The sequence below is a fragment of the Peromyscus maniculatus genome, chromosome 1, assembly GCF_049852395.1.
Source record: "Peromyscus maniculatus bairdii isolate BWxNUB_F1_BW_parent chromosome 1, HU_Pman_BW_mat_3.1, whole genome shotgun sequence".
In the NCBI taxonomy this organism is placed as follows: domain Eukaryota; kingdom Metazoa; phylum Chordata; class Mammalia; order Rodentia; family Cricetidae; genus Peromyscus; species Peromyscus maniculatus.
The window spans coordinates 53,087,670-53,331,462 of record NC_134852.1 but is presented as its reverse complement, the minus strand read 5'-3'; the positions used below and the strand labels follow the sequence as shown (position 1 = coordinate 53,331,462).

Sequence of the window (243,793 nt, the reverse complement as noted above, 5' to 3'; positions counted from 1 at the left end):
CAGGCAACAGGAAGTCCACTGAAACACTGGGTGGTATCCTGAGCATAGGAAACCTCAAACCCCACAGTGACACACTTCCTCCATAAGGCCACACCCACTCCAACAAAGCCACACCTAATAGTGCCACTCCCGATGAGATGATGGGGCCAATGACATTCAAACCACCCCAGTGCACATACATACGTATGAATAAAACACTCATATACACAAATCTAAAAATGAAAAAATAAGCTGGGCAGTAATGGCACATGCCTTTAATCCCAGCACTCAGGAGGCAGAGGCAGGAGGATATCTGTAAGTTCGAGGCCAGCCTGGTCTACAGAGTGAGTTTCAGGACAGCCAGGACTATACAGAGAAACCCTGTCTCAAAAACAAACAAAAAGGAATAAAAAAAAGAAAAGAAAAAATAAATGGAGGGTCTGGAGAGAGAGTTTAGGGGTTAGCCATTTGCTATGCAGAAGACCTGAGTCAGTTTCCCTGAACCCATACCAGGAGACTCCCAACTTCCTGGAACTGGAGATCTGACAGCTTCCAACCTCCACAGGTATCAGCACACACATGGCATACGCTCACACGTAGACTCAAATTAAATCTACTTTTAAGAAAACAAACCAGGGCTGGAGAGATGGCTCAGAGGTGAAGAGCACCAACTGCTCTTCCAGAGGTCCTGAGTTGAATTCCCAGCACCCACATGGTGGCTCACAACCATCTGTAATGAGATCTGGCACCCTTTCCTGTATACATAATAAATAAATCTTTAAAAAAAGAAAGAAAGAAAGAAAGAAAGAAAGAAAGAAAGAAAGAAAGAAAGAAAGAAAGAAAGAAAGAAAGAAAGAAAGAAAGAAAGAAAGAAAGAAAAGAGAAAACAAACCAGCCCCGTGTGGTGGTACATGCCTTTGATGCCAGCACTCTGGAGGCAGAGGCCAGTAGATACCTGTGAGTTTGACTGAGGCCAGCCAGGGATACATAGTAAGACATCATCTCAAAAAAACAAAACGAGGTGGGGTTGGGTACATAGCTCAGTCAATACAGTGACTGCCATATAACTGAGTTCAGACCCCTGAACCTGGGGAGTGCTGGACAAGGCTGAATTATGTCTGTGATCTCAGTGGTCCTGGGGTGAGACAGGAAGCAAGGATACACCCAGATGCTCATGGGCCAGCTGGGCCAGCAAACCCAAAGCAAACAAGACCTTGACTGGGCTGCAGAGATGGCTCAGCAGTTAAGAGCGCTAACACTGGCTGCTCTTCAGAGGACCCGGGTTCAATTCCCAGCACCCACATAGTGGCTCACAGACGGCTGTAACTCCAGTTCCCAGGAATGAGATGTCTTCTGGCCTTGGCTGGCACTTGCCCTCCCACAGACACATACGTACTCATACCTAAATAACAAAATCTTGAGAGAGATTGTCTCAAGATAGAAAATAAGGACCAACATCTGAGGTCGTCCTCTGCAATGTGCTCCAGCGTGCATGCGCACAGACAGACACACACACACACACACACACAAAAGGGTGGGTCTTACCTTAGTGGTAGAGCACTTTCCCAGAATCCACTGAAGGGGACAGGAGTATGGCCCAGTAATAGAGTGCTTGCCTAGCAAACACAAGGTCCTGGGTTCTGTCTCAGTCCCACAGAATAATCAAGTAGAAAAAAAAATAAGAAAACAAAACACCTCTACCTCTTAGTAAATGCAGAATATGTGCCCTAAACAAGCAACATAGATTCAGTAATGTCAGATGCATCTTTAACCTTCCCCTCCACACTAGGCATCAGTGTGGAACCTAGGCCTCTGCCTTGGCCTCCACAGTAGCTGGGATTACAGGCCTGTGCCACCAGGCCCTGCTGGAGTGTGGCTTCTGGGAGCCCAAGCACACTGCTAGCGGACTGTGGAGCAGCAGAGGCATCTGGACCCTGGAGTCACAGCACTGTCCTGCTGCGCTGGTTTCAGAGTGGGAGTGGGAAGGATGTGGCTTTGGCTCTAACTCCTAGCTCCCCCTCCCCTCGCCCGCCCCGCAGGCATCGGGCTTGTCCTTCTGGTAGTCAAGTTCACCGAGACCCAAGAGACCAGCGCTTGAAACAGTGGTGTCCCTTTCCTCCTGTGTGAGCCCGAGCTGGTGGGAAGCCAGGCAGTGAGTGGGCACCTCCACCTGCCTGCCGTCCCAGCTCAGCCCGTCTCACTGCGGTGCATTCCTCTAAGCCACAGGAGGGGTGTAGGCACCTCCTGTTGGTCTCTGGTTCCTTGCCTTCTGTTTCTTTTCATTACTTCTGCCCCCGATGCCTTGGTGCCCAGGGTGTTAAACAGTGCCATTAGCCCCTCAAGAAAAGGGACTTGCCTTTCACCTGGTCTGCTGGTGTATCCCTCCTGGGTTTCTCTCCATTCTCACCTGGAGAAGGGCGTCCTCAGGGCTCACTCAAACCCTGGGATTTTAATTTGTTATTTCAATTCACAAATATGTTTCTGGTCAACAATTAGAGTGGGCAGGGAAGGCAAGATGCTGAGGGACCCAGTTGTTGGACAGCTATATGCCTGAGGTCCCTCCTACGTGCTTGAGGTCACATGTTTGCCTGGCAAAGTGGTTTGAGGAGGGCTGGTTTAGTTTCTCCTGGAGTTTCCATGAACAGAGGCCCAGCTCCTATAAACAACATTATCCCCCTTCAGCCACATCCAGGCAGCTGGATGGACTCACAGCACGCAGAGACCGTTTTCTTTCTTATCAGACTGAAGCACTGTACTGGCCTGTGACTACCATAAACAGCAGTGGCCCCTGAGACACTGATCAGCAAATCTGGGAATGTGCTTAGGGGCCAAGCTGGGCTTCCACTCAGTTATCAGTCCAGAACTTATTTCATTCTGCTTCTAAGTTAACATCCTAGCTGTTACTATCTAGACGCTGGGCCAGAAACTGGCTTTCTAGCTTCTCATGAACAGCAAAGCATCAGCGTCTGTGCTCACAGAGCCCCAGAAGAAGACATACATGCCCATACAGTGGGTTGTTACAGGAGGAACATAAACAGGTGAGGGTGTAGCTCAATGGACCGTCAATTGCTTCACATTAACAAAGAGGTGTTGTAAAGCTTGGAAAACCTTCAGACAGCTTTGTATCTGAGATCTCCCCTGCTCCCTAAACATGTGAGATGCAAACACAACCCTGAGGAATGACCTCCATAGTGCTCAGGATCGCCTGGTCTTGAACTTTGAAGCCCCAGGGCCTTGGGTTCCTGGTACCAGGAATGGTATGTTCCCATCCTAGGAATGGCTTAAAGAGCTTCCTCTTCTGGTGCCAGCTGATGACCACAGACCGTTTGTGGAGTTTGATGAAGTACAACAGTTTTGCAAATATCCAGCAGAGACCCACGTAGGTGGACTCTGCTAGCAGTCCAGTTCCCAGCCTTCAACCATGTGGGCTCCTGCAGAGTATGTGGCTCCACTGAACACTTCCATCAATCCAACCAATAGAGGGCAACTCCTTCACCTTGTTTCATCCCCAGGCAACAAAGTGAGGCATGCTCAGTGTACCACCCTGAGCCTCAGACCAGGGAAGGATTAGCACATCTTATAAACTGGATGTATCTAAGGCTCTATCACCCACTGGACCCACAAAGATGGACCAGACTGACCTGTGACCTTTAGGGTTACTGTCAATCACTATCAGGGCCAAAATGGCAACTGGCCCAGTACTTAAATAGACATTAAGACACATAGGGCATTTGGCTCCAGCCATTAATAAACTTAATGTGGTTCTTTGGGGGATGTTGTGTGTGTGTGTGTGTGTGTGTGTGTGTGTGTGTGTGTGTGTGTGTGTTTTCTATCATCCTAGCTGGAGCAAAATGTGTGGTCCACATGGGATGAGTCCGTGTCCAGGACCTGCACCAACAGCATCAGGTACTGGACAAAGCAGGCGTCAGTGCTGGCAATGGTTTACTTTTCCATTTAAATCTTATGTGTGTGGGTGTTCTGCTTGCATGCATGTCATCAATTGTGTGCCTGGTACCCCAAAGACCTGAAGAGGGTGTTAGACCCCCTGGAACTGGAGTGACAGATGGGTCAGAGCCACCATGTGGTTGTTGGGAATTGAAATCAGGTCCTTTGCAAGAACCATCTCTCCTGATCCAATGTTATCTTTGAGACAGGGTCTCATTGTATAGCCCAGGTTCGCCTTGCTTCCGAGTCCCGGAATTACAGGGGTATGCCACCACCTCCAGGCCAGAATCTCTTAAAAGTGTCCATATGCCAGAGAAGCAAGGACTGTGGTTACTTCCAGGAGGGTGGCCCAAGAGATGCTCGTCTTCCAAGGACATGCCTCAGGACCTGTGTGGAGGATAAGGAGTTTCCCAAGAGTCCAGAGGGGAGAGGAAGCCCACAGGGAGTCAAGGCAGAGGGCAAGGCAGGCCTCACTTGGAGGCCCCATTCAGCCAGTGCTGTGTTAGATCAACACAATGACCATATGACATTTGACCGAAGTCTGGCCAGGGCTCTAGTTAGCTGCCCTGTGGCCACCTTCAAAGTAGAAGAATGCTGAACCATAAAGGGGGCAATTACAGGGCCAAAGGGTGCTTTCCACCCAAGTATCAGAGTTCAATCCCTGGACCCAACCACATGGCGGGAATAACTGATTCCTTTGTCTTCTGACCTCTACACACAGACTGTGACACACACATAAATGTAATAAATTTAAAAAAAAAGAACAGGATTATTACTGACCCAATATAGTCTTAAAAAAACCAAGACTAGGGGCTGGAGAGAGGGCTCAGCAGTTAAGAGCACTGACTGTTCTTCCAGAGGACCCAGGTTCAATTCCTAGTCACCACATGGCCGCTAACAACTGTCTGTAACTCCAAGATCTGACACCCTCACACAGACATACATGCAGGCAAAACACCACTGCACATAAAATAAAAAATAAATTATTAAAACAAAAACAAGACTAGCTGGGTGTGGTAGTGTAAACCTTTAGTCTCAGGACTTGGGAGGCAGAGGCTGGTGGATCTCTGAGTTCAAGGCCAGTAGGACAGCCAGGTCTACACAGAGAAACCCTGTCTCAAAAAAACAAAAAGAACCAAGACTACCCCCTTTTCAGTATGATGTGCTCAAGCTAGGCTCAGTATCTGTCTTTCTGCTCCCTGCCAAGATGTAGAAATCTCAGCTACCTGTCCAGCACCTTGTCTGACTGTGTGCTGCCATGCTTCCGGCCATGATGATAATGGACTAAACCTCTGAACTGTAAGCCAGAAACAGTGAAATGTTTTCCTTTATAAGATTTGCCATGGTCATAGTGTCTCTTCATAGCAACAGAAACCCTAACTAAAGCACCCTCCACAGTTAAACCAAGAGTGTGGCCAGGAATTTCAAAATATGAAAAAGAGGGACTGGAGAGATGGCTCAGTGATTAAGAACACTGGCTGCTCTTGCAGAGGACCTGAGTTTGGGTCCCAGCACCCACATGGAGGCTCACAACCATCTGTAACTCCAGTTCCAGGGGATCTAACACCTCCTAGCCTTCTCGGGTACCAGGCATGTACATGGTGTACATAAAGTCAGGCAAAACAGTTATACTCATAAAATGAAAATAAATCTTTTGTTGTTGTTGTTGCTTTTTTGTTTTTGGAGACAGGGTTTCTCTGCATAGCTTTGCGCCTTTCCTGGAACTCGCTCTGTAGACCAGATGTGCACCACCACCGCCCGGCTTAGTGGCACATGTTTTTAATCCCAGCACTCGGGAGGCAGAGACAGGTGGATCTCTGTGAGTTCGAGGCCAGCCTGGTCTACAGAGTGAGTTCCAGGAAAGGCGCAAAGCTATGCAGAGAAACCCTGACTCAAAAAAACAAAACAAAACAAAAACAAAAACTACGTGTGCCACCACTGCCTGGCAAAAATAAATCTTTTTTTTTTTTCTTCCACCCTCGAGACAGGGTTTTTCTGTGTAGCTTTGTGCCTTTTGGAACTCACTCTGTAGCCCAGGCTGGCCTCGAACTCACAAAGATCCGCCTGCCTCTGCCTCCCAAGTGCTGGGATTAAAGGCGTGAACCACTGCCCTTAAAAATTTTTTGAGGAAGCTTGGGATGCAGTTCTGTCAGTGAAGTTCTTGCCTGTCGCAGAGGAAGTCCGGAGTTCCATCCTCAGTACTGAGTAGTCTAGGTGTAGGGACACACACCTGGAATGTCAGCACTCAGGAGCTGGCAGCAAGCTCACATCCTGTCAGCTCCGTAAGAGCTTAATGTCAGCTTGGGGCACACAGGACCCTATATGGTACAGAAAAAAAAGCCAAAAACATAGTCGTCTCTAACACACAACATGGGAGCAAAGGCCCGTCTGCAGATGCACATCAAGTTCTGAGATAGACTTGGGCAGATGTTATCAGTAGTCACACACACACACACACACACACACACACACACACCAAAAAAAAAAAAAAGAAGAAAACTACATAGTATTTTAAAAGGCCCACTTTATTAAACATATATTTTTTTCCTTTCAGAATCCCAATTAAAAAAAACTTTATCTACTTAAAAAACCACATAAATCAAACAAACAAAGAAAGCAAGCTACCAGGACTACTAGAGATGCTAAAGGAGGCCATGGCTGGAGAGGCAGAGAGAGCTACTGGAGGACTAGTCAGGGGATCGAAGTAGCCAAACAGGCCTAGGAAGTGCCTCCCTGACCCTCCTTACCACGGCAACCAGAGACCAAACTTCCCTAATGATCTCACAGATACAAGCAGTTGCTCTACTTTAAGAAGCACGTGTTCTCCCTCCCTGCTTCTCCCAGCATCGGGGCCTTTACAAGACGTAGGAGTTCTTCACCAGCTGCTCCTTGTCATCCCCAGTGCTCCAGACGGTGCGGAGAGCACGCTCCTGCTTCCTGCGTGCCATGCGGACCAGGCAGACCACAGAGGCTCCCAGGAGGAGGATCAGGGCCATCACGAACAGCCCCACCAGGATCACCGCTAGGAATAAGAGGGGACAGGTAGGATAAGGAGGAACATGGACAGAGAGGGCCAGCAGCCCAAGAGACTCGGAAGAGGACCAGGTGCCCTCCTCAACCCGGGAATCTGGAGACTGCCTGCCAGGGCGGTCCCCAGCAATGCCACCTATATAGAACGGCTCTTGTAGTTTACAACTTTGTTTATGTGTGTTTTGCCTGCATGTATGTCTGGGCACCCCCGAGGAAGCCGAAAGAGAACACTGGATTCCCTTAACTCGTGGTACAGATGGCTGTGAGCCACCATGTGGTGCTGGGGACGGAACCTGCACTCTCAGGGTGGGAGGCAGGGACCCTTGCCTGCTGAACCATCGCACCCGCCCTGTTTTGGTCATCTGAGACAGGTCCCAAGTGGCCCAAGATGACTTTAAACTTCCTATGTAGCCGAGTCTAGCCTGGAACCCCTGGATGGCAACAGAAGAGCCCCTGCCGGTGGCTGCCTGAGCCCTGAAGTCTGGCTGGTGAGGGTGTACTCAGCAGTGCTGGGAGGGACCCCAGCATTCCTAATTGCGGGTGAATAACTGCGGCTGCCTCACTGGTCAGTTAAGATGCTTCCTTTCCAGGTGGGGCTCCATGTCAGGCATGTGACTCCCTGTGACATTTACCTGGCTCCCTCCTGCACTGCCTATAGGACCTATCTACCCTTTTGGGGCAATCCCCTGCCTAACTCCACCCACAACCAGCCCTCAAGACCTGGGCACCTTTCCAGCCCCAGCCCTGAGAAGTGGATTCTACTTCTGGAACAAGGCAGACTTGTCGGCCAGGTCTCGGCCCCTTAACAGGGAAAAAGAGCAAGAGGCCAAACCAGTATGGCAGGCCCACAGGCTGGCACCCACTGTGCACACAAAGGCTCAGAAGCAGAAGTAGGAGGGTACAGGGTCTCCTCGCCAGGCCAGACTGTAACAACCAGACACCCCGACCACCTCTTCACGCCCCATGGCAGTTAAGTCCCCTCCAAACCGGAGTTCCCCTCCGGCCTGTGTGTGGACTCCAGAGGACAGGCCTGTCTGCCAGACCCACCCTCCTTCCCTGTGGTTCAGTCTGCCTGGGGGTTCAGGCTCAGCCCCAAATGTGTAGTGTTTACTGTAGGACAATGTCCACACGTCCCAGCTGCCTAGTCACTTTCACAGAGACACAGCACTCTGCCACAAGGACATTCCAGCGAGGAGCATTATAAGCAGGGCAGAAAACACAGCTGGGCAGAGCCCAGCTAGTCCAGAAGGCCAGGGGCAGGGAGGTGGGAGGCAGGCAGAGAAGGCTAAGGGCCACTTACCTTTTGTTCCAAGGGTCAGAAGAGGATACACCTGTTTGCCTAAAGAGAACACAAAATGCTGAGGTCAGTCCACTGTGCTCTCTATCCTCAGGACTGGGACCAAAATGGGTCCCCTCTGCCTCCCGAACACCGGGGCTCTCCCCAGGAGCTCTAGAGGTTCTGAGACCTTGTCATTCAAGGGTCTGATAGACATTTTAGGGAGAGGGACAGGGACAGGGCCTCTCAAGGGCCCTTGTGGTCCAGGGATGGGCTCAGCTGACTTGCCAGAGCACCGCTGCATGCACGCCTCCTGGGAGAGGTAGCTGTTCTTGTTGCCCCGGCACCCGCCGTAGATGAAGCTGGCACAGGAATTCTTCTCAGCATCATAGTACCAGCGAGGGAAGGCTGCGCGGCAAGGCCCAGTGACAGCCTTTGGGACACAGTATTCTAGAAGCAAGAGCAAGAGAGCCTCAGGAGGACCAATCAGCAGGGCCAAGAGGAGCAGAGGCAAGCCTAGAATGCCTAAATGGACTGCTTAGCAGATGGAGTGCCAGCTGCATGCTGAAAAGTCTGGGGGTCAGACACAGCCAGTCTGGACCCTTGACGCCAGCTGTACATTTTCTTATTCTTTCTTCTCTCTCTCCTCTCTCCTCTCTCCTCTCTCCTCTCTCCTCTCTCCTCTCTCCTCTCTCCTCTCTCCTCTCTCCTCTCTCCTCTCTCCTCTCTCCTCTCTCCTCTCTCTCTCTCTCTCTCTCTCTCTCTCTCTCTCTCTCTCTCTCTCACATATGTGTGTGTGGGGGGGGAGAGGATGTGTGTTGTTATGCAATTGTGTGGTCCAGAGTAATTTTTGAACTCGTGGCAATCCTACTGTCTCAACCCCCCCACCCCCAAGTGATGGGATTTCAGTTGCATACCACCAGGGGTGGGGGGCTGGATTCATTTTTGGCACCTTGTAGACAACCATGGCCATGTTGTCTGAGGCCACACAGTCCCGGGCACCTTACATGTACCAGGGCACCCTCTCCTCTGTTCTGGGCCCTTCACTTCACACATGGGAATCACATACAGGGCACAGCTCCTGTCCAGAGCCACAGAGCTGAGAGAGTCAAGGTGGAGGTAAGTTCTAGAAGCACACAGCGTCCTGCCTTCACTCTGCTGGCACACTGATTCCTGACAGCCTGGGTCCCCACTGCTGCCCGCCATTCCAATCCCAGCTCCAAAGTCAAGGTTTGGCGGCCCTGCTTAACAAGTTCCTCCTAGTGAGTCTCAATGCCAGCCACATAAGGATGCAATTTGTTCAGTTATACCTTCATAGTTGAAGATCTCACCAGAGAGGTCCTCCGAGTCCTGCTTTCTGGGAACTGCAATACAAAAGTCTGGTTAGGAGGACACAGGATGATTGGCCTAGCAGGGCTGACTGGAAAGGCCCATGGAGGGAGCATTAAAAGGTAGACCTATCCCTTGGTCTGATGTCCTCTGGAGCACAGGACACTCTGAATGAACACTGGAGGTAGGTGGGGCTCCTGCCCCTTCAGTGGTTACTATGGAAACTAACTGCACCCATGTTTCTGAGGTGATCAAGAACATAGCTTTGTTCACACCTGACACTCCCAGGCACTTTTATATTTACTGGGGAAATTCCCTTCAGAGACAGGCTGGAAATAAGAGTCACCATGCAGGCTCCTACATAGCATCCAGGGCCTGGGACAACTGGGAAGCGCTCAGCCTAACCCGGGCTCTCTGCAAGCCAGGCGAGCCCCAGCGGCCACCAGACTCCACACGCGCTCGGTGTCAGAGACAGAGGGCCAGGGCCCAGCCTGTGGTGCAAGGGACTGGCCACGGGGAGGAAAGCTGTCCCCGCGAGGCGTATGCAGTCCACCCTCTGTGGAAGGGGCCACTCACCCAGGCTCCTGCCGCAGAGTCCCTAAGCATAAAAGAGGAGCGGGGCGGCTCCTGCCAGCACTACAAAGCAAACTAACACAAAGCTCTAGACGAAGGGCAGCAGAGGACAGAGGGTGGGGGCAGAGGACCCAGCCCAGCAGACAGCCCCCTGGAGGGAAGCCCGTGTCTGCGAGCACCAGTCCTTAGCCAGTCCTCGGCCCTCGCGTTGCTGGCCCACGAAGCGCACGCTGCTGGTGCACTGGAGGTGGAAGCCCTTCCGATTCCCAATTACAAGTGTCCCGTCACAGTCGCCATGCGGGCGCTTTGGGAACTTACCACTCAGGACGGGAGAGTCGGCTCCATTCCTGTCCCTGGCCACACCCTCAAGGGTGTTCTCTGTGAGGGGACAAAGCCAGAGAAGAAAGGCGTGGTCAGGTGGGTCCTGTGTGCCACAACCAACCCTCCTTCTCCCTTCTGTGGAGCCCCTGGGGTGTCTGAGGGCCACAAGCTTTTGATATTTAGAGGCAGCGGGACTGCCTGAGGAACCAGCACAAGCTGGAGCAAAAAGACTTTCCATAGGGCTCCCAGGGCCACATACTCTGTGGAGCCTGTCTCTCTCTCTCCCTGGAAGTAGAGTTGGAGTTACGACATTTTGTTTGGTTCTTCGAGACAGGGTTTCCCTGTGTAGCTTTCGCCTTTCCTGGAACTCACTCTGTAGACCAGACTGGCCTCGAACTCACAGAGATCCTTCTGCCTCTGCCTCCCGAGTGCTGGGATTAAAGACGTGTGCCGCCGCTGCCACCACCGCCCGGCTGAGTCACACATTTTTAATATAGATCTTTAACGTCTTTTTATTTATGATACTTTGTATGCGTGTGTCTGTCCTGGGGTACGTGTGAAGGTCAGGTGACTCCCCTTCCACCAGGTTGCCTTTACCACTAAGCCATCTCACTGTCCCCATCTGAACACAGACCTTAAGCAAAGAATGATCAATGGAGATGCTTAGGGAAAGGATAAGACATACGTGGGTGTGCCTTTCTCAGGGAGAGCTGCCTCTACATTTGGGGAGGAGGGGTGCTTTTCTTCTAAACATTTATTTATTTAAAAAAAAATGTGTGCATGCCTGAATGAACATGAGCTTATATATACCACCTGCCTACAGATGCCTAAGGAAGCCAAAAAAGGGTACTGGATTTAGGAACTGGGGTCTAAGGTGGCTGTGAGCTGCCTGAGATGGGTGCTGGGAACTGAACCCTGGTCCTCTGTAAAAACAGTGAATGCTCTTGACTGCTAAGCCGTCTCTCCAGCTCCTTATTTTGACTTTTTATACAGAGTATCGCCCTGTCCCTCAGACTGGCCTAGAACCATATAGTCCAGCTGGCCTCAGACTTGTAGAAATCCTCCTGTAGGAGGATTAGGCATGAACCATCACATCCAGTTTGTATTTTATTTATCTCGAATTTTAAAGGCACACAACAGTGCGGTGTTTGTAGTACTGCTGACCCACACACTCAGAATGGCTGAGGTGATATACTAAGCATGGTGACACCTGTAGAGCCAACTACTTGGCAGGCTGAGGCATGGTGCTCAAAGCGGCCAGCCCAGGCAACACACAGACCTTGTCCCAGTAGAGGAGGGTGGGGTGGGGGCGGAGAGTGAAGCAACAAATAAACTTCAAAAAGAGTTTTTAAAAATATACTTTATTTATTTTATGTGCTCATTTATCTATGAGTGTGTTGGATCCTCTGGAACTGCAGTTATAGACAGTTGTGAGCTGCCATGTGGGTGCTGGGAATTGAACCTGGGTCCTGTGGAAGAGTAGCCAGTACTCTTAACCACAGGGCCATCTCTCCAGCCCCAAAAAGTTTTTTTTATGTGGGTGTTTCTTTTTTTGACAGACAATCTTGCTATATTGCCCAGGCTGGTCTCTTAACTCCTGGAATCCACCTGCCTCAGCCTCTCAATTTTGGAGCTGGGTAACACTGTGCCTGGCATCTGATGTAATTTTTGTCTCCACCACAAATTAAGAGAGTAGGTGGATATGTCTGGGGCTGGCCTGGCCTGATGTCATTCAGCAGTCACTTCATAAGCCAGCTCACCTCAATCTGCCCACCTGTACCCTCATCAGGCCACTTTCAAGCAATTTGCTAAAAGGCTTGCCTATGTAGACTGAATGCAGGCACAGGGACAGTCTGGTCCCCTGGGAGGTTCTAGTTCCCATTACAAGTTAATAAACTGGCATACACCCTCAGCAGAACTGGCAAGGAGTCCAGGGACCAGTGGCTCTGGCAGTTCTCAGCTCGCCTTACAGCTTCCTTCCCATGAGAGTGCCAAGAGACACACAACCAAATGCCCACCACGGGCTGTCTGTCCGGGCCCTTGCGGCTGGAGTCAGGTTCTGGACCATGTCCAGGGAGACAGTGAGTGCCTTATGCCCACTGTCTCCTGTTCATGGTCACTTCAACTCTCTTTCTTTCTTCTTTCTTTTCCTTCCTTCCTTCCTTCCTTCCTTCCTTCCTTCCTTCCTTCCTTCCTTCTTTCTTTCTTTCTTTCTTTTTTTTTTTTTTGGTTTTTCAAGACAGGGTTTCTCTGTGTAGCTTTGCACCTTTCCTGGAGCTCACTTGGTAGCCCAGGCTGGCCTCGAACTCACAGAGATCCGCCTGCCTCTGCCTCCCAAGTGCTGGGATTAAAGGCATGCGCCACCAACGCCCGGCTTCAACTCTATTTCTAAGATGGTCACAGCACATCAAAGGGGAGCAGACAATATTTCCCAACTCTTCCCTCCACACAGGAGAGGGAAACGCACGGAAATGACATTTTCTTTACTCAGTTTCCCGATGAACCAACCAGTTACCACTCAAAAGGTGAAGGACTGGCCTGCACCATCTAAAATCACACCCTAGCTAGGCATGGTGGTGGGCACCTGTAAGCTAAGCACTTGAGAGGCAGAAGCAGCAAGATCAAGACTTTAAGACTTGCTTGGATGACAGTAAAACCATGTGTCAAAACACTAACATCAGTTCCTACCCCCATCTCTCCAAAAAGCAAACTGTCCGTCCTCCTGCTCAGACTTGAGCACTTCACTCCCTGCAGCAGACCGAGGTCACTGCCCAGGCCACTGCCTATCACCTTCACACAACCTTAAGATGCCTATCTGATTTCTGGATGCATAGCTCAAAGCCAAGAGAGAGTAGCCAGCAAGTGAGGAGACAGAGGTAAAAAATAACCCTAATGCCCAGAGAGCAAGGACCTGTAGGAGTGAATCAGGAGGCCTGGTAGTAGTTTGACTCTTTCTGGTAAGAAATAAGAGAGCCGGCTGTGAAACCAGTATGGCCAAGGGACCAGCACACTGGGCCTGCTTTTGCTTTTGAATCCCACACCATCCCAGGTTCTGAACTGAGTGAAGACCCAGCAGACAGAAAATACCCACATCCCATCAATGAACTCTAAGCACCAAATTCTCCAAACTCCAGCCTTACCAGTGACACCAGCACACTTCTCAAGACACTCCTCCTTGCTCTGGTAGTTATTGCCATTGCCTTCACAGCCTCCATACACAAATGGCTGGCAGGATCCATCAGTGACATTGTACCACCACCTGGGGATGGAAGCCCGGCATTTCCCCACTACCTTTGAAAGGCCACAAGACTCTGAAACAAAACAGAACCCATGTGGGTTGATGCGGGCAATCCTAGGGTCAAAGGACAGGCACATATTCTATAGGAGAAAGTCCGGGGTCTTCAAGATACTCCAAAGGACAAGCAAAGTATTCTGGGCCTGTGTTGATACTGTCGCCTTATATGGAAAGAAACACATCACCTGGCAACCAAGTCCAAAGCACCTGATGCAGCTGCAGCTGCAGGTGGCTTCTGTCCCTGACTTCTTCCTTAACAGAGATGCACAGGTGAGGGCATGGCTCAGCAGAGCACTTGCTAGACACATGCCAGGCCCTAGATGCCAGGCCCTGAATACCCTCCCACAAAGACAATCAGTATACAAACACACTCAAATCCAAGAACCTCAGACTCAAGCTTCCTAACTCTAGTTTCTCATCTCTAAAGGGCAACACAGCTCGTGGGTCTGGGTTCCAGGAAGTCCTAAGATTTGCCGCTCCAATCAAAGAGAAAAATACCAACCACGGTATTCCAGTCAGACGCATTTGCAGTCACTGTTAGAGGCTGGTCAGGGGGGCGTGGATAAGGCAAGGGAATCGCTGGAACTAAAGGAGTTTCTATTCTTGGAGGGCGTCGAGAATGGAAAGCCACCAGAACCTGATCACAGGTCCCATGCCTTCCTCTGCAGTGGCGCACTGTCCTCCCCTGAGCCATGCACGTGCTCACAAGCTGCCCTTGTTCCTCTCCAGCTTGCTCACGCCAAGGCTATTCCACCACAGGAGATAATCTTGGGTTTGTGCTTCCACTGCATCTCTCAAACTGTTAGGATGATGGGCACACGGAACCAGATGTTCTCAAAACACCAACTATAGACACAGCACATCACTACTGTGCAAGACAAAGCCTTCCCTCAGCAACTCCCACACATGCCAGTAAAGCTCAACTAGCTAGCAGAAAAGGAACAGTCCAGGCCAGCAAGACGGCTCAGTGGGTAAAAGGACTAGCACAAGCCTGATGACCTGAGTTCCACCCCGGGAACCTCCCCAAAAGCCTGGATGCAGTGGCACATATCACTCCCAGACTTCCTCCAGCACTGAGTTAGATGCTTGCAACTACATCTGGCTTTCATTTGGGTGCTGGTCCTCTTGCTTGTGACTTGAACCATCCCCCTAGCAAAGCTCATGGCACAGGTCTGTCATCCTAGCTACTTGGAGCTACTTTCCAAGAGGGATGGAAAGTTCAAGGCCAATTAGTAAGATCCCATCTCAAAATTTTAATAAATACAAGAAAAACCAGTGGCACCTCACTCAGTGGTAACACACTTGCCTACTACGTACAAGGCTCAAGGCGATCTCAGGAAGAAAAGAAAAAGAACCAGCTGGTATACACTTGCAACAGGTGCTTCTGACAATATGCCAAAGGTCACAAAACACAGGATGGATCAACAATGCCCAGAGTAAACACACCCAACAGAATCTTCTGGTTTCAATTTGGCTCAGCCTACACACTGCCAGGTGGAGGAGGCGGCACGGCCAACAACAAGACAAAATGAAGAGGATCACAGGACCCAGTCAGGACCCCACACGGAAAACAGGAGGGGACCCAGTGCTACAGAAGTCACGCTGAGCTGAGAGTCCTGGTAGCCACCAGCTGTGATTGTGGTTGCTTTCTGTAGTTTTAGGTACAGTGGGCTGGTGCACACCCATAATCCCAGCTTGTGGGACGTAGAGGCAGAAAGAGCAGGAATTTAAAGCTTATCTCACTCAGCAACACAGCAAATCCAAGTATGGCCACAGGACACTGTCTGGAAACAACAACAAAACCCGGAACATTGGCAAGATGATTCAGCACTTGCAGCCAAGCTGGACAGCTTAGTTCAATCCCTGGTACCTACATGGTGGAAGAATCCACTTGCAAAAGGTGTCCTCCTCTGACCTCAAGTGCTATGGCATGCTTTTGAGAGGGCACATGCGCACAAATACACGCTAAATAGAAATAATAATAGCCGTAATCTTCACAATGAAACAGAATCAACAATAAACCCCTTTACTTCCAAACAAGGGCACTGAAGCTTGGAGAGGAGACCTAAACTCCCTCTGATCTGCTCAGAGCCCAGGTGCTAGGACAAGGGCTCCTCCTCAGAGCAGTGGAGGGGCGCTCCACTGACATCACTAGGCAGTGGGAAACAACCAACATTCCTCGGGCCTTCATCACAATCTGAGAGCTCACAAAGCAAATTCCCTCCATCAGAAGCCTTTGCTCTCAGTTACGGTCACCGCAGTAACATGCCAGAAGTGCTAGCCAAGGCTGAAAAGGATGTGGTTGGACATAATTTCAGCAAGTTCTTTCTTAACAAGACTTTCACTATTAAACAAAAAGAATGGTTTAGTTGGGTGTGGTGGCGACCCGAAGGCAGAGGCAGGCAGTGCTCTTGAGTTTAAGGCCAGCCTGGTCTACATAGCCAGTGCCAGACCAGCTAGAGATCCTGTCTTGGGGGAAAAAAAAAACGAAAAAAAGAAAAATGACTGGTCTGAGTTATCTGCAGGTAATCATGAAAAGATATGTCTCCTGTTCTAGTTGTTCCTTCTTTTCAGTGCTGAGGAAAAGCCCAGGGCCTAGACAAGCACTCTACCCATGAACTACACTGTGGCCTCAAGTCCTGCATACCAAGGCACAATTTGTTTTGGAACAGTCTTTACAAGTTGCCTATGCTTCCCAAATGCTGGGGTTACAGGTACATCCAACCTAGAACACAAAATTATTCTATCACTTCCAAATCCAGTAAGAAAACCAGGAAGGCGGGGCAGATGTGGCGGCCATCCATTCCTAATTCCAGGACTCAGGAGGCAGGGGCAAGGATCACCTCTGATTGGAGCCTAGCTTGGTCTACTCAAACTGAGTTCCAGGCCAGCCAGGAGAACAGAGCAAGCCCCTCTCTGTCTGTCCATCTCCCTTTTATACCCCCTAAACCCTCTCCCCATGAACACCAGGAAGAAGCTGAAGGGAACAAATCCTAATTTGACAGGCATTTAGAACATTAGCTGCTGTAAAATTACAGATTTCTGTCTGGGAATGTTGTCAAAAAGAAACTGGTTTCTCTGGTTCTCAGGTCACTAGTTTTAACCAAGACAATCTGCCAATGGTTCCCATGACTTCACCCTACTCTGCCAAATGGAAAGATCTGTTGCCACCTTTTTTTTTTTTTGAGACAGGGTCTCTGTGTAGCTTCCCCACCTTCCTGTAACTCTATGTAGACAAGGCTGGTCTCGAACTCACAGCCTCCTAAGAACCAGGAGACACCAAGCACCCACCACCTGTTGTCACCTTTTAAAAAGGACATTTCACAAAGTCTAGGCTCCTAAGCATTACCAGTCTGGTTTACAGGCTTCACAAGACAGACCTAATTATCTCTACAAATACACAGCTGCAGCTGTACTTACTGCAATGAAAGTTTACTTCAGAAATACACCAAATATGCTGAGAGATACAGGAAATACTAACGCCAGTGTGTGTATCACGTCTAAGCTTAACTTTATGCTTCTGGAGCCGGAACCTGGGCCCTCATATGTTATGTGGTAGGCAAGTGCTCTCTCTACCACAGAGGCATGTCCCCAACCCTTTCTCATCTTCCCATCTGCTCTCTCCCAATGAAGTAACAACCATCTGGACCTTGGTGTTTTCTTTTTTGATGAAACCAGGTTTTATGTAACTCTCAAAGTTGGTCTTGAACTTGCTATATGTAGCTGTGGATGGTTTTGAAGGAGTGATCCTCTTGCTCCACCTCCCCTCCCCTCTCCTCCCCCAAGGCTGGGGTTCACCACTCCTCCCAGATCTTTTTCTCTTTTGAGGCATCGGTCTTACACAGCAGCCCCGGCTGGCTTTGAACTCAAGCCTCAACCCCTAAAGGCTGAGATTACAAGTGTGCACCTCCATATACCAGGCTTCTTTCACTTACGTTTCTATGTCCATTCAGTTTACTCTTGCAGAATGTGTGCATTCAGGGAATGGAACCCAGGGTGTGTGAAACAAAACCTCTAACACTGAGCTACACCCCCAGCTTGGGTTGGTGTGGGGTAGTACACAGTCTTAATCGTAGGACCTAGCACCCAGCACTCACGAGTCAGAGGCAGGTGGATCTCTGAGTTCCACAACAGCCAGGGCTATATAATGAAACTGTATCTAAAATAAATAGATAAATAAAGCCCCTGCTCTGAGCTGCTGTACTCTACAAATGTCCGCTGTCTCACTCCCTCTGGGACAGCCACCACACAGAAGCAGCACCACCTCCCTGGTTTCTGTGAAGCCTTTGCAAGCTCTGCTGTGTGGGGAAGGCCTCTAACGGGGGCAGCATCAGCATGGCCAGCTCTTCCGCCAGTGGAGAACTGCACTTCCAAGGTTACCGCTTTCTCTCTCGGGACATTTGTTTTTCCTGCAGTTCCCTCTATGACTCTTTCCTGTAAACTGTCACACAGGTTATCACAGGGATAAGGGGCAGTACAAATCACATGCTCTGGTGTGTATATGAACCAAGTGGAGAATGCCAAGTGACCAAACAGCATCAGCAACTCCTCAGGCACCAGTTAGCTCATACAGCCATCTCAGCAGCTGGGCCAGCAGCTGGGACTGCTCTCCCATCCCCAGTACTCACAGCTAATGAACCCTAGAGGCTCACACACACGAACCCTACCACAGAGCCTCAGATTACTGAGTAAAACTGGTAATGAAAATCTGGGCATGTGGAAACTGCCTTTACCACAGGCTTTGTGGATTATATGGTCTCTGGCAATTGCCATCAGGACAGCACAAAAGCTGTCATAGACAATGCATAAATGGATGGCTGAGCTACAACAAACGTTGTTTATGTGCACTCAAACTTAATTTCATATAATTTCCAAAACACCACATAGTGTTCCCTGGATTTTGTTCAACTATTCAAAAACAAACTGCTGGGTGTGGTAGCACACACCTGTAAACACAGCACTTGGGTAGAGGCTGGCATTTTTACAAGCTGCAGTTTAGGGCTGGGAGATTGGTGAGATGGTTCAGTGGGCACTGGCCTTTAAAGCCTGAGGACCTGGGTTTGACCCCTAGATCCCAGTGGAAAGAGGTAACTGACCTCCAAGTGCATGGCAGTATGCTAGTGCCCACCCCCACGCACAACATCATCACACACGCATAAATATGGTAATAAATAAGAAGCTAAAAAGGTAACATGTTACTTCCTCCTTTGAAGAGTGTTTAGAAAATGTCCTTCATCGCCATGACATACTATAACTTGAGAAGGGAGAATCCACAACCCAAACTTTGAAGGTTTGCATCCCTCACCATACACATTCCTCAGTTTATCCTTTGCCAAAAAGCCTAGTCAGTGCAGAAGGGAACTCTGCTCTTCACATTAAAGCCACTTAGAACTCTTAAGGGTAAGGGCCAAAGGGAATGGGGTTATTAGCTACGAAGATCTTCAGATAGTGTGAAGGCCACAAGCCACCCAAGTAGCAAAAGCAAAAACAGATTTCAGCCGGACGTGGTGGCACACAGTTCTAAACCCAGCACTCAGGAGGGAGGCAGAGGCAGGTAGATCTCTGTGAGTTCCAGCCCAGCCAGAGCTATGTAATGAGACCCTGTCTAAAAAAGAAAGTGGGGGTGGAGACCGAAGGGGAGATGAGGGAGACAGAAAAGAGATCGCACAGAGCAGGACCAACTGTTACCACATCTGTGGGAGCCCGTTCTGGGGTTCCTCGTGGCTTTACCCAGCAGGTCCGAATAGAGGATGATCAGGACCACGGGCCTGAGTGCAGGTGTCTGAGATGGCCTGCACTTGGCTGTGCTGGGGGAGGAGGTCTTTTGCTCCACCCCTTGGCGTCTCTATAAAAACCCTGGACCAGAGACAGTCCGGGCCCGTTGGAATAGGTTCCAGGCCCTCTCGAGGCTATCCTTTATTTTCTATCTGTTTATCTCCGCAAGATTCTCCGCTATAAATCCTTCTATCTAATATTTCCTGCTGCTCGCACTCAAGAAAACTCTGGGAAGCTGTGGGGGTGGTGGGTAAACGCCCCACAGAATGGCGCCTGAACAGGGACTAAAGAAAAAAAGGGACTAAAGAAAAAGGACTAAAGAAAGGGGAAAAAAAAGGGACTAAAGAAAGGGGAAAAAAAGGGACTAAAGAAAGGGGAAAAAAGGAACTAAAAAAAGGGGAAAAAAGGAACTAAAGAAAAAAGGGACAAAAAAAGGGGGGACTAAAGACAAATGAACAGGGACTTAAGACAAAGTAATAGGGACTAAAGATAAAGGAAAATAATAGTTTTATTACAGAGTTTTTGGTGAAAGTGCTGAGTCAGCCCTGCCAGTGGAAAGGCATGCCGGTGTTATGGAATATATATATTTTTATATATATATATTTTTGGTGAGGCAGGGGTTTTATCCTCGAGAGAAAAGGAAAGCGGACTGGAAGGATGTCCGATGCTGCAGCGAAATTCTCTTCTGTCAAAATTTTCTATCTTCTATCCCTTTCTCAATTTCTATCTGTGATAAGTATAAGATATAGGGTAGTAATATAGTTTAGGAAAAACTTAGAAGTATAAGATTGTGTAGGAAAAAATAAGTAAGGCAACTAGACAGAAAAACTCAATTTTCTAACTTGGGGGGCTTTGAAAGCAAACTGGGGAAAAAATCTTTCTTTGGGCTTTACGGGTAGTAAAAAAGCTCTTCTTTGAGCTTATGGGGAAGAAAAAGTTTCCTATGGAAGCTTTTGACCTGGGGACAGCTGAAATGCCAAGTCCAAGCGGCAGGAGAAAGTAATTTCTCCCTGAGGCAAAAATGGGGGTGTAAGAAGTCAAAGTTTAAAGTTGGGAAGTTTTGGGAAAAGTTGGTCTTTCTCCTGGGGAAAAAAATCTTTCTCCTAAACTCTAAAGCTTTTCTTGAAAAATTTTGGGGGGAAAAATCTCTCTAAAAAGCCTTAATCTTTCTCTCTTAAGAAACTTAGAAACTAAAGCCTTTAACTTTCTCAGAAGGACAAAAATTAGAATCACCTGAAGATTTTAGTATGGGGACCACCTGTGATTAGCTCTAAGGGAAAACAACAAACTTAAGACAGCAAAACCTCTAAGTTCTCTTTCGAGCTTTAAAAATCATCCCTGCAATGCAGGAGGCAAGGACAAGTTTCTAAAAACCCTTCTAAGCTCTGTCTCTTCAAGCTAGTAAAAGACAGTGGGTCAGAGTACCCTGAGGGAAACGCTTGGGGAGAGTAAGGGTGAAGAGCTACAGAGAGCCCAAAAAGGGCAGGAAACTTTACCTGAGAAAAGCAAAATAGTCAAGCTTCACAGTTACAGCTGAGCTGAGGCAGCAAAGGTTTTGAGTGAGCATTTCAGAATGAAAAGGTGCTCCTAATCGTCCTATGCAAAGATTCCCTAAAACTGTTAGCATTGTATCCTCGCTTCTGAGCAAAAACCCAGAGGCGACTGGCCAACGTCTGAGTTGGAGTGCATTTCAGGGATACTAGGGTTCCTGCGTTGTAAACTTCCTGGAGCACAGAGCTGAGGCAGGAAGGTGCAGGACCCAGGGGAAGATTGCTAATGAACAAACAAAGCTAAAGCCTGTGGGAACGGCACAGTTGTCCACTTTCCTACAAGTCCCGGGTTGATAGGTCCACGACTGCAAAAAGAAATCTGAAAAGCTTTCCTATTAGAAAAAGGACCTTTCTGGGAAAACAGTAAATCTGAACTGTGTCTGAAGCAGTCGTGCTGCTGAGTCAGAACGCTGTCTGGGGAAAGAGCCCAGCCAGGGCAGAACAGACCTATCCAGGAGTAAAGCTTTCTTTTCTGTCAGAGAAAGCATCTCTTTGAGAAAAGCTTTGTTTCAACTGACTCCCATGAGATGAGGGCCCTAAGTGTAGCCCTAAGGGGTGATTGCCTTTGGCATAAGCTCTGTCCTGAGCACCCAGACAAGCAAATGCAACCCACTGGGGAACTGGGCCAGGTGAAGGCCTGATGAGGCAAAACACCTGTCTAATGGGAGTTTAGAAATGGCGAAAACCTCCCTTATTAGATTTTCAGTCTGTACGCAAACAACACAGACCCCGAAAACAAACGGACTAAAGCCCCTACCTTCAGTAGCAGGGAAAGCCGCTGCTCTAGTGTCAGAAACTGTTTCTGGGGTAGAGGGGATAAACTGAGACCAAACTGGGAACTGTCTGGGAGAAAGACTCTGAAGAAACAGACCAGACAGATGCCTCCCCAGAAAATGCATGACCTGACAAAGCTGCCAGAATTTGAGGCAGATTCAGGGGGAGAAAAAAAAGCCCCTACCTCCAAAGGCAGCTAGCAGAGGTACAGAGCCGCAGACAGATACCTGAAGCTCTGCATCTGGGGGGGAAGGAACAAGCAAAATGAGAATAAGATCAGTGGGAGAAAATCTCTGAAGGAGCTATAGAAAAGCTCTGTTGCAAATTATCTTATTTTTCACTGACTGGCTAAGGCAAACACAAGCCCCGAGCAAAGTTGCTATCAGAAATGCCAGCCTCAATGCGCGCTAACGAGGCAGGTGTGGTTCTGATTCGGGGGCCAGTGTCTGATGAAGGAGAGACACCTGTTAAAGCCAGCTGAGGAGAGACCAGAAACCTCCCAATGTCCCATAGCTGAAAATGTAAAGTGCTTGTTCAAATCTCCCATTGCAAAAGCAAAAAGCTTTGTTCAAACCTCCCGGGAAAGAATTTGTAAGCAAGTCTAGTAAAGGAGAACCAGTTGACTCTCAGACCCAAAAAGAACTATGGGAAATGACTGATATAAGGGAAATGATATAAAGGACTGATATTATGGACTGATATAAGGGAAATGCATTCTGGGAAAGGTAGTTTTTCTGCTAAAGATGGCGACATTGCCCTGAAACACTTTTGTCAGCTTTAAAATTAAAATACAGCTTTTAAAAGAAAAAGTGGAAAAGTCGTCTAAGGGTTTAAGTGTCAGTTCCAATGAAAAATTGAAAGGATACGGAACTAGGTGCTTCGTGGTTTGGGGCGCCGTTGGTAAAATGCCTTATTTACCCTAATAGCTGTGCAAAGTTTTTACAGTAGGATGACAAAAAGCTACCTATAAGAGCAAACAAGTCACTTTAAAATCCTTAAAATATCACCTAATAGCTGTGCAGTTTTTGGTGAAGAGCTTTACAGCAGCTAAATATGATAATTTCACCCTCAGCGTGAAGTTTTCAGAAGAGCATACCAAAAGGACTGCTGTAATAGAAACGTTTGTTTGAATTAAAGTTCTTAGGGGAGCTATTATGAATTTGGGTGAAGGGACAGCCTCTAGTTAAAAACCGTTTACCGCTGACAGTGCATCTCTGCCTGTCCGGAACTGCTGAGAGAACTCGCAACTTTGGGGTGTGGCTTTGTCCTGAGAATGTTACAATCCCCTAGCAACAAGTATCACAACTCTATAATGACAACACTCACTAAATCCCAGTGCTTTATAACAAAGCTAACTATAAACTGTAAACTTTAGAAATGATGTACGTACTTCCTGTCTAGTTAAGAGAATCTTTCTGATAGAGATGGTGATAATAATTAAGAGTAAGAAGTAGAGAGACGAATATAAGATATGTGAGTTTGTAAAATTCTGCCTTGTTAGATCTGTGTTAAGAAATCTTTAGGTGTTTGCTAAGTTAGATATATGCTAATGGTAGCCTATATAAGTTTGTAAAATAGATCAATAGAGTTCCTTTAAGAATATAAGCTTGTAAGAAGTATCTAAGGTAGTCTTAAGACATGTAGTAATAAGCTTGTAAGATGCTAGTAGTAAATGTAAGTTTAAATAAGAAATAAGATAAGTATATAAGAATTAATAGGAAATATATTTGCTAAAGTAGTTCTATAAAGTATAAATAAGTAGATGTTAATATGTTGTATGTGAGTTTGTAAAAACGTGTAAATGTTGAATATGAGTCTAAATGCTTTGCAAGGCAAAAAAATGTTATATGTGAGTTTGTGAAAAAGTGTAAATGTTAAGTGTGAGTCTATTAATGTATATGGTGAAAACACCTGAGACACAGGAGATAGTGTCCTAGTAGACTGCAAAGTAGGCAGTCTAAATGATTTCAAAAGCTCCAGAAGCCGCTAAGAAGCTAAGAATGGCGGACGCCAGAACCAGCACAAGGCATCCGCAGCTGAAATCCGTGGAATATCAACGCAGCACAGAAAAACCTGAGCTAACAGCAAAAACGGTGCGGTTTAAAATCTTACTATAACTAAAAAGGTCTGTCTGTGAGAACAAAAGTTGCAGAGACGCTTGTTTGAACAAAAATTAACTGCAAAAAGTTTTGGTTGAAAAACATCTCTTCATATTTGGAAGTGAAAGCCTGATACCAGAATTTATTTCTTTTTTTTTTTTTTTTTTTTTTTTTTTTTGGTTTTTTCGAGACAGGGTTTCTCTGTATAGCTTTGCGCCTTTCCTGGAGCTCACTTGGTAGACCAGGCTGGCCTCGAACTCACAGAGATCCGCCTGGCTCTGCCTCCCGAGTGCTGGGATTAAAGGCGTGCGCCACCACGCCCGGCTTTTTCCAGAATTTATTTCTTGTTTGAACTTTTTGAATTTAAAATGAGATAAAATTACAAAAACATTTTGGTTATGGATTTCTTCAAATTTGGAAGGCTAGTACCAATATTTATCATTTGAATTTTGGTACTTAAATGAAATGAACAATAGAGATTTCATTGCAATGGGACAATTTTGAGCTTACTTATAGTAATGACCTAGGAACAGTTTTCTTGGAATTGGGTTAAAAATGGAACTGTTTAAATGAAGAAATGTATTTCTACTTAGAATCAAGATGCAATTTTGTGTATGCGTATATGCTTTATTAACTGGTGATTTATGAGTTGTTTTGTGAAACTGTTTATGTAAAAATGAAATTACTTATGGAACTGGTTTTATGTTACAAATGGAACTGTTCAAACAGATAAGTTTGGGTTCCTCTAACTAGGTTTGAGACTTTGTTTAAAAAATTATAAAGAAAAGGAGGAGCTATGAGATTGAATTATGTTCGCAGAAACCTATTGATATTAATGCACCCTGGCTTTGTGGAATTGAGGAAATGTTTAAGTTTGATGTGAATACATCGAAGTTTTTCCTATGTTCTGTTAACAAGAAAATTCAAATGAGTGAGTTAAAGTTGTAAGACGGAGAAAATTGTTAACTATATATAGCACCATATATGCTAATTCAAATGGTTCTGTTAAGAGTTTGCTTTGAGTTGTAAGATTGAGAGAATTGTGACTATGTATAGCAATATTTATGTTAACCTGTTAATGGTAATGATGAAGCTAAGGGATTCTTTAAGTTTGTAGTTGCCTTAAGAGTTTTGGTTTAGAAAGGGCTTGAGGCAGCTAAGACTGCTGTGGTCACCTTGGACCTAATTCAAAAGAGAAATGCCATTTATATCATCCTCTACTCCCATACTTGGAGGTGTAACAGCTATGGAGATTGCTGTAAGCCATTAATAGTTATTTTTTTATATATTAAGAAGGGGGGACCTGTGGGAGCCCGTTCTGGGGTTCCTCGTGGCTTTACCCAGCAGGTCCGAATAGAGGATGATCAGGACCACGGGCCTGAGTGCAGGTGTCTGAGATGGCCTGCACTTGGCTGTGCTGGGGGAGGAGGTCTTTTGCTCCACCCCTTGGCGTCTCTATAAAAACCCTGGACCAGAGACAGTCCGGGCCCGTTGGAATAGGTTCCAGGCCCTCTCGAGGCTATCCTTTATTTTCTATCTGTTTATCTCCGCAAGATTCTCCGCTATAAATCCTTCTATCTAATATTTCCTGCTGCTCGCACTCAAGAAAACTCTGGGAAGCTGTGGGGGTGGTGGGTAAACGCCCCACACACATCCACACAGGGCTTGATGCTCACAGATTTACAGCAGCTGAAAAGTCTCACCAACACATCTGTTTGTGCTGGCCAAACAACCCGAGACATCCAGATAAGGGAATACTCTGAGCTGTTAAAAATAGACACGTGTGCGCCAGGGTAGAAAAATGTCCAAGACAGAGGAGTGGAGGGCAGAGTATTTTTTAAAGTTAGAGTTTAACAAACGTAGTCCTGGCTGTCCTGGAACTCACTCGATAGCCCAGGCTGGCCTCAAACTCACAAAGATCCACCTGCCTCTGCCTCCCGAGTGCTGGGATTAAAGGTGTGCATCCTTTTTGCTATCTTAAATCTTTTTTGTTAGAAACTGATTTATAAACCAGGTGGCAGTGGTACAAGCCTTTAGTCCCAGCACTTGGGAGGCAGAGGCAGGCAGATTTCTGAATTTGAGGCCAGCCTGGATCGAGTTCCAGGACAGCCAGGGCTAAGAGAAACCCTGTCTTGGAAAGCATAAATAAATAAATAAATAAATAAATAAATAAATAAATAAATAAATAAATAAATAAATAAATAAAAGAAATTGACTTATGAGCTAGAAACAGTGGCTAAAAACCAAGCACAGGATATGAGACAGTCTCAAAAGACACAAACACACAGACACACACACTTTCCCACCCTAACTAATTTACAGCAGCTGTGGTGCTGCCGTCTGAAAACCAGCACTCCTCCACACTCGGAAGTAGACACAGGAGGATCTTGAGTCTCGGGCGGTCTGAGCTACAGAGACCTTAGCTGAGAACTACTTGTTATGTAAGGCTAGGGGGTAGCTCAGTCATAGTTTAGCATGTGCATGGGTTCAAATCCCAGCCCACAGAAGAGGCTATTTAGGGGTGAGGGTGTGGCTTAATGTCGGCGCAGAGCTCCCTGAGTATTAGGAGCAAAGTGTAACACAAGTGTTTGGGGAACAGATATTATGTGAAAGATGGATGAGCATTCAGCTTACCCTGTGAATCTAGAGGCTTGCCAGAACGAAAAGGGATTGTTTTCCCTTTTTGTCTTTTCTTGGCTTGCTCCCTGGCTTGTGTTAAACTTGATATCCTTCTACCTCAGCCTCCTGAGGGCTGGGATCACACTTCAGAGTCACCACTCCCAGCAGGGATGCTCTTCAAGACTGTCCAGAGATGGAGGGTAGTGTGACTTATCCCCATTCAGGACAAGCTGGGCCCACCAAATGGGGACGTGTGCTTGCCCTTATCTGCAATTAGGCGCAGGTCCTACGATTTGCATGGACAGGAGGGAAAAAGCCTCACACAAGAACATTACTGTAACACACCCCGAATTCAAAGGGCTTATTATAAGCCCTATGGGTACAAAGGAAGGGCCAAAGGGGGTGACACAGTGGGATCACTTAGGAGAAGGACGGAACACAGACTGCAGAACACCTGGGGCCTGGGAAGGAGGCTGTTCCCGTACAGGACCAGCAGTGCATTCATCCTGCCTCCGACTGGCTGGTTTCCAGGCAGCTTCACTGACCTTGTGTTTATTTCCTCATTCATATGGGGGGCGGGAAGCAGTGGGTGTAGGGATAAGTGGTGGGTAAGGGCGCTTGCATACCACCAAGCCTGACAACTGAGTTTAATTCCTGAAACCCATGCTGAAAGGACGGAACTGATCCCTACAGGTTGTCCGCTGGCATGCATGCACATGTGAGTACATGCACACCCACACCCACAAATAAAAAATTTTAATGAGGGGCTAGACAGATGGCTCAGTGGTTAAAAGCACTGGCTGCTTTTCCCTAGGACCAAGGTATGAGTCTCAGTATCCACATGATGGCTCACAATCTTCTGTAACTCAGTTCCAGGGGATTCAACACCACCTGCTGGCCTCAAGGGCACACATGTAGTACACAGACCAGCATGCAGGTAAAACACCCATGCACATGAACTAGATAAAAATGAAGAAGTTTAAGTCTACAGTAGTGAGACTGAATGCAGGCCTCTACCACCGAGTCACACCGCAGCCCTTTCTGGTTTCTATCTGGAGGAAGGGCCCCATGAAGTTGTCCAGACTGGCCTTCAAGCTACTCTGTAGCCAAGGCTTTAAAGCTTTTGATTTTTCTGCCACAGTCTCCCTGGTAGTACCACTAGGCCTGGACAAAAAAGCCTTGTGTTCTTTGGTATAGCAAGCCCACATTCTCTAGTTTCACTGGCCAGACACAGAGGCATGAGCCTAGATTGCAATGAGGAGGCTGAGGCTAAAGAATCGCTTCACCTTACTAGTTCAAAGCCAGCATGGGTGACACAGTGAAACGTGAGCTCAGAAAGCCAGCCCCACAGTTTTTAGTGACTTTCAGGGTAAAGCAAAGGCCTGACTCCCTTTATGGTTTATAACGAGGACATGATAATATAACTAGTAGAGCCTGTCTGTGTGATTTACATCGGTTTTGGATCTAGAAAGTACGAAAGTGTTTGGCAAGTTTATTTGCAAGCACTGGCCCATGACCTTTCTTCAGACTTAGCTTCTGGCTGTGGAACACACCATTAATCTTTTATTCCTTGGTTTGAGACTAGGTCTCGTGTAATGCAGGCTAGCCTTGAACTCAACTGCTATGTAGCAGAGGATAACCTCCAATTCTTTCTTGCTCCCCCACCTCCACTGCCCAGAGTGCTGGAATTACAGGCTAGAGCCGCCAGAGCTGGTTTATAGGCACTGACAATGATGGAAGCCAGGGCTTCCAACTGAGCTGCCCCCAGCCCCATGCCATCATCTTGAGGATAGCCTGACGAAGTAGAAAGCCAGCTAGCTTCCTCTTCATAGACCCCTAAGATGCATCCTGCTGCCTTGTCCATTCACTGCCTAAAAGCAAAGCAACAGAGAGGTTCTCCTGATACGGTCCTGGGAACTTAGGTGCCAAGATTTAGCTATAAATGCTTAAATAAGCCAGGTGCAGTGGTGCGGCTCTGTAACACTGGGGCCAAGGCAGGACTACGGCTATTTGGCCAAAAAAAAAAAAAAGAGAGAGAGAGAGAGAAGAAAAGGTTTCAACAAGGAGTAGACACTTTATGAAGGCGGATTTCACTAGAATTCAGCAAAGGCGAGGAGTGACAGGGACAGAGAAAGGCAGGACTGAAATGTCCCTGGATTTCTTACGTGACACCAGCACGTCTCCAGTGGCCTGCTCCCTTGTCTGCACCATGACACTTTGGTACAGGAGTGCAGATAAAGAGTTAGGAGGCAGAGAGGGAGGGAACTGGGGAAATAAGGAACCCAGACTTCAGCTACTGTCTGGACATCAGAGGAGGAGGGAATCAAACTCCTGACCCTTCTGCCTCAGTTTCCTGAGATGGGATCACAGGCTTGCATCGTCACACCTGGGGATGAGACTCTTGGTTTTCATGAGAGCAAAGATACTGAACAAGAAAGAAACTCAGGCTGTTTTGCTAAAAACATACTTGTCTATTGAGTATGTCTGTCAGGCTAGCCTGGTACTCCATGTAGCCAAGGATAACCTCTGTGACCTCCTGATCTGCCTCTATCACGCCTGGCCTTGTGCTGTTTTGTTTTAGAGGGGACTCACCGGGTTCCCAGGGCTTGTCTCAAACTTGCCTCCGTCTCCCAGGACGTTTTAATCCTGAAGTTCTAAAGCTGACAAATACTTCATACTCATCCTTTTCTCACTGTGTACCTTGGCTGGCCTAGAACTCACTCTGCAGAACAAGCAGGCCTCCAGGTCTGAGAGAGTCACCTGCCTCTGCCTCCTAAGTGCTGGCAGTAAAGGCACGTGCCACCTCACCCGGCTCCTTGCCTTACGGTGATCTATAAAGCCACTTATTTTGGTTAGTTTTCCAGTACAAAACCTACTAATACCCATCTCCCCTAGGTCTCGGTGTCTGGAATGTGCCATTATTAGAAGTAATTCAGAAGTTTTAAAATAACCCCTGAGTAGTTGTGAGAAAAGAACATTTATAATGACAAGTCCAACTTAAATTACAAGGGTCATAAAATTTTGGTGTTGTGGATAAACAATCTGACCTTTTAAATATAAAATATTTAGATGTAAAAGTTTCTATTTTATAAACGATTAGCCCAACGCAAACAACACTCCTACCGTTACTCCACATTCATCACTAAAACGGGACTATGAATTCTACCTTTTGCCTTCATCCATAGCTTGACCTCCACATTTCAACGGAAAAACTTGCATGGAAATAAGTCATCTCTTTCCTCTCCGTGGCATATACATGAGTTTCTGTGTGTGTATCACACTTGTGTGTAGCAGTCAGAGCTCAAGCAGATGTGCTCCTTAATTGCCTTTTTTTTCAGACTATGTAGCCTTGAGCGACATATGTAGCTGCATATGTAGCTCAGGCTGGCCTTGAGCTTGGAGACCCATCTGAATCTGCCTCCCAGTGCTGGGATTAAAAGCATAGACCACCACTCCCAGTGCCCCCACCTTATACTCTGAGACAGGGTCTCTCACTGCACCTACAGGTCACCTAGTCTGGCTGCCTCGCCAGTGCTAGGACCATAGGCCTACGCGCCATACCTGGCTTCTTACCTGTGTGCTGGGGGCCAGCAAGCTCTCACTAACTCAGTTGTCTGCCTAACCTGCTTTGTTCAGTGTTCTATTTGGAAAGCTCCACGGGGGCCTGGCATTTAGTCGGCACTTAGTAAGTATATGTTGGCTAAATTAATAAGTATTCAGACAGCCTTGCCCAGGACAACCACCTCTTTGATGTGACCCGCTGATACCAAGTCCAGATGCACTTTGGCTCCTAAGCTGCTATGCTGACCATCAAGGTCATGGCCACCCATGTGATCAAGGAAAGGAACGGGCCAGGGACGAATGGCATGCTCTGGGACTGGTGGAAAGCATGCCTTGCAGTTTAGGTGTTGGAAGCCATAACTAACCCAGGAGGCTAATGGAAACTGACGCTTGCTTGAAAGTCAGCAGAGGCTCTGGAATGAACGCTGCTGGGCTCAGCTCCAGTGGAAATTCCCAAGAACCATCAACAAAGAAGTCAGATCAAGTAACCATTAACAGCTGATGCCTGAGGTGCAGCTAACAGTTACTGGCGGCAGGAACTGAACTTAAGTGATGACTCTTAAAGGAATTTCCAACTTGGGAAAACTATGTGATCTGACCTTGTAATAATGACCAAAGGTATATTATTTCAGCCAAGGTAGGTGGCACAAGCTTGTAATCCCAGCTATTCAGGAGGCTGAGGTAAAAGATTCCAAGTGCAAGGCCCACCTGGGCTACAGAATGAGTTCAAGGCCAATCCAGGCAACTTGGAGTCAGCCTCAAAATTAAAAAAAAAAAAAAAAAAGCAGTCAGGTGTGACATATACTTATAACCCCAACACTTGAAAAGCGGAGGCGGCGCAATCAGTTCAAGGTGATCTCAGCTATGCATGTGAGCCAGTCTAGGCCATATAAGACACTGCTTCTAAATAACAAACAGAAATGTAAAAGCATACAAAGTGCTTGTCTGGCATAGGTGAGACCATAAGTTAAACCTCAGCCCTCAAAAGAAAAAACGCAGGGCCCTTTATATATCAGGATTATTACCTAAGGCCTAAAAAAGTAAAGCATTTGGTAAAGTGGCTTTTCGTCTTTTAGGAAGTAGCATGCCCCTCCAGAACCGTCAGGTGCCAACTACTTCCTTTATTAAAGGGAGCCCAGTCCCGAGATGAGGCCACACCCACGACATACAGGGCAGGTAGGTAACCAAAGGGAAGGAACAACTAGACTTGGAAGTGTCCTGTTCACAGAGGTTCTCGGCTTTGGCCCATGGGGCGCTATGTGGAAACACAGGCCTGCATTTTGCTCAGGTCCTATCAGACCTTCACACTTTCAGGCAATGCCCCCAAATTAAACATTAACATTAAAATTTCCCAACTTTGGAAATCATACAGTTATCTTGGGTTGTGAAGGCCTGTTGTCTCCATGGCAGACTGAGATTGTTCCTGAATGCTAGCTAGAAACACCAGGTGCAGGATCAGCTTTCTCCTGCTTGCCTAAGTAACCAGTGAACCTGCCACACCATTCCCACTGCCCTCAGCCACCAACACTGACAATGTCAGACCACAGACCATCAGCCACACCTATTCACCGATCTCCACACACAACCCTCAACAGCCTGCTCAGTCCTTACCTCCATCCAACTTCTGCACCCTCTCATTTTATCAGTCTCTTTTCTGAATCTTTAAAAAAATTTAAGCTAGTTGGTTGTGGTGGCATATAACTTTAATCCCAGCACTCCGGGAGGCAGAGGTAGGTGGATCTGAGTTCTAGGCCAGCCTGGTCTATAGAGTGAATTCCAGGACAGCCAGGGCTACACAGAGAAACCCTAATTTGGAAAACAAACAGAATAAATTTAACTTTAAAAGTTTATTTTATATTTATCAGTGTTCTGCTTGCATGTCTATATATGCACCATGTGCACACCTGATGCCTGAGAACATCAAAAGAGGGCATCAGATCCCTTGAATCTGAGGTTATAAATGCTTGTGAGCCACCATGTGGTCAGTGGGAACTGAACTGATCCTCTGCAAGGACACTGAGTCATCTCTCTCTACCACCTTGAGCCTTTGTGATACCTTTCTCTAACGGAAGCTAGACCCCTGCTTCCAGACCATTCTCCCTCCACGCTCCCCATACCTCTGTGGCAAAAAAATATCATCAGAGTAGAAGGTTGTGCCATCTGCTGACCCAGCGCCTCTCTTCATAATCCTTACCTGGGGTTCACTGCCTGAGGCTGCTCTGACTTATGGGGCACTTCCAGTTAGACAAAAGAGCCTTGTTTAGTCTGTCCTCCAACGACCTTGTCCTCCACATCACCTCTCAGTCTAACATTAACATTTAAATTTCTTCAGAGCCGCAGTTTCATCACCTACATTCATCGCTCCTTCTTTCTAGTTTTCTAGGTCTTTCCTTCCAGAACCTCAACTCTAACAACCTGTTGGCTCTACCTACTACTACCTTTCCGCTGCCCCTCAGACACTGGTGTAGATAAAATCCCATGAACAGCCTTTCATAATCACGCCTATCCATGTCCCTTCACTTCCCTTTGTTGGCACTGTGCAGCTGCGTGCCAGAGAAACACCCCACCTGAGTACATGATTTCGCTTGCTGAGAAAAACAAAAGCAAACAGAGAGGACCCCCCCCACACACACAATCAAAACTGCCTCCTGCCTCAGATCACGCTGTTGAAGCTTTCAAACAAACAGCACTTGAGATAAGTGAGGGCAGCAGTTCACCCTGCCAGACAGCCGTACTTCAGAAAGGTCAGTAGGTCTGGCCAGCTGCTGCGGTCAGGCCAATGTGAACAGAAAAGGTCTGTTCAGCAGGACAGGGCCTCATCAATTACCATGGTGTAACCTTCCAAAGGTCTATAGCAGCAGCACCACATCAGGTTGGTTCCAGGATTAGAGGACATGCAGAAGCTTAGAAACCATAACCAGATGTTGTCTACAGGTGTAAGGCAACAATAATGTCTTCATCTGAAAAAGCCCTACGGGCTGCTGGAGGCTGGTTTATGCTACAATGATCAACAGCCCGTTCTCCTGATTCTGGATCTAGAGCTGAGCCTCTCCTCACTGGCCCTTGGCATTCCCAACTTTTCCCCCCCAGTTTTCGACAGAGGAATAAACCATTCCTCAGAAGCTACCACAAAAACAGCCTGACTGCCACACTTCCTACTTTCTCTTTTATCCAATAGGTTGACCAGAAGGCCTTGGGCCATGTGGCTGCTGTCTGCTGTCCGCTCCTCCCATCTCCTCTTCCCCTTCCTCACTTCTGTTCCAGCCTTGAGGACTGTCTTTCCCTTGATCACAACCAAGTTTACTCTGGACCCAAGGTTTTGTCCTCCACTACTCCCATAGGACACTGGTCCAAAGGTCTTGTTACAGCTGCCAACTCATTCTTCCTGTTAGGACTCAGATGTCACCCTCCTCAGACACCTTCCTGGCTAGGCGCCCCTGTTCCCACCCGTCTGTTGTTGCCACTTGGTCATATAATCTTTGGCAAGTACTCGCTCGCTCGCGGGTCTCTCCCACTGGAATCCAAGCTCTGTGAATGGAGGAACCTGTCTCTTCTGAGACAACTCCTATCCACTGTCCTCACCAATACTCAGCGGGCATTCAACGAGTTTGCTGAATCAATGAATTCTTTCAAGAGATCCTTCCAAAGCTGGCTAGTGCTTGTCTGAAGTAGTTAAAGTACTAACAACACTTGAAGAAGCCAACCCCAGCTGCTGAATGCCAATATCAACACTCTCATACCAGGTGCTCCTGCCCTGGCTGGCACCTTGGCAAAGTTCCTCTCTTCTGCCACTGCTTCGTCCTTTGGAGATCATTTGGAAGGCTGCTGCCCTACATCCTAACAACAGGTGTCCCAGGAGCGTCTTCCCTGTACTCAAAGCTGCCAACAGGTCAGCCAAACAAATCCCCACCTTCTGAGGCCTGGCTCCCCCCACCCTGCTCCCCCGGGCTTTGTTTGGCCTGGCAGTTTCCGCTTCGTTGAGCTCACCCACTTCCTGCCACTGGAGAGACCAGCGCCACGCCTTCCTGGATCAATACCCCCATCTCCCTTCCCAAGGGACACTTTATTACCCTTACCCTCCGCGCTCGCTGTTCGCTCCGATGTGCCCCCAGCCTTCCCACCCCTCCACCTGCAGGGCCGGCTCCCCCGCACACCTCCACCCTCCCAAAGGGCCTGCGATCCCCGGCAGCTGCGGCCTCCTCCGCCCGCTCCCCTGCTCCTGGATCCCCGCCCGGCCCTCACCGTGGACGTCCAGGTCTCCGCCGGCCGCCTCGGCCCCGGAGAGGAGCAGCGAAGCTAAGAGGGCGAGGAGCGCCCGGCCCCGCCGCGGCCCGCACAGCTGCGCCATGACCTGCCGCCCGCGCCGCGAGCCAGGCCTCGAGCCGCCGGCCGTTGGGGACGCTCGAGCAGGTGCGGGAAGCCCAGGGGCGCGCACGGGAGGCCCGCGAGCTCAGGTGCGGCTGCGCCCGGAGCGGGTCCCAGGAAGCCGCTTCTTCGGGCTCTTGGCGCGTACGACGCCTTAGCCGGTCCCCGGCTCGCCCCTGGACGCCAGGCGACACTCGGCGGCGACGCTCCCCCGACTCGGGACTCCACAACCCGTACCGTCCGAGGGGCGGGACTGCGAATGGCGGACGCTGGGAAGTTAGGGAAGGTGGCGGCCGGGCTGGGGGTGGAGCGCACCTGGCGGGGCGGGGCGGGCACGGCGCAGGCGCGGAGGGCGGGCACCTGAGACGCCGCTCTCCCACCTCCACCTGGGGCCGCCCCTGGCTCTTGGGAAGGAGGCGTGGTTGGCGTTGGCCCCGCCCCACCGGCCCTGGCGGGAGGGGTCCTGCGGCGCGCTCTCACCCTTGCTTGTGGGTTTTGGCCGCGACGCCATCGTGCCTTCGCTCTTGCGCTGAGCCTAGGGCAAGAGACGCACACTTCCGGGAAGACTGAGGCTTTCTGCCCCCCTTGCTTTATTCTGCCTAAATGCAACGCGCATTGAGCCATGACCAAATAAATGTCCCGGACTCAGAAGTGACCACGCCAGACTGGCCTGTGTGTCGTCAGACAGGTGCAGCCCGGAGTAGTGATGCGGAAGCAGAGGGAAGAGGGATCAGGAATGCGATGGGGAAATCCTAGGGTTGAGTGAGCAAGGGTTGGGACAATGAAAACCAGAGCATGGTAGGAGCCCTCCCACACAGGTTCCCTATTCAGCGCCACAGCCAGCCGGGCAGGGAACTGCCAGGAAAAAGGTGGCACGTCCCGAAAACAGCAGGTTTCCCTGGACCCTGTACAGGAAGATAAATACAGTTATAGAGAGGTCTTAGGGCAAAGATCAGAACCTCAGGATGAACAGACCTGAAGAGGGGTGGGGACAGAAACCACAGAACCAAGGGGGGCTTCTGGGAAGAGGGTCCATATAAACCGGATGAATGGAACAGGGCTGACAGGAGTAGAAGACCACTACCAAGATAATTAAGATGATTACATTATCACTGAAATAGTTCTGTTAGCCAGGAGGTGGTGGCGCACGCCTTTGATCCCAGCACTCGGGAGGCAGAGGCAGGTGGAGGCAGAGGCAGGTGGATCTCCGTGAGTTCGAGGCCAGCCTGGTCTCTAGATCTAGGACAGCCAGGATTGTTACACAGAGAAACCCTGTCTCAAAACACACACATACACACACACACACACACACACACACACACGAAAGAAAGAGAGAAAGAAAGAAAGGAAGGAAGGAGGGAGGGAGGGAGGAAGGAAGGAAAGAAGGAAGGAGGAAAGAAAGAAAGGAAAGAGAAAATGATGCTCTTGGGCCAGCACCTGCCGCCAAACCTGATGCATACATGGTGGAACTGACTTCCCAAAGTTGTCCTCTGACCTCCACACTTTAGCCATGGCACTTATCCCACATACATATAGACTCACAAATAAAAATAAATGTATTTAAGAAAAATAAGTGTTCTTGTTATTGTAAACAAGGCTGGCTTCGTTGCACACATCTGTATTCCCAGCAGCGGTGGTAGAAACAGGACTGGGATAGTCCAAAGCCAACCCCAGCAACAAGCAACAACCCCTGTCCCTCAAAAACAAAGGGAAACAAAGCCACCCGGTGTGGGGTGCAGCTCAGTTGGTAGGGTGCTCACCAAGCATGCGGGAAGTCCTGAGTTTGATCCCCAGCGCTACATAAAACCAACCTTAGTGGCACATGTCTGCAATCCCAGCACTCAGGAGCTGGAGGACCAGGACCAGGAGGAGTTCAAGTTCATTCTCAGCATAGAAAACTCAGACCGACCTGTGCTGCATGAAACCCTGCCAAGCAAAAGAGAAAGGAAAGAAAAGAAAACCCTGAAAACTGGACAGTGCATTGGGGGTGGGTTGGTCTAAATCAAGAGGGCCTTGGAATTGGCAGTGGAGGAAGGGATTAGTGAGAAGTCATCTCCATAACTGAAGGAAAAGAAAAGCCAAGGAGCAAATACTGCAGGAGCAGGAGCAGCGGATAGGTCTCCTTTTTAGAGATTATTTTATTGGCTGAGTGTTTTGCCTTCATATATGTATGAGTGCCACCATACCACATGTGTGTGCCTGGTGCTCATAGAGACCAGAAGAGGGCATTAAGTCCCCTGTAACTAGAGTTACAGGTGGTTTTGAGTTACCATATCGATTCTGGGAACCAAACCCCAGTCCTTGGCTCCTTGTTTGCAGACAGTCTCTCTGTGAAGCCGAGGCTGTCCTGGATCTCACTCTGTAGACCAGGCTGGTCTTGAAAGCACAGAGATCTGCCTGCCTCTGCCTCCAGAGTACAGGGATTAAAGGCACGTGCTACTGTTGTAGAATATTATTTTAAGGTGTGTTACTTTTGTTTATGTTACATTTGTTTAACTCTGTGAGTCTGTGATACTTTGCCTGTCTAAGACACCTGATGGTCTGATAAAGAACTGAACGGCCAATAGCAAGGCAGGAGAAAGGAATAGGCGAGGCTGGCAGGCAAAAAGAATTAATAGAGAAATCTGTGAGAGAAGCGATCTAGGAGCCAGAGGAGGAGGACTCCAGGGGCCAGCCACCCAGCTACACAGCCAGACATGGAGTAAGAAACAAAGAAAGGTATACAGGAATAGAAAATTGCCCAGAGGCAAAAGACAGACGGATTAAGGTAAGAAAAACTGGCAAGAAACAAGCCAAGCCAAGGTCAGGCATGTATAATTAAGGATAAGCCTCTCTGTGTGATTTATTAGGGATCTGGGTGTCAGGCTCTCCAAAAGAGTAAAAACCAACCAACAACACGCCACCTCACCCATGTCACAGAAAATCTCTTGATTAGATATCTGGGTATTGTGGGAGCCAGGGCCACTGCGGCCATTCTGTTGTTTCTCGGCTCAGAACAGGAAATGTGAGTTATCAATACAGTGTCTCCCTTAAGCATCTAAGAGAGTTTTATGCCTGCCTTCTTCTTTGTCTTGCCTTGAAGTTCTCAGAACTTCCCACCAGGGTCTAGTTGTGCCTGTAAACATCACCAAATGGCTGGAAGGCGTGGTTGGGGAGAAAGCACACATTCATTCACTGGACCACTGAAGCAGGTACTTGCTCAGCACACATTGGGAGTCAGGTCTTGCTGAAGATGCAGGGAATGTACAAGAGTGAACAGATCCTGGCTTGGTCGGAAGTCACATAAAGAAATGCTCCCTCGATGGTTGATGCGTGGAGTGACACTGCTGGAATACTCCTCGGGTGGGCTCAGTGGCCCAGGCCTCTAATCCCTGCTAATAGAAAGGCTGAGGCAGAAATATCATGAAGAGTGGTGGACAGCCTGGGCTACATACCTGAACAGTCCGGGCAATATAATGGAGTCTCAAAAAAAGAAAAGAAAAGAAAAGAAAAAGCTGGGCACAGCAGTGTCCTCTTTCAACCCCAGCACTCAGGAGGCAGAGACAGATAGATCTCTGTAAATTTGAGACCACCTGGTCTACACAGCAAGTTCCAGGCCAGCCAGGGTTACAGAGTGAAATCATATCTCAAGAGGTGATGGCACACACATTTAATTCTAGGACTTGGGAGGCAGAGGCAACTCTGTGAGTTCAAGGTCAGTCTGGTCTACATAGTGAGTTCCAGCACAGTCAGAGCTACATGGAGAAATCCTGTCTTGAAAAAAGAGAAAAAGATTTATTTATTTTTATGTGTATGAGCATTTGCCTGAGTGCATATATGTGTACCATGCGTGTGCCTGGTGCCCTCGTAGGTCAGAAGATGTCAGATCCCTTAGAAGTGGCATTCCAGGTGGCTGTGAGCTACCATGTGGGTGCTGGAAACAGGACCTGGGTCCTCTGCAAGAGCAGCCAGTGCCTTTAACCACTGAACCATCCTCCCAGCCCCTGTGCCAGGCTGTCTATGTGGGTGTTAGGGGGCCAAACTCAGGGCCTCACCTTGCAGAGGGGCACTTTACTCCTCAGCCCAGCGTGTGCCCTTTTGCCTGTACCCAAGGTGCATGACTTGAACTCCCTACCTTTGCTACAGCCCTGCTTGAGAAGCAGACAATAAAGCGAGTGAGTAAATCATGCACAACTTGAGGAAGTGCTGTTGTGCAGAATGAGCTCAGGGACAGAACGCCCGCCTGCTCAGCGTGTATGAGGCCTTGAGCTCACCCAGTATTTCAACAATACAGGAGGTAAGGTTCTTGCTGCTTCTGACCCGGGTGAGAAGACTTGCAAAGCCAAGGTCTCCCCTTGTCACCCCTGGTAACATTCCTACCCACTCCATTTCTCCCGGTCGTATAATGAACTGTAGACCCACTGTACTTACTGCCCCCCAGCGTGAGCTCTGGGTAGATCTCCTCCTATACTGTTTGCCACTTGTGCTGGTACAGTGCCTGGTAGAGCAGGCACTTGATAATATTAATTTTTAAAAGTATTTGTTGTGTGTGTGCCGCCCCCCCCCCCAGTATCTGTTTTGCAGGAGCCCTTGGAGGTCAGAAGAGGGCGTCAGATCCCCTGGAACTGGAGTTACAGGTGGTTGTGAACTGCCATGTGGGTGCTGGGGACTGAATCCAAGTCCTCTGCAAGAGTAGCCAATGCTCTTAACTGCTGAGCCATCTCTCCATCCCCCCCACCCCCCACCCCTTTTTTTTAAGAGAATTCTCACTATGTAGCCTAGGCTTACCTTGAACTTTCATCTATCCCCTTGCCTCAGCTGTTCAAGTACTCTTTGCCACCCCACCTCAAGTGCTGGGATTCATCATGCCTGAAAATGTTATGTATGTATATATGTATGTATGTATGTATTTATGTATGTATGTATGTATGTATGTATTCATTCATTAGTGTGTGTGTGTGTGTGTGTGTGTGTGTGTGTGTGTGTGTGTGTGTGTGTATGGACGCTTGCAGGAGCTGTACCGCGGCAGGGTGAGACCCAAAGGGGCCGGGGCTGGGGGACGGAGGTGGCCTGAGACACTGGCCCTGGAGCAGAGACCCTGCGACCTCGGTGACCCTGGTACATGCTCACATGGTGGCACCTGTAGTGGTCTGAGGATAAGTTACAGGAGTTGAGACAGACTCAGGTCCTTAGGCATAGCACAAAGCCCCTTACCAATGGGTCCATCTCACCCTTCCAGGCTCTGTTTGCTTTAAGGCAGGTCTGCAGCTCAGACTGTCCTGGAACTCGGAAGCTTACTATGTAACCCATGCTCACCGTGAATTCCTGAATCTCCTGCCTCCACCCCCTAAGCGCCAAGGGTTACAGGCGGCTGACACTACTCAGTGAATACCTTGTGCTGGAGCAAGTGACACATAAATGAATGGATAGATGGGTAAATGAAATGAGTGAGGTAAACTAAATGGTAGCTCAAGGGTGAGGCCCAGCTCGGAGACGGAGCATTTGATTAACTTTCCTGAGGTCCCAGGGTCCACCTCTGATCAGCTTCTAAGAATCAAAAAGAGAAAAGGAGTTGGGTGTGGCGGCTTAAGTCTGAAATCGAAGCACTTAGGAGGCAGAGGCAGGAGGTTTAGGAGTTCAGGGCCAGACGTGGCTAATTGAGACTCTGTCTTAAAACTTGGGCTCTCATCAAGAGAAGCTGCAGGGGAACCCTTACGACGAAGCCCGGGCGCCCCTGTAGCACCCCTCGCTGCCGCCAGAGGGCGCACAGGGCCGACCCCAGAGCGTGTCCCGGGACCCCGCCCCGGGATGTGCACCCCGAGCGCTCTGAACTGAGTGTCCCGCCCGCACCCCCCCCCCGGCCCCATCTGCATCCCGCAGGACCCTGGCTTGAAGCCTGCACATTAGCCTGCTAGCCTCTGCAGGAAGGGAAACTGAGGCCCCGCGGCCGGAGCGGGGCGGGTCCCAGAGCGCGAGCCCCCGCCCCCGGCGGCCCCGCCCCGGCCCGTAAGAGCCCCGAGCGCGAGGCAGCACTCAAGTGGGGACGGCGGGCGGCGGCGCGATGGCAGCGCAGCGGCTGGGCAAGCGCGTGCTAAGCAAGCTTCAGTCCCCGTCGCGGGCCCGCGGCCCGGGGGGCAGCCCCGGTGGGCTGCAGAAGCGGCACGCGCGAGTCACCGTCAAGTACGACCGGCGGGAGCTGCAGCGGCGGCTGGACGTGGAGAAGTGGATCGACGGACGCTTGGAGGAGCTGTACCGCGGCAGGGTGAGACCCAGAGGGGCCGGGGCTGGGGGACGGAGGTGGCCTGAGACACTGGCCCTCGAGCGGAGACCCTGCGACCTCGGTGACCCTGGTACATGCTCACTGGTGCACCGGCAGCGACCTTAGCTAGGAGGACACATGCCCTGAGGTCTCTGTGCTAGGGGCATCCAGCCTGTGGACACACAGAGACATGCACCCAGGTCCCCCAGACGTGTGTGCGTGCAAACACCGGGGAAAATCCAGGGGTGATCCTGTAGGGGAGATGAGAAAGAATTGGGGTGCCAGAGCCAACATATTGAGAGAGCGGATAGGGAGAGGGGATGTCCTTAAGCCAAACATAGACATGGCTGAGAAGGCAGATAGGACAGCAGAGACTCTCGGCGGAGGAAGCAACAGTATTCACAGATGACGGAAGTCACAGCCACTCAGGGAGGCACAGTACTAGGAGGGAGCCGCACACAAACTTCAGGGGCAGCGTGGCCTGACCTGGACACAGTAACACGCACACAACACGGTCACCCGCAACGCAGAGAGGAGAGTTACAGCTGTACAGAGCGCCAAGCTCCAACAGCTATCCTGGGACACCGGGCGATCAGGTTACCTTGGACCATACATTATCTGCTGTCAACAATAAGAAGCCTACAAACCCCAGGACAGATGTCTCAGCCCTGTAGGCACACACATCTGTGGAAATTATAGTTACAACCGGAGCTGCTAATGGTGCCTCAGGAATCAAGACCTTTAGGAACCACGCTGGGCATGGCGGCTAAGGCCTGTGATCTCAGCACTTGGGAGGTGAAGAGTTAGGAGTTCAAGGCCAACCCTGGATAAGGAGAGACCCTGTCCAAAAAATTCAAAACACGCCTGGCATGGTGGTGCACACCTTTTTAGACGAAGAAGTAGGTGGATCTTTGTGAGTTCAAGGCCAGCCTTAGGCTACATAATGAGTTCCAGGCCAGTAAAGATACCAAGACCCTGACTTTAAAAAAAAAATACAATAAATAAATAGATAAAGATGGTCCCTACGGCTAACCATGTCCAAGCTGAGACAGCCACACCTGAGCAGCAGCCACACTAGATACACTCTCTCAGGTCACCTTCGGGAGGCCCATAGTCACTCAAGGTCTCCCCCACACACAGGACAGCACCTTCGCTCTCCAGCTGGGCAGCAGGACTGGAGGCCCAGGGATCCGGCCCAGGACAGCTGGGTCTTGTCCCCATCATCACCAGATACCTTTTGTACCACAGTGCCATGAACTCTAGCCTTCCCTCGGAGACCATTTTCGTCCCCAGCCCACCATACGGAGCCTAGGTGGTCACTTCGCTGACCCAGCAGCCTGCAGTGTGGCCCAGGGAGGCCTGGCTGGCCCTAAGCCCAGAGGCCCTTCTGGTCCCCAGGGGAAGGGGCCCGCCCCAGCAGGCTCCCCTCCCCCACACTCATTGCTAAGTAAGACTTTCCCTTGAAAGGGCAGAAGCCAACCCGAATCCCAGAATCTGACATTCCAAGACTCGACCGGGCCTGCTTGGCCGAGTAGGAACCGCAGCCAAGGAGAGAGCCCCGTGCCAGTCCCAAGGCCCCCGGTGCCGAGCCAAGGGTTCAGGCATCAGGCTGGTACCGGGGCCCTTCCATCCATCTGTCACCCCGCCCCACCCCCCACCCCCCAGATGTCCGCCTCAGTGGTGCCGTCCCTGCCTGCCACACTACTGCTGCGGGCCCAGCCAGCTGGGCCCGGGGGTGATGGAGTGCCTCCAGAGCCCCGGACAAAAGGCTGCGGAGGGGGGGGGACAGGGGGAGCATGGGCTCTGACCAGCCCCTTCTCCCCGGCCTTAGGAGTCGGACATGCCCGATGAGGTCAACATTGATGAGCTGTTGGAATTGGATAGTGAAGACGAGAGAAGCCGGAAAATCCAGGTAGGTGGGGAGAAAGGAGAAAGTCTCCCCCCCTCCCCCCCCCCCCCCCCCCCCCGCCCCAGCCCAACATTTTGCAGGGCCCTAAACAGAACAGCCCAAGGTGACATGTTTATTAAATACTTCCTATGCCAGACATTAAATCCTCTGCAAAACACCATAAACTAGACACATTTACCACCGTAAGGAAAATGAGGCCCAGAGAGGTTGGATTATTTGTCCAGGGTCACACAGCTCGTCTTGGCTAGAGCTAGGAGCCAAACCCAGACTGCCCAGCTGCCATGTCCTTCCCCTCTGACCTCTCGGGGGAGGATTGGCTTTCTGGCCTTCTGATGTGGTGGTTCAGCCCCGCCTCTGTCCCGGGTCTGTGCTCGGGTTTGCAGCCACATGGGCAGTTTTGACAGTCTTTTGTCTTGCTCCCTTGCGGAAGGGGAGGGCCTCTCAGGGAATAGGTGTCAGTCACTTACTGCTTTTTTTTTTTTTTTTTTGTCATCCCCCTCCCCAGGGACTCTTGGAGTCCTGCACGAACCCCACGGAGGTGAGTCTCTGCCCTTCCGGGATTGGTCCCCTTACCTTTAGGGGGGAGGTGGAGGCAGGCCTAGGGAACTCCAGGGGCCCATCTCTGTCCTGTTCTTTGTCGCCGTTGTCTCCTCCCACCTCCCATCTGCCACCCGCTCCACGGGCAGCTGCCTCAGAGCCCCTCCCCCAAGCGGCTCCTGTTTCTGCCCATATGGTGCCTGCCCCGTCTGGCTGTCCTGGTTGACTGGGGGGCTCACCCTCTCTCCATCTCTGTCCCCTGGGGCTCCCTGTCTACCTCTTGGGGGCCTCCCACCCTGCAGGTTCTGGAGTTGGGCCATGCAACCCTCCCACTTCCTTCCCTGCTTAAAAAGGGAAAATATTCATGGTTCTCCCCTCTGCCCTCAGCCGCCTGAGGGACAGACGTCACTGCCTGTCAGTCTGCCTGGAGCTGGCTCAGACCTGGTCTCTGGGGACTGTTTCTTAGCATGAGAAACATCTTCTCTCTGAGCCTGTGTCTGTCCATAATTCTCTCAGGTCTGAGTCTTAGGTGGTCCCTCCATCTCTCTCTATTTTTATTTCGTTTTATGTGTATATGTGTTTTGCCTTCATGTATGTCCGTATTCCACCACATGCATGTCTGGTGCCCATGGAGACCAGAAGAGGGTGTTGGATCCCCTGGAGCTGAGTTACAGACAGTTGTGAGCTGCTATGTGGGTGCTGGGAACTGAACTGGGGTCCTCTGGAAGAGCAACAAGTACTCTTAACCACTGAGCCCTCTTTCCATGGGTCTCAGCATGTAAACTCATAGCAGTTCTCCTGCCTCAGATGCCATCACTGGCCCAGGCAGTAATTGCAGCTCCCCACAATCTCTCTATCTGCCCCCATCCCCCCTTCATCTCCCTCTCCTCCCTGCTTGGCTCCAGCTCCTTGAAAAAGCTGTGCCTGATGAGGTGCTGGCATGGGGTGGGAGGCCTGTCTCCTGCTCCGTTCTCAGAACCCCACTCTGTCCTCAGGACTTCGTCCAGGAGCTGCTGGCCAAGCTTCGGGGCCTGCACAAGCAGCCGGGCTTCCCACACTCCAGTTGCTCAGATGACCCCAGCCTGAGCCCCCGCCAGGACCGGGCCCACACCGCCCCACCCTGACCGCTGCCCATCTCTGTATTCCAGCCCCAGCGCCCAGATTGTCTCTAAGTTGTATTTAATGGTTCTGTTAACTGCCTCCGGTGTCTGGCTTTTCCTCTCCCTGCTGCTGGCCTTCTGCAGCCCCTGCCCTTGGTCCCCAAGCCACAGCTGGCCCTGACAGATGGAGAAGCGTTCCTCCTGGCCTCAGAGCCTGAGAACATACCCTGCTGACCCCGAGGCGTCCCGGAGACTCACATCCTGTTCCCACCTCCCCCCAGATGGAAGCAGTCCCAGCTCCTATGGGGAACGCCGGGAAAGGTTCCTGGGCCACAGGAGATGTGGAGATGCTGACGGCCCCATGACCCCCTTCATCTCCCCATAGGGCATCACACAGTGATGAGACCATTAGTCCACTCCATGGAGAATGTGCTTGGTGTGGTTGTTGGAGTTGAAGCCACAGACCAGCAGTAAATGACATTAAAGTGGGAGAGAAGAACCTGAGTGGCCAGAGAGGGAGAGAGTAAGATATGCACGACGGTACTGTGGGTGGGAGGGGCCACTGGCCCTTGGGTGGAGAAGCAGAACAATAGGATAATGGAGGGCTTGCCTAGAATCCCCCAGTGAGGGCTGGGGTGTGGCTCAGTGGTAGAGCCCCTGCCTAGAATCCCCCAGTGAGGGCTGGGGTGTGGCTCAGTGGTGGAGCCCCTGCCTAGAATCCCCCAGTGAGGGGCTGGGGTATGGCTCAGTGGTAGAGCCCCTGCCTAGAATCCCCCAATGAGGGGCTGGGGTGTGGCTCAGTGGTGGAGCCCCTGCCTAGAATCCCCCAGTGAGGGGCTGGGGTGTGGTTCAGTGGTAGAGCCCCTGCCTAGAATCCCCCAGTGAGGGGCCTGGATGTGGCTCAGTGGTAGAGCCCCTGCCTAGAATCCCCCAGTGAGGGACTGGGGGTGTGGCTCAGTGGTAGAGCCCCTGCCTAGAATTACCCAGTGAGGGGCTGGGGTGTGGCTCAGGGGTAGAGCCCCTGCCTAGAATCCCCCAGTGAGGGCTGGGGTGTGGCTCAGTGGTGGAGCCACTGCCTAGAATCCCCCAGTGAGTGGCTAGGGTGTGGTTCAGTGGTAGAGCCCCTGCCTAGAATCCCCCAGTGAGGGGCTGGGGGTGTGGCTCAGTGGTAGAGCCCCTGCCTAGAATCTCCCAGTGAGAGGATCTGGGGTGTGGCTCAGTGGCAGAGCCCCTGCCTAGAACCCCCCAGTGAGGACCTGGGGGTGTGGCTCAGTGGTAGAGCCCCTACTTAGCACAAACAAGATTCCAGTTTCATTCTCAGCTATGCCAAAAGAAAGAAAAGAATCTCTGAGGGCTTCCTGGAAGAAGCAGCATCAAGGCAACAACTTCCACAGGCTGTCTCAACCATAGCTGCAGACTGAACTTGGAAGCAGAGTGGTTCCTGTCGGGGTAACGCCAGTACTGATCAGGATGACAGTGTCGCTGGAGCTAGGCAGGGAAGTCCACGCTCAGGGATTATGGATGCCTTCCCCCTGAGTTAGAGGGTGTCCTGGAGGGTCTCGGAAGTGGGTAATGAGATGGAGTGGCTGCCACTGCTGAGGCCCTGGTCTCAAAGTTGGGATGTCTAGGAAAACGTCTCCCCCATCTCTCTAGTGAGATTGCCCACCCCACATGCCACCCAGCTGCCTCTCCAGGATCAGGTCTCCACCCCAGGGATCTGAGCCACGGACCAGCAAGCAAAGATTGGTTAACATCTGGGACATCCTGGCTGTCCGGCCCTGCTGCTGGCCTAGCCGTCCTCAATGGGAAGGATCGAGTGGGGGATGGGGACCTCGTGTGGCTCCCACCACCTGGACTGCTGTCCCAGAGCACTGCGTGAGCTGCTGCACTCTCTACTTCCCTTTCACAGAACCTGCTTTTGGTTCCTCATGGTTGTGGAGGTGACAAGCCCCAGGTTCAGGCCCTGGGTGTCCTCAGCGTTGGATCTGTTTCCTATAGAAAACAAGAACCTCACAGAGAAGCCCCAGGTCACCAGCACTGTGTGCTAAAAGTCACACGGCCAGGTGGTGGTGGCACTGGGCTTCTGGGCTTCGATCCCAGCACTCGGGAGGCAGAGGCAGGTGATCTCTGTGAGTTCGAGGCCAGCCTGGTCTGCAGAGCCAGATCCAGGACAGCTAGGGGGCTTCACAGAGAAACCCCGTTTCAAAAACAAAATAAAAGCTTAAGCAGATGATAGTGCTCTGCTGTCCTAGTACTGAGGCAGAGGTAGGACTGAGTCACAGGCTGGGTTCTGTAGCCCGGCCCTTCGTCAAATAAGTAAAGTCAAAAGGACCGCCAAGACGGCTCAGCGGGTAAAGGCCCTTTTGCTGCTCGGCCTGAGGACTTGAATTCAGTCCCTGGGCCCCACGTGATGGGAGAAAAGAACCAATACAAGCTGTCCCTCTGTGCTCCTCTGTGTGCACAGCATGCAAGAATTTGAGGCCATCCTGGTCTACATAGGGAGTTCCAGGCTAGCTAGGGCTACACAGTGAGACTTTGTCTCAAAGGGGGGGGGGGGCGTACACTGGAGAGATGGCTCAGCAGCTAAGTGACCAGCTGCTCTTCCAGAGGACCCGGGTTCAATCCCAGCACCCACATGGCAGCTTATAACCAGCAACAGATCCAGGGGATGTGATGCCATTTTCTGGCCTGTGAGAGCACCAGGTACCACACATCCAGGCAAAACACACACAGTGGGTAAAGTCTTTAAAAGGAGGTGTAGAGTGAGGATGATCTGGGAGATGGCCGCTTGTCGGCCACACGTCGGGTGTTGGATTCTAACCCCAGCACTATAACAAACCAAAAACTTATGCCCAAGTTCAGATGCCATCCATACTATGTCTTGGCTGTGTGGTCTTAAGTCCCGTGACATCACAGAGTCTCTACGCCTGCATCTGTAATAAAGATGATTAAAACGGTACCAATTCCCGAGGGCTGGGAGGTTTTCAGAAGGGATAAGATGTGTGAACATGAATCCTGTCATGGTGGGCCAATCACCCCAACCAGGAAAGTGCTCCCTGGGACGCTGCGTCACATGTCCTGTGGCGTGATGCCCCTGAGGTTGACCAATTGACCTAGTTCACCATCCTCTCACTGTGGCACAAGCCTGCCGTGACAACCCCCCCCCCCCCCCCCCGACACACACACACACACGGTCTGCCTGCTTCTCAGGGTAGAAGAAGGTGCTTTTGCTCACCATCTCCACCCACCCTGTTCTCTCTTCCTCTTTCCTCCAAACTTGTCTCACCCCAGCTTTGGTCCAAATCCACTTCTGCAGCTGGGGAGTCGGCTTCAGGGACGTTTGCCAACGAGTCTGACAACCCAAGTCCCATCCTCGGACCCACATGTCTGTAGGGTGTCCTCTGACCTCCACATTCGCCCTCTCCCAAATAAATATTTTTCAGAAAGCCAATTTTTGGCAGTTTCCCCAGGAGTCAGTCTCTCTTTCTTTGCCTTGTCCCCAATCTTGTGATCTGCCTTTGAAAACATTTTTATTTAGATGCATGACTGGTTTGCCTGCATGTATGTCTGTGCACCACGTGTGTGCCTGGTGCCCAAGGACCTCAGGAGAGGGGGTCAGAGCCCCTGGACCTGGAGTTGCAGATGGTTGTGAGCTCCACTGTGGGTGCTGGAAATGGAACCTGGGTCCTCTGGAAGAGCAGCCAGTCCTCTTAATGTCTGAACCAGATTTCCAGCCCTCAAATAAATATTTAAAAAATACTTTTAAAGGTTCCCCCCCCCCCCCCCCGCCAGGCTGTGGTGGCGCACCCCTTTAATTCCAGCACTCAGGAGGCAGAGACAGGCGGATCTCTGTGAGTTCGAGGCCAGCCTGGTCTACAGAGAGAGTTCCAGAACAGCCAGGGCTACACAGAGAAACCCTGTCTAGGAAAAAAAAGTCTTTTTTTTTTTTTTTTTTTGCCCCCTACTCTGCTCTGGTCACTTGGCCCTTTACCGACGTCATCCACACACCATGGCTTCTTGCTCCATAGGACCTGCCACCATGCTTGCTGGAATCCCAGATCCTCCTGTCACGACTGCATGGAATATCTGTTGTTAGAATTAACCTGATTACTTTCTTCCACAAGTTTAGTATGCCACCAAACTACCCATGAGTTAATTGTCTTGAGAGTCATTGCGGTCCCGTCTCCCACAGCGCCAGTTAGAAGTTGCTTGCTACCAGTGCCCCCTAGTGGCCATACTTTCCTAACTGCAGCCTGTGCCGACGTGAAATCTCCTGGCTGTCTGGGCCCTCCCTCCTCTTTCCACCCACCCACCTATCATTCTTTCTTGTCTGGGTCCCATGTTGCCCAGGCTGCCCTCAAACTTCCTATTTAGCAGAGGACGACTCTGAACTCCCAATTCTCCTGTATCCACCCCTTGAGTGCAGGAATTACTGACATGCAGCCGCTTGCCTGGTTGTGGGAGCTAGTTTCAAAACTATATATATTCCAAAGCTAGGTGTGGGTCAGTCCTGGAACTCTGGAGGCTGGGACAAGATATCAAGTTTAAGGCCAGACTGAGGTATGGCCAGAGCCTGACAAACCAAGTCCTTTGTCACCCCAAAGACGTGTTGCTTTATTGCCCCCCCCCCCCACAAACCCTGTCCATTCTGCAGAGCGGGCAGTGTAACAGCCCAGCAGCCACGGCCTGGCAGGGACTCGACCTGACAGGCAGTGAGGGGATGAAGAAAGGACAGACACATGGACACAGGCAGGAAAGCTGGGGCCAGGCGGGCCGTTGGAAGCTTCACGGGGGTCACTACTCAACAACTTGGAACTTCAGCACTTTCTCATGTGATAACATGGGTTAGCCTGAGTCAGTGGGAGGTCTCTGTGGCCGGCTGTCTCAGGCTGCACTTGCGAGTTTTGCACACGGTCAACACTGGCACTTGGAGCAAAGGAAGGTTTTGCCATCACTCAGAGCCTCAGCCTTGGGCAAAAGACTTGGCCACTCCCACGGGTCGATGTGGTTGTGTCTATGTCCAACAACACACATTCACTCAGGACTTTACACACTCACTCAAGTGTCTTCCTGAGCACGCCACCATATTATCAGGACGATCTTGAACTCCTGCTCCGAATCTCCACCTCCCAAGCACTGGAGTTTACAGGTGCAAGACGACCTCTGCTGATCACTGCCGCACCTAGCTCACAGGAGCCGATGATGCCAGCCGGGGTGGGGAGTAGACTCGGTACTCAGGCCCAGGGTAGGGCTGGAGGTTCAGAACTTCATCTGTGTCTCCCTGGCTGGCCCAAAGATTTGGGATGTGTCTTCTCCATGCCAGCACACAAGAACACTCTGCCGGACAAAGGCTGAGCCACAGTGCCCTCTGGTGGCCAGTCATTTCTATTCCTGATTGAATAAGGGTTTAGAACACCTTTACGCCTAGCACTCAGAAAGAATGAGGAGCAGAGGCAGGTAGATCCCTGAGTTCGAGGCCAGCCGATCTACAGCGTGAGTTCCAGGACAGCCAGGGCTACACAGAGAAACCATGTCTCAAAAAACATAAATAATGATAACATCGACAATAACATGGCATTGATCCCTCCAGCTATGATTGACAGGCATCAAGGATGAAAGAGACCAGAACACAGGGACCTTGCCCAGGGATCACGATCAGGGGGACAGGCCTCAAAACTGTCCACACACAGGTCATCCAGAAACACAGAAGCACTTTCAGGCAGCTGGGTCAGGAGCTCCTTAGGGGTATCGCATCACCCTCTGGGGTAAGTAAATATGCCTGTTCATATTCTGCTCCCCACCAGGGGGCCGTTCCACCTGCTATACAGCCAAAGCAGGTCCTGAATTCCGCTGCTCCTGCCTCAGCATCCCGAGAGCTGCCTATTAACCTTCCCTTTTCTCTGCCCGGGACTCTCCACTGGATGACATCCCTAACAGAGCAGCCCCCAACCTGGCCAACTCAGGTTGCTCCAGGGGTGTGGCCGAGCACAGCTGGCCACCTTACTTCTGCCTGCCGGGTGCCGGGTTTGGTGCGCCTCAGGGAGGCACAGGGGAGGGACAGTGGAGCAGGGAACTAACTGGGAATCGTATTCATTCATTCAGTGAGGACACAGCTATGAATAGGATGACAGACCCTTAGGAGAACCAGTGGTTTTTTGTTTGTTCGGTTTGTTTTTTATTTGTTTGTTTTAGTTTTTTGATTCAAGGCTTCTCTGTATAGCCCTGGCTGTCTTGGCACTTTCTCTGTAGATCAGGCTGGCCTTGAACTCAGAGATCTACTTACCTTTGCTTTCTGAGTGCTGGGATTAAAGGTATGAACTACCTGAGAACCAGCATTCTAATGAGTGGAGGCAGAGAGCAAACTAAAAGATTGTGTGTGTGTGTGTGTGTGTGTGTGTGTGTGTGTGTGTGTGTGTGTGTAATATAACAGGTATGATAAACATTCAGAAGAAAAGGTATTAGCTGGGCCGGGTAGCACAGACCTGTAATTGTAGCAGGCACAAGAGCTGAATAATGAACTCAAAGCCTGCTTAGGCTACAGCGTGAGTTCAAGACCAGCCTGGTCAACTTAGTAAGACCTATATCAAATAGAAAGTAAAAAGTGTGGCCAGTGAGATGACTCAGTGAGTAAAAGCCTTTGCCACCAAGCCTGGTGACCTGAGTTCTGTTTCTGGGGCTCACATGGCAGGAGAGAACTTCCTCCAGTAAGTTGTCCTCTGACCCCCACACGAGCACCATGAACTGGGGCGGGGTGCTGAGTAGGCATTCACACATGCACACAAAGTTGATTAAATATGTATTTTTTCAAAAAGTAAGACTGGCAAGATGGCAAGCCAGTCCTGAGGCCCCCAACTTCTGTTCCCAGAACCCACAGGATGGATGGAGACCCTGGTTAACTGTTGTCTGAGTTTGGGATGAGGGGATTTGCCGACGAGTGTAGTGTGCTCTAAGAGCTGGGAGGGTAACTCTGGCTTGGAACACAATCTGCTTTCTTTTCTTTTCTTTTATTTATTTATTTATTTATTTTTGTTTTTTGTTTTTTGAGACAGGGTTTCTCTGTAGCTTTGGAGTCTGTCCTGGACTAGCTTTGTAGACCAGACTGACCTTGAACCCACAGAGATCCACCTGCCTCTGCCTCCTGAGTGCTGGGATTAAAGGTGTGTGCCACCACCGCCTGGCTACAATCTGCTTTCTTCACAGTGGCCTACAAGACCTCCCACCATCCGCGTGGGTCATTGTTCATCTCAAACTTGTCTCACTTTTTGTTCACTTACAGTACCTTTCATTTTTTAAGATTTAGTTTTAGATACATTTATTTTATTTTCTCTGTATTAGTGTTTGCTTTCGTGTGTGTGTGTGTGTGTGTGTGTGTGTGTGTGTGTGTGTGTACCTTCTGTGTGTCTGGTGCCCACAGAGGCCAGAAGAGTATGTTAGACCCCTGAAGGTGATGTTACAGGTGATTGTAGGCAACCCAGCGGGGGTGCTGGGAACCGAACCTGGGTCCTTTGGAAGAAGAGGAAGAGCTTTTAACTGCTGAGCTTCCTTTCCAGCACCAGAATGTGAACTTCTTGAGAAGAGCAGTGACTTTGCCTTTTTATCATTGAAATATTCTCAGAGCCTGGGAGAGGGCTTACCATAGGCGCTCAGTCAATGAACAAAGACATTGATTCATACATACCCTTCTGTTCCAGGACAGCTTTACAGGTTAGAGTTACTCAGACAAACAGGCACAGAAAAAAATATTCCACATATCCTATGGCTCATCCACATCCCTTGGGGGTGGTGGTGGTGGTGGTGGTACAGGACTAGATAGTGGAAAAAGCCCCAGCTGGGAACCTAGCATCCCCTGAATGGGAAGGAAGGATGCTCTGGAGGGATGGCCCGCCCCGCCCTGTATCCCTAGCAACCAATGGGTGCGCCATCCTCCCAACGGCCCCTGGGACGTGTAGTCCCTGCAGGGGCGCCCTCGGGCGCCGCTGCGCGCCCCTAGACTCCAGGTCCCGTCGTGCGCCGGGAGGCGCGGGGATTGGCTGAGCCCCGCCCCCGGCCCGCCCCGCTTCGCTCGCGCCGCAGCCCCAAGAATGAATGAAATCGTAGCGCGCTGGGCGACAGAGCGGGCGGCGCAGGCCGAGCTGGGCCCGCGCGCGGCGGCAGCGGCGCCCCGGGCCGGAGGCGGCCCAGCCGAACGGGCCATGGCCACCGCCATTCAGAACCCGCTCAAGTCGTGAGTGTCCCCTCCCCAAGTCCGGACCCCTTCCCTCAGGAGCTGGTCCTCCCCCCCGCACGCCCCGGGGCTGGGGTGGGGGACGCAGCGCGTGGATGGCATGGATGGTACTCGGGGACCCCCTGTGCGCCCCCACTCCCCTGCGAGCCTTCCACCCCCTGTCGCCTCCTGGGGTTAGGTACGGGAGCCCTTCTGGGTCGCGAGGGCTCCTCTTCTTTGTCGCTGTCAGTGAAGGAATGTGGCGCGGGCTAGGGGGTGGCGGAGGCCGTGTCCCCACCCAGAGTGGGGGTAGGGGCTTCGCTCGCCTACTCCATCTCTGCTCCTCGGCGTCTTGCGGGGTGGGGAGGTGCACGACTGCCCTGGGCGGGTGGGAGGTACCAACCTCTAAGTGCGGACCGGGATCCTCACGCATCTCTCCACCTATTCCCCTCATTAAAAGCACCATCCTCTTGTCGGGTCTTTCTTCCGGAACCCCGCGGCTGCAGAGTGGGAGCCGAGACCATCCCCGTTTAAGTCCTTGCTGTCTCCTCTCTTTGCTCCGGGGTCTCCAAAGACTTAGAAGTCCCGACGTCTCGGTCAGCTCGGACCGTGGCAACCCTCCTTCTCCCCGCCCATAGGCATCTAACGCGAGCACCTCCCATCCCCTGAGGACCGGTGCTTAGGGAGCCGGGGCCGGGAGCGCCTCCCTCTCCGGGAATTCCCTCCCTTTCGGCTCGTCGCTGCTCTCCTCGGAGCGCTGGCCTCCTGCTGGGCCCGGCGACTGGGAACCGGGACGCCTGGGTCGGAGGCTAGCCCCTCCCCGTCCCTCCTCGCTCTTTGCCACCCGACGCCGCCTTCTCCTTTTTATATCTCCCTCTCTGTCCTTCCTCGGGATCACGGACCCCCGGGTCTCTCCACCCCCCTTTCCCTGGCGGTGACAGCCGGCTACGAGTGACAAGAGCGTGGCCGCTCCCGCCCTCTCTCCCTGCAGGAGAGCGGCACTCCCCTCCCCCGCTCCCCCCCACCCCCCGCTCCCTACCGGGCGGAGGAGGCGGAGGGCGAGCGCCCGCAGCGCCGCACAAAGGGGCCGGGGCTACCTCCCCCTTTCCCCACCCCCTGCGCTTATAGACTTGACCTTGAGCCTGGAGCCGTTGGGGTGACAGGGGGCGTGCGCCCCCCCCCATCCACCTACAGAAGGGTTGTTTGAACCAAAACCCTTCCCAGTTGCTTCTGGTTTCTGGAGGGGGGGGCATGAGAGTTAGGGGGGCAGGGATTTATAGGCAGCGCCTACAAGGGAGACCGTCTGGTGCCTGGGTCAGTGTGAGGGGGAGGGCAATGGTAACATTATGCTTCCCCCTGACTCTAAGTCACACACACAGAGGTCTGTCTTTTGGAGGGGCATCCTGACATCGGTGTGTACTGGAGTTCCAATCTGGGTTGGTGAGTCCGCAGACAGCGGAGGAAGTGTGCTGGATGTGCACTCTGCAGGAGAATAGAGTGCAGTCAGAGGGGATGGGCTCTTCTGCTTAACTTCCAAAGGGCCTGTCGGGCTGGAAGTGGGGACACACTCGTCCCTAAGGAATGCCAGAGCCACAGGTCGTGGTGGCACACGCCTTTAATCCCAGCACTATGAGGCAGACGCTGGTGGATCTCTGCCAGCCTGGTTTAAACAGTGAGCTCCAGGCCAGCGATGGCTAGAGCCAGATCCCCTTGGGAAGGAGAGTCCTTTGGCTCCAGCTTTAGTCCTTCCTGCCTGAATTCACACTTGGCTTGAGGCCACCGGTTCCTGCTCGGGGCCTCAGTGTTACCGAGTGTGGGTTGGGCCGCATAACTGTTCCTGTTACCTCATGGGGGCAGCAGCGAGGCTCCTGGAGGTTGTGAGTTAGTTACAGATACGATCTTAGGGGGCTCTGCAGGGCTTTTTAGTTTTGTGGGGTTTTGTTTGTTTTGTTTTGCTTTGCTTCCAAGACAGACTCTTAAAAACTCTCTAGCACAGACTGCCCTCCAACTCCAGTCTCAGCTCTCTGAAGGCTAGGTTCACGTGTCGAGCCACAGGACCTCACTAGAAAGCCTGGTCCAAAGTATTGATTACTACTATGAGCACAGATAGTGATTGCTATTATAACACAGGGCACTGGACTCTGGGACAGGAGTATCGTTTGGGCAACTGGGAGGACTGGGAGGCCAAGTTCTGAGGAGAGTGTGTGAGGAAGAGTCTGATGTGGACAGGCGGGGGGAGGGGGGGTGGGGGTGGGGAGCCAGGCCGGTTCCTAGCCACAGCCCGGACTTCTGAGGTGACCGGACACCTTCTCCACTCAGGGGAGGGCCTGGCCTGGGGCAGGAGTGTGAGGGCAGGGCGAAGGCAGAGGTGTGGAACCCGGGGAGGGTGTGCTGGGGACCTGGTGTGTGGTGGGGGGCGAGAGAAAAGTGACGGACCCTCCATGGCAAGGTGGGGTGGGCACCGCTGGGGTCTGGAGAGGAGGCTGAGTGAGGGGTGCCAGCATCCCTTATTTAATTCTGGGCAGGAAGTGAACCAGGCGCTCTACCTATGCTGGGATGGGTCAAGGCCTTGGATGGCTTAGGTGGGTGGATGGGACATTTGTGGGAGGGAGCTAAGTCTAGAGGTATGTGTAGTTCAGGAAATCTTGAGGCGTATAGGGAGGGGTGGACCACCCCCTGGTGGACAAGGGTGTATTTGTCTTAACACTTGATATGCTAATTTATGCAGCCACTCAAATCAGAATGCTGTTATTCCCCAGAGGGTGGGGCTGCCTGTGTGTGTGTGTGTGTGTGTGTGTGTGTGTGTGTGTGTGTGTGTGTGTGTGTCTCAGTAATCAGCTCATTCTCTGGGGCTCTGTTGGGGTAGGAGAGGAGACAAGGCTCCCGTGGGGATGGATGACTAGGTGAATGGGTCTTTGGACATTGCCTCCACACAGCCGTCAGGGCCAGAGAGCAGGTAAGGTTTCTCCTCAGGATCTCAAAGTCCTTGTCTGGAAAATAAGGAGAGTCCTAGTTTAGCACTTGGTGGGCAGTAAGTATCACTCAGCATCTAGTTGTTGAACACCTACTAGGGCAGACATTATTTTTCTATCACTTAATGCCCTGGTACAAATCAGATCCTCCTTGTAGATATCTTCTCTGTGGAATAAATGAATTTATTAGTACCTGCCAGGTACTATTTCTTCATCTGGGACCACGATCGAACCCATGGGCTCTCAAATACTTTCTTTTACCAGAACTGAACCCAAGCCTTGCTTTGAAAACTTGATAGCAGCTGGTGTGGAGTCACACACCTTTGGGAGGCAGAGGCAGGAGTGTGAGGCCAGCTTGGGCTGAGCAGCAAGATTCTGTCACTAAAACAGCCTCTTACCTGTTACCCATCTAACCTTCAGTCCGATGAGGCTTTATAACCATTTCCTAAAGGAGGAAACAGGCCCAGAAAGGTTAAGTCATGCGCCCGAGGTCCTGTCAGCGAGGATTGGAGCCCAATCCGGCAGTCCTGCGGAGGAGTGGACCGGGGTGCCCGCGAGAGTCAGCCCTGGGACACGATGGGTTCTCTGGAGTTTGGAGGGGCTTGGGGGAGAGGTGGCGTCTACGCCGGCATGCGGGTGACTCCGCTGGGTGGGTACCTGCGAGGTGCGCGCCTGTGGCTGGGCGTGAGTGAAGGTATGTGAGTGGGGTGTGTGGGAGCCTGCGAGTGTAGTGTGAGTGTGTGTAAGCTGCCATGTGCGCGTGTGTGCGTGCATGCGTCTGTGCACGTGGGACTGGGGAGTGCGTGTGAGTGAGCGTGTGTGAAGGTCTGCGTGATCCTCCATCCCCCTGGGTCTGAGGACCCGCCGGGGACTACCACTCCCGGCATGGCCTGGTCGGCCCGCCCCACCGTCCTGATTGGCTGAGATCCGCGTGCTCCCGCCCCCCGGGAATGAATGGATGGGCGGCCTCAGCGCCCGCCCGACCGCTGGGAGGACCGACCCGGCAGGGACCTGCTGGGGGCAGGACCCGGGGAGCAAGATGGCCACGGTCATCCCCGGCCCCCTGAGGTGGTGCGGGCGGGCGCGAGGCGGGGGAGTTGGCGCGGGCGGGTCTGCGCGGCCGCGCGCGCGCGTGTGTGTATGTGTGTGTGTGTGGCCGCTGGGGGTGGGGCCGCTGGGGTGTCAGGGGGCTGTCACCGTGTGCGGGGGTGCGAGCGTGTGTGACTGTGGGTGTCTGGCAAGAATGATGTCCGACGCGTTGCTCCTGGACCGGTGGAGGACGTGGGGGAGGGGTCTCCCAGGCTTTTTAGGGGAAGGGAGTCGTGTCCCCTCCCGGGGATGCCGGGGTTTGAAAGAGGGGCAATGGCTTAGGGAAGCTGGGGCCCGAGTACACTCGAGTCCAATCCACGCTACCTTTGTCTTGGGGTGTGGAGTGTGTTGTGCGACTTGTGTATTGCTTTTTTGTTTTCCGGCTGAATGTGTGGGTATGTGTGTGATTTCTTTTATTCTGCACTACCTCCGTGACTATTTGGGTCTCTGAGTGTGTGCACATGTCTGGTGAAGCTCCGGGCTTTGGATAGGGAGGTGCGGATGACATGGGCAGACCTGACTGTCCCTCTGTTTCCAAGGCGTGTAGCTGTGTTTGGGAATGTGTTTTAAATTTGGGTTTCTGTTTTGCCCGGGTGTGAATGCGTGTATGTGTACCTGTGCAGATCTCTGTGATTTCTTTGTATCATTGTGTGTTTGACATAGTGTCTTTGGATAGATGTGTAAGCGCATATGTAACTGTTTCTGGAGTCCCTGTCTTTGGACACTGTCTGACTGTTGCGATGTGTGTGTGTAGTGTGTTTCCATGTTGTGGGTCTTTGTGGATAATTTGTTTATCTTGTGGTCTTTGGATATATGATGTGCATAGGTAGTTCTGTGGTCTGTTTCTGATTTGGAATATCTGTTCTGCAAGAGATCGTGTGTGTGTGTGTGTGTGTGTGTGAGAGAGAGAGAGAGAGAGAGAGAGAGAGAGAGAGAGAGAGAGAGAGAGAGAGAGAGAGAGAGAGAATTTGTTTGCTTCTCCTTTGTGAATATTGGGATATGTTTCTCTTTGTGTGAATCCCGTGTGACCATGTGCGATTTGTTTGTTTTGGGCGTTTGGCTACGTTCATGTGTGGATGGGTCCCGGTGTGTCTCGGTCTGTTTCTGTATTGTCTGCGAACACTTCTTAACCTGAGACATAATCAAGTTCCAGGTAGCTGCCTCCCCGCCAGCACCCTGCCCCGCCCCTGGGTCCGGAGGGGTGGGAGGAGGGGGAGGTGAAGGTGGACCAGGCTGCTCTGCCCTTTGCGGACCAGCGGAACGGGCGGCCAGGGGAGGGTGCCGGGCCTCCCCGCGCCAGCCCTTGCTGACAGCCGCCCGCCCGCTGCTCGCCCGCCCCCGCAGCCTCGGCGAGGACTTCTACCGGGAGGCCATCGAGCATTGCCGCAGCTACAACGCGCGCCTGTGCGCCGAGCGCAGCCTGCGCCTGCCCTTCCTCGACTCGCAGACCGGTGTGGCCCAGAACAACTGCTACATCTGGATGGAGAAGACCCACCGCGGGCCTGGTACCCGCCGCGAGGCTGGGGCGGGGCGGGGCCTGCGTCCCGGGACCTCACTCTGACAGCCTTTCTTCTCCAGGTTTGGCCCCGGGACAGATCTACACTTACCCCGCCCGCTGTTGGAGGAAGAAACGGAGACTTAACATCCTGGAGGACCCCAGGCTGCGGCCCTGCGAGTACAAGATCGGTGGGTGGAGCTGTGCCCCGACCGCCCCCACCCCCGCGCCTCCCGTGCCCCCTTTCAAGTCCTCAGCCCCACTGCAGCACAGCCAGAATGTAGCCTTTATTTCCCCGAGTGTCTCCACAGCAGGCTGTCTGCCCTCGATGTCTTGAGTTACTTCCTTTGAGTTACTGAGGCTTCCAGCTGTACCTGCTATGTGGGTCATGGCGGAGCAGGTGTAGGGAGGACATCGTGTTATCTGTCTAGATGTATCAAGTCTGACTGTATCTGCTCCCCGGTGAGCTGGGATACACCCATGCTGTGTTTCTTTCTGTGGGTGCCCGAGGGTGTCTGGCTATCTGTGTGGGTGGGTGAGTTAGTCATGTTTCTCGACCTGTGGGTTGCGACCTTTTATCAGGTATCCTGTATATCAGCTATTTACATCAAGATTCCTAACAGTAGCGAAACGACAGTTATGAAGTAGCAATGAAATGATTTTATGGCTGGGGTCACTACAACATGAGGGACTGTAGTCAAGAGTCACAGTGGGAAAGTTGAGAACCAGAGTTGAGTGTCTAATTGCAACTGTTGCTGAGTGGATTCGAATGCAAGTGAGGGTATGTGTCGGAAGGTGTGTGTGTGTGTGTGTGTGTGTGTGTGTGGTGGGTCTGGGTATATCTAACTCTTCTAGGGGTATATATGGTTCCATCAGGGCATCCTCTTGGGGTCCTGATGTTGTGGAGTTGCTATAGGAGACTCCCGGCTTGATTCTGTGTTAGGTGTTTGTTGAGGTGTGTGATAGTTCATAGACTGGAGTTAGTATTTCCCAGTGTGTTCAAGAAAGGTTTCTTCTCTTTGTGTGTGTGTGTGTGTGTGTGTGTGTGTGTGTGTGTGTGTGTGTGTGTGTGAAGGTCTACTTGTATCAGGAGAATGGGAGTACTGGCTGGCCGTGTCTTCCTGTGTGTAACAGACTATCAAGTGGACTGCCTGTATTTCTCTGTGTACGTGCGTGGGCACACTTGAATCCTTGGGGATGTCTGTGAGTGTCCCAGTGTATCATAGGACCTGCCTGTGTCTTCCTAATTAGTGTGGGTCCAGGTTTATCTGTGGCTCTGCCATATCCTTCTGAGTTCCTCTGTATCCCAGGGCTTAATTGTGTGTTTTCTGTGTGTCCAGCTGTATTCAAAGGTCTGGTGTGGTGACTGTCTGTCTGTATGTCCCGCATGCATGTCTGTGTGTATCCTTTCAAATGTCTAACTTTCTCTGGCTGGCCTTTCACTACGCAGGTGTTTCTGAGGGTCCATATTGTTTGCGAGGGTTTCTGGGTATATTCAGTATTCTGGTCTTGTCTTCTTTAGAGAGGAGAGCTGAGGGTGTGGCTCTGTCTCCCCAGGGTCTGGGCACGCTTTCCAGGGCCTGAGGTTGAATCCTTATGTCTTTGTTGGCTGAGTGTGGGAGAGCCCTGTCCCTGCCACGGGACCAAGTTCTCTTCCCTCCCACCACAACCTGGCCCTCTAACCACAGCCTCCTCAGCTGACACCACTTTCCCTGTGGACTGCCCCCAGATTGTGAGGTACCCCTGAAGAAGGAGGGTGGCCTTCCGGAAGGGCCGGTCCTCGAGGCTCTGCTGTGTGCTGAGACAGGAGAGAAGAAGGTGGAGCTGAAGGAGGAGGAGGCCATCATGGACTGTCAGGTAGGAGCCCCGCCCTGGCTGCAGGCCGCTCTCACCCTGGCTCCACCCGGCTCCACAGGGCCTCTGGGTGCCCCGCGTCTCCATCTCCCGGAACACCTCTGCTTGTAGAAGGCTCCCTGATGCTCCCCCGCCCCACCTGCAGCACATCAGTGCCCCCACCTTCTTGACCCCCCAATCTCCCTTCTACTGGGCCCAGAAACAGCAGTTGCTGGAGTTTCCGCATGATCTCGAGGTAGAAGACTTGGAGGAAGACATTCCCAGGAGGAAGAACAGGGCCAAAGGAAAGGTATCTTCCGGAAGCTTCTCCCCACCACCTCCTCCCCAGAGCTGTATGTAGGAGTAGCGGGTTTTATACCCATTTTTATGGATGAGAAAATCAAGACTCAGTGGATATTATAAACATTTGCAAAAAAAAAAAAAAAAAAAAATTGGAGCTTGTGCTGTGGATCAGAACTGTCTGCAGAGCTGGGTGTGGTGGTCCACACCTGGGAGGCTGAGGCAGGAGAATTGCCTCAAGTTTGAGATAAGTGAGTTCCAGACTATTCTGAGACAAGTGAGTTCCAGACTATTCTGAACTACATAAAGAGACCCTGTGCAAAAACATAAAAAAAAAAAAAAAAAAAAATCCTAAACCAAACCAACCACCCACACAACACCTATACACACACAAAACAAACAAGCAAAAACCTTCTGCCAGATGCCCTTAACTCCAGCCCTCAGGAGGCAGAAGCAGGCAGATCTCTGAGTTCGAGGCCAGCCTGATCTACAGAGAGAGAGAGTTCCAGGATAGCCAGGGCTACCCAGAGAAACCCTGTCTCAAACAAAACAAACAAAAACAAACAAAGCAATGAAGAAGTGTTAGAACACACCTTTTCTCTCAGCACTAGAGAGGCCCAGGCAAGAGGATCTCTGAGGCCAGCCTGGTCTGCGCAGTGAGTTCCAGGACAGCCAGGGCTGCCGAGACCTCGTCTCCAAACAGCAACAGCGAAAAGACTTGTCTTCAAAGTTGTACTGAGAGACGTTCGAAGGCTCATAGCTAGAGAGTTTGCCCAGCTTCACGTGGAGATTTAATTGCTGTTGTTCAGTGCTGGGACGGAACCCAGAGTCTGATAGTCACATGATACCTGCTCTGTCACTGAGCCACACCCCCAGTACTGAAAAGAAAAATTAAAGGTTTGTTTCAGTTTGACTTTCAAGTCTAAATGAAGAAGCCTAGTGAAAGCATGGTAGGTAGCATGTACCCATAACCCAGAGGCAGGAGGCTCGGTGCTCGGCCAGCCTCTCCTACATAGTGAGTGCCAGGCCAGCCAGGGCTCCATAGTGAGACCCTGTCTCAAACAACAGCAACAACAAACAAACGCAGAAACCCCAAGAATGATGAGCTTTTCTCTGGTTTTCTGGGCTCCTTACTCCCAACCCTCCTCCCCGCAGGCATATGGCATTGGAGGTCTTAGGAAACGCCAGGACACCGCTTCCCTGGAGGACCGAGACAAGCCGTACGTCTGTGATAGTGAGTTCTGCAGAAGGGAAAGAGAGGGAGTGTGGGACCCAGTGACCTCAACATTATGGCCCTTGTTCTGGTCCTGGGTCCTGGGAGAAGGGGGTGCTCTTTGAGAGAGGGGATGGTGTGATCCGGGAGGCCAGGGTGGAGGAGGTGGCCCTAGAGTCTGACAGCTACCCACTCACTCCTCCTCCAGTCTGTGGGAAGAGGTATAAAAACCGTCCAGGGCTCAGCTACCACTACACCCACACCCACCTGGCTGAGGAGGAGGGAGAGGAGCACGCCGAGCGCCACGCCCTGCCTTTCCACCGGAAAAACAACCATAAACGTGAGTTGGAGGGTCAGGGCTGGTGGGTGAGATGTCCAGCGGTGGGGTGGGGGCAATGGAGCCTGGCAGTGGCTGGGGAAGGGGAGGTGGGGGCACATTAGACATTTCTGGAAAATCTCCAGCTTAACGGTTCCCTCCCCCACCGACCATAGGGATGCTGGCTCTGGGGTTGCCATGACAACCAACCATCTCCTTCCTCTCTCTCTCTCTCTCTCTCTCTCTCTCTCTCTCTCTCTCTCTCTCTTTCTCTCTCTCTCCCCCTCCCTCCCCTTCCTCTCTCCTCTCTCCTTCTCTCTCTCCCTCACTCCCTTCCCGGGCATAATATTTCTGGGTCTGATTTATTGTTTCAATTAGAGCTTGGAGGGGGGGTTGATAGATGACTCCCCTTCCCTCTCTGGGCCTCCCTTGTTCCCTTCTCTGCTATCTAGGGTCCAAGGGCAAGGCCAGTGGCCCCCAGGGTCCTAGACACCCACCCACACCCGTTCCATGCCGTGACAGCTGAGCCATGGGGGAAGGGACCTGTCTCTCACCTGTCCCTCAGAATGAGCTCAGCAGCCTCAAGCCAGGCCCAGAACCTCCTGTGCTCTGAAAGTGTCTTCCCGAATAGGTTTCCATACAGGTCTCTCAGAACTGCCTGCTAACTGTTGACCTCGGCAACCTAACTTGGGGGTGCACACACATGATGGGGAGGCAGTCTTGGGCTTTCGCTAAGGTTGTACCTATTTCCCACACTCGTACCCAAATAAAGAGAACATTTAGTTATCCCAAGACAAGAATTTTGGTGAGGCTTAGTTTCCCCTCCCCCAGCTTTTTTTTGCTACTTCCCAGTGCCTGGGCCAAGGGTCCACCCCTGGGGCTGGGGCTGGGGACAGATGGGACCTTGCCTGTGGTAAGAGCCCCTTTCTGTCCCCCCACCCCCAGAGTTTTACAAAGAATTGGCCTGGGTCCCCGAGGCACAGAGGAAACACACAGGTAGGGACACCTCCCCCCACCCCGACTTCTGCAGCAGTCTTTGACTGGGGTGCCCCACCTGTCCTGTGCCCACCGCTGCCTGCTGTCTTTCAGCCAAGAAAGCGCCAGACGGCACCGTCATCCCCAATGGCTACTGTGACTTTTGCCTGGGGGGCTCCAAGAAGACTGGGTGTCCTGAGGACCTCATCTCCTGTGCAGATTGTGGGCGATCAGGTGGGCAACCTCACCACAGTTTACTGTAAGGTGTGGGGAGGGGACACCCCCCAGTCTGGATTTGGGGAATGGGAGGCGAGGGAGTGAAGACTGTATCCAGCCCGTCCAGGGCACAGTGGTTTAGCAGAGCCTGGGGGCTGCCCCTGCTGCTGAGGACTGTGGGAAGCTGAGCAGGCTCACCGTAGGAACAGTATGAGGTGCCATGGCTTTGTGCTTTCCTGGCATGGAGAATGGAGAGAAGCTACAGAGGCATTGTGGGTAGGGAACTGAGGTATGGAAGTAATGAATTGCACCACCTGGGTGCTGTGGATAACCGGACAGAACTGTGGTTAATATAATGTGGTTTTTCTGGAGGCCTCACGGGTAGTAAGACTGGTCGCTTCAGCAGCGTGGGTAATGGGTTGTGGTTGTTACAGTATGGGTTGTCTCGGCAGCTTAATACAATGGAATGTGGATGTTATGGCATGGTGGGCTGGGGCTGTGAGATGCCGTGGGTGGGTACCAGGTGCTGTGGCCACTGGCGTTGGGCGCTGTGGGCAGTGGCTATGGCTGTTCGGCTGTGTGGGCTGCCGTGTCTGGCTCTGTGGGACGAAGCTGTAACTATTGGGTGTCGTAGGCAGTGGCTGTTAAACAGCGTGAGAGGTGTCGTCTGTCAGGCTCTGTGGACAGTGGCAGTGCTGTGTGCCGTGCACAGGTGTGTCTGTGCTGGTGTGGGACAAACAGCCAAACAGACAGACACCGCGGGAGTCGTCGTCGTGGCAGCTCGTCTGCTGGTGCCTGGTGTGGCATGGCCTGTGGTTTCACGGAAGCGAGGTGTGGGGACCGTGTTGTGGAAGCGGTTGCTATAGCACCCTGGCTGGGAGAAGGCGGCTGCCACGTTGCTGGGGTTAACACGAGGGCTGGCCGCTCCGCTGTGGGTATTGGAATGTGGCCGCCTAGTGCGGTGCTTAACAGACTGTGCTTGCCACAGTGTTGTGGGTGGTAGAACGTGGTTGCCACAGCACTGCGGGTAATGGAATGCGGTTGCCATGGTATTCTGGGGAGCAGAGTGTGGTTGTCATGGTGGCTGAGTAGGAGACTGTGGTGGCCAACACACAGCTGCTTGCCGGCAGTCCAGCTTCCGGATGTCCATCTGGGGGTAGGGTCCCACCACAAAGCTCATCTTGACCTCTGAGTCAGGGGTGGGGGTGGAGCCATGACTTCCCCAGGGGTGCCATGACTCGCTAACTGCATCGCTGCCCCTTGGTCCCCAGGACACCCCTCATGTTTACAGTTCACGGTGAACATGACGGCGGCTGTGCGGACCTACCGCTGGCAGTGCATCGAGTGCAAGTCCTGCAGCCTGTGTGGCACGTCAGAGAATGACGTGAGTGCCTGTCCCCCCTCCTGTCCCCCTCCCGTCCCTCCTCCTGTCCCCCTCCTGTCCCCCCTCCTGTCCCCCCTCCTGGGCACATCTCCGCTGTCCCCCCCTCCTGGGCACATCTCCGCTGCCCTTCCAGCCCGGCTCTGCTGCTTTTGCCCACGAAGTCTCAAGCCTTCCTTGCCCGTAAGCCCTGGGTGGCCAGCAGGAGTGTGCAGGCCTGCTGTCACCAGTGTCCTTTAAATCCCTCCTCCTCTGACACCTCCTGACCTCCCTTGGGGCTGGTGCTCTTGTTCCCACTACACATGGAAGAGGCTGAGCTCAGGGAGGGAGAATGATACCTGAGGTCACCCAGCCGAGAAAGTCGGTGGGACGGGATTTGAACCTGTACTCATTGCTCCCGAGTTGGTGTCGGACCGGCTGAGCATCACTTAGTACTCCGTAGTTACCGAGTCCGGAGGACACTCTGTGAGTGACAGGCGAGGCCAGTGGGCTCCATGGCACAGCCTGCCGAGCCAGCTCTCTCGGAAGGGCCCCTGGGACCTAGCCCCTGCCCCAGCCCCCCACCCCGGTCTCTGGTGCCCATGCCTCCAGGGTGCCAGCTGGGCGGGTCTCACCCCCCAGGACCAGTTGCTGTTCTGTGATGACTGCGACCGAGGTTACCACATGTACTGCCTGAGCCCTCCCATGGCGGAGCCCCCGGAAGGTGAGGGAAGAGGTGGGCGCCGCCTGGGGTGGGCGGGTTGGAACGCTGTCTTCCTGGCGGGCGGCAGAGACCATGTGCTCTGGGTGGGGGCAGGTGGGGGCGCCCTTCTTCGGCTGGAGTCTAATTCTGTCTCGTGGCTTCCCCCACAGGGAGCTGGAGTTGCCACCTCTGCCTGCGGCACTTGAAGGAAAAGGCCTCTGCCTACATCACCCTCACTTAGGCCTGGCTCCGCTTCCCCGGGACCTTTGGGTGGTGCTAACTTTCCTGGCTGCAGGAGCTCCTGGCTCTTCCCACTCGGCGTCCCCAGTGGGAGGGAGAGGGTGAAGCCCGAGGGGCCAAGGCGGTCTCCCTCCGCAAGTGGAATGTTACCCCGTGGGCGGGCGGGCGGGTCCAGTAGGGCTCCCCCTGCCCCCCTCTCCATCCCTTGGTAAATGGGCACCAGGGGCTTCTGCTCCCCTCAAAGCCATACCCCGCCTCTGGGCGGGCATAGGGGGGTAGTGGATGCCAGCTGGGGGCACGGAAAGAGCCTTTTTCTAAAGAAAAAGACAAAAAGTAAAAAAAAGAAAAAAAAAAGAAATTAATATATACAAAGAGTCCTATAAAGCCTGGCTGGGTGGCGGGGCACAGCTGAGTGTCTGCTGGGTACCGACTTTACCAGTTTCCTGACTGGCACCTCCCCACCCCGTTTCTGGAGTTGCAATTGTCTCAACTCCCCATCCGAGGTGGGTCCCATTCCTTCCTCACACCCAGGCCAGGGGGGCCCAGTGCCCACCCACTGCCCTCTCCCAGTACCCACCGTGGAGACTGCATGATGTGAACCGTGGTTCTGAAACCTTCCTGCCCTCCTTGATAGTGCCCCCTGCTCCCGCCCGCTGGTGCCCGCCAGGCCCTGGGCGTGCAGCTCGGGGAGGCCGGCGGGGCGGGGCGGGGCGGGGCAGGCGGGCGGGCGGCCGCCGCCGCTGCAGTGAGAAGCACAGATTGCAATGGACTCGTTTCCCCCCTCTCTTCTTAGCCCCTTCCCTGCCCGGCCAGGCCGGGCTGCCTCCTGCCCCACCTCGCTAGCCATTTTGGGGGTGGCGAGGGGGTGTGGTTGTTTCTTGTGGTTGTGTGTGTTTGTTGTTCGGGTTCTAAAAAGGGAAATTGAGACTGCAGGTGGGGGAGGTGGGGGGTCTGGGGGGTCTACCCCCAGCCCAGGAGTGCCCCCCTGCCACCGAGTCTCCTTTATTGCCTGCCTCTGCTGTGAATTAACTTGTTCTGTGTATTAAACTGGGCCTGACCCCTCTACCCATGACTGCCTCCTTCTCTAACCTCCTTCGGGTGTCACCAAGATGGGGAGCCAAGGGGCCTCACTGGGGCAGAAACCGCTGTGCTCGGCCCCCACCTCCTTGCCCCTACACCCTGCCTCCCTCTGGCTTTGTCCCAGCTCCTCCCGGTCTTGCTGCAGAGGAGAGGGGGATGGGGTGGAGGGGCTCCCACCCAGCCAGCTGTGGTTGCCCTAGCAACGGGCTGCTGCAGCTGCATCGGGAGGCAGGAGAGGGAGGTGGGAGTGAGGGCTGGGGGAAGGGAGGGCTGGAGAGGCCTGAAGGCAGCCCCCTCCCAGGCTCGGGTGGGGAGATGGCACCCCAGCATGGCTGGCTGTCACCTGGGATTCCCTGTCTTGGGTGTGGCTAAAAGTGAAGAAGGGCAGGACATCTCCAAATACAGGGATTCAAGGAGACGTGTGTGTGTGTGTGTGTGTGTGTGTGTGTGTGTGTGTGTGTGTGTGTGTGTAGAATCAGGGCACTGATCAGGGAGGAGGAGGATGCTGAGGTCACAAATTTACTGAATGAATAAAGGACAAAGCCGGAGAGATACACAGATGAAGAGAGCCCCCCCAGAATTTTGAGGGAAGAGGACGAGGATGGAGGACTAGTCTAGGAATTAAAAAAAAAAAAAAGGCCAGGCTCTGGCAAAAGACCAGGGGAGGGTGAAGTGGACGGCATTTCGGAGAAGCAGAACATTTACAAAGTCAGGAGGAAGCAAATGGATTAAGGAGCCACTCGGGGAGGGAGAGGCAAAGCCCCTAGACAATAGACAGGGCCGAGGAGGTGGACGGTGTTCTGTGGTTGGAAGGCAATGGTAGCACACCATGTGGCTCAGAATCCCAGCACTGGAGGCTGAGGCAGGAGGATGGTGAGTTACAGGTCACCCTGGGCTACGTTGTGAGCTCTGTCTTAAAAAAAGGGGTGGTGGTGGGGGGACAACAGAAATCTCCAGCGTGCCAGCCAGATGAGGCCAGAGACAGAGTGGCAGCCGGAGCAGAGGTGGGGGAGGAGGGAGTCTGAAAAACTGGGGCAAGAAGGGAAGGGACTGCAAGCAGTCCGGGCGCCATCAGGGCCTGGCGTGCGTGCGTGCGCGGAGCGTGCGAGCTGTGGGGTGTTGGGAGACGGTGGTGTGTCTCCCGGGCCAGGAGAAGATGTGAGAACAGTTTGTTCCCAGGTTCCCTCCCCGCTTGGCCCGGGTTGGTGGGGGGAGGGCAGGGCTGGAGGATGGGGCCCCGAGGAGGGTGGAGAGTGAGGATGTCTGAGAAGCTGGAAGGGCTTGATTCTCCACTGGATAAATGCAAACGCCTTTCGGAAGACATTTTTGGGGGGCAGGGGTGAGCGTAGAGTGCGGAGGAGGGTCAGAGTTGAGCTCAGACACAAAGAAGCCAAGGACAGCCAGTGTGGGGGTGCGGTCCTGTCCGGAGAGGCAGCGTGCACCCAGGAGGCGGGCCCTTGGGGTCTCCCGTGGAATGCCTGAGTCTGAAGTCAGTTTGCCTCGTGTCCCGCCCACCCGCACATGTCCACAGATCGCGTTTTAAGCTGCCCCCACCTCCCCTCTGGCCAAGTGGGTCACAGACGACCTGATCCTGGCTGAGGCTTCAAGAGCATGTTGGAGACACTTCCGTGTGGACTAGAGAGAGACCGATCACACAGTTCCTACCTCTGACCCCAGAGGCTCCCTGGACTGTCGGCAGAGGGAGGTCTGGAGGGTGGACCAACCCAGCCGGGAGATGCGTTGACAGCGGGGCGGGTATATACACATGAGATGGAGATTGGAGGGGAGTGGGTGGCGGCGGCCCGTGGGACCCTGCGGTTGGGCCTTCACTTTTGAGTTTGAGTCCCTCAGACTAGGATGGCCCTTATTTTACCTGACATCTCGTGTTTTTGTTTGTTTTGAGACAGGGTCTACAAGGCCCTGGCTGCCCTGGAACTCTAGCAGACTAGGCTGGCCTCAGACTCAGAGATCTGCTTGCCAGGGCCTGGGGTTAAGGTGTGGACTACCTTGCTCAGCATTTTTTTTTTTTCCTTCCCTCTTAAGACATCAGAAGAGGGAATAGGGTCCCTTGGGTCTGGAGTTGTGAGCTGCCATGTGAGTGCTGGGCACGAGAGTCCTCTGGAGGAGCAGCTGGTGCTCAAGCACTGAGGCACTTCTAGCCCAGCCGTCGGTCTCTCTCCCTCTCTCTCTCTCCTCTCGGACTATTACCACTTATTTTGGGGATAGCACAGGCTGGCCTTGAACTTGCTATGTAGCCGAGGATGACCGTGCATTCTTGATGCCCCCTCACTTCAAGAGCTGAGATTACAGATGTGTATCAACACAACTGGCCTTTTCTTCTTTGAGAGAGGTGGGCTCTTGCTGTGGAGTCCAGGCTGGCCTTGAACTCTCAGGGATCCTCCTGTCCCAGCCTCAGAGTGCTGGGATTACAAGCTGAAGCCATTACACCTGGCAAAAACCAGGGTCTCACAGTGTAGCCCTCGGTAGCCTGGAACTTCCTGTTTCTAGCAGGCTGGCTTAGAACTCAGAGACCCACCTGGCGTGCATTACCCCGCAGACCTAGTTTTCTTTTCTTTCTTTCTTTCTTTCTTTCTTTCTTTCTTTCTTTCTTTCTTTCTCTCTCTCTCTCTCTCTCTCTCTCTCTCTCTCTCTCTCTCTCTCTCTCTCTCTCTCTCTCTTTCTCTTTCTTTCTCTAACCAGCACAATCCTACATCCCGAGGGTCAGATGTCTGGATGCTGAAGAAAAGCTGTAAGGCTGGCCAGTGTATCTGTGCAGCAGGGTGTGATGTGTATTAGGAGGGAGCCCGCATGATTTCCAGGCAGCTCCCTGTGAGCACACCAGCCATTTCTATGAAACGTTTATTTCCTTTGAAACCTCCTGAAACATGCCAGAAATCTCAAGACAGGGATGGGCTTGGGGTGGGGGGAGACAATAAAGAATGATAAGAAATCCAAATGGAACAAATCAACGTGGGGAAAAAAAGCCTGCTGCTATCTCCAGCCATCAGACAGAACATCAACCTCAATTAAATAGTTATTTTTTTTTTGCAGAAATTCTTACAAAAATAATAGAACAAAACCAAAAATTATAATTTACAATTGTCAATGTACATGATTAGGTCCCCAAAATGATTTGAATGATCTGAAGATGCGAGGAGACACACTAAAGAGGCAGATGAAGGAAGGAAGGGAGGGGGGGGAGGGCAGGCTCCAGGTCGGGGTCTGAGGGAAGGGAGAGGAGCAGGGCTGGAGAACCCTTTAGGAGGGGATCAGGAGAGGAGGGACATCACAGTAGTTGGCCAGGGCTGAGGACACTGGGTAGTCTGGTCTGCCGCCATCACCCCACGGTGGGTGAAGGACATGACAGGCTGCTCCCTCATAACCCAGGGTTCCCAGGGCCAGAGGCGGGTCATAGGGAGCTGTGGGTACCCGTCTGCCCTCCAGCCTGGCACGTCTGGAGTGGAGTGCCTGTTGTGTGTGGTCTCAGAGCCCTTTCTGAGAGGTCATGGGCCCAAAGAGGTGAAGGGTCCCGGGCTGAGGGCTGGGCCATCTAGCTCTGGGTCCAGTCCATGCTGCCAACTTCTCCCTGCCTGCCAGCCCCACGTCCCTCTGGGTTCTCACACTGACCCCCAGTCCGTGGGGACATGTCTTGACCCTGGGGTTGGGGAATCCACAGATCGTGGCCATTCAAACTTGTTCTGGCACAACTCTACATGAAAAAATAAATATATATATATATTCTTTTCTGTTTGTTTTTAAAGAAGAAAGAAAGGGGAATTTGTGTTTCCTGGGTGAGCAGCAGAGACCCAGACTGAGCTGCCCCTTATTGCCTTTGGAGAGTCAGCGTCTCTGGGGGTTGCACTGAGTGCTCCCCGGGGAGCACAGTGAGTGTGTCTGGTGGCCGCTGGGGCTGGAGTGTGGCCAGGGAGACTTGAAAAAGAGGAGAGGGCCAGACAGGTGAAGGCTGCGCTTCAGCCCTGCCCTGGGGCTCCGTGCTGCCTCTGGGGCGGGAGGCAATGCCTAGCTGTGCTGGGGAGGAGCCCACGGCGGCCGCATCAGTAGCCGGATCAGAGGAGCCCGTGGCTGCTGGAGAGGAGCTGGTAGAAAAAGGTCGTAGAAACAGTCTTCACTGTACAAACAGGGTTTCTCAAAGGAGTGGGTCTGGATGCGAGGGGTTCCTGTCCATTCTGGGGCCCCAGGAAAATAATTTAAACTCTATGAAAGTGCTCCTGGTTTCTGTATGGAAGGGGGACTCAGGGTGATGTCCATGCTGTCTGGAGCCAGCGCACTGGGGAAGGACAGAGGAGCCCTGGACCATCAGGGAGTGGGGGACGAAAGGGCCCATTCTGTTCCAGTTCTCATGCAGGGGCTCCTGGGCCCTCCCGCCGTCACAGCTCCGGGCAGCTGGGTCCTAGGAACAGGCTCCTGGGGGCCTGCTGGGGGCCGCAGGGAGCAGATGAGAAGGGCCTGAGGCCAGCCAAGCTGGCTCATGGCGCCTGGGGCTCCTGAGTGGCGGGGCGGAGCCGTGGGTGCGGGGCTGTGGCTGGATGACCAGAAGCCCACTGCCTGCCAGCCAGGGGAGGCCCAGGGCCCTCAGAGTTCTTTCTTCTCCCGGCTGAAGAGCTCGGCGAACTTGCGGAGCTGCTCGCTGGCGGCCTGCGACTCCTCTTGCAATCGCTGGTTGTTCTGCCGCAGGCTGGCCACCTCCGACTGCAGCACCACCTTGTCCTGCCTCTCCTGGGGGCAGAAGGGCTGGGTTAGCCATGCCAAGGTGCTCACAGCAGTGCACACAACAGGAACGGATCCCAGCTACGGGGCCAGAGAGGCCCAGCTGCAAGGGGTCAAATCCCGACTCGGTTTCTCCAGATGGGCAGCCCTGGGCGGGTTACTTCATGTCCTGGCCTCAACCCTGCCAGGCGGTTTGGAAAGCCTTTGAAGCAGTTTATCTGTTTAGACAGGGTCTTACTATGTAGCTCAGGCTGACTTCAAATTTGCAATCCTCTGGTCTCGGCCTCCCCATCACTGGGACCGCAGGCGCACACCACCGCTCACGGTCTGAGGTAATCATCCGATATGTTATCTATCGCCCCACCCCACCCCCACAGCCGCCAAGCCTTCGGGAGGGCTGTCACCCCTGGAAGGAAAAGCCAAGCCTTCGGGAGGGCTGTCACCCCTGGAAGGAAAAGCCAAGCCTCACCACAGCGAGGTTGCCTGAGCAGCTCTGCTCTCCTGAGGGTGATAAGACACCCTAAGGCAGGGAGTGCCCAGGCCACACGGCATTAAGTATTGGGGTGGGGATCTGAACTAGGGTCTGGTTTCTGTATTGAGGACTTACTGCTGAGGCGCTGCTGTTTCCTGCCTTGAATTACCCCAAATATTTAAGCAAGTAAAGCCTTCTCCAATCTTGTTTCTCCTCACCCCTCCACACTCTTGGATGGGCACAGAGATGCAACAGATACAGCTGGAATGTCCTTAGTGTCTGTCCTTCCACACAGAACTAGCTGTGTAGTCCAGGCTGTCCTGGGACTCGCTCTGTAGCCCAGGCTGGCCTCCAACTCACAGATCTGCCTGCTCTGTCTCCCAAGTGCTGGGATTAAAGGCGCATGCTACCACCGCCGGGCAGGACTATCTTTAAAATGTCATGATGCCAGGTGTGGAGGCACGTCTGTAATCCCAGCAATGGGGAATCTGAGGCAGGAGGATTAGGGCTCTTCTGGACTATTTCTTACTAAAGTTATTGGCTTTGTCTTGTGTGCTAGTCAGTTTACAAACTACTTACTATTTATCTTTTTACCTTATTTTCTTATTTAGGTACGTGTGTATGTATAGGTGTGTGTACAAATGCATGTGTGTTGGGGAGAGGGTGCCAGGTGTCCTCCTCTATCAATCTCCACCTGTTTCTTTGAGGCAAGATCTCTCTCTTAACCCGAGGCTATGAGTTCCTTGGATTGGCTGGCAGCCAGCAACTGTGACCCTCCAGTCTCTGCCCCACACAGGCTCGGGTTACAGGCATGTGAGATGCCTGGCTTATTATATAGATGCTATGAGACCTAACTAAAATTCTTATCTTAATAAGAATTGGCTGCAGACTTCTGCTGCGTGAGTGACCTATAATCTATACTACCATTCTCCCTTTGATGGCCCCCATTTATATTTATAATTTAAAGATCTGATCTCATGTATCTCAGGCTGACTACAAATTCACTATGTAGCTGAGGACGACCCTGAATTTCTGATTCTCCTGCCTCCATGACCTGAGTGCTGGGGTTACCAGCATCCAGTGCAGGCAATGCTGGGAATGGAAAGGCTAGAGTCTTCTGCATGCTGGACAAGCACTCTACCAACCGAGCTACAAGTCAGGTCTCTCTATGCTTGCTAGACTTCCCAGTCTCCTTGTGACCATTGCGGGGGGGGGGGGGGGGGGGGGGGGGGAGCGCGTCCGCCTCACCTTCTGCAGGTCTGTGTGCAGTTGCTTCAGCATGGCCTCCAGCTGGTACACCTTGCCTGTCAGGTCCAGGGGTGGCTCCTCACTGGAAAGACAAGGGATCATCAGCTCTGAGGCCCGCCAGCCTCTGAGGAGGGCTCCCCCTCACAGCTGGAGAGACTTGGGGTACAGGCCCTCTGGTCTCCGGTGAGCCTTCACCTTCCTGAAAGCCCAGGGCTGCAAGCACAGACGAGCAGCTCTGTGGGGAAGCCAGAGACAGTCCCCTTCGCACCCTTGGACCAGGCTATCTGTGGATGTTGGAGGAGGAAGCACCAGGCCAGGACTGGGTGAGGGCTGCCCGAACTAGGCATCTGCCCCCAAGAAGGGGTGTGTGACTTTGGGGAGAACTCCTTGGTGTACTCATGAGATATGAAGAACTCACTCAAGCTGTTATCTAGTTAGCAGTGTAGACTGAGCCCGTCCCAAGCTCAGAAAGTCCGCGGTGGGCCAATGGACAACAGCACCATCAGTGAGGATGGAACCCAGGCCACTTCACTCCAGTGTGTCAGTCTCACAGACCTTCCAGCCGCCTGTAAAGCCGCCACATGGCTGCTACCGAACAGGAAGCCCAGGCTGAGGCAGAGGACGCCGTCCACCCGAGTGCTGGGGCTGGGACCCACTGCCTGGGTTCTAGCTGTGGGTTCCAGCTGTGGGGAGTTTTCCGGCCCCACGTCTGCCCGGCACTGTGGAAGCGGGTGGTACTTCCTTGCATAGAACTGAGGCTAAAGATGCTTCGGGCTCTTATACTTGGAGGGGTTTGGGGGAAGGGCTGTGGAGGAGAGGCTGCTGGGCCCTCCTACCTCTCCTCCTCTTTTCCTCCCCTCCCTGGTCCTCATCTCAGGGAGCTCCAGGTACACAGGGAGGTGGGAGGGCAAAGTGCAGGAGTGGGCCCAAGGGCCACAGGTCCCCAAGGCCTCTTGAACACCTGTTTGCTGTAACTACGGAGGCCCACACTTCTGATGGCAGTCAAGACCAACTAAGGTCTAAAGATAAAAAATATATACCAAAATTTTCCTCAAAAGATGCTTCCGGTAACACTAAGCGCTGTGCAGGTCTGTGGCAAGCAGAGCCTTGTGGGCAGCATGTGCAGATGCTGGGAGTGCCCTGCTAAGTCCCCTGTGGGCAGCACGGTCCTTAAGGCTTTCTCTGCCCGCTTTCCCTTTCTGTTGAGTATGCGCACTCAGATTCACTGCATTCAGTTGGAGGAGCCGGTGAGATGACAGAGGGCCCTGTCTCCTTGTTGTGGAGATGTGCCTTGCCATTCATGGGATGCTGAGATGTCTGTATATGCCCAGCAGTGTAAAGAGGGTGAAATGTGATATCAGGGGCCAGTCTGCATCACTGGAGGAGCCAGAGGAGGGGATCAAGCAACAGACAGATGGAGATGGGAGGTAGAGAGCTGGGGGGCTGGGGCATGCTCGGGAGCAGGGTTCAAGGTTGGAAGTAGGATGGATCCTAGGTAAGGGCAGAGTCGACCTGGCCACCGCTGGTCCCCAGGGCATGGCTGGTATAACAACTCTAGCCATCAGACAAGGGACAAAGGGACCTCCTGCCCTGGGAGCAAAGGGGTGACCTGAAGCACCCCCACCCCTCTTTGTGCAGACATGCTGCTGCCTGCTGGACCCTCGGGTGATGGACCCCAGTGTTTCCACAGAAACTCACCTCATGGTGGGGGTTGTCCTAGGAGTCTGGGGGCCCCGCTCCAGGCTCAGGTGGCTGTGGACAGGACTGTGTGCGGGAGGGATATCTGGGCTCAGGGCTGGGTCATTCAGTGAGAAGAGAGAGACCGCTCGTTGCACTGCCGGGGAACGAGAGAGGAGGGACTGAGCTCTTCTGGGTGGGGCAAGGCGGCCTCAGCATCTTCCTGCAAACCCGGTCTCCATCCGACGCCCGCCTGCTGACCCCTCGGAGGCAGGGTCTCATTTTGTAGCCCAGGTTGGCCTTGAACTCAGTGATTCTCCTGTCTCAGCCTGTTGGATGCTTGGATTTCAGGCATGAGCTACCACGTTTGGCTTTTCTTTTTTGATTCAGGGTGTCATTGTGTGCTCAGGCTGGCCTCAAAACCCTGGTAACCCTCCTGTTTCAGCCGTCTGGGTGCTGTGATTATAGATGTGTGCATCACACCTGGCTCCCTAAAGTTATCTGTGCTGTTCTGATGGTGTCTTCCTTTCTTTTGGTCTTTTTTTTTTTTTTTTTTTTTTTTTGGTTTTTCGAGATAGGGTTTCTCTGTGTAGCTTTGCGCCTTTCCTGGAGCTCACTTGGTAGCCCAGGCTGGCCTTGAACTCACAGAGATCCACCTGGCTCTGCCTCCCGAGTGCTGGGATTAAAGGCGTGCGCCACCAACGCCCGGCTCTTTTGGTCTTTTTGAGACAGGGTTTCTCTGTGTAGCCCTGACTGTCCTGGAACTCACTCTGTAGACCAGGCTGGCCTCGAACTCAGAGATCCTCCTGCTTCTGCCTCTAGAGTGTTGGGATTAAAGGCATGAACACCACACCCAGCTTTTTCTTTCTTTCTTTTTATGTTTTTTGAGACAAGGTTTCTCTGTGTAGTTTTGGTGCCTGTCCTGGATCTCCCTCTGTAGACCAGGCTGGCCTCGAACTCACAGAGATCCGCCTAGCTCTGGCTCTGCCTCCCGAGTGTTGGGATTAAAGGCATGCGCCACTGGCTCTCAGCCCTTTTTTAATTAAATGTGCATGTGTGCGTGTACGTGTGTATGTGTATGCCTGTGGAACCAGAGAGTGTATCAGATTCCCCTGGAGGAGGAATTACATGTGGATGTGAGCTACCCAGAGTGGGTGCTGGGAACCAAATTCAGATTCTCTGGAAGAGTAGCAAGTTTTCTTAATCAGTAAGCCATTTCTCCAGCCCAGAATCCAAAGATTTTAAACAGGATCTTGCTATGTAGCTCAGGCAGGCTCCTGAGACTCAGAGAGCACAGCCTCCCAAGGCCCTCCTGTGTTTTTCCTGGTTCTCAGGTCTGGGGCTGAATATCCAAAAGCCTTCAGAAACTCACAAGAACTATTAAAGCTCATACTACAGTGTAAGTATATCATATCTATTCTAGGCAGGGGCTCTACCACTGAGCCACACCCCAGCCCCTCACTGGGGGATTCTAAGCAGATGATCTACCACTGAGCCACACCCCAGCCCCTCACTGGGGGATTCTAGGCAGGGGCTCTACCACTGAGCCACACCCCAGCCCCTCACTGGGGGATTCTAGGCAGGGGCTCTACCACTGAGCCACACCCCAGCCCCTCACTGGGGGATTCTAGGCAGGGCCTCTACCACTGAGCCACACCCCAGCCCCTCACTGGAGGATTCTAGGCAGGGGCTCTACCACTGAGCCACACCCCAGCCCCTCACTGGGGGATTCTAGGCAGGGGCTCCACCACTGAGCCACACCCCAGCCCCTCACTGGGGGATTCTAGGCAGGGGCTCTACCACTGAGCCACACCCCAGCCCCTCACTGGGGGTTCTAGGCAGGGCTCTACCACTGAGCCACACCCCAGCCCCTCACTGGGGGTTCTAGGCAGGGCTCTAATACTGTTCATCTCTGTACTGCAGTGGTTCGTGAGCACTTTTAATGAGTACAAATTCATCTAATACAACGTGTGGGGCAGAGAGATACTTTATAGATGAACAAGTGAGGCATGAGGGGTTAACGGCTTGTCACTAAGCTCCTCACAGGCAAAGCTGGGGATCACACGTGGGCGGCAGGCTCTGGTTTCCTTGGTACCCAGTTGGTACTTCCTCTGCTGGGAGCCAGCCAGCTGAGCTCCATGTTTTTTAGGTCTGGTCCTGTCCCCACTGCTCACTCCCTCCCAAAGTCAAGGATCCAAGTACTTCTTGACCTGACACTGTGACACTGCCAGGTAGTGGGGACATCGAGCCTGATGCCTGGGGATACTGCTAGGTGGTACACACCTAGCACCATTAAAAAAAAAAAAGTAAAATGAAAACAACCCACGGAAGTCCCATTTTAAATCAAAACCGTTGTTGCTTCCCTATGACCCTTCAGATAGAGGTTGGCAGGAATGATATCTACCTAGTTCACACAGGTCATGTGATGATGTAATCCAGGTTGGGCTGAGAGGCTGCGTATTCGCCAGGTCAGGCGTGAGGCCACGTCCCTGGAATCCTAGCACTGGAGAGGCTGAGGCAGGAGGGCCAGACTGAGGTCAGGCTGGGGAGTTCTAAGTTGGGCATAATGGCATACATCTGTAATTCTAGTACTTGGTAGATGGATACAGGAAGGAACAAGGCCAGCCTGGGCTACATGAGACCTATCTAAAACAAATGAATAAACCCATTCATTCAACTGTTCATTCAGCATTGGGGATTAAACCCAGGGTGGTGGCGGCACACATGTCTTTAATCCCAGCACTTGGGAGGCAGAGGCAGTTGGATCTCTGTCAGTTCGAGGCCAGCCTGGTCTATAGGGCGAGTTCTAGGACAGCCAGGACTACACAGAGAAACCCTGTCTCAAAAAACCAAACCAGACCAACCAAGCAAAAAACAACGCAGGGTCTTCCACAGGAGCGTTTAACCAGCGTGCTGAACCGCAGCCCACAAATCCCATCTGCGTCGGGCACCCGGGCTGCACACCCAGCTTACTGCTACAGCGAAGGTGGCCATGGGCCGAGGCTCCGGCCAGGACGTTAGTGCACAGGAGAGTACGGTTCCCCCCATGTAAGGTTTGTGTCTTTCTTCTGGACTGCTTGCGGAGGTGGGGATGTGATGCCAGAGCTCTACCAGCAACCTGTGACAGACAGGGTGAGCCCCTACAAACAGCAGGGTGGTGGGCTAGCACTCTGGGTCCTACTCAGTCTGCCGAATTCAGACTGTCACCTGTAGTTTGCCTGCTCAACTAGGACTCTTTTTTTTTTTTTTTTTTTTTGAGACAGGATCTCTCTTTTTTTTTTTTTTAAAAAAAAAAGATTTATTTATCTGTTATGTATACAGTATTCTGCCTGCATGTGTCCCTGCAGGCCAGAAGAGGGCACCAGATCTCATTACAGGTGGTTGTGAGCCACCATGTGGGTGCTGGGAATTGAACTCAGGACCTCTGGGAGAGCAGTCAGTGCTCTTAACCACTGAGCCATCTCTCCAGCCCAGAGATAGGGTCTCTCTACATAGCCCCGGCTATCTTGAAACTTGTTTTATAGATCAGGTTATCATGTTTGACCTTTTTATTTTTTGAGATGGGTCCTATGTGGCCTTCAATAGGGCACTGTTTGTGGAGGGCTTGCTCTGGGGCCACCTTTTTTGGGGGGGTGGGGTAGGGTGGGGAGGTTCAAGACAGGGTTTCTCTGTGTAGCCCTGGCCGTCCTGGAACTCAATGTGTAGACCAGGCTGGCCTCGAACTCAGAGATCCGCCTGCTTCTGCCTCCTGAGTGCTGGGATTACAGATATGCGCCACCACTACCATGCTGCTGTGGGTCCACTTTTCCATATGCAGTGTTTCCTAAACCATTATGCAGTTGGTGAGGGACCTCCTTCGGTAGACCAGGAGTGGGGATCAGAGGAGGTCACCTGCTTTGGTTGCATGGTTAGCACATGAAAACACAAAGTTTTAACTGCACCCTGTGACTCTGGAACCCAGGTGTGAGGTCCAGCAGATTCACAGGGCCTCCAGCGATCCTCCCAGAACAGATGGCCACCGAGGCGACAGAACAGGGAGGCTGGGGGCCGGCTACCTACCTTCGTAGGCCTTGGCAGCGTTCACCAGGCTGGACCACTCAAGGCCGGTAGCCGTGTCTGGCAGTGGCATCATTCCAGGGTCAAGCCGTCGCAGGGGCCGGTCCCGTCCATCAGCCAGTGAGAGCTCCGAGGTTGAGATGGCCGCTACGTGGGAAAACGTGGAGACACGAGGTGACTGAGCATGACAGTGTGGGAGGGACAGAAATACAGATATTCCACACTGTTCCCATGAGGTACACATGAGGCTGCAGCAGGCCCAGGGCACTGCGATGCTGCTGTCTGTGTGGCAGCTTTCTATATGGGACCAGGGGAGGAGTTCCTGAGTGGCCTTCCAGCAACGCTCTGCAGTGGGAGGTACCAGGGGAGACCCGAGAGAAAAGCTTTCCTATGGGACAGGTGGCATGAAGTCCCGGAGATTCACGAAACAACGAGCTATCTGTGGGGTGTCCTGAGGAATAGGGCTGAGGCAGAGTCTTGGGGCTAAAAGCCTCAGAACACCAAGGCAAGGACTGTGGGGCACCATGGCTGGATTAAAAATTTTGCTAGCTTTCTCGAGGCAAGGTTTCATTAGACTAAGCTGGCTTCGAATTCATGGTGTAGTCGAGGCTGACCCTGAACTCGGTCTGGCCCGAGCCTTCCTGCTTTCACCCCCTAAGTGCTAGGATACTAGGTGTGCTCCCCCATACTTGGCTACTGCAAGAAGGGATGAGATGGCACCCTTAAAAGAGTCCCAGAATTTCCTTTATCTCACCCCCCATAAAGTGGGAGACATACAGGGGGCTTCATGTCTAGACGATGTGGGGACACCCCTAAGCTGAAATCCTAGGCACAGAACACATCTAAACTGAAGACAGTCCGGATGGTGTGGTAGCGCACGCATTTAATCCCAGCACTTGGGAGGCAGAGGCAGGCGGATCTCTGAGTCTGGGGCCAGCCTGGGCTACACAGAGAGACCCCGTCTTGAAAAACCAAAAAAAGAAAAAAGTAAGGTATGCCACACATTTCCTAACTCTCAAGACCAGGCAGCACCCCCCACCCCCTCCCTCCAGTACACAGCACCCCCCACCCCCTCCCTCCAGTACACAGCACCCCCCATCTCCCTCCAGTACACAGCACCCCCCACCCCCCTCCCTCCAGTACACAGCACCCCCCACCCCCTCCCTCCAGTACACAGCACCCCCCACCTCCCTCCAGTACACAGCACCCCCCACCTCCCTCCAGTACACAGCACCCCCTACCCACCCCCCTCCAGTACACAGCACCCCCACCTCCCTCCAGTACACAGCACCCCCACCTCCCTCCCTCCAGTACACAGCACCCCCACCTCCCTCCAGTACACAGCACCCCCTACCCACCCCCTCCAGTACACAACACCCCCTACCTCCTCCAGAACACAGCACCCCCCCACCCCCCTCCAGTACACAGCACCCCCACCCCCCTCCAGTACACAGCACCCCCCACCCCCCTCCAGTACACAGCACCCCCACCCCCCTCCAGTACACAGCACCCCCTACCCACCCCCTCCAGTACACAGCACCCCCACCTCCCTCCAGTACACAGCACCCCCCCTCCCTCCAGTACACAGCACCCCCTACCTCCCTCCCTCCAGTACACAGCACCCCCTACCCCCTCCCTCCAGTACACAGCACCCCCTACCCCCTCCCTCCAGTACACAGCACCCCCTACCCACCCCCTCCAGTACACAGCACCCCCTACCCCCTCCCTCCAGTACACAGCACCCCCACCCCCTCCAGTACACAGCACCCCCACCTCCCTCCAGTACACAGCACCCCCACCCCCTCCAGTACACAGCACCCCCACCTCCCTCCAGTACACAGCACCCCCCATCCCCCTCCAGTACACAGCACCCCCCACCCCCCTCCAGTACACAGCACCCCCACCTCCCTCCAGTACACAGCACCCCCCACCCCCCTCCAGTACACAGCACCCCCCATCCCCCTCCAGTACACAGCACCCCCTACCCACCCCCTCCAGTACACAGCACCCCCTACCCACCTCCCTCCAGTACACAGCACCCCCACCTCCCTCCAGTACACAGCACCCCCCCTCCCTCCAGTACACAGCACCCCCTACCTCCCTCCCTCCAGTACACAGCACCCCCTACCCCCTCCCTCCAGTACACAGCACCCCCTACCCCCTCCCTCCAGTACACAGCACCCCCTACCCACCTCCCTCCAGTACACAGCACCCCCCCACCTCCCTCCAGTACACAGCACCCCCACCCCCTCCAGTACACAGCACCCCCCACCCCCTCCAGTACACAGCACCCCCACCCCCTCCAGTACACACCCCCCTCCTTGCCATTTCTAGCAGGAGGAGTTATGGAAGGTGGCCAGGAGTGATGGCTCCTGCCTAAACCCCAGCACTATGCATTCAGGAAGCTGAGGCAGGAGGATCTCTGTAAGTTCCAGGCCAGCTTGGTCTACATAGTGAGTCCCAGGTCAGCCAGGGCTGCATAGTGACACTCGGTCTCAAATCAATCCACCACCCAATACTAAAACAGCCAGCCAGCCAGCCTCCAGCGTGTGTGGATGGGGCTGGCTGCCGCCAGCAGGGTTGTAGCTGCTGCTTGTCAGGCGTGAGGAGGGCCCGCAGGGTGCAGCCTTATCTGCTTTGCCATTTTTTCTTTTTCAGTCAAGATAGGTCTTGCTTACAATCCTAGGCTGGCCTCAAACTCATGACCCTCCTGCCTCCAAGTGCTAGAATTACAGATGTGTCAGCATGCTGGCTACACCATGGCTTTTTCAGGAGATGATGTACCAGTACCCCACTTAGAGGGCATATTCAATAAATACTGCTAGATGAAATAAAGGGGTGGATAGATCTCACGCAGGACTGCCCCCACCCCTGAGCATGGCGTATTTGGGGAAGTAGGGTCATTAAAGTAAATGTTCAGAAAAATGGGATGTTTAGGTGGGAGCAGGGAGGCTGGTGGGGTGCAGGGGGGCTGGTGGGGTAGAGGGGGGCTGGTGGGGTAGAGGGGGGCTGGTGGGGTAGAGGGGGCTGGTGGGGTGCAGGGAGGCTGGTGGGGTAGAGGGGGGCTGGTGGGGTAGAGGGGGGCTGGTGGGGTAGAGGGGGGCTGGTGGGGTGCAGGGGGGCTGGTGGGGTGCAGGGAGGCTGGTGGGGTAGAGGGGGGCTGGTGGGGTGCAGGGAGGCTGGTGGGGTGCAGGGGGGCTGGTGGGGTAGAGGGGGGCTGGTGGGGTAGAGGGGGGCTGGTGGGGTAGAGGGGGGCTGGTGGGGTGCAGGGAGGCTGGTGGGGTGCAGGGGGGCTGGTGGGGTGCAGGGGGGCTGGTGGGGTAGAGGGGGGCTGGTGGGGTGCAGGGGGGCTGGTGGGGTGCAGGGGGGCTGGTGGGGTAGAGGGGGGCTGGTGGGGTGCAGGGGGGCTGGTGGGGTGCAGGGAGGCTGGTGGGGTAGAGGGGGGCTGGTGGGGTAGGGGGGCTGGTGGGGTAGAGGGGGGCTGGTGGGGTAGAGGGGGCTGGTGGGGTGCAGGGGGGCTGGTGGGGTGCAGGGAGGCTGGGGAGCCGAGGATGTAGGCCCCTGTCCTTGGGGAAGCTGATTTCCTCTGGTCTCAGGTGACCCAGTGTTTGGCCAGCAATATTTGCTCCTTGAGGTCCCTGGAGCACCTGTGCATCCTTCCCCTCACGTGACTGGCCATATGGGACCACCAGGTACCTCCCACCTGTGGCGCACCCCACTTCCCACCCCAGGACCCCCAGGCTCACATTTCTTCTCTGGGAAGCCATTGCCGGTGGCTGGAATGGTGCTGGGTGCCCCGCTGGGGGGGTGGGGGTGCTGGTGCTGGTGCTGGCGGCGGGCGGGCAGCGTGCTGGAGGGGAAGGCGCAGGTGCTGGTGAAGAGCACGTCGCTGGGCAGGCCAGGCTCCAGGCTGGCCGGGCTGGCAAAGCTGGGCTCCCGGCGCCCGCTGCACAGGCTCTCATCCGACAGTGTCCGCTGCAGGCTCTTCTGGGGGGACTGCTGTGAAGACAGGGTGGGACACGGGATGACACGCCGGGCTGTGGTTCCCGTCCCGGGGGCTTCTTGGCAAGTCCCTCCCCCCAGGGTTCCCCAGCCCTGACTGGGGCCCATGGCTTCTGATCCCAGCCTCCAACTGTAGCCTTATATTGGCACTTTACCACTGAATTGTACATGTCTTTTCTTTTCAGATATGGTCTCAGCTAGTCATGTAGCCCAGGCTGGCCTGGGATATGTGATTCCCCTGCCTCAGTCTCCTGAGGACTGCGGTCACAGGTGTGTGCCACAGTGCTCCGTGAAGGGCTGTCTTGGTTCCCACAGACTGCCTGCCTGGCAATGGGAGCCCACCCTGCACATGGTTCCTGTGCTCCTGGGTAGCACCATTTCCCTCTTGGGCTCTGGGAGAAGGATGTGAGACCCAGGGTCTCCGGGGCCTTTTCCAGTGGCTTAAGTCCTAGTTCTGTCCATGAGTAACAAGAGACGCTCACTTGCACACCCCAGCAGGGCCAGCAGCCACCAAAGGCCGGGGACATGACAGAGCACTGCCCCCCTCCCAAACCGTCCCGAGGCCAGCAGCCACGCACCCCTGTGTCCCGATCCTGCTCTGGCCCCAGGTTGTCCATGATGATGAGCTTCTTCAGATCATCCTCGATGGTTGACTTGTAGTTCTTCCGTGGGGACCGGAGGTCTCGCAGGGATGCCCTCAGCCGAGGCTGACCAAAGACGTTCTTAGCGTTGGTGTCCACCTGCCTGGAAGGAGAACACTGGAGTCAGAGGGCCTTCAGCTGCTTCCCAGGGCCGTCTGGACCGGAGGAGACTAGCCACCACCATCCAGTGGCTGTGCCTCTTCTATGTTACCCGGCTCTGCACTCTTCTGTGCTGGGAACCTGCCTGAACGGGCCTATTCCAAGGGCTGTGCTACAGCAGGCAGGGACCGGAGCCACCTGCAGGAGGGGCCGAGTCTAGGCAGGTGAACAAGGTGGACCCTACGTGTGAGACAGAAACATGTTTTGAAGCAAATAAGGTTGGGTGGAGGGACCATCAAGGGAGGAATCCACACAGAAGAACATTCCGGGTGGAAGAGGGAGCATGTTGAGACTGAGAAGAGGTGAGGCCTGGGAGGAGACAGGGACAGACTGCATGAGACTTGTGAGCACAGTACAGATTTATGGTTGCTTCCGGGAGCCCTAGGGGTTGAGCCACCAGCTGGCCAGTGTTAGGTCCTGATGCATATGTCAGGAGGATGGGGATGGGCAGGGCTCACGAGGGTAGGCATGTGAGAGGTGAGCACATCCCTCACAAGAGTGATGGGGTATCCCAGAAAGCCCTCACCCCTGCTTCAGGAACTCAGGTAGGTCAGGTGGGGTTTCCTGTCATGTCACGTCTCCTACACCACAGGGTTCTGAGGCCCAACGGCCACCATCCTAGCTGATGAATGACCTGGAAAGGACTGGAGGTGTGCCACGGGGGAGGCTCTCAAGAGTCCCACCATGGCCAGAGTCTTTCTGCCTAGTGGTTGTGTCTCAAGATGCGAGCTCTCGGTACCGCTCCAGCACCGGCCTGGCTACCTGCTGTCACGCTCCCCGCCATGATGGTCACGGACTTAGCCCCTTTGAAACCGTGAGCTCCCAATCAACTCCTTTATAAGTTGCCTTGGTCATGGTGTCTTCACGGCACTAGAAAAGTGACCGAGGCAGTGTTCCATGGCTGGAGAACACCCCAGAGATCTGCTGCTCTAGGATCTGTGGCCAAGCACCTGGCGGCCGGACAGAAGCAGATGTTTGAAATGGAGCTCCTGTGGCTACCAGCTCCCTTCCGGCCAGCCCGTTCCCCCATAGCTCCTGGCCTGCTACCCAGAAGCCTGTGGGAAAGTGTGACTTGTAGACCTTCTCTTGTCTCTGTCTGTGGCCTGGCTTCTAGTCTAGAACTGACCTAGCGGAGACATCTGGGCTCTGACTTGAGTCCTTGCCACTCCTAGAGAGAAACAATGTCAGAAGCAAGGGCCTGTGAGACACCACCTTGTACTGGGGCTCCAAAGCTGCCCAGCAGGGACTGGGTGTGTTTGTTCAGCACGCACTAAGCCCCGAGTTCCATCTCCAGTACTACCTAATGCCAGGTGTGGTGGCACACATCAGTAATCCCGATACTTGGGAGGTGGAGAATCAGGAGTTCAGAGTAATCTTTAACTATGTACCGAATCTGGGGCAGCCTGGGCTACTAAGATCTTGTCTTAAAACACAAACCAAACCAGATGAGGGGATGGAGAGATGGTTCAACAGTTAAGAGTGCTTGCTGTTCTTCCTGGGGACAAAAGTTTGGCTCCCAATCCTAAGGTGGGTGGCTCACAATCACCTGGCACTCCAGCTCCAGGGGATTCAATGTCCTCTTCTTCTGGCCTGCACACATGTGCACTTACACATGCACGCACATCCCACAACAAACACATACACACATCAATAAAATAAAAAGAACCAAACAGGCAAGTAAAAACCAAGGAATGCACTGGTGTGAGCAGAAGCTAGTTTTGTGGAGACAAGGTCCTACGTTGTCCTGGAACCTGCAGTGCAGCCACACTGGTCTTGAACTTGCGGTCTCCCAGCTTCCTCTGTCTCCAGTGAACTGGGATTAAAGGTACACACCACGATATCTAACATGTTTAATTTTTGTTTAAGTTTTACGTATATAGGTGTTTTGTCTGCATGTATGTCTGTGCACTATGCTTGTGTGCCTGGTACCTACAGAGGCCTGAAGAGGGCGTTGGATCCCCTGGAGAAGAAGCCAGTGCTCTTAGCCACTGAGCTATCTCCCCAGCCCTTATTTTAAATTAATTTCTTTGTGATGATGGGATCAAACCCAGAAATCATGTATGCCGGGCAAGCACTCTGTTACTGAGCTATACCTCAGTCCCCTGCCCCTGTTTTCCTTTGTTCTTCTGCTTCGCTTTCTTGAGACAGGGTCTTGCTACGTGGCCCACGTTGGCCTGAAACACATTATCCTTCTGAGTGTTAGGGTTACAGGCATGGAGGAGGCTTTACTCACTATAACCATGTATTACAACAACAATCATCACAAGCAGCTTAGAGCAGGCTAGCATCCGGCGTGTACCATTTGTTACTGGAGAAAGAAAGACTCTCTGAGCCAAAAAAGGAAGTAAGATGTGTTGGGCTGCGTGAGGCTTTGAAGGCTGCATTTTCTCTCTGTTCCTCAGCAGCTGCCCTTGCAGCTTTAAAAGGGCGGGTGGAAAGGGTGGTGGGGCGACCTTGTCAGGCCATATTCCTCCCCAAACCAGATCTGTACATCTAGGGCTCTGTCTCCGTGCTTACCGGGACAACTTAAAAATTTACAGTTGGGAGGAAGAGGAGGAAGGACAGATGAAGTACACCCTACACAAATGTTCTGAGGTAGCTGGAAGGCTTCCCTCCCACATCTTTGAGTTTTGGCTTTTCCCAGAATCCTCAATGCTGAGTCCTCTGCCCTAGTGAGGAGCAGGTCAGAATAGCTTCCATGGAGAGAGCACTGTCCAGTTTTCTCCTCCTGAGAGAGTGTAAACAGACCCGTGGAATACAATTAAATGGGCACTTTCTCCACCCTGGCAGTTCTATATCAGGGAAAAGGCCTGCAGGAAAACATGATGTGAAGAGTGCGTATGGGTCTTGTCTGGAGCTAACACCAACATGCAGAATCTATGCAGCAGGGCTAGAGGTGTAGCTCAGTGGCAAAATCCTTGCCTAATATGAATTCAAAAACAAAACAATTTTTTTTAGGTGATGCCGAGGATGGAACCCAGGGCCATGATAAACCACTGAGCCATGCCCCAGCCCCTTACTGGGGGATTCTAGGCAGGGGCTCTAGGAGTGGATTCTTGCCTTCCACTGTGGACTCCAGGAATGGGACTCCCGACTGTCAGTTCTTCATAGCAATCCACTCCTGAAAGTTGTCCTCTGACCTCTACAGGCCTGCTGTGGCATGCACATGGCCACATGTGTTTGCACTAGAGCATGCATGTGAGCATGGGTATGTAGATGTGCAAACACACACACACACACACACACACACACACACACACACACACACACACACCACTACCACCTCCAAATAAACCTAACAACCCCCTCAAGTAAAACGAACAAAAACCCCAACAACAACGAAACCAAAACCAAAACCTTAAGTATTCTGCAGTATTTAATTTTCTACCTTCTGTATCTTACCTTTCAAAACATATCTGAAAGAAAGCATCATGCTTGCAGATCTGTCCAGCACTCTTAGACATAACTCTGATTGGTCCACACTATCTAAACTCAGATTTGCCATGTTGTGGTTTAATTCCATCAGAAAAAAGAACAACCACAAAGGATGCTCTGGAGTTGTAGAGATGGCTCAGTGGTTACGAGCTCTGGCTGCTCTTCCAGAGGATTCTAGTTAGATTCCCAGCACCCACATGGAGGCCTAAAAACATCTGTAACTCCAGTTCCAGGGGATCTGACATCCTTTCTGGCCTCTACAGGCACTGCACACGTGTGGTGCAAACATACATGCCAGCAAAACACCCGTACACATATAATAATTTTAGAAACTAAAAAACAGAAGGAAGAGGAAGCTGTGCACACAGCACTCCAGCAGAGGCAGTTCTTCCTGTGACAGACAGGGCACAAGTGCAGGCAAGCAGTGGGTCAGGCGTGCCGTGAGCCATCCCAGCCAATGTGATGCTCTGGCCTCCAAATGGGGTGGCTCCCGTGGGACCAGGTTAATTAAGCTAATTAGTATGGCTGTCAGCCTGGCAGGGCTGAGGGTTCTGCCAACATGGCTGGCGGTGGCCAACGGGAAAAGGTGTGGACAGTTCCTACTGCTTGTGCGGAACTGGTGCCCAAGCAAGGCTCCTATGGTTCTTTTCTGGGTGGCACTGAGCTGGGGTTAGGGGTTGCTGAACCCGAGGAAGAAGGGAGCCTGGAAACCGTGGTTAACCACTGGAATCCAGCACCCAGAGCCCACTAACCCTCATACTACTTCAGTGGCAGAGGCATTACTGTCCTCAGTCTCATAGCTGGGGAAACTGAGGCTCGGTAAACTGAAGACACTTGTGGAAGGCATGTCTGCCAGCTGCTCTAAACCACACAGCGACTCGCTCACGAGATGAGCAGAGTTCAGCGTGTGGGCCCTGGGCTGCGGCTGGCGCTGTATGTGTAACTGTGCATTCCTCAGGTCGTCATGGGCACCTCCCTGGAGGTTAAAACGGTGTTGTGGAGCGTGTATGTGAACTGACGTCATCTGACCCCTGGACTGCATTCGTCACATCTGTGGCAGACTGGCACCTCCCGAGCACTCGCTCACTCTCCCAGGTCCCGGGCCGCTCCTTGATGCCCTGGTTTTCTCTGGTTCCCTCCATGGCCACCCCTCTTCATGGACTCAGATGCTCATGCCCGGATCCTCAGCTGGGACCGGGGCCTTGTCTTCCTGACTCCCACTCATGTGTTGCAGACCCTACGGTGCCCATAGGAGCTGTTCTAGGGGCCTCCTGAGCTGAATTCCCAGTCCCAGACAGGGTTGCTGGCCCTGAAAAAATACTCGTCTCTATAACATGCTAAGCCATGGTGCTGAGGGGAGCGGTAAGTGTGCGGCTGCACTCCGGAGAGGCTCAAACATGGCTATAGTAACCATGTATGGTGTCTCTGGCCATAGAGCCACCTCGCTGTGAGGTAGTCCCAGCCTTTTAGCTAGGTCAGCTTTTGAGGTGGAGGCACCAAGGAGGCAGAGGCTATGAGGCAGGGAAGGCTGCATGTTTCGTCTTTGGCACAGTGTGGCTGCCCCAGCCTGGCATACCCTTCACCAGCTAGTTCTCTACTTGTAGACTTGGGATGACCCCAAAGGCCCTCACAGCCTCCAGAGAGAAGTTACCACCACACTGTTTAAAGAGATGGGTCCTGAGGTGAGCAGTCAGTGGTGGACCCCCACCCCCTCATCCCTCTGGCGGTGAAGGGAAACCACTCACTTGAGCGTTCATTGACGAAGTGAACAAAGTGAGGCTTGCCTGACCGTCATCTCTGAGGGAGCTGTGGGCCAGAGCCAGCGATGACACCCCACTGTGGCAGATGCTCCGTCCTCTGCAGCACATGGCCTGTCTTTCCCTAGCTGACACCATCTTTCATCAACAGTGTGTGCCTGAACACAGGGCAGTCCACTTCCTCTAAGAAATCTCAGAAGAGGAGGACACCATCTCATAGTCGGGTCCCCCTGCCGGAGTCTGGGAGATGAGATGCCATCGGTTTGGGTCCTGGATTTGCTGTGCCTTGTCTAGTTGGGGATGTCAGGTGAGGTATTAATGGCGCCTTTGGGAAATGGTGTAAGAACAAGGCCTCTCTTATGGGGTTGCCAGGAGGGTCTAGGGCCACGCAGCAAAGCCTGGCTCACAGACTGTGTTCCCTGGCTGGTGCACAGTGTCCTTGTGGGACTCCACTATGGGACATCCAGCTTCAGACAAGGCCTGATGGGACTGTGAGACACCAGTGACCAGGGTGGATGAAAAGGGAGGCAGAGACATCGAGTAGGCATGGTATAAAGTATTCTGGTGGCCTTGTGGAGGGAAACTCCAAGGCTGACAGGGTGACAAGTGCTGTGATCAAGTAGTCCAGGCTGAGGGACTCTGATGCTCCTGCCTCTGGGAGCTGTGTGCCGCCACACCTAGTGAGATTTTTGTTTTTTACTGGCATGCTAGGCTTGGAACCCTTGTGCAGGCAAGGCAAGATTTCTACCACTGAGCCTGGCCCCTAGCAACAGCATCGTATTTCTGTGATAGTGTGTCTAAACTCAAGGAGTCAGAAACAGCGTTTTCTGAAAAACTGGGTTGGATGAGTCAAGAGTCTCTGTAAGTGACAAGGTCACAGTCTAGAGATGCTCAGGAAAAGTGTGAGTTAAAAGCTCCATGGCCGAGCTGCAACTCAGCGGAGAAGGTCTTGCTTAGGAGGCGTGAGGCCCTGGGTTTGAGCTCTGGAAAATAAAATGCCCCCCCCCCCCAGCAGCTTTATAAAATGGGAGGGTACAGATAAAAGCATTGAGTCAGGCCTGGACAGATGGTTCAGTGGTTAAAAACACTTGCTGCTCTTTCAGAGGACCCAGATTCAGTTCCCAGCACCCACATGGTGGTTCAGAACTGCCTGTAATTCCAGTTTAGGGGATCTAATGCCTTCTTCTAGTCTCCATGGGCACCAGGCATGCATATGGTACAATACTATAATACAGGCAAACATCCATACTCATAAAATAAAAATAAAGTAAACCTCAAAAGAAATAAAGCATTGAGTCAGTCTTTTATATTTGTGATTTTAACGAATATATCTGTAGCCAAACTTGGTGGTGCACATCTATAACCCTAGCACTTGGAAGACAGACAGGACTTGTTTCTGTCTCATAAAATCAAGGGCTGGGCTGGAGAGATGGCTCAGAGGTTAATAGCACTGACTGCTCTTCCAGAGGTCTTGAGTTCAATTCCCAGCAACCACATGGTGGCTCACAGCCATCTGTAATGAGATCTGGTGCCCTCTTCTGGTGTGCAGGGACACATGCCGGCAGAACGCTGTATACATAATAAATAAATAAATCTTAAAAAAATAATAAAATCAAGCTGGGCGGTGGTGGTGCACGCCTTTAATCCCAGCACTCGGGAGGCAGAGGCAGGCAGATCTCTGTGAGTTCGAGGCCAGCCTGGGCTACCAAGTGAGTTCCAGGAAAGGCGCAAAGCTACACAGAGAAACCCTGTCTCAAAAAACCAAAATAAAAAAAAAATAAATAAAATAAAATGAAGGGCTAAGCATGTAGCTCAGAGGACAGGACACTTGTCTAGTGTTTACAAGGCCCTGGGTTCCACTGCCAGCATCAGGGGGAAAAAGAGGTGTGTGATCCAGATCATAGGTAGAGTGCTTGCCTAGCATGTACAAGGTATGGGGTGAAAAAAAATGTGAATGTGACCTCACCTAAAACAGGGCCTTTGGCGAGGTACTCAAGGTGAAATGAAGCCAACAGGATGGACGTGACTCTGAGAACATTGGGAAAGGTGGCCATGGAGGGAGAGGCCTATGAAGATGAAGTGCGTACTGGGAAGTGAAGCAGCGTCTCCTGCCAGGGAAGGCCAGGGTAAGCCAGCAAAGTCCACGATGCCAGAGAAGGCGCTGGAACAGACCATCTCTCCCTCACGGCTAGTGGGAGACCCTGCCGCCCCCTCCAGAACTGTGAGACATCCAGTGGGAGACCCTGCCGCCCCCTCCAGAACTGTGAGACATCCAGTGGGAGACCCTGCCGCCCCCTCCAGAACTGTGAGACATCCAGTGGGAGACCCTGCCACCCCCTCCAGAACTGTGAGACATCCAGTGGGAGACCCTGCCGCCCCCTCCAGAACTGTCCTGTGTCCCATAACCAAGACAGTGGCACTTATCTTTCAGTGGGAAAAAATGTAAAGTAGAACAGAGTGAAGAGACACATTGACAGTGGGGACTTGGCTCTCCAGCCTGCAAAGACCTGTCTGGAGGTGGTGTTAGCCTTAGACTACCTGGAATGAGAATGTTCCAGGGCAGGGAAAGAGGCAGTGCAAAGGCCCTGGGGTGGGGTCAGCATGTATTAAATTTGAGGTCCAGCAAAAGGTCAGTGCAGTTGGAGCAGAGTGAAGGATGGGGGTGAGGGGCAGATCAGGCAGGATCTGGGCAGTAGTCTGTTCAAGGAACAGCTTGATATAAGCACTTGATACAGAACATGTCCAGTGACCCTGAACCTCCAACATTAACCCTGGAGAGGGGTGGCTGGATATTGTAAGAAGGGGAGAATGCCAGATTCTAATTTTTAGAGTCCCCTCTGGCTGTCAGTGAGACGTGTGAACTGGATTTTCAGAGCCTGCTGATACCTCCAGGGACCCTCTTCTGTCTCCTGGTGCCTCTTTCCCTCCAAGCTCTATGTCACCCACAGATTTAAACAGCTCCATCCAGGTCAGGAAAGAAGGTGTTGGTAAGAACAGATGGAGGAGGGCATTAGTTCCTTATCCAAGAGGATAAGAGCTTTGGCCTTGGCTATGTGGATCCTGATACAAGGGCTATCTCCCACTAGCATCAAACCCTGAGCCTCAGTTGCCTCATCTATTAAGTGGGGGAGAATATCATGTCCTCAGGGAGATGTTGTGAACCTTCAGTACATGAACGCACTTACGAGGGGCCAGCAAGACGGCTCAATGGGGAAAGGGGCTTGTTGCCAAACTGGAGGAGGCAAGCTTGATCCCTGGGATCCACATAGAGTGAGGAGAGACTGCCTCCTGGAAGGGATCTTCTAACTCGTACATGCGCACCTCTCTTCATCACATGAATAAATAAAGCTCACCAATAATCTTTTTTGCTTGTTTTTCAAGACGGGGTTTCTCTGTGTAGCTTTGGCTGTCCTGGAACTCGCTCTGTAGCCCAGGCTGGCCTCAAACTCATAGAAATCTGCCTGCCTCTGCCTCCTGAGTGCTGGAATTAAAGAAGTGCTCAACTACTGCCCAGTTTTTTCTTTCTTTTTCTTTCTTTTTTTGGTTTTTCGAGACAGGGTTTCTCTGTGTAGCTTTGCGCCTTTTCTGGAACTCACTTGGTAGCCCAGGCTGGCCTCGAACTCACAGAGATCTGCCTGCCTCTGCCTCCCGAGTGCTGGGATTAAAGGCGTGCGCCACCACCGCCCGGCTAATAATTTTTACATATGAAAAATAACTCAGAACTGTGCCTAGCATCTGGTAAGTACAAAATAAACACTTGTTATCATATTCTTCAATTAAAACCTAAAAGCTCTTTGCAAGTTTTGGTTGTTGTTGTTTTTTGTAGTGCAGGGTATTAACAGTAACTTATGGATACTAGGTAATACTATTATTGAGCCACATTTCCAGTTCTTCACTGGGGGATTCTAGGCAGGGGCTCCACCACTGAGCCACACCCCAGCCCCTCACTGGGGGATTCTAGGCAGGGGCTCTACCCCTGAGCCACAACCCAGCACCTCACTGGGGGATTCTAGGCAAGTGATCTGCTGAGCTAGTATGCCTTAGTACCAAAGCCTTTTCCTTCCTTCCTTCCTTCCTTCCTTCCTTCCTTCCTTCCTTCCTTCCTTCCTTCCTTCCTTCCTTCCTCCCTCCCTCCCTCCCTCCCTCCCTCCCTCCCTCCCTCCCTCTCTCCCTTCCTTCCTCCCTTCCTTCTTTTCTTTTCCTTGTTTTTCAAGACGGGGTTTCTCTGTGTTGCCTTGGCTGTTCTGGAACTCGCTCTGTAGACCGGGCTGGCCTGAAACTTAGAGATCTGCCTTTGCCTCTGCGTCTTGAATGCTGGGATTAAAGGTGTGCACTACCACCACCTGCCGCCAAAGCCGCATCTGACTGCACAGCCCACTTCCTCTCTCTTTCACTCTATGGAGCCGGAGAGATGGCTCTCAGCAGTCAAAAAGCGCTCGCTGTACAATCGTAAAGCTCGGGTTCAGATCCTGGCACCCAGATAACAAGCCAGGCATTCTGCCCATTCCTGCAATCCCAGCTCTGAAGAGGACCACAGGATCTTGCTGGGTTCTAGTTTAACAGAGAAAATGAGAGTTTAAGGTTCAGGGAGAGACCCTGCCTCAAAGCAATAGGGAGAAAAAAAGAGAAGAATACCTGAGCCGGGCGGTGGTGGCACACGCCTGTAATCCCAGCACTTGGGAGGCAGAGGCAGGTGGATCTCTGTGAGTTCGAGGCCAGTCTGGTCTACAGAGCTAGTCCAGGACAGGCTCCAAAGCTACAGAGAAACCCTGTCTTGAAAAACCAAAAGAGAATACCTGATTTGTTTTTCTGGCTTTCATGTGTGTGAAACACACACACAAACTCACATACAAATAAATGAGTAAATTAAAAGTGAGCAAGTGGGCTGGAGAGATGGCTCAGATGTTAAGAGCACTGGCTGCTCTTCCAGAGGTCCTGAGTTCAATTCCCAGCACCCACATGGTGGCTCACAACCACCTGTAATGAGATCTGGCGCCCTCTTCTGACCTGCAGACATACATACAGGCAGAACACTGTATACATGATAAATAAATAAATCTTAAAAAAAAAAAAAAAAAAGCGAGCAAGCAAGCAAACCACAGGCAATGAGCTGACTCGGCGGGGTATGAAGTACTAGCCATGCAAGGTGCATGAGCCTCCGGAAAGCTGGATATGGTGGCGTCCATCCACACTGCCAGCATTCCTACCCAGGGATGGGAAGCAGGAACTGGAGTGCGGAGGTTACAGCAGCATGCTGCCACGCTCAACTACAGTTTCTTATCTGCCGTATTCACTGTCGTCCCAACTGAATGCCAGTTCCCTAAGAACAGGGCCTTTGTCACCTGTCCTGTTCACAACTGTAAACCCAGGGTGTGGAATACAGCGAGTCCCCCTCCCCCTGTCCCCCGCGGCCTCTCAGTAGCGCTTACTTCTTAGTGTCGACAAAGGGGAGTGGCCGTGGCGGGGGCTCGTCTGCTCTCTTCCATCCGCTGGGATGCTTGCTGTGTGCGGGCTGCTTGGAGAAGAACGACTTGGGGACGGACGTGGAGAGCTGGAAGGGGCCGCCCTGAGTGAGCTGGGAGGGCCGGGGGGCCTCCGCACTGGCTGTTTTGTAGACCTGAGCGGGGTAGCCAGGCCTGGAGCCCATGTCACTGCAAGAGAAAGACACAGACAGGAGTCACTCACACAGCAGAGACACAAACACGCTGCTGAAGCAGATTCCAGCAACAGTTAGGTACGGTGGTGCACACTTCAATCCCGGCACTCAGGTCAGCTGTGGCTACATAAAGTTCAAGACCAGCTAGGTCGACATGAGAGGCTGTTTGAAAAGAAGAGGCTGGGCATGGCTCTTTGGGCAAAGCACTTGCTGCACAAGAGTGGGGAATGGAGTCTGGATCCCCAGAACCCACATGGGTGGGTGTGGCAGCCTGCCTGTAATCCTAGCAGACAGCAGAGGCAGGGTACCCCAGTAGGCTGGAACCAGTGAGCTCTGGGTTCAAGTGAGAGACCAGGTCTCCAATTATACATTGCAGAGTGATTAAGAAAGGCTGGTGTCAAGTTAACCTTTCACCTCTACATGTACATGCACACACATGCACGCTGGGCGGTGGTGGCGCACACCTTTAATCCCAGCACTTGGGAGGCAGAATCAGGTGGATCTCTGTGAGTTTGAGGTCAGCCTGGTCTATAGAGCAAGTTCCAGGACAGCCAGGACTGTTACACAGAGAAACCTTGTCTTGGGGACACACGCGTATGTATGTATGTATGTACGTACGTATGTATGTATATACATACCACATATATGTACATACCATATAAAGATCATATACATATATGGTATATATAAGTAAGGTTTACTTTGGATCGCAATTTCAGAGCATTCAGTTCAAAGTGACCAGACCCCAATATATATACTTTTTGTTTATTTGTATGTGGCAGAGTGTGTATGCTCACGAGTTCTGGTGCCTGAGGAGGCCAGAAGAGGGTACTGGATTCCCTAGAGCTGGAGTTATAGGCAACTGTGAGCTGACCGACTTGGGTGTTGGGAACTGAAATCGAGTCCTGTGCTCTTAACCACCAAGTCAGCTCTCCAGCTTGACTCAAGCATTTAAAAAATACCCGAGCATCGGAGTATCACTCTATCTAACTGACCCAAAACCACAACTCTATATTCTAAAACAAAAAGAAATTTTTTTTTGCTTGAGATAAGATCTTACTATGTAGATCAGGCTGGCCTGCACTCTGAGACCTGCTTCCCAATCTCTGGGGTTAAAGGTGTATGCCACCATGACTGACTGCTAATTTTTACCTTCAAGATCTATTTATTATTATTGTGTGCACCAGGGTGGGGGACGTGTGGAGGCAGGAGGATGACTTTGTGGAGTTGGTTCTCTGTCCACTGTTACATGGGTTTTGGAACTGAACTCGGGTTGCCAGGCTTACACAGCAAGAGCCTTTACCCACTGAGCCGACTCCCTGCCCCTTCGATTTGAGCCCCTGCTATCAATCGCGACTGGACTCTGGGAAGCCAGCAGTGCCAGCAGGTAAGGCTTTCTTCTTTCTTGTGAATTGTTGGGAGACAAGGTCTCATACTACCTCCCAGGCTGGCCTGGAACTCACAGCAACCTTCTCGCCCCAACGTCCCAAGTGGTGGTGGCACACACCTTTAATCCCAGCCCTGGGGAGGCAGAGGCAGGTGGCTGGATCTCTGTGATTTTGAGGCCAGCCTAGTCTACAGAGCAAATTCCAGGACAGTCAGGACTGTCACACAGAGAAACCCTGTCTCAAAAAAAAAAAAAAAAAAAAAAAAAAGCATTACACTGAACTGGGTTGGACGAGTTAGAAGAAAATGCTCTGGCACAGTGTGCAGGAGCTATGAATTCTACAGGTGGCGATGACAGGAATGTGTGGAGGCAGAAAGTAAAACTAAACCATATACAGATGGTTCCAAGCAGAAAGGAAGTGGCCATCTAATACCTCAGTAGACCTTTGCTTCAACGTGGTATTTGTGCAGATATGAGGCCTGTGGACGAAGAGCTGCCCCTTGCTTCCAGATGAGCAAGGCTGCAAGCCTGCTTCCATGCGCACATCAGCTCTGTCCCTCCCCAATAGTGAGCCTGCTTTCTTCTGAGGAGTGAGCCCCCCCGCCCCCGCCCCCCAGTGGTGCTCCCTGAACTGCAGGTGTATGGAGCTGGCCTGTCCAGCTTATGAGCCCCTGCTCCAGCTAAGGCAGGGCAGGGGTGTGGCGAGATGCCTCCTACACCGTTGCCCCTTGCTTTAGCCACAGGCTGGGTGGACACAGCCCATTGGCTTCGTGAGCAATGTTACTGCTCCATCGAGGCTCTGAAGGGACGGGTCGGCAGTCCCAGGTGGATGACGGTACAAAGTGGAGAGCTGCGGACCTGTCTTTGGGGAAAGAGCAGGGTTGGCCTGGGTGGCAGGGACGTGGCTGACTGCAAAGACGTTGGACACAGTGAGGCCTGGTATCAAACATTTCCCATACATCACCTGATACAGCTCCTGACACTTCCTGACACTGTCACGGGGACAGTGAGACCTGGGGAGCCTAAATAACTTGTCCATAGTACATATGGGATGAAACCTCACCCTTTCTTCTGTGTTCTGGAGTGATTATTGTCAGGATAAAGGCATAATAAACAGATAACCCAGCTCTGGATGGAGCCCTGTGCTAAGTCCTTTAAATTCACTGCTTCACTTTGTCCTCATGGGCTTGGACCCTAGCTCTGCCCTGTTACTGTTATCATCAAATTTTTAGAGGCAGGATCTCATGTACCCAGGCTGGCCTCCAACTTGCTGTGTAGCTGAGGATGACCTGACCTCCTCCTGATCCTCTTGCCTCTACCTCCTGAGTGCTAGGATTACAAGTGCGTGCCACCATGCCCAGCCTGGGCTTCCATTACTATCCCATTCAATGGATGGGAGGGTGGGTTCAGAGACCGAGGGCCTGAAGGAGTTCACACAGCAAAAAGTGGGGAGCTAAGTCTGACACACACAGCCTAAGGAGGTCGCGCAGGAACAACATGCTCACACAGCCCAGGGTGGTGGTCTGGCCGCTCACCACCCTGCTCACCTGTTGAATCCACCCCGACCCCACACGCCCATGTTTGCCATGACCCAGGGGCTGAAAGGGTCCTATTCTGATTCTTTGGCAGGGTCTTAACAAGGGGCCACACCCACCCTGCAGCCTCTTCGGGAGTGAAACAGGATTTGGAGTGAGGACTTCAGCTGGAGCCTATGCCCAACACTGCTTGTCACCCAACCAAGTGCCACCCGCCAGGAGAGCCACCACTGCCTCTTCTACCTGCCTCCTGTGTCCTCCTCACAGCCACAGGGACCCCATGGGAATGTGCAGCACTCTAGAACTCTTGTGGTTTCAGCTCACGCAGACAAGCAGAGTCCCCCACTCCATCTGCCATCTCCTGTGTCCTCAGTTTCTTCACTTGCCTATCTCGTCTGTAAAAGCTACACAATGCTACTCCTTAAATACCCAGGAGTGTTTCTACCCCAGGGCCTTTGAGCTGCCCCTTTGTCCACAGGTCTCTGTCAGGCACTCCCTCAACCCCTCAGTCCTAGGAAAACAGACTGGGTTCCCCGCCCCCCTGCTAGCTGTGACTCCCTGTGCAGGGATGTGGCCCCAGTCTCCTGACACAGGCAGACCCCCGGGTTACCTTTTAGGGCTGTGCCCGAGATGGAGCCCCAACAGATCCGGAGACTGCTAGCACAGCCCGGGAAGCAAAGACACGTGCTTCCTGCCTGCTGGGAACGCCCAGCTGCGTCAGCTCCACGTGGAGCCGAGTCTCTGATCCCCTAGCTCTGACTGACAAATTGCTCTGGAAACCAAAAGACTTTGGCATGTGCACTGCTTCGGGCCAGGTAGTTATGCGTCTGGGCTTGCTGGGATTCAGGTGCCCAGGACAGGCGCCAGCACCGGGCAGGGGCTTGGCAGTTGGGCTCCCATGACGAATGTCTGGGGTAGACAGGGTAATATTTGTGAAGCTGCTGAAGTCATGGACCTGCACCAGCAGCTACAGGCTGTGTGGGCTCCGAGGAAAAAGCTGGGGCCCGGGAAGTGGGCGGGGCTTCCCTGGTGGGCGGGGCTTCCCTGGGTGTGGCCAGGCCCATCTCTTCCTGACAGCTTTCAAATTCTCCCTTCCCTTAAACAGCCTTTTTTTTTTTTTTTTTTTTTTTTTTTTTCAAATAAGACAGGAGTCTCATTGTGTAGCCCAGGCTGGCCTTCAGCTCATGATCCTCTTGCCTCTGCCTCTGAGTACTTGGATTACAGGCCTGCGGTCAGAGTGATATTAAGAACAAACAAACAAACAAGATAGATCTGTCTATCTATCTGACTATCTATCTATCTGACTATCTATCTATCTATCTGACTATCTATCTATCTACCTACCCACCCACCCACGGGCTCGGCCACCTTCTATTGCTCCCATGCCCCCCCCCCCCCCAGGATCAAATCCTAGCCGCTGATCACAGTATTGAACCTGCTGGAGCAGGACTCCTGCCCTCTGTGCCAATCTGACCTCCTGCCATGCTTTCTTTGGCTATCTGCCCTAACCTCTCTGGTCACCTGATACTCCAGAGTACTGCGAAACAGGCCAGTTAGGCCCTGGCATTTGCTGTCTGGCTGCCAGGATCCTTGTTTTCTAAGATAAATCAAGACACCGCCTGCCTCCCCATTTCTCTCCTCTGCCTTGGTTGCCATCTGTGTGTCACTTGGTTGTTGTCTGTCTGTCCATCTGCTTCCTCTCTGCAGTAGAGTGTCAGCTCCACAAAGGAGGGGCTGGACCCTGCTCCCTAGAGCACCGAGGGGTCTAGAAAAATGTCTAAGAAGCTGGGCTTGGCTGGCCAGAGAAACAAACGGGCTTCCCCAGCTGCTCCCCCACCCCAGCCATGGCGGCCACGGCTCCTCGCTTACAGCAATTACAGCAGCTCACCTCCTATGCATCTGCTCCAGGCCCGCACCCTCCTCAGGTCAGCCTCACCCTCCCTGGGACTCCACCTCCCGTCTTGCCCTCAAACCTCCTTCAAAGCCCAGATCTGGGACCAGGAGCCAGTTTAGCAGATAAAGGCACTTGTCACACAAGCCTAGTGGCCTGAGTTTGATCCCTGCAATCCAGTAAAGGCAAAAAGAAAGAACTGACTTCATAAAGCCAGGCTCTGACGTGCACCGTGCACCGTGGCTTGTGTGGTGCACCATGCACCGTGGCTTGTGTGGTACACCATGGCTTGTGTGGTACACCGTGCACCGTGGCTTGTGTGGTGCACACAAACACAGTTAGAAGAGGCAGCACAGATCTGCCCGGTCTCCTCCCACTGAAACCTTTCCTGGCTGTCCTCGGCACTTAGGATCAAACCCACAGTGGTGATGATCTCCCTGGCCCACCGTCGGGCCTGTGCTCAGGGACATCCAGCTCCACCATCTTCCCCAGCCCTTTGTACCCACTGCTCCCCCTCGGGAGAAGCCCCTCTGTAACCTCATCTTTCTCTGCTGCTTTTTAAATTTGAGACAAGGTCTTTATGCAGCCTAGGCTGGCCCAGAAATGATAATCCCTCTGCATCAGCTTCCAGAGTGCTGGGACTAGCAGCCCTGGTGCCTCCAGGCCTGGGTGGCTTTTGTTGGTTTGATTTTTTTGTCCGTGTCCAAGGTCAGGGCTATGGGGCTTAGCATGTGCAAAGCCCTGGGTCTGATTCCCAGCAACGAGCCCTTGCATCCACAAATCGACAAAGCAAGCACCCACATAACTGCACCCCAGACTGGAAACATCTGGCCAGGCTGCCGACTAGCACAGTTCGCCCATGACTTGGTTACCATCTGCCTGTTGTCTCCCTGGCGCCAGCCAACACCGGGCCTGGCACACACACGCTTGCTTAGGAATAAACGGCAAGATCCGGGCAACAGAGAATGCTGTGGGGTGAAGACAAGGTCCGGGACTCTCATGGCAGGCCTGTTCAGACCAGGGCACCACCTGTCCTCTGGGTACTGTCTGTTAGTCCCAAGGACTGGGCCTGCAATAGCAGATGCAGAAGGCTGTGGGACTGTCTGCTACCAGGCACTGTGGGGCTGTCTGCTACCAGGCACGGTGTGGCCAGCAGGTGGCAGGGGTGCCTAGGGTCTCCTGAGACCAGGTCTGGCCCAAGTTGGTGACCAGCGACTGTGTAGGGGAATACGTGTGTATCCATAGCACTGTGCAAACTGGGAGGGTGCGGGAACACTGACAACTGGATGCACTGTCTGGAACAATTCCTTCGTGTGTGTGTGTGTGTGTGTGTGTGTAAGACATGCTCTTGCCATGTGGCCTAGGTTGGCCTGGATCTCACAATCTCACTGTCTTAGCCTTTCCTGTGTTAGGACGACAGGTTTACATCATTACACCTGACTGAATATGCTTCTTTAAATCATCTCAGCTCTAACATGGTGTGTGGCAACTAGGGGGTACTTCCAGCACCTCAGGAACAGAGGCAGGGGGATTACTACCACAAGTTTGAGGCTAGCCTGGGCTACACAGTGAGTTCCACACTAGCCAGGGCTGCAGAGTAAGGTCCAGTCTCAGAAACAGATTACCTGCCCCCTCCTCCCGGCCCCCAGAGGAGAGAGCAAGCCATCTTATCTCATTGATGGTAACTGGTCCAGGGCAGTATCTGTACGATTGGGGTGGGTTGGAAGTGCTGCTGCTTCATAAGGAAACATATATCCATTTAAGAGAAAACATCTCCCTCCTCTTTCCACCCAGATCACCTCAGGCACCCCATTTTGGGAAATGCTGTTCCATACTAAAACCCGGTTGCCTAGGAGAAAACTTCAGGAAGCAGCTTTAATGAGTAGATAAGAATGATTTGCAATTAGCATCAATTGTCTATATGCAAATTAAAGCTCCCAACCACCAGGGCCCAGTTGTATAGTGGGGCTCCCCTCTCTCACTCCCTCCACTTCTGGGTTCAGCAAATACTTCTCTCAGATACAGGGTAATTTGTTCCCACCCCGCCTCACCCACCATCCAGGCCTGGCACTGCTACTGCCTTTACATCATGGATCTCAAACCCTACAAAACTGTTTTCTTTTCAGTGTAGAGGCTGAACCTTGCTCAACAGTGAGGCAAACACTCAGCTATACCTCCAGTCCACCTTTAATTTGTGTTTGCTCTGAAACGGAGTCTCACTAAGCCGCCCAGGCTGGCTTTGAACTGGTGATCATTCTGCCTCAGTCTCCCAAGTAGCCCAGCTCCCCCCAATGTGCCAAGAACAGGGACCACAGTCTGGAAATGCCCTGCTGTGCTCTCTTGCCCTCACACCTCACGCTGTTCAGTAGGCACAAAGCTCTGCCTTGTTCTGAGTGACGGCTGGACTGTCATCAGTGGTGAGGAACGGGACGGAGTTACTTAGGCCAGCACAGATCTCTAAGAGATATATGCTGAATGAATGAATGAGTGAGTGAGTGAGTGAGTGAGTGAAGAAGTTCAGAACTACTGGTCTAGGAAGGTGGCCTACGATAGCTCCTGCAGTGTCTTTCTTTGTCTCCATGGCAACCCTCCTGGGCTCCCTCAGAGCAGGGTAGCTGTGGACGCAGGCACTCCTGACCTGCTGCTTTTCTTTTCTCTTTCCCAACTCTTCTATTTCTTCTTGTAGTTCTGGGATTTGAACCCAGGGTCTTGCAAGTATTAGGCAAGCACTGTACCTTCCCAGTCTAACCATGGTGGTTTTCAAACGTTGGAGACCGTTGGAGGAGTCATGAAACCCTTCTAGCAAGGACGAAGCCATGTTCAGCAGTTCATGACTAGAGCAGACCAAAGCGTGCTGCTAATGAGAGGCACTGTATGGAGCCCAGCTACTTCTATGCGGAAACACTCTCCCATTTGCCTCCCGACTGGTGCTTCTCAAAGTGTGGTCCTCAGACTGCACCTATTGACAGCTAAGACCCGGAGAGATGGCTCAGTGGTTAAGAGCACTGACTGCTTTTCCGGAGGACCCAGGTTCAATTCCCAGAACCTACACTGTGGCTCACAACCATCTGTAACTCTAGTCCCAAGAGATCTAATGCCTTCTGGCTTCCTTAGGACACCAAGTATGCATGTGGTGTACAGACATACATGCAGGCAAAATACCCCTACCCTTACAGGCTAGATTCAAAATACTCCTTTGAAAGAAAAAGAAAGAAAAAGAAAAAGGAAGGAGCCAGACATGATGGCTTCAATCCTGTCACTCTGAAAAGGCAAAGGCAGGTGAATCACTATGAGTTCGAAGTCTACATGGGGAGTTCCAGGAGAGTCAGAACCACATAGTGAGACCCTGCCTTAAAACAAACAAACAAACAAATTTAAAAAGGGAAACAAAGGCATGGGATTCTACAGTGAATTATGGAGTCCACAGGCTCACAGGCAAAGGTGCCAGCAAGCCCTTTATCCCAGGAAGGCCCTGAGTTCGGGTGAGAGTCCTGGGTCCAGGCCATCGGGGAGGGAAGCTGTGGCCAGCAAGCGTGTCAGAAGGGCACCTGGAAGGGACCAAGCTGGTGCTCCCACAGAACGCTCTGCCGCCCTTTCTCGCTTTCCCGGGAGCACCACGTGTGTGGGTCCAGACTGCGGGCCGAGGTAGCTGTCACTCTCCCTACTCCTGCTTCTCAACACGGTCCTGAGACCGCAGCCACTGACGGCTAAGAGCTTGAAAAAAGTGCATATTCTCGCATCCCACCCAACCCACTGAGGCAGAACTCAGGCTGTGGGTGGGAAACCCACTCGAGTCGATCGGGGTGGGGTCTGGGGGCCCCTGCTCAGAGGCGAGCTGTGCCTCTGCAGACCTCGGTTGCAGCTGGGACAGTCACATGACCCCACCAGCTGTGGATGGCTCTGGGAAGCGCTGCTTTCTCCAAACAGAGCGGGTAGCAGAGACGCTGCAACCCCCTTGTCCTCTCACCCCATCTTGAGACCAGAGAGCCTGCCAGCATGGTGAGAGCTTAAGGACAAGGTGCCAGGGACTAGTCCTTGAGGCCTACCAGTCCCATGGCAGCCTATGCTATCCTCTATGGAGTCTGTCAGGAGACTGTTAGGCCCCTATTTATTTGAGTCACAGACAAACACACTTGTGACAGGTAAGATCTGAAACTCCCAGAGTTAAAAACCACTGGTCACAGAAAGCAGAGAGAGAAGACAGAGAGTCAGAGAGAACCAGAGACAGATGAAGACAGACACACAGTTGGATTTCTCTCTCCGGCTAGGCTTTTGGAGGCTGGTGGGTATGTAGCATGTGCCCTCCATCCCAACTCTGCAAGCAAGCACAATTATCAGCAGGCACGTTTTGGGGACGGAGCTACCATTAGGGTTGCCAGGGTCTCCTGGAAGACCTGGAGCTGGTGCGGGGTCTCACCTGGGTTGCCTTGGTGGGTCTCGGCTGCCCCCGACCAGGCCTGGAGGGGTACTGGAGCCTGAGGAGTACAGCTTCGGCCGGTAGCCCTTGTTCTGACCAGCTACTACAGGTGCAGGGGAGACTTCCCGCCGTCGGTCTGCAGGGTGGGGTCTTCCCGCGGCCTCCCGGCCGCCGCCACAAAGGCCTATACTTCCAGGAGGTTTGTGTGGCTTGCCAGGCCTAGGTGCTTTGGCCAAGGACATACAACTGGGGCTGGAGGTGTAGAGCGTGCTGTCAATGCCACTGTCACTGGAGCCACCCTTGGAGAAGGGGTCCTGCTCTGGCTCCAGGGGGTCCAGGGGGTCGAACCATCGGTCATCACTGTGACTGCTGGAGGCATTGCTGGAGAGGGTATTGCTGCTGGAATGGCTTGAGTACTGAGGTTCACCCTGAAAGGCAAGGCAAGTGTGTCATCTCGATTCTAGGGGCGGGAGCCACTGCCCATACTAGCACCCCAGAGCCAGGCATGTCCACATCATGGCTCCTCCCCTACTGGTATAGCCACCCTAGACAAGTGATTTACTTTCTCCCTGCCTCAGTTTATACATCTGTAAAATAGGTGTGTGATGAAAAGCCCTGACTCATTTGGTACTCAGAGCAACACATCTCAAACTGAGGTCTGGGGCCTCCTCCTAACCCTTCACAATGGTCCCTCCATCTTTTCAGCACCCGCCCTGCAAACCTGCTGCGTATGTATTGCAGACACATGCTGGAACTGTCATGATGGTGTGCTCCCGTTCTCCTGGGTCCTGTCTGCCGTTACCTCCCGCGGGGCCACTGCAGTACCCTCCTCTCCATCTCCCCATCTCATGTGGACAGAGGAAAGCTGTGAGCATCTGCATGGAACCATGCCCCCCTCCCTGCTTGAAACTCTCCTGTGGCAATTTCGGGGGGCAGTTCGTGAGCCCCGGCGGTCTGACTCACCTGTCTCACACCACCTCCCCGTCTCTCTGGAGTGTGCCTTGCTGTTCTCTGACTGTACCAGGCACAAGCCTCAGGGCCTTCGCACTTGCTGCCCCCTGTCTGTGACACTCTTCTCTCAGCTCTTTTTACGGCTCTTTCCTAACTTCACTCAAGGTCACCTCCTGTGCTGGCTAGTTTTATGTCAACTTGACACAAGTTAAAGTCATCTGAGAGGAGGGAACCTCAACTGAGAAAATGCCTCTGTAAGACCGGGCTGTAGGCAGGCCTGTTGGGCACTTTCTTACTTAGTGATCGATGGGGGAGGGCCCAGCCCATTGTGGAAGGTGCCATTCCTGGGTTCTATAAAAAAAACAGGCTGAGCGTGCCATGGGGAGCAAGCCAGTAAGCAGCCCCCCTCCATGGCCTCTGCATCAGCTCCTGCCTCCAGGTTCCTGTCCTGTTTGAGCCCTGACTTCCTTCAATGATAACAGTGCTGTGGAAGTGTAAGCTGAAGAAACCCTTTCCTCCCAGATGCTCTGGCGTGTTTTCACCACAGCAGTAGTGACCCCGACGAAGACACTCCCAGGTGTGTTTTCACCACAGCAGTAGTGACCCCGATGAAGACACTCCCAGGGCTTTGCTGACGGTATTACCTAAGGCCGCAGTGTCCGTCAAGTAACCGTAACTGGGCTTTTTTAGCAACGTAAAATGCTCTGTCCATTCAGTGACTGCTGCCACACTGGAAGTCAGCTTCCTGAGGACAGTGGCTCCTCTGTCCTCTTCCCCATAGTCCCAATGCTCGGTATGTGGAACGAGGCTGCCAAGACCAAACTAGATAGGCAGACTCCATCTCCCCGCCTTCTTGGCAGAGATGGAGTCCTAGCCATTGCAAGGTAGGTGGGAATGACTCACTCCATCTCTGGCCTGGGCTGAAAAATCTCCCCCTCTTATCCTACTGCTTCACTAATGCAGATCCTGGAGAGGGACCCGGTAGAGGGTCTGGAGGCCCCGGGGACAGCATGTAGCCTCTGATTCACTGTGCCACACTGCCCATTGCAGCCCTGCACTGCATCCTTCTGGGGAAAGACTGGCTGAGGAGGCGCCTACCAGAGGCCACACCCAGAGGAAGCCACCCAGCCCTCAGCAGCCATGTGCCCAGGAAAGACGCCAGCCAGCAGCCAGCCGCTACAGGCCTCACTCCCTGGACGAGGCAGGGTAGGGCCGGGCAGGGCAAGGCGAAGACTCACTTTGGAATGCCTGTTGGGAGAATCTTTGCCAGCCGCGTCCTGCCTGGAGGGGTGCTTGCTGCCACTGTTTCCAGTTATGGCCGAGAGCCGGGCCTGGGCCGGCACGTGCCACAGAGGCTCTGCAGGAAAAGAGGAGACACACAGGAGGTTAGGAGTGATGCAGGCCAGGGCCTGAAGAATCTACCCTAAACCATGGCTGCACGGTTCCACTCTCTGACCAACCTGTCTGCTCTGGAGGCTCCACCAATGCATGCCTTGGGCTGCAGCAGGACTCAGTTGCAGTGGATATTTACTGAGCACACATTACACACCAGGAAGCACTGAGAGTCTTACGTGGCTAACTCAGTGAAGCATAAGACCTTCCTCCACTGTCCCCCAAGGAGGCTGAGCACACGTACGGCCAGCTGGGGCGTCTCTTTATACAGGACATGCTCACTTCCTTCTGGTCATTCTTTAACCTCAATGATGGAGTGGAAGGTCTTTACGTTTTATTTAACTTTTATTTATTTCACCTCTGTGTGTGTGAGTGTGGGCGCTTGAGTGCCACGGCATACGTGTGGAGGTCAAGGACAGCTTTTGGGACTTGGTTCTCTCCTTCCAATGTATTGGGGTGGGGTATCTCTCGTTCTTTATTCTGCTTCATTCCAAGCTAGCTGGCCTGAGCTTCCGGGTGATTCTCCTGTTGCTGTCTTCCATCTCACTGTACGAATGCTAGGATTACAGATGCACACCACATCTGGATTACAGATCCGCATCACATCTGGATTATAGATGCACACCACCACATCTGGATTACAGATGCACACCACCATATCTGGATTACAGATGCACAGGGCGGTGGCGGCGCACGCCTTTAATCCCAGCACTCAGGAGGCAGAGCCGGGCGGATCTCTATGAGTTCAAGGCCAGCCTGGGCTACCAAGTGAGTTCCAGGAAAGGCACAAAGCTACACAGGGAAACTCTATCTTGAACCCCCGCCCCCAATTTTTTTTATTACTTTATTTATTTGTGTGTGTGCACATGTCCCTGGGGATTGAATTCACTATATAGCCCGGCTGGCCCGGGACTCATTCTGATCCTATCTTTCAATCTTCCCCGTGTTGGGACTGTAGACATGCACCATGTCTGCATACATCAGTTTGCTGGACAGCTCCAGAACTAGTAAAATGGGTATCAGAACCATCTCGAATAGAAGGGTACCATCAAGGCTCAGAGAGATAGAGTAACTGGTTCGAGATCACACAGTCAGAAATGGTCAGGCAGGAAGTGGATGTCAGAGTCTATGCTGCCCAGTCCCCATCTTTCTGGGGTTCCCTGCCTGTCCCCAGCTGGCAGCAATTGGAAGGGCTTGGAAAATATTCTAAGGACAGGCAGTCCTGGGGCCTGGTAGGCACGGCTCATTAGACCTTCAAGGGATGGGGTCACTGCAGAGGTCCTGTGTATGACCGGAAACTTGCTGCCAGGCCCATGGGAGCATGAGCTTCCAGCCCAAAGCTGAAGGCCCCAGGGCAGCCCAGGGCACCACAGAGTCCATGATCCTGCCGAGGAAGATGGGCCTGGTTTAGCAGGCACTTTCCCAACCTGGGTGCTCTGAGGTATAGGAAACATGTGGCTGTATCCACACCCTGTAGATGGTGGAGTGATCCAACAGGCTTCAGTTCAAATCTCAATTATGCCACTCACCAGCAACAACCTCCAGCGAGGGATAACCCATCCATGCCTCACTGCCTCATTTCTGCAGTAGGAGAGTCACGGTGCCCGCTGCTGTGACTCAGCGGAAGGGACCGTGGGGCACCGAGTACAATGCCAGGCATATGGCGGTTGCACAAAACCAGGCTGCGGATACCATGACTGCCCACTGCATGGAGGCTGGGCAAAGCCTCTGCCCCTGCTTTGGATCTTTGCCATCCCGTCACTCTTCCTGAATCCTTTCTGGGTCTTCTGCATGTTCTAAACTTCTTGATGGTTTCTTAACACAGATCTTCCCAGTGTACATGTGTGCACATGTGTGTGCGTCAGGGAAGGTGTTAGTCACCTTGTAATAAGGGATCGGGGAAGGGTGAGGGTACTGGGGCTCTAGGGGACAGAAGAGAAGTAGCAGGGTCTTTTGACCCCCATCTGGGGCCTGTGCTGAATGCTGGAAAAGGCTCCTCATTTTGCACTTTGGTGCGACAAAGAGCCAGGCAACATTCCTCTCCTTGTCTGAATGGAGTGGGAAAATGAAAAATGGCACAAATCTGTCTTGGAAACAGATCACAGACCCATGAGCAGCACCAGGCAAGACCAGCTCATTGAGGAGGAATAAATGGTGCCATACGCCCTCAAGGCAGCAGAGAGATGCACAGCAGGGACAAGGCAACCCCTACCCGGGGCTGCACCACGATCCCTGGTTCAGGACACCCACACACTGTACCGAGTCCTCCCTGATGCTAATCCTGGGCATGTGGCTGAGGTCACCTTTCCCAGCTGCCTGCAAACCCTCGACACCTCCCAGAGGACGCCTGCCTCTCCACCTCTTCTTTGTGGCACTTCGCTAGCCATCTTCCTTTGGAACCCACCCAACTGTTCATCAGGTCCTTAGGCTTCAAAGGGGCTACAAGGCTGTTACAAGAGATTGTGTTTAAAGTATTCATCCAAGTGGTGCAGGCACACAATTCATAATCATATCTGGTGTGTGTGTGTGTGTAAAAGACGTTCAATTCCATTAGTCAGAAAAATGGAAATTAGACCCAATGGTGTGGTTGTGCATGCCTGTAATCCCAGCATTTATGAGGTACAGACAAGGAGGATCAAGAATCCTAGGCCATCTTCAGCTACACAGTGAGTGCCAGGCTACCCTGGGCTACATAATAAGATTCCCTTTCTAAGTGAATGAATATGTTAATTCAATAAAATTGAATTAAAAGAAAGATGCAGAGAAAAGCACACCATGTTAGCACTCTATGTCCATTCCAATAGTCCAAACAGAAACGCTGAGGACAGACACACAGCCTTGTCACTAGCAGGAGTGGAACCAGTTCAGGACTCTGAGGAGTGGGCTGGCAGTTTCTTATAAAGTCAAACACATGATCCAGCTGTTCTATGTCTAGAACACATGCTCACGAAGAGATGGATGAAACAGCCTCGAACTGTCCCCTCAGCATCCCTCAAGCACAAAAGAATACTAAGTACAGAAATCCCGTCATTCAGTCACATGGCTGCCCAGAGCCAGCATGACACTGAGCCACAGAATCCAGAAGCACACCAGCAAAGCCATGGCACGATTTTATAGTCTATGCAGTCCAGAGCCAGCCAAGAAGAAGGGAGGTCATCTGTCAGACCATCAGGGAGAGGCCCTTGGGGAGGGGCAGACGGCATTGGGGCCCAGGATGTCTTACCTGGTTTGGGGCGCTCCATGGTGCTCTCTTGGCTAGTCAGGCCACCTGAAGAGGAGTCCCCGCTGGACATGCCATCGTGCATAAAGTGAGGGTCGAAGGACAGCAGCGGGTGTGGGGCGGCCGTGTACCTGCAGGTAGAGAGGGGACACAAGGTGAAGTCCCGCTGTGACGGCGCCAGAGCCCGGGACCTGCTTGCCAGTGGCTTTTAACACTCAGGAGACTCTGCTGTGGGCTGGGGCGCAGAGCGGCTGGCAAGGCTGGGCGAGGCAGCCTGGTATCTGCTAATAACTGGAGCTCAGCGAAGAGGCTCGCCTGGGACGCCTGCCAGGGGGGTGGCACCAGGAGTGCAGGGTACAGCAGGCTTCCCGAGGAGGGAGGGCGCAGCGCCACTTGGGCGACTGCCCTGCTCACTCAGGCTTCTGCCTCTTGGCTGTAGAAGGGGGTTATCTAGCCTTCCTGGGAGCTTTGGCCTCTGTAGGCTCACTGTAGGCTCCCCTTTCTCTGAGGGAGCTAGGCCAATCAGGCAGCATTTTGTGGGTACAGCAGACCCAGGCTGGATAGGATGAGTTCCATACCTCACTGTTGTCTTTTGCCTGGCCAGGTATAATCAATTTCTAGGCCAGAGCCTCAGTTTCCCCAGCTGTTAAGAGGTGACTATAACAGGCCCTTTCTTACAGCACGTGGCTTGTGTCTGACTCCTGACACGGGGAGCTGAGACATCCGGCCCACAGCCTACACCAGTGTCCCTTTGCTGCTGGAGGAAGACTCCACAGTGGCTTAAAAATAAGGCAGATTGGGACTCAAACCCCAGCTCTCAGTTGGGCAAGGGCTTTGGTTGAGTTATGGTTGTTTTTTGTTTTGCTTTTAGGTTTGTGGTTGATTCTTTTTTTTTTTTTTTTTAAAAGATCTATTTATTTATTATGTACACAGAAGAGGGTGCCAGATCTCATTACAGATGGCCGTGAGCCACCATGTGGGTGCTGGGAATTGAACTCAGGACCTCTGGAAGAGCAGTCGGTGCTCTTAACCTCTGAGCCATCTCTCCAGTCCCGATTCTTTTTTTATAAGAATAATTTATCTATCTTTGTGTGCATTGGTGTTTTGCCTGCATGCATGTCTGTGTGAGGGTGTCAGATCTTGGAATTATAGACAGTTATTAGCTGCCATATGGGTGCTGGGAATTGAACTCAGGATCTCTGGAAGAGCAGTCAGTGCTATTAACTGCTGAGCCATCTCTCCAGCCCCATGATTCATTCTTTTAAAAATATTTTTTACTGTTGGCAGCGGTGGCTCATACCTTTAATACCAGTACTAGGGAGGCAGAAGTAGGCAGATCTCTGTGAGTTCAAGGCCAGCCTCGTCTACAGAGTTCCCAAACAGCCAGAGCCATTACACAGAGAAGCCCTGTCTCAAACAAAATAAAACAAAACATATATATAATCACATTTACGTGCACATGTGCCTAGACCACAACACACACGCAGAGGTCAGAAGACAAGTTGCAGGAATCTGTTCTCACCTTCTACCACATGGGATCTAGGGACTGAAGCCAGGTTAGCAGTAGGCGCCTTATCCACTCAGAAATCCCGCTGGCTCTGTCTTTTTGTTTTCATCTTGTTTTGAGGCAGCATCTCATGTAGCCCACACTGGCCGGAACTGGTTCTCTAGCCAAAGATTACCTTGAACAGCTCTTCCTGCCTCCCATCTTCCCTGGTGCTAGGATTATCAGTGTGTACCACTGTACTGGGCTGAGCTGTAGTTTTTATGTTTGATAATCACGGCCAAGGTTGGGGAGTAGAGAACCAGCAGAGATGCCCCCAGACAGCAACACATACCACAGGCAAGGGCCAGAATTCAAGGGAGCTGGTGGTGGAGGGCTGGAGTTCGATTGTGGGGGCTGCTATGAACACCTCTTGTTTTGGGGCTTGAATCTGGAATGACACTCCCATGTGAGAGCTTGTGTTTTAGAAGCCTGGCCTCAGCTGCTGGCGCTGTTTTGGACGGTTATAGAAACTTAGGGAGGTGAGTTCTGTCTGGAAGAAATAGGTCACTAGTGGGTTCAGAATGTCCTTGGTCGCTTCCTGCGGCTCTGTCTCCTGGCCTGCTGTGATGGGAATGGTTATCTTCCTCCACATGCTCCTACAGGCACACGGAGCCAAGCAGCTATGGATCAACCCCCATGAAACCATAAATCAGTTCTTCTCCTGAGTTGTTTTTGCCAGACACGTGGTCACAGCGACACAAAAAGCAAGTAGACTCTGTGTCTCCCTCTGTCAGAACACGGTCCAAGAGTGGAGTCATGTGAAGGGAATTCTGAGTGCTTGTGAGAAAACTCCAAGAAATCAAGACAAGAGTCTATGACCTGCTTCTTCAAAGACATGGAACTGTTCTTGGAACACGTTTTCATGCTCCTCCTATGTAGCAGATGGGAATGAGTTGACTTCAGATTATTCATTAACAACAGCTATTGTTACTGTCTATATGACTCTATGGAGAAACATGTTTCTGCCATGTGTGGCTTGTCTTTGCAATTGGACACTTTACTCATGATTCTTCTTAACCTTCAGAGTATAAACTGCCTGATGCTCTGAACAAAGTTGCCTATTGCATGAGACTTTAGTCCGCCTCATTCACCGGCTCCATTCTCCCAGGTTCCACCACCTCAGCAGCAAACACCCCTCACCTCCCGATGTCAGTCTACCTCAGGCCAAGCCACTCATGGAATGGCCTTTTCTGTTTACCTGGGGCTGGGTCAGGGACAGGCAGAAGGCATGGTTTGGGATGAATGGGGGTTTATAGTAAAGACGTCTAAAAACTATTTGTGACTTTCTACTTCCATAATGTCATGGGCCAGATTTCCTGACCCCTGTGACGGGCTTGGTGGCGATGACCAGTTCTCACCAATGAACTGGAAGAGGAAGCAATGGGGAATGACAGGTGCTGGGACAATCTGGGGGAAGGGAAGGGGTGGGATGGGGTGGGGTGGGTTGGAGCAGGGAGAGGTAATAGCTGCCAGGACAATCTGTGTCCTGTGAAGTCCTCAGTTAACCAACAGTGCAGCTTCAGAGTAGATGAGAAACTTCGTTCTTTTGGGGGACAGGGTTTCATGTAGTTCATGTTAGCCTTGAACTCACTATGTAGTTGAGGAGTAACCTGAACTCCAGAGACTCCTGGGATTATAGCCGAGTGCCCATTTTAGGAATCTGGGCTTTGTGCATGCTGAGGCAAGTCTTCTATCAACTGAGCTACATCTCCAACTCTTTTTTTCTTTGGTGCTAGGACTGACTTGAGACTCTTAGGCACAATGAACTACATCCCCTCAGACCCCAAATAACACTTTGTTAACATAAGTTTCAGAGATAACCTGACTGAAATGGGAGGACTGGAGCCCAGCGGCTTCTGGTAAACATCTCCATCTCCTTGCTCCTAAGAAAGATAAGAAAAGCTATCCTCTGTGGGCAATGGCGCTCGCTGCCAAGTCTGATGACCTGAGTCCAATCTCTGGGATCCACATGGTAGGAAAAGAGAACCAACTCCTGCAAGTTGTCTTCTTACCGCCACATGCAGGACATAAATTATGCGCGCGCGCGTGCGCGCGCGCGCGCACACACACACACACACACACACACACACACACACACACACACACACGCTATGGTGGTTTGATTGAGATGTCCCCCATGGTCTTGGACATTTGAATACTTGGTCCCCAGTCGGTGGCACTGTTTGGGGAGGTTTAGGAAGTGTGGCCTTGCTGGAGGAAGTATGTTATTGGAGGCAGGCTTTAAGAGTATAAAGGTACTGAGTGGTGGTGGCGCACACCTTTAATCCCAGCACTTGGGAGGCAGAGGCAGGCAGATCTCTGTGATTAGAGGCCAGCCTGGTCTACCAAGTGAGTCCCAGGACAGCCAGAGTTACACAGGGAAACCCTGTCTCAAACAAACATAAAAGTATAAGGTTCAAGCCGTTTTGACTTTGCTCACTCCCTCTCTTTTGCGCTTGTAGTTCAGGATGCGAGCCCTCCTCTGCTGCTCCAGCTGCCATGTCTGCCACCCGCTGCCATGCTCTACCAACATGGCCTATAACATGCTGGGACCACAAACCAAATCAACTCTCTCTGCTACAAGTTGCCTTGACTATGGTGCTTTATCACAGTGACAGAAAAGTGATGGTATAGAGGGCTTCTCACCTCCTCCAGATCTGGCGTGGCCTAGATAGAACACCATGAATACCTCTGATCTTCTTGCCATCAGTCTGAAGCTGAGGCTGTTGCTGAGGGGACTGGAGATGACAAGGGCAATGCTGGGCCACAGGGGATGAGTGTTCCCTGAGCCCACCCTGCCTGGGCTGCCTTTGTGGTACAGAACATATTTCTATGGGTTCTGAGCCCACTTTTTGAGGGAGTGCTGAGCGTCTGTGACCAGTGCAGTGCTCTGTGCCTCCCAGGCCTCTGACTGGTTCATTCGGTTTCCCACGAGGTCAGTGTCAAATCCTGAGCACCGAAGGGAAAGGTCAGGAGAAGCTGGGATGAGCCAGGGAGGGTGGAGAGCACCAATGGCCAAGCCATGGGCTGCTGCCCTGTGTCTGCTCTGCGTGGCCTCCTCCTGGACTTCACCACACTTCCCAGACTCCCTTGCAGTTCTGGCCAGTGAAGTAACAGTTAAAGTATGTAAGAAATCTCCTGGGGGGATGGCACGATCAAGGCCAGCCTAGGCAACTTAATGAGACTAATTCTCAAGATGTAAAGTAACAAGGCGGCCGGGGATGTAGCTCAGCAGCAGGGGGCTTGCCTACCATGTGTGAGACCTTGACTTTAGTCCCTAGTACGGAAAACCACAAACGCAAACTGGGCTGGTGAGACGGCTCAGGGGGTCAAGGCAGCGGCCTCCAAGCCTGACGACTGGAGTGGGATCAACTCACTTTCAGTTGCCCCCTGATTTCCACACTTGCGCTTGGAATGCATGCAGCCACAAATATACACATGCACGCAGACTAGCTAAAAATGCAACAGAAAAGCAAAACAAAAAACAATCCAAATCCAAAATGAAGAGCAGAGACTCCAACAACGTGGGAGAAAGCACGCTGTGTCATACAGCCAAGCCTAACCTGACAGGTGTCTCTCTCAGCTAATGCCATTCAGGACAGGCTGTGCTGTCTCCAGTCACCTCATAGCTGCTTGTTTGTCTGTTTATTTTTGTTTGTTTGCTTTTTTTTTTTGAGACAGGGTTTTTCTGTGTAGCTCTGGCTGTCCTGGAACTCACTCTGTAGCCCAGGCTGGCCTTGAACTCACGGAGATCCGCCTGCCTCTGCCTCCCGAGTGCTGGAATTAAAGGCGTGCGCCACCACCGCCTGGCAGGTATTTCATTCTGAGACAAGTTCTCACATATCTCAGACTAGCCTCAAATTCACTATGTAGCCAAGGATGACCCTGAACCTCTGATCTTCCTGCCTCCACCTCTGGAGCTGGAGGATTACAGGCAGGCAGCACCACCCCAGCTGTGTTCTCCAGCGCTTACACAGCTGGCCACCAAGTGAGCCCCCCCTGGTCTAAGTGTGTGTAGGTGCGTCGTGTAGGCCAGATGTTACTCTTCTGCCAGTCTTCAAGAGCCAGCCACCTTAGTTTTTGAGACAAGGTCTCTCTCTGGACCCCGGGGTCAACCAATTAGGCTAGACAGTCAGTAAGGGGTTCACCTCTCTCTGCCTCTCCAGTACCGGGATCATAAACATATAAACATATTCACTTGTGTATGTGTTTATGTGCACATGCAAGTACATGTGTAGCACATGTTGGGTGGCCTCCTCTGTGATTCTTTTACCTTACTTGGGTTTTTAGTTTTGTTTTGTTTTAAATTATCTGCACCTCAAGCTCATCAATTAGCTGGGCTGGCCAGCTTTTGAGATCTGAGTCCGCCTGCCTCTGCCTCCCCGGCACTGAGGCCATAGGTGTGTGCAGCCAGGGCTGCAGTACCCATGAGTGCTAGGCACTGACCTGGGTCCCTGGCTTCTGCAGCAGGGTGTCACGGACTGAACCGTCTCCCCAGCCGCTGCCATTGCCTTTCTGAACTGGGTTCTCCTCACCTCCATTTTCTGCTGTCTGACCTGTGCTGACCATTTTCTCAGAGGCTGGGATGTCCCAACTGGGACCATTTTTATCATCTGCAAATTTTGGTCAGCTCCACTGAAATGAAGACAGTCTTTATCCTGCCATGTATGCAGAGTTCTGGGCAAACACCGCTGGAAGAAGATGGCTGTCTTCCATCTCATCTAAGATGTGGTAATTACTCTATTTTTTTGGAAAATAAAAACCACTTTCCAGATGAAGGGTTTGGGGTTCTGATGAAGGGCTGAGTAGCTGCAGTTCTGGAGCTATAAGGCAGAAGCTGGGTGCATTCTGAGTAGGTTAGGGGAAGGCGTCAAAGGGTCATCAGGGCCAAGCTACTAGGAGGCTGGCTTGAGTCTTCCGCTTACCACTACAGAGGAAAGAACCAGGGCAGAGATGAAGGTAGACAGGCGTGGCACCCAAGTGGAAAGCGTGGCCCAAGACCCTCTCTCCTGCCTTCACTGATGGGACAGTGGATGAGTGATTACAGGGCAGGGGACAGAGAGGATGATGGGTGATACAGCGCCATCACCTTCTCTGTTGGTGGAGCCAAGAGGCTGCAGTGGTGACTCCCTCTGTCACATGACTTACATAAGTACTGATGTAAGTGCTAGATGTCAATGTGACTTTGCCAGAAGCTGACTGAGGGGTTCGAGAGACCTAGTTCCATCACTCTAGTTTTATTTTGAGAGTGGGTCTCATTATGTAGTCTAAGCTGGCCTTGAACTCCTGATCCTCTTGTATCAGCTTGCAGACTGCTGTGATTATAGGTGTGTACCACTGTGCCTGGTAAATTCTTTCATTCTTTAAATAAATAATAAATATTGATGTATCTATATTTATTATTTACTATTTCTTAAATTAATATTTATTTATTTAACTTTATGTGTATGAATGTTTTGCCTACATGCATATATATATATATACACTATATATGCCTAGTACCTGTGGAAGTCAGAAGGCGGTATTGGATCCTATGGAACAGGAGTTACAGAATGCTGTGGCCACCATGCAGGAGGCTAGGAGCCAACCCAGGTCCTCTGCAAAAGGAGAAAGCCATCTCTCCAGCCCCGAAAGATTTATTATTTACTTTTAATTTATGTGTACAAGTGTTTTGCCTGTATATATGTATGTGACCCACTTGAGTTCAGTGCCCACGGAGGCCAGAAGAGGGTACTGGATGCCCTGGAGCCGGAGTTACAGATGGCCGTGTACCACTATGTGCATGCAGGGACTGAACCCTGGTCTCTACAAGAGCAGCCGGTCTCTTAACCACTTCTCTGCCCCACCCTGAATCTGTTCATTTGTTCTTTTTTCCTTTCTCTTCTTCCTTCTACTTTTTTAAAAAATAAAAGACCGGGTCTTGGTATGTAGCTCTGACTGGCCTGGAACTTGCTATATCAAGTTCTTCCTTTTTATTCTATTTATTTATTTATTTATTTTTATTTTTTTTTGATTTTTCAAGACAGGGTTTCTCTGTGTAACAGCCCCAGCTATCCTGGAACTCGCTCCAGGCTGGCCTTGAACTCACAGAGATCCGCCTGCCTCTGCCTCCCAAGTGCTGGGATTAAAGGCACCACCACCACAGCCTGGCCAAGTTCTTCCATTTTTAAAACAAAAAGTGTTTCTCAGGGTTGGGATGTGCTTCAGATGGCAGCGCTTGCTAGCATACACAAAGCCTTGGGCTCGATCCCAGCACCACGTAAGCCTGCGTGGCATCACACACCTGTAATCCCAGCACTCAGGCTGAGGCGAGAACTCGGGCTCAGCATTGTCCTTGGCTATATGATGGGTGTGAAGCTAGCTTGGGTTACCTGAGGGGGCGGGGAAATGGGTAGGAATGAGGATACAAGCAAGCTGAGCACTAGTATTCACCTCTGCCACTCCATACCACTGCAGACACGCCTTCTTCACCAGGAATGACTATATCTCCGCACTAAGCCAAAGGAACCCTTCTTCCCTGAAGCAGCTGCCTGTGGGCTACTCGTTCATAGCAACAACAAAAGTAACCCATGTGCTATGATAGTTAACTCTGGTGGCTTAGGGTCTGAGAATGCTGGGAACACCTGACCAAGCTCAAAGTCAGCTACAGGCGGAGATTGGGGCTAGGCACCCCTGGAGCCCCGAAAAGAGAGCTGTGGACTAGGAAGAGCTAGAACCACAAGGAGACCGTCTATCTAGAGAAGCTAATGCACAACCCCCAGCCATGTGTGTGACTGTGCGCAGATCTCCAGGGGACCACGCATGTGGCGATGATCTGGAAGAGAAGTTCAGAATTCTTGGGGCAGGAGATGGACCAGGGCCAGCCCCAGCCAGCTCAGGCCTGATTCCTATCCAGACTGCTTCCTGTTGGCCAAGGAGATCATTTTGCTGAGCCCCACCTCTGCTTCTGTGGAATGGGGACAAGCAATCTACCTCCTGAGATCCCGTAAGACGGATGAGCGCTACCAGAGAACTCAGAAAAAGATGCATGCAAATGTATCCACTTTGTTCCTCTCATTCATTTTTGCTTTAAGTAGCAAAAGCAATGTAGGAGAAAGGCTGCTTTCCAATAAATTGTTGGAGCAATCAGACATTCTTGGCAAAAATGGAAACTTGACCGAAACCTCTCACCTAAACAGAAGCCAAAATAATCATGGATACTGGGTGTGGCGACACCTGCACAGGTTTGTATTTTGAGGATGAGGCAGGAGGATCTCAATGTCAAGCCCTGTCTGGGATACAGCTGGGCAACTTAATGAAACTGAGTCAAAAGAAGGAAGGAAGGAGGAAGAAAAAAAGAGAAAGGCCTTCAGATGCAGCTCAGTGGTAGAGCCCCTGCCTAGAATCCCCCAGTGAGGGGCTGGGGTGTGGCTCAGTGGCAGAGCCCCTACCTAGAATCCCCCAGTGAGGGGCTGGGGTGTGGCTCAGTGGTAGAGCCCCTGCCTAGAATCCCCCAGTGAGGGGCTGGGGTGTGGCTCAGTGGCAGAGCACTTGTGTAGCACTAGAGAGGTCTTGGCTCAATCTCCACCATGAAGAGGAGTGGGGTAGGGGAATCAAGGACTTAAAATGCCCAACAGTAAAATATCTGATTTATATTAGGAAAAAGATGACAGTTTATACATTAAAAAAAAATTTTTTTTTTTTAAGGAAAGATCCTATAAAGAAGATGAAAAGAAAAGCTCAAGGCTGATCATACAAAGAGCTCTCCAACACTGCAAAGCACCGAGTGAGCTAGAAACTGGGCAAAGGCTCCCAGACATCTCACTGGAGAGGATACAGAGCTGGCAGATCAGCACACAAGATGCTCAGCACTGTTGGCCCTCAGAGCGATGCAAATTAAAACGACAATGAGACAGCAAGATGCGCCCATCAGAGTGGCTGAAATGAGAAATGGTGACGATGCCACGTGGCACGAGACCATGGAGAAACTGGATCACGCACATGCTGCCGGCGGGCATGTAAAACGGACTTACCACATGGTAAGCGACTGCACTGGGCACTGAGCCCAGGCAAATGGAAACTGATTTCCACGCAGCAATGCATGTTTGAACATACATGTTCCATGTTCACAGCCTGAATATTTATAATGGCCCAAACCCAGAAACTCACCAACTATCTTTGTCAGGGTGGATAAGTTAAACTGAGTTATCAATGAGCTGCACCTTCTTTAAAAAAACAAAACAAAAATAAGCTTGAATTTTGTTTTATTTTATGAGTGTTGCCTGCATGTATATATTTGTATCACATATGTGCCCGGTGCCTGTGGAGGTCAGAAGAGGGTTTGGCTCTGCTGGAACTGGAGTTACAGACAACTGTGAGCTGTCATGTGGGTGCAGGGAACCTAGCCTGGGTCCTCTTAAGAGTAGTCCGTGCTCTTAACTGCTGAGCCATCGTCCAGCTCCCTCACTTTTTATTTTTGGGACATGGTCTCATTAAGTTGCATGGGCTGGCCTTGAAGTCACTCTGTATTCCAGATTTGTCGTGAACTTTTGACCCCCCCCGCCCCCCGTTTTTAGAATGTGGGGTGGCTGGGACTGCAGGCCGGTGACAGCAGGCTCAGCCCTATCACATCTGTCAGCAGCCAGCTGCTGACATTTGCGGTCTTGGTCCTTGCTGAGGCCCAGGTGCCGTCCCAGCATGCTGCACATTCCAGCGTTTTCTTTGCCTCTCCTTCACCTGCCGTTCTGCTCGTTCATGCTCTGTCCTCTCCGGCAGACTCCCACCACTGTCCCCTGCTTTACTCAAATGCTGCCCTCCCTGACATGGACCTCCTGGGTAGTGCTCCTCCTCCTCCTCTAATGCACTCCTCAGCCATGTGGTTTGTGGAACCCTCTTTCTAGCACAAGCCAAAGAGGACAGCAAGACCCCCGGAACTGAGTAGACCAAACGTTCCTCCTAGCACTTGACACGCTGAAAGCTCTTGGGGTCTGGTGCTGAGCAGTGGCCTCTCCAAGATAAACAGTGGGTTCCCCCCCCTCCCCCCGCCCCGACTTTCTAACAGAGGCTAGCATCCACTAAGGTGCAGAGTGGGGCTCTCAGAGCACTGTCTACTGCCGGCCTCCCAGGACAGGAACTCAGGGAAAGCCCAGGCCTGTGCGGACCAGCCCTCCTTAGGTGAGAACCTCAGTTTGGTGAACTGGTCCCTGGGCGGGGGGCAAGTGGTTTGGCCTCAGATAAACCACCTGCTCTTTCCTGTCATCACCAGAGACCAAGAACTCACCCTGTGTCAGCCCCAGCACTCAGGGGAGACATGGAACAGGCTGGCAAGCTCCCAGGTCTTGAAGCAAACTCATACTTTTTTCTCGTGCATATGGATATGTGCCATGTTCCCAAGGCTGGCCTCTGTCTGTCTGTGTGCCATGTTCCCGAGGCTGGCCTCTCTCTGTCTGTGTGCCATGTTCCCGAGGCTGGCCTCTGTCTGTCTGTGTGCCATGTTCCCGAGGCTGGCCTCTGTCTGTCTGTGTGCCATGTTCCCGAGGCTGGCCTCTCTCTGTCTGTGTGCCATGTTCCCGAGGCTGGCCTCTGTCTGTCATGTGTGCCATGTTCCCGAGGCTGGCCTCTGTCTGTCTGTGTGCCATGTTCCCGAGGCTGGCCTCTGTCTGTCATGTGTGCCATGTTCCCGAGGCTGGGTTCTGTCTGTCATGTGTGCCATGTTCCCGAGGCTGGGTCTGTCTGTCATGTGTGCCATGTTCCCGAGGCTGGGTTCTGTCTGTCATGTGTGCCATGTTCCCGAGGCTGGGTTCTGTCTGTCATGTGTGCCATGTTCCCGAGGCTGGCCTCTGTCTGTCATGTGTGCCATGTTCCCGAGGCTGGCCTCTGTCTGTCTGTGTGCCATGTTCCCGAGGCTGGCCTCTGTCTGTGTGCCATGCCCAAGGCTGGCCTCTGTCATGTGTGCATGTTCCTGAGGCTGGCCTCTGTCTGTGTGCCATGTTCCTGAGGCTGGCCTCTGTCTGTCTGTGTGCCATGTTCCCGAGGCTGGCCTCTGTCTGTCATGTGTGCCATGTTCCTGAGGCTGGGTTCTGTCTGTCATGTGTGCCATGTTCCCGAGGCTGGCTTCTGTCTGTCTGTGTGCCATGTTCCCGAGGCTGGCCTCTGTCTGTCATGTGTGCCATGTTCCCGAGGCTGGCCTCTGTCTGTCTGTGTGCCATGTTCCCGAGGCTGGCCTCTGTCTGTCATGTGTGCCATGTTCCCAAGGCTGGCCTCTGTCATGTGTGCCATGTTCCCGAGGCTGGCCTCTGTCTGTCATGTGTGCCATGTTCCCGAGGCTGGCCTCTGTCTGTCTGTGTGCCATGCCCGAGGCTGGCCTCTGTCTGTGTCCTCTTCCTCCCTTCTTGTCCCTTTCTCTTTTCTATCCATCTTCACTGGGCTAAGAGAATGGCGGTTGCTCGTGGCCACAGTCAGGGACCACTGAGGAGCTGAGGGGCAGAGCTGGTCTCTTCCTTCCTTGGGGCAGGCTTCCAGGGGGAGCACAGACGCTCAGGTTAGGAGGCTGGTCTCTTGTGAAGGGTTTCCTGTTGTAGACTATTCGATTGGTCTAATAAAAAGCTGAACAGCCAATAGCTAGGCAGAGAAAGGCTAGGCTGGGCTGGCAAGCAGAGAGAATAAATGGGAGGAGAAAGAGAGAGAGAGAAAAGAAGAATGAGAGGAGGAGGAGGAGACAAGGCAGACGCCAGCCACAGAGAAGCAGTGACAGTAAGATACACAGAAGGAAGAAAGGTCAACAGCCCCGAGGCAGAAGGTAGACAAAGAGAAACAGGTTAATTTAAGTTAAACAAGTTAGCCAGAAAGGAGCCTGAGCTAGGCCGAGCATTCAAAACTATTAAGTTTCCATGTCACGATTTTGGGAGCTGGTTGGTGGCCTAAAAGAAAACGCCTGATAGAGTTTCCAGTGAGAAAAAGGCTGGGAATCATGAACAGACTACCTAGAAACCTGAAGTGGAGGTGGCCAGCAGGGCTGGTGTGTAGCATTCAAGGGATTGCAGTATTCTAGGGCCTTGGCCAGTCTTAGTGAGGGACAGAGGATGTGTCCTGAGGGCTCTGAGAATTCTGGGAGGGTCAAGCCTCCCAGAGGAGGCATGGGCAACCGAGTCTGGGAGGCTGAACAGACTGACCACAGCAGTGGGACAGAGGTCGGAGGCATTCAGAACGGATGAGGCTCACAGCTCCACCTGGAGGACAGGGGGAGTCACTGACACACTGGGAGGACCTGGGATACCAGAGCTGAGATAGCCAGAACAAGCCTGAATCAGATCTCACGGGGCCTTGAATGCCAAACCGCCAGTCTGGGTTTGTTCTAAAGGCACTGGAGAGCCGTGCAGACTTTGGGAATATCACATATGCTGTCAGGTTGGATTTGGCTTTAAGGGGGAGAGGAAGTTGGAAAGACCATGTAAGCTGGACAATACTGATGGCCTAGTTTTGGTGGGTGAGAACTACAGAGAGATGAATGGGATGCTGGATGGTTTTGCTTAAAAAAAAAAAAAAAAAGTGATACAGGTGTCCAGAAAATGGAGACCTAAATTCTCCTGCTAAGAGAGCCAATGACAAGCCCTGCCCGATCAGCTTAGCTCTGATTTTTTTTTTTTTGTTCTGTGTCTTTGTTCTAAATTTTAATTTGACATTGCTGACACCCTGGTGGGCATTTGCTGACCTCCAGGGGTCCATAAACCCCAGAACATGGCAAATAGATGGTGAGGTGCCTTTCCTGGGAATAAAACGCCGAAGCAGCATTCACCAGATGACATCATTTCAAAAGCAAGGGAACTCTGACCTTTCTGGAGAAGGCTTGTATCTTGCGTAGGTGGCAGAGCCTGGGGTGGAGAAACTCCCAGAAGGCTGTCGGTAGGGAGGAACTCTGTCGGCCCCTGCTGGTGATGCCGTGAAAGGTGTTTCTGGGAAGCTGACGGGTCTGCAAAGACACAGGAGGCAGGCAGGGTAAGGAGGCATCTCCGAGGAGGCAGACAACAGACTTCGCCCTCATATCCAGTCAAGTTCCACCCGCTAGCCGCCCCTTGGATCTTCATGGGAGGTGGAGGGAAGGCAGGAAGGCCCTCTTCTTTCCTCTGTGCCCACGCTCAGCCTCTGCAGCTAGGACAGGGACCGCTGGGACAATTCCCTGCCCTCTCCTGGGACAAGAGGTTCCTCTGTCCTTCATTTTAGGGAAATACATTTTTAAAAAATGTACAGATTTCTTTTGTATATGAGTATTTTGCCTGCATGTATGTATGTATGTATGTATGTATCACACACACACACACACACACACACACACACCCCACACTGGTACCAGATGTGCCTGCAGAGGGCATCAGATCTCCTGGAACTGGAGTTAGAAAGGTTGTGAGCCACCACGTGGGTGCTGGGAACTGAGCCCAGGTCCTCTGCAAGAACAAGTGCTTTTAATTGCTGACCCATCTCTCCAACCCTTTTTATGATAATCTTACAGAATTTACAGGGTCTCACTATGTAGTCCTGGCTGCGGGGAATCCACTACCTAGACCAGACTGGCATCAAACTTACAGAGATCCACCTGCCTCTGCCTCCCAAGTGTTGGGATTAAAAGTGTGCACCACCTGCCTGACTCTATGTTTTTATATTTATTTTTTGAAGGATGTGGAGGGATGGAGGGCCACACACCCAGCATGCTTTATCTCTTAATATATGATGCATTCAAGGGAGTATCTCGGCTGGCCCTGGTGGTACAAGCCTGTAATCCAAGATACTCGGAAGTCCGGAGCAGGAGGCTTTTCAGTTCAAGGCTAGCCTACAGAAGGCAGAGAACAAGCTAAGGCTGCAGTTGTGGGGCACTTGCCTAGGTGCCAAAGGATCTAGGCTCAGTCCTCAGTATCACTGAGTAAAACAAAATGGTATAAATTAAACACCAATATCAAAGTCCTTGAGGTGACTACCAGCCCAAGGACTCGGTAACAGCTAGGGCAGCCCCTGTATGGGCTTCTCCCTTGGCCCGCTTCCCTGAGAGGCCCGTCCTACAGGTTTTCTTATTGGCCTTTGGAAAAAACCTTTTCCAACCTGAACCAGGGCCTGTGGGCCTGTCCCTCAGTAGGGAGGGAAGAATAAATGACGGGAAGAGCAGAGGGGTAAGAAGGGAAACTGGCCGGGTGTGGTGGCGCACACCTTTAATCCCAGCACTCGGGAGGCAGAGGCAGGCAGATCTCCTAATTCACGGCCAGCCTGGTCTACAGAGCGAGTTCCAGGACAGCCAGGGCTGCACATACAAAAGAAACAACAAAAAAGAAGGGAAATGACTGGGGGGTGGGGTGGGGAGGAACAAGGGTGGGAGAGAGAGAAGGGTGAGGGGTCTTGTACCTCTTGCTGTGCAGTGGCTGGGACTCCCGGAAGGGGACCATCGGCGTCTGCTTTGGGAGCCGGCTGAGGGACTGGGCGTGGCCGGGCGTGGCCGGGGTGCTCCACTTGGTGGCCGGCAGAGAGTTGTGGGAGGCAGGTCCGCTCCACTGCCAGGAAGCGTTGCTGCGGTAGGGGGGCCGGCCCCCAGAGGCGGTGGTCTCCGACTCCGTCCTGGGCTCCGAAGTGTTCATATCGTAGGTCTCTGGCCACCCCCTAGAAAAACAAATGCATTACTACTAAGGTCTGGGCCCACTAGCATGCTGGCCTTCTGCTTGAGAGGGACCAGCAGGCCAACTCCAGCCCATGCTGGCTCATTTTAAAGGTGGGGTGGCATCCTTCCAATTAGGGCCTGAAGCTTACCAGGGCCCAACACAGGGCTACAAAGGCTAGACCCCAGTCTCTCTTCCTTCCTCTCAGTCTTGGCTTCTCCTGGTCCCTTCCCCTTTTCTCTGGCCCAGGCCTCTAGTCAGCCAGTGTCAACGAACCAGCCCCTCCCAACCCCCAAGCAGTACTTGGGCCGGAAAAGCCGATGTCCTCAAAATCAAAGGACAGTCTCTGCCTTGTTCCCAAGAATCTCAAATGCTGCTAGAAGAGGAGCAGGTGACCTACTTTGCAAGGTGGTTAAAAAAAAAAAAAAAAAAGCCTATGAAACCCAGAACCCTGGAAATAGATGCAGCGCGGCCTGTGTCTGGCAGGCACATGCACCACAGTGCAGCGGTCCTGCCTGGGGCTTGAGGATCCACGCTGGGCTGGCACCTCTGCTACTGCTGCCACGCAGCTCGCCACAGCACGCGAGGGATCCCGAGCTTACAGCAGGCTGAGCTCAGGAAAAAATCCACCCCTCAGATCACAAGAGCTAAGCTCTGAGAGGCAGGCCCAGAGCATCTCATCCTCTGCAGACACTCAGGCATGGCTGCTACAGAGCCGTGTCAGGGGACCTGAGGATATGCTCCTGTCCAGGGTCCTACTCAGGGTGCCTCTCTGTGGCAGTATGGTAGAGCTGATGCTCAGCAGGTCCTTATGGCTGTTTTGGGGATCAGGAGCCCCCAGGCACCAGGTAGGGAACAGAGACACAACTGTCCAACAGCTAGCGGACAGGCCAGGCTGGCAGAGGGTGAGGAAGGCCACATATCCTGAGAACTGCTGTGTGCTCTGAGCCAGGCCGATCCCACTTCTGGACGCTAGGCATGAGCATGTGACCCGTACCCAACCAATCAGAAACACCTCTCACCTCACAGCGACTAGTGTAGGATTATCACAGGCTCTGAGCCGCTCCTGGTGGAGCAAAGAGAGCAACCTGGGAGGCCACTTCTGGAATATCTGGAGTAGGGGTGGGGGAGTGTAAAGATCTATTTCTGCAGGTGTTGCTATGCTAGGGAGACCTAGTCCAGAGCTGTCACCTGTCATGACAGCTGACTGAGAATCACAGCAACTAAGCTGAAGACCTTGAATTTCGGATCCTCTGGCCTCCACCTCCTGAGTGCTGCGATTACAGATGTGTGCCGCCACATCTGATTATGCAGTGCTGAGGGATTGAACCCAGGGTCTTCTATGTTAGGTAAGCACTCTGACTCTGCCAGGGAAGCCATATCCCCAGCTCCAGCATATTACCTTTTATAGCTGAGAAATTCAGTAACCACACAATAGCTAGCAATAGCTAGAAACTGAGCCAGAGTGGCGGCACGTGTCTTTAAACAGCACTAGGAGACAGAGGCAGGTAGATCTCTGAGTTCAAGGCCAGCCAGGCTACGCAGTGAGATTTTGTCTTCGCCATGCCTCTATCTTCCCTCCGGCTTACACGTCCTCTGCCCCCTCTCTCACGTTCCCTGAGCCTGGAAAGGTTGATGTAAATACCCCGTGGATGCCTGAGCTTTCAATAGTCACGTATCCTCTGGACTTTGACGCCTCTCTGCGGTTACCCTTGACCACTGCAAAACACAGCTTCTGTGACCAGAGCTGACAGCACCATGACCTACAGGCGTAAGAGGTTCTTTAGAAGACATTCTGACAGGTACATCACGTTTATTTAGCAAACAGCTGCAGGAGTGTCCCTACTGGGGCCTATGGCCTTCCAAGCCAGGTTTATAGTATAAGATGAGGACTGCATCCTGTGGAGCAGGCCTCTAATCCAATCAAAGCAACTGACTGCCCCATCCCCACCCCCTTCTGAGACTGGGTCTTCATAGTCTAGGCTAGCCTCAAATTCAGTCCTCCTTTCACAACCTCCTGAGTGCTGAAGTCACAGTCATGTATCATTCCCCCCAACACTTTTTTTTTCTTTTTTCTTTTGGTGTGTTTGTAGAGGAATCTCACTCTTTAGCCTTGGCTGGCTTGGAACTCACTCTGTAGACCAGACTGGCCACAAACTCACAGAGATCAGCCTGCCTCTGCCTCCTGAGTGCTGGTGGCAGCCCTGATGGAGCTTTTCAGATATGCAGGCACGGAGTCTAGGCTGTCTGTGTTTGGGGACTTGGCATCTGTGAGATCCACACCTTTGAGGTGCATTAAACTAACTGCAGACTGAAACTGGTGGGATCAGGGAGGGGCATTGGTAACGAACAGGCAGGGAGGCTGCTCTTGTTCTTGTTCCCTAAATAACACAGTAGAGGGCTGGAAGGGTGGTTTGGTGGCCAGGGCACTTGCTGTTTAATCATGAAGACCAGAGTTTGGATCCCAGCGTGAGGTCAGGTGGTTCACAAACTCCTGACACCCTCTTCTGGCCTTCAAGGGCACCTGCACACACACACAGCCTACAGCAGCAGCCTTGGCCGGCCAGAAGCAGAGCTTTTGTCATGAGTAGGCCTTCTGGTTAGGCTGGTTTGTTTTTTGTTTTTTGTTTTTTGTTTTTCTCACGTAGTTAAGGTGGTCTGTGAACTTCATACAGCACAGTGGAGCCCGGCCTTGACCCCCCCCCCCCCCACCTCTGCAGTCTAGACTCCGGGCACACACTACCACCGCACACACCTTGTCTATCCACGTCATGACCTGTCTCTCCCTGTAGAACACCAACTCCACAGCTCTCTGCCTAGCACTGACAGTGGGGCTTGCGGATCGTAGGACAGAAATGTCCCAGTGTGTCCTGGGACGGCTGCTTCCACACTTTGTGCACCCTCTAGAAAAATGTGACTACTAAAGGAGCCCGGGATGCTATGGAGGTGCACACGCAGGGCTTACACTGAGAACCAGTTCCCGCGAGGATTTCATTTACTCCACGGCCCCTGTCATTAGCACTACCGAAACAGGGCTTACCACACTGGTTTTCAACCTGTGGGTCAAATGACCCTTTCACAGGGGTCCTATATCAGATATCCTGCAAATCAGATATTTACATTACTATTCATAACATAGCAAAACTGCAGTTACAAAGTAGCAATGAGAATAATTGTATGGTTGGGGGTCACCACAACATGAGGAACTGTATTAAAGGGTCGCAGCATTAGGAAGGCGTATCAAGTTCCTTCCCCGAGGTCTTGGGCGAGTATGGCAGGGAAACCTCGCAGCTATCTGGAAGCTGCCCATCTTGGCCCCCACCTGCCTCTCAGGGCAATGCCCTTACCGTCGGGGAGTGCCGTCTTCAAAAGGCGGGATGATGACCACCTTCACGGTGACGGAGGTACGCAGCAGGTCAATCATCTGGTCATGGCTCAGTGTCACCACAGCCACCTTGCAGATCTCTACCAGTCGGCTGCCTTGCCGGAGGCCAGCCTGCCAGGCAAACCCATAGTCCTCCACTTCAGCCACTGTCCCATCGTACTTCACATGGAAGCCCAGCTGCCCCAGCCCATTCCGCCGCAGGGTCATATCCACGGTTTCCCAGCCGTTGGTCATCACCTGTGGGCAGTGGGTGGGATGAGTCTCAGTTGTCTGGGTCAGAGGCTCTTGAAGACCCTTGTGAGATTAGCCCCCTCTGAGATGGACTGGAATTCCCACTTGCCTTCCAGATGCTACCAGGATCCCAGATGGGTGAACATCACCAGATCCCAGTTTCTCCTGGTTTCTGGGTATAAAATGTCATGTGCCACTCTGTGGTTGTTATCTCAGAGGACAGGAGTCAGGGACTGTATTCTCCAAATATTCCTGCCTCCCTCCTTCCTTATGCCTGCAGGGACTGCACTTCTCAGACACTGTAGCCAGGCGTGTGAGTTGTGAGCCAGCAGGCATGTCCTTTTGGTTAGGGTATGTATGCTGTGGCACTGGAGATGGAATCTAGGGTTACGTGCATGTTAGGCCAAATGTCTTATCACTGAGTCACACCCCAGCCCCGCTCACTGGTGAGTTCTAGGCAAATGGTCTTACCAATGAATGACATCCTCAGCTCTGTGTGTGTGTGTGTGTGTGTGTGTGTGTGTGTGTGTGTGTGTGTGTGTGTGTGTGTGTGTGTGTGTCTGTGTGTGTGTGTGTGTGTCTGTGTGTGTGTGTGTGTGTGTGTCTGTGTGTGTGTGTGTGTGTGTGTGTGTGTCCGTCCGGGCATAGGCCGGGTCTTTCTCTGAGCCTGGAGCTTGCTGTTTTTAGCAGGATAGTGGCCAGAGAAGCCCACCGACGCGCCCGCCTCACCTCCAGGGTTGGAGTTATCGGTACCCACGGCCAAGCCTGGCTTCTTATGCTGGATGCTGGGGATGAAACCACAGGTCTTCACACTTTTACAAGCGCCCTAGCCTGCTGAGCCATTTCCCCAGCGCCCCCAGCACTCTGTTACTTTTAATTTTGAAGCAGGGTCTCTCACTCAATTGCCCAGGCTGGCCTTGAACTCTTGTTCTTCCTGCCTCATCCTCCCTCACAGCTGCAATTATAGCCTGGGTAAATATTTAATAGTCAGTGTGAGACTGTGTGGGCCTTTGGATTCTGCCATCGAGACCAGTGATATTCTAGATCTGAGAGGCCGTCTGGACGGTTGGAGGTCCCAGGGCTAGAATACGGTGAGCAGAGCCCTTTGGTCAACTCAGGATGGACATGTAAGAAATAAACCCTTGCTGTCTGAACCGCTAACGTGTCCCGACCTGCATACTGATGATCCTCACTGAAGGGGGAAAGTGGTAGGCTACAGTCCTGTGTCCTTTACTAGCTTGGGGTCTTATGCCACATGGTGATAGGATTTTCGGAGGCACAAACCTCTTCTAACATGGAGTAGACCAGGTCACACAGGGGCTCACGTCTCATTTCTTTAGCTTTACTTGTGTGTGATGCCTCAATGTTTATGTATGAATGTAAGACCTTAGTACACACTGACTGGAACCCTCCAGGACCTCAGTCTGCCATCAGTGAATCTTCTTGGAATGCCAAAAGATCACCTCTGCTACACTACCAACCTGCCAGGCAAGACGTGGCCCTGGTGCAATAGCGGCATGACCTGTTGGTACAGAGGTAACCACCGTCTATCGCCTTCCTTTCTCTCGAATGTATCTGTATAGACCTCAGGGGAGGACAGCAAGTGTGCACTAGCCTTTCCACGTTACTCCTGTGAGACAGGGTCGCTTTCTGAACTAGATTTGCTAATAGCAGCCAGCAAGCCCCAACAGTTTCCCTGTGTCTGCCCTCCACATGGGTGGGGTTACAGGTGTGTGCATGGCCACACACGGCTTTTTAAGTGGGTGCTAGGCGTTGGGACTCAGGTCCCAGGAGGAGTGTTCTCACTCACTGAGCCATCCTCCCTGGCCACACCAACCACTTTCTGATTGGACCTGACGACCACCCCCCAGGAAGGAAGGATCAAAAGCCTGTGGCTTAGGAGGTCCTAAGCCCTGGTGGGGAAGCTGTTTTGCTAAATGGAACACGGTTTTGCACATAGATTAGTACTGCCACCAGCTTTGGTCAGAGATGCTTCTTTCTGCAGGGTGTGGCAGTTAACTGCAGGCCCGTAACTTGTCAACGAGGCTGAGAAACATTTGCTGAATGTTTGGCCTCAAATGGGACATCTACTATCACCCTTCTCAAGGCTCGGGGAGCATCACAGAAGAGGGAAAACGCAAGAACCAGAGGAAAGCGTTGAGGTGTTAAGGGTGATGTTTTTGGGCATGGCATGGTCACTGCACTCTTGAGCTCACGACACTGTCAGAGAGGGCGGGGCTCGTGAGTCTCTAGGTAACTAATGGTGGCTAGGGAAGCCAGAGACATCTTAGCTAGTGCGCTACCCACCGGTAAGTTGTTCATGCTCTTTCTGTTTGGTTTGGTTTGGTTTTTCTGAGACAGGGTTTCTCTGTGTAGCTTTGACGCCCTTCCTGGAACTCACTCTGTAGACCAGGCTGGCATTGAACTCACAGAGATCTGCCTGGCTCTGCCTTCTGAGTGCTGGGATTAAAGGCGTGCGCCACCACCGCCACCACCCAGCTTGTTCATGCTCTTATAAATAAACCCTTACCCAAGTCTTGGGAAGAAATTCTAGTTAAACTTATCAGTCACCGATAAACAATCAAACAAACAAGGTCACGGAGATGGCTCAGTGGGTAAAGGTGCCTGCTGTGCGAGCCTGCTGACGTGAGTTCAATCCCCAGAACCGGTGCAAAAGAGGGAGGAAAGACTCCACAAGGGTCTTCTCTTACCCCATGTATGATACTGCACAATGCATCCCCACACCATGCACATGTACACCAGAATGAGAAGTAGACATTTTAAAAGCGAAACAACAAAACTAAAACAAAAGATGACTTTTGCAAGCTATGTCTACAAAACAAATATCAAGTGCTGCCCCCATCTCCTAAACCGCTTATGGAGAAAGGATGTGTACTGCCCCATGTCCCAGGAGGAGTCATTTTACTGCTAGACATTATGTTACTTAATGCCCCTATGAGAGGGTGGATTTTTACTTTTTTGAGCGGCGGAATGCTTGCCCAGCCTATGGGAGACTTTGGAGTCAATCCCCAGCATACACATTTTATGTAACAAACTCTGTGTCCATACACACCCACAGACACACATCCAAATCAATCAGATCCTGTTTATTTTGAGACAAAGTCTTGCTGTGTAGCTTAGGCTGGCCTCAAACGTGCCATTCTCCTGTTTTTATTGCCTAAGTCTGAGGATGGCAGGTGAGTGCCACCACACCTAGTTAAATGGTAACACATTTTTACAGGGAAGGGGGTGGAGTTTTCTCTTAAAATGTGTATGGGTGCTTTGTCTGTGCAAATGTACATGCACCTCATATGTGTCTGGTGCCTGGGGAGGCCAGACAGGGTGGCAGATCCCCTGGAACAATGAGTTATGGATGGTTTTAAGCTACTATGCCGGTGCTGAGACTCGAACTCAGGTCCTCTATGAGACCAGCAGGTGCTCTTAATAGCTGAGCCATCTCTCCAGCTGCTGGCTTACCCTTCTGAATGTGGACATCAAGAGGAGTTTGGGTGGTGACCTGGATAGTTTCTGTCAACTTGACACAAGTCAGAATTACCTGGGAAGATGAACCTCAGTTGAGAAAATGCCTCCATCAGATTGCCTGCAGGTAAGTCTATAGGACATTTTATTTATTAATGATTGATATGAGAAGGTCCAGTCCACTGTGGGTGGGTCCCACCTCTGTTCAGGTGGTTCTGGGCTGTATAAGAAAGCAGGCTGATCAAGCCATGGAGAACAAGCCAGTAAGCAGTGTTTCTCCATGTCTCTGCTTCAGTTCCCCATCCCGGGTTCCTGCCCTGAGCTCCTGCCCTGAGCTCCTGCCCTGGCTTCCCCGGATGCTGGATGTAACCTTTCCTCCCATGCTGCTTTTCGTCATGGTGTCTCAGCACAACGAGAGAAACCCTGAGCAAAACAGGTGGTAAATCCAAATACCATCCAAATTTCTGCTGTGGTCCTGATTCGGACTGTGAGAACCTGGGAAGTGAGGGAAACACGTGTACCTAAACGGAGCATCACAAAATGGTACTGAGTCTCACTTACTGTGATTCACTTTGCTGCTGCTTTGGTAGAACTGGAATTGACCCTAGGGCTTCAACGCTCAGCCACAGTTACACCCCCAATCTGCATTTCAAAACGCTTTGGTTTTTTCATGCCCTATTGCTAGAGTGGAGCTCTTGTGAATGAGATGCTCAGTACCCTTGTAAAAGAGGTCCAGAGTGGCTGGGTGTGAGTGGCTCACACCTTTAATCTTAGTTTAGCACTGGGAGGCAGAGCCAGGTGATCTCTGAGTTCAAGGCCAGCTTGGTCTACAGAGTGAGTTCCAGGACAGCCAGTGCTACACAGAGAAACCCTGTCTCACAGGCATACTCTGTCAATGCGAGGAAACAGTAAGAAGTCTCCATCTGTAAGCCTTTCTGGCCTCCAGTGAGGCTGCCAGGCAGGCCCTCTCTAGACCTACAGGAACCTGCTGAGCTTTGACTCTGGGTGTCCAGCTTCTCACCCGTGAGAATCACACTTGTTCATATACACAGGTACAGGGCACTCACACCCCCTCTCACCGTGAGAAGCACAGTTCTGTTCATATGCACAGGTACAGGGCACTCACACCCCCTCTCACCGTGAGAAGCACAGTTGTTCATATGCACAGGTACAGCGCACTCACACCCCCTCTCACCGTGAGAAGCACAGTTGTTCATATACACAGGTACAGGGCACTCACACCCCCTCTCACCGTGAGAAGCACAGTTGTTCATATGCACAGGTACAGGGCACTCACACCCCCTCTCACCGTGAGAAGCACAGTTGTTCATATGCACAGGTACAGGGCACTCACACCCCCTCTCACCGTGAGAAGCACAGTTGTTCATATGCATAGGTACAGGGCACTCAACTGTTCGAAGGCTGGGTAAGCAGTGGTGCTGTTGGCTGCAGGGGCCACTGGACGGCAGTGCTAACGTCTATGCTGCCGGCCCTCTGCACGTCTAGTTTTTGTACTGTATTTTTATGAATGAGGCAGTGTCTTCATTGATCATCAGGATGACCCTTCCTTACTGCTGTAGGGCAGACCTCCCAACAAGCTGGGGGTTCTAGGGGGTGATGTCTGCAGTCCATGTGGGCTCTGTCACCGACGGGTGCCATGCTTGTGCCCACAGGGAGGACATTCCCTCGTCCCACCTTCGGCTGACCACTGTCCTTATGCTTGTGGACCCACTACATATAGACTCCCCAGGTTTTTAAGGGAAGCAAAATCAACAAACAAACAAAAATCTAAAAGAAGCCCACAGGAAACTCTGGATGCTGAGCTACAGCAGTGAACATGTAACATGAAAGCACACAGTAGATGGCAGCCAGTGGTCGGGCTTCCTGGTGGAGTGTGCGAGTCTAGACAAGGAGACCTCAGGCACAAGTGACCAAAGGCCCGCAGGAAGGGAGGGACTAAGCCATGGGCAAGTAAGAAGGGACAGGTATAAAGGCCCTGAGCTTGGACGCCTGCCTAGCACATTCAAGAAACAGCAGGTCTGTGAGTGTGGGGCAGGGAGCCACAGGAAAGGCACCACGAGGGACTAGCAGCAAGTGAGCACACAGGCCTCCAAGAGGAGAAGGCCTCTGCCTCTCACTCAGGCTAAGCTAAGGGACCACAGTACTCGGGAGATCAGATCCCCGTGTTGAGAAAAGATCACAGGGAAACAAAGGTAGAGTCAAAGGAGGGAGGAAGTGGGGAGTGTGTGTGTGTGTGTGTGTGTGTGTGTGTGTGTGTGTGTGTGTGTGTGTGTGTGTAGACACACAGGCTGGCAACCTCATCATTCCCGAAGCTGAGGTAGAAGACCACAGCTTCAGCAGGAACCAGTGGCTCACACCTTTAATCCTAGCATAGAGGAGGCAGAGGCAGGCGGATCTCTGAGTTCAAGGCCAGCCTAGTCTCTACAAAGTGAGTTCTAGGACAGCCAGGGCTACACAGAGAAACCCTGTCTTGAAACACTCTCTCTCCCGCCCCCAACACACACAAATGAAGACAACACAGCTTCAAAGGTAAACTGGGCTACACAGTGAGAGCACGTCTTCATTTCCCTTCCCAAACCCAGAGCTACGGGCAGCTTACACCAGAGGCATAGGCGTGGGAGGAGCAGCTGGCGTGGGAGGAGCAGCTGGGGCTGCCTGAAGGTGGCACTGACAGATGGGGTGAGGATATGAGAACAAGGGGGGACCCTGGCTGACCGCAACTACTGAGACAGGAAACATGGGAGCATGGAAGAAACCCCAGCTTGCAGTGACTGTAAAGATTTTCGGGTCACTTGGGCAACCCTGGGAGGATTCTGAGGAAGCAGCTAGAGACCAGTCTTGTGTTCGGATCTAGGCTGTCAAGCGAGAAGAACCTGTAATCAGACCACAATTCTGCTAGCCAAAGGCTATCTGAGCTCATGTGAGTATCCGTTCCTTTCTGAGCCTCAGCTGCTTCCATCAAAAATGAGAAGAGCATTTGAGTCGGTGTGAGGACTTTGAAATGTCACATGCATAACTCACTCAAAAAACCAATTACCAATCAGCAATTATTCAATACCTACTGTATGTCAACCCAGTCCTAAGTCTATGAGATCAGGAAGCGATCAAACAGACGGAGACCTCAGGGTTCAAACCTCACCTTACCCCACCCAGGTGCTGACCAGGCCCAACCCTGCTCAGCTTCTTCCCAGCTCATGTGAGGTCAGGTGCATTCAGAATGGCAAGGCTGTGAGCCAGACCTCAGTGTATAGCATGAGACTGAAACCCTGGCTACTATGATTTCATGAAGATGCATGAATTTCGAAGTCAGAGAATCTGAGAGCGAGGTTTAACCAATCCCAGCTGAATTTAACAGGGAGTGCAAAGACCTACAAGGGTGAGGACAGCTCTCCTCCAGTCACAGTGCTACTGGGAGAGGTCACAGACAGCAGTCAAGCAAGCCTGCCGAGGCAACGTAAGTCACTGAAGCTTTAAAACTTTTGTGTGTGTGTGTGTGTGTGTGTGTGTGTGTGTGTGTGTGTGTGTGTGTGTGTGTGTAACGAAACTTGCATATTATATAGGATTTTTAAGTACTAGAGCTTGAACTGAGGACCTCACATGTGCTGGGCAGGTGATCTTCCACTGAGCTCCAGCCTCAGCCCTGACATAGGATGATTACTGTTTCTATTTTCCAGCAGAGGAAATGGAGTCACTGTGATGGTTACTGTTGCTTGTCAACTTGACAGAATCCAGAATCACCTGGGAGAAGGGCCTCTGGGCTTACCTGTGGGGGATGGTTGTGATTAAGCTAATTAAGGCGGGAAGGCCTGCCTACTGTGGGTGACACCATTCCCTGGGCTACTATACAAAATGAGGAAGTGAGCTGAGTACCAGCAAGCACGCATCTCCACTCTGTGCTTGTATTGCTCCCTCAACCTCTTGTCACTGTGACTTCTCTGCCATGACGGGCTGTAACCTCGGGCTGTGAGTTAAATAAACCCTTTGTACTCTAAGTCCCCACCCCCCCCCAGCATCTTATCACAGCAACAGGAAAGGAAATGAGACAGTCACACAGTCTAAGTGTGTCTGGTGGTCACACAGAGGCGGCAACACTGGAGATCTGGAGCCAGACCGCTGGTCTCTGACCCCGTACTCCTAACTGCTGTGGAATAAGGCTTTCTCTGGCGTGCTCAGCACGCTGCTACCCCTTCAGAGACCGCCATCTCGGTGTGGATCTCAGGACACCTTCCTATGAGTGCAGGTGCGGTCTCAGCGCTTCTCGACACAATCTTCAGGCTGTCGTCACCAACTAACTTGTCACTAATCTACCACTTGCAGTTGGGCCAGGAGTGGAGTCCAAGTTGTTCACCAGGAAGAAGTCTAAGGTTTTTCAGCCCTTACCCTGACCACGCCTCGTTGCACTGGAGATGAAACCTAGGGTCTTAAACATGCCAGGCAAGCATTCTACCACCAAACTAACCCCTTCTCAAGGGTTATCTGGCCTTTGTTTGTTTGTTTGTTTGTTTGTTTGAGATAGGGTCTCTCTACAGCTCAACAGCTCTGGATATCCTGAAACTCACTATGTGACCAGGCTGGCTTTGAACTCATAGAGATCTGCCTCCCTCTGTTACCATCCCCCGCCCCCAAGTGCCACCAAGCCCAGCCAGGACACAACTGTTATCACACTGTAAGTCTTTGTCTTTTAACAGAAAGTTAAACCATTCGTGATTATTGTAACTCCAAGTATGGACCCGAATCTAGCCATACAATTAGAGTTTGTTTCTTTCACTTTACTTCCCTTTTATTTTTTATGTACCTTGACCCTCCTCTCTACTTTAGTGGTCTAGACTGGGACATTCAGTTTTTGATATCTGACATGGTGTGTGGTCTACAAAGGAAGTAGGCCACATTCACAGCTCCCTTGGGCTGTGTGAGGCTCAAGGGCCATAGGTTAGACAAACCTGGTCTAGAACCTTTTGAATTTATTTATTTTTTTTACTTTAAGTATGTGTGTGTCCATGGGTAGGTGTGTGCATGAGAGTGCAGGGACCCAGTGCCAATGGAGGCCAGCAATGTTGGAAACCTCTGAAACTGGAGTGACAGGCAGTTGTGAGTTGCCCAACATGGGTGCTGGGCACTGAACTCATGTCCTCTGCAAGAGCAGTACACAATTTCAACCTCTGAGCCATCTCTCCAGCCCCCAGGAATCTTTTCCTTCTATTTTAATTCTCCCAGAGAAAAGCCCTCTTAGTTTTGGTACTGAGAATCGAACCTAGGGCCTTTATAGCACTCTACCACTGAGCTGATACCTCTAGCTCCACTTAAACATTTAGTATAAGTTTAGGCTTGCATCTTCTATCTACTTTCAGGGTCAATGAACACATATTTTTGTTCTTCCGAGGTGAAGCAATGGGCAACCACAGATTCCTGGCCCATACCTTCTCCGGGAGCAATGTGGGTTGAAGAACTCATTAGTCTCTGTGTGTGTGTGTGTGTGTGACAGTTCTGATTCTTAGGGCTGATGTATGTTATGCCTGGCTGCCTGGGCCAGGGAAAGTACTATAATACTCTGGAACCTTCTGCTGGGCCCCCTTTCTTACCTTTAGCCTCTGGACAATGTCCCTGATGTCCTCCTCAGAGCCCTCTGCAGCCTGCAGGAAGATGTGGTCCCCTCTGCCATAGAATATCTTCAGTGTGGAGGAGTCTGGAGTCCAGCCAATGACGTCCCCACAGTAGCAGTTGAATACCACCTCCTTGGTACGCAGGTCCAGGAGCACGACAAACTCATTGGAAATCCCCAAAATGCAGTCGATCTCCACTCCCTGGGCGTAGTCCTGAGCTGCCACACGCCAGGCAATGGCCCCAGCACTGTGCTGCTCTGCTCCTGCCCTGGCCTTCGTCTTCTCCTTCTTCTTGGAGGTCAGGGAGATGAGGGTGAACTTGCCGGAGGAGTCAATGGGGGTGTTGGAGACACAGCTTTCAGCCAGGTCCTTAAGGTACTCCTGACGGGTTCTGGTGGCCATCGTGTGGAATTTGTCAGATTTGTGTGCAGCGTTCTCAGCATTAATGACCTTGGCTAGCAAAAAGTCTCTGAAGACATCAGACTTTCGGAATGTGGTTCCATTAGGGATGGGGGGGCCAAAAGGAGGAGCGTCTTTGGATCGGGTCACAGCCATGCTAAGGAGGGAGAAACCATTCAGAGACAGAAAAAAATACAACTCTTCAAAACCAATAGGATATATTGTAAATCCAGCACTTGGAAGGCGGAGGAAGGATCAGGAGTTCAAGGTCAGTTTGGGTTACTTAAGATTCTGTCTCTTGTCAGGGTGACAATAAGTCGGGCATGGCCAGCCTGGTCTACAGAGTGAGTTCCAGGACAGCCTGGGCTACACAGGGAAACCCTGTCTTGAAAAACAAAACAAAACAAAACAAAAAGACTGTCTCTAACCAACAAAACTCTCTCTAGAAACGAAAATATAAAATCAAAAGTAAGATCTTCTCTCCCTCCCTCCTGTCTACTGTACTGGGGATGGAACCCTGTGTAGCTGGGCAAGTGCTCAACTCCTGAGCCATGCCCTCGCCCCGGAGTTTCTCTTTTATGAATGGAAGTATATATCCGATCAGTAAGTTGCTAGTTAGACTGGAAAGTTGAAGAAAAAGTCTTACAGCATATATACATATATATCATGTTATATGTATTCCCTACATACACACATACAGTGCTGGGGGGGGGGTCAGACTCAGGGCTCACACACGCTAAACAACTGATTTACCGCCGAACTGTATCCTCAGTCACCCTTGATTTTCTCTGTGTCTCAATATGAAGCCCAGGTTGGCCCTGAACTTGAGACACCCCATCTCAACTTTCTGAGTGCTAGGATCACAGCCACCACTCCTGGCTCCTGATTTCATTGAGTCTTGTTTATATAAACTATGTGCTAGATTACAGTTTAGGGAAAAAACAAACACCTTTCTTTCCTCTCTACTGTTAAAGTCAGATACAAGCTATCGCCTTTTCTGTAGCCTGGTCATATGATTTGATTTGGTCAATGCCTTTTGAGTGAGGGCTTGAACTGTATGTGAGTGTAGGAGGGGACTGACGGACCTATACCTCTTTGTTTTGTTTTGTTTTGTTTTATTTGTTATTGTTTTGAGACAGGGTTTCTCTGTGTAGCCCTGGCTGTCCTGGCCTTGAATGCAGAGATCTGTCTGTCTCTGACTCCTGAGTGTGGGGATTAAAGGCGTGAGCTACCACTGCCTGGCAAGGGACCTACACTTTTATACTCTTTCGCTGCAATGGGATGGACAGACCCCTAGGATAGCCTAGTGGTCCCAGGAGGATGAAGAAAATCTGGTACAGGCTTGGACTCTAGCTGACTCTAAGCTTGACTTGTTACACATCATCAGTGGAGGACTATTTTGCTGTGGAATAATCCTTCTGTACACAGTGAATTTGTATTACTCTCATTGGTAATAAAGAACTGACTGGCTTATAGCTGGGCAGAAAGAGACTGGGTGAGAGAGTCAGACAAGGAGGATGCTGGGAAGAAGGAAGGCAGAGTCTGGAGTATTGAACAGATGCAGTGAGAAGCAAGATGGGCATGCTGTACTGAGAAAAGGTATCAAGCCATATGTCAAAGCATAGATCAGAAATATGGGTTAATTTAAAATGTAAGAGTTAGCTAGTAACAAGTCTAAGCTATTGGCGGAGCACTTGTAATTAATAAAAGCCTCAGTGTGTTTTTTGGGGAGCTGCTGGCGGGACAGAAACTCCTGTTTAACTATCTGGCTGGATGTGGAGCATGTAGATGAACTTTAGTTCTTTTAAATACTTACTGGACACTAATATATTTTGCAAATCACCTCAACAAAGATTATTTTGAAAATCTGGAGCTAATGTGGTGGCACATGCCTGTAAACCCCTAACTCAGGAGGTCGAGGAAGGAGGAGCAGGAATTCAAGGTTGACCTCTGCTATGCAGCATGTTCGAGGCCAGCCTGGGATTCAAGAGACCCTTTCTCGAAAGGATAAATAAGTAGACTACAGATTAAATAATACCCTATGCAACCCAAACACAGTACAATGCTTGTTGGCATTTGGCTGGCCTCCTCAGCACCCTCCCCTGTCCCGACAGGGAGATGGTGTAACATTCACCCATCTGTTTGACAAGGGCTTCCTGGACGCCCCTATTGGCTTTGTGGATACAGCGCTTCCTGTCTTTCCACAGCTGCTGACTGAACATACAAATGAACAGACACTGACGAAGACAGCGAAGTGTCGTCAGGATGGCCAGGGTGGGGAGGGGTGGGTGGGGGATCCCGACACGACACAGGGACATACTAGACAGAAGAACAGCATGTGGGGCAGCCCCAGTGGGAAAGGGTACATGCAGAAGGAGGTGTCTCGCATTTCCATCTGCCATGCTTTGACAGGGAGGCCTCTGTACCTGGGGTCCCACTAAGTGAGCTTGGGCAGCAGGAGGCTGGTGGTGGGGGGAAGATGCTGGGGTGCACCCACGGGCAGCCTGATGATGTGACGGGAGGCCACCTATATTGTGTCACTGCATGTACTGTACGGTCTGTTGACATCAGGGTGTAAGCACACTCTACAATGCCCGTGCAATGGGGAAATCAACCAAGGTCACACTTCTCAGAGTGTGTCCCGGTTGGCAAGTAGTGTACAACTATATTCACTTTTCTTCTTTCCTTCCCTGCCAGGCCACGGCAGTGGCAAGGGCTGAGGGCTGTGGCTCTTGATGCCTAGGTGGCCCTCTCCCAATGCCACACTCTCACCAGCTTCTAGAAACTGCTTGTGTCAAGCCTGGGGCAGGCAGTGCTGGCTCTCTGTCATCCCTTGTCTGGATGCTTCATTTCCCACTAAGCCAGCCACACTCTGTGAGTCTCCCATCGAAATCCCTGGTGGGCAGTGGCAGCAGCAGCACCTGCTTCTTGCTGGGTCCGACAGAAAGAGGTACATCTGCAAAGATCACTGTGGCTGCCTCATGTGGCACTGAGCAAGGGCGGGAGACCCAGAGATTAGTCTGACTCCTGCCTTCCACCTCCACCACTCTGTACAGTGTGCCTCCATGTGGGAGGGCCACAGGCACACCACCCTGGGCTCCAGGGATTCTCCAGCCCCAAGGAGAAGAAGATGATTTCCTCCAATAAGCAAAGGCGTGTGTGACCACAAAGGGGAGTGCCAGTGTGCCAGCCAGGTCAACCGGGATTGCCGCCGCCGCCGCTACTCTAACGGAGCCGCTGACACAGGAGGAGAAGAGCCTTGCCATTTCCCTCGGCGGCGGCACTCAACTGCTTAGTGACAGACTGGCTTTCCTCATGGCCCTGACTCATGGCTTTAAGTCGTGAAATTGTAAGCGGCTGGAGGTTCTGGATCAAGGAACAGCTGGTCCCTCACTTTTAGCCAGTGGGGCTGGGCTTGTTTATAAGCACAGGCTCAGGGAAGATGCTGGTGGCCAGGAGGAAATGGCAAAAGATGAGAACTCATTGCACAACCAGATGTGTGGCCACCAGGCCTGATTCTCTAGTGCTCAGCAGGAGCTCCTAGAACATGCACAATTACTACAGAGTGCGGGACAGGACATTTCATTGCCAGCCCTTCAAAGTCCTCTGAGATGTTAGCCAGGCACGGTGGCAATGGCCAGCGATCCCAGCACTTGGGAGGTGGAGGGAGAAGAATCAGGAGTACAAGGCCATCTTGGTATACACAGAGAGTGTGTGGTTAGCCTGGGTTACATGATGCCCATGTGTGCATGCACACATGCACACACAAAATTCAATGGGGTGAGGAGGGAGGGCAGGGCAGGCTGGCCTCAGGATTCTTCCCACAGTTGGGGGAAGAACAGAGTAGGTCTCCCCAGAGAGTGGGTACCTTCGAGTTGGTAAGGGACAGCTGTGGTTGTATTGCTAACATTTTCTTTCTTTAAAAATAAAGAAAAGAGGGAACACTGAAGCAAAGGAGGCAAAATGCTAACATCTGTTAAATCTGCTGGCGGGCACATGGGTGTCTGTTCCATTATTTTCTGCACTTTTCAGAATGTTTAAAATATTGCATAATAAAAGTCTTTTTAAATTAAATTGTAAAAAACAGGAAAGGGCTGTGCATCAGAAGAAGTCACCCTGGAGACCAAGCCTGAGCTTGCCTGGAGAAGTGGGAGGTGGGGGCAGGCTCCTGGGACTACAAGGCAGGAGAGGAAGGCGTAGGGAGGAGGAAGGGCACTGAGCTTAGTGGCATACCCCTAGAATCCCAGCACTCGGGTAGCTGAAGCAGGAGGATGACATGTTTGACGCCATTATGTAGTTAAGCTGTAGGCTAGCCTGAACTATATAGCAAAGCTTTGCCTGAAAAACGCCACGGGCATGGCTGGGGCTATTGCTCACTGGTACAGCACTTCCCTAGCCAACCCCGGTACGCCAGAAGATACCCATACACACATGTACACCCAAACAACCAACTCACTGCGCTCCCAAACGCCGAAGAAATTTTGAGTTCCGGGGGCTTTGACATATTAAGTTGGACATAGTGGCTCATGTTTATAATCCCAGTACTTGGGAAGCTGAGGCAGGTGGACCACTATGGTTTGAGGCCAACCTGAGCTACACAGCATGTTTGAGACCAGCCTGGACTATGTGAAACTGTCTCAAAAACAATACAAAACAAGGCCCAGAAATAAAACCAAACAAGGGCTTAGCGGTAAAGTGCTTGCCCTGCATGTACAAGGCCCCGCATTTGGTCCCCTATCCTGTGCCATTCTCCAACCACAGTAAGAAGAAGTGAGGAGGAGGGGGAGAAGGGCTACCTCCACCCTCCCGCCAGCCTCAGAGGCACAGCAGGCTGCTTCCTCTTCCCAGGCGTGTGTGAACACCTGTCTCGGTCGCCAGGGCTACCTTTCAGGTGCTGAGAAACAGCAAATTGGTAAGCCCTGGACTCATTGAAGCGGTCTCAGTCCACAGAGCTAAGGAGCCAGCCAGCATCCTGCAGCTGCCCTAGGACACTCCTTGGGCCGGGGAGTGACTGATGGTGCTGGTCCCTGGCAGCCACCGGGCAATGCATCCGGCACAGTTCACACCAGCTACAGCTGCATGCTGAAACCAAACCAGTAAGCGCTGCTAGCTCCACTGAGACAGCCAGTGCACCCAGGCAGGGGTCCTCGCCCTCCAGGCCCACGGCAGCCATTTCCCAGACAGCTGCACACTGGATGCCGGCTGCGGTGAGTGCAGAAACAAGGTGACAACCCCAAATGTCCATTCTGGGAGGACGGCGGGAAACTGTCACCCAGCCACACAGTGGAATGTCTGGCAGTCATACGAAAGGAAAAGCATGTCGTGTCCTGGTATGCGAAGGCCTTTAAGACTGCTGAGTGGAAGCCTCTGGGCTCTCCAGCAGAGGCTCTAGCCAGCCAGCACTGGAACATGGAAGACTATTTACATGGAATCAAGACACAGAAGCAGCAACAGCCTCTGTGAGGCTGGCTGGGCAGGAGGTTGGACTCAGCTGCTCCTCGTTGCATTTTATACCCTGTTCAGACAATGGGAAACGGTACACCTTGTCTGTGGGGACAAGCTGACGGCCTGGGCCCGGGTTGCTAGGTGGGGTGCTTTCGAGGATCCAGCTCTATCCTGCTCCTAGCCTCCAAGCTCCCTTTGTCTTTTGGGGACAGCCACTAACTTGGGGAAACCCTGATGTTAGAGAGGGCGCAGAACAGGCTTGGGACCTGGGTTACATGTCTATGTGTGAATTACAAGGCCCGAGTCAACATGCCTGTCATCCTAATATTCAGGGGCTGAGGCAGGATGATCACGAGTCTGAAGGAAGCCTGGGCTGTATAGTGAGACTTTGTCCCTAAAACTGTCCCCAACCTACTTCTCAACTCTACCTTACAAGCAGGGCCATTCATACAGGTGGTCCTGGGGGGCTACCACCCCAGCTTCTCCCAGGTCTGCTCTTGTGCCTCTGTTCTTATGCCCAGGTATTTAGCCCCCAAAGTGGCACCCGACTCCAGCCTGGCCGGAGGGCCTCCACAGAGCTTCTGCGAAGGCTCAGCAACGTGTGCTCACTCGCTTTCTCCCTCTCCCTCGTTTTGAGACAGGGCCTCACAAAGCCCGGGCTGACGATGATCTTGAACTTCTGATTCTCCTGTTTACACCTCCACCTCCCGAACACTGGGATTTTAGGAATGCACCACTCTCCTGGATCAGGCAGTGCTGGGGATCGAACTCATGTTTGACCTTCGTGCATGCCAGGCAAACTCTCTATGAACTGAGCTACACCCCCTTTATAGCCGGGAGGGTGTTAAAACCGAGTGAGGCTAGAAAGTGAAGCTCCTTCCAGGACCGTGGAACACCGAGCTGTGCCTTCCTGTGATATGCCCAAGAGTCAACACATATAAGTCTATCTTCCTGTGAATGACTGATGTGGGGTTTCTATCATTTACAAGCAGAAATTTCCAAGAAATATAGGCTCTGATGGGAACCAGAGAGCCAGGAAGTGAGGTGATGTGGGATTTGTGATGGGGCACGTTCTCCCCAGCCTCTCAGGGCCTGGCTGTGCACGGGACAGGACACTGGTGGCCATACCTATAGCAGACATTCTCAGTGCAGGGATTGTGGACTCTGACGATGATGAAGACGTGCTGGAAGTGTGAGCGGATATTCTTGGGGGTGAAAGGCAACGCTCCTGGCTCCTGGAAGATGATCGTCACGATGTCATTCCCTATGTGCCTCTTCCTCAGCAGCTGGAAGCAGAGAGGAGGTAAGGGTCACAGACCAGCTCCAGGAATCCTACCTAGACTGCCTTGCTGGCTCCCCATGGCCACCCCCACCAGAGGGCGCATGTGAGCCCTGGAGCCAGGCCTTGTCCCCAGATGCTCAGAGCCCTTCTGGCTCCTTCTCACTCAGGGGCATGGACAAGGCCAAGGAGCCCCCACATGTGGGCCCCTAGCCCCTGACACCGCCTGTTCCCCTCCCCATACAGGCCCGGAAGCTCTTCAAACATTCCAGAAAAGCCTTCTGCTTACAAGCAGTGGGAATGGTTGTCCCCGCTACCCCAGAGCCCCAGGTGGCTTCCTTCCTCCTGAACTCCTTAGGGTTTTTCCGGATTCTGTCATCCATAGCAACTCTCCAAGATCTGCCCTGCCCCCAGCACGCCCGTCTTTGCTTTCCTGTGTTCCCTACCCGATATTTATGTCCACACTTTGCACTGAGGCCCTTCCTCTCCTTGTCCCTCATCTGTCTCTTCCCATTCCGGTTTCAGTGACAAGAAAATGGGACACTGTTTTGGTTGCTGCCTGTCAGCAAAGAGCCTGACAGGTAAGGAGTGCTTGGCAATCTTACTGCAGGAGGACTCAGGATGGAGGCCTCTGATCTGCTCAGGCCACATGGACAATGACAGAGGCTCACCACAACACGCAGGCGGGGCCAATTCCAGGTGGCTCTCAGAGGGCCCAGGGAGCCACGCCCTCTCTTCCCTGCTTCCATCTCCAAGGGAGACCTGAATGGGTGTCTTCATGGTGTCTTATTTATTTGTCGAGATCATACCCCAACCCTCTTTTTTGGAAGGTGGGGAGACAGGTCTCATGGAGCCAAGGATAATCAACTCCTGATCCTCCTGTCTCACAAAGGGAGCTGGCCACCATGCCTGCTTTTTGTTTTGTTTTTGTTTTTTGAGACAGGGGTAGCTTTGTGCCTTTCCTGGATCTCACTCTGTAGCCCAGGCTGGCCTTGAACTCACAGAGATCTGCCTGGCTCTGATTTTTGTTTTAACTATTTATTTTGAGACTGGCAGTCTCCTGCCTGAACCATTTTATCCGGCCTGTTAGTTCTTTTTTGTTTGTTTATTTTGAGATAGGGTCTTCCATGTAGCTCTGGCTGTCCTGGAAGTCCTTAGGTAGATCAGGCCAGCCTGGAACTCAGAGATCTACCTGCCTCTGCCTCTCTAGTGCTGGGATTAAAGGCGTACATACACAGCATCAAAAAATTTAAATTTTTTTTTTGTCTTTGTTTTTTGAGGCAGGGTTTCTCTATGTAATAGCTCTGGCTGTCCTGGAACTCACTTTGTAGACCAGGCTGGCCTCAAACTCACAAAGATCTGCCTGCCTCTGCCTCCTGAGTGCTGGGATTAAAGGTGTGCCCAACCACACCTGGCTGATTTTTAAATTTTTTATTTTTATATGTATGGGTGTTTTGCCCGCAAGTACATCTGTGTACGATGTACGTGCTAGTGCTCTCAGAGGTCAGAAGAGGGTTTCAGACCCCCGGGACTGGAGTTAGAGAGAGCTGTGAGATACCATGTAAGTGCTGGGAATCGAACCTGGGTCCTCTGGAAGAGCAGCCTGTGCTCTGGAGCACTGAGCCATCTCCAGTTCTGGGCCTGTTAGTTCTCTATGTGTCTGAACTGTATGAATGAAGTTGCTAAATACAAGACTTGCTTCCTGTGGCTAACCTCACACGAGACTCACCTCCCAGGGACATCTTCAATTCATGACCTTGCTGAACCTTCCCCAAACCCTGAGTGGCAATAACTCACGTGACTGCTTTTCATAAGATGGGAAAGCTTGGCTCTGAGAAGTTAAAAGTGCCTGTCTCCTGCCATGCAGGGATGAAGGCAAACAGGGGGATCCCATCTTGTTTCTGGTTTTGACTCTACAGGATGAGCTTTCTCCAGCCCCCACTACTCAGGAACAGGCGCCCTGCTTCCTATAGGTATTGGCTGCCTCACGCTCAGGGCCCAGTACCCAGAGGACCCTGCTGTCACTGTGTGGAAGAAGAACTGCAGCTCAAAGAGGTGCCGTCACTCTCCTGTGGTCACAAAGCTGGCAAGGGGCAAGGAACTCAACTTCAGGTTTAATCCTGATGCCAGTGCTCTTGAGAGTGCTATTAGGGTATCCTTAGGAAAGGGCTTGTATTTGACTAGTTTTACTTACAGAATCTGGGCCTGGCCCCTGAACCATTCTCCCTTTCCAGGGTGGCTCACAGGCCCACTCCACCCCAGGCCTAGTCTCTTTCCTCTGGTGTGACTGAAAGGTGGGGTCAGAGCATGGACCGTGGGAGCATCTCTGCCATTGATAAAAAGACCTATGAATGAAGCCACTACAGAGAACAGTGAGGGTGAGGATTCTCAAACCTCTAGATCCAGCCATACCTAAAACCATGCCTCTCCAAGAACCCTGGGTTCTACAACCCCATTTTATGCTTTGCTTATACAGATTTGGTTTGAGTTTGTGGTCAAATTCTGTTGAGTCATTTACTCTTCTCATTCATAAAACTGGTGATGACGCAAGAGACCCCAAAGGGAGATGGAACAGCTGGATGTAAGCAGGGTGACCAAGGACCAGTAGGAAGATGTGGTATCAGACAGGCATCAAATCACATCAGGCACTGTCTAGAACTTCCAGGGAAATGACCGTGGTACTGAGGGTCTCTAAGACCTCCATCACATTCACAGGACCATGCCAGGAGAGCCATCACGGGGCTAATGGGTTGGCGGATGGCCACCAGTCATAAGGAGGGTGAATGATTTGAGAGTAACTGTGCCCCAGCTGGGGACCACTGACCTGCTGCCTGTTGTTGGGGGTGTAAGGGAGCAGGGTGGAAACGTGGAACATGATCTCGTAGTCCTGGTATGTCGTGTAGAGAGAGTGGGTCCCCGTGGAGTCCGCTGGGATAGAAACACCAGTTAGTACCAAGTCCCTAAACTCCTGGGTTTCTGCCACAGGCCATCTGCTTGCTAGTTTTTAACGCAATGCTTTTACCTAATCCACTCTTTTAAAATGGAAGAAATAAAAAGAAATCTCCCATTATACAATGTGCTGATTACAGCATGCACCGCCACACCTGGCTGTGTGAGTGTCTTTAGAGTTTACTATATGCAAACAGACCCTCAATATACCGCCAAGTTCTTAAAATACTTGGCGCACAAAAGGCATCCTTCAGTACATGTTCTCCTGAGACCTACTATGTATGACAGGTGGCCCTCACCTGTGTCCGTCCCTGCCCTGTAAACATCAGTCCCGTGGAGCTCCTGGGTGTCCTCCCGGTGACTATGGCAGTGTACAGAACACATGTGCAGCCCCTGGTCAGACATGAGGGCTGACTTCAGATCTCCCTGGACACATTATGTTCTTTTCCCAGGTGGGGACACTGTTAATCCTACCAGTGCTGCGTGATACCTTCCCCTGGCCTGCACCCTCACCCTGGCACCACCCTGTTGGCCAGGCAGACAAGAAGTGGTGGTTCCTTGACACCTCAGTGGTCCCTCCTAAAGTTTTTTGTTTGATTTTTAGTGACACTGAGGTGGAAATGCTCCATCCTGAAGCAGTAGCTGATGCCTCCCTCTGACCCACTTACTTATTGTCTGTCTGTCCGTCCGTCCGTCCGCGTCCGTCCATCCATCCATCCATCCATCCACCCACCATCTATCATAGAGACAGGGTCTTGTCTGTCTGTCTGTCTGTCCGTCCATCCGTCCGTCCGTCCGTCCATCCATCCATCCATCCATCCATCCATCCATCCATCCATCCATCCATCTATCATCAAGACAAGGTCTTGCCTGCCTTCCTGCCTGCCTGTCTATCTATCTTTCCCTCCCTCCATCTATCTATCATCTAGACAAGGTCTTGTTATGTAGCCTTGGCTGGCCTGGAATGTACTATGTAGACCAGGATGACCTCATGGATACCTACTCCCTGTTTCTGCCTTCTAAGAGCTGGGTGGGATTTTAGGCCTGCCCCATGCCACTTAACTATTTTTTTTTTTTGTCCTTCTCCCCCCCACCCCAAGACAGGGTTTCCCTGTGTAACAGCACTGACCATCCTGGAACTCAATCTGTAGACCAGGCTGGCCTTGAACTCAGAGATCTGCCTGTCTCTGCCTCCCCAGTGCTGGGATTAAGGGTGTGTGCCACTACTACCCAGCTGTTTGTTTTTTGAGACAGCGTTTCTCTGTGTGGCCCTGGCTGTCCTGGAACTCAGAGATCTGCCTGCCTCTCAAGTCCTCTCCACTTACTCTTGACATCCAGCTGGGCGGCGTACTTGGTGAAGCCCTTCAGACAGACCTTCTCACCCAGGAGGTCCAGGAACTCCTCAAAGGCAGGGCCAGCCTCCTCGTTGTTGTACATCTCCTCCTCTGAGCTCTGGCCTGCCTTGCAGTACAGGATGCCGACCTTGTGCTTGCGGCACAGCTGTGGGGCAGAAGAGCAGAGCAGGTCCAAGGAGGTCGGAGGGGATGGACAGGGGAAGACCTGAGGTGCTGAGCCAGGCACTGCTGGGACCACTTGGGAACTCAAGCCACTGCCAGGAGGGAAGGAACCAGTGTGGGGCATGTCCCAGAGAGGCACAGGAAGGTACCCACTCTGCCATCTGTCGCTACATGGCTGTGTGAGTGTATGATGTTCCTAAGGCAGAGCTGGGAGCTGGGGCTAGCTTCCTATAGGAGATGACATGGACTGGGCATGGACTGAGACTGTGCCAAAGCTAAACCTCAGCTACTTGGGGTCTGCACACGTCTGGAAGTCCAAAAGCAATGCCAGGGGCTATGGAAAGGCCAGATGGCAGTGAGTGGGTTTGTGTTCGTATGCTGGCACACTCTCTCTCCCTCTTCATATAAACCTTGTGGTGTCAATCTCATTCCTGGGCTGTTTCTATGACACTGCTCTTGGTACCCTTACAATGTGCTGATAGCTCCCTCCTGTTGCTCAATCTAGCTTAAGTGAGTTTGTTACTTGCTAAAAATAAATGAAGAGATAGAGACAGAATGGGCTGCAGGATTAGGGCCCCTGGCTCACCCCTTGCTCATCGAGCTTCAGCAGCTGCTCTGTGACTTTGGGAGTGTTGAGAGCCAGTCGCAAGCAATGGATGTTGAGCTCTGGGATGACATATTCCAGTGCGTCCTTCAGGGGCAGGCCCCGCCCTGTCCCATGCTTGGTGGCTGTAGGTGTGGCATCCTCTAGAATGGAGCCCCGAAGCGTGATGAGCTGCTCAACAGAGAGAAGGCATGGTCAGGGGTGTCTTAGGGCTTTGAGGGGGCTACTGCATGTGAAGGGTCCTGCCTTCACAAACAGGTATAGCTCAGCGTGGTAATGTACAGTAATTCTAGGCACTATGAAGGTCAAGGTTGGATGATTTTGAGGCCAAGGTCAACCTGGGATACACAGTGACCCTGTCTCAAAAACAAGCAAACAAAAAGCAACAATACCCACCCCCCCCCAAGATCCCACAAAAAAAAAAAAAAAAAAAAAAAAAAACCCAAACCCAGAGCTGGGTGTGGTGGGCTGTGATCCTAGCTTGGGAGGTGGAGATAAGAAAGTAGTTTAAGCTCATCCTTGGCTTCAGAGTTAAAGGCTAGCTTCCCTACATGAGATCTTGTCTTAAAAAAAAACCCCTATACCATAAAGCCAACCCCCTCCCCAAAAGGGGGATGATGAGAAGGATCTTAACAGCTTGAAGCAGAATACAGAGGCTGAGCAAGGACTCAGAGATGTTGTCTCCTCCCTGAGATCCTGAGCCTCAACCTTCTCTTCCATGGGACAAAGCCAGGCACTCCACGGTGAAGGGGAGGCTGAGAGATGACACACCCCTTTCTTCGGAGCACACATGCTGGCTGCTGCCTCCTGTGTGCCAATCTATTCCAGGTGCAGAGACAAACAAAGACCCCGGAGAGCTGACAGGTGGGTGGGGAGGGGAGTCAATCTGGGAGCTGGACCCCAGATGAACCAAAGAGGCTCCACAAAGAAGGTACTTGGCTGTTCCTGTGACAGCTTACATAGTAGACATGTACATCACATCCAAGACCTGCTAGGCTAGGAAGCTGGTGCCAGCCTGGGTCTTGTTGTGGCTCTTGCTGTTCAAGCCGTTTCATGAAAACACCATCACCAGGTACTCCGATTTGGTCTGAACACACACCTGTGCACATACATGTGTCTCTGGTATGTGAATGCGCACACACTTTAAACCCTCTCAGCTGGTTGTGCTGTGCCATAAAGGTTGAAAATGTTTAGTCAAAGGCCACTGTAGACCTCTTCCTCAGATGTCACCACTGCCTAAGCTTTTCCTACAGCTGATCATGTGACCAATGTCAGGAAGTGAAATGTAAGAATCCTGTCTGGCCAGGACTTTATACTGGCCCACAACTTCCTGCTGGGGACAAAAGGTGAGCCAGATGAACTGAGTCACCATATCCTCCTACCTCACAGTATCTTTTTCTGTTTGTTTCTCAAGACAAGGTCTTCTGTGTAGCCCTGGCTGTCCTGGAAGTCACTCTGTAGATGAGGCTTGCCCCTAACTTAGAGATCTACTTCCTTCAGTCTCCTGAGATCTGTATTTTTGGAGAGAAGGTCTTGCTGTGTAACCTTAGCTGACCTTGAACTTGCAGAGATTCCCTGTCTCACCTTCTGAGTATTGTGACTACACAGACTACCAAGATGCTTCAAGATAGTTTTCTTTGGAAAAATATTGCCATCTAGTATGGTCTACACATATGTAATTGTTACACCCAGATCAAGACCTGGATATTCTGACTTCAAGGACCAGTATATTCTCTCCTATTTTATTACTTCATTATCGGCTATCTAGTTCTTCATTATTATTATTATTATTATTATTATTATTATTATTATTATTTTGTCAGGAGTGTGTTCGGGGGCTAGGGGTGGAATCCTGTCCTGCTAGGCAAGTGCTATAATCCAGAGCCATGTGTCCAGCTGACAGTCACTATTCTTCTGTTATCTGGCTTCCTCCCCTCCCCTTTTGAGTCAGGATCTCATGTAGCCCAGGCTGGCCTCAAATTCCTGATTCCTGCTTCTCCTTCTCCAGTGCTGAGATTATAGGCATGTACCACCATGCTTGGCTTCTCTCTCTCTTTTTTTGAGACAGGATCTCATTCTATAGTCTAGGCTGGTCTTGAACTTGAGATCCTTGTCTCAGCCTCCCACGTGACAGGTGTGCCACTGTGGCCAGCTTGGTTTCTTTCTCGGAGGACTGTGCATTTGGGATTCCAGCATGTTGCATTGAGAGGATAAAGTCTGCGCTGCCATGGATTTAATCCCTCCCAGCGATGCTGAGCACAGCTGCTTCGAGCACTTGACAAGTGAGCAGCACTGTTGGGAACATCCACGGAAGCACCTCTTGGCGCCCAGAAACACATTTCCTTTGGAGTTTATACCTAGGAGACAAATTGCTAAATCACCCAGACATGCTAATCTTCAGTTTTACGGAAACTGCCAAGTAGTTTTCCAAGTGCTTGTTCCAATTTACACCCCGCTAGTCCTGAGAGCCCCTGTAGCCAGGTCCTCTTGTCAGGAGCTTGATTCTAGCCACCAGGTTAGGCCAGGCCCAAGGCCAGGCCGAGTATGTGGAAGCCACAGCAAGAATGTACAGAAAGGTACCAGAAATACCACAAGACAAACAAAAAACCCTCCCCTAGGACCTGTTCCAAGCACCCCAAACACACTGTTCCAAGCTGTAGTTTAAACACAAAAGATGATCAGTGTTAACTGCAAAAACACACTCTCCTCAGTCAACAGATACCCGAAGCAGCAAAGGCATGCCATGGTCTGCTGCCAGGCCTGCAGCCCACCCTTGCCAAACAGGACCCAGGCAAGAGGCGTGTGGAAGGAACGGAATGATCTCATGGTTGGGAGTTCCCAGTTCTGGCCGTGGTCATTAACAAACAAACACATCTCTTATCATGAGCAAAGCAAGCGTGAAACATGGGGAATGGCGATGGCAAAGCCAGGGGTTTTGCTCTCCAGTCCGGGTGGCCTTGGGGCTGTGGGTTTCCTTAATGCATCTACAGGATGAGCATCTCTGCATCCTAACACTGTTCTGCAGCACTCTGCCGCAATCAAGAGCCAGTGGGGACCAAAAACCGCTCTGGAGACAGGTGGCTTGTGGCTGTGCCTGGCCCTGGTCACTGCCCACTGCTGTGCACTCGAAAACCTCTTGGTTCTTCCTTCTGGCCAGGGGAGGAGAAGCAGGGCACTGGCAGGTCCTGAGAAGCTCCTCTCTCCTAGCCTTGATCCTGTCACCTCCCCTGGCACAGCAGCCCTTCCCCAAGTCTCCCTGTCTTTGTCCCAGTGCCAGCCCATTCTCTCCCCAGCAGCCGGAGTCAGATCTGCTGAGCCCTCTGACATCTGGTGTCCCTGCACCGAGGGTGAGAACCAAGTGAGCTGTAAAAAGGACACGGTGCCACATAAGCAAAGAGGGGCCTGTCTGTCAGTCAGGCCCACGACTAACCCACATGCACGCTGGCTGCTCTTGGTGCTGGGTGGTGGGAGTCCTTCACGGACTTCAGGGTACTTGGGGTTCTGTCAGCTTGTTTTAACCTCAGCTCCACCTTCTCCCAAGCTCTGTAACCCTGAGCAAATCGTTCAATTTCTCATTTATTCCCTCCCTTCCCTTTTTAGTTTTGGAAACGCTTTCATGGAGCCCAGGTTTGTCTCAAACCGGCTATATAGTTGAGGCTGGCCTTGAACTCACTTGCCTCACAAGCACTAGGAGTACAAGGGTGCCCCACTGCATTGGACTTATATAGATTTTCATTGATACAGAGTTTTGCTATCTGGTCCTGGCTGGTCTGGAACTTTCAATATTTCCTCTCTGACAAAATGGGGATAAGAACGCCTGCCTTGGGCAGGTGTGGTTGTACACACCTGCAATTCAAATATTCTGGAAACTGAATAGGTTGAGAGTCTAGGACAACCTGGGCTAGGTGAAGTCTGCAGGAAGGAAGTTCACACACAGAGCTGGGTATCCGCCAGTCACCGCTGCAGGCAGATAAGGGTCAAGTGTGTAAGACAAGTTACAAACCTAAATGCTTTAAGGCTGCAGCCCCCTACCACTCTTCAGCGGGATGCATCGGAGATATGGGGAGGCACACACAACCAGATGTGCTGACTGGGCACGGGTATCCCACTCTCAACAGAAGGACACTGGTTTTCTTCACTTTGTAAGACCTTTCCCTTTCTACTTTGCATACTTATGTATTATTGAAAGTCCCAACCATCAGCATTAGATGTGTGTGTGTGTGTGTGTGTGTGTGTACATCCTGATTAAACAACTAAAACCCCAAACTCCTACGCCGATCAAAGCTAAAGCCTAACTGGGCACAGGAGCACACGCCTGTAGCCCTAGCACCCGGGAGGCTAAGGCGGCGGGACTGTGAGTTCTATGCCAGCACTGGACACAGTGAGGGCCTGACTTGAAAACAAAACAACAAAATCCAAAGGTCTGTCAGATCCCCACTTGCCAGGCTCAAGGAGCACTGGGACAGATGGCGGAGGCTGGCTGGGGAACCCTGTGTGTCATCTGAGGAGTCACTGGCATGGGGTGGCCAGTGGTCAGGTGTGAGGTGCTCCTGCCTCGGTGGAAAGCTGGCTCTGCCAAAGCTCACATACCATCTGCTGGGAGACATGGGCCCACTGGAGCCTGTCTGCTTGGCGGCTAGGGGCGGCCATCTGGGACAGGCCAGCCTGCTGGCTTGGAGAGCAGCCCGGGCCCATGCTCTGGTGTGCAGGGGCCAGGGACGAGTGTGTAGACTGGAGGACTGAGCCCTATCTATCTAGTTCCCCATCACGGCCTCCACCCTCCTGGAAGAGTTACAGTTATGACAGGTTGTCAGTCACGCAGGGTCTGGCATGCGGAGCTTCTCCAGCCCCGAAGTCTGTGCAGCCACTTCCGGCCTCAGTGTGAGAGCCTGTCCCCGCCTCTCTAGAAGTCAGGCCACAGCTCCAAGCCTGTTTTACTGAGGAAGTCTCGGGGCCAGTGAAGAACAGCCCTGGACAGACGGCCTAGAGGGTACGGGGTGAGGAGAGACAGGGACAGGGCATGCTGGATCTGCCAATGGGTGACCTTGGAAAAGTAATTCTCTGTCTGGCTCCAACGTCCTTGTTGGGAATATCTATGGAGTGAAGTGACAATGGGACCTCTGTGGCGAGAGCTGAGAGAAACCACTGGGACGATGTACCCGACACCGCCACTGGGACGATGTACCCGACACTGCCACTGGGACGATGATGTACCCGACACTGCCACTGGGACGATGATGTACCCGACACTGCCACTGGGACGATGTACCCGAACACTGAGTGAATGCCCAGCAGGAATACGTGTTGTGGTTTTAGTGGAGATTTCCGGGTTGCTGGCACAAAATTTGGGTTGTATGTCTCTGCCCTGCCTTTATGATGGAAAGGGCCCCAGGAAAGAGTGAGGCAAGCCTTGCAGTCTACTGTTCCTCCTGCAACTCCAGATGATGGGAGCTCAGGCCTGAGGGCCTCACAGGGCAGTTCTGCCTGGGCCCAGGGTTGGGTCTGCGTGTGGTCTGTAGGTGAGGGGAGACAAAGGCTTGCATGCCGTGTGTGTGTGTGTGTGTGTGTGTGTGTGTGTGTGTGTGTGTGTGTGTGTGTGTATGAGAGAGAGAGAGAGAGAGAGAGAGAGAGAGAGAGAGAGAGAGAGAGAGAGAGAGAGAGAGAGACTGATTTAGGGTAGAATTCATGCTGAAGCTCAGGCTGGACTTGAACTGATGATATCCATGTGAGGACCACACCAGCTCCAACTCCCTGAGGTTTTGGCTATTTCATTGGCCAATCCTATCTGAAGATCTAACTCCCACTGGGCGGTGGTGGCGCACGCCTTTAATCCCAGCACTGGGGAGGCAGAGCCAGGCAGATCTCTGTGAGTTCGAGGCCAGCCTGGGCTACCAAGTGAGCTCCAGGAAAGGCGCAAAGCTATACAGAGAAACCCTGTCTCAGAAAACAAAAACAAAAAAAAAAAGATCTAACTCCCATCAGGTTTCCCTGCTGTGGCTTCCCTCTTATCACTACGTACCCTGGCATGGGTTATGAAGGTGTCTTGTGAGACGCTGCCATCCCCTAAGAGAGCAGTCTTCAAGCTACTTTGCCACCTTGGTCACTACTATACCCCCAAAGCCCAGCTTGGGGCTGTGAAGTGATGGCATCTGGGAAGGCTTGGTGGGATGAGTGCATCTCAGATCTGTGGCCATGAGGCCAGGTGGCACGGAGTAGTTTCCAATTACCAAATAGGAACTAAAGCAGAAAAGCCATACCCTGAGCTGCTGAAAAAGCACTCAAGTGTCCTGACCCTAAGTACAAATCATGTACTGTCAATGATCATTCTAGGGGCTGGAGAGAAGGCGTAGTCGTTAAGAGCACTGTGTATGATAGGCATGGAGGCACACACCTTTCATGCCAGCACTCGGGAGGCAGAAGCAGGTGGATCTCCATGAGTTCAAGGCCAGCCTGGTCTACATAGTGAGTTCTGAGAAAGAAAGAAAGAGAGAAAGAGAGAAAGAGAGAAAGAGAGAGAGAGAGGAGAGAGAGAGAGAGAGAGAGAGAGAGAGAGAGAGAGAGAGAGAGAGAGAGAGAAAGAAAGAAAGAAAGAAAGAAAGAAAGAAAGAAAGAAAGAAAGAAAGAAAGAAAGAAAGAAAGAAAGAAGCAGCTGCAGAAGCAGGTTCAGTTCCTAGACTCTACATGGTGGCTCACAACCACCGATAACTCCAGTCCCTGGGGCTTCAATGCCTTCTTATGACCTCCACTGAGGTCACCTACACTGCATGCATGTGTAAGTAGCTGAGTTCTTATGTCATGAACAGGTCCAGTGTGGGGGAGGGGGCCTCAACTGTCAGGAGACTCCCCGAGGCAGCTGAGTGGGGCGGCCAGAGGCTGATGACGGAGAGACAGGCCCTGCCTCTCACTGGAAGGTCCTCACTGCTCTGTAGCTGCTCTGCCACAAATGAGGACAAGAGTGCCGCCAAGACAGCTGCAAGACTTCGAGACTGGTGTGAGCTAGCCCAGGGAAAGGCACGGGCTGGCCCCACAGCTAAGCTGCTTGCCGCCATTGTCGCTGCAAGAACATGCATCTCTCCTGAGTACACACACACACACACACACACACACACACACACACACACACACACACACACACACACACACGGCTTCTCACTTCACCAGCACTGGCCCACGTGTCCTAAGGGACTCTGAAGCTGGGGGAACTGTCACCTCACATTCTGCCTCGGTGCTCAACTGGCCAGAAAGGTGAGCAGAAGGAAAGGCTGGCTAAGACACAGGTCCAGACCTCCTGCAGTCTGGGCATGTGATTTTGGGGGCCACTCTCCGCAGCTGCCACAAAGCCTGTGTCTCCGGTTGAAAGGCTCTGCTGGGAGGGGCACTTGTCCTCAGCGCCTCATCTGCTTGCCAGGATGAGCTCAAAAACTCAGCCGGCCCCAAACTCCAAGTAAGCTCCCTGGCAGTGGTAGCTGCTGGGTTTTTATGCCGGGGTGTAGGCCCGGCACACAGGGATCCCCAGTGTGTGGCCTGTGCCAGCTGGCGGCGGCGGCCTCTCTGGAAATGCTGCCTTTACGTGGCTCTTTCAGAAGGTGCCATCACCTCTTCACTGTTGTTAACTCGTCTTGTCCTGCTGGGGACTGAACTCAGAGGCAGGGAGCGAGGCAAGCTAAAACCATCTTTCTGACAGATGTGGTAGCCCATGCCGCTATCCAAGTATTCAGAGAGTGGAGGCAGGAGGATCAGGAGCTGGAGGCCAGCTGAGGCTACAAGAGACAAGCTTTCAAAACAAAAGAAAAACACTCCACCATTCCCGCTGAGGACCTTCTTCTCTTTCCTCTGCTCCTTGGGCGGCTCCCATGAACTGTCAATCTCAGTGCCAGGGCGGTGGCTCTAGCCCTAAGGTGGAGCGTGTCCTAGATCTGGCTGTCTATCTCTCTCACCCTCTCTCACCCGTCAGTGCCTGGCCCAACCTGTGGGTGTGGGATCCACGCAGAGCCAATCAGGGATCCTGCAGACATGAATCATCCTTCTGTATGGAAAGCTAATACCATCTAGATGACCTGGGCAGTGGTCCCTTTGCCCAGGACTGAAGAGAGCATGCTGGTGACAGAAGAGAATGGCATTCATTACAAAAAAAGAGGCTGAGCCAGCCAAGCTGAGCAGAAGAGGTGTCAAGTTCTGCAGTCTTGGGGCTGAAGAGATGGCTCAGCAGTTAAGAGCAGTGGCTGTTCTTCCAGAGGACCCAGGTTCAATTCCCAGCACCCACATGGCAGCTCACAACTCTCTGTGACTCCAGTTCCAGGGGATCTGACGTCTTTCACACCAATGCACATAAAAATCAAGTTAAAAAAAAAAAAGTTCTTCAGTCTTGCGGAAGACCGGGTCAATCTGTGCCCGTAGCAGTTTCTGTCCCTGACCTAATAGCTGTGGAGGTCAGTGCAATCTCTTTGTGACTTGAGGCTAACCAGAAATACATTCCTGTCACAAATCACTTGTATTGGTGTAGGAGCACAGCACCATGCCCCTATAATGGGGGGTGGGGGGGGGAGGACAGTGGGATTCTTAGCTCAGAATAGAGCAGGTTGGTCAATCGTGGTGAAAGCTGCTTAGCATCTTGGCAGGGCTTGCTGTGATACCCCAGGCCTTTCCAGACTGAGGCTTGGAATCCTCCAATGACCCCTCCCTCCCAACCATGCCTTTTTTTTTTTTTTTTCTTTATGTTTGTTGGAGTCAATCTCTTGAGAATAGATTTGTGATCCTGAGCTTTGTTGTCCGCCACCTGCCAGGTTCAGATCCTGGCTCGGCTTCTTATTTGCTGCAACCCATGTGATTTCTGAGTCTTAGTTTTCCCCTCTGTAAAATGGACAGACTCACACAATCATATTACTGGCCTCTTAGCAGACATAGCCAGGATGTCCTTGGCCTGGAACCTGGTAGGAGGAGGGCGTAGAAATGGGAAGGGTGTACGGTTCCTATTTACCCAGCAGGCACACTGTGCCAGGCCCTACCTCTCGAGTCCGGAAGATGATCCTATACTGGTACTGAGGTCCGTGGTCCTTATGATCCTCTAGCTTCTCCCGCTTGATGCTCACCGCCACTGGCCCCAGCTTTTCATCCACGCCGAAGTAATTGGTGTGCTCTGCAAAGGGAGGGCAGGAAAGTACGGTCAGATGCCTGGAAGGAGAGGGCACAGCCCACGGCAGTCTGCTCGCGGTGCACTGGGAGGAGGCTAAGGGGCCCGAGGCGAGCGGAGAAACCCTATGAGTTTGGGCAAGGCCTGGCTTTCTGTACCGGAAAAGTCACAGGCATTTTCTGAGTCTCAGTGCTCTTATTTGAGGAATAGGGACCCAGAGGCTGCCCACAGTGCAGAGCTGGTGTGTGAGAGTGAGCCCACAATGATGAAAGGCTTGGTATAGTACACAGTGGGTCATCAACCCAGGGTCACTGAGATTAATCCTGGCTCTGTTAACGGCTTGCTGGGTTTAGCTCCCATTAGCTGTTGTGAAGCAGTTAAGCCCTGAGCCTAGGGAATCTCCTGCCAGCACAAATTCTGGGTTGAGATTAGATATAAGGCCCCAGCCAGGTCACATGACGGGATTCCTAGCAGTCAGATGGGCTTAACTCAGCAATGTGAGGATTAATTGAGTTAGCATGGCACCAGGCTGGCACACAGTATGCATACAGCTTAAATGCTGGCCAAGTAGCCCAGGGCCTCCGATTTGCTCAGGGCCCTGACACAGATCCCTAAGTCATCTGTATCTGACCACGCTTCTACAGACCTAAGTAATACTATGGAAATACTGAGCGTGACAGCCATAAATGAGCCAGGGAGCCAAGTTTCTGCTCTCCCCTTTTCCTGGACAAACTGAAGAGATTTTTTTAAATTTATTTTTTATTTTTTTTTTAAACCAGGACACAGTTCTTTCTGATATCCGACCATAGTGGGTTTTTGTTTTGTTTTTTGGCAGCATCCTACCAGCAGCCTGTGTGACTCCTGTTCCAAGCCTTCGTGTCGTTATCAGCAAAAATTCAAGAACACAGCAGATATCTGTTTCTTGTTCTCGCCCTGGCATTCTGTATATTTAACTGACAGTCCCTGTTTTCAGATGCACCTGGGTGAATCCAAGGCTAATCCAAAATGAGGGGTGCAAACTAATCAGAATGGTACTGCACACTGTCCTCCGCAGTGGGAGCCCACTCCCGAAGAGGCTAGCGAATTTGCCGTTGGTTTTTTCACCTACGCAGAATGCCCAGCATCTCAGAGATCCCAGCACATGGTCGGTGCTCAATAGACATCACTCACAGGCCCCCATGGCTACAAAGAAGTCATTTTAGAAAGGCTACTTTAAAAAATTGGGGGAGTAGACAGGCCTTACTCTATATTACTCTGTGTTGTCTTTGAATGTGCTTAGACTAAGCCGGCCTCACAGTGGAAATGCCCCCCGCCTCAGCCTCAATACTGGGATTCAACTGTGCGTCCCCATGCCTGGCAGGAAATGGATATCTGCCCCCACCCCTTCGCTTCCTTTCCCTTTTGAGGCAGGGTCTCACCATGTAGCCCAGGCCTAATTCAAACTGAAGATCCAGCTGCCTCAGCCTCCTAAGTGCTGGAATTACAGATGTGCACTACCATACCCCGTTTCTTGGTGAGTTTTAAAAACCAACCTGAAATAGCCCTTTTCACCCCTAAGGCACTTTTCATCTTGGGATCCCATGCTACTGACAGGGGCCCTCATGGTGCCTCACCAGCATTCTGCCAGCCAGGACCTGGGACTTCTACTTTACCCCTTCGCTGTTCATCTTGGGTATGGGATCCACTACAACCGACCCCTTTCCTCCCACGAGGTCGACCTGCAGGGTGGACTGTGTCCCAGAGTCAACAAGCTATCAGACAGGACACTCCAACCCACGGTCTGACTTGAGACTGCCTCCAGAGAACACTCTGAGCCCTGTGGAGAACCTAGCTGACATCTGTCACATTTGACAAGAACCATGTATTTATTTTGGTGGTGCTGGGGCTCACTGTCCTCCCGGCACCGAGTGTGCCCCCCCCCCCCCGGCACCCTTAGCCATAACATGGGGTCAGATAAATTAGCAGTGGGTGTGTGTCCAGGACAAGCTGGGGCCCCAGCCACTCGCCCGCGTCACCTTTGCCCACAAAGTAGTCCTGGTAGTAGCGAGCACCCAGGTCCACGTGCTCGATGCTGTACTGCCTGGGCCGGCTCTGTGTCCTTTGCTGCTCCTTGGGCACCTCCAGCACTGAGATGCTGGCATTTGTGCGGTGGGTGCTCAGGGAGGGCTCCGCTATGTGGGTGTCGCTGCTGCCCCCCGGGGAACCCAAGGAGGCCCGGGAGAAGCTGACGTTGCGCTCTCGCTCCCCACCGATCTCGTTGCGGAAGTGTGGGCAGCTAAGCAGAAGGTCATTGCTATTGTCATCCCCCAGGTCCTGCTCCAGGTTCTCTTTGCAGTTCAAATCCTCCGTGCTGGTGAAGGCTGGGTCCAGAGTCCCCAGGCTGTGGGCCCGCGATGCTGCGAGGGTCACCATGGCGGAGGCCGCCGAGGCCGCCGAGGCCCCAGTGGTGGTGTTGCGCCTCTGGGCCACTGACACCCTGTTGGCAGCGGCCTCGTTGAGGTCGAACAGCAGGCTCTGCACGTCAAAATGGGCAAAGCTCTTCTGGCAGACCCACGGTCTGCTGGCTTCTGGGGGGCTTCGGCCCTCCTCAGTCTCGCCCAGAGGCCGCCCCCCCTCCCCCTCAGGCTTACTGCTCCTCAGTTTCCTGAAGATGGACGAGTCCACGGTGTCCCCACTGCCCAGGCCCCACGCAGGCTTCTTCCGGGCCTTCTCCTTTTCCTTGAGAGGCTGCAGAGTCTGGAGACTATCTTTGGCAGGCTGGCCATTGCGGGGGTCTCCCTTGGCTCCACAGCCGCCTCCTGGGAGAAGGGTGCCAGGATCCACCCGCAGGAGCTCATTGAGGTTCTGGGAGCCGCGAGCCTCTGGCTGCTCACTGCGGAACTCGTTGAGGATGTCGAAGAAACTCTGCTCAGGCACACCCTGCACGTCGATGGAGGATGTGCTGCCGTACTCTCGGAAGAGGGGCAGCACCCCTGGGTGCCGGGTTCCCCGTGACTCTCCAGGTTCCTCCACGTCACACTCACTGAGGGTGATCTCGCTGCTGCTTCGATGTCGCAGAGGGAGGAAGGCCCGGCCAGGGGACCGGGGCCACCCATCCTGGAACTCTACATCTTTAGACCTCCTCCTGGAGAGTCGGTGGAAGGCTCTGGACCCTGAGGAAGCTGGGGTGCTGGAAGGGAGCTGTCCATTCTGTAAGTTTCTCATGGAATGGGTCACTTTGGTGGACTTGACACCATCTGTGTCCTGTGAGGGGCTGGGATTGCTCTGCTCTCTCAAGGCCTCTCGCTTGGGTGGCCAATCAGCCACTCTGGCGCGCACACCCATCTTGGGCATCGCAGGGGTGGTAGGGCTGGGGCGGGTGGTGGCAATGGCTGGGCTCTCACCAAGAGGCTGGGACATGCTGCCGTTCTGGGCCCAGAATCCCATGGGAGTGTAGTCCCCAGGGTGGGGCCCAGGGAGGATGTCGGTGCCCCTGGCCCCACAGCCGGCTGCCAGGTCCACACCATCATTAGGAAGAGGTCGATAGGTGGTCATAGTCCTCGGGCACTGGGGTGCTGCTGTCCCTGAAGTCGTGGCACAACTCTATGGGGTCCCCTGGCCCTCAGCCATTGTTCAGGCCCGCCGGTCCTGGGACAAAGGGTGCTGGCCCTCGGAAGTGCACTTGAAGGTTGTGAGCCTGTCGAGTCCAGTCCTTCACCATCGCTGTGGACAGCAGCGCAAGTGTGACGTCAGGAGGCAGGTTTCATCCAGGGGGCTCCAGACGCAATGGCTCAGCAGGGCAGAAAGAGCAATGGCTGCAGGCCATGGCCTGTGGGTGGTGTAGGCATCCTCTCAGCCATGCTGCAAGAGAAGAGGAGGGAGGTGAGACGGGAGCAGTATCCCCACTCCCCAGAGGCAGGAGATGCAGCTGCACTCATCTGAAAAGATTATTATGGAGTGAGCCTGCCTGCCTGCCCTCCCCTTCCTTCCTTTCTCAGACAAGGTCCTGCTATGTAGTTTTGAACTTGTGGTGATGCTCCTGCCTCTTCCTCCTGAGTGTTGGGATCACAGGCGAGCACCACTGTGCCTAGCAAGAGTTTTGACCACATACAAAGCAGAGAAAGGACCGTGATGGCCGTCCCATCATGGCCATCCCACCACAGCTCTATTAGCTCCTTGCCATTCCTGTTCGTCTGTTCGTCCAGCCATTACTTTTTCGTGGTCCTGGGGATTGAACCCAAGGCCTGTGCTGGCTCTACCACTGAGCTACATTCCCAGACCTCATTTTTTCCCTTTATTACTGTATTGAAAACATGTATTTCTTGTGTGTGTCTGCTCTTGAATGCTAGAGAGCATGTGTAGAGGTTAGGACGGTCTGTAGGAGGATGGAATCGGTTCTCCTTCCACCACATGGATCCCAGGGATTGAACTCAGGGTGAGGGAGTTGGGTCTCTCTTTCCACACGTAGGTCCTGGGAATCGAACTCAGGCCATCAGACTTGCCAACAGGTGCCTCTGCTCACTGAGTCATCTTACCGGCCCCTCTGTTTTTTTAAACATATTTTATTTTTACTTTCTGCACTCTTGGAGATGGCATCAGTCTCCATGTGTCAGACAAGTGCTCTACCACTGAGATAAACCACCAGCCACCAGGTCATTTCATCCATACACACTTTTCAGTTCCTATCTCTAGGAGAGAGAGAGAGAGAGGGAGAGAGAGAGAGAGAGAGAGAGAGAGAGAGAGAGAGAGAGAGAGAGAGAGAGAGAGAGAGAGAGAGAGAGAGAGAACCACCATGATCTCATTTCATATCCACCAAAGCTCACAAGAATTCTTTATTACCCAGTGATACTGTCTGCCTTAGGTCCTGGTCTCTGTCATCTCAAAGGGTCTTTTGTTGAGTTGGTCTGCTCAAAAGAGGAGCCAAACAAGATCCCCACTCTGCTCTGGCGGATGCTCTTCCTGTCTCACCCACTCCATCAGAGCCAACTTCCTTTGTCCTACTGCAATGCTTGAGGAAGGGCCAGAGTCCTGCCCAGTGTGATGGCCACCTCAGGATCCCTGCCGTTCCATTTAGCGTGTTCCCCCTTCCCTGTATTTCCTACAATCGGATGGACTTGCAGAGGGCAGACTTACCGCCCCCTCTCTCTACAGCCTACTTGATCCCGCCTCCCTGCCAGGAAGGGAAATGCAGACAGAAAACCAGAGCCTCAAAACATTCACGGAGAGAAGCTGCCAAAGTGTTTCCAGTAACTGTGTGATTAACAGACATTCACATCCAATCCTAGTGCTTCCTCGCTGACCTCACCCCCTCCTCCAGGACTCCATATTCCTTCTCAAGGAAACCCAAACTCCTTTTCCTGGCCACAAGCCACCGGATCTACTACTGCAAAAACACCTGCGTGGCCTTCCTCACCTTTCCAGGTGCTTCCAACCTAAGCTGTGCGACAGGTCTGTCGCCCAGTCTGCTTTCTTCCTATTTTTCTTAGCACTTGCCACCAACTGAATCTCCTTTGTATGGTACCTGTTTGCCCACCGCCTCCACCGCCAGGCAGTCAGCTCTAGAGTGGTAAGGCCACCTGTGCTGTTCACAGCTGTGTCCCTTACCCACACTCCTGCCCACGAATCTCTGGCACTATTTGGAGACGGGTCACCGGAGAAGCTGCACACACCCTGGTCCACAGGCCCCGGGGAAAGGGCTCCCATTTCTAACCCTGCCAGCACCACTTCTCTGTCTCTGCCTGGAATGACACTGCTGGGGAGGAAGGGAAGAAAGTGTTCACCACCTGCGGCCGAAGCCGCTGGATACCCCAGCGGTGCTGCCGCTTCTGGCTGGCCGGACTCACTTCATTCAAGACAGCACGGTGTGGGGTGGCGTGAGCACCTGGGTTGGAGTGACCTGTAACTTTTCTGTCCCTTAGACAGTGTTCTACTGCTGTGAAGAGACACCATGAGCATGGCAGCTCTTATAAAAAGAAAGCGTTTCATTTGGGCTGGTTTATAGTTGCAGAGTCCACTGTCATCAAGGCAGGAGCATGGCGGCATGCAGAAAGACATGGTAGCCAAGACATGGTAGCCGGGAGTTCCATCTACATCTGGATCGGGAGGCATCAGGAAGAGAGACACTGAAACTAGCTGGGCAATGGTGGCACACGACTTTAATCCCAGCACTCAGGAGGCAGAGGCAGGTGGATCTCTGTGAGTTCAGGGCCAGCCTGGTCTACAGAGAGAATCCCAGGACAGCCAGGGCTACACAGAGAAACTCTATCTCAAAAAATCAAACTAAACCAACCAACCAAAGCCCAAAGCTCACTCCAACAAAGCCACGCCTACTCCAACAAGGCCATACCTCTTAAATCCCCCTCAAGCAGTATCACTCCATGATGACCAAGCCTTCAAATATATGAGCCTATGGGGGCCATTCTTAGTCAAACCACCATAGTCTCTAAGGCTAGGCGTAGTTACTCTGGTCAAAGACCCCCAGAGTGCTTCCTAATGAGGAGGTGGATGCCCTGGTGTGCTCATGAGTCCTGCAGGGGTGTTTCCTAACATGTTTAGAGATACAGCATCAACTTCAGGGAAAAACAAAGCGGGCACACAGAGCAGGTGACAGGACAGACATCAGTCTCTGAGACGGGGAGAAGTGGAAGAGGGAGGCGAGGCGAGGGATCAAGATGGCCTATTTCCTGTGGTGCCCACGAGGGAGGGGCATAGGAGCATTCCTTGTGACACTTGGGAGACGACACAGGGCCAGAGCCCAGGCAGGAAATGGAAGGCGAAAGGGGTGGGGCCGGGGCGCCCACTGTGAACCACCCAGCAAGGGCCTGGTCCTCCACGTGGGTCCCAGACACCCCATCCGAGGACTGAGACTGTCGGGTCAGCTCAGTTTTCAGAAACAGTCAGCTGTCTAGAAGGGGTTTCCCCAGCCGAAACACAGCAGGGGTGGCGGCGGCAACAGAAACTGCGGCGCGGAAAGAGTTCCAGGGGAATTTCAAGAAACCCCGCGTGCGTCTGAGCCCCCGCTCCTCGGTGCTCAGGAACACACTCCTCCTTTAATTCATGAACGGCTTCCCGCCCGTGTGAGTGGAGATGGGGCATCCCCACTCACACAGAAGGGGCGCAGGCTTCCCTCTGCATGGCCAGCACTGTCCATGTGCCTGTGTTTCCTGCCTATTAGCGAGCCCTTGGCTTCTGACCTGAGCCTTGCAGGCGCTCCACTGCTGAGCCACACCCCAGGCCTGAGTTTTCACCCTCCGCCTTTCTTCTTTTTTAGACAGGCTTCACTAAGTAGCTCAGGCTTGCCTTGAACTTGTGATGCTCCTGCTGTTAATATTCTGACCCGCCCATTAGGGGCCGCCCTGCCAGTCCTGCCGTAGAAACCTTTTCTTAAGAAAAAATTCTGCTCTCTCTCTCCTTCCACACCCCCTTTACCTCTCCTCCCCTTCTTTCTCTCTTCGTCTCTCTATATAATAAACCATATCCATCTGGATTCTGAATGTCCTCCCGTCACCGTCACCCTGCCGGCATGGAGTAGGTCGTCTACCAGCCCACCGTGCATCTGCCCAGCATTGCCAGCATGGTTCCCTGCATGCACAGGATACCCTCAGGGTCCCCGCGTAATAATTCATAACACTTGCCTGAGTATCCTCTGGAGTCCTGGGATTGCAGGGATACTGGGATTATAGGGGTGTACCACCACGTCTGGCTAGTTTTATGTCAACTTGACACAAGCTAGAGTCATTAGAGAGGAGGAAGCCTCAATTGAGAAAATGTCTCCATAAGCTCCGGTTGTAGGGCATTTTCTTACTTAATGATTGATGGGGGAGGGCCCAGCCCCTTGTGGGTGGTGCCATCCCTGGGCTGGTGGTCCTGGATGGGAAGAAAGCAGGCTGAGCAAGTAAGTCATGAGGAGCAAGCCAGTAAGCAGCCCCCCTCCATGACCTCTGCATCAGCTCCTGCCTCCAGGTTCCTGCCCTGCGTGAGTTCCTGGTCTGACTGCTTTTGATAATAAACTGTTAGCTGTGAGCTAAATAAACCCTTTCTCCTCCCCAAGTTGCTTTGGCCATGGTGTTTCATCACAGCAATGGAAACCCTAACTAAGACAGGGGCATTACCGAGAGACTACAATGACTGTCCACGAAGTAAGGGGTAGGCTGAACATGGGTCGAGAAGCTGGGCTGCAGCCTCTGGTGACTGGTGGGTGTCACAAGGCGGACATGTTCTTGTTTGTATCCATTTACGGAGTGACTCTACCATTAAACTGTCAGAGCACAGGGATGCTTCCCAGGATGGCCTGTGCAGAGCTGTGCTCAGTGGAGGGTTGTGTGGCCCAGATACTGCACAGACCAAGATTTCTGGTCCTCTGGGGTCACACGCTGGGGCTGGGTGGACAACTGGCGGCTCAGCTGGAAACCCGCCTTGCTGCGGTATGTACCTGACAGATGGGTTCTCCTGGTGGGATTTGGCTTCCAGTTCTGTGTACATGTTCACTCACACCCTGCTGTCAACACACACAGATGTTCTACAGGCCTGGGGCTCTGCAGTGATCCCCTCCCCAGGCACACAGCTGGATCTCTGTGCTGTTCTGAGCTGAGTGGTGCCCACAGCTTCTGGGGCTTGTTGAGTCATCCATGCTAAAAAACACCCTGGTCTTCCCAAGAGGGGAACCAATTATGAGAGAAGCACGGTGTATGCCTAAAAACCAAATGGTTAGGCTCCAACAGTGGTGTGCCGTGGACCAGCGACTGACAGTGACCCAACCTCACCATGTGAAGTGGGGAAGTTCCTGCTTCTCCATCACCACTGCCCTTCCAGGTTGAACATCTCAAACTTGAAAATCTGAAACATAGGCGCCATGTGGGCAGAGTGACATACACCTTTAATCCTAGCCCTTGAGGGGCAGAGGCAGTGAGGATCTGAAGTTCAAGGACATCCTTAGCTACATAGTGAGTCAAAGTGCATTCTGGGCTACATAAGACCCCCCTTTTATCTATCCTATCTTATCTATCTGTCTGTCTATCTATCTATCTATCTATCTATCTGTCTGTCTGTCTGTCTGTCTGTCTATCTATCTATCTGTCTGTCTAAGTTCAAGCGCCAATATGATGCTACAAAGGGAAAATTCCACTGCTGATGTCTGGTCCCAAGCACTCCGGGCTCCACTTGTACTCCCATCTTCCATGGGATCACATGCCAAGAAGGTAAATGAGGAAGTGTGAGTGGGGGAAAGGCAGGGTATCCCCAGGGTCGGCAAAGGGGTGATGCAAAAGGCAGTCAGCAGGACCCACTGAGTGCTAAGTGACCAGATTCTATCTAAAGGTGGCAATGAAGACCTAACTATTTCTTAACTAGGGGCTAGGGGCGGCGGCTCTAGTCCTGGTGAGAGAAATAGGGCTGTAACATAAGGTGTGTCCTATCCTTTCTCGATGCACAACCCCACACAGTAGGGACATCCACCGTGCCCATTTCAAAAATGGGGCAAGGACAGTGAGATGACCAAGTCACCCAGCTTGGCAGGTAGCACAGTTAGGATTCAAACCATGACGCCTGGCCCCCAACCTTTACCAGTTTGCTCTAAATAAAAGACAAGTGTGCTGTGAGGACATAGGGAGAGGTGGCAATGGCTGAGCAGTTCCAGGTCAGTGGATGTTTGAGCAATACCAGGGTCCATGTTACAGTGCCTGAATCTCATTAGGAAGAGTCGACGCAAACAGTCCATTGCCCACAACAGGGATCCAGGCCTTGACAATGAAAACCTGTTTTGTATTCGGTGCCAAAGAAGCCAGAGGATTCATGTATTTAACTGAAACGGGCAGTGTGTATCTAGAGCTATTACACTCCGCCGGGCCCTAGTAACCTGCCCTGCTTTTAGGAGTGTTTAATAGGCATGCTTCTTTTCCCTTGGGGGAATAGTGAATGGGACTCATATATTGAAATTCTTGGTGTGCATTCTCTTTTATTTTTATACCATGGCATGTCAAGGCAGGTGCATGGGCGTGCACACTGCTGTCAATACAGAAGAGTCACAACAGCCTAATGCGTGTGAGCAGAGGATAGGTTGAGTGAATCTGGATGACCCGGTCCAGGAAGGACAAAGCGCCTGTAGGAAAAGTGAGAGAGAGCAGTGGAGAAGAACTGTGAGATGTCCACGAGCCAGAAGCAGGAGAACGAGAATGCACACTGACTGTGTGCCGACAGCCCGAATGCGTGCTTACAGTATGCTAAGCACACGGCCAGGGCTTTATGCTCCAACTGCTGATGCAACCCTTGCCTTAAAGCTGATGCACCGTGTGTGATGGTGCATGCCTTACTTCAGCACGCATGGGTTGACCAAGAGTTTAAAGCCAGCCTGAGCTACACATGAGACCCTCTTATAAAACAGAACAAACTCTGGAGACTCACTAGTTCCAGTCGGGCAGTCCCTGTATCAGCCTTGATCTCTGGCCATGGTCCCCAAACCATCTGTATCTTTACCCAAAGCAGAGTCCTAAGGCCTGGTGATCCGCTCAGACCCTACCACGCAGAGGCTGAACTCACTCTAAGGCTTACACTGCCACATCTCCGTTGTTTTATTTTGTTCTCTTGTACAGTTGAGTTCATATAGGTTAGAGGCTCGTGTGATCATGTGCTCAGAGAGAGAGGGGAAAAACAGCAGCAAATGAGTCAGCGCCTTGAGAGCTGTGCCGCTAGCTCCTGGAGGTCTCCCCTGCACAGCAGCTGCAGCATCGAGGACTGAAGCGAAGACCACCCAGGCTCCATTCTGACTGCCACCAAACGAGCTAGATCTTGGGCACACAGAAGAGCCTTTCTATGTCTCCAATTCCTATCTTTAAGATGGAGAAGATGATATGGCTTCAGTCTGAGCAAAGTCCTACATCTGTTTATGTCAGGGCTCAGCACACTCATTGCACGGTGACATATACCACTATACCAAGCAAATCAAATGTGGCCTTGTAACGGCTCCTTCTGAATTCTAGGAATAGCAAGCCCCCTTTCCCAGAGCCCAGAGCTTGAGGTGGGGAGGTGGCCGGCCCCTGGAGCACCTGTGGGACCGGATGAGTGAGGGAAGGAGTCACACCTCCCCCAGAGCACATGTGGCCTGAACATCTTGTTCCAATCTGGACACAGTCCCACTCTCTCCAAATGTAACTCTGAAATGCACAATTGGAAAGAGATGCTTCCTGGCCATGAGTTTAGGAATGGCCACCCAGGAGCAACAGCTATGTCCTAGAAAGGGGGAGGTATGATAGAGCCAGGCCTCAAAGGCAGGAGGAAGAGCCTGTAGGGGTGACTACATGTTGGGGGACATGGCCTCTGCTCCAGGCTGCCTGTGGGTGTCTCACTAGCAAGCTCACTGGCAAACTAGAGCACAGGGGTCCGTGGCTGCTGTTCCTCACTGCTGCCCAATGTCTCCACTATCATCATAAGGGGCAACAGTGGGTGCGTGGTTCACACAGGCTATAGCCAGGCTGAGCCCACAGATGAAACACTTAGGGGTCCCCTGTAAGGCTTGCTCCTGTGGCCAGGCTAGGCTCCTGGGCAGAAGATGGCGTCCTATCAGCATGGAGCCTGACTTGCAAGCTAATTCCAGCTAATTGCCACCGAAACCTGCTAAGATCACATCTGTTGGGCCTGGAGATTAAATCAATATTTGACAATCTTGATTAAACACAGCCAGGGAATCCTTGTAAAAGAACAGCTGTTCAAGCCCCATCCTATTCCGGGGGGTGGGGGTGGGGGAGCGCTGGGCTGGAGTCTTCACCTGAGGACGGCTGTGCACTGGGAGGGTAGTGGGGGCAAGCGGAGACCCCAGGAGAGTGATCAGAAAGGGTTCTGTGGGGAGAGAGAGAGAGGGGTGCTAGACGCACCCTAAACTGAGCCTTGTCTCTTAGGTAGCATTCTCCTGCCACAGTGGTCTATCCTAAGTGATCCCTGACCCCTGACTGCCATATTCTTGTCAGAACACAGGAAACCAACCCCGGGGCTCAAGCCTCTATTTACCACCAAGTGGACACTTGGGCAAAATGCACTCAAAATAGGGAAAATATCCAAGATGGACCACAGGATGGGAGAGGAAGAGTGGGTTTTCACTCCTGGGTTTGGCTGACTCCAAGGTCGGCCCTATGACCCCTCGGCAGTACAGCACCTCTTGATAGCGCCAGGTATCACAAGTGGGAGAAGCCACCCCCCCCCCCTCCGGTCTGTGGAGCTGAGGCCCAGCTGCAGCCTGCTCCATCCAGTCCCTGAGTCTTCCCACAGCAAGGCAGTCTCCACCCCCAAACCCCACCAGTCTCTCCCTTTTCAGATTTTGCTTCTCAACAACAAAATTGCCTTTATACCCGCTGATCCTACATGGCACTTCTAGGGGGTGCTTACTATCTCCCCCACTTTAGAGTACAGCCCTGGGGCTCAAAGCAGCAGCCACCCACTGAAGATCACAGAGAGACCAAAGGTACCAGTGGGACTCGAACCTTGGCACATCAAATCCACAGCCATCATAAACAATGTCCACGAATACAGGCCTAATAAATGCCTGCCCCAATCTCTGGTGACTTTGGCAGAAATCCTCAGGCTCTGCTATCAGCCTGCAGGGGGATCAAATTGCAGCCCCACTAAGTATCATAGAGAATGACAGTGTCACCTGTCAGCCTGCTAGCTTACCTAGCAAGAAGGTTCCCAGGAGGCACTTCATACAGTAAATGGTACACCATAGACACCGGTCACACACACACACACACACACACACACACACACACACACACACACACACACACACACACACACCCCTTAGATACACTTATGTCCTCTGGAACTGGGGTTTGTAACGGCTGTAAACTGCCATCAGGGTTCTGGAACTGTACCTGAGTCCAGGTGATCTGAACTGTTAAGCCATCTTTCCAGCCCCACTGGGGATTCAGCTCTTGCAACAGTGAGGCGGACCTGACAATACATTGAAGCGGGGAAGGTGCCAGACATCCAGAGGCCTTCCAGACACTGGCCACTCACTGCTCTACCTCTGGCTCCCAGAATGGTGCTGAGGTAAGGTAGCAAGTCTTCCCCATGGAAGCAGGGAGAGGCTGAAGAGACGGCTGGGGGGTAAAGAAGTGCAGGCTGTGCAAGTGTAAGGGCGAGAGTGTGAACCCCACGATCCACATAAAAGCTAGGCATGGCGGCGTGCACCAGTAACACCAGACAGACCCAGGCAGATCCCAGGAGTCTGTGAGCCAACCAGGCTAGCCTAAAGGGTGAGCTGCAAATCCACGAGGAGCCCTGCCTCACAAAAACGTGCAGAGCGATGGAACCTGAATTTGATCTCTGGCTCCCACAGGCACATGCACCTGTACATACACATACATATTCCAACCCCCAAAGCAGCAACGAAAGCTGCATGCCCACTACTGGTCTGCAGTTTAGGCAATGCTTGTGATCTGGTCTCACCCTTGCTCAGAAACAATCTTTCAAAGGAATTGGTTACTTTGATCAGAGAATAAAGTTAAAAAAATATTAAAAACCAACTGTAAGAATATGGAGTTCAAAAGAATGGCATATTATCTTCTGTATTAAAAAAAGCATGGGACTGGAGAGATGGCTCAGTTATTAAGAGCACTGGCTGCTCTTCCAAAGAACCCAGGTTCAATTCCCAGCACCTACATGGCAGCTCACAACTGTCTGTTGTTGTAGAATATTATTATAAGGTGTGTTACTTGTGTTTATGTTGCATTTGTTTAACTCTGTGAAGCTGTGTTACTGTGCCTGTCTAAAACACATGATGGTCTAAGAAAGAGCGGAATGGCCCATATCGAGGCAGGAGAGAGAAACAGGTGGGGCTGGCAGGCAGAGAGAATATATAGAAGGAGAAATCTGGGAGGAGAGGAGAGATCTAGGAGAAAGAGAAGGAGGAGGACTCCAGGGGCCAGCCACCCAGCTATACAGCAAGCCATGGAGTAGGAGTAAGATTTACAGAAGTAAGAGAACTGGAAAAGCCCAGAGGCAAAAGGTAGATAGGCTAATTTATGAAAAGCTGTCTATCAACAAGCCAAGCGAAGGCCCAGCATTCATAATTACGAATAGCCCTCTGTGTGTAATTTATTTGGGAGCTGGGTGGTGAGCCCCTCAAAAGAGCAAAAACAAACAACTGTCTGTAACTCCAGTCCCAGGGCTTCTGACACCCTCACACACACATGCAGGCAAAACACCAACGCACATGACATAAAAATCAATTAAAAAATAATAGGATTAAAAAAAATGCCGTTTTGTAACCATTTACCTCCCTCCCTTCAATCTAGGTCAACACAGTGGAAAGATCTAGAAAGTTGACAGTGGTTCTGGTGGGTGGGGAGTGTAGGTCTTCAGAATCCTCAACCCTGAAGCTCCCCAATGTGAGTTCCCATCCTGCTACTGGCCAGGATGATGCTTCGGATCAAAGCACTTGGGAAAGCCTCTGCTGTACCAATGTGGGTGGGTTCTTCTTGTTTTTTTGTTTTGTTTTGTTTTGTTTTGTTTTATTAAATGAAATGTCATTAAATGAAATGTCATTAAATGAAATGTCATTAAATGAAATTTAGAGCAGAGTGTGATGGTGCAGACTGTAATCCCAGCACCTGCAAGCTGGAGGCAGCTGGATCAGGAGGTCAAGGACATTGCATTAGTTTGAAGACAGCATGGGCTACATGTTAAGCAAGCATGTAGCCAACTGAGCTACATTTCTAGCTCTAAACAATGTCAAATGTACTTGTCTTAGATATGTAGCTTTTTCTGAGTGGTTCTATCTGAAGATTACACACACACACACACACACACACACACACACACACACACACTCTTTCATACATGTATGTAATGTATACTGATGGTATCACTCTCCTGATATCCTGAAATAGTCCTCATCCCTATTTTTAAAAAAGAATTCACTCAGCTAGGCAGTGGTGGTGCACGCCTTTAGTCCCCGTATTCAGCAGGCAGAGGCAGGCTGATCTCTGTGAGTGCAAGGCCAGCCTGGTCTACAGAGGAGTTCCAGGAAAGCCAGGGCTGCACAGAGAAACCTTGTCTCGAAAACCAAAACCAAAAACTGAACAAAAATTAACCCCCTACTTAGTCCAATTAGTGCTGCCTGAGTTCGCATGGGCGTGGGCTATTCACTACTCTCCCTTCCTTAGTAGCCAATAGCTGCTAGGGGTGGGGCCTTGTTAGACACGTGACTTTTTAAAATGTATTTATTTTTATTTATGTGTACATATGTGTGTGTAAGTGTCTGCATGACTTTATGGGTACAGGAGGTTTCAGATGCCCTGGAACTGGAGTTCCAGGTAGTTGTGAGCAGCCTGGCGTGGGTGCTTGGGACCGAATCTGGATGGGTCTTCTAGACCTTAACCAGTAAGCGCTCTTAACTGCTAAACCATCCCTCCACCCTAATTTTTTCTCAGCCATTAGATATGTCTTTGGAGACCTGAGGATTTGTTCTGTGTCTGCATATGCACCTATTCTGACTGGTGTGTGAGATGTCACATGTGAAACCATGCTAGACAGTCCCCTTGGCCTGTAATTCTTTCTCTCCTTTAGTCGACACACACACACACACATACACACACACACACACACACCCCTGCCACACCACGGGCAGGGTCTGTGTGGACCTGTTGGGGAAAGGACACTTCTGAGGCAGGAGGGGCCAGGAGAGCAGGGCTGTGCCTACAGAGGCAGTCTGAGAGCAACTTATCACAGGTCATCGGGGGACAGAGGAAGGGACCTCCACCCACCTTCAAAAGGGAGGTTGGCTCCTGCTTTCCTGCTCACAGTAAGGATGGGGCACAGACCACAAGGGACGGCAGGAACATGAAGTCTCTGGTAGGGTTACAGTTTCTTCTCAAGCCCATTGGACTGGCTAGCAGATAGTGAGAGCTGCCCCAGGGCAGTGCCGCAGAGACGGGGGTCTCAGGCCAGGTGGGGGTGACAGGCTGCAAGAGGCACAACACACACACACACACACACACACGCACACGCACACGCACACGCACACGCACACGCACACGCACACGCACACGCACACGCACACGTACGCGTGCACGCACGCACACTCTTCTATTCACGAAATGAATAGTCCTTAGATCTTCTTTTTTTTTTTTTTTTTTTGGTTTTTTCGAGACAGGGTTTCTCTGTGTAGCTTTGCGCCTTTCCTGGAACTCACTTGGTAGCCCAGGCTGGCCTCGAACTCACAAAGATCCGCCTGCCTCTGCCTCCCGAGTGCTGGGATTAAAGGCGTGCGCCACCACCGCCCGGCAGATCTTCTTGTGTAATCAATGATAAACCAGAGCTGGGGGTGTGGCTTAACTATTAGCATAGTCCTAGCCTAGCATGCAGCAACCCTGGGCTTGATCCCCAGCACCATATAAACTGGGTATAGTGGTCTCCCCATCCCTGTAATCAGGAGATGGAGACAAGAGGATCAGTAATTCAAGGTCATTCTTTTCTTCAAAAATAAAACTAACCAACTAACCAAGTGACAGTTTTCTACATCAAAGCCAGCCTTAGCCCATTCCAGAGAGGGACATCTATTAAAGTTCTTCCCCTCCAGGATCCCAGCAGACCCCAGGGCAGGCAGTGCCACTCCCACTGCAAATGAGGTGACAGAGGACAGAGTGATGTCATTCATTATATCCCTTCTTAAACCAGCACCTACAAAGTGAGGATGGACTCCGCTAGTGCTGTCCCCTAGGACACCGTGGCTGGTGGGTCCATTCAAACTCACTCTTTTTCATGGAGACAAGTTTGCCAAGGGCTGGGTCAGCAGGATGAAGAACCCAAACAGCAGCTCTGGGGCCTTAATTCTAGTTATCAAAGGTAAACGGGGGGTGGGGTGGGGGGTGAGGGGGGTGGAGAGGTGTCTGGTGGGGGCAGGGGAAGACACCTGTGTCAAAGATTGCTTTCATAATAAAAAGGAGTAGCCTCATCCAGCATTTCCTTTCCACCCTCTAGAATTTGAATGCCCACCAGGAGGTTCAGCAGCCACCTTGAAGGCGTGAGCTGAAGGCACAAGCTGAGAAGGCCAGGTGAGGACTTGAAAGCTGCCTCCCCCCCTCCAGGCGGCGCTGCACTGGTGGCCCAACTTCTTACCCTCACTGTTCTCTTGTTCATGGAGAAAGGTGCAGTCTCGAAACAGTACGCCTACCAGTGTCCTCTGGTTATAAAGAAGGACACTGAAGTTCAGCATGGTCATCTCCAGCCAAGGTTACAATGCCAGTCCGAAATCTTAACCATGGTCCCTTGGTGCCTGGGATCAGGGTCACCAGCACTGGCTCTGAAGAAACTTTCCATTCCTTCTGCTTCTTTGCCAAGTCCTCTCCTTGTCAATACCCCTCCCCAGCCAGAGGCAGGTGCTTTGCAGAATGTGGATACACACACACACACACACACACACACACACTCATGCGCACATAGTACGCACACACCCTACTTCTGGTACCAATTTGACTTAGTTAGCGTTTTTTTATGGCTGTAATGAAACCATAACTAAAAAGCAAGTTGGGGAGGTAAGGGTTTATTAGGCTCACACTTCAGCATTACTGAAGGAAGTCAGGGCAGGAACTCACACAGGGCAGGAACCTGGAGGCAGGAGCTGATGCAGAGGCCATGGAGGGGAGCTACTCATTGGCTTGCTTCCTTATGATATGACTTGCTCAATCCACCTTCTTACAGAATCCAGGACCACCAGCCCAGGGATGGCACCACCCACCATGGGCTGGGCCCTCCCCTCAAGATGACTAATTGAGAAAATGCCTTACAGCTGGGTCTCGTGGAGGGATTTCCACGGAGGCATTTCCTGATCTGAGGCCCCTTCTTCTTTGATGACAGTAGCTTGTGTCAAGTTGACAGACAAAACCAGCCAGTACAACTGACCCCTTGTCAACTTGACACACAAATGCATCACTGTTAAATCCTTCCTTTCTTATTTATCCCCAAGATCTCACATTAAAAAAGCATAAATAATTTTAAAAGTCCTACAGTCTTTACGAATTCAAACACATTAAAATTTCAGTCTCTTTAAAATAGCTAATCTCTCTCTAAAAAAAAAAAAAATCCCAAATCTCTTTTAAAAGTATAAGTCTTTCAGCTGTGCGCTCCTTTAAAAATCAAAATTAAATACCTTCTTCATGAGGGAAGAACCAGGGCACTGTCATAATCTGAACCCAAGCAAAACCAAACTCCAACAGTGTAAATCACTTCATGTCCAATTATCTGTGATTCTCTAGACCCCTGCAAAGAGCGATGATCACTTCTCCAGCTCTGCCCTCTGCAGCACACACAGACGTCTTCTTTGCCACTGAAGGGATGATGTGCTGACAAGGTGAGGGCAAGAAGGCAAAGAAGGAATATGCCCCGCTGCGAATGCGCATGCACACATGCACTCATGCACACATGCACTCGTGCACGTGACACATGGAGCCACCAGCCTTGGTGTCCTGGGAGATACAGACACTGAAGTGAGGAGTGTGGGCTGGAGCAGTCTCGTGGGCAGGAGCCTGGGTAGAAGGAGAACCAACACCCGCTACCCACTTGTCCATGACCCGAGGCAGGCAGTGACCCTGAATCAAGCCTCACAGATTTATAGGGACACAGGCAGGTGGGCACTCCCTGAAGCACTTTTTGCTGTGGTGTGAATCGGTACAACTTAGGACCTCACACTAGAGGACTAGCCATGTGAGGTGTGGCAGGGAGCGCCAGGTGGCTTTGGGCCATCACTGCTGGTACATACCTATGTAGCTAGCTCTCAAACACACGCTGTTGGGTGAAAACCATGGAAATCAGAAACACACATCCAAGGCCCGTTCTGGAAGCCGATGCTTGTTTGTTTGTTTGTTTGTAGACAGGGTCTCTCTACATAGCCCAGGCTGTCCTTACTCTGTAGACCAGGCTGGCCTCGAACTCAGATCTGCCTGCCTTTGTCTCCCGAGTGCTGGGATTAAAGGTGTTCACCACTTCCCTTGAAGGATGATCCCTTACTGAATATATTCTGTGAGGATAGGTCTAGAGCCACAGCCATACCATAGACACTTTGAAAAGAGGTAGTAGTAGCTAGAGGGGTAGAGAAACAAGGAAGGAAATATCCACTGACAGAAGGAGGGAGTCATTTTTTCCTAGCAGCAGACAAGCTGTGTGGCAGTAGCCTCTGCCTCTCTTCCTGTGGGGATGTGAGGGTGAAGGAGGCATGCAGGAGGAGCGGGACACACAGCACAGCACTTCTTCAAAGAAAAACCACACTGCTTTGTTCTTAAAAGCCACCAAATCTGTTGGTCCTGATGTGATCTGTGAGTGTGTGCGCTCCAGTCAGGAACTGAGCAGAGGCCTCGCCACCCTGTGGTGGGCACTGAGGTGCCGGCCCAATTCCCACTTCCCAGCTCTGGGAACGGGGATTCTAATTGGTCAAAGGCAACAGGATGAGTTGTTTCTCTCTGATCTGACTGGCCAACTGGCAGGGACACATGACCTAAGCTGGACCAATTGCAGCCAGAAAGGATGTATAACTCAAGAGGGAAAGGTCTTTTAATGTGCTTTCTCTCAGTGCCTACAGACAAGAAAGCACGTGGCTCTAGATGTCACTGGAAGCCATTCTGGGACCTAGGGACATGAGGAGGAAGCCAAGATTGAGGACTGGTATCTGTGACACACATGTTGAGCTGCTGATTACATCCAGTCTGATGTCACCCACCTCTGGACTTCTAGAATATATGAAAGGGCTTTCCTGTTTGGCCAGATGGTGCCAGTGTGCTAGCTATTTGCAAGCACAAGAATCTTGATGGAGATGTGCATGCTAGCCAGCTGTCTTTGCTTTGTTTTTTTAAGACAGGGTCTTGCTATATAGCCTAGGTTGTTGGGCTTGAACTTGTGATCCTGCTGCCTCAGCCTCCTGAGCACTGGGATTACCATGTGTCACTACACCTGGTCAGCCAGTTACTTTTTGAGTATTAAAGAAAAATCTCTACAAGAGGTAAACGGGCAGCAGCAGTAGGAACAGGAAGGCCAATCTATCCCTGTGTAGAGAGATGATCTGCGGTTCTCAAGGGGTGTGTCCCCCACGCAGAGGGCACAGAACAGTCCTCGGTGGTGTCCCGTGTATGCAGGGCTCAGGGAAACACCAGCAGTGGCTCACTGCATTCTCCCCATCTTCACAACAGCTGCAGCGCTAGCTACAGTAGGTTCCCGTGTCCCCAGCTGCTGGGCTGAGGATGAGAGACAGCCCTGAAGCCGGCTGGCTCCTCCAGCAGCTGCTCTGTTCCTGCATCAAAGGTCGGACTTTAGGATCTGGGCCACTGCTGTGAGCTCTGAGAAGGCACATGGCCCGAGGACCTCAGCGCGTGGACCTCCCAAGCCTCCGAACATCCCATCGCCCCGTCAGGGAGAAGAGTGGAAAACAAAGGGATGCTCTCTCTGAACCCAGCCTGCCCTGGGTCTAATCGCTGTGCTATCTAAGCAGCTGGGTGCCTGGACCTGAAAAGCAATGACACACACAGCTTGTCACGTGGATTTGGAAAGCACTTGGCAGAGAGTGCCAGGCACACGGCCTCCTCATCACTATTGTTATCCGACAGTGTGTAGCTATGTATTTCACCACTGAAATACAGTCCCATGCAGTAAAATGCACCTGTTTTAAGAATACAACTGATGGTTTGTGTGGGGGTTGGTTTTCTTTTTCTTTTCTCTTGTTTTTTCAAACAGGGTCTCAGACGTTGGCCTGGAGCTTCCTAGGAAGCTGAGGATAATCTTGAACTTCTGATTCTCCTGTCTTGGCCTCTGAAGTGCTGGGATCACAGGTGTGAGCCACCATATCCAGTATATTAGCTACTTCTCTATCCTGTGATAAAACACCAAGGCAACTTACAGAAGGGAGGGTTCATTTGGTCTTATGGTTCCAGAGGGGCAGAGGCCATCACTATCATCGTGCGGAAGTGTGAGCAAGCACCAGACATGGCAGCAGGAAGAGCCGAGAGCTACTCCAAATGACATCCCTAGTGACTTACTTCTCCAGCAAAGCTGTACCTCCTAAGGCCTTCCCAAACAGTGCCACTAACTGGGGGCCAACCATTCAAATGCCAGAGTCTGGGGGGGGGGTACTCAAGCCACCAGAGCCAGTGACAGAATTCTGACACGTCTACAACTGTCCAGCTCCAGATGACCCATACTGAGTAAATTCCACCCCCACCCCACCTCAAACAAGCTCCTCTTCCTTGCCCTGCTTCTCAGGAAAGGGTCTCACGGGCACTCCTGTGTTTGGGGCCTTGTGGAGGCCCAGGGGTGAAGATAAACCTGTTTCCACAGGCTGACATGGAGCCAGGGCAGCGAGCGTGCGTGTGACACGAGGGTGCACGGGTGTCACAGGGAGTGTGTGTGTGGAGACACGAGGGTGCACGGGTGTCACAGCGAGCGTGTGTGTGGAGACACGAGGGTGCACGGGTGTCACAGCGAGCGTGTGTGTGGAGACACGAGGGTGCACGGGTGTCACAGCGAGCGTGTGTGTGGAGACACGAGGGTGCACGGGTGTCACAGTGAGTGTGTGTGGAGACACGAGGGTGCACGGGTGTCACAGCGAGCGTGTGTGTGTGACACGAGGGTGCACGGGTGTCACAGTGAGTGTGTGTGGAGACACGAGGGTGCACGGGTGTCACAGCGAGCGTGTGTGTGGAGACACGAGGGTGCATGGGTGTCACAGCGAGCGTGTGTGTGGCACGAGGGTGCACGGGTGTCACAGTGAGTGTGTGTGTGGAGACACGAGGGTGCACGGGTGTCACAGTGAGTGTGTGTGTGACACGAGGGTGCACGGGTGTCACAGTGAGTGTGTGTGTGACACGAGGGTGCACGTGTGTCACAGCGAGCGTGTGGAGACACGAGGGTGCATGGGGGTCACAGCGAGCGTGCGTGTGGAGACACGAGGGTGCACGGGTGTCACAGTGAGCGTGTGTGTGTGACACGAGGGTGCACGGGTGTCACAGCGAGCGTGTGTGTGTGGAGACACGAGGGTGCACGGGTGTCACAGTGAGCGTGTGTGTGACACGAGGGTGCACGGTGTCACAGCGAGCGAGCGTGTGTGTGTGTGTGTGTGTGTGTGTGTGTGTGTGTGTGGCCAGAGGACGACGCTCCGCTTGGCTCTCTCCTTCCGTCTGTCTGTGGGTTCCAGAGACTGAAGCTGGGTGACCAGGTCGTTACACACTAAGCTATCTGCCAGCCCATTATTCAGGTTTGTCTACGTATGTGCATATATACACGTGTGTGCGTGTGTGCGTGTGTGTGTTACAAGTTCATCACGTGCATGCTTGTGTATTCACCACCATCATGATAGGAGCAGGGAGGGTGTATGGCTGAGCAGTAAAACATCTGCCTTGAGTGAGCCCCTGGTTTCACCCCTGTCCTGGCCACGGTCAGTCACATCTATGTCTGTAAGTATTCCATTTAGGATGTTTGTGTGTGTCTCACTCCACTCCACAGGAAGACTGGCTTTTCTCACTCAGCATTATCTCCCTTGAGTCTCCACGGCTGGCTCTCCCTCCAGCCTGCCCCATCTCAACAGCTCGCTGAGGATTATGCCACAGCGCGGACACTCCACGGGTTTGTTTACCTGGACACCTGGGCTGTTTCCAGACTTGGCAAGAAGTAGAGGTGGTTTTTTTTTTTTTTTTTTTTTTGTGTGTGTGTGTGTGTGTGTGTGTGTGTGTGTGTGTGTGTGTGTGTGTGAACAATGGTAGGCAGATTTCTGTGTGAACACAAGTCTTACTTCTCTGGGCTAAGTGCCCAAGGGTGCAACGGGCTGGGTCATACGACAGCTGTGTTTAGTTTTTATGAAACTGTCCGTGTGTTTTCTGGATGGACCTAACTTTCCGTCCCCCCAGCACCGTCTGAGGGACCCCACTCCCCACACTCTTCACTGCGGACTCTGTTTCACTTCCTCAGCAAAGGTCTTCTGTGGGGTTACTGTGCATCAGGTACTATCCCAAAGCTGGGGATGTAGCAAGGACACAGAATGTGACTGAGCTGTAGTGGCATCCAGGAGGATTAGGAGGCCAGCCTCTGCTACCCGATGAGAGCCACCTCAGCACACAGAAGACAGGACTTAGCGGCCGACTGGCAGAGCAGGCACTACACCACCGCTGAGCGGTTGTGGTGAGGTGGTGAGGGCCGGAAGGAAACAGACAGACAGACGGACGGCATAATAAAGAGAGGCTGAGCACTCTGGTTACAGAGCCAGGCAGGCTGGTCCCAATCCTGACTCCGTTTACATCTATAGTGCATGCATGGCTCAGGCAGGGGGCCTGACTTACCTGCATCTCAACTCCCCATCTGTAAAACCAGATCGTAAGGCTGTCTCAATAGCAGTAAAAAGAGGGCTGGGGTGCGGCTCAGCAGAAGAGCGCTTGTCTAGAATCACTAGTGAGGGGCTGGGGTGTGGCTCAGTGGTAGAGCCCCTGCCTAGAATCCTCCAGTGAGGGGCTGGGGTGTGGCTCAGTGGTGGAGCCCCTGCCTAGAATCCCCCAGTGAGGGGCTGGGGTGTGGCTCAGTGGTCGAGCCCCTGCCTAGAATCCCCCAGTGAGGGGCTGGGGTGCGGCTCAGCAGAAGAGCGCGTGCTCAGGTCCAATGCCAAGTACCATGATAATATGAAAACCACCTTCACCGGTGCCGGGGACCAAGTGGTGGTCATGGCATACTGGCAGCAAAGACAGGCCTGATGGAGACCTCCTGTATACAGTCTCTGCCAGCATCTCGGTCACGAAGGCAGTGTTACTAACAAGTCACATAGCTGTGAGGGCCTCCAAGACGTATACAGCAGCCCTCATGTTCTGAAGGGACACCCGGTCTGCTGAGGACTGACTGCTGGAGGCCGGGCAGAGGAAGGGAAGCGACACTGCTCACTTACCCAGCAGTAGTGGCTACGGGGCAAACTGAGGGAGCTGGGACTTTCCACACCCTGGGGATCTGACGCCATTCCCAGGTGGGCTGAAGAGTAACACAGCACCTGCCCCACCTCTCTGGGCCCACAAAGAAACCACATTCGGGAGTAAAGGGGATGTGGGAACCCCTGCTGGCCTGCCTACCTCTCCACAAGCCTGGCCCAGAAGAGGGAACTAAGGGAGGCACTTGGTCTACAGCCTATGAAGGGAACAGGGAGAAGGAGCAGGCAGCTCAGGGCCTGCAGAGAATGAGGGCACCTACATGGAGAGGGGAGGGGCCTTGGCTCTGAGAGGGCAGATTCATGAGTCATGGCAGCCCAAGACTTTTCCGAGGAAAGTCAGAGCTGCAGTGACCTGCTTTGTGGGCCTCCCATGGCCTAGAGTGATCGACAAGCTGCTGCTTTCCTAGGAGCAAATCTAGAACCAGGGCACCCTCTCCTCTGCAGGAAAGGACTTTCAATCCTGCAGTGGGCAGCCGGGTGGAGGGGAGGGTGGAGCCTCTGACCAGGAGTCTGGTTTTCCTGGTGGAGGAGGGTACCTGGATGGCAAAGTCTTAGATGGCTGCTTCTTTCCTTGCAGCCCCACCATGCGACTATAGTCCCAGACCATGGAAGGTGAAGCAAGAGGTCAGCCTGGACTACACAGCAGGACTCTATCTCAAAGAAAACAAACCTAACCAAAAATCCGTCCACAACAGCCAGGGCAATGGGAAGACACAGGGCCCACTCTGGTCAGCCCTGTCGTCTTCCCTCACAATGCTGAAGTGATGTCAGCTTCTCAGATACACCCAGCACCTTCCTACCTCAGGCCTCTGTTTTGGTTTATCTAGAGAAGAGTTCAAGTGCAATGCCCCACAAATTATGCAGCTGAGTTTCCCACATTTGGGGAAACTGCAGGAGCCAGCACACCTGGAGTGCACTGGATGAGCCTTGCTCTGAAAAAACCACCTTGGTGATCATGGTATCTCTCCTGCCAGGTAAGTAATGGAGATATTCTGTCTCCCACAAACAACCAGCACCCTAGTCTGCCACTGCATGGTTCCTATCTACTTTCAAGTTGAAGATTGATGGTTGCTGCTTCAGAAAAGCCTCCTGAGACCATCTTGTCCCCACCCCATTCTAGAAGAGGACTCCCTCTTTCTGTTCTCTCTCTAGATGTCCATATTCCATCTTTCTGGTTAATTAGCCCAGCTAAGGCACATGGCTATCTGCAAGACTGCTTACCCAGATGGTGGGGGTTATGAGGTCAGACTCTTGGAAATGCAGCATTACTCTTTTTGTTTGCTTGTGTTTTGAGACAGGGTTTCTCTGTATAACAGCTCTGGCTGTCCTGGAACTTGCTCTCTGGACCAGGCTGGCCTCAAATTCACAGAGATCCACCTGCTTCTGCCTCCCAAGTGCAGGGTTTAAAGGTGTGCACCACCACTGCCTGATCCCAGTTTATAAATGGGGAAGACATGTCAGGCCTGTCCACAGCACCAGATACTCAGGAGTTTAATCTGGGGAGCACCCAGACAGCCTGGCAACATTTCCAATGACCCTGCTTCCTAACACCTGCTGGCAACAGGTGATCAGGTAAACAAAACTCATGGACATTTCCCTAGAATGCTGAACTCCCAACCTGAGAGTCGTTTAAAATGTTTATGTTGTATGGTTACTGTGTATTATACATGGCTTAAGCATTTGAGGGACACAATAAATGTGAAGGGCCACACATCCACCTGACGTATCTCCAATTGGTCCCACTCCCCAGCCTTCTCTGTTTCTCTTCACTTCTCTCTCGATAGCTCTTCTTGTCTCTAGGTATATCCCTCCTCCAGGGATGATCTTGGGCCTCTGGTTTTCAGCACTATGTTTTTCCTTCTGCCTGGGCCTCTCCTGTCCACTCCAGAACCACATGCTCCTTACCATCTCTCACAGCTATCCAAGCAGCCTAGAGCTGTGTGACCGGACTTTCACATCTCCTTCTACATTACTTTGCAAGGCTTCACATGGATGCACTGTTGTATAGCAATTTCCTCTGAAATAAAGCATTCCACCTCCGAGGGGAGCTCATTAAGACACAGGATATTCTTTTTGTTTGTTTTTGTTTTGGGTGAGACAGAGTTTTGCTATGCAACCCTGGATGGCTGTAGACCAGGCTGGTCCAGAACTCACTACGTAGATCAGGCTGGCCAACTCACTATGTAGAGATGGGCCTGCCTCTGCCTCCTGAGTGCTGAGATTAAAGGTATGACCCACTATACCAGGTTGTTCTAAAGGGAGGTGAAACATTCCATTCTACCTAGAAGCCAGGTGCAGGCGGATCTCTGTGAGTTTTGAGACCAGCCTGTTCTGCAGAGCAAGTTCCAGGACAGCCAGAGCTGTTATACAGAGTAACTCTGTCTCAAAAAACCAAGGGGGGGGGGGGGAAACAACTCAAGAGCTTCAGGAAGCTGCCAAAAGTGACCAGAATCAGCAGGAACTTCTCTCAAGTCCTCACAAGAACTGTGAGACACTCTCAGACAAGACAAGCTGCCTGAAAGAAACACTTTCCAATCTGTAGAGCTGCATGAAAGCCGTGTAGCACGCCCCAAGGTTCCACTTTTGTGAGCCATCATCCATTCTGGGTGAGCTTTGAGTCATTTCTGCGCCTGCGAGTAATTCCTCACCTGTCCTCCTGTAAGCAGCCCCCGTAAAATTCACTGGTTCACTAGGTAGACTCTGACGGTATCCTTTGCAATCTGTCCGTGGTTCACTATCTGGGGCAAGAAGATGCTGTTCACATCTCTCAGGGATGGTGTCACCCAACACATACCCCAACTCAACACCTCCACCTCTCGCTCACCGGGCTGGCTCAAATCTCACCCTAGGCCCCTCCTCCCCACCACTCCATACCCACATCTGGCCTGCAAGCCTCTCAGTATAAGTGGCAGCCATTCTTCCCCGCCATCTCCTGCTAACCATGGTGGACACTATAAGGGGGTCCTGCTGTGGGAGACCCCACTCAATGTAGGTCACACTCCCAAAAGCCCTGTAGGGGAAAGGCTTAAGTCACCACAGGGCCCCAAAGGCCACCCTGCACTCCTCATCCTGTCGTCTTTGTTTTTGAGCCACTGAAGTGGGTGTGTGACAGCATCTCCCTGTGACTATTACTTGCATTTCCATAATGACATTGAGAGTGCTCAGGTCTGAGTGTTAATGATAATGGTGATGACAATGAGCTGTGGCTTGACAGACAGTGCTTATTTAAGAGCTACACACAGTTGTGGAGCCCTCTCCAAAGGGTCCAAGGCATTTTGGAATTCTGAGCAATCTGGGTCTTAGGCAAACCAGCAGGGCCCGGGGAGTGCTGGCAACCCAGCCCAAGGGGAGTTCTGCAGTGATGATGGGTACAGCAGTGTGGGCCAGGGCTGTGTACCAGGGACCTGAGTGCCCACAGCCACACCCCAACTCCTCACTGGCGGACTCTTAGCAGGAGCTCTACACTGAGCATTACTACATCCCAGGCCCCAAATCTAACATAAATTCTGACTTCAAGATTCAACGTATTTCATAGTTGATAAATACAGGTAGAGGGTTATGTTGACTCTATCTTTAGTTTTAATTAAAAAGCACATTTATTGTGTGTGCACGTGCATGCCACAATATATATATATAAAGGTCAGAGAGCAACCTGAGGCAGCTGGCCCTCTCCCTCTGTCCTGAGGGTCCTGGAGAGACTCCGGTCATCTGGTTTGGCAGACCGCCTTTACCCTCTGAGCCAGCTTGTCAACCCTGTTTTTTGTTTTGTTTTGTTCTTTTTTGAGAAAGCATCTCTCTATGTAATCTTGCCATGGTCTGAACCTGAGACAAAAGGCTAAGGCGCCTATTTAACATATCAAAGTGGACCTGGCCTCCAGGTTCTCCCAGCATCCCTCAGTGTCTACCTGTTACAGGGTATGGCTGGCATGCCCTGTCCTCTACCCTGAACTCTCCAGTCCAGGGGCTGGCATGCCCCTCCCCAGAGGCTCTTCCCTAGATAGTCCAGACATTTTGGGTTACCTGCCCCCTTTGGTAGTCTGCCCTCCTGGCTGCTGCACCTGGGTCCCCTCTCTCCTCTTTCTTCCTCTCCCCTCCTCCCCACATGGTCCAGCTCAGTCTGGTCACGTCCACTCTGGACTCTCCCAGATGTCCCTGCCTCTGACTGTGTTCTCACTGTATAATAAACTTTCTCCTCCACCACACCTAGGAACAGTCATGTCCTTTCCTTTGTATTTCTGTTTTTCATTCATTTACTACCATACCCATGTTTAATACCATGCTTTAGGTTTTTATGTGTTTGTTTGGAGTCAGTCTCTCATGTAACCCAGGCTGGCTTTGAATTCCGGATCCTTCTGGCTCCACCTGTTCTTTCTATGGGATGCTTGTTCCTTTACCGGAATCCTCTCCTCCACCTCTCAGCTCCACTCAGTTACTGTGTCCGCAGCCTGCTGTCTCCGCAGCCTGCAGGCCTCCTCCCATGACAGCCATCTCTATTCATGCCAAGGCCCTCCTCACACCCACAGCAGACACAGACACCTAAGACGGTGGACTTGATCACTTTGTATTTCAGAGTTCCAAGAAAGCATGGTATACAGTAGGTGCTAAAGAAGCACCACACAGATCTACTCAGCAGCCATCCATGCCCTCGGCACCTTGCCAGCCTGAGATGGACAGGCACATGCGAGCTGCTCAGAGCCCCGCTCACTCTGCCCCCCTTCTGTCCCCGAGCTGTGTCTCTCAGCTATGAAGCTTCAAGACAGGGGAGCCTCAGGGCCTGGGCTCCTGAAGCACAGACTCAATCCTGCCCCACCTGCCCTGCCCTGTGTCAGTGTCCCCAGTAAGGAATGACATTTATAGTGCTCATTTTCGGGTTTCATGTTAATTTGTTTCCTCCTTAGAATCTTACTCATAGCTGTCAGTCCCGTAAATGAATAAAGTCACTAGAAGCAGAGACACTGTGATGAGACCTGATGGCTGGGAGAAAAGCAATGGCCTCTGGCTGCAGGGGTTACTGCAGTGAAAGGACTGGGGGAGGGGCGGACAAAACACTGACTCCCTGGGAAGTGCCACTTCCACTTCCTGTTGGGAAGATGAAAGGTCCCACCCAGAGCTGATGTCTTTAGATAAGGCTGCAGGCTGCCTCATCAAACACACTCTTTAGGGCTCACAGCCAACCTCCAGTCCCTGGAGACACCCCGGAAAACCCTATTAGCTGGAGGACGCATAAGCAGCAAGGATGCATGAAGGGTGTGGGCTAATTCGGGTTGACAACCTCCCCAAGAATCCCCCACTGGGGCACTGCCCTCCCGCTCCTTCGGAGAGAATAAATCACACTGTCAGGTCTGATTTGGGACTTGGGTGATGGGCCGTACAAAGCATCCGTGTGTTCTAGCTGCAGAGGTCAAGGGCAGCCACAATCCCAAGGCCAGTGCTAAAAAGCCTAGGGACTTCATGGGAAACAGGGCTGGGAACCAACAGCTGTGGGCTCCTGGCACACACCAAAGAAATTCCTGTTTTCTCCTGCAAAACTCCTGGCCCAAGCCTCAGCTGCAAATTCCTGTTCCCAGAAGACAGTTCGGTTATATCCAGGCACCACAGGAGTTTGGAGTTGGGTGGGTGAGGATCACCAATGGCTGAAGGGAGCGCTGGTAGCGGTAGTCGTGGTGGTGGTGGTGGTGCTGCTGCTAGTGGTGGGTGGCAGCAGTAGCTCTAAGGGCCAGTGGGTATGAGCTGCCACCGCCACCACTGCCGCCACCACCATCAGCAGTGGCAGCTTGCACACCAGCCTCCATGAAGTGACCTTGGGCCAGGCCGGGTCCCAGTACTTAAGTCTGTAAGCACATTCAACCTTTGAGAGCACTGCTAGGGACAAAAGGCAGCTCCCAGGCTTGAGCTGCTCGGCTGGGGCCAGCCAGTGTGGTCCGGCTGAGCCCGGACCCGGCGTGGCTGGACCCGGCGTGGCTGGACTCTGAGCCAGTGCTCTGGGTTCCGCGTCAGCCTGTTTTCATTTCACTGGCTTGGAGAAGGCTCTCCTGAAGCCAAGTGAAGGTGCCCGCAGCCCTGGGGCTCTCCTGGTCAGGACTCGTCAACATGCTGCACATGAGAGGAACACAGAGGCACACAGGAAACACGGGCTGAGGCGACCAGCAGGATGCCAGGCAGGTGGCATGGCGGGGACCTTTCTTCAGACAGAATAACCAAAAGCACAGGTACTGTTTACTGGGAAAAGGGAGACCAAAGTAATTTCCTGCCTCCCTGCCCCCAATGTCCCTAGGAGCTGCAAGGAGGATATTCATCTGGTGGAGCCCCTCAGAGCCAGACCACGCCCAGTGGGAAGGACTTATGTCCAGGTGTAAGGCAAGGCAGGCTGACGCAGCTGTCCCTGGCTGGAGACAGGCTGTATGAGTTCTACCCAGGCCCACTATTCTGTAAGCACCCTCCCCATCCTATGCCTCAGTTTCCACGTCATCACTACAGGGATATGACAGCAATGACCTCACAGGGTGGGCAGAGGGCAGAGTAAGCCCATGCACAGAGAGCTGCCTACAGCAGTGCCTGGCCCAAAGTCAGCTCCATTGACACCAGTTATTACCGCTCTTCTGCCCACGGAGCCAGGCACTGCGGGCCGGTTTACCATCGGCCTCTTCCCATTCCCCTTTCCTCTGCCTACTTCTTTTAGAAGGCTGAAAACTTAAATGAATTTCCTACCTGCCTTGCAGAAGGGGAAGTGATGTGACATTGTTCTGCTAGATGAGATGTGAGTGGTGTCATCTAGATCCAGAGGATTCTGGGAGGGCTCAAGCTGTCCAGACTTAAGCACACGTGTCCCTGGAGCTGATCCCTATTTGCGCTGTCTGGAGCTGTAGCAACATCCCTTGACCGTGAGAAGAGGAGGCTCCCAGCCCTGACCCATCACACCGTAGGAGGCTTTTTTAATCAAAGGCTGTTAGCTTGACAAGGGCCCTCCCTCTGCCCTTTGTATCAGTTAGCCAAGAACTGTAGCTAACAAATGGAGGCTATGGGGACATTAGAGAGATACCTCAGTAGACACTGTCACAGAGGAGACACAGCTATCAGCTGATGCTGACATTAGTGCATGCAAGTCTGAGGAAAAGTAGAGTTTTGTCAGAGTCCCAAAGATTCCTCCAAAATGACTGAGTTATATTTGGAATGGTGGTGGGACTGGCAGGGGAATCACCTGGCACACAGACACCATCTTAGCCAAGTAAGTCAAATGACCAACACTGGGGGTGATATACAAAGACACCCTGCGTCCCTGGGACGATGCCCTGATGAGGGGACATCTCTTCTACGATATTCTTCTAGGTAACAATATCGCCTCAATAGAGTCAAGAGAAAACATCAAACACACCTAACTCCAGACACTGCAAAATACCACAACAGCACACTTCTAAGTCACAAAAGCCAAGAGAGCGCAGGAACCTGGCAGACTGGCGGAGAGTGAGAGGACATGGTGGGTGGGGGAGCTGTCTCGGCCAGTAGAGCACTTGCTGCCCGGGCACGGGGACCTGGCACTCGGGAAGAGAGACAGCCATGGTGGTGCATACGTAATCCCGGTGCTGGGGAAGCGGAGGAGCAGATTCCTGGGACCACTGGCCAGTCGCCTAGCCTAGTTGGCAGGCTCTAGGTCCCAGTGTGAAATTCTGTCTCAAAAACAAACAAACAAACAAACCAACCAGCCAGAGGTGATTAGCAGCTAAGAGTAAACACTGTGGTACAGAGGACAAGTTTGGCTCCCACTGTTTACAAAGGGCAGCTCATAACCACTGCAACCCAGCTCCAGGGGAATCCAGCACCCTTGGCCTCCAAAGGCACGCGCGCACGCACGCGCGCACATACACACACACACACACACACACACACACACGCACACACACACACATGCGTGCGCACACACACGCACACACACACACACGCACACACACGCACACACACGCACACACACGCACACACTGCTGTGGGATGTCGTTCTGTATGCTGTGAGTATGTGTGGCTCCCACTGGATAATAAATAAAGCTGCAATGGCCTATGGCAGGGCAGGATGGAGCCCGCCAGGAGAATCCAAGAGAGACAGTGAGGGAAGAAAGGCAGAGGGGGAGAAGACTCCAGCCGCTGCCCAAGGAGCAACAAGATGCCAGCAGACCGGTAACGCCCCGGCCACATGGCAACATATAGATTAATCGGAATGGGTTAATTTAAGATGAAAAAGCTAGCTAGCAAGAAGCTAAAGCCATAGGCCACAGTTTATAATTAGTATAAGCCTCTGTGTGTTTACTTGGGACCGAGTGGCTGCAGGACTGAGAGGAACACAGGAAAACTTCTGTCAATAACATACGTACACACATACTAGAATGTTCAAAAGTTAAAGCCCAAACAAAGCCAGGTGGTGGTGACACATGCCTTTAAAATCCCAGGACTCGGGAAGCAGAGGCAGGAGGATTTCTGGAGTTTGAGGTCAGCCTGGTCCACATCGTGAGAAGACCTTGTCTGGAAAAACAAAATAAAACAAAACAAAACACCCCAAACAAACCATGGTGAATGATAACTGCAAGAAGCAGTCTCCAACCCCAGAGACCATCCCACAGACCAACTCCAGGGACCTGGCAAAGTTTACCAAGATGGAGCGCTCAGAGAAGAATCACCCGGTTACCCCGGGTTCACTGCGGTCCCACAGCTCGATTACCAGTCTCTGTGTCAGCTGGCAACACTTGAGCACCCAGAGCCAGGATCTTCCACCCTCTCATCGCCCACAGTTAGGGTCTCCCAGTCCTAACTGGAGGACCCCAGCACCCTGCCACCAAGGCTGGCATGAGCATTCAGGAACGCCTCATTAGGAACCAAAAGAGCGTATGCCCTAAAACTGACTTCACCGCCTAAAATCCAGAACATGAAAGAGCACAATGCTTGTTAGGAAAAAAAAAAATCACACCCAAATTCTCCCAGATTTACCCTACTTAAGCCTACACATCCAGATTGGAATTTACCATACATACATAGTTTAATCTCGTGGGGGCACCTATGCTGCCGCTGCCGCTGCCGCGTTTTAAACCCAGAGAGAACAGCATACAGTAGGGGATGGGCCCGTTCTGTCTCCCTGTGTAGCAGGTTCACAAGAAAATTCCTCTGTGTGAACCTTAAAAAAACAACACAAAGAACTAAAAACAAACAAAAACCCACAAGAGTGAAGTTTACTCTCTATAAAAGTTAAATTGAATTCAAATAGTATAAAACCTGAGTATAACTGTGCTCACGAACAAGGCTCTGAGATACAGTGTTGCTGAGGATACTCCAGAAGCACCTGAACAGCATGGATTCTTTTCTTAGACGGCAAAGTAAAATACAAAGTGTGTGTGTGTGTGTGTGTGTGTGTGTGTGTGTGTGTGTGTGTGTGTACACACGTGCGCGCGCATCCCAGGACACTAGCAGCCAATGACAGTACTTACCCCTAAGGGCGGTTGGGAGGCAGTGGGTAGTGATGGAGACAGCTACCTCTTCTCTGAGCCTTAGTATGCATATTTAAGAATAATAAAGACATTATGTGAATTATCTATAAAATTTAACAACTAGCCGCTGTACTTACCTCAGTATGCCCTGGACACTAGCGTGCCTTTCAGGTCTCACGAGAGCGCAGGTCAAAGGCGATGCACCTGTGGAAAGGGGAAAGAGCAGCTCATGCCTCTGGCCAAGCGATGCAGGGCCTTCCTGCTGTAACCCCCGCCTGTCATACGTGACAAAAGCGATCCGAGCCTGGCACTGAGGATACACGCGAAGCAGCACAGCCGCTGTCCTCGAGGAGGTGGCTGAGCAAGCACACCACACGAGACCAGGGCTGCTCCGTGTTAGATGCAAACCGAGAACAGGGCTGCCAATGCACAGTGTGCTGACGCCTTCACGGGGAAAGACACCCAAATGCGTAGGATCACAAACTATGACTACCCTGGAAAGAGCTCCCAGGCCGTAAAACAGCTGGTGCAAAGGCCCTGAGGCAGGAGAGGCTCTGGGCAGGAGCAGGCGGCAGGCCAGAGTGGTGGGTACCATACAGTGAGGACAAGGGATGGATATACACACAGGAACACTTCTTTCAGAGAGCTATGTGCAGAGACATGACAGACAAATGTGACTTTTCTGACATAACTTTAGGTACATGAATATTTGGTATGGTTTCATCTGAATGAAAATTTTGAGTATATAGCCAGGCGGTGGTGGCGCACGCCTTTAATCCCAACACTCGGGAGGCAGAGCCAGGCAGATCTCTGTGAGTTCAAGGCCAGCCTGGTCTACAGAGCGAGATCAAGGACAGGCTCCAAAACAACACACAACAAACCCTGTCTCAAACCCCCCCCCCCCCCCCCCCCCCGCCAAAATTTTTTTTGTGTATATAAAGGGTGTGTGTGGGCACGTGCGTAAGCACTGTGGAGTCAGAGGACAACTTTTGGAAATCGGTTCTCTTCTTCTACCTCTATGTAGGTTCTTGGGATTGAACGTAGGTCGTCAGGCTTGTGTGGCAAGTGCTTTACCCACAAAAATCAATCTTGCCAGCACATGGTGGGGCATTTTAAGATGAAGTGAATCTGTTCATATTACACAGGCTGGGCCCTCCTGAGTCAGGAAGAGATCTAGAAGGGCAACCCACAAATGTCCACAGTGAATGAATATAAAAGATTGCAAAGGAACCCAATTCTATCCAGAAATCAGAATATCTGTAAAACAAAACCCAATCTGTGCCTGTTTGCTTTTCTTTCTCTTCTTGGGTGTGCATGTGCAAGAGAGAGAGGGAGGGAGAGACAGAACGAGGGGACGGAGGAGAGGGAGGAAGGGAGAGTATGTGGAAGAGGGTGACTAGTTCAGGCTGCTGGGAGCAGAGGCATGCAGCACACCTGGCCACGCCCACACATTTGGATTACTACTTTAAATTTGAGGTCGAGTGGTGGATCCAGTGATTTAGAAATAGATGAGAAAGCTAGGTGTGGTGGTACATTCAAGAGGCTTAGGGACAGGGATAGATCTAAGTTTGAGACCTCTCAGGGCAAGGTCCTGCCTTGACACATGATCCAGACCTGGCCTAATGCTGAAGTCACTGTACTGCTTTCCTGGTCCTGGCCGGGAAGCCAGGTGAGCTGAGCAATCAACAGCCACCAGTCGGAGGCAGGTGAAGGAAATGTGAGCAAAGGGATGGCTTACTGACTCTGCCTAAGAGTCACATACATCCCCTTACATCTGCTAGGGACCATCTCCTGACTCGCTGAGAAAAAAACAACACAGAAGACCAACCCACCCACTGACCCAAAGAGCCAAGAGGGAGGAAGAGACAGCACCCTGGAGGCCCTGGATCCCTCGATTCCTGATGCCACTGTTAGCAGGCTCTCCCAGGTTGAGTCTGTATATTTCCTCTTTTACATAAGCAGGATGGCCTGAACTGTTTATTCACCAAAAAAAAAAAAAAAAGAAAAAAAAAGCTCCCAACTAACACAGAAGGGCAGAGGCCGCTGCTGTTCTTGCTGATTCCCAGAGCTCACTACCGGGCCATTTAGGGAAGCACAAAATAAAATTAGAAACAGTCCCTATAATAGAACCAGCAACAAAAGGAAAGTACACACTTTGGAAGAACCCAGAAGCAGTCCCTTGGGCCCTTGCTTGCTCCTCAGCTGGGCTACAAAGCCCTAATAACTTTGACTTTCAACATGCTCCAAAGGGTGGGAGGGAGGCAGAAACCTCAGGATACCTCCTTTATCACCACCAGACTTGCCATTAGCAATTCCTGGAATGACCAGGCAGCCCCCAATCAAGAGCTTGTAAACTTTTACTAGGCCCTTCTTCAATTGCAGTGGAAATGGCTTTTCTGCCCCTCTTTCGCTTTTCCTTCCTCTAAAGCAATTCCCATTTTTGTTTGGTTGGTTGGTTGATTTTTTTGGAGACAGGGTTTCTCTGTATAACGGCGCTGGCCATCCTGGAGCTCGCTCTGTAGACCAGGCTGGTCTTGAACTCAGAGATCCACCTGCCTCTGCCTCCTGAGTGCTGGGATTAATGGCCTGCGCCACCACACCATGAGCTCCGCTCCCTTCAAAGACAGGTTAGCCTGAATTCAAGATTTTCCTGCCTTGGCTTGGTACTCCAGGAAGGCAAAGGCACGTGGAGTCTAGCTGCATCTGGCTTTCTGTTTTATTTTTTTGGTGACAGGGTTTCTCTGTGTAATAGCTCTGTCTGTCCTAGAACTCACAGAGATCCATCTGCCTCTGTCTCAAGTGCTGGGATTAAAGGCATGGGCCACCACACCCCGGCATCTGGCAACTTTCTTCGGGGCTAGGAACCTGTGGATTGCAAGAAACTGGAGGCTCATCTGCCTGGAGTCACCACACACACACACACACACACACAGACACACACACATCACACAGACACAGACACAGACACACACACACACACACACGACACAGACACAGACACACACACATCACAGACACACACACACACGACACAGACACAGACACACACACATCACAGACACACACACACACACACGACACAGACACATCACACACACACACACACACGACACAGACACATCACACACAAACACACACGACACAGACACATCACACACACGACACAGACACACACACATCACACAGACACACACACACAGACACACACACACGACACAGACACACACACATCACACACAAACACACACACACTGCCTGAGGTCACCACACACACACACACATACATCACACACACACACACACACACACACACACACACACACGACAGACACACACACATCACACACAAACACACATACACTGCCTGAGGTCACCACACACACACACACACACATCACACACACACACTGCCTGAGGTCACCACACACACACACACACACACACACACACCCTGAAGAGGAAAGTGAAGAGCAGCACAGGGAATAGCAGTGAGAGAACAAGGCTGGTTCAGGCAGAGCAGACACCTGAGCTTCCTGAGGCCCCCGGGAAGGGAGGGTGCCCTTGCAGGTGCCTCAGCAATCCCTGCATGCCCACGGCTAGGGCCCATCAGTCACAGGCATTGCTCTCACAGGCCAAGCACATCCCTTTCCACAGGTTTATACCAAGAACAGAGTTCCAGAAAAGAAAGGTGGGGTGGCCATAGCCCAGTAGGGACCCCCAGGTTGAAATCTTCCTCCCCTTGGCCACGTTCTGAGCAGGGCAGCTGAGCGCTGGCCTTGGGAGGTCTGTTGCTGCACAGAGGGATGGAGACAGGGACTGACCAGGCTGTATTTGCCAGCCTGGGGCAGATTCTGAATAGGAACAGTTGAGTGGTGACTGGGCAGGCCAGCTCTGGGATCTTTGTGTCTCTGAGCTGTTAGCCTCCCTGAGGTTTAAGACAGGGCAAATCTGTCCTTCTGGTCATCTGACTTTAAGAGAACACAAACCTTTCAAGACACCCTGCTGCTTCTCTCCATGGGAGGAGCCACCTCAGGGAGGTCACAGACCTCCCCAGGCTGCATCCTCGGGGCCAGGTAAGGGAGCATTGTCATCTAGTGGGACCTGTCCACTCAATGGGCAAGGACACTGAGGTTCCAGACGTGTAGTGACTTGTCTGGGGACACTGAAGGGTCTACCACATAGCCTCAGAGGGAGGACAGTCCCCAGTGAGACTGCAGAGAAAGACCACGACAGCAAGCAAAGCCCCGGCCCCACAGCACCAGCTCACAGCAGTACATTTGCTTCCTGTTTCACAAAATGGGCTTTCAGGGCAGTGTCTGATGAAGCTGCACCATTTAGCACAAGATCACTGTGCTAAAAACCAAGCTTTTGGGGGCTGTCTGCAGGCAGGACCTTGGGTTTGGCCCTCACTGAGTCCCCCGAAGCAGGCATTGTGGTCACGGCTGGACATGCTCCTAGCAGCTTCGTGGTGAAGCAGCATTTTTGCCACAAACCAAAGGGCCAAGAAACCATGGAGGGAAACCTCTGGAGCTGTGAGCGGAAATAAACCTTTCCTCTTTTAAAATTCATTATCTCGGGTGTTTTGTCACAGTAATGCAAAGCTAATTAAAATAATCCCTTTCCAGCTCTGCTTGTTATTGTTGTTTGTTTGTTTAGAGACTTGGTCTCACCATGCAGCCCACGCTGGCCTCAAATCTGAGACCCTCCTGCCTCAGTCTCCGGGGATAACTGGTGTGTGCTACCGTATTCGGCCTGCACACTCTTAGCAGGTGTCATGATGAGTTCAAGTCTCTCTCCTCCATGCAGCCAGCTGTGTGAGCAGCTTCCTGGGCATCCCACGCTGAGTGAAGAAGCACAGCCCTGTGGCTTCCGCCATGAGCTGCATTCTCCTTTCCAGACTGAGAGCTTCCTGCGGGGCACGGGAAACTCACCAACCAACGAAGTGGCTCAGTGGTGCCTCATGCAGAGGCGATTCCCAGCACATCCAGCCCAGCCCATCTATCTCTGAAATCAAGCCCAGGAAAAGATCTGTTCATTCAACTGCCTCTCCCCACGTTCCAACAAAGAGCTGATATAGGAAGAAAGAATTCTGCCTTGGGAAACCCGAGGCCCTCACCAGCCGATGAGCTCATGTTGCAATTAATCACGTTTTCTCTTATGACCTACATTCTATTAATAACCCACACTAGTGATTTAGCACGTGCTTTTGGTGATGGAGGCCATCCTCGATGACTGTGACTTGGTCACTAACTTCAAGGACCTTACCTCCTCACTGTCCACATCCCTGACTGACCTGAGGGGATGGTGGGGCCCCAGGTCACAGAGTTAGAGGGACTCTACACACACTGCAGAGGTCTGTTCTGCCCATAGCCAGCCCAGGTAGGCTGCTGGGCTCACAGGCAGACCTCTGCAAAGAAGCTGCTTGGAGAAAACAACACTGTGTGACCGCTTCACATGCAGCAGATTGGCCAAAATGTCAGAGTCTGATACCACCAACTGTGCTAGTGCTGGAGCTGGGGGAACTCTCAGTCACTGTGGGTGGAAACAGAGCTGGAACAAACGCTTTTTAAAAAGAAAGCTGGCAAATTTCTTTCTTTGCTTTTTTCCTTTTGCAACAGGGTCTCACTATGCAGCCCAGGCTGGCCTCCAACTTCCCATCTTCCAGCCTCTGCCCCCAGAGTGCAGTGACTACAGGTTAGGCCACTACCTAAGCTCTGCAACTTCTTGTAAAGACAAGAGTAACTCAGTGACATGTTCATTCTCCAACTGACTTGTGTTCAGGGGTCCCTGCAAATTCCCAACTGGGGGTTCAAGCATGGATTTTGTGTTTTGCTCTGTGTGTAAGCCACTGTTTTCAATTCTTCACTACAGATTTATCAAACCCTTCAAGCAACCTGTGAAAGTTCCTTTAGGACCCCCACACCTACTTGCTGTCCATTTTGTGAAACTGGGTCTTGTCCCAAGATAGCCTTGAACTCACTATGTAGCTAAGGATAACCTTGAACTTCTGACCTTCCCGCCTCTACCTTCTGACTGGTTGACTGTGTGTGTGTGTGTGTGTGTGTGTGTGTGTGTGTGTGTGTGTGTGTGTGTGTGTACTTGTATAGGCATGCCCGCCAACAACTTCTAGGATCAATTGGGTCAGTAAGCTTGCAGCGGGCGCCTTTACTGGTGAAGTCTTGCAGGCCACATTCTTAACGAATCAGGTGTCCTGGCTGGTTTTTATGTCAACCTGACACAGGCTAGGCTGGGAAGAGGGAACATCAGTTGAGAAAATGTCCCCACTAGATTGGCCTGTGAGCACACTTATGGGTATATTCTTGATTAATGATTGATGTGGGTGGGCCCATTCTACAGGGGGCCAGTGCCCACCCCTGGGTGGGGGTGGTCGTAGATGGTATAAGAAAACAAGCTAAATAAGCCATGAGTGCAAGGCAGTAAGCAGCACCTCTCCATGGTCTTTGCATGAGTTCCTGTGTCCAGGTTCCTGCCCTGCCTGAGTTCCTGATCCAACTTCCTTCAGTGATGGACTACAAACTGCAAGATGAAATTAACCCTTTCCTCCTTAAGCTGCTTTTGGCCACAGTGTTTATAATCACAGCAAGAGGAACCCTAACTAAGGTACCAGATACAGAGATAACTTTGCCCAGCATCTCACAGCAAGTATGTACATAGAGACGACTCTGAACCCAGGGGACCCCACGCCAAAACCACCACCAATACAGCAGCAGGGAAGAGAACGGCTTGCTCTTGACCCTAGTACCTATACCTGGAGGACATCGATGGCTCAGAGACCCCAAGCGAACAGAAAAACTGTACAGAAGACAGCACAGGAGTACAGATAGCTACATCATCTTAGGCAGCTGTGACATCTTTTTTCCTTTGCTTACCTTTGGTTTGTTTGAGACAGAGCTCACTATGAAGTCTAGGCTAGCCTGAATTTACTATGTGGCCCAGACTATGACTTCTTAGCCAAAGACTCTGGGAAGTGTTTGCTCCTTCATCTTTCTCAGCTTGGAATGCTGATGTTGACTGCTGGATTTGAGGTGGTCCCCCTCTGGGAACTCTGGCTTCCTGGCAAAGGTGGGTACAGCAGCCACCTTGTGGATATAGGCTTGAAAGAGTACAAGCTATAGTGGAGTTGACCTGCCAGCTTCTCCCTCCAATGCTGCCCTGTGAGCACTTGAAATGACAGTACCATCTGTGTATGGGGAATCTCACAGCATAAGACACCTGAAAGCCAGGCTCCAGCAGTTGTGGGCTGCTCCATCACAGCCAGCAGTTTGTTGATAGTCACATGGCCTAGAAAGTGTCTTAAAGAGACAGATTCTGTAGAAATCAAAGCTTTCCTCCAAGCAGGATGGATCAAATGCACCTAGAAAGACAATGTGTGGTCTGAAGAAGACCTAAACTGATTCTAGCTTCTTTCTCGGCTTTCAAGAGCATCAGAGTAAAGGTCATGCTAAGGCTAAGCCCAGGCTACAGCCAGCCTGCCCACACATCTGCATGTGCTCTGCTGGCGGGGAAATCCTGCAGAGCTCATGGATCCTTTCTCCTCCTGTCACTAGCCATTTGCTGGAAACGCCGAGAGTTAAGCCCCTTCCTGCAATGAAAACAGCTTGTCAGAGTGGCTTCCACCAGCCGGTGCGTTTCCACAAAGCATTCCCCAGCCCCGGCTAATCAGGGGAAAGTTAGACAGGGGTCAAGCTACCAAAATAGGTCAGGCTTTGGTTTTTAATCTCTTCATAATATAGTGAAAGGGGAGACTATCAGTAAAAACTTCCAGTTACTTAACCTTCGCGTCCCTTCATCTGGTAAGTGGGAATAGCGAGGGCTCTGGGAGGAATATGCTTAAAAATGGCTCTGTGACATTGTTTACAGCAGGATCTGTCATCAGAAAATGCTTAATAAATGTGATAATTTATTCGTGCTGTGGGTGACACAGTGAGACTTCCACTAATCTCAAAATCTCATCCACTGATCAATCAGAACCACAGAGAACTCCATGGCCTGATTCTGGCCACTTGTGGGAGGAGGGGGACAGAGAACGGAGATGGGAGGGTTGGGGGCAGTATGGGAGCCCAGGGTAATGAGCAGAAGCTGCTGTGGCTCAGGTTCTGTGGAGGGAAACAGACAACAGGCCTACTGCAGTGGCCAACCTGCCCAGCTGGCGTCCTTCCTTCCTTCCTTCCTTCCTTCCTTCCTTCCTTCCTTCCTTCCTTCCTTCCTTCCTTCCTTCCTTCCTTCCTTCCTTCCTTCCTTCCTTTCCTCCCTCCCTCCCTCCCTCCCTCCCTCCCTCCCTCCCTCCCTCCCTTCCAAGACTATACACTTTCCTAGTCCCTCTTGCAGCTAGCAGGGGCCATTTGTGGAAGGGGGAAGCTGTTGTGAAGCTTTGAGGAAAATTCCTCCCCAGAAACATAAAACTGGATGGCACCTCTGTGCCCACCTCCTCCCTCCATGACAGACTGACTGACGCACTGGCCTGACTGCAGCAGCCACAGTAGGCTATACGCTCTCTAAGGACGATTGACAGCTTTGTGCCAGAGAGAGGGAAGCAGGAAGATCCTTGATCAATGATCCTGCTTCTCTGGTGACCATCAGGCAGCCACGCTGGTGCCAGGTGCCATGTTATGGGCATTTTACTCAAGAGAGAAACCACCTCTGGAGCCATCTTTCTGATCTCTGCTGCTGACATCCTTTTGTTTTATTTTGTTTGAAATGGGTTCTCACTGGCTTACCTGGAGTTCACTGAGTAGCCCAAGCAGGTCTCAAACTTGTGGTGATTTTCCTGCCTCGGCCTCCCAAGTGCTGGGATTACAGATGAGTGCCACCACACCTGCTTTTGACAACCATTTGAAATGCACTGCTCAGGTGACACTGGGGTCTTCCGCACGAGATGAGCAGTCGCAGACACCCAGCGGCAGAGCACTATCATCTAAAGCATCCTCATGTTTCAGGACCTACACTCCTTCCTTCCACAACACCAAGGAGAAAGCGACACACAACAGTCCCCGGGATTCTGCTCATATGGCTGCCACTCTTGCTTTAGGAGGTGAGACAATAAAGGAGCAACAGGGGACACGCTGAGTCATTCATCCAACAACTCGAACACTATCTTGCAGCGAACATATCACGGAAGAGCGCCAGACAGAGCGCACAGAAGTACATGCACAGACAGGCCCTTACAAAGCCCGCGGTCCCAGATAACGAGCAGAAAACACACAGGCAAACACATGCCTACATAAGTATGGGTGTTGAGAAGTACTAGGCTGGAAAGCAGTTTGAGTTTAAACCTAGAACTAAAGAAAAAGCAAGCTACCTGAAAAGGACATCCACTAACTAAGCAACAGTGATAAGCAAAATTACCATCCACCCATACCATGAATACTCAGCTCTGAAAAGCAACAAAAATCTGACTTTGTGCACAACAGAGATGAGCCTTGAAGACATAAGGCGAAAGAAGCCTGGCACAGGTGACCACAGATTACGTCTTCCTCAGTCACCGGATCAGCGGCAACCCAGGGCTGGCTCCCTTCCCTCCTCCCCTGACGAGGGAGGGGCTGCTGTGGGGACAAGAAGCACCCACCTTCACCTCCTTCTCCTTCTAGGCTGGCATGGGCAAATCAGCTAAGGACAGACAGGGCAATGTGGCAAGGGAAGAGGCAAGGTGTGACCCAAAGAGTCAGTCTTATTTCACTGACCAATATGTGTCTTCTGGGTGGAACATGAGACCCTGGGAGCAGAGGATGGAAGGTAAAGGGAGGGCATGTGGAGCCCCACTGAGAACAGACTGGGCACTACAGCTGGAGACCAGAAAGCTAAGGGTACCCAGGGTGGCCCAGGGAGACAGTCCTATGAGAATGTGGCCACTTACAGCATATTAAAGACATGGCAGGGGGCATTTGTTTAATCCCAGCACTAGGGAGGTAGAGGCAGGTGGATCTCTGTGAGCTGGAGGCCAGCCTGGTCTACAGAGAGTGTTCCAGGACAGCCAGGGAGACATAGAAACATCTTGCCTAAAGAAAAAAATAAATAAATAGAAGTGGCAGAGCATCTACAGCCCACTTAAAGCCTCTTGTCCTGACAGAGAGGGGCAGGTAAGGACCAAAGCCAGGGTCACTGCCCCCACCTGTGAACTCCTGATGCTGACCCACAGGGTTTGTTCTTCTGCACCCAAGGACACTGCCAAGTCCCCCAGACAGAAGGTTGGGCTAAGCAGGCTGTGGGACATGGAAGAGATGAACTAGTCACATGACACATGCGCTCACCCCATCCTCGGCAGCCGGGCGTAAGGATGTGGCTGCATTTGTTCATCGCTCCTTGAGAGGTGAGCATCTGCTTTCTTTCTGGGGCTGTCTGGCCTCTGTGACAATGCGGCACTCTATCTCCCTTCGTGCCAGGGCTAGTTCTCTCTGTAGGGGTTGCCTCAGGACTGGCAGTGCTGGGTCAGAGACTGTCACATTATGACCTGAGTGCTTCCCTTTTGATTGTGCCTCTTTGAGGACGGCTGACACAGGGGTCTGCTGTGTAGGGGCTCAGAGTGGCAGGCGACAGGGTGAGGAGCCTGACTATTCACTGTACACCTCTCTGGTGCTTTCTGAATGTGTTTCTGCATGCATACTCTGCTCATTCAAAGAAGTAAGAAGCCCTCCCCCGCTGTCTTCTAAAAGGTCACAGTGATTCACACATCCCCCAGGAAGCAGCTAGAAGACTCACTCAGCTCATTCATGCCCTATATATTTCTCCTTCAAGGCTGTGTGTGTATATATATATTTCGCCTTTCCCCTCTCCTTTTCCATCTGAAGCTGGGATGAGCTGAGACACGTCACACTTCATCATCTTCCCTCTAGTCTCCAGCCAGCAGGGAGGCACAAGGTGAACTCCCAGAGATGCAAATTTGACAAGCATCCTGGCCAGCACATCTGAGGCCAGGGCTGGGGCCAGGTTTTCAGGGCCTGTGGGCTCTGATGGCAGAAGAGGACAGGGGCTCATACTTCCTCCTCATAGCCTATGATCAACTAACCCTAGCTGAGCTGTCCTACTCACTGTAACACAGAGTCCCCTAGAAGCCTGGAGCCCTTCCGAGGGCGAGGGAGGCCTGGAGCAGCAGCAGCTATCACCCATGGGATCTGCACGTTCAGAAAGAGGCCAGAAGAACCAGAGAAAAAGGGACAAAGCCTGAGGAGAATCACCTCATACAAACAAGATGCCTTCTCACACACTTCCTACAGCCTGGCTTCCAGTGTTGGCCCAGAGCCAAATCCCGGCCAGCTAGCGCTAAGCCCCTGGGAAAGCAAAGCAGATTTGAACTCTGCCATGGTGGCTGGAACTTGGCTGAGGAGGGGAAAGTAACCCCAGAGAAGACGAGGCATGGAAGAGCACGAGAGAATGTCCTAAAGGCTAGCACCTCCTTGTGTACCAGCACCAGCATGAAATGGATGGGCTGCTGCCATCCACCCGCGCTCCATACAGCCATCTGAGCTGGGCTTGGGATGGCTTTTTATGCAGGCGAGCTGTGAGCTCCCAGCCTTTGCTGAGGAGGCTCTCTCTGCAGGGGATGAATACCCTTACCCTCAATCCTTCTAGTGTTCAGACTACAGCAGCCCGGGTGGGAATGGGGGTGCCTGATTGCCCATCGGCAGGGATCAGGGATCAGTTAATAAACTTGTCTATCCTTCTGTGATTAGAAAGCTCTCTGGTGGCTCCAAAATACATCCAAATCTACTTCCCTGTCTCCTCTTTCCATGCCCAAGCTACCACCACCATCGCTCAGACGCATCCACCAGAGCCCCCTTTGGCCCCAAGCTTACTTCTGCTTTCCTGGATCCTACTCTGTGGCCGGCCAGAGAGATCAGATCAGACAGAGGCCATGTCAGGTAGCTTCGCCACTGACTACCCTCAACACCTCAGCTGTGGACCACTGTGCACGCCTATGGTCCCAGCTTCTCTAGAGTTGGGGTGGGAGGATCACTTGAGCCCGGGAATTAAGAGGCCAGTCTGGGCATCACCTCTCTGCCCTCACGTTAGCCTCCTGTACCCAGCACCATCACCAACTACGTACGCTATCTGCTGTTCAGGGCCTTTGCACACTTTCCCCCAGCCATTGTCAAAGCTGGTTCCTTGCTAATCAGCTTTTCCCTATGCATGTGCTCTCATCAAGGGGGTGGGCTTCCTCAGTATCCCCACTCAGGTTGCCCCTACTGTACCCTATTTCTATTTCTAATGGAGTATTTAGCACTGTTGCAGCCTTCCTCTGTCTCGTTGGAGTGAATATGAATTCTATGGTTTCTGTTTACAATGGTATCTGGGACTTTGCAAAGTACCCACAAGACACTCAGGACATATGCCAAGTGAATGCTCTTAGAAATACCATGCTACAGAACTGTGAGGATGGCTCAGTGGTTAAGTGGTTAAGTACGGCACTTCAGCAGGACCCAAGTTTGAGTCCCAGCACCCAGGTCAGATGATCCATAACCATCTGTAACTTTAGGTCCAGGGATCTCATACTTCATGTGCACATAACCAACCCATTCACACACATACACACACACACACACACACACACACACGTATATATGTATGTATGTATGTATGTATGTATGTATGTATGTATGTATGTATATATACATATACATATATATATACACACACACATACACACACACATACACACACAAGTGATTTTCTTTTAAAAAAAACTAAGCTAGGCCAACATAGAATGTACAACTCACACTGAGTGCAAACGGCAAGTATTTTTATGCATGGAAATCATGAAACCCTCTACCTATGATTCCCTAGTGCACAACTGTCTTTAACAAATGTCACCCAAGCTAAAGGGGAGACTGGCCAGCTGGGTAAGGACCGCCAGGTATGACATGTTTCTCAGGCTAGTAGGCAGGGTCCAGCGCAAGAGTCCAGCACAAGATGGCAACCTGCGTCATCTTACAAGCTGATTTTGAAAAGGATTTTGGGTAAATGGAGGTCTTATAACAACAAAAAAGGTAGTCTATGTGGATTTCTTGCCCCATCCCAAGCAGGTAAAACAGTGGGCCTTCCATTTACCTGCTCTTTACAGTCCATGTGTGGAGGAGCAGGCTCTGGGCCTCGGTTCATCCCTGTATTCCAGTCTGGCTGTTCACAGCCATCCACCACATGCTTACTAAGCAACTGTTATAGGCCAGATACTGATCTAGAGCTGCAGATACGGAACAAAACACGTAAGACCACCTTCCTGAAACTCACATTCTTGTGGGGGGGGGGGGCGGGGGGAGTGTGAAAAAGCCAACACATAATGTCGGGCAACAATTAGCGCACTGTGAAGGAAAATAAAGCCTGGACAGAAAATGACAGGGAGAGTCATTTAGACAGTGTTAAGACAGGCATTTCCGATGCAATGTCTCAATCCTTTAAGCAGAGCCCCGAACACACACACACACACACACACACACACACAGTGTACACAAACATACTCTGATTTTTTTCTTTTATTGGTGGTGGTCCTGAAGATGGAACTTGGCCTCACACATGCCAGCCAAGTGCTCTACCACTGAGCCACACCTCCAGCCCCTCACTGGGGGATTGTAGGCAGGGGCTCTACCACTGAGCCACACCCCAGCCCCTCACTGGGGGGTTCTAAGCAGGACTCTACCACTGAGCCACACCCCAGCCCCTCACTGGGGGGATTCTAGGCAGGGGCTCCACCACTGAGCCACACCCCAGCCCCTCACTGGAAAATTCTAGGCAGGGTCTCTACCACTGAGCCACACCCCCAGACCCTCACTGGAGGATTCTAGGCAGGGTCTCTACCACTGAGCCACACCCCAGCCCCTCACAGGGGGATTCTAGGCAGGGGCTCTACCACTGAGTCACACCCCAGCCCCTCACTGGGGAATTCTAGGCAGGGGCTCTACCAATGAGCCACACCCCAGCCCCTCACTGGGGGGTTCTAGGCAGGGGCTCTACCACTGAGCCACACCCCAGCCCCTCACTGGGGGATTCTAGGCAAGCAGTCTATAACAGCTGAGCCACACCCCTGTCATTCATACATTCAGAGCATTCCAAAGTAGAATGGAACTAACAAAACCTCTACTTTTTACAAAACCTTTACTCTCCCTCCCTCTTTTCCCCTTCCTTGGGTAAAAGAGGTGTTATGCTATTATTATTAAGGAAACAGAGTGGTGGTGCATGCTTGTTATCCCAGCACTTGTGAAGTAAAGGAATAAAGACCACAGCAAGTTCAAGGCCAGCCTGGGGTACATAGCAAGTTCTAGACCAGAGCTACATAAAGAGGCCCTGTCTAAAACAAACCCCCACCACCACCACCCAAACAACCAAAACAAAGTATAGCAGAAACAACATAGGAAGCCACTTCTGTGACTGTGGTGGCACACAGGCTGCCTTTTCAAGGGTGAACTTGGGATAACCACACCCACCTATGAATGTTCTGGTTACAAGCCTTCTTCTCTCTCGACCACACTGAGAACCCAGGCTCTGTGGCTTCAATCCCCACCCTTCTCCTCCCCGCAGTGTTGGCCAACAGTGTGGGGGGCCTTGTCAGGGAGAAGACAGACCCTCCACTTGCTTTCTGAGGCAGACAGCAGTCCCTGGCCACAGGCAGGCTAGAGCTTGCGCAAGCCTCATTGTTCAGCATGCCCTTCCCAACTGAGAAGGAGTTAAAAGGTGTCTCTCTTTCCATTTTCATTCTTGGTGGCATGTACACCCACAGAAGGCCATCCAATCAGGCCTTCATCCCATTTTCATGGCTGCATAGTGTTCCACTACACAGGTTTGCCTAATTCATTCATTCTGCACCCGACCACCATACAGGTAGGATGTTTTTTTACAAAAAGATTTTATTTTATTCGTGTGTGTGTGTGTGTGTGTGTGTGTGTGTGTGTGTGTGTGTGTTGTATGTATGTATGCTGATGAATATGCTGGCCAGAAGTAGGTACTAGATCTCCTGGAGTTACAGGTGGTTGTAAGCTTCTGGCATGGGTTCTGGGTCTTCTGCATGAGAGCAAGTGTTAACCGTGGGGCCGTCTATCTACCCCATCTCTCATCTTTTAACAAGCATGCTATAAAAAACAAACAAACAAATAAAATTAACCTTGAGCCAGGTGTGATGGCTCACACCTTTAATTCCAGTACTCAGGAGGCAGAGGCAGGCAGATCTCTGAGTTCGAGACCAGTCTAATTGACATAGAGACTTCCAGGACAACTGGGGCTACTTAGTGAGACTATCTCAAATGAGCAAATAAATAAATAATCTTGGACATAACCATTTCCCACACTAGAGAACATCTGTATGCAAAAATCTCTAAGAGTAAAATTGCTGGGCCAAAAGAGGGGCCATGCCATGTCAGGCAGAGAGAGAGCATCTGGTCCCCCCCACCAGCAACAGACAAGGCCTTCAGCGCCTGCTCAGCTCTTGTGCTCCCGCCCCTCTGGGAAGGGAAAATATTTTCTCATCATGACTTTAAATAGTGTTTCTCTCGTGCCCAGCATGGAAGATCTTTGTGAGTATCCAAGAGGCTTTCCTATTTTCACAGACACTGGGTGGCAGACACAGTCCCCCTGGACAGTATTTTCCTATCAGCTCTTGTGCCTCTACCTCTCTCACCAATCTCTCTCCTGCTGTCTAGCCTCAGAATTAAACGAAAGAAAGAAAGGCCCAAGGCTGGACTCCCTGCCCTGAATCTGCACAGCATGTCTTGACTGGTCCCGTCTGTGTCCTGTACCGACTGTTACGCAAGCCCTGCCCATGCATGCTGGGGCCTCCCAGCTCTTCTGAACCGACTCTCTACCACCCCAGGGCCTTTGATTGTGCTGCCCTCCACCCTGAAATCACCCTTAGTACCCTCTGTCCCTTAGACGGACCTCAGCCTCAGTACCACTTTCCTAACTAGTGTATATCTTCTTGGTAGCAGACTGACTCTAGGATCATCTATTGAACTGAGATCTGAGTCCTCCACAACTGATGCTTAGCCTGGAACAAAGATGGATGGCCAGGAAGTTTACAGAGTGACTGAGACAAGTGTTAAGGAAGAGGCAGGTGGCCCTAAGGACACAGCACGGATACCAGACTCTGCCTTCTTTTAGCTGGCTCTGTTCTCTTCAGCCCACGTCTCCTCCTTCTGCAACTGTCCCTGCGGCTAGTGAGTGTGTATGTACTTCCTCTGGATGCCTACAGTGCCTATGCTACCCCAATGCCTCCCCTACCCCAGCCCTCGGCTCTCTGAGTTGCCACTGTCTGTGGACAGATGTACTGTCCCTGGATGTGGATGACAAGCTCTGAGAGAACATATTCTGGGGCTGTCCTGTCCACTACCTTGTCCCTAGCATCACATAGCTTGGGCTGGACCCAGAGCAGTGGTCAGTAAGTTTTTAGAAATAAATGATGGTAACAAAGACTCTTCCAGAAGAGGCAAATCCAGTAAACAATGTTGTCAACAAGCCACTTAGCCATCCACACCCTCCACACACAAGGCACAGCGTACAGTGAGATGAAATGCGTTTGGGGCTTGAGGAAGCTGAACTGCTGTAGGGAAAGGGGAAAGAGGACATTTCCTGTGGCCTACACAGGAAGAGGAAGAGCAACAGCTGGCAGGGGACGGGGACGGGAGGATGGTCCTTTAAATAGAGGAGCTGGTGTCATCTTTGATGTTGGCTTGTGTGTCCAGCTCTTGGCTGCTATGGGACAGGCCAGCTGGAACTGAAGACACTCACTCAGAACAAAGTGCGTCCGCAGGCCAGAATCGAGCCACATTTGTTACTGCTTACTCCGCCCGTGCTTCAGTGAGGGCACAGAGGTGTGTTCAAGGTCTGCTCAGCCAGTGGCTCACGGCTGGCACAGCAGCCTGGGCTCCTGATGCTGTGCAATGCGTCTTCCCTGTGGCCTCCCTCCGGGTCCACAGACTTCTGCTGAGGGTCAGTCCCCCACCATGATGGCTATTCTTTTTTTAATTAAGAATTTTTTTCATTCATTTTACACACTAATCAAAGACCCTCCCTCTCCCCTCCTCCCACCCCACCAGTCTCCTCCTCCCAACCCACCCCCCACTCCCACCCACAAGAAGGCAAGGCCTCCCATGAGGAGGCATATCCAGTAGAGGCAAGTCCAAGCCCTTCCCCCTGCCTCAAGGCTGCAGGAAGTGTCCCATCATAGGTAGTGGGCTCCACAAAGCCCACTCATGCACCAGATGAATTCTGATCCTACCACCAGGGGGCCTCCCAAACAAATCAAGCTACACAACTGTCTCGCCATGCAAAGGGCCTAGTCCAGTCCCATGTAGGCTCCACAGCCATTGATCCAACTTTTATGAGTTCCCTCTAGTTCTGTTTGGTTGTCCAGGAATCCCTAAGGATGACCCCAGCCTGAGTTACTAGCAATAGTGGAGAGAGTGCCTGAACCGAACCGGCTTGCCCAAGAGATCAGACCAGTGAATACCCTAACTGTCATCACAGAACTTTTCTCCAATGACTGATGGAAGCAGATGCAGAGATCCACAGCCAACCACTAGACAGAGCTCCAGGAGTCCAGTCAAAGAGACAGAAGAGGGATTCTATGAGCAAGTGCATCAGGATCATGATGGGGAAACATGCAAGGATGATGGCTATTCTTGGTTGTCAACTTGACTACATCTAGAAGTAACCAAAACCAAAATGGCTGGGCACACCTGTGAGGAATTCTTTTCTTAATTAAAATCACTTGAAGTGGGAAAGACCCACCTCTAATCCAGATCTTTGAGGTGGGAAGACCCATCTTTGATCTGGACCACACCTTCTGCTGGCAGTCTATACAAAAGACATGGCAGAAGGAAGCTTGCTCTCTTTGTCTACTTGCTCTTGTTCTCGTTGGCATTAGAACCTATTTCTTTGGGATTCCAGTGAATACTGAAGATCTGCTGAGACATCCAGCCTCATGGGCTGAACTACTGGATTCTATCAATTCTGTTCTTCTAGAGAACCCGATCAATACAACCACAAACTTGGCAATGATGTCACTCACATTAGTCTACACTGTGAGCAGCTAATGAGATGGGGAGTCGTGCTGGGTAGGGTGAGGAGCGGGCTCAGATCTCAGGAAGAGACCGTTTAAGGACAGAAACTGAGGAAGGCAGCAACACTAGAATCAGAAGCATGGCTGATGGGGACTGTGGGAAGTAAAATGTGTTGTGGAGAGGAGAAAGCCAGCCAACACTGTTTGATGGGTGAAGTATCTGGAAGACCCCACACACGCACACACAACTGGTAAGTGTGGTTGCCTCTAGGAAGACAAGCTTGGGCTACCAGCAGACGGGGACAGGGACAGGAAGGAGACTGCACTGTACAGTCAGACACTGTATATTGACACTTCAGTGAAGTCCAAGTATACAACAGTCCCATAAAATCACACTGCCTAGTGATGTTGCCATCATCACTAGGATGGCATATCGTATCCATGTTCACACAATGATAAAATCACCTAAGATCACTGTTCTCAATTTTTCTCCTTCATCAAGCATGAAGTGATGTAAAACTGTGTTGTGCTAGGGGTGTGGCTCAGTGTTGGAGCACCCACCTGGAATTCACCAACTGAATGGTGCCAGCCAGAGGCAACCACAGGTGGTTGTGAGTAGCCTGAGGTGGGTGCTGGGAACTCAGTACTCTGGAAGAATAGCAAGTGCTCTTAACCTCTGAGTCATCCCCTCCAGCCCATTTCTGTTCTTCTGAGACAGTGCCTCACTCTGTCTCAGATACAGGCTGGCTTCAAACCTGTATTAATCCCTCCTAAGTGCTGGGATTTCAGGTGCGAGCTACTACACCTGGCAAGCTTCTGGTCTTGTTTTTTCTACTCCCCGCCCCGTGTGTGTGTGTAATGTGAAGGGACACCTGTGTGTCATGGGATGCTTACAGAAACCAGAAGATGACTGTGGAGTCAGCTCTCTCCTACCTTTACGTGGGATCTGGAGTCAAGCTCAGGTCGCCAGGCTTACGTGGCATGCACCCTTACCTCTATGCCATCTTGCCAGCCCATAGCTACTTTTGGAATGGCTAACTCACCGCAGGCAGAGCTTTTTCCAAGAGACACCTTCAAGAGAGTCCCACTCAGCAGTGTACAAGATGAGGATCGTGATGCAGCGAGTGAGTAATGAATCCATCTCATGACTCACTTCTAGGGACCTGATGCCCTCCTCTGCCTCCTCGGACATCACACTCATGTTGTATTCTCATACTCACTCCCCCCACCTCTCTCTCACATACACACACACACACACACACACACACACACACACACACACACACACACACACACACAGTTTTAAAAAGAGCATAAACAAAAGGAAATCAAGCAAGCAGGGAAAAAACTCATAAAGGTAGTTGTTGTTTATATTATGTGACTATGAGTGACAAGATGGGTTGATCACTCCTAATCCAAAAGTGCTCCCAATCCAAAAAGGTGCTGATAAGACACAAGTGCAAATCCAACGCCTGACCTGAAGCTGCAGTCAACACCGGTGTGTTCATGACGTTATATAAAACGACTTCCAGGTTATGTGGATCAAGAGATATTTCAAACACAGGAGAATTTGGTGTTTATACTTGGGTCCTACTCCCAAGATAGCTCATAACTATGCAAGTATTCCAAAATCTGCAACACTTCTGGTCTCAAGTATTGTGGATAAAAGATTCTTGACCTTGGGGCTGAGGATATGGCTCAGTGGTAGAGCTTTTACCCAGCACGCTCAAGCCTCTGCATTCAACACAGCTACCACAAATAAACAAACAAGCTAACGGTTTTTAAGAAGGCTCTTTAACCTTTGTGATCATTTCAGTTATTCCCTTATCCAAGTTAAAGTAAGGAGCGTTTGGAGAAGAGCTACCCCATTCCCCAAAGACACTTGGTCCCTGCCTTTATGGGGCTGACATTACAGAGGTGGGGCTCTGACTAGGCAGGGTTCACGGCTCCGAGAAGAGGGGTGGGCTGCCAGGGGCAGGCCCTTGATCTGGAGGAGATGGCGTCAGCCTAGTCAGAAGGGCCAAGGGAAGGCGAGCGCACGGGCAAACAAGAGTGACCTGAGGACAGAAGGCGAAAGTCGTGCACTGGACAGCAGAGGGCAGGAGGTCAGAGGCCAGGGTGCAGAGACCTGCAGCACTAGGCTGGGAGTGGGCAACCCATGGAGGTCACAGCAAACTAGGCTTGGTGGGCCACACTGCAGACTTCTGCCCCCAACAGACCGCTTCTGGAATCTGGGAGACCAGTGGGACACTGCCAGCCTTGAGCAGACTGGCCGTTAACAAGCTGTAGTCTAACTGTAGTCAAGAAGTGTGGCCCAACCACCGTCCTTAAGAGTACGCTCCCACGCTCCCAGCTCCCAGGACCATGAAGAAGACAGCGTAGGCAAGTCTATAAGAAGTCAGGGACAATGACCTCAACCGAGAGCACTCATTTCAGCTGGGCCTATCACTAGAATCTATGCCTTGGCCTTGGCCAGTCCAGAGACACCTTCCATTCCTCAGGTTATTCTGGACGCAGGCTGAGAATGACTCTCTGGGAGGCTGGGGTAAGGTATGCAGCTGAGCAGCTTGCGAATGGCCAGGGCTCCCCACCAGTACCAGGAAAGGCAGGGAAGAAGACTTCCAAAGTGACAGAGTGAATGACTTACATAGAGGTGGGAGGGAACAGTGGGGAGGAGCACCCCAGAGCCATGTTCACGTTCCGATCCCACCCCAGCATTCAGAGTTTAGGATGGGAGTCTATCAACACTCTGTTAATCCAGTCCATCCCTCCAGGCACTGTGATTGTTTCTAGGAAAGTCATATGACCTGTGTCATCCAATCAGAGAGGAGCTCTGAAGCTTCACATCGTGGTTAAGAGACAACTCCAATTGCTGCTGGCAGCTTGACCTCCAGCCTCCAGGGAGGCCAGGGTGGAAGGTGATGCTGAAATCAGAGGAAGCCATGGAAGGACAGAAACGAAGGAGGTCCCTGGGAATAGTCCTGCTCCCCTAGCCAACCAGTGCAATGGCTCCGCCTCTGGGGTTTCTGGTAGGGTAAGCCCATTCCCACTCCCACCCAGGCTTGTGCCAGGCCCAGTTAATATTTGTGACTTGCGACCAGGGAACTGCCTGGTCCACAGTCCTTTCAGAGGCCTGCTTTGGTTCCCTGAGCACACCAGCATCCTCTGGTTAAATCCTCTCCTTTTGCCTAAATGGCCGCCATGGAGAAATCTGTCCAACAACTAAGCCTACCCCCTGCTGCAGCCTCTCCGGCTGTAAAACAGGGAAATTATAAACACTTGATCAAGATGTTAAAAGGATTAACAATTATTTAAAGATGCCTGAGCACTTAAGCTCAGTCATGTGTGTGCCACACAACATTTCGGCATAGATGATGGTGGGCCCGTGCGATGTGCCGCCCGAAACCTCACAGCTGTCTCAGGCACTGCATGGTGTTGGTTAGCACGGTGGAATTATTCTACAACGCCGCAGCGCAGCGAGGGAGCTGAACAGCCTACGTCCCAGGAGCAAGGGGCCACAGCACTCCCTCTTCTCGGTGGCAGTTCCTTTGTTCCGGTCAGAGGGTCCTTTCTTCTCGGTGGCCAAGAACAGCTAGCCCAGTTTCCGTCAGAAGGCTGACAAATCAGCCTGGTGGGAGATCTCCATGAAAAGACCGCCACTGGCTTCTCCGGAGCCGGGTGGTAGAGGAAACTCTCATGAGCTCACGTCTCCATCAGACACAAGCCCAGGCTGAGGCTTGCTGGCACCATCCCGAGAGGAGACAAAAGAGAGCATGCTGGGACTGGAGAAAAACTGTGACATGGCTGGTTCCTCAACTGACTCTGGCGGGAGGAGGCTGGAAGGCTGGATTCTGGCCACATCCGCCCTCGGAGCAGCTACAAGGCAGCAGGAAAAAGGGACCCCGCCACGTCTGTATTTACAGCTGGGAACTGGCACCAGCATGGGAAACTCGCAAATAAACTCAGTCAGGAAGTGAGAGGTGGAAGATGCTTCCATGGCAACGCCCATCTGGAGATCCTTGGCCGCAGCTGGAAGCGTTCAGAGGCGAGGCTTATCTAGAGATGGACGTAGCATTCGTATTTTTCTATGTGCACCCCGACTTTGATACTTAAGCTACACTTCCTGGGGAGCCTCTGCGAACCTCTTGCTCTACAGCTCTAAAGCCCCACTCATCTTCTGAACACTTATCCAGACGGCCGCTGTTTCTGGTATTCTCCTCCAGACCCGTGGGCTCCAAGGAGGGGCTGTCTGCCTGGCTCCTCAGTGCCTGGACTGGAAGAAGTGCCCAAGAGAAGGAACGGCCTTGTTCTCGATTTACAGTTATTCATAACTTCAGTTAATCGTAAGTGCACGGCAGGGAACAGAAAGCTTGTACCTCATGAAACGAGATTCTTTTATCAACAAGCGCTGTAAGGAAAACTGGAAACTCACACCCACAGAATGAAGTTGAATCCTTCCCTTCTACCAGACATAAAAATGGAACTCAAAATGCCTCAAAGATCCCAGTGTGAGAGCTAAAACCACAGAACCCTTACAAGACACGGAGAAAGGCTTCATGGTTCTCAATTGGGCAGGGATTCCTCAGTTACAACACCAAAAGCACAGACAGCAACAAGAGCCAAAACAGACTCAACATCGTTGAAAGAAAAGTTTTGTGTGTTAAAAGACACTATTTGCCAGGCGGTGATGGCGCATGACTTAAATCCCAGCACTCGGGAGGCAGAGGCAGGTGGATCTCTGTGAGTTCGAGGCCAGCCTGGACTACAGAGTGAGATTCAGGACAGGCTCCAGAGCTACACAGAGAAACCCTGTCTAGAAACACCCCCTCCAAAAAAAAAAAAAAAAAAATCCACTATTCAACAGGGTAGAAAAGCTGCCTATGGGATGAGAAAGAATATTTGCAAATCATCTATCTGGTGAGAGGTTAGGGCTAGCGAGAGGGCTCAGTGGGTAAAGGTTCTTGCCCCTTAAACCTGGCAAGCTGAGTTCAGGCCCCAGAACTCACATAAAGTGGGGGATAAGAAACAACTCCACAGAACTGTCCTCTCTCTGACCTCCACCCAGATCACGCAATACAAATAAAATAGAAAACTTTAAAAAGAGGTTAATGCTCAGAATATATAAAATATTTATTAAACTCAACAACAAAAATAGGCAATCCAATTAAAGTATTGGCAAAGGACTGGAGTAGTCATTCCTCACAAGAAGAAACACCAAGACCATGATTCTCAGTGAGTCTCAGGATTCTCAGTTTCTCACTTAGAAGATGCAAATCCAATGGGATGTCCCCACAGAGTTACTAAGACGGCTATAACTCCTGGACACGGTGGTGCACACTTTAATCCTAGCACTCGGCAGGAACAGGTCTTGGGTGACTTCAAGGCCAGCCTGGTCTACACAGCTAGACACTGTCTCAACAAACAAACATGGCTACAACCACAAGACAGAAAACAAGCCTGGAAAAGAACTGGAGAGACTAACCCCTGTATACTGCTGACATGGACGCCAATGGGCAGCTGTGTGAAAACAGTAGGGAGTGCCCCACAGAATTAACCGGAGAATTAACCCAATCCAGCAACTCCACTCCTGTGCAGATCGCCTTATAGACGTAAGAGTGCGGAACCGGATGTGGTGGCACAAGCCTGTAATGTAGCACTTGAGAAGTGGAGCAGGAGGATCAAGGGCATCTTCGCTACACAGAGAATCTGGGTTCATCTCCTCTCAAAAAATCAAAGCCAAACAGAAAGGACTGAAGTGGAAACTCAGAGTACACTCATGTTGGTCATTTGCGATAGCCAAGAGGCAATCGCTCGTCAACAGAAGAATGGACTGTGAATCAGACTTAAAAAGGAAGGAAACTGGCACAGGCCACATCATGGGTGACCCCTGAGGACATCACTATGGAGCACACTAGGGACAGAGGGACAGATACTCCACCACGCACTGAGTACATGCATGTGGAGCGCTCAGTTCCACACTGACAAGAGGCAGGAAGAGCAATTGCTGGGAGCCTGAGGAACTTTTGTTTGCTGGGGACCAAGCTTAGCCTGGCAAGATGAAATCATTCTTTTAGATGGATGTAGTGACAACTGGGCAACAATATGAATATGTTTATTGCAACTGACTGTGTTGTTCGAATCTTAGATGGTCTTTTCATAAAAAAAAAAAAAAAAAAACCCAGAGGCAGATATCAGGGTGAAAGCTGAAAGATCAGAGAAGCAGAACAGCCAGCCATGTTTGTACTGCTATGAAATCCTCAACCTTGGTGAGTGGTGGTGGTGGTGGTAGTGGCGGCGGCGGCGGCGGCGGCGGCGGCGGCGGCGGCGGCGGCGGCGGCGCACACCTTTAATCCCAGCACTCGGGAGGCAGAGCCAGGCGGATCTCTGTGAGTTCGAGGCCAGCCTGGGCTACACAGCGAGATCCAGGAAAGGCGCAAAGCTACACAGAGAAACCCTGTCTCAGGAAAAAAAAAAAAAAAAAAAAGAAATCCTCAGCCTAAAGAGAGTGAGTTCCTGTTTCCTCATGCCTTATATACCTTTCTCTGCCCTGCCATATTACTTCCTGGGATTAAAGGCATGTGTGCTTCCCAAGCAAAGGCATGAGATCTCAAGCACTGGGATTAAAGGTATATGCCATCACTGCCTGACCTCTTTGTCTAAACTAGTGGCCGGCCCTGTCCTCTGATCCTCAGGCAAGTTTATTAGGGTACACAATGTATCACCACATGATTGCACATTTAAAATAGTTAAAATGGTCATTTGGAACAATTACATTTATTTATCAAGTAATATAACTGGATATAATATTAGAAAATTATATTCTTGAGTACTAGGCTATTGTACAATTTGTACATATTTAAGGGGAACAGCTTTGCATAATACATATATAAGTATATGCATAAAATATACACACACATGCATACACACGAATATTTACTGTGGAATAATCATCACAATCAAACGAGATCTAAAATGGCAAAATTGATGTTATTTTATCACAATAAAAACTAAATGATTAAGCCGGGCGGTGGTGGCGCACGCCTTTAATCCCAGCACTCGGGAGGCAGAGCCAGGCGGATCTCTGTGAGTTCGAGGCCAGCCTGGGCTACCAAGTGAGTCCCAGGAAAGGCGCAAAGCTACACAGAGAAACCCTGTCTCGAAAAAACAAAAAAAAAACAAAAAAAAAACAAAAAAAAAAAAACTAAATGATTAAAATGGCAAATTTCATGTTAGGTACATCTTATCACAAAAAAGAAAAAAAGAAAAAAGATCTGGAGCTCTGCCGTGTCAAGAAAAAGATGGAGGACAGCATGGATATCAAGAAGCAGGATGGAGCCATGGTGATCTTTTATATGAGGAACTTCTGAGTGACAATTTTATATGCCTGATGAGAGACAGTGCAGAAATAGTCTCTGGGGAACACTGGACAGGAAACAGAGTTGTATTCAGTGAGCTGTCACTCAAGCACCACAGATGCCGTAGCACACCTGCTTTCTTTGTGTGCATGAGTGCACATGTGTGTGGGTGTGAATGGCAATGTAGGCCAGGTGACAACCTTGCGTGTCGTCCTTAATCACTGTCCACCTTATTTTTACAACAAGGTCTCTTGGTGAACCTGGAACTAGCCAAGCTGGCCAGTCTGGTTAGCCAGTGAGCCCCAGCACAGGAGTTCCAAGGGTGTCACTGTGCAATTTACGTGGATGCTGAGGGTCTGAACTTAGGTCTTCATGTGTGACAAGTACTTCACCGACCCATCCATCTTCCTATCCTATTTCTTGGCTGCATGCCTCTAATCCCAGCACTCACTCGGGTTGAGGCAAGAGGATCAAGCAGTTTCAGGCCAGCCTGGGCAAGAACGAGCTCTTGGAAGAAACCAAGGGGTCTAGAGAGATGCACACCTGCTATCCCAGCACTCAATTAAGAGGCAGAGGCAGGAAGATCAGAAGTCCAAGTCACCCTCAGTCCCACCAAGTTTGAGGTCAGCTTGTGCAAGCAAGCATGCACACTCACATGCACTGGAGTGCACACACATATACACACAAACAGGTGCACGCATGTGCACCCTTTTGTACACCTCAAGAAGTTCTGGGAAAGAAAGAAATGCACAAAGAAGAATATAAAACTACCCATAACCTCCCACCAAAGGAAACCACCGTAAAGACTACAGTTCATTGCCTTTCTCTCTTTTCCTTAGGAGAGGTTGTATATGAAGAAGCAGGCAGCACATTCTCTTTTCAAAAGTTTTTCACCCAGGCTTTCCCAAAAGATTTTAATCAAGTAAAAAATAGTATTTGTTTCTACATAGTGGGGTAGACTGTGCATTCAAGGCCAGCCTCAACTACATGATGAAACATGTTAGAAAAAAATCAAAATTATGTGTTTCTGTGTTTAAATATTAAACCTATTTCTCCCAACGAGAGGCCTTGGAGGAGGGTGGAGCTTCTCTTCCCCACAGTCTCTGCGTTCATCTAGCTAGTACAGGCTAAATGCACAAATGTAAGTCAGATATAATACTGCTACAGGCAATGTTAATTGTGAAACTTTTTAAAAACTTTACAAATAGTTTTTAATTAACCCTTATAATTTTAGGAGGCAGGCACAACCATCATTTTACAGATAAAGAATTGAGGCACAAAGAGGTCTGGCTACTTTCCCAACGTCATATGACATTTAAGTGGTGATGCAGGGATTTGAACACAGGACACCTGGCCCCGTCTGTTCTACAGTGAGGATGACCCTACGGTAAGGACATCAACGACAAGCTTCAGGCAGGTTCCCAGTGTCCCTATTGCCAAGAGTGTCATCATGGTTATTCATCCTTCTCTGCAGACTCATTCTGTTTCCTAAAGGAAATGAGAAATTGCTGGAATTCAGCAAAAGTGAGACAGCCGGAAGCTGCAGCTGACCACAGCCACACGTGGGTCTTCTGTAGGGCTGCCCGGGGGAAAAATTCCTAAGCGATGACCTTACTGCACAGACCGAAGGCCAGATCCTGGGCGGGTCACCTCTGCTGCCTGGGACACACCCAGTACCAGATGGGACTGGGCCCCTTCTACCTTCCACAGCGTGGTGGGAGCAGAGAATGCACAGGGTGAGAGCTGGGCGGTTCACAGCCACGAACTTGCTCAGGAGACTGGAGGAGGGGCCGGGTGGCCACAGGTGTAAAGGCATCCAGGACTGCTCATGTCATCCTCATGTTCTGAGGATGACAGAGGCTGGGGCCTGGTCAAGCCCACACATAGGCCCAGTCAGTCTGCCTCATCACACAGATCCTTGCAGGAAGGCAGACCATGGCTTTCCCCAGCTCACAGGAAAATCAGACCCACCAGTGAGAGGAATCCTGGAAATTAACCACTGGGGAGTTCTGTCTCGCCTTCTGAGCAAGAAGAGATGAGAAATCACAACTCTGGCGGGAAAGCTAAGATGATACCGAATGCTGAGCCCCAGTCCTAACCAAGGGGACCACAGTGACATACAGAGAGGACAGCACCTGGCAACGGCAGCCCCACACTACTTTTGTGGAACTTCCCTCCACCATGCATCCTCACTCAAGTTTCTGTCTCTGTGTCTGCCTGTTCCTCTCCCCTACCCCTCTACTGTTTTGTTAACATTCCAAAGAATTAAAAAAAGGTGTAATAAACACTCCTGTACTCAAACCCGAATTAACAGCTGTCAAGACCGCAGTATTTGCTCCAGCTTCCTTTTTCCCTCATGCTGAAAAACATTTTGTTTTTGTTTTGAGATAGGGTCTCTCTATCTAGTCCTGGCTGTCCTGGAACTTACTGTGTAGACCAAGCTGGCCTCAGACTCCTAGAGATCTGCCTGCCTCTGCCTCCTGAGTGTTGGGATTAAAGGGGTGCATCATTATGACTGGCCACCATGTCACTCCAATATGCATTTCACTTTACAGCTCTGAAGAACATGGGCATTTGAACTGGGTGTAGTGGCTACGCCTAGAATCCCGGCACCAGAAAGGCTGAGACGGGGAAATTGCGGCAAGTTTGAGGTCAGTCTAAGCTACATAGCAACTCCCTCAAAAACATAAAACAAAACGGGAGGGCAGATCAGAGAAGGGGGAACGGGAGAGGGGTTGGCGTCTATGTGTGTGTGGGAAGATATTATGGGTATTATCCAATGTGCCTGTGGTGTAAGGCTGGTTCTGCTCCCGGTCAGAATCAGAGTGAATGATCACTTAGACCCGGACCAACAGACTCCAGAGTGAGGAGGCAATGGGGTGCCTTGGTTCTTGAGATAGAGCCATCCAGGCCCTTCTGGAAGGCCTCTTTGCAATGCAAATCCAAAAAAGTTTAGCAAGCCCTCTGCTCCTTCTGACTCAGATCTTCCACTCCTGTACTCATCAGAAAAAGGTCTCTGATGTCAACCACGTGCCTGGCAGTGCCCAGAGCATGCTCCTTAGAGACATGGAGATGGAAGCAAAGAGATGCAAAGTCACATGGCCAGCATTACTCAGCTCTTCATTGCTGGAGTCAGGGCTTGACCCTAAGTAGGTGCTGGCACGATGCCAAGTGAGGCCTTACAATCAGGTCATTGCCACAAGCTCCTGGGCACTCCCTGACTCTAATGGAGAATATCTGCTGAGTGGAATCCTCCCAATATGAGGTATGAGGTGGTGACAGTCCCATCAGCCCATCTGTTTGGGGGAAACAATGGTGCCACACCGAGTAGAGCATGTGCACTAGAGGACTAGGTAGTGTGCCCAGATTCCTTCCTCTCCAGCACCCCTCCATGGACAGGCATCACTATTCCCTGGAGCTGGTATAAAATGGGGTGGGTACCGAGCATGGAGGAGATGTGTTTAATCTTAGCAAAGGCCAAACTTTAAGTTTGAGGCCAGCATGGTCTACATAGTGAGTTCCAGGGTAGCCAGGGGCTACATGGAAAGACTTTCAAAAAAAGGAGATGAGCATTGGGAGATGCTGGGCAAAGGACACTGAATTTTAGTTACATGGGAGGAACAAGTTCAGAGGATGTAGCTGTGTAGCAGAAGATCACGGCTAAAAATGATGCAGTGTAATTGTTGAAAGTAGATTTTAGGCTTTCTTATAACAAAAAATACTGATGTGAAGGAATGTGCATGTTAAATAGATTGAGCCATCCCACAGTGCACACATATACCAAAAGCTCCATGCTGTTCACCATGAACATAAACAGGGTCAGGGGCGGGCTCAGTGATAGAGTTCTGGGTTCCATTCCCAACACACCTCAAACTTCAATGTCGAGAATTTTCATTTATCAAAAGAAATGAAAACGAAAACTGCAAATCCTCTTTCCACTAGAGTGACATTCGGGGCTTCGTACCTGGACCCAGCCTGTTGGCACACTGAGGATAACATGGCTGGGCAGAGCCTGTGACGTGGGGGAACCCACTCAGTGGTCAAAAGCTCTGCTCCTCCAGACTTCCTGAGGAGATGAGAAAAAGCAATCCCAAACAGCCTTGATTAGCCACCAGCCCACACCAGCCCAATCCAATTCTATTCATCCTGTGCCCCATCCATGAGGCCACCTCCCCATACCACTTCCCTGTGTACCTGGCAGAACTCATGCTTCCCTTTAAAGTTCAGCCATCACTCCTCCACAGTTCTCCCAGCTGGGCCCAGGCCAAATCTATCTTTCCCTGACTGCTCCACATGGCGCTCAGACTCGCCACCCTGTAATATGGCCATCTGTGTGCCTGGGCCTGCTGGGGAGGTGGCACCTACAGAAGCTAAGAGGACAGGCTTTGCAGGCAGAAAGCTATGGGCCCCACCCTCTGCTGGGCACTAGAAGCTCTCTGGATCCTGGCAAGCCCCCCCCCGCCCCCCCTCCCGGTTGATTTATTTGAGAATAGCCACCCCCACCCCAGGTTAGTACCTTTGAATGCTTGGTTCCCCGCTGTGGAACTGTTTGGGAAAGATTAGGAGGTGTGGCTTTGTTGGAGTGGGGTTTGTGGGTTTTGAGGTTTCAAAAGTGCAGTGCTTGCCTTCCTGCTGCCATGTTTCCCAACATGACTCAGGGCATGGACTCCCCCTCTGAAACTGTAAAGTAAGTCCTTATTTAAATGTCTCTTATAAGTTGCCTTGGTCATAGTATCTCTTCACAGAAATAGAAAAGTAACTAAGACACTTGCAATCCTTCCTCTTCCTTGTCTGCAGAGGAAACAGGAACAGTCCCCAGGCACAGCAGACACCTGCCTGTGCAGCTCACGGCCATTCCCAGCCCTTCTCTGCATGTCTTACACTGGACACACAGACATTTTTCACAGCCTCTCCTGCAGCTAGGGGCAGCCATCGACTCTTTTTTGGACAAAGAGCCATAAAAAGCTCTGGTAGGGGGTACAGGTGTCTGTGGCCCTCATTTCCTTCTGCTGGGGATGCTGCACATCCAGTGTGATCATCAAGCTGAGGCAGCCTTTTCAAGACCACATGACAGTCAACAGAGGGACCAAACATGCTCACAGGGCCGTGAGATAAACAGGGTGTGCTTGAAGGTGCACAAAGGTGACTTAGAGCCTCTGCACTGGCAGTAGGCTTGTCTCCTCCAGGCTGTTTGAGATGACATTAAGACGTCTCCCCCACCTGGCTCAGATTCACCAGGCATCCTGGTACCTGCAGCCGGAGGTGTCCCCAGGAGACCGCCTCACAGAGTTAGACTCAATGTTATCCAGCCCAGAAGCACTTAACACACTGACACTCAGCATCAGCTACAATTCTTAGTGTTCTCACAGGCGGCTGCCCTAGGCTACACCTGCTTCCGATCCCACCGCAGGGGCAGCAGGTGCTGGCGGCAGACGCTCTGTCCATTTCATCACCCTCCCACCACCTCTCCGGGAGGAACTGCAGCTGCAGGCCTGTGGCTCCACTCTGAGTGGCTGTCATCAGACCTTCAGTGACACTTGAGGAGGTGCACGGAAGGCCAGCAGCCTCCAGAGCAGGCTGCAGCTTCGGAAGAGCAGAAAAGCACAAGGACTCGCCCAGCCCGGCCAGCACCTCGCTCCTCCTCCGCTGCCTGGCTCCGTTCCTGGGGCCACTGTTCACCCCTGCCTCAGACCCTGGTGCCATTATTTACTTTGCACTTTGCTCTAACTAGCCTCATTTTATTTTTGGCTTCAAAACCAACAACAGCCCCACCCAGAACAGAAATGGCCATGGAGTGCTAGGCTTGCTGCACTGTTTGAATTCTTTTCCTGTTACACATGAAAATAAAAGTATGGCTATTAAAGCGTTGAGTGTTTATTCAAACACCACCTCCAATTACCCTGTGGAAGGAGCGGACTTTGGGAAGCCTGCCCTTTTCTGTCCAACTTCCTCCTTTCAAGTCCCATTATTTAGTCCTCAAAGGCCAACTTTCTGGAGAGAAGGAAGTTTCCGACAAAACCAGGGAGGGGGTCCACATCACCATCCCTCATACCCAAGATGGAGTTTTCTAAAACCAATCTATTCCTAACATTGCTCTGTGCCCACTTTCTCCTCGCCTGACTGCTGGGCTCTGGGCCCACTTTCTTAGATGATCATTAGACTGTGATGGCTCATGCTTCACAGGTACTGACTCACAGGGTGCTCACAGCATCTTCATGAGGTAGGGACATTACTTTCCTCATTTGGGGATGAGGAAATGTGGCCCCAGAGGTGAAAGCCACTCACAAGGCCCTGGAGTGGGAGTGGTGGCTGCAGAGGGCCTGCCCTCACCCATTGACGACAGAGCCTTTCCAGGCACCGAGAGCTCACTGGGTATAGGCTCTGGGCTAAGGACTTTACATAAGCTGACCTCAGAGTTACCACCTGCTCCCCACTCCCATCCGAATAACTCAATGAAGTATTTAAGATGAAGGGCCTGAGGCTCAGATGTGAAGCCACCCACACAGCCACAAAGACAGCACAGGTATTGTCAGGCATGTAACTCCAAAGCTATTAACTTGCAGGCTCCATCATTCCAAACCCAGGTTCCCCAAGAGTCCCCCTTCTGTATTTTGTCCCTAGCAAACTACTGAGAGAAACCAGTTCCCGAAGTGAAGGAGGAGGGTCACCTCTGCCACGAAGCCCGAGTGGCCTCTGTGGCAACTCTACAGGGCAGAGTACAGGTGGCAGGTGCCCTATCCCAGGAACCGCTACGCTGCTTGGGCCACTGGACACACACTCAGGATCCAGGCCAGGACTCCCCAGGGCAGCAACAACCGAGTGAGGAGCACATTCTCCTTACCCTTGGGTTTTCTCGATGGACAATGCAGTAGGGAGAAGGGGTGAGTAGGGCTGGTTCTCGGAGCATGGGAACATCTGGTCCTTCCTGTCTTCCCATGCCAGCAGGACCTTCCTCTGTCCCCACACAGGCTGACTGGCCTGGCTCTGCCTAACTGTCTTGTGTAGCCACAGCGTGCTTCTGAGCAGAGACTTTGAGGGCCGGGGTATAGCTTGCCTAGGCTTCATGGATTCCTGATTGTTACTCCTCAGAGGGATGTGTCTCAGGCTTGTAATCCTCCAAACTCAGTAACTGAGGCAGGAGGATCAGGAGGTCATCAAGGTCATCCTTGGATACACAATCAGTGTGAGCTATATGAGACACCCCAACACACATGCACACACGCACACTCTTTTAATCCAGATGGCCCACCTTCAGATCTCAGCTTTGTCATCTACTAGTGGGTCACTGGACAAATTCTTTCTCCTCTCTGCACCTTGGTTTCCTTATCTGGAAAGGCGATTAATCATAGCATTGTCACTGGAGTTGTGGGGATTAAAATCAGAACAGGGCCTGGTACTTCAAGTATTGCCTACTGAGTTCTAGCAGTGCAGTGAAACATTCACACCCTGTGGATGGCAGAGTCTGCTGGACTATTCACACCCCGTGGGTGACAGGGTCTGCTGGACTATTCACACCCCGTGGGTGACAGGGTCTGCTGGACTATTCACACCCCGTGGGTGACAGGGTCTGCTGGACTATTCACACCCCGTGGGTGACAGGGTCTGCTGGACTATTCACACCCCGTGGGTGACAGGGTCTGCTGGACTATTCACACCCCGTGGGTGACAGGGTCTGCTGGACTATTCACACCCTGTGGGTGACAGGGTCTGCTGGACTATTCATACTCTGGATGACAGGGTTGCTGGACAATTCACACCCTGTGGGTGACAGGGTCTGCTGGACTATTCACACCCCGTGGGTGACAGGGTCTGCTGGACTATTCACACCCTGTGGGTGACAGGGTCTGCTGGACTATTCACACCCTGTGGGTGACAGGGTCTGCTGGACTATTCACACCCCGTGGGTGACAGGGTCTGCTGGACTATTCACACTCTGTGGGTGACAGGGTCTGCTGGACTATTCACATACCCTGTGGGTGACAGGGTCTGCTGGACTATTCATACTCTGGATGACAGGGTCTGCTGGACTATTCACACTCTGTGGGTGACAGGGTCTGCTGGACTATTCACACCCCGTGGGTGATAGGGTCTGCTGGACTATTCACACCCTGTGGGTGACAGGGTCTGCTGGACTATTCATACTCTGGATGACAGGGTCTGCTGGACTATTCACACCCTGTGGGTGACAGGGTCTGCTGGACTATTCACACCCTGTGGGTGACAGGGTCTGCTGGACTATTCACACTCTGTGGGTGACAGGGTCTGCTGGACTATTCACACCCTGTGGGTGACAGGGTCTGCTGGACTATTCACAACCTGTGGGTGACAGGGTCTGCTGGACTATTCACACCCTGTGGGTGACAGGGTCTGCTGGACTATTCACACCCCGTGGGTGACAGGGTCTGCTGGACTATTCACACCCCATGGGTGACAGGGTCTGCTGGACTATTCACACCCTGTGGGTGACAGGGTCTGCTGGACTATTCATACTCTGGATGACAGGGTCTGCTGGACTATTCACACCCCGTGGGTGATAGGGTCTGCTGGACTATTCACACCCTGTGGGTGACAGGGTCTGCTGGACTATTCACACTCTGTGGATGACAGGGTCTGCTGGACCACTGACACCCTGTGGGTGACAGGGTCTGCTGGACTATTCACACCCCGTGGGTGACAGGGTCTGCTGGACTATTCACATTCTGTGGATGACAGGGTCTGCTGGACTATTCACACCCTGTGGGTGACAGGGTCTGCTGGACTATTCACATTCTGTGGATGACAGGGTCTGCTGGACTATTCACACCCTGTGGGTGACAGGGTCTGCTGGACTATTCACACTCTGTGGATGACAGGGTCTGCTGGACCACTCACACCCTGTGGATGACAGGGTCTGCTGGACAATTCACACCCTGTGGGTGACAGGGTCTGCTGGACTATTCACACCCCGTGGGTGACAGGGTCTGCTAGACCTCTAGGATGCCGAAATCTCCCGGCAGCTAACGGCAAATCTTCAAGCAGCAGCATGCTGGCATGCCGGCATACAGGACCTGTCCCACCTGTCCACTAGGGTAGGCTCTTGGTTCTTGCTGACCAGCAAGGAGAGTGGCAATCAAACAGATCTTTAGTAAATGAACGAATGGATGAAGATTCTGGATGTTTTAACAAGAACACTCACCACAACTGGGCCTAACTGGCATTTCCATCTGCATCCCAGGCAACTGTGGCCCTGGTCACAGAGTAAGACATGGGTCTGAAATGACTTGGAAATCCATCTACGGTGGCTCAGAAACACAAGCTGACACTCCTTGGATGCCTGCAGAAGGCATACTGAAGAAGTTGTCCCCTCAGGTCTGTCTTCGAGAGCCCTGGGCCAACACATGGCTCTTCTCATGCCAACAGACACCACCAGGCCTTATGTAGGACAGGGTGGGGGTGGGGGAGGGGCGCACACAGCTGCCTTTCCTAGCAGTAACAAGGAACACAGCAGTAAATCCAGATCCCCCCCATCCAGCTGGGTCCAGCTCAGGAAAGCTCAGCAATCCCCACTGGACAGGTGGGAGCTCCAGGCCCAATGTGGACATATCTCTCTCTCTCTCTCTCTCTCTCTCTCTCTCTCTCTCTCTCTCTCTCTCTCTCTCTCTCTCTCTCTCACACACACACACACACACACACACACACACACAGCCATGCAAAGTATCCAGTTAATGAACCATCTAAAATAGGGGGCTTGGACTGCCTTGGGGAACTGCCCCAATTCCAAGGGAGACCTCAGGCTGAGACATGTCCCACCAGAATCCCAGCTTCCTAGTCGGTAGCCCTGAGCTTAAGCAGGGTCTGCTCCGGGAATCAGGGAGAGCACTCCAGAAGGCAGACACAAAGGAGACCAACAAGCAAGGTCCACCCTCCTCCCTCCCTCTTTTACTCACTCCACAAACACAAACAGCAACTACAGGTAAAGATGAGGTCTCTGTCTAAAGGGGACGATCTCTGGGGAGGGGAGATAACAAACAGTGCAGCTTTTATTTGGGATCAAGGGTAACAAAGGCCTCACCAGAGGCAAATTCTTACAGAGAGCTAAGGGTAGAAAGGATCTGGGCTAGAGAACATCAGGAGCGGGGCTGGGGCTGGGGGCAAGCCAGCACGTGGCCCTCAAGAGCCAAGCTGCCAGTGCAGGCTAGGAAGGCAGACAAGACACTGAGGGGGTGGGGTTAGGGGAGATGGGGGTGGGGCTGTGGGCCACGGAAAGGACTCTGACTTTCCTCAAGTGACAGTGACGACAGTGAGCCAACCACAAGTTTCTGAACAGGAGAGGGACATGACCTGACTCACAGACACTCTCTGGCTGTTAGGGGCAGCACTGGGGCACAGTGGGGCCAGTTCCATAGAGCAGGGGAGTTAGAGGGACAGAAAGATGGGGAAATAGAAATGGAAAAGTGAGTGGACACGGGGCAGTGTCCAACGTCTAGAACGTTACTATTAAAGGGGGCTCTCCGGTGACTTCACACTGCTTCCTACTAGCCCAATATGAATGCCCAGCACATGTCTCATACTTCCCCCTCTTGCCTGCCTAGGCCACACCTACCAACACAGGGAACAAGAGACCCACCAGGAGGCTATCAAGATACCACTGTGAGTGACCAGCGGACCTGGGGGGTCCCCGGTACAGTGAAGCTTGAAGGTATGGGGCCACTGGTTCTCCTCAGAGGCCACTTTACCACCCCTATTCCAGGGCAGTTGGAGATAGTTTTGATTATCACTATAGCAATGGGGTAACTTGTAACTGGCACCTAGTGAGGAAGCCGGGGTGCTCTAACCATCCCATAATGCACAGGGCCATTCCCACAACCAAGAATCCGACCCCAGAGGCACAGTGTTGAGGCTGAAACCCTGGCTGAGGATCACAAGCTCTGATGACCAGTAGATGAGAGAAAATGCTGAGTTTTGCCCAAGATTCTCCAAGTCAGACCTCTAAGCCCTTGACCCTCAAAGCTGTTTGGGATACAATTGCCCATCCTCAAACCTCATTAATCAGAACCTGTGCTGCAACAAGGTCCACAGGCAACTCTCAGGCAACCAGAAAGCCTAAGGTTGTGGCAGGGAGCTTTGAGAAAAATAATGTCCAGGTCTCAGCCCCTTACGCAGGCAGGGGTGAGGAGCAAATGGAAGCAGGCTAGGCTCTGGCTTCAGCTGTCCCCAGCTAACTCACTCCAGTAAGCAGCCAGCTGCCAGGGTGAAGAGAAGCAGGCGGTCGCCACCACAGAGGCTCCACTCAGTCCCCATCTCTGTCAACAAACATCCTGAAGATGCTTAGCTTCCTGGCATCAAATAACCTGTCCCCCAGAAGCAGGTTGACTTCTGGCAATTGAAAGCAAGCTCCCAGTCAGACGCCAAGTTCCCAGACAGAGGCGGGCTGCTGTGGGGAGTTGGGGATCAATTCTAAGTGACTTAGCTGTTGACAAGAAACTAAAAGAAAGAAATCCATCTCATTGTGACCTACATGGGAACACGGCATCTGTCTCCAGCACGCCTGGTGTGTGTGCTTCTAAGCACAGAACGGCCGGCCACCCCGGTGTGAAGATGAAAAGCCAAGGCTAGGCACTGAGGCCAGCTGGCCAAAGTCCTGAGATGGTTAGTAGAGAAGCCAGAGATGAACCTGGAGCCTGACTCCTCGCAGGCTCCTCTAGGCTCTTTGATTTAACCGTTTGCCTCCCCCCTAGGATCCTTGTTCTAGTCACCAGGTGGGAGCCTGAGTTTGGCCTGGCAGATTTCTGGAACCTCTGGCTGACGAAAGTGGGCTATGCCCCATTGACAGCCTGAGTGGACCACCTGGGGGATGAAACAACCACATTCTTGGCTGGGAGGTAAGAGCCCACCAATAGGAAAAGGTCTTCCCTGTGGTATGGAATCCTGGGAAAGGGCCCTGAGAGGGCTAGTGAGAGAGAGAGAGACTGCTGAACCTCTGCCCCCACACACCCGAGAGGCCAGAGTCAGGACCCCAGCCTCTGCCTTCAGACACTTCTAGGTCTGAAGACAGTACAGGTTTTGGGAGCAAAGTTGGGTCCCACAATCTCCCACTTCTTTTTCTTTCTTTCTTTTTTTTAAGACAAGGTCTCACTGTGTAGCCCAGGCTAGCCTCAAATTCAGAGATCTGCCTGTCTCTGCAATCCAAGTGCTGGGATTAAGGATGCATGCCATCATGTTTTCACCATATTCACCCTACTCAGGCCAATGCCAGCCTCCTGTCTGCTCTTTCCTCCCACTCCCCCAACCAAGCTTCTGCGGATCCCTGGGTCTTGACACCTGCCGTGCTCTCTGCCAAGCATTTCCTTTCCTGCACTCTGCACGGCTGGCTCCTCCCCTCTCTGGTTAGATGCCCCCACCCCACCCATGCTCTCCTCAACTCCTTTACTGTAAAACTACAGCACCACACACGTCACGACCTCCTGGGCTTGGTCTAGTGTCCTGTCTTGTCAGTGTCATCCCTCCCCCTCCCCGCCTCCCCCCGCCCCTTAGAATGCTGGGAAGTTTATAAACTCCACATACTGCATGCTAAGGAAGCATTTTTAACACTGAGTTACATATCTATTGATTGATTTATCTGCTACCTCCACCTACCATCCATCCATCCATCCATCCATCCATCCATCCATCCATCCATCCATCCACCCACCCATCGACACAGTCTAAAACTAGCCTAAAACTCATTAGGCAGCTCACCCTGGCCTGGAAGTCATGATCCCAATACTTCACCCTCTCAATTGCTGGGAATTACAGCAAGTGATACTATGCCCAGACCTGGTTTTTAACATACCCCCCTCAAATGATGGTGCATGCCTTTAATACCAGCACTCAGAGACATAGGCAGAGGAAGAAGGATCTCTGAGTTCGAGGCTAGCCTGGTCTACAGAATAAGTTCCAGGACAGACAGAATTACACAGAGAAAACAAACCTGTCTTAGAAAACAAACCAAACCAAACAACACCATTTACTTCTTCTAGTCTGTTTCTCCAGCAGATTTCCTGTTTGTAGTAGATCTGGTTGTCTATGTAATTAGGCCTGGGCACAACAGTGTTTGGCACAGACTAGAAACCCTATAAATGAACTGGGTGTGGTGGTGCATACCTACAATTCCAGCACACAGGAGGCTGTGGCAGGGGACTATGAGTTTTGGGCTAGTCCGGGCTATATGGTGAGAAAGTATCTCAAAACACAAAGACAAAGAAAAGGCCTATAAACATTTGCTGAAAGAACACGTGCACCTCTGCTGCCAGCAGCTGCTCTCCTTGAGGTTCCTGTGACAAGTCTTCTAGTTTGCCAGAGCTGCCTGCTCGGGAGACACCTGAGGACTGCACCTGCCCCAGTCCACAACAACCTACAGAGCAGCAGGACAGGCAGTAACTGCACTGCGGCTGGCATTTAACAGACACTCGCTATGTTCAGGACCCATGCAAACCGCTTTCCTAGTTCAAAGCCCGCTGATACGCTGTGATGCTGGGAGGCAGCTGGGCTTAGAGAAGCCTCACTCAGTCACTCCTCAGTCAAGGTCACAATTTAATAAGGACCAAATTCACTCACATACACACACCCCAACCCACAGCTCTGCCCACCTGCACAGGGATCAGGCACTGTTCTCCTGGACGGCTACCAGAGGGGCATCTGGGACAGTGACTCAGAGTTCTCAGACACTCGCCAGGCCGTCTTTCTCCCAACTTCTTCCACAAAGAACACAGAGTTTCTCACCACTCCAAAAGTTCCAACTCGAATCACGTGTGTAATAAATAAGCTCTGACGGAGCTAGACTTGAGTCCGTGGCAGTGCCAAGCAGCCCATTCTGCGTAGAATCACAGTTCTCAGGCTCACAAGCTGAGAATCATCTCCCCTGAAACTGAACTTTCCACAAACCCGAAGCTGCTGGTCTTCAGTTAACACTGTGCAACGCCTGATCACAGAGACTAATTCTCACACTGTGATTCCAACTTGTGTAACTTCTAACTACCCGTGGGGCTGGTCCTATCATCATCCCCACCCACCTCGGTTGAGAAAAGTGAGGTCCTGAGAGTTTCAGTCCTTTGCCCCAGGTCAAGAGCCTGAGCCAGACCTGAACCCCAGGCAATGGCTCCAGGGTGTAAGCTTTTAATAACTACCCTTCACTGCATCTCACTCTCTGTTTGGCATCTGCCAAAAAGATAATGCAAGCAAGTGCTATTTAGCTGTTAAGTGTACCTCATGAGTCACTTATGCACTCCTGCATTTCAGGCCTACTACTGTATGGCCAGAATTGATCTCAGAGCCCTTCTCAAGTATACAGGACTACCAAATGCAAAAGCAACTTCCATTCAGCATGGCTGAAACTGTCATAGGGAGAGCAGGCTAGGCCACTGTGGTATGCATTACAGAGAAGCCTTGATCCCAGGAAGGAATCGTCAAGGTTACATAAACCCACAAGGGACATCTCCACAATAGCCAGAGCAAAGTCCTTGCCTACCTGACACTTATCCCTTCTGGACACTCTGGTCACAGTGGCAGTGTACAGATTTCCCAGCCTAACGTCCCCACCCTGTGTGTCTCCTCTGTGGCCACATTTATAGCAACATTACCTAGAAGCCCCATAAGCTGCAATACACGGGCTTCAGAAGCCAGAGTTTCTGAAGGACATTGGAGAAAGGGCCCTAAAGAACACACGACCTATGCAGCTGCTAAGAGCCAAGTGTTAATTAACCAAGACTGGAGACATAGCTGCTAACTTGCTGTGTGACCTTGGGCAAGTGATTTAGCAGCCCTGAGCACATCTTCTCATCCATGATTGGTTTAGAGCACATCTCATCCGTGACTGGTTTAGAGCCCTCTCACCTCCCTGCAGCCAGGCACACAGTGAGTGCATGGTGTTTCCTAAGGTCATCGCTAGCACTGTGGATAGCTCCAGGCACCCAGTAGGTGACACCCCCCCCCCACATCCCAGGCCCAAGGGGACCAGTTACTTCCAAAGACAGGAGTCTATCCAGAGAGAACAGCTGACTAGAAGACCTCTGAGGGCCGGTGGGATTGTCCATAGGGCAATCAGACAGAGAGTAAACAGACTTGCCCCCAAAGAAGAGAAACTAGTCCTGCAGCCTCTCTGCAGTGCTCCAGGCCCAGTTCCCAGGCCTGTCTTTGATCTAGAAGATATAATTGTTTCCCTGATACAGATACAGCTCATGAGGTTCTGGAACAACTATGTCCATCACAGGCTTCCTTTCAGCTCTCCAGTTTGGAGGCCAGGTGCTTCAACACAGGCCAAAGCTCCAGGCTCCTCCTGATGGCTGCATATACTGGTAAGCGGATCCATGTGCTTGCTAATGATTTGCTAGGCACACCTAAGATTATGGTATCTACAGTCTACAGGGGCTGATAACTAGGAGAACTCTCCATTCCTAGCCTTTCCTGGGAGTTAAGGGTGGCCATGTGGCTTCATCCACCAATGACTCACAGTCAAGTGTGGCGAGTTTGGCCAGAGTCCTCTGCTCCAGTTACCTTGCAGGACTGTATTCTTTGGGAAAGGTGAGGTGCTACTGTTAATGAAGGTCACCACTTCCTGAAACTGCCATTGCTGCCACCAAGTCCCCTGGGCCCTCTGTGCTGCAGAGCTCCAGACAGAAGGCAGAGTGTGTGAAATCGTAGTAATATAATAACAGCTGGTATCCACTGATGTCACGACATGCTGTGCCGATTTTCAGAGCATCACAAATGCTAGCTCATTTCATCCTGACACAGGAGCAAGAGGCAGGTACTGTTACTATCTTCATTCATGCATGGCAAGAGCCAAGTACAGAGCGAGTAACCTGCCCAAGGTAGGGCATGCCAGAGAGGTATTAGAACCCAGGCAGTCAGGATCCCAAATCAAAACCGCTTATTTATTCAGGTTTCTTAAAGTTTTATTTTGTTTGAGACACGGTCTCAGTATGAGATCCAGGCTGGTCTCAAACTCAGCTTCTCCCCAGTGATGGGGTAAAAAGTGTGTGTACCCTACCAGCTCCCTAATCAAAACTGCTGATCATTAACTTTGATTGAAAAAAAAGGCAGGTGGCCAACAAGGTCTTCTGTGAAAACCCAATCCACTGCTGTCACATACTGGGTACTTACTGTGTGGCCAACTGAGCACAAAGAGCCCTGTGGCTGTCACTGAAACTCTGCCCCCAGAAAAATGAGAGGTGATGGACTTGCCCTGTGTTAGATGATGGGTAAGGACCATGGGGGGTGGGAGCATAAGACTGCAAACCTTCAGACACCAGATCACACCTCATGGGAATAGCTTGCAGAAGAAATGCTTACACTGTCAACCACTAACAGGCTCTCAAGGACAGTCCTGGCCTTTCCTTGGTCACCTGCAATGAAGGCCATGTGTACTTGGCCAAGAGGAAAACAGGGCACAGAAGGAAACAGGGCAGAACGCCACACCTAGGTGCTTTCAGAATCAAGGCCATCTCCGTTCCTTGACTACAAGCCTTGCTGCCTACATGTTGTTCATGCAAAAATGTTCTTCCTCAAGCAAATAAAAGCCTACCCACCCCCAGTACCAGCCAGAAGCCACAGGGAGATCCAAGATGGATGCACTTTTGAATGAAAAAGCCAAGTGCCAACAGAATGTTGAAGAGGCTGGCTTTTGTAATAGAAAGAAGGGCACACCAAAACAGTATCTGCTGGTATTTACAGAGCTAAAGGGGTGGAGGGGCCAGGCAGGTGGGCAAAGGGGGAGCAGAGCCCTCTTGCTGGGGTATCTGCACACACACACACACACACACACACACACACACACACACACAGAATTGATTTTGACGTGTCTAATCTATCTTTTCTCTTGAGTGCCACAAATAAAAACAGAGAGGAGTGATGGGGAACAGGTCAGAGGAGGCTGTGAGTGCAGGGCTGAATAAACACAGTCAATGTCAGCCTCCCCCACTAGCCTGTGGATTCCTGCCGGCAGGCTGGGACCTGTGCTGGCTGCTAGCCAGGGGCCTGCCCAGCAGCTGGTGCGCCAGCAGTGCTCAGAGTGTGAGTGAGTGCAGATCCCAACAGACCCACCTGTGGCAACACCCCCAGGTTGCCCACTGCTTGCAGCTGGGCTCCACCCCAGGGCAGAAAGCAGGGAGCAAAGAACACAGCAGACAAAAAGAGTGCCGGGAGCTGATCCTCTCTAAGACACAGGGGCTGAAGAAGAGGAGGGGACCAGAGAAAACAGACAATACACAACCAGACAAGGTGGCTGAGTCCCATAAATTTTATGACAATGAAACCATAATCTGACATGTCATGAAACCTTCTGAATTTTCTTCCCCCTATAAACCTTAAAAAAACATAAAGTCTGTTCTTAATTACCTTGCCGTACAATAACAGGCAGTTGGCCAAACCCAGCCCATGGCTCTCCTCTACAGTCCATGGTAAACTGACCATGTTTATAGATTTGCTCACATGCATGAGGAGGTCACAAGCTGGACCTCGGGGTGCAGGCCTGTCATTTGAGCTAACGGGAGGCTGAGGCAGGAGGATCTCAGATCCAAAGCCTAACTGGGTAACTCAGCTCCTGCCTCAAAACGAAACCAACCAGGGACTGAAGGAGCAGCTCAGAGGCAGAGCCTTGCCCGGCATGTGTGGGGTCTGGATTAAACCCCAGCACACAATAAAACACAAACAGCTCACAGAGGCTGCTGCTGTGCAGAGTCTATCACACAAGGAAAGGAAACCAACTTTGCATGTTAAAATCTGAACAAATGAACTAAAATAATGGTTTTAATTTCTTTTGTTGTTGTTGTTGCTAGGCATTGAAGCTAGGGCCTCACAGACCCTAAGTACCTTCTCTTCCACTGAGGACAACCCAGGGCAAAATAAAACTGTTATAAAGACTATGCTAAAGAGAAAAAATGCCAGACATGGCAGAGAGAAAAGCCGAGCTTTGGCACAGGAGGCCAGAGACATGCTCCTAACGGGACTCTGCATTTGCTGGGTGCTGAACAGGCATGCTATTTCACAATGCCCCGAGTTCTGTGCAGTAGGCATCCTGGGAGACTCCATGGGTTCATGGTTCTGCATAGTACCAGGATATCAGAAAGTGGGGTTACTATGTTCTTTGCTATTAAGGAAGCTCTACTAAATGTTACCAAGACTATGAACCCCCAGCCCTGAGCAGCAACTGGCCATATACTAGCTGCCTGTGACTGAGGAAGCCCACCTGTATCAGCAGCAGCACCACCTAGAGATGTACCTCGTAGCCACGTCTACATCCTGGTCTACAGAGCATGGCTCCCCAACACGGGGTCCCTTAACTGTCACACTGGATGGACTGCAGGACTGTACATCTGAGAGATCAAGCAGACCCATTTATTAAATACCCGTGGTGTGCCAGGATGTGCAGAGGGACGACCTCACCTCACCCTGCCCTGAAGCTGGACATGGACACTGGGTTTCTTTTAAGGGCCTGCTCTGGCCGTGTGTTCCCACGAGCTTCTTCATTTCCTGAGTGCTTGTCCCTTCAACAAGTATCTACTGATGACCCCCTCAAGACCAGGAACTGTTCCCAGACCTTGGCCTCTTCCAGCCCCTCATTTCTTTCCCAGCTGTTTCTCCATGACTGAGAGCCCAGTGAGGAAGAGTCCTGCAAATCATTGTCCCTTTGAGCACAAGTCACAGCACAAGGCAGAAGACTGCTTATCACGTTTTGAGTCAAATTACTGAACATGGAGGACACTTGTCCCGACTTCTGGTCACAGCTGCCCACTTTTCCTGGAGAAACTGCTGTTTCCCCGTTCCTCCTGGCTCAGAGGTGAAGTGGCGTCTTAGTCATTAACTGTCAACTCGACACAGCCTAGAGTTCCGTGGAAAAAGCTCAATCAGGTAATTGTTGGTTTGTGGGCAGCACCACCCCTCGGCAGGTGGGCCTGGACCATAGAAGAAGGATAGCTAAGCATGAGCTTCTGAGTCAGCCAGAGCGAGCCAGGAAGCAGTGTTCCTCTAAGGTTTCTGCTTCAAGCTCCTGCCTTGAGTCCCTGCCCTGGCTTCCCTCAATAATGGATTGTGATCAGGACGTATACACCCTCAAACTTTACCCTCCCCCGAGTTGCTTTTGGTCAGTGTTTTATCACAGCAACAAAAAGACGATAGGACATGTTGGAAACTGCCAATCACAGGACTCACCTACACATTTACCTAAACTGGACCAATCAGTGCTTCTTGCTATAAAATTATAATTTCAAGTTATCAAAAATTACTAATAATGACAACCATGGTAGCAACAAAATAAAAATAATAGCAGCTAATACTTATTTAACCACGTGTTCTGTGCTTGGTGTTGATCCAAACGCAACTCAAATCCAACTTACCAGATCCTCATGACAAGCCCCCTGTTCTCAGCACCTCACAGTTCTCAAACCAAGTGCAAGAAAGGCTGGAGACCCCATGTGTCGGGAGAGGCCAGCTGCAGAGTCGGGGTATTTCAAAGCTCCCCTCCACTGTCTCCTCCACTCCCCGGCACAGCAGAGCCTGAGAGGATACACCCAACATGCCCCTGGAGACACTCATCCAGCTCCACTTTGTCCCGGTTTCCTTTGTGGCCCAGGCTGGCTTCTGTCACTCGCAACCCAAGAACCCCACTTGACTTGGTTTCACACTTTGTGCCAGACTAGCTGACACTGAGGTACTTGAAGATTTTGGAGACATTTTGAGAGGGACAGCCTATAGTCATCTTTCTACCCTAGGGAAAGAAATCCACCAGGAGACAGAGCAGGAGGGCAAGTCTGAGGATAGCCCTCCTCGCCAGGCTCCTGCTGGTACTTTGTTATTGGACTCAACCCATGCATTACTGGTCATTTAGCACCTCTGGCCCCCCCAAACTCCAACTGTTACCTGGCTCATTGTGAAATCAAAACCACAAAATCCTTCACAATCCTACATGATCTTCCCACAATCCCAGGGGCTCCACCCGTGACCCTCTCCAAGCCCCCATGTCTGGCAGCCCCCTTAACAACTCATCTTAGATTCTGGCCCTAGCTGTTTTTACATTCCACAAATGTCAGAGTCCTTAGGGCCTTGTTCCAACTAGGAGCGTCGTCACATCCACTGATGCAATGGTCCCGCAACTCAACAGAGGAGGCAACTGAGCACAGACAACACATGACTCGCTAAAGGTATAGGAGTCTTTCTATACCGCAGTCTCCTGAGTCTGCTGAAGTGGGCACATGACCGCAGCGCCTAGGCCTTTCCAAATGGCCTGGGAGGTACTCTGCTCTATCTCTTCAGCCATTCAGGTAGGACTCAGAGCAAACATGTGCTTTATGCTGTCCGTCATATCCTTCCCTGCCACTGGGGTCTACCTACATACCACTAGTCCATACATACCACTAGTCCATACATACCACTAGTCAGTCCATACATACCACTAGTCAGTCCATACATACCACTAGTCAGTCCATACATACCACTAGTCAGTCCATACATACCACTAGTCAGTCCATACATACCACTAGTCAGTCCATACATACCACTAGTCCTCCACACCACCTAGCTCTGAGGGTTTCCTTTATGGTATGTTTCATGGCTGGTGTGGTGGTCTGAATAGGTTGGTCACCTGGGAGTGGCACTATTAGGAGGTATGGCTTTGTTAGAGTAGGTGTGGCCTTGTTGGAGGAAGTGTGTCACTGGCTGTGGGCTCTGAGGTTTCAGGCCCAATGTCTGTCTTCCTGCTGCCTGCCAAGATGTAAAACTCTCAGCTACCTGTCCAGCACCTTGTCTGCCTGTGTGCTGCCATGCTTCCGGCCATGATGATAGTGGACTAAACCTCTGAATGCAAGCAAACTCCAGTCAAACACTTTCCTTTATAGGGGTTGCTGTGGTCATAGAGTCTCTTCACAGCAATAGAACTTTGCCCAAGACAGCTGGTTTAAGGCAAGCTGTTGTGCCCGTGTCGAGAGACCCCTAAGCAAGACCACCACAGAGCCAATATCCGATGCAAGTACAAAGGGGTTTATTTAATAACGAGCAAGCCCGGGCTTGGTCCATGTCCAACAGACCGGCTAGCCAGGTGAAGGAGGACGGCCCTGAGCTCCTCAGAGTGAAGGGTTTTTAAAGGGAAAAATCATAAGCTAGGAGGTACAAGCCTTTGCATTTCAGGGTCCTACTTCAGTTAACAGGAACATTTAGCCAAGAGAAGAACTACAGAAGACAAAACACATTTGGAGACTCTCCCAGTACCACTGGAGACTTGGATGGCTTAAGCCTTTGTTTTAGCTCCATAACTATTTTTTGGCCAGCAGCCTACCCACCCTAGTGGGGGAGTCACCTTGACCGGAGTCTTAGCTGGGTGTCTGTGTCTCTAGACCTTGGTTCTGCTTCTATCTTAGTGCTGTTAGGAAAAATGGAATTTGTCCTGCTCTCTCAAAGCTACTTGTTGAACGTCTGTGTTTCCTGCCTTCTCCCTCCAGACTCAGCTCCAGGAGGGCAGTTACTGGCTTAACGATGTTCCTGTGTCTAGAAGGCCAGGCATGGCATCTGAGACACACTGTGTATGCGCTGAGCAATGAACTAACGTCCTTCCCTCCCTCCCTTCTTTTTTACAGAGACTCACACACAACCAAACTACAACCCTAGTCAAAATCCTTTTTAAAAATTCATGTTGAAAACTAGGACAACAAAATACTGATTCCTAAAACCTGAAACCAGGTGAAAGGCTGACCTAGAATCAAAGGGAATCAACTAGAGCTCCCTGAATCTTTAAGCAGTGGCACTAGAGAGGAGAGATGTACCAGCAGGTGCTAGAAGAGAGGCAGGTAGTCTAGGCTGGCATGAACGCAAACACCATCATTAAAAATAGAGACCATGGGGCTGGTGAGCTGGCTTACTAGGGAAGAGTGCCTGCTGCTGAGGCTGATAACCTGACCTCGATACTCAGGACCTACATGGTGGAAGGAGAGAACTGACTCCTGCAAGGTGTCTTCTGCCATCCACATGTGTGCCACGCACACATGTGGCCACACACACAAAATAAATAAAAGCATTGGGGGTGGGGTGGGAGAGCTATCTCAGTGGTTAAGAGCACATGTTGCTTCTGCAGAGGACCGGGGTTCAGTTGCCAGCACCCACATGGTGGTTCACAATTATCCAGAACTCCAGTGCCAGGGCAATCTGCCCTCTTCTGACCTCCAAGGGTACAGGCACACATGTGGTACACACACATACTTGCAGGCAAAACATTCATACACATAAAATAAAAGTAAGTAAATCTAACAACAACAACAACAACAACAACAAAAGTATCAGCTATGGCACATGCCTGTAATCCCAAGTCCTGGGAGGCTGAGATGAGAAAATTGGTAATTCAAGGTCAGCCTGAGCTATACAGGGGTTCAAGGCCAGTGTGTTACAGGAAACCCTGACTCAAATGTCATGCTGGGAAAATGGTTCAGACTGCCAAGCCTGACAGTTTGAGTTCAATCCCCAAGGCCCACATGGTGGAAGGAGAGAGAGCTGACTCTGAAAGTTGTCCTGTGACCCCCGACTCACATACACGTACACACACACTAAATAAAATGTAAGGTGACTTATTTAAAAATAAAAAACTTAAAAACACGTAACTAAATACCAGGGGGGAAAAGAAACAAGAACAACCTTCTCTGTCCAGAATTTCAAGCTATTTGCTCAGGCATTTCGCCTTTGCCCCTCAGGACAGTACCGTTCACTAGAGACAAGGGCTAGAAGGTCTCTCAGTCAAAGCCCACCTGTTCCAGGAGTTAATGATCACAGAGGCTTGGGCAGGCCAATCAGTCCTGTGCTGGGAAAACGGACGCCAGAGAGACCCATTTCATCAGGCTGGTAACAAACAAATCACTTGAAAACCAGGCACACAGCAAGTGTTCAATAAGAAGACAGCTTTGTGCGCTACACTCAACACCATTGCCTTGCTTCCTCCACAACCAAGACAAAGAGGAGGTCTCTGCCAGGGAGCTGTTTGCTACCTGGAGGCTCACACTGCCCACTCTTGTGGCTGATGTTCTCAAGCCAACAAATCGGTGCCTCCTCTGCCTCAGGTAACTAAAGGTGGGTTTCAACACTTAGAATCAAGAGTTCCGACATACCATCACCACCCCGTCATCTGAGAAGCCAACCACGCATGTCACTGCGCAGGAAAAAGGCACAAGGGAGCCTGCAGCCGGCATGTCCCTGACCCCTCCGTCCCTCATCAGAGGACAAACAATGGAGCACGACAGATGTCCAGCCATTCCACTTCATGAGCGCTTGCTCTGGTGTGAACACTGGATGGCAGCGAGCATATGCTGCTCCCTGAGGCGGGCCCTGTTCCCCACCGCGGGGACTCCCACACTGAGCACTACTGACTCCAGACACCTTCCTCACACAACATGGCTTCAAAAGACAAGCCAAGTCCTTCTGAAGGGGACTATCAGCAACGAACAAATGTTCTGAACCTGGGGGAGAAAATGGCTGCCCGGGGTAAAGCACAATATTGCTCAGTCTTGCCTTAACTCCCCCTCACCCTTTTAATAACTGAACCCCAACACTGTAGTCAGGAAAACAGCTGACTTGAAGACCATCACAACCCCCCCACCCCCACATACCCATGGACCCTCCCTTCCTGGCAGTTAGATGTGGCCATGTGACTGAGTTCAGACCATTGGGAGGGAAGGAGAAAGGGTGTATGTAGATTTGGGGTCAAGTCCTACAAAACATGGTAGAATTCAGAAGGTACAGTAATTTGAAGGTGGTGAAGTTGCCCCTCTATATTTCATTAGCCTCTAAATGAAATCCAACATTTCCTTTAATTATGGCACAGGTGAACCACACAGTTTTCCAACACCTGTAAATGTCTCACCCACAGAAATTACAAGTATAACACCATACATTATAACACATCCCAAGATGATATTCATGCCTTTTGCTATTTAGAAACTATGGTACTTACTAGATGGATTTGGCTATACTACATCTCAAATTCACCTTCACATTAAAAAACCTAAATCTCGCCGGGCGGTGGTGGCGCACGCCTTTAATCCCAGCACTCAGGAGGCAGAGCCAGGTGGATCTCTGTGAGTTCGAGGCCAGCCTGGGCTACCAAGTGAGTTCCAGGAAAGGCGCAAAGCTACACAGAGAAACCCTGTCTTGAAAAACCAAAAACCAAAAACCAAAAACCAAACCCTAAATCTCACCCAGGTGAGGTGGCACACACCTTTGACCCCAGCACTTGAGAGACAGAGGCAGGCAGATCTCTGTAAGTTTGAGGCCAGCCTGGACTACCAAGTGAGTTCCAGGACAGCCAGGGCTGTTAACACAGAGAAACTCTGCCTTGAAAACAAACAAACAAACCAACCTCTAAATCTCAATATACAGCTGGATTCTTTGTAATATCAGGGGTTTATAAATTTAAAATGTATGCAAATGTCAACGAGTCCGTAGCAGTCAAGCATAGCAGTGCATATCTGTGATCCCAGCACTGCGGAGGGCTGAGACAGGAGGATTAAAAATGCCAAGCCAGTCTGGGCTACACAGTGAGACCGTGACTTCTGAAAAGGGAGGGGAGGAGGCAGGTGTGGTGGCGCATGCCTTTAACCTGACATGGTGTGCAGACACGCATGCAGCAGGCAAAATATCCATACAGCCAAGCTGAGGAGCTAGTCCAGTGACAGGTGATGGCTTCTGAAAGGGAGGCTCAGTTTTGTTTGTTTTTTCAAAGGTGTGGCTTCTGATAAGTCAACCCCACTTCAGTGGATGGCTCAATACCCAGGAGCATATATATGGGCACATTTGGACTCAAATGGTTACGAGAGAGGGGGGAGGGGCATGAAGTCACAAGTGGGTGGAGAAGTGAAGGGTGGGTCTGGAGGAGTTGGGGGAGGAATGGGAGTGAATATGATCAAAACATACTGTACACAGGAACAAAAGTCTCAAAGAATAAAAATTTATTTTTTTATTTATTTTTTTTTGGTTTTTCGAGACAGGGTTTCTCTGTGTAGCTTTGCACCTTTCCTGGAACTCGCTTTGGAGACCAGGCTGGCCTCGAACTCACAGAGATCCACCTGGCTCTGCCTCCCAAGTGCTGGGATTAAAGGCGTGCGTCACCACCGCCCGGCAAAAATTTATTTTTAAAATTATGCTAGGGCTGGGGGCATGGCTCAGCAGTAGCCTAGCATTCATCAGGCCCTGGGTTCCATCCTAAGCACAAATAATAACAAAACCGCGCTGAGTGAAAGGAGCTAGACATAATGGACACACATCACACTATACCATTAAATGAGATATCCAGAATAGGTAACGCAGGTCCACAGCGACAGATTAGTGGCTGCCAGGGTCTGATGGGAAGGGACAATGAAGTACCACTTCAGGATTTCTTGGGGGGGGGGGGGGGATGACAATGCTCTGTAACTAGACTATGATAATAGCTGATCCATCTTGTGATTACACAAAAACTGCTGACACCTGTGCCATGGATCTACACTGAACAGAACAAAATCCTGCCTCAAAAAGAAGCTTGCCGCCTTTTCTTCCATCTCGCCAGCCAGAGTGCATGATGGTGACCACGTAAGGAAAGCAGCATCCAAGGCACAACAAGAAAGCAGGGGCCTGGATCCCTAGGACTATGGCACTGTCACAGCAGCTGTTCCATGAGAGAAAAAACAAACTGCTCTCTTGTCTAAGCCACTGCTATCAGGTGTCTGTCCTTGCAGCCACATCTATATAACTTTTGTTTTTTTTAAAGACAGGCTCTTACTGTGTAGCCCCAGCTTAACTCAGAGAGATCCACTTGCTCTGCCTCTCAAGTGCTGGGATTACCACATCTAGTGATAAGACTCAACATCTTAGTCTTAGTTTTTTTTGTTTTTGTTTTTGTTTTCCGGGGAGGGCAGTGTGGGGGGTGTACGTGCATGTGGAGGTCAAAGGACAACCTCGGGTGTGATCCACCCCTCTGTTTCTCCTTTAAATGGGGGCAGTCTGTGTGCACGCGTGTGCAGGCCAGAGGCTGATGACACCAGGTGTCCTCCTCAATTGCTCTCTGTCTTATATATTGAGCCAGGGTCTCTCATTAAACCCTGAGCTTACCAATCTGATTAGTCTAATTAGCCAGCATGCTGCTAGGAGTCCCTGTCGCTGCCTCCCAAACACTGGTGTTGAAGCAGGCCACCATGCCCGCCCTGCATTTACACAGGTGTGAAGGCCCAGCTCAGGTCCTCAGGCTTACACAGCAAGACTTTACCCACTGTGCCCTCTCCTCAGACCCCATCCACTTTTGGACAAGGTTTTCCATGCAGCCCAGGGTAGCCTTGAACTCATGATCAGCTTCCCTCAGTTTCCAGAGTGCTAGCATTAGAGGCAAGTAGGCGCCCTGCACTTCTGCATTACTCGGTAACTGCCGAAGCCGACTCCTCATGAGACACACTGCTCATTCTGGAAGGCCCCCATCCCCAACTGCGGAAGAGGAAGGTTTGCTCACTTTCCCCATGATGCCAGTTTGGTGACTTCTTCACTCATCTGAGAGGACAGACAGATGGCTTTAGGGAGAAGAAGAGAATGACCTGGAGAAAAGCTTCAAGGTAACAGCAGAGTCCTTGAAAGACAGGAGAGATTCAGAACTGTGTGAATCATGGAGTTCAATTGGTATTCAGCAGTGCTTGCCCTGGCCCTAAACACAGGTAACCAGGAGTCTAATTAAAAACATATTCATCATCAGACTCTCGCTAATGTGGCCAAGAATGTGTTGGGAGGCACACCATCCCAAATGGCCCTAAAGACTCTGAAAGGTAGGTCACACACCAATTTTATCTACTCGTAAAACTTTCACTTTGAAAATCCTCTGCCAAGTTTTTAAAACTTCCGGTCAGACTCCATTCCCTGCTCCAGTGCAGTGGCACCCTAACCACAGGTTTACATGAGCAAACTACTCCACCTCAACCACACTCATTTAATAAAGGCTTTTTTTTTTTTTTTAATCATCTAGTATGTACTGG

The 243,793-nt window shown here is 51.7% G+C and overlaps 4 protein-coding genes, 1 long non-coding RNA gene and 1 other non-coding gene across 25 annotated transcripts; 3 read left to right on the top strand and 3 right to left on the bottom strand.

The window, feature by feature from the left end:
* Positions 1–6,431: 6,431 nt before the first annotated feature.
* Positions 6,432–34,810, bottom strand: Spint2 (serine peptidase inhibitor, Kunitz type 2). Of its 2 annotated transcripts, XM_016000558.3 has the most exons (7): positions 34,369–34,810; positions 13,594–13,764; positions 10,451–10,510; positions 9,541–9,594; positions 8,519–8,680; positions 8,255–8,293; positions 6,432–6,946 (listed from the first exon to the last, which is right to left on the bottom strand). In XM_016000558.3, the coding sequence occupies exons 1-7, from the start codon at positions 34,472–34,474 to the stop codon at positions 6,780–6,782; spliced, it is 759 nt and encodes a 252-aa protein (XP_015856044.1). In that variant the 5' UTR covers positions 34,475–34,810; the 3' UTR covers positions 6,432–6,779. The 2 variants fall into 2 exon arrangements, with proteins under 2 accessions (XP_015856044.1, XP_006982060.1); XM_006981998.4 differs by lacking the exon at positions 13,594–13,764 and having other exon boundaries at positions 34,369–34,801.
* Positions 34,811–40,419: 5,609 nt separating this feature from the next.
* On the top strand, positions 40,420–44,375 carry Ppp1r14a (protein phosphatase 1 regulatory inhibitor subunit 14A). 2 transcript variants are annotated; one of them, XM_076577932.1, is made up of 4 exons: positions 40,472–40,732; positions 42,561–42,641; positions 43,144–43,176; positions 44,171–44,375. In XM_076577932.1, the coding sequence occupies exons 1-4, from the start codon at positions 40,532–40,534 to the stop codon at positions 44,297–44,299; spliced, it is 444 nt and encodes a 147-aa protein (XP_076434047.1). In that variant the 5' UTR covers positions 40,472–40,531; the 3' UTR covers positions 44,300–44,375. The 2 variants fall into 2 exon arrangements, with proteins under 2 accessions (XP_076434048.1, XP_076434047.1); XM_076577933.1 differs by lacking the exon at positions 43,144–43,176 and having other exon boundaries at positions 40,420–40,732; positions 42,561–42,645; positions 44,152–44,375.
* Positions 44,376–52,344: 7,969 nt separating this feature from the next.
* Positions 52,345–66,260, top strand: Dpf1 (double PHD fingers 1). 14 transcript variants are annotated; one of them, XM_016000564.3, is made up of 12 exons: positions 52,347–52,499; positions 57,884–58,044; positions 58,118–58,225; positions 59,764–59,891; positions 60,088–60,177; positions 61,323–61,401; positions 61,589–61,720; positions 62,642–62,692; positions 62,786–62,905; positions 64,159–64,271; positions 64,860–64,971; positions 65,121–66,260. In XM_016000564.3, the coding sequence occupies exons 1-12, from the start codon at positions 52,357–52,359 to the stop codon at positions 65,189–65,191; spliced, it is 1,308 nt and encodes a 435-aa protein (XP_015856050.2). In that variant the 5' UTR covers positions 52,347–52,356; the 3' UTR covers positions 65,192–66,260. The 14 variants fall into 14 exon arrangements, with proteins under 14 accessions (XP_042131851.1, XP_076434019.1, XP_042131832.1 ...); XM_006982002.4 differs by having other exon boundaries at positions 52,348–52,499; positions 64,890–64,971; XM_016000561.3 differs by lacking the exon at positions 52,347–52,499 and adding an exon at positions 56,233–56,521.
* Positions 66,261–69,115: 2,855 nt separating this feature from the next.
* Sipa1l3 (signal induced proliferation associated 1 like 3) lies at positions 69,116–170,813 on the bottom strand. 2 transcript variants are annotated; one of them, XM_006982004.4, is made up of 21 exons: positions 170,730–170,813; positions 160,109–161,933; positions 157,969–158,099; positions 148,946–149,134; positions 148,168–148,342; positions 146,718–146,821; positions 143,743–143,900; positions 136,750–137,326; positions 127,401–127,675; positions 123,806–124,057; positions 122,250–122,387; positions 108,898–109,025; positions 105,521–105,639; positions 103,332–103,759; positions 93,875–94,096; positions 83,032–83,197; positions 82,198–82,450; positions 78,455–78,598; positions 74,417–74,552; positions 72,719–72,800; positions 69,116–71,007 (listed from the first exon to the last, which is right to left on the bottom strand). In XM_006982004.4, the coding sequence occupies exons 2-21, from the start codon at positions 161,625–161,627 to the stop codon at positions 70,864–70,866; spliced, it is 5,340 nt and encodes a 1,779-aa protein (XP_006982066.1). In that variant the 5' UTR covers positions 161,628–161,933; positions 170,730–170,813; the 3' UTR covers positions 69,116–70,863. The 2 variants fall into 2 exon arrangements, with proteins under 2 accessions (XP_006982066.1, XP_076434089.1); XM_076577974.1 differs by having other exon boundaries at positions 82,198–82,447; positions 170,730–170,812.
* A 51-nt stretch (positions 170,814–170,864) lies between these two features.
* Positions 170,865–178,721, top strand: LOC121828766 (uncharacterized). 4 transcript variants are annotated; one of them, XR_006071316.2, is made up of 4 exons: positions 170,865–171,107; positions 174,738–174,905; positions 175,041–175,114; positions 178,238–178,721. It is a non-coding gene; the product is annotated as an uncharacterized LOC121828766 (long non-coding RNA). The 4 variants fall into 4 exon arrangements; XR_013053175.1 differs by lacking the exon at positions 178,238–178,721 and adding an exon at positions 176,315–177,055; XR_013053178.1 differs by lacking the exon at positions 174,738–174,905 and having other exon boundaries at positions 178,238–178,270.
* Positions 178,722–182,825: 4,104 nt separating this feature from the next.
* LOC121827037 (U1 spliceosomal RNA) lies at positions 182,826–182,983 on the bottom strand. Its single transcript, XR_013048632.1, has one exon. It is a non-coding gene; the product is annotated as a U1 spliceosomal RNA (small nuclear RNA).
* Between the last annotated feature and the right edge of the window lie 60,810 nt (positions 182,984–243,793).

Coding starts and splice junctions, on each gene's coding strand:
- Spint2 (XM_016000558.3), bottom strand. CDS start 34,474: ATGGCGCAGCTGTGCGGGCCGCGGCGGGGCCGGGCGCTCCTCGCCCTC. Junction 13,765..34,368: donor CGGAGACCTGGACGTCCACG/GTGAGGGCCGGG, acceptor GTTTTGTTTCAG/AGTCTTGTGGCCTTTCAAAG. Junction 9,595..10,450: donor CGACTCTCCCGTCCTGAGTG/GTAAGTTCCCAA, acceptor TTTGTATTGCAG/TTCCCAGAAAGCAGGACTCG.
- Ppp1r14a (XM_076577932.1), top strand. CDS start 40,532: ATGGCAGCGCAGCGGCTGGGCAAGCGCGTGCTAAGCAAGCTTCAGTCC. Junction 40,733..42,560: donor AGGAGCTGTACCGCGGCAGG/GTGAGACCCAGA, acceptor CCCCGGCCTTAG/GAGTCGGACATGCCCGATGA. Junction 42,642..43,143: donor AGAGAAGCCGGAAAATCCAG/GTAGGTGGGGAG, acceptor CCCCCTCCCCAG/GGACTCTTGGAGTCCTGCAC.
- Dpf1 (XM_016000564.3), top strand. CDS start 52,357: ATGAATGAAATCGTAGCGCGCTGGGCGACAGAGCGGGCGGCGCAGGCC. Junction 60,178..61,322: donor AGAACAGGGCCAAAGGAAAG/GTATCTTCCGGA, acceptor TCCTCCCCGCAG/GCATATGGCATTGGAGGTCT. Junction 62,693..62,785: donor GGCACAGAGGAAACACACAG/GTAGGGACACCT, acceptor GCTGTCTTTCAG/CCAAGAAAGCGCCAGACGGC.
- Sipa1l3 (XM_006982004.4), bottom strand. CDS start 161,627: ATGACCACCTATCGACCTCTTCCTAATGATGGTGTGGACCTGGCAGCC. Junction 83,198..93,874: donor CCCTTTGTCGACACTAAGAA/GTAAGCGCTACT, acceptor TTCTCCTTCCAG/GCAGGTGGACACCAACGCTA. Junction 78,599..82,197: donor TGGCTTCCCAGAGAAGAAAT/GTGAGCCTGGGG, acceptor TTTCCCACGTAG/CGGCCATCTCAACCTCGGAG.